General features: G+C 44.3%; 2 long non-coding RNA genes across 3 annotated transcripts; one reads left to right on the top strand and one right to left on the bottom strand.

The window, feature by feature from the left end:
- Nucleotides 1-52,861: 52,861 nt before the first annotated feature.
- Pvt1 (Pvt1 oncogene) lies at nucleotides 52,862-276,252 on the bottom strand. The gene is made up of 7 exons (NR_185124.1): nucleotides 276,078-276,252; nucleotides 200,697-201,010; nucleotides 133,232-133,317; nucleotides 62,020-62,152; nucleotides 61,697-61,891; nucleotides 60,590-60,685; nucleotides 52,862-54,720 (listed from the first exon to the last, which is right to left on the bottom strand). It is a non-coding gene; the product is annotated as a Pvt1 oncogene (long non-coding RNA).
- On the top strand, nucleotides 144,362-171,528 carry LOC120093674 (uncharacterized). Of its 2 annotated transcripts, none has more exons than XR_005487212.2 (5): nucleotides 144,362-145,807; nucleotides 146,658-146,726; nucleotides 148,074-148,125; nucleotides 149,616-149,734; nucleotides 149,813-150,020. It is a non-coding gene; the product is annotated as an uncharacterized LOC120093674 (long non-coding RNA). The 2 variants fall into 2 exon arrangements; XR_005487211.2 differs by lacking the exon at nucleotides 149,813-150,020 and adding an exon at nucleotides 162,312-171,528 and having other exon boundaries at nucleotides 144,374-145,807.
- Nucleotides 276,253-288,358: the final 12,106 nt, after the last annotated feature.

Raw genomic sequence — 288,358 nt, 5'->3', positions numbered from 1 at the left:
TGACATACTGAAAGTGTATCACAGTTACCTGGGCTATCCCAGGCACACCTACTATGCTTTCTCACAACACTTTCAGTTTTCTGATCACAAACATTAATATGAAGGCTAACACCTAGGCAAAGCTTTGGAAGGAAGAGTCATGTTCTATGAAACATTTCCTTTCATCCTATGACAGCATCCCCTATGTGCTGCATTGTGTGTTCTGACAGCTTTCAGAGGCTGAAAGCAAGTTGATTTTGCACATCCAACAAGTAGAAGTGTCACCTCAAACTGAGTACTGATTGATACAAGATTAAAGTCAAGAATAATAAATGACAGAAATCCCTCCAAAGCTGAGTACCCCTGTTCTCTACAGAAAGGCTCATCATGAACTTTGGAGATGGGTGTTGTAGGGTTCTTTAAAGGGTGGAGAACTTGAACTGATGTAGGGGAACTAGAAGTGATGAGAGAAGGGAGACCTATGATTAGCTCTGAGAAGAAAGGTGATAGACATGGGCTTTGCAGACCCATGGGCTCTGCAAACTTTTATTTAAGAAAAGCAAAGTGCAGAAATAGTTGTAGGATGTCAGTGTCTGCAAGAGTCAAGTGATAATGGCAAAGGGGATCTCCGTATCTTCCATACTTCTTACTGTGAAAGAATTCTTTAACATAAGAGGGGAAGAAAAGCATTGGGAGGAAGGATGTTGATGGGTGCAGAGAGCAAAGGAACTTGTTGCTGATGCACAACAAAGAAACATTGGCATTGAGGCTGTCCTACTCAGATTCCATTGACAAGCATAGTAGGGCAAGGGAGCAAGCTGGATACTGTCCTTGGTCCTGAACCAAAACCACCCGTAGGGCCCTGTTGTTTCTGTTTATCCTAAGACATTGTATCCCTGCCCAGTTCCCAAGAGATAAGGGATTTTGTTTGTGTTTTCTAGTGATATCTGAAAGTCCAATTTTATGCAGGTTCCATACTGAAAAGAAGGAAAGTCAACATCAAAAAATGGGTATTTCCAACTCAATAGTACCATCTATTATTGATCAAATTCTCCCATATGCTAGGCACTGTGATGAGCAGATTTTACACATTATATTATACCGTTGTAATCATCCTCATTTTATAGAGAAAGAAAGACACACAGAATGAGCTCACAAATGGCAGAGTGGAGACTAAAGCCAGTATCATAAGCACAACACACAGAAATTAACCCACCACTCAAATAAGGCATCGTCTAATAAGGCCTTAACTCACAGGGAACAACCCCTCCTATGACGCCACAGACATCCTCAGCTACAAAGGGAGGAGTATGGATTCAAAAACAGATGTCTAACATAAAAACACCTCATAAGACCCTCTGCAGATGCTAGCAATGCTTCGTACTCTATGTTATTTAATAAACATTGAGAGAATTCCAAACTTATTGCAGAAGCCAACTGCATAAACTATATTGGACTACTGTTTCTTAGAGAAGTAAGCCAAGGCAAAGAAGGGGGACTGATAAAAATAAAGAGTCCAAGATGGGGTGAAATAGACATGATTCCTACCACTGTTCCATTCCCCCACAGTACCCATTCTGACTTTTAGTTCTAACTTAGTTCCTTTATTTAATGATTACTATTTCTCTGCCTCTATGCACTCTATGAAGACGAGTTCAATGATGTTTTCATAGCTAGATCATAACTTGGCCCTGTGTCAGGTATACATACAGGATGAGCAATAAACACCAAGTAGGAAGAATTTAATAGTAAATAAACTGAAAGGAGCTTATAAGCACATGTAGAGAAAAAGCTTGGAAATGTAGAAATGTTTTTATTCTTTTTATTCTGAGCTTTGGAAATGGAGACCATAGGGTATTGGAGGCCTTCTAGACTCAGATTCCCCAGCTAAGAATTAATAATATTAGACCCACAAAATATGTCCAAGGAGATTGTCACTAGACCCCAGACTTGACAAACTGAGTTTGATCCTCAGGACTCACAGGGTAGAGGGAAAGAACCAACTTCTACATGTTGCACTCTAGTCTTCACAACTGTTGTCATGGCATATTTATTGTACATGTATACATACACGCACACACAAGTAAATCCAGTTTAAAAATTATTTTAAAGTAGTTCTATCAACCTATAAAGATAAATGAGATGAGGTTTATAATAATGATATCAACATTCATTTATTGATGCCTGCTGCTTATGCCAGACACCTTGTGCATGCTAGCTCTAACCTTAAAGGTTCTAGACACTTTCTATTATCCCCATTTGAAGATGAAATAACTAGGGCTCAGCAGGGCCTTACTAACTGCTACTAAATCACAATCCAGCTCATTCATAATGAGGTGGCACCATGAAGGCTGGATAACCACGGTGCAAGGCAGAAGGTAACCCTCTTCTGAGTTTCTCAGAGTCCAGAGAGGGCCTCTTGTAGCAGGCTACAGTCGGAGTCAGATTGAAGTGAGAAAAAAATACAATGGGCTGACACACTTTACCAAATATTCAAGTTCCAAGTAGGGTAGAAAGCCATCTGGCTCCCCTGCTGCTCACAGCACAGCCACCTGTGTGCCCTTCTTTCTTCCTTTCCTCTAGTCCCTGCATCTAAAACAAACCTGTCCTGCAGGGAGTAGGAGCCAGAGCAAAGAAGCCAGGCTCCTCCTCCCTGCTTTGTGAGCAGAGGAGAGGACAGGAGAAAATTGTGCCAAAGGTCATGGTGTTCTGGTCAACGTGTTCCAGCTTTGAAACTTTGAGAGCTGCCAGGGTCCAGGCAAGAAAAAATGCTGCAGGCTGATCCACCTGCCAGCTCCGAAAAGCGCCAGCTGGGCTCCAGCCTCCATGGCAACTGCACCCTGCAAGCAAGGTTAAGGTCCCCAGAGATTCATTCCAGCCTCAGCAGCAACATGGAAGCCTGTGACTGGAGAAATGGCCAAACTAGAAAGCATACAGGGTTTCAGAGATGTGCCTGGAGGCCTTGCTGTCTTTGTCTCCCAAACCCTGCCTTATAATTCCTCATTTCCAAAGTCCCAAAAAGATAATAATCATTTCTTCATTCCTGGACATTCTTTCCTCGTGCTTACAAGTGTCTTTGTTTAGTCCAGAATTCTCCCATCTAATGTTGATATTCACTTTCTGAGAACCTGACACAGGGTCAAACTAAGGCTGGTTGTAGAAACATCATTGCCATTGCAGAGTAGAATATACAGCCTGAGTGAGAGAAATCAGGCAATGAATAGAAAAACTAAGATAGAATTAAAAATCAGAATAGGTACTGTGAAGACGCTACAGAAGAGGAAAGCCATAGAGTAATCTCCAAACAGGAGGTGTATCAAGGCCTCTTCAGGTAGAAAACTCTAAGGCAAAGGACCGAAGAATCAGCAGGAAGCTGCAGTGTAGAGCTAGTAGTTGGGGGTAAGGGTTGTTAGCAAAGATTGAGTACAAAAGTCCTAGAGTACGGGGGAAAAGAGGAGAAAATGTAAGGATCAGAAGCAGTGAAGGAAGCAGGATATATGCAACTGGAGGGTGTTGAAAATACTCCTCATGTCTGGATATCCCAGTTTCCCATCAGAAGATTAAGAAAAGTTCTGGAAGGAATTGCTCTCTCAGCTGAAGGAATACACAGTAGCAATGTGAACCAACAAGCTGTCTCATAGATGGTGCATTTTCTCTGGTTCTTCATCCACTATGTCTTCCAATTGCTCTCGTGGGAAGTTCATGTGAAATCTGGAAGGAGAACTTAGAGAGATGAGAGGCAAAGTCCCAGTCTCTGCCCACACTATTATTATTATTATTATTATTATTATTATTATTATTATTATTATTATCATTCATTATTATTAACTAAAATAACCCATAGAAAGATGCTTGGCACAGACTACTATCCCTGTCTTCTCACAGCATCCATACCAGGCTAGCAAGCTAAGCAAGGGGCTTGGTAATAATCACAGCCCTGCTCACCTAGGGTCAGCTGCTGTGCTCTTTGGTCCTCTGCTGACTCTTCTCACAGGAGAACAGTATGTCTTCATGAGGACAGAGGGGGTACCATAAATGTCAAAGACAAAATTCTTAAAGAAAATCAAGTGAAAAAACAAAAAAAAATTATGAAAATCAGTACGGAGATATCCTCTACATGAGGCTAGCCCTGCATGAGATGCTGTCAGTGGTCCTGACCAATAAATAAATAAGTAAATAAATAAATGCTTAATGTAACTGGTGTTTTCATCATCACTACAGCATCACCTTTTTTGCTCTAACTTTATTTTCTGTTAGCATACAAAATGGGATTGATGTACACAGCCCTAAGAACCCAAAAGGATGTCTTGTAGAACAACGCACACTGAGGGTCTAGAATGACACAGACTCAAATCCACCTCATGACTAAAAGGCTTAGGTCTGCAGGTGACCAGCCTTCCTAGGACTCATTTTGCTTCTCTGTAGAGTGAGGGTAATGGTCCCTGTATCTTAGAGCAGTGGCCAAACCTTAACATAATTCAGGAAAAGTCCCTGCACATAGCATGCATGAAAGGAAAAATCAAGACTCTTTCCATCAATAAAGACTGAGATCTAAGCTCCAAATATTCTCACTATATCTCCCTAGACTCCTATGTGTCATCAGATACATCTGGTAGAAGACTAAACTTGTGCCATTAGTGGACAATAATTAAGTAAGCTTCCAAGGTCTAACACATGTGAGTCTATCAGTCCCATCACTGGTGACGCTGGACAAATGATTCTTCTGGTATTCCATAGGCAGCCTACATAATAGAAATATCACATCAGCTAGCCTTATACCAATGAAAATCACATAGCTCCTGTTTCATGATGCTTTGGGGTATGGGGTGACATGACTCCATGGCTTATCACAGAATAATGCTCAGAGTAATCTTGTATCTCAGTTATCTACCTGCAAAATGGGAATAACCATGATCTCTGTTGCCTTGCATAGTGTTGCGAAACAAATGGCAATGTCCACGTCAGGCTTGGCATGGTGTCAGGTACGTGCTTACAACATAATGAATGTAAGCTGACATCAATATAAAATCGCTAGCTACAACACTGGCGATGTTCACAGATTACCTCACTACTCTCTGTTTTCCCTATACCTGTGTGAAACACTCCAACAGTGTCCAAGGGCACCTGTCAACTTCATGTACACTTTCAATGTTTACTGATGGCATCTCACCCTACTAAGAGAATAGTTCACTCAGAGACTCAGACAATATCTTTTAGTGAAGTGGGAAACCAAACTCAAGGGGCACAAGATACACTTCTTCAAAGTATGATAGGCCCCAGACAAGGCCATGGCCCTGGTTGCTGGGAACTGGGAAGAAGATGGAATTTCTGGTAAATCCTAACTGCATGCCTCACCCTGTCAGTCAAGGTCTATCCTCCTCTGGTGCAGCACTGAAGGCCACATGCTCCTCTGTTTGAAGCTAAGAGATTGTCTTACTTCACATAAAACTATTACAGCAGCCTTCATCACTGCCTCAAGTACTTTTATTCCGTGTTCCACAAACTTTCTGAGAACATTACATGGGCCCTAAGTCAGCCCACCACTGTGCCCTTCTCAGATAAGCCTTTCACCCCTCCAAGACAGAGACTTTTTTGTTTTCCTTTTCTTTAACAGACATTTCTCAAGTCGACAGTGTACCAGACACAAGACACACACATCAAGGAAGATACCACCTGCCTCATGTGCCAAAGCAGACTACTAATAGAACATGCCCCTACCATGTATCAAATGAAGAGGCAAAGGGGTTAGGGAGCAGTGTTGGAGAAACCTAGATAGATACATGAGGGATCTTAGCTCTCTGTGGAACATTCAGAAGGTTGGAGATGAGTTGCTGGATTACATCAAGAAGAAAACCAGCAATTTCTCAGTAGCTTCTCACAAACTTATGTTAAGAAACCATTTCCTAATCCATCACATTCTCTGGAAGCTCCCCTCTTCCATCTCAGCTTTCAGTATGCAATCCTATTCCTGAATGTTTCATGATCTGACTCTGAAATCAGACTAGCATCTCAACGTAGGCAAAGCTGAGCCTGTCTCGCTCCCTGTCAGATTCGCAGCACACAGTAGTAGCAAGCATGCTACCAATATTTATCAATTCATGAAATGCCATTTGATAGTCCTGCACTGTGAAAGTCCCATGCTAGGCAATAGTGATACAGGTGCTACTTAGACATGTGGGAGGAGCCAGTCAACAACACACGTTGGCAACAAAAAAAAAAAGAAAAAAAAATCTAGTTGAGTGATTAGAATCGTAGATGTCTGGGAGCATGGCACGCTCAACTTAGTTCAATTAAAGTCAGCCAGCAAATATTAATCGTACCTTCTAGGTGAAAGGAAATTTCATGTACAAGTGAAAATACAAAATTAATCAAATGAAAATAAGCCTTTATGCTTAACATTTTAACCTAGGAAAGCATGCATAAATGGAAATCTGCATAAATTAGAGGCTATGAATATTCAAGAGGCGATGCATCAAGAAAGTCTTTGGAAGGTACTTAGAAAGCTCCTAGAATAAAGCCCTTCTGTGCGTGTTCAGGTGAATTGGAATGAAGAAATCATTCCTGGAAAAGAAAGTATCACCAGGAAGGTGGGAAATGGCGTGTCCTTTGCTGAGAGCCCACTTGAACAGTCATCTAAAAGACAATGCTGAGGGGTGGACAGAGCGAGAAAGCTAGGCAGCTCTTCGAGGAACAACCTCCATCCATAGCTCTGAAATATTGTGGATCCAGCCTGGCTGCCAAGTTAACATATTTGGCCCTTTTTCTTTTTCAGCAAAAGTGTGACTGAGGGGGTAGCTCAATAAATAAGGTACCCAGAATCCAAATCAAAAAGCTGAATGTCATAGCATCCACTAGTTTTCTTAAGACTTGGTGGCAGAGACAGGCAGATCCTTGGGGTTCACTGGCCAAGCAGGGCAGCCTATTGGGAGAGTTCAAAGTAAGAGAAAAAGATCGTGTCTTTTTTAGGTAGATGGGAGCATAACACATTTTTCTTGCTTTCCTGCATGTGTGCATGAAAGTTTATATGTACTTGTATATGCACGAGGCACCCATACATTCAAGAACATGTCCACAATCAAAACTGTGAGGCAATATATAGGCAGTGAGTCAGAAGAAGCATACTGGTTTTATTTTATTCCTTAGAGAAACCACCACTAAACATTCTAATAGTTGTGATAAGATTTCAGTCAGAGCTGCTCACCTTAAGTTTCAGTCTCAGAAATGGACAAGAGCCATCCTAATAACTCATCCCCTTGTAGTAATGACCAGTCCAGTTGTGGCCATTTGCCTCCAAGACTTTCAGAACCTTTCTCTGAATAGGTAGCCAGACTTTAGAAAAGAGCACCCTCTCTTTTCCAGCCACTATTGTTAACTGTGGAAAAACAAAAACAAAAAACAAAATTGAAACTATCTGTGGCTGTCTTCTCCCAAAGGAGCGCTGATGTATGGCATGATGTCAGCATGCAAGGGAAGCCAAGGTGAATGAAGGGTAGAGAAAGAGCATGCAACATACTTCAGGTCTTAGCACATGGTAAATTATAAAACCTGAATATTTGAAAGCCTTGCGGACAAGATAATTTTCAGAGAGAGAGAGAGAGAGAGAGAGAGAGAGAGAGAGAGAGAGAGAGAGAGAGAGAATGAATATATGAATGAATCACTTCAAATCCCAAAGTCTTATTCTTAGAAGGGATCTGATCAAATCATTTACTTGATGCTCAAATTAGTCTGTCTTCTGTGTTTGCCTTTCTCATAATGATTTTCACACCCCTAGTAGAGTTTAGTTCAGTCAACAAGTATTGGTTTAAAAAAATTTTTTGATCCAGGTAGGCCACAAAATACTAAGAACTCTTCTGTTGATAAGTTCTTCATTTACTCATAGAGAAAAGCAATAAACAATGAATATGTAATACACTGTCAAGGGTTAAATGCAGGTGCTTAGGAGGAAATAAATAAAAAGAGCTTTGTTGTATCTTTAGGTGTGTTCATTGTTGGGTAGCCAAGAAGGACTTTTGAAGGACATTTTGTCTAAGCTAAGGCACAAATGAGAGAAAGCAATTACATAGCCATCAAAACACAGAGGAATGACATCCCATGCAGGAGCCATTGGAGTGGAGAGTATCTGGCATATGATGGGGCACTCAGGAAGCCAGATGTAAGAAGATCTGTGTACACATGAAGGAAATTATCAGGCGTGGAGGCCATAAGGATGAAAGTTGTCAAAACCATGCTACAGAAAGGCAGTCGGGTAGATGGGTGAAGAGAAATAGACACAGTGATGCACAGTGACACCCAGGAAACATGAAAAAAGGCTAAGAAAAACACTGAAATGAGATGGATAGCAGATATTTTAAATTATGTGTGAAGGGGGAACTGAGTCAGCTTGTCCTTCTGTGGGATGCTTATAGTGTTTGTGTGTTTGTTTTCCACACAAGGAGAATATGTTGGTAGAAATTTCATAAAGATGGAATCAAGATTAATAGAAGTTTTTGATGACAGAATTTGCAGAATGTTGATGTCAATAAGAACTTGTTTCCCACAAGCTTCTATCAGAAATATCTATTCCAGATTCATGATGCTTCCTTCACTACCTGTCTTTTATGCTTCTAAAATACTTTCAAAGATGTCTTAACCATTCTCAACTGAGACGGAGAGAAAGGGGGATAACAGCATGTAGAAACAGCAAAAACGACCTATTATCATAAAAAAGACTTAACTAGAAGACTACATCTCAATTCAGAAAGTTGTAGCTTCTTTCTGGAAAGCATATGGTTTCCTAAGACCCCAGAAAGGTGACTGAAGAGTACCCAGAGCCTGGCAGAGCTCTAGGAGAGTAGAGAATAAAGGAATCATGAGAAGGAGAGATCAAAAGAGTTTCTCCCCTTTACAATGTTGACCTGGTGTGGGTCACAATGCCAACTGTGGACAGAGGTGAAGCAAGATATGAATTCTAGATATGAACCACAGGAGCTGGTTAAGAGTAAGCAAGAAGTTCCTTCAGCTCCCTTAGGCTAACTTGTCCTAGGGAGTAGAAGTTTTCTGTGCTAGTTGGGGTCTCATCTTTGTGAAGCATGGCAAGGGTCAATGGTGGTGATGATTAATTACACACAAGCTAAGCAGAACAAATTATTAGTTTTTAATCAGGGTCCTTTGGGTTGAGATAGACAAAATAAAGCAGTTCAAACTGGCTTTTATTAAAAGGGAATTTATTAGTTCACATAGCTGAAAGACTGAACATAAACTTCACATACAAAAAGTTTCAGAAATTCAGACTGATTGTAAGAGCCCAAATAAATGCAAATCTACTTGTTGCAACTTGTCTAATGGAGGAAAATGCTCCAAGAGATATCAAGGTGCACATGCTACACAGGAGACCATAGATAATATTGATGGCTGTTGTCCCATCTGAAACAATGGGAATCAGAAATTATTGGAACAGTACTTGAAAATACCACTAAAGACAAGGAGAAAGAAGGCAAAGGTGAAAAGGGAGGAGGAGGAGAACACCTGTAATACAAAAATTGTCAAGCTGGTAATGTAACTTGGTAATAGGCTTCTTGACTAACATTTATTAGGTCTTAGATTCAACATATGAAGGATAGAGAGAGGGGCACGAGAAACAAAAAATAAATAAAAATATAAATAAAAGAAAGGGGGAGGACAAGAAGATAAAGGAAGGGAAAAGCTGAATTGTGCACCCAATTTTTCTCTTTCAAAACTGAAAGTGGAATAAAAACATGGTTACTAGTTTAATATTAACTCAAAGATGCAAACTATAATTCCTAGAAAAGAGTCACTAGAAAACCACCAAAGAAATAGAAGCACAAAGCAGAGGAAGATATTAAAGTAAATACTGAAAAAAGTTCCTGACAAATGAGAACACAGAAACTGAGTGACTGAGATGAATGCTAGCACGAAGCAATAGGAATCTAAGCAAACCAACAATTACACTTTCTGCCATCCACTAAAGACTCTAACCAAAGGGCACCCAAGGAATGGCTGTATGCTGCATGTAAGAGACACTCTTTGATGCCAAGATACAACCTGATCAAAGAGGAATGAATAAAACCGTTATCATGCTACTAAGCATAAGAAATCAAGAATGTCTCAATTACTACCTAGCAAAATAACCATCAGGGAAGCTAGAGACATAGATAAGGAGTCAAGTGCATTTGCTGCTCTCAAAGAGGATCCAGGATCAGTTCCCAGCACCCATACGGTGGCTTAAACCATCCATAGGCATGAACAAGGGATACACACACATACTTGAAGGCCAAATGCTCAGACACATTAAATAAAGTAAATAAATCTAAGTTTTAAATAAACATCAATATTACCAGATACATTGACAGAACTTTAGGATAAAATGTCAATGGTCAGAGGGAAGGAGGAAGGGAAAGGAAAAGAAAGACATGGAGAAAAGATTATTTTAAATGTGATTTCATGTCACTAATTGTCTAATATGAAGGCTGTACTATGCAAAACACCATGCTTCCTCCTCTACATTAGCACATGCAAAGCATACATTTTACCAACATACATCTGTACTAATTATATTAGTATATTTTATGTCTCCCATCAGAACAGAATTCTAAGAACAATATTCTTGTTATATTATCTGTACTTCTGTTCCCCAGCATCTAGAAGAGGGGTAACATAGTACTAAAAGAATGCCATTTGAAGCAGACATGCTTGAGTACACACATGAACGCAAGTGCTAGCAGAGAGCTGGTGACTGCATGCAGGTTCCTGAAGGCTAATCCTGCATTCTTTCCCTCTGTTCCCACATTGGAGGAAGCACATCCGCCCATGGCTGTGAAACCCAGCTCCTAGCTCACAACCCATTCTCATGGCAGTCATAATAAAACAAGCATTTGGATGGATGAGACAGGAAATGACCAAGAGCCACAGCTCATAATGACACAGCTTTCGCTGGCAGGCGGAGGGAGGGAGGTCCTCTGCAGAGTGAGTTTAAGGAGCCACAGGAATGTGAAGCAGGAACATTTTTTAATGATTTTTCAAATGAAATGATACAGCTTGCCTTCTAGTTATTCTCTGATAAACCCGACAGTCGCCCTACAAATTTCAACCACCATTTAGTCAGCATGATTTCTCCTTCCCTCCAAACCTCCTCTGGGGAAAGTGCTAAGTCAAACTCAACAGATGGGCGAAATAGTATGTCTCATCTCTGGAGGGTAATGGAGCCTTTGAGGGCCTCATAAATACTGTAGATCCTCTACCCAGAAAAATGTCTTTCCACAGGACGTTTTTCATGTACTTTGATGCAGTTGAATGACCACTATGAACAGGTCCTTGGAACATGTGGTTTAAAGCCACAGGTTGCATTTTTATAGCTCCTAGCATACAGGAATGAAAACATTCTCACCTAAGCTCTCAAGACACAAATGCACACATACTCTGCCTCTGTATCACGTCTAATGGTATTTTCACTGTCTCCTTCGTACCTTGCTTTAAGTAAGCAGACAAAACTATTTGCAGCCATGTCTGTTGAATAAGGTATGTGGCTCAGCTGGTTAGTATCCAGTTTGGAGAGGAAATGCATGAGTAAAAAGTAATGAGATTAGGGTCTGTGCGTGAGAGGAATGCTGGCTTCAGTCTTGAACCTTTTCCTTGCATGTGTGGCTGTGAATGCATTACAGCCCTGAACTTCTGCTTTTTATTAGTCTGGGAAGTGGAAATTAAACTACCTGCCTCCCAAGGCTTTTGTCGAAAACTAAAGATAATTTGGCAGACTGTTTGCTGCTATCGGCAGTAGCTGTATTAGCATGATGGTTTTAAGGCAACACGTACACATACACACAGGTATTCTGTAAGGCACAACAGTGGAAGGGAGACTGTGGAGACAACATGAGGGGGAGGGAGAGGAAGTAGGAGGTAGACTAAGAGAGTGTAGCAAAATATATGTGATGTGAAAAGGACACTGAGGGAGTGTAAAGAGGATAAAAAGGGGGAAAGAAAGACAGGTGAGACCAGTAGGGGCCGGGGTGAACAAATGATCACATATTATATGCAAACAGGTTACAAATAAAATCATTACCTTTTATGGTTAAATCAATGTTTCTAATTTTCACATGTTCAAAATTGGAGGATAACATATTTCAAGCCAAGGCAGTAATACTGGAATAAAGAGATCTAGACATACAGCGTGTCAAGCCCAGTGTTTCCACATGGAGCTTTGGGCTGAAAAGCCATTCTGCAAGAGCCAGTCTCACACTATTATGTAGAGATGGGTGTTTCCTGCAGAGCAGATGTGGTGGCCATACAGCCAATCTCAAGGTCTGCAACACAATTTACTTCTTTCGTGACTTGGCATTGACAATGGCCCATGTCTGCCGCCCCTTGCTCCCCACCCAGGACGGGGTGGGGAGGAAATTCTGTTGGCAGCAATGCTCTCCCATCAAGAAGGAATGTTAGATACAGTGACTCTCGTGGAATCTTCTGTCCAGTTTGACTTCTCTTCTCTCCCATCTATTCACGCTGAAATGGTATCATAATCCCCTAGGTAGATGGGCAGGGTCCTTTGCAGAATAGGGCATCCTGAACATGGAGCTAAAATCTGAGAGAGCAACCAAACCAACCAGGAATCCTCAGCTGACGAAGGATTAACATCACAACCAAATCAAAATTACCAGGACCAAAGAGTAGATTAACAGATGGGCCACTAACTACATCAAAGCTACAAAAGGAAAAAGTGAATGAATTTCTGTTATTTCTCAGGAGAAAGAGTGTTCTAATTATTTGACAAAGAGCTTCCTGGCATCCTTGGTAAGCAGGCTTTTTCTTATTGACACCAAGTAATAAATGCTTCTTAGAATGGCCATGGGACTCAGTCAATAAAACAGTGATTGCTCATGATCCTTATGTTTTAGATGTTTAATACAACTAAGAGTCAGTCTCTGTGCTTGTGAGCGCATGTATAGGTGTGTGTTTGTGTGTGGGTATGTAGCATTAAATAATAAAAAGGGCATCACCCCACACTGCTCAGGGCACTGGTGGGCCAACATGGCACCGGCAGGGTGTTCTCATCTTTGCAGACCCTCTGACCATTTGTTCTAAAATTTGTCCACCCGACTTGCTAAGTTCCCTCAACAGTTCACTACCACGCCAGCCCTACACATCAAATTCTGAGGCTGGCTGCCGTTCCTTGCCACTGTACCTTTCTCTGGAACTCAGTTGAGTCGCTGAGTGAAGCAAAGCACCATACGCACTTAGTTTAGGACCATTAGGTAACTCAATCGCTGGGCACAACTACTAACGTCCTAATTAGTAAGCCGTACTAAATTGGATGCACCATCTAACCGGGGGCCTCTAGTCTGTTAAATCTTATACCCCAAAATCTCTCCCTGTTCAAAAGGCTGCAAGTCCCTTTTCTCCTCCTCTCTTCTCCAACCTAGAAGTCCCATCTACTCCTTGACCAGTAATGGGTCCCCTGAGATCTCTATTCATTAAGGGAAGGTCCTTGACACATGCGTATGAATCTATGGGTGTGTGTGTGTGTGTGTGAGAGAGAGAGGAGAGAGAGAAGTATGCAATCCTATTACATATGGTATAGTGGCAGGACCTTGCAAAGACACTGAGAACTTTCATCATTCAGCTGATCTCCATGCTAACAGCCTAGAATACCCACTTATATCCTGCGTTTACATTACCAAATGCATTGCCATTAATTTTTTTTCTCATTTCATTCCTACAATCCCTCAAGTACAGTATCCCACAGCTTATCAGTAACAAGACTGAACTCTATACGTGACTTTTTCCAAAGTCTTTGAGACCCAAACCATGTTTGAGGCACATCTGTACCCACCTTCAAGTCAATCTCAGTGTCTGTCTCTCTCTCTCTCTCTCTCTCTCTCTCTCTCTCTCTCTCTCTCTCTCTCTCTCTCTCTCTCTCCTCCCTCCCCCCTTCCCTTCCCTTAGTTGTTTGATCTTGCTAACTTTCCAGTACCTACTTCAAAGGGACAGACAATATTTGAAAATGGTGCAGATCACATTTCTACTCTTAATTCAGGGTCTATGTTAGCCTGTCAGGTCCCCTTGCATGACCATCCCCTGGCTTTAGGTGGTTTCAATCCCTGCTCTGGACTCCATCTGCCCTGGCACAGAAGGTTGAGCCTGCTTCTCATTGTAACAAGGTTGCACTAATTAGCTGCATGTGATTTTGCATAGGAGAAAAATGCAAATGAATGCAAAGTAGTATGCAAATGAACCACATCTTGGCTCTCCCAAAGACTGAGCCTGCAATGCTGATGACAATGACAATGTACATTAATAGCCACCTTAGCCAAGCGTGCCATGTTCTCAGATGGGGTGAGCATCAGGAGTTCTCATTTTGCTGCAATAATTATGACTTCATATGGAATTCCAAGTTTGGCATCCTGGACAAGAAGCTCACTGGTCACAATGCTGTCCTTTTCGGAGAGGATTCTTGGTACAGTCCTGTTTACTGGGGAATCAGCAGACTTGGAAACCAAATCACATAAACCATCGTTTAAAATCTTGCTTTCATTCTGGCATGGTGGTGTAACCCCATAATCCCAACATTTAAGAGGCTCAGCCAGGGGGCCAAATCCAAGTTTGTAGCTAGCCTGGCCTCTCTAGTGAGCTCTTTTCTCAGAAACAAAACAAAATAAAAAACCTCCACTCTTTTCCTGAATGAGCTGTTTAACCCATGTCTCCAGTCTGCTTGACTCTGAGCCCTGCGCTTCTGAACAGCTTACAAATGAGGACTGATCTAAGGGGTTTTCTGGCCTCTGAGATACACAAGAGATCAGCCATGTCTGTCTGCTCTCACAGGCCCTTCCCTCACCTGAGGAGGGGATGGATCCCATCCCTGACCTCAGTTCCTATATCACTTGCCATTTTACCCACTGAATCTTCCTAGAAGCAGTAAAAATAAAAGACAGCCATGTCATTTCACACAAAGAGCTCTAAGACCTCTTACAGGCCCCCTGGAAGGGGCAGAGAGCTCTGCCTGCTTCCCAAAGAACCATCCTCTGAAAAACAATGACTTTCCTTACAAAATCTACCCTGAGGAACTCAGGCCTCCTAGGGAATGGCTCCCCCTCTCACCCATTCACCCTCAGGTATTTGCTTAGCTTATCTCTCTTAAACAGACTGGAAGTTTCTCATGAGCAAAAATGATTTCTGAATCTTTAGCAAGTAGAGGAACTCCTGACACAAAGCAGGTGCCTCAGGGTGTGAAGGGAAATTGAAGAAAGAGGGAGAGTGTATGGGGAAGAATAGCAAGAAGGGAGAGGGAGAGAAAGATTGTAATGGAGAAAGAAAGGAGAGAGGGAGGGACATGGGGTAATGGGAGAGAAAAGGAAGAGAGGAAGAGGGAAAGGAGGGAGGTCCTCTACCTTAGAGAGAAGAGTGGGTTCTCCATGGAAACAGAAGTGTCTGTTTGCTTTAGGATGCTACCAAAGAGGAAAATTGTAAATCACTTTCCAGGCAGGAGGCAGGATGATTTCGCTGGCTTTGACAGCTAAATTTGAAAAACACTTCTATCAGTCTCCATAGATTCTGAGCCTCCTACCTAGGCCAGGTGCTATGACAGCTATTTAAAAAAAAAAAAAAGCCAGACACGCTATTTTACCTTATACATTACTTATAGACAAATAGTGTGTCAGAAGTGTTTTGTCACGCCCTCCCCCACTTCTAGCTGCAAAGAAGACAGCAATGGAGTGAGAGAGAAAAGAGGCAAACCGCAGCCTAACAGGCAGAAAAGTTTAGGTAAAGCCTGCTTACCTGCTGTAGCACCAGTCTTTCATTCAGGCATAGGTCCCAGAAGTGGAGAGACTTGAGTCTGAAATTCTACCACTTCTATGCCAAGCAGAAAGGCCTAAGAAAGCTTCACCAAAGACCTTCTTGTCTGGGAATGAGTAGTTTCAAGAATGTAAATCAACACACACACACACACACACACACACACACACACACACACACACACACACACACACACACGTGCACATTAAAGGATTATGTTCCCTTTTCCTTCCCTCTCTACCTCTGGTCCTACACAGACTTCCTTGACCTCTGGGATTCTTTTCAGGAGATTTCAATTTCCTGCAATCAGCACTAGTTTTAAAAGATCAAGGAAAATTCCAGAAGGATTGAATTCTTATGCTTTCAGGTTGAATGCCATTCTTAGTAGTGCAGAGAACCTTCTGATGTGAATCAGCCGTTGTTGCAGCGTATTCTTGCTGTATGCACTACCTTCCCATTTAGGACTCAACAGTTTGTCATTCAGAACAACCGTGCTTGCAGAGCCTACCTCCAAGTTGTCTTTATTTTAGTTGATAATCGCACCAAAGCTCAAAAGCAGTAAGGCTTCTGACTAGGATAGGACAAAAGAAACACAGTAAAATACCTTCTCTGAGCTCTTGAAAATAGACAAGGAATTTTTTCTCATGAATATGTATGAATACATAGGAAATTCAGTACCCACAGGGTCTGTAGTTTCAGGCTTCATGGGAAATACCAAAATTTAAGTGCCTGAAACAGGACACATCAATTATCTCCCAGTTATGGTCAGAATTTGACTGAGGCTTTGTGGGTGTCTCTGGCTCTGAAGTCCTGGGTGTCTAGAAGCTGAGAATCTATGATCCATGTCTAGGGAAGCCATGCCCCCTGATTGTTGGCAGAGAGCCTCATTTCATGGTGCTTGTCACCAGGAAGTCCGATTTATAGCTACAAATTATTCACATAAAGCTGTCTGCGTATTTTACAGGATAGCCACTGACCCCCTTTTAAGTGGTTGATCCAAATTCTAACTTAGATTAGGGAGCCCCCTCATCATCATTTCTGCCACATTTCTATGAACACAGGGAAAGCATACCAATAAGTCAGCATTTATTGAGCACCTACTATGTGCCACACCTAGTGTCAAGAGAGTCACCTGAAGTGGCTTAAGCCTTAGCAACATGCCCAGGAGCAGACTAGCACTATTCCCTTGTTCTGATGCACCAAGTAAGTGGTGCATATCACAGCATTAGAATGACATCCTTCTGCCTTTACCACATGAAAACAACACTATCTTATTTCTGTGCTGACAGAAGACAGGCCTGCGGGTGCTGGGGATCTGGACTTCTTCCTGGATCCACAGGTCTCTCCAAGGCCTTAATAAATGATTCTATATGTACATGCACAAGTGTGTTATATAAGCCCAAGCTATACCCAGTGAAGAAATCTTCTCCTGGATGCCTTCAGGTCAAGATGTAGGACTCTCAGCTCATTCTCCAGCATCATGTCTTCTTACATAATGCCATGCTTCCCACCATGATGATAATAGACTGAACCTCTGAAACTGTAAGCCAGCCCCAATTAAACATTTGCCTTTGTAAGAGTTGCCTTGGTCATGGTGTCTCTTCAGAGCAATAAAACCCTAAGAAACTGGTCATCTGTGTGCATATGCTGTGTGTGTCTATATGATAGAGAGGAGGATTGGGCACAACAGGGGTAGAAAGAGATCAAGCCTTCTCACTCTACACTACACACCTCAGAGCTTGCTCACTTGTTCTCTTCACTCCCTCACCTTCTTGTCCACTAGCTCTTTCTCCTGAAAATCAATCAGGTAGCAACCACTGTTTCTACAACCATGTCCCGTACTCATGTGGCCCCCATGAAGGAAATGTCATCACCTTATTTTGCAAAAAGCAGGGTTAGAAGAGTAACATGATACTTTCAGTCACACATTGTATGACTTGGTATTGACAAGTTCTCCCCACATATGTCTGTGTTCAATGCTACAAAAACAGTATTATGCAAAGCCAGGGAATATGTATGTATCCATGGCCTATTAAAGATAGAAACCCTTCTCCCTAGAACTGGCTTCCAACCTGATTTGAAGTTTCTTGTACCTTGCTGTAGTCATATAGTCAACTGACCAAGAACAATAGAAGTTCCAGTTTTCTGTATTGTCCCCCATCCCTTCTCAGATTCCTCTCTCTGCCATAGAATCTAAATGAAGTGAATGACCCCTCCTAGACTCCTCCTTTGCTTTCTGCTTCTGATTGAACAGTGTCAAAATTTTAAAGGTGGGGAAATCTTCAAATAAAGAGCTTTCTTCCCCATTCTGTGCCTGCTATAGTTTTGGATTCCAGGGCTTATCTAAAGACTATCTGTCCCTCGTGCCTACTCCCATTAAGTTCCCCAAACTCTGTTTCTTCCCCTGATCTTTCTGGTAACATCCATCTTGCTATCTTCAAGAAATCATAGGTTCTCTTCTTTGTTTTTAGCGCTTTTGTGTTAATTTTGTTCTTATAATGAATCACCTCAAAACTTAAAGGCTAAAAAATAAGAAACATTTTCTTTTGCTCCTATCATATGGGTTGGTTATTTGAGCTGTGATCAGCTGCCATTTCTGCTTCAAGTGGTACTGATTGAGCTAATTCTAACATTGGCAATAAACTGGAGTCATCTGGTGCTGGCCTTTGGCAAATCTTTCTCTTTAAGGACCCTCCTGAGAGCTGGTGCAGGCTTCATCACATGACCTCGAAAACACCCTAGAGAATGAGAGAAGGAATTTCCCAAATCATCCCATCCCAGACTACATTTGCTACAATCTGTTGATCACAATAAACCATAAGGATATGTTAGATTAAAAGGAAGTCAGAAAATAAATTCTCTAGATGGAAATAATTTTGAAGCAAAATATACAATAGGATTACAGGAGTCTGTAACCCATCCAATAACCCACTAGTCCAGCCATCCCTAGGAGCAAAGCCTTCATCCCTTCTTTTTAGAACTCCTCTCTCATGTGCCTTCTGCTTCCTACTGGGATCTTAGCAGGCATAATGCATAGCACTATTTATGATTTTTATTCTGCCATGTTTTTGAGATGCCTCTGTATTAGTGTTACCTCATCTAGATAACTTCGCACAAATGTGTATTTTTTTTTTCTCCGCTGGATGGACATTTAATTCAGCCTGTCTTTTTCAGGGTTACAAATACTGCATTCTTTCCTTTGCACATGAGTGTTCTCCAGGGAGCATAATTGGGAGGAAAGTTGCTGTAGTGTAATATTGCCAAGTTACTTTCCAAAGTCAATATAGTCTTTCATAGAGCAAATAGAATTTGAGACCCGAACACAGTTGAAAAACTGGGTTTCTCTTACGTTATACAATTATGTGTTTTAAAAAGTTGTACCAATATATGACTGGAATGAAGCTCCCACCCAATACAAGGATTTTTTTTCAGCAGTGTTCCCAAGAGATGGTTGAACAACCCGTTCTTGAACTCTTGAAGTCCACAGGGAAGTTTGATCTGTTAACCCTGCCTCCCTCTGCAGAGCAAAGAATCAGGAAAAGAATAATTCCTCCCTTTGCCTGAAGCCTACACCAGTCCACTGGTGAAGACAGGTGGGGTGGGGCACAAGAGATAAAAGTAGTAGTGTGAAGTCTGGGGTACAGTCAGCAGGACAGTTCTGCCCCACTAAGGACTCTGTGTGCTTTTATGTGTGAAGGGAAGACATTGCGGGGAGCGGGGCAAGAAGGGAGCATATTCAGTTTCCATCTGGAGGATCCAGAATGGCGGCAGAGAGAATGACAATAGAGTGGACATCAGCACTCTGAAAGAATATTCTGATATCCACAATGAATGGGTACAAAGGAGGAGGAAGAGGAGGAGGAAAAGGAAGAGGAGGAGGAGGAAGATGAGGAGGAGGAAGATGATGAGGAGGAGGAAGATGAGGAGGAGGAAGATGAGGAGGAGGAAGATGAGGAGGGGGAAGATGAGGAGGGGGAAGATGAGGAGGGGGAAGATGAGGAGGGGGAAGATGAAGAGGGGGAGGAGGAAGATGAGGAGGGGGAGGAGGAAGATGAGGAGGAAGAGGAGGAGGAGAAAATTCTTTCTGACCAGAATCTGGACTAAAATAGGCAGCCAGGACTCACAATCATTTGGAGCATTTGTTTTGTTACATAGAAAACAAGGATAATAATAGTACCTAAGAAGATCCAATACAATCCCTGTTCAAGAGGGAAAAATCAAGGCACGGTCATAATCAAATAAAACAATACCAAATTGCAAAACCTTAAATAACTCAACATCCACTGTCTAGGATTCACTCACAATCATCTGGGCTCCTCCAAGGGCCTTGGGTCATTTCTCCACCTCTGCTCTCTCCGGCACACAAAGTTTGTCTTCTGGGTTCCGGCCGACTCTACTCCACCACAGCTGCCGTGCTTTGTGGTTATCCCGTCGTACTGGCATCTCCTAAATGCTGCAGGATTCGGCTACAATTGGGCTGCACGTTCACCAAAAGCCTCTCATAGGCTCTCTTCTTGGTGACAAGCCTTAACCTCTCTGCATGATCCCTTCAGTCCTAGGTTTTTCCAGTTGCCTGTGAGGCTGCACTTACATCAATGACCTCTCTTGGCCCCTCAGAGTGCCAAGCCTCCGCCGATTTCCATGTCTCCTTTATGCCTTCAAAACCAGCGCCACCTGGATGACTCTTACGTTATCAAGCTCACCTGTCAACATGAAGCGCAAACGTGTTCACCTCTGGAACACAGTCTCTGTGCGCACTCTCCAGAAACACTCAGTGACGCTGGCCTCTTCTTAATCTCCGCTAAATTCTCAGTTCCAGCTGACCAGCATCAAGTGTCCCAGCAAAACAAAGGCTTCACTTTCGCCATACTGCTAGCTTATGAATCACAGCTGATTCTTCAGCCCCCGCTAGCCAGAATAAAAGAACCTTAATTCAAAATAGCCAACATCCCCAATAGAATTTTTAGTCCCTCTGGAACTTCACAAGGGAGGCTCCTCCATGTTATCTTCCAAACTCCTCCAGAATAACTCACTAAGCATTAAACATTCCAAGCCTTTCCTTGTCCAAAGTTTCAAAGTCCTTCCACAATCCTTCCCAAAACAACATGGTCAGGTCTGTGACAACAATAACCCATAGTCCCAGGACCAACTTGTCTTAGGTTTTCTATCACTGTGGTGAAATACTATGAACAAAAAGCAAGGTGAATAGGAAAGGGCTTAATTTGGCTTACAATTTCACAGCATAGTCCATGATTGAAGAAAGTCAGCACAGGAACTCCAACAAGGCCAGAACCTGGAAGCAGGGGCTGATGTAGAGACCTGAAGATATACTGCTTAATGGCTTGCTTGCCACGGCTTTCTCAGGCTGCTTTCATATGGAACTCAGAACCATTGGCCCAGACGTGGCTTCCACCTGCAATGGCCTGGGCCCTACCCCATCAATTACTGGTTTTAAATAATAGCATACAGGCTTCCATACAACCTGGGATTCAGGAGGCATTTTCTTAATTGAAGGTCCCTCCTCTCCGATGACTAGAGCTTGTGTAAAGTTGACATAAAACTATCCAGCATAGTTTACTACTTGAAGAGCTAATGTCTGGCCTGTGGGTAGGATACAAGTCTGAGCAGATAATATATTTGTGTATTATATATACTTCATATATACCTTGTCTATATGGCCTGAAGTTGACCTCATAAGACATCTCAACATTCAGAGTTTTATGGCATGCAGTCTTCCACTCATGGGATTATGTCAGAATTCAAAAGTTTACCAATTATAGAGCACTTTTGATTTCACATTTTCTGATTATGGATACCTAGCCTATAATATTGGTGGTGAAATCTCTCTCTCTTTCTCTCTCTCTCTCTCTCTCTCTCTCTCTCTCTGTCTCTCTCTCTCTGTCTGTCTGTCTCTCTCTCTCTCTCTCTCTCTCACACACACACACACACACACACACACACACACAAAACACACACACAGCCTTGAGAACCACTCCAAAACTACACCCCAAGGAAAGGAAGGAGAGATTCCCAAAAGCAGTTTGGCCTCCACATTGAGGTGAAACCCAACACCAGTATGTTCCATATTTGCTCCCAGTTTGACATGAGCTGCCTGAATCCAAGATTGGGGAAGAACTTTGGGACTTTGAGCAAGTTCGGTTTCCTACACAGCCCTCAGCCTTTCATCTGACATATAGAAAGTACGGCTACGTAAATCACTGCTGGCTGGCTAAATATACTCTGTAGACAGGGCTAACACAATTCAAATGCCCAGGACCTCCTGTGAACCAGGCACTGGTCTTACAAATGATGCTTTCTCTCCTTGTGGCAGGATATGATAACAGCAGCTTTACTAATAAGAGCAGCAGCAACAAAAACCCAAATGCACTGAAAGCAAAGAGTTGCTTGGTCTGCCCAACCCCACTCCACTCCTGGTGCTGCTGAACCCCTGGTATTTAAAGTGGAAGGTAAGACTGTGGGAATGGTGGGGCAGGCTGCTGGCCCTGCAGCTGCCAATTTAATCTTCGAGAAGGGCCTTGTGATACCCTCATGTAGCAGATCCCCCTGCCATGCCTGACATCAAGCCATTACACTCTCTGTAAGAAGACCTGATTATGCCACAGGGCACAGCTGACAGTTTTTCATTTTCTGAGTGAGACTTCATGGGGTTTTAATTTCACCCCCTCCCTCCTGATGTCCCCATCCCCTTGTCTGAGTATTTCACCCACTCCTAGCTCTGCCATCCCTGTCAACATTACAGAGCAGGGATACAGTGGCATTACGGTTGCCATGGATGACTCTAACAGCTATATTGATTTCTTGGTTACATTTGCTCCAAAAGTACCATAGAGAAAGGGCCCCTAAGGGTCTGGAAAGATAAAAGAAGAGAAAACATAAATGGACTTATTTTTCCCCTTCAGGAAATAACTACAAACAAATTAGCACTTGTCCAGATTTTGAAGCACTTACTACAAGAGTTCAGGAGCTGCAAACAGAGCCACACAAGACACAGGATGTACACAATGCAGATAAAAACCTCATGCCAAAATCCCGGAGAAAAAAGAGCTAAGTAAGTGCACATACAAGAATAAGAGAGTAGCAGATAGACTCTCTAAAAAAGAAGACACTTACAGACTGGGTAAAATTGAAATATTCACACCACAAATGCCCCAGCAGCAGCAGGAAGCTAATAACATCTTCCCCATAGGATGGTTGTGAAGAATGAACGACATAGCAGATGAGAAAATGCCCAGCAGAACCTCTGCCACACACTAAGACTCCCATTGATCTTCCTTTTACAATGCAAGGGAGAAGAACTTGCTCATAAAACATCATGGCCTTAGCATGTCAACTGACAGGAAGGGATAGTGGGGAATCATTGCCACAATCTTCTATATTGTCAGGAACACAAGCAAACTGCAGATCCTCTAAGACACAAAGAGCCAAGAGCATAAGGGGTCCATGTGAGACACTTGTCTATTGTCTATGTTCCCTTCTGCATAAGCCCATAGTTAACACCAATGGTCCCTTCATGGCTAATGCCATGGAGATCAAAATGCCAGTTCTACCAAATAATGAACCAAGAGAATAAAGAAGAAGAAATAGAAAGGTGTGATAGTCTCCATCAGCTTTGAGACCTAAGGCTGTGCCACAGCCCACTGTACACAAATTTGGCCCAGAGATAGTTGGTCTCCCAGGAGTGCTCTCACTCTAAGCCCAAGGGAAGACCACCACTTTCACTTCAATAACTGTCAAAAGGGGGAACCACCAGGAACACACAGGGCACAGGAACCATAGAGCAGCCTGAGATAAGGTCCTTACTGTTTCTGTCTGCACCCCGGAGCTAAGGATGTCCCACAGCCCTCTACACCCAAATCCTGCCCAGAGAGTTGATCTCCAAGAAGTGCTCTCACTCCTGAAATCACAGGCTCACAGGCCCACAAAAGGGACAAGCTCTAGTCAATGACAGCAAGACCTACTAATACCAGATATAAACAGATGGTGAGAGAAAAGAGCAAGAGCCTAAGCATTAGAAACCAAGGCTACTTGGCATCATGAGAACCCAGTTCTCCCACCACAGCAAGCCATGGATACCCCAAGACACGGCAAAAGCAATATGTGGATTTAAAAATCATATCTCCAGATGATGATAGATGACTTCAAGATGGACATAAATACAGGACAACACAGGTAAAAAGTAGTGGCCTTTAAAGAGGAAACACAAAAATCCCTTAAAGAATTATAGGAAAACACAGCTAAACAAGTGAAGAAATTGAACAAAACCCTCCAGGATCTAAAAATAGAAATAGAAATAATAAAGGAAACACAAAAAGAGAAAACCATAGAGATAGAAAACTCAGGAAAGAGATCAAGAGTAATAGATACAAGCATCACCAACAGAATACAAGAAATAGAAGAGAGAATCTCAGGGGAAGAAGAATATTGACACAATAGTCAAAGAAAATGAAAAATGCAAAAAGCTCCTAACCCAAAACATCCAGGAAATCCAGGACACAATGAGAAGACCAAACCTAAGGATAATAGGTGTAGAAGCCAGGTTTAAAGGGCCAGTAAATACCTTCAACAAAATTATAGAAGAAAACTTCCCTAACCTAAAGAAAGAGATGCCCATAAACATACAAGAAGCCTACAGAACTCCAAATAGACTGGATCAGAAAAGAAACTCCTTCCCTCATATAATAATCAAAACACCCAATGTACAAAACAAAGAAAATATTAAAAACAGTAAAGGAAAAAGGTCAACATATAAAGGCAGACCTATCAGAATTACACCAGACTTCTCACACAAGACTATGAAAGCCATAAGATCCTGGGCAGATGTCATACAGATCCTAAGAGAACACAAATAGCCCAGGCTACTATATCCAGCAAAACTCTCAATTACCATAGATGGAGAAACCAAGATATTCCATGACAAAACCAAATTTATGAAATATCTTTCTACAAATCCAGCCCTACAAAGGATAATAGATGGAAAACTCCAACATAAGGAGGGAACCTACACACTGGAAAAAGCAAGAAACTAATCATTTTTCAACAAACCCAAAAGAGTATAGGAACCCAAACACAATTCCACCTCTAACAACAAAAATAATAGGAAACAACAATCATTGGTTTCTAATATCGCTCAACATCAGTGGACTCAATTCCCTAATAAAAAGACATAGACTAAAAGACTGGATACATAAAGAGGAGCCAGTATTTTCCTGCATACAAGAAAAATACCTCAGTGACAAAGGCAGAGACTACCTCAGAGTAAAAGGCTGGAAAAAATTTTTCCAGGCAAATGGTCCCAAGAAACAAGCTGGAATAGCCATTCTAATATCAAATAAAATTGACTTTCAACCAAAAAGATATCAAAAAAGATATTTGAAGGACACTTCATATTCATCAAAGGAAAAATCTACAAAGATGACCTCTCAATGCTGAATATCTATGCTCCAAATGCAAGGGCACCCACATTCATAAAAGAAACCTTACTAAAACTCAAAGCACACATTGCACCTCACACAGCAATGGTAGTACACTTCAACACCCCACTATCATCGGGGAAACAGAAACTAAACAGAGACACAGTGAAATTAACAGAATTTATGAACCAAGTGGATTTAACAGATAAATATACAACATTTCATCCTAAAACAAAAGAATATACCTTCTTCTCAGCACCTCATGTACCTTCTCCAAAACTGACCATATAATCGGTCACAAAACAGTCCTCAACAGATACAAGATTTAAATAATCCCATGTATCCTACCAGATCACCATGGACCAAGGCTGCTCTTGGATAACGACAAAAACAACAGAAAACCCACAGACACATGGAAGCTGAACAATGCTCTACTCAATGATAACTTGGTCAAGGAAGAAAAAAAGAAAGAAATGAAAGACATTTTAGAATTTAATGAAAATGGAGGCACAACATACCCAAACTTATGGGACACAATAAAAGCAATGCTGAGAGGAAAACACATAGCTCTGAGTGCCTCCAAAAAGAAACTGAAGAGAGCATACATTAACAGCTTGACAGCACATCTGAAAGCTCTAGGATAAAAAGTAGCAAATACACCCAAGAGGAGTAGATGGTAGGAAATAATCAAACTCAGGGCTGAAATCAACCAAGTAGAAACAAAAAGAACTGTATAAAGAATCAACAAAACCAGGAGCTGATTCTTTGAGAAAATCAACAACATAGATAAATCCTTAGCCAAACTAACCAGAGGGCACAGAAACAGTATCCAAATTAAGAAAATCAGAAATGAAAAGGGAGACATAACAACAGAAACTGAGGAAATTCAAAACATCATCAGATCCTACTACAAATGACTATACTCAACAAAACTGGAAAATCTCGATGAAATGGACAATTCTGTAGATAGATACCAGGTACCAAAGTTAAATCTGGATCTGGTAAACCATCTAAACGGTCTCATAACCTCAAAAGAAATAGAAGCAATCATTAAAAGTACCCCAACCAAAAAGAGCCCAGGACCACATGGGTTTAGTACATAATTCTATCACACCTTCAAAGAAGACCTAATACCAATACTCTTTAAATTATTCCAAAAATAGAAACAGAATTCGTTCTTTGAAGTCACAATTAAGCTTATACTGAAACACACAAAGACTCTACAAAGAAATAGAACTTTAGACTAATTTCCCTTATGAATATTGATGCAAAAATACTCAATAAAATTCTTACAAATCCCTACCTGGGGATTCATCCCATATACAACCACCAAACACAGACAAAATTGTGGATGTCAAGAAGTGCGTGCTGACAGGAGCTTGATATAACTGTCTGCTAAAAGGCTCTGCCAGAGCTACTATGAGGGTGCTCCCTTATTCACCCACTCACCCACTTCCTCCAACCTCTACAATACCCCTACAATAGAGCATCGAGCCTTGACAGGACAAAAGGTGTCTCCTCCCACTGATGCCTGACAAGGCCATATGCTGGTACATCTGCAGAAGGATATGTACAGGGCAGGGATAGTGGGTTTGTGGAGAGGAAACTGGGAAAGGGGTTAACATTTAAAATGTAAATTTAAGAAATCCAACAAAAGAAAAAAAACTAAGAAAGAAATATTCACAGGAGAAAATATGGAGACAAGTGGAATAGAGACTGAAGGAAAGGCTATCCAGAGACTGTCCCACCTGGGGGATTCATCCTATATGCAGGGACCAAACCCAGATAATATGATGCCAAGAAGTGCATGCTGAAAGGAGCTCGATATAGCTGTCTCCTGAGAGGCTCTGCCAGAGCTTGATAAATCCAGAGGTGGATGCTCACGGTCAATCTTTGAACTGAGAACTAGGTCCCCAATGGAGGAATTAGAGAAATGACTGAAGTAGCTTAAGGGGTTTGCAACCCATAAAAAGGACAAAAATAACAACAAACCAGAACCCCCAGCGCTCTCAGGGACTAAACCATCATCCCAAGAGAACACAAGGATTGACCTATGGCTCCATCTGCATATGTTGCAGAGGATGGCATCAGTGGGAGGAGAGGCCTTTGGTCCTGTCAAGACTAGTTGACCCAGTGTAGGGGAATGTCTGGGCAGGGATAATGGGTTTGTGGAGAGGAAACTAGGAAAGGAGATAACATTTAAAATGTAAATTTAAGAAATCTAATAAAAGAAAAAGCAAAAGAAAGAAAGAAAGAAAGAAAGAGAGAGAGAAAGATTAATTCAACATCTATAGTCATCAGAGAAACACAAATCAAAATAACCCTGAGATTCTACCTCACACCAATCAGAATGACTAAAATCAAAAACTCAGGTGACATCAGATGCTGGTGAGGATGTGGAGAAAAGAGGAACACTCCTCCATTGTGGATGAATTGCAAGCTGTTACAACCACTCTGGCAATCTGTCTGGTGGTTTTTCAAAAAATTGGGCATAGTGCTACCTGAGGACCCAGCTATACCACTCCTGAGCATATGCCCAAAAGATGCTCCAACATATAACAAGGGCACATGGTCCACTATGTTCATAGCAGGTTTATCTATAATAACCAGAAACTAGAACCTACTCAGATGTCCTTCAACAGAGGAATGGATATAGAAAATGTGGTACATTTACATAATGGAGTACTACCCAGCTATTAAAAACAACGACTTCATAAAATTCTTAGGCCAATGGATGGAACTAGAAAATGTCATCCCGAGTATACTAACTCAATCACAAAAGAGCACACATGATATGCACTTGCTGATAAGTGGATATTAGCCAAAAATCTTGGAATTCCCAAGATATAATTCACAGACCATATGAAGCTCAAGAAGAAGGAAGACCAAAATGTGGATGCTTCAGTCTTCTTAGAAGGAAGAACAAAATACTCACAGGAGGAAATACAAGGGCAAAGTATGGAGCAGGGACTGAAGGAAAGGCCATGCAGAGACTGCCCGACCTGGCGATCCATCCCATATGCACCCACCAAACTCAATCACTATTGCTGATGCCAAGTGCTTGCTGACAGGAGCCTGTTATGGATGTCTCCTGAGAGACTCTGCCAGATCCTTACTGATACAGATGAGGATGCTTGCAGCTAACCATTGGCCTGAGCACAGGAACCCCTATGGAGGAGTTAGAGAAAGGACTAAAGGTGCTGAAGGGGTTTGCAACCCCATAGGAAGAACAACAATATCAACCAACCAGACTCCCCAGAGCTGCTAGGGACTAAACCACCAAGCAATGAGTACACATGGAAGGACCCATGGCTCCAGTGCATATGTAGCAGATAATGACCTTGTCTCGAATCAATAGGAGGAGAAGCCCTTGGTCCTGTGAAGGCTGTGGTTCTGTTTCTCCAGTGTAGGGGAATGCCAGGGTGAGGCAGGAGTGGGTATGTGGGGCGGGCTATCATCCTCCTAGAAGCAGGGGAAGGAGGGAAGGGGGAGGGAGGGGCTGGGAAAAGCAATAATATTTGAAATGTAAATATATAAAAATATCCAAAAAAATCCAATAAAAGAAAAGGCAAAATACAAAAAAGAAGAAAGATGTGAAAGTTTGTATATGCTTATCCCACGGAGTGGCACTGTTACCCTATTGGAGTAGTTGTAGCCCTTTTGGAGTGGGTGTGTCACTGTGGGTGTGGGCTTTAAGACCTTCATCCTAGCTACCTGGAAGTCACTATTTGGCTAGCATCCTTCCGATGAAGATGTAGAACTCTCAGCTGCTCCTGCACCATGCCTTTCTGAAAGTTGCCATGTTCCTGCCTTGATGATAATGGACTGAACCTCTGAATGTGTAAGCCAGTCCCAATTAAATGTTGTCTTTCATAAAACTTGCCTTGGTCATGGTGTCTGCTCATAGCAGTAAAACCCTAACTATGACAAAATGGCAGGTTAATTGATATAGGGCATTTATAAATCACAGCAGACCTCAGTTGCCAGAACAATGAGAGAATTAGTAATAGTAAATAAGAGTGTTGTTTGACAAAATTTTAGCATCCACACGCTTACACTAGTGGAACAAACATTTTCACTCCATGCCTTCACCCCTGAGATACTGGTTAATGTCAGAAATGTCCGTGCATCTTTTGTTATTATACCTGTGGTTCTCAACCTTCCTAATACTGAGATACAGTTCGTCATGTTCTGGTGACCCCCAACCATAACATTGCTTTTGTTGTTATTTTATAACTGTAATGTTGCTACTGTCAGGAATTGTAGTCTGAATATCTATGGTGTTAGGTAACCCGTATGAAAGCCACAGTTTGAGAACTATGATACTAGGCACTGATATGAGCACATCCAGGAGATGGTGGGACAAATACAGCTTTGTGGGTCAGCAACTTTGGCAACTGTTGAGAAGTCTTTGATGAACCTATAGATATTTCAAGAAATACTGATGAAAATGGCATTCTTTCTGATTGGTCAAGTGACATCTTCCTGGGTCACCTTGGACCTGTTCAGCTGGACTGGGGAAAAGTAAACCAGGACCAGTCCAGGCACAGCAACTAATACCATCCCTGTATAGTTGGGACTTTAGGTGATGTCAACTCACACTGATTTGGTTTCAAGCAAACAAGCAAACAAACAACAACGACAACAAGATATTCCTGATGTGAGCAAATAGGGATAGGGTCAGAGTTAGAAATGAGCACCATACATTCAGCACTTATTTATACTTACTTATATGGGCCATTCCTTTTATTAGGAACTGGGCTTGTGGCCAGTAACTTAGAGAAAGGAGAAAGGGAACATTGTTTTTCAATTTAGTCACAGAGATACAGAAATGTAAATAGACTTCCTACATAGGAGAGATAAGTCCAGTGAAAGAACTACAATGAATTTATAGGATGAGTAGGCATGAATGGCCAAGGCTGGTAAATGGTTAAACAAATCACTGGGTGCAAGACAGGGGCCTTGGAGCCAGAAGGGGCAGCACATGAAGGAACAAAGAGGTGTGTAAGACCAACACAGTCACCGCAGGTTTGCAGCATGCTTCGGTTTGCTTGTGCTAAAGCATCTGCTTAGTAGCAAGAACAGTGGAATAGCATCGCAGTCAGTGGCAGTTCTCAAATGTTTCCTATGCACTTGACGGAGTTCGACAGGCTGAATGCACATGTAGTCTTTCAACGAATGTGTAGACTTGTTAGCTCAGTTTCAGAGCTAAGAAAACTGAGGCACAATAAAGATAAGAATCATTCCAAAGTCAATCAACAAGTGACTTCCAGAACCTGTCAGCCTCAGTTGTAGCTTGCTTTGGGGGATGACCAGAAAGCCCTGGATTCATTCTTGCAGGCAAGGAAGAGGTTGGTAAGAGAGGCCATAAAGGTGAGGTTTTTGAACATGACACAGTTGATAAAGGAAGACAGGGCTCAGCACCTACACTAACCATGGCACAGTCTGGAACCCAGGCAGATAGACCATAACAGGCCTCTAGTCCTGAGTGATGGGGAGGTAAGGGTAGGTTACTGTTTGGGAGGTCAGCAAGGACCAGGTGAGTAAAGTCTCCTTATATGTTGAAGCATGACAGCTAGAAGGTACAGACTCTTGAAGCAGCTTCTCTGGAAGCTATGTAGAGCAGCAATAAAGAGTTGTTTTTGTTGTTGTTGTTTGCTTGCTTTCTTTTCTTTTAATTCTTTTCTCATAGATTGCATCCTGACTACAGTTTACCCTCCATCCGCTCTGTCTAGTCTCTTTCCCACCTCCCCTCTCCCCCGAATCTATCCCCACTAACCACCTTCCTCAGAAAAGAGTAGGCATCCCAGGTACATCAACCAAATAGGACATAACAAGCTACAATAAGACCAGCCACATACCATCACATTATGGCCAGTCAAGGCAACACAGAAGGAGGAAATGATTCAAGGGTTGGTTTTCTAATGAGAGTGTATCTGTATCCTGGAGTGTAGAGCTCAAGATCTCCTTCAGGACTGGAAACAGTGGTCCTACATTGCTGAAGGCGATAAGGGACAAATGCTGCACACATGCTGGGATGTTCCAAAGTTTCTGCCAGCTGATAAAAGGAGTACACATACCCCTTAGAGGAGAAGGCTTCTGCAAGAGAATGGACTGGAGGACCCAAGAGATAGCTCTCTCCACTGTTTTTCTCGCTTTCACACTCAAAGACAAAAGTACCTGAACCCTGGCCTATTTGAAAAGGCCTGGGAAAGCCCCTGGACCAAGGAAGAAGTGAAGGATGAATGGGGGAAAGCACCTGGACTCAACCCAGCCTGCTGCTGGCCATCTACATATCTATCACAGGATGTCCTTCTGGGAAGACTACAGCTCCCAGCTTCCCTGCAAGGGGTTTTGGGGTCCTATAATTAGGTTTAGGCCAATGGATTATGAGCAAAGGCTGAAGAGCCACTTCCAATCTTAGCCCTGCAAAGCATCGCATGACCTTGTGGTCTGTCTTTTCTCTTCCTTAGAGATGTTAGGAGGCCATTTACTTTAAGTGGTAACGTTGGGTGATGGGGACTGAACAGCACTCAAAGGACCACAATGTGGTAAGCAAGAGACAGTTGCTATGCTAACCCACTGAAACTCTGGGGTCTGACTGTTGCTGCAACTGCAGGGGTTGAAACTTCAGGAGTGGCTCTTCGATACTGCTAAAAGCTTGGTCCACAGCCAGGCAGCATCAGCCCCACCTAAGAGCTCATCGGACACACTGGTTCTCAAGCCCTACCCAAAGCTATAGAATCAGAAACCATACCATACATAGAGTCAGTTGTACCTTCAGAGGACTGATGAGGCCAAAATATGATATCCAGTAGCTTACAACGAGCCTCTGTTTCCTCTTCTATAGAGTAAAGATAAGACTACCATCCCGTGGGTACCTAAACAATACCATGTGGTGTGTTGCCAGTAAAGAATCTAGCTGGTAGCCAACAGTCAGGTGTCAGTCAATGTGAGCTCTTAATGAGTGCGTAGTCAGGTTCTGGGAGCCACAGGCCATTGCACGGCCAGAGAAGTCATAGGTATTACAACATACCTGTCTCTGGGCAGTGTGATAACTCAGGGCTTCCTGCCCTTGTCCAGTCTCCTTCACTTGAGGGTGGGGGCAATCTTTAGCTCACTCAATGAATGGAACGTTCGGAGGGAGAAGGGTTTGACTCTTCCAGTGCTGGTTTTCCTTGGCTTATGGCCATATCACTCCAGCCTCTAACCTTCTACTCTTGCCTCTCTCCTATTCTAGCTTTTGTAAGAGCATGTGCCCCTGGAGTATGCTACCACAATACCATCCAAGATGATCTTATCTCAAAATCCCTAATTATAACTGCAAAAGTCTTATTGGTCATGGTACTGATTTCCAGGATATAGACATTCATTGTGGAGGGTCACGATTTTAACGCAATATTGGATTCAAAGCCAGAAATGGGCCATATTCAGGATCATCTCCTCCTGGCCAGGGCAACTCTTCCCATGCATGACACAATATAAGGGTTTGAGATTTTTAAAAGAGTCAGTAGTGTGGAACCGTAAAGCCATGGGGCTTTAGAATTAGCTAAACCCAATTAAGACTTGAACCACTTACAAATGTGTAACGTTAGGCAAATGACTCAACCTCCCTGCACCTCATCGTATCTCATGGGGATTTACAAGGGCTCAGCTCTGTCTGAGTAAAATATACCTATTCAGATCCTGGGACTCAATGGGTCTGCAAAGTATGCTATATGACAAGAGCTCAGGAAGATCCACCATTAGAACCTGCATCTCTGTGCATGGCCTTGGTCCCCACAAGCTTTCAAAGTTCTAGTCACCTTGGGGACTCTTCCCCTGCTTAGAAAGGACAAAGGTAGGGGGAGAAAGGGTTCCCAGGAAGAACTCACAGGTATGTCCTGACTTCTGACTCTGACCTTGCAATGTGACATTATCTAAAAAGTTCATGGGCAAGAACCACACTTGATGGAGTTATCTTTGAACCTATCCCCTCTCTACCCCCCCAATAAGGCCCACAATTCCATAGCATCCCAAAGCCAGTTCCCAGGGTATATGACTTAAGCTCCTCTTAAGAGGATGCAGAAAGGTCCTTCTTTAAGGCAGCTATAGAGAAACTAGCATAGCCCTGTCTTCCCACCGCCTGGCTCTGTTCCTCTCTCTACATGCTCCCAGAATAGGACTGTCTGAAAGTTTTCCTAGGTCCATCATCATCACTCCTGGCTTGGTGTGCTCCTGCCAGTCTCATTGTGGAAATAGAAACATCTTCATTCAGACCCTTCTCCACATGGTGTAGTCATGAGACAAACTCCTGAGAATATGACATTCCCAGCCAGATGGGAGCTGACCACATCCGTGCATGACCTAGAATGTTCTATGCATAGAGGTAGACAAGCTTAAGACAGAAAGCCTGGGAACTGGCCTCAGGGTGCTAGGGAATTGTGGGCCTTGCTCCATTAAGCATAGTTCTTGCCCATGAACTTTATAGATAATGTCACACTTCAAGATCAGAAGTCAGGACATATCTGTGAGTCTAAACATAAGTGGGAGACAATAAAGTCTAATACTATGCTTTTTAGGACCTCCAGGCACTGACTTGAAGAAAATATTTGCTCCAACTACTAGTGCTAGAATACATAACATAAAACCTACTTATACTTATTGAAGGAGAAACCTCTTTCCAATGCAGAAAACACTTAGGTACATCTACACAGAGGATGCATGCACACAACACAGGGGCCCGCATGCAGTCATTAGCCATGAGAAAGACAGAGATTACCACTCCAGTGAAAGGCCATATCATACCTATGAGAAGGATCAAGTTAAGATCGTCAATGCCAAGTGCAGATAGAGACATTGGACAACTGGAGATCTCAGGCATGGGGAGTGGAAAATAATACAATCACTTGGAGAAACTGATTCTTGCTTGCAGAGCTAAAAATACATTTTGCATATGACCTAACGTTTCCATTTCTAGATATTTCCCCAACACATATGTCCAGAAAAGGACTTGTGCTGGGGAGTTCATGGCAATCTTACTCACCATCACCACACACTAAAAACAACTGCATGTCCTGTCAGAAGGGAAGAATGATAACACAGGGGAGCCAAGCAGTGGAATAGTCAAGAGCTGGGAAGAAGGGCTGATAATGTACACCTTATAAGAGAATCTCAGAAACACTAAGCCAGACATAAAACAATAAAAATGATCCCAGTTCTAAGAATTGCTATGGCAGACTAAGTGAGTTCCCAGTGACAGAAATAAAACCATGATAGTCTCTTTCCGAAAGTGAGGAGGGGGAGAAAGCACAAATACCCCTAAGGGAATTGTATGAGTTGAAAAATAAACCCTATAATCCTGCTGGGAATGACAGGATATGGGTGCGAATAGTTGTAAGGCCCAATAAATTATAAACTTTGGATCCTGCTGCCTTTGGAGGCACTGGATTCACTGTGAGAACCAAGATATCAAGACAGAAATTAGGATTTAAAAATTGTTTGGTGATATTTTGGGGAAATCCCCCTGCTTAGCTGAGCTCTGACCCTCATTAATTTGGTAGCTTCTCTGAGAAATAGCAAGTCACCCAGAGGATTCCTGGGCAAAGTTGACTCCCCTACCCTTAATTCTGTCTCATTTAGATGGAAAAACCAAAAAAGCTTGTTCAGCTGGCACAGACACATTTCTAGTAGGAAAGGATGGAGAGTGTGCTTTAAGAAGAATGAAAACAGGCTTATTAAGAGCTAAAAGATTTTGATGTATCGGTGGTCCACAAGTCCAACTTGCTGAGGTGGGAGCTTAGAAGCTGTGTGATGTACCATGAGCAAGAGGACCAGACTAGCCCGATAAGCATTGAGCTCTTCAAGGAAGAAATGTGTTCAAGAATCTAAGTCTAAACTGGACGTCTCCATCTGGTTCCTCCTTTTGGAGCACAGGGAACACTGCAGAAGAGCGACAGGAAAGACTCCAGGAGTCAGATGGGATTAACAGCACCAAAAGAACAGAACATGGCCCAGTAAATCAACTAAGGGTCCATATGGGTTTACAGAGTCTGAAGTGGCAAGCATAGGACCTGCATGCGTCTATACTAGGTGCTCTGTATGTATGTCATGGCTGTTAGCTTGGTGGTTTTGTGGGAATCCTAGGAGGAGAGGGTATGACTCTGACTCTTTTGCCTCCTCTTGGGAATCTTTTCCTTACATTTGGTTGCTTTTTCCAACCCCAGTATGTGGGCTTTTGCTTTGTCTTACTGTATCCTGTTTTGTGGTGTTTGGTTGTTGTCTCGTGGAAATGGAGGAGGAATATATCTGGAGAAGAGGGGAGGTGGAAGGGATGCAGGGGGCTGGGAGGAGTGGAATAGCAGGAGGGGAAAGTGTAGTCAGGGTATCCTACATGGGAGAAGGTGAGTGGGAAGAAAAGTGAGTAAGTAAAAAATTAATTAATTTTTTACTGGGGTCAATGCTCACCCTATCCCCATTCCAAGACACCTTTCTCCTTTACCAGACCTATTAGTGTAGTACATCTACATATTTATCTTTCTGGAATGTTCTGTCTTGTTGCTATATTGTGTCCCATTGCTCCCAGCAGAAGACACTGTTTATCACTGTAGCTGAGCCATCAGCAATTGCTGGGGTTGGCTCCCAATGTTGTACTCTCACTTCAGTGAACTCCACCCCTCTGGCATGGGAGAACAGTCCATTTCTCCCATTCACGGTTCCCAGTTTCTGCTCTATGTGATTATTGATCTCTCCATTCCTCACATGATGCAAAGTCTTCTCTCGGGAGTCCTGTAGGCGTTCATGCAAAGCTGAAATTTCCTGGCACCCTACCACTGTGTTTGAAGTGTTCTTCCTAGGCCTCCACAGCTTGGCATATAGAGATGTTTTCTGTAATGGCTTGAGTAAGAAATGTCCCCTCCTTCCCCCTGCCATCAACTCAGGTATTTAGAGACTTGTTTCCTGGTCAGTGGGGCTGTTGGTAGATTCAGGAGTCACAGCGTTACCGGAGAAAGTACGTCACTGAGAAAGAGAGACGTTTGAGATTCTATAACCTCACTCTACTCCCAGTTCACTTACTCTTCTTCATACTTGTGCTTGAGCTATGATCTCTGGGCTTACGCTTCCCAGCAGCGAGGCCTGCCTGCTGCAGTACATCTGCCCTTTTGTGATGGACTCTTACCCCTCTAGGACCAGCAGCTCAAATAAAGTCTCTCCTCAATAAGCCTTTTGGCCATGGTGCTTCATCATGCTCATGGAAAATTAATAGCACACCTTGCATTACATGAAGTAACTGCCTGCAGCTTCTTTTAAAGAAAGTACTGTGAAGACTGAGGGAAATAAATAAATAAATAAATAAATAAATAAATAAATAAATAAAGGAAGGAAGAAAGGAAGGAAGGAGGAAAGGAAAAAAGGAAGGAGAGATGGAGAGGAGGAGGAGAAGGAGAAGGAGAAATAGGAGATTTCTCTCTCTCACATAGGAGCAAGCTGACTGGGCCCACATTCAAGAGCTCAAGGGCACTTTAGTAGGCTTCTGAAGAAACAGGAAGGACCACCCTTGTGTGCTTTCTCTTTGCTTGTGAGTCAGATGTCAGGGCAGGGTTGAGATGTATGGATCTCAGTCACAGAGTGGGAGCTGATGTGTAGGAGGCCCCGTGGTCAGAGCTAGCAGCTCTGAATTACTGTACATGGAACAGCACTTGGACTTCTATGAAGGGGAAAGGACCCACTGTTTCATTCTCAATGCAGCCTGTCAGTTTCCCAGACAGAGCTACATAGTGAGCGAGGCCCATGTCAGATGAACACGCTTGTTCAAAGATGAGAAAACAGCTTCTTCTTCCTTGACCCTCTTGACTTGTTATGGTGGGTCGGGCATCACAATTAAATGTCATGCTCTTTCACAGTGTAGGGGACATTTCAGGATAGATACAGGACTTCATAGATGTGCATAGCTGACCCTAGATAGGTACTCAGGAACCAATTCTAATCTCACCGGACTCAGGGGCAGAAGGCATGGGCACATGGGAACCTGTTGAGGGAAGGCAGAAAAATAGAAAAAGTGGAGCTTCAACAGTGAAGCAGAGACAACAAAGAAAATCAGTAATTTCTCAATAAGATGGCCACCTCAGGTCAGTCAAGCCCAAGCACAAAGTCATTTTATTTTTAGTGTCATTTTAACTAAATGTTATGAGCCTTACTGTTTACTGGCCCACCAACCAGGGTCCAAAGTTTTGGCTCTCTGCCTTTGGCCATGCTGTTTAGACAGCATGCCCTTCACACCACATTCTGCTGATTAGGCTAGCTTCTTGGCAACCCCGGACTCTTGCCATGTTTGTTATGCCCTCCACTGCCTCACGTGCTAGCCAAGAGGGTGCCTTTAATCTCATACAAGCCTGGAAGGAGACCAAGCTTACCAGCACATTTGCACATGATGAGAGGACAGACAGAAGCCTGGAAACATTTTTTAAAACCCTCTACACTCACCTTCTCAGCTCATACCCCTTTGGCCCATCTCAGCTCATCTGTAGGACCATCATAAAACTGGGACTCCAATCCATTCACAGAGAGAGTTCACTTACTTACTAAGTGCTTTGCACAATGAAAAGCCCAGAAGGCATGAGCAATGGTTTCCTTTATTTCATTCTCACAATAGACCAAAGAGGTTGGGCCTTCCATTCTCTGAGATCATTTTCAACAGTGGATGTAGGAACTTGCCCAACCCCTGTCTCTCATCCTCTAGCCCTCTAGAACTGACTCCCAGAGAAGAGTGCATCTGGGCTTTAAGATGCAAAGCGTTGAGCAGCAAGGGATATGTGACAGAAGGGTCCTGCATAGATAGATACTTAGATACTTTGCAAGTCTGGGAGTAGCTCATAGCATCATACAGAATGTGAAGGGTTGGCTTTAAGAGATGTGAATGCGGGCTGGGGATTTAGCTCAGTGGTAGAGCGCTTACCTAGGAAGCGCAAGGCCCTGGGTTCGGTCCCCAGCTCCAAAAAAAAAAAAAAAAAAAAAAAGAGATGTGAATGCGGTAGCAACTATGACCCTGGGATGCTAAGATTATAGATTGTCCAGACCGGATGTCAACCTGGCTGTGAAACTAGATTCTCAGTTAAAAAGTAAGAAAACCAAAGCAGTGGGAAGGAAGTGGCTAGCCCAGTGCTCCTCAAGCACAGCCTGGGGATTGGACAAGCCCGAGAATAGGGAAATCATCAAGTCTCGTTAAACAGATGCCAAAATTGCCATGTTTATCAATCAACCTGCCCAAACCTTCCTGGCAAACAATGGGACAGCCATTACTCTTGCTTGGGCTAACACCTAACAGTGATGCCCTTTTCAAACACCCGAGTTACAAGCTTTAAATTAAAAAAAAACAAAAAACCAAAATACTACTGTTTTTAGAGTTTGACAGAACTACATGAAAATGTCTCCATCACTAACTGACTATGTGGACATAAGTAAATTATTTAACTTCCCTAAGATACTCTGTGTTCACTAGCAAAGAGGCATTCGTGAGGTCACTGATGTTTTTGGAATAGATTCAATAAAAGAGAAGTTCCAGAGCAGCGACATACTTCCTGGACAAGCTGGCACACAGTAGGTGTTCACCAATGGCATTTGAATGCATCAGCAGCCAAGTCAGATAGAAAAATAGGGATTGGGCAAGGTCAAATTTGCAGGAGAATTTATACATATCTGCCTAAAGCCAAAGGAGGAAAAACAACCAAATGTGGGAAAGTCTGAGATGGGTCACTTCTCACTGTGACCAAGGAACCAGTCAGGGAGGTCCGAGATGGAGGCAAAGAGGGGAAGTTGAGGAGGCTTAAGTATGAGAGAGTTTCCATTTGTGGAGGTTTTATTCTTTCTTTCTGTTTTTCTATTTAAAGGCTTACTCTCTGATTGGTGAAACCCATTTCTGGTCCCTGTTCTTAGCAGGAACCCATATCCAGTAAGAACCAACTTGCTTGGAAAGTCCACTGGGGTATGTGCCTCTTGCCTGAGCTCACAAATTGAGTGCCTTGATTTGAATAAAAGCACTTTGAGGATTTCCAGGGGAAACACCAGGGCAGCCTTCTAACTGCTGCTGATCTTGTGACACACAGAGAGTCCAGAAGGTTCTTCTTGAATGACTTTACTCAGCAGATACATGCTGGTGTCTCACCCCTGCTAGGCTTGTGCTCTGCTGGGGAACCATCCTTGGCATCATCCCAGCCACAATTCCAGAGGGGCCACAGATATAGGGATTGAAGGTAATCCCTCTGGACTGGTAAGAACTCTTTAGAATGAACCCTTCCAGGGATAGCAGAATGTCTAGGGGACATCTCTTTGGGAGCAAGTGGTGTCTTGTGACTATTGTCACAATGTGCTGACATCTAGGTGACTTGAGACAACGGAGATGGACTCTGAAAGCAATGTGTGAGCAGAGCACTGTTCCCTCTGAATCCACAGGGAACACCTCTTCCTCACACTTGCTGGATACAATAGTCCATGACCTGTGGAAGCATCAGCTACATTCCTGCCTCCCTCTTCCTATGACCTTCTTGCCATATGTGGTCTTCAGTGCAACCCCAGCTGAACTAAGCATCTACAAAGGTCAAATTCACAGGTTCTGAAGGTTAGGGTTTGACCTAACCTTCAGGAGTGTAGCGGTTAATTATTAGTATCTTGGCTGCATTTACAAGCCCTAAGAGGCTGATCCCAGTGTCTAAGGGTCATAGAAAATTAAGTGAAGAGGAAGACCTATGTGAGTGTCATATACAACTGTCTAAGGGGTATGGGGCTGAGGGGAATAGAAAAAAGGAGAAGACCAAGCCAGTAGAGTGTTGGCTTTTACCTTTCTCCACATCTCATCTGCTTGATTTAAGCTAATCTCCTCCATTTGCTCTTCACGATTGACTTACCCTTCTGAAACCATACACTGAAATAAATTCTTTCTCCTTTAAGTTGTTTCTGACACGTTCTTGTCACAGAAGCTATGTAAAGCTAAGTAAGACAGGAAAATCAGTTCTACATATTACTCACAGAGAACAGAGGAATGTAGGCAGTGGCAATGCCTGGTACAGACAGAAAGAAGCCAGCATGTCCCAAGCTGGCAGGAAGGGAGTCCAATGGGCAGTAGACAGATCATGTTATGTCAGGAGATAGAAGAGAGAATGACTACAGAACTGACCAGCAATTCCTCCTTTGATATAGGAGATCATTCGCCCTAGCTCATATTGGTGTTCACCTCAGAGAGGAGGCTGTCCTGACAGGGAGCCTCATACCAGGCTCTTCTACACTTTAAACAGTATCCCCCTTGTGACTGACCTGCAACTCTACGGTTTTTCAGATGAGACAAAATTGTTTCTGGCAGTAAAATGGAGTCTGAAGATAAAATGTCTCTTTGACATCCTGGCAGACATTATGAGAGAATAGGGAGCATCCTTCTGTCCAACAAGAAAAAAAAGAGGAAGTGGGGTAATCTGGGGTACAGGACCAAAGGGTTATGCCAGATATAAATGTTTCTCTTCTGGGAAGGCTTCTTCAGACCTTAGGTTACGCACTATTCATTCCCAAATAGTTATGTTGGACATTTCTTATGTGTACTTCTCCCTGACAGAGAAGAAGCCAAATTTTGTTTCCTAGAGATTATTGTATAGTGGGCAGAATAAATGGGGGCAGAGTATCTCAAACATGTGAGGCACATAGAAAAGCACTAAGTTCACTAGAGGACAGCAAAGCCTGCCAGAGGACTCACGGGCATCATCAGATGCTGGGGAGTCTGACTGTTATCACGGGGATATTGTTATCTGGGCCAGAGGAGGAGCTGATCGATGAAAGGAAAGAGGAGTCATCATTTACAAAGAGCCTGAGGCAGAAATCTATCCCAAGGTGCAGTTAGAGGGGAGAGAGCAGGATAGGATCAGGTAGGTGGTGAGCCAGAGTCCATGGTGTTATGGACTATTGAAGGCCCATTGTTTTTACTCTGTAAAATGTGAGAACCTTAGGGCTTGTGGATGGGATTTTGCATAATGGCTTCCATTTTGGAGGATTGCCTAGCCTCCAGATGCATATGTAGCAGAGGATGGTCTTGTTGGGCACCAATGAGAGGAGAAGCCCTTGGTCCTGCCAAGGCTGGACCTCCCAGTGCAAGGGAATGTCAGGGTGGGGAGGTGGGAAGGGCAGATGGTTGGGGAGGGGGAACACCCTTATAGAAAAAGGGAAGGGGGATGGGATAGAGGACTTATGGACAGGAGACTGGGAAAGGGAATAATGTTTGAAATGTAAATAAAAAATTATCTAAAAAAAAAGAGTAACTAACTACTGAAAGGCAAGGTAGAAACAGGAACAAGAATCCAATGGCTGTGGTAATAATCCAGGCAAGTGTAATGTGACTGGAGCATGCAAGAACAAAGGAGGCATGAGAAAGAGTCATTTTGGATACATTCTGCTCACAGATTGGACATGTAAGAGGGCAGTCTAAGAAGGGCGTTTTCCAGGCTCTAAAGGGGACTGAAAAGGGTGGAGAAGCAGGATCATGAGACTTCAAGAGAGGAAATGGAGAAGACCTTCAGTGTCTGAGGTCATAAGACACTGAGCAGAAGCATGGAAGAAGCAATCTGGGGACATTTGACAGAAGTCAGGCCTGACCTTGGACAAAGGAATGTTCCTAGGACTTGTTTGCAGACATACAAGAAGGGAAAGCATACAAGGATCAAAGCCATGGATAGGAACAATCTGGAAGACAGACAAGAATTTGGGTCTTGAGAAGTCTATTTACTTCCCACCATGCTCCAGCTAGGATTTTAGGTAGGTTGTCTCTCTGTCCTGATCCCCAGACTCCCATAGGACTCAAACGAACAGTTCATGGCTCACCATTCTCAACCTCTAAATTCTGGTATCAGCCTCACTAACTTTTAAGTTCCTGATGCTGCTAGGAGAACTCCTTTAAAGACAGGTCATGCCTTGGAGATCTTTCTAGAACCTAATGGTCTGCTCTGTGAATTCTCTTGCTTTCTCTGCTACATTGCACCAACGCCCCTGGATGTCTGGGTTTCCACTCTCCTGAGCAAATCTCTGAGTGTTCCCAGTCCCAAGGCACACACAGTCACCCTGCTCCAGCTCGTTTGTCAGACCTTTCTCCACTCATTAGCCAGAGTGATTTTAAAATAAAAACCTGGTGTTTTACACCTGTGGGACTCACCCCCGCCCATTTTCCTGCAGCAACTCCAGCTCCTTCAAGCATTGGCTTGACTATCCTGTCCCCAGAAAGAGACTAGGTTGAATCCCATGCCAAATGTCTATGTTCCTCTTTAATTCTATTTCCCTTCATCGCTTATCTTTGTTCTTCTGAAACAAAAGTTGGTTATCTATGTTTCATCTGAAATTTGACTCAGATCTGTGTCTGCCCCTGGTCACATGCTCAGCAGAGCAGAGCCTCATCCATCTTGTGCCATCACATAGATCACCAGAACGAAGCTGGTGGTAAACCAAGAGCAGGTGTCCAGGTGCTATTTAAATAAATGCATATTTGCATAAATATGTAAAATATTTAACAAGATTTTTTTAAAGAAAGAGGAAAGGAAAAGGGAAGGAAGAAGAAAGAGAGGGAAGGAAAGGAAAAGGGAAAGAAAGAAGAAAACAAAGGGAAAGGTTTAAAAAGAGAGAGGGAAGGGAAGGGAGGTGAATATTTGAATATTATTTAGTGAACATATGCCCCTCGGTTTTTGAAAAATATCTTATTGGTTATTTTTTTTATTTATATTTCAAATGTTATTCCCCTTCCTGATTTCCCCTCCAAAAGGCCCCTATCCCATCCCCACTTTCCCTGCTTCTGTGAGTGTACTCCTTCAACCACCCACCCACCCACTCCTGCCTCACCACCCTAGCATTACCCTACACTGAGGGTATCGAGCCTTCACAGGACCAAGGGGCTTCTCCTCCCATTGATGCTATATGTCACTCTTGAAGGTTAAAAAAAAAAAAAAAAGAAGACTCACATTGTTTATGTGTATAGAGACAACGGAAAGAGGTTTCAAGGTAAGTCGAGGTGACTATCAATGGGGCAAGCAGTGAGTAAAGAAGGCTTCCAGAGGAGGACTGCCTGGAAACAGATGGTCCCTGCAGGCTGGGGGGACATTTCTTCTGCTGTGTGCTCACAGTGACCCGGACAGTATTCCAAGACCCACCCCTTTCAAAGAGAGAGAAAATGACAACATTCCACCAGGATTCTTGGGAAGATTCGCCTGGCGGTCCCTGACAGAGGCCTTTTGGACTCTATTTCCTTCATTCCAAAGTGTCCCTGGAAGCTTTCTGCCTCAGAAGACCCAGAAAGAACAAGTGCCTCTGTCATCATGCGTTTCCATATTTGGATGATCAGAAGAAAACGGCCTGGGAGGACAGCCAAGCTGCTCTTTTCTGGGTGGCCCTAAGTGAGTCACTTTACTTCAGAACTCTAGCTGTGTGTAAACTGGAGTTCTCATTCTCGCTCCCTGTATGCCTCAAAGAGGGCAAGAGTAAAGATACTGTTTTTTGGAGTGCAACCACTCACAAACACCAGCCATAAAAGTCCTGTGGAACTAGAATCTCATGACTGCTAGGAATAAAAAACAAACAAACAAACAACAACACCCCCCAAGACAGTGTTCTTGCTCACAGATCCAGAACCTGTGAAGTACCATGGCCAGGGCAGATACACAAGGGATTCTATTCTTCAAGACCTTCCATTAGAAGCTATCAGCCTACCTGCAAAAGTGTTCTCAGAGTAAGCCACCCTCTATCCCCTTGGAAACGTTTACAGATCATTTCCAATATACCACAAACTAGACAGACTGAGAAAGCTCATTGAACACCTGAAAATGTTGACTGACCAACCAAGCCAAGCCTTGAGCTTGTCTCCTGGCCCGGGTCTCAGATACGGGGTTCTCAGTGAGTTCTATAGGCTATAGATGCCCCTGTGTAATATTGTGCTACGGTTGGAGGAACTTGAGAGTTTGTTGTTTTGCTCTGGATGGAAAAAAAGACAATTGTCTGATAGCTATGCTGTGCCATGACTGTGACCCAAGGATTGCTTGACTAGCACCAGGACAAGCAGCCTTCAGGACTAGATCTCAAGGTACATCACAGATGCTGTGTACCCTAGGAAGATGTCCCTCACAATGCCAGAAAACAACGTCCCATCTAACTAGCTCTCAGTGTTGGCTGCTGAACACTAGAAAGAGTGAGAACACATAGTGGAGATCTTTAAACATCTCACATCCCAACTACAGTGGAGATTATAGATGTTATTTAACAACTCTGTTGTGCTCTAGGCGGTAGATAGCACATGCCTCAGCTTCAATGACAACCAGATTGGTAGACATTGTTGTGAGCACTTTAACAATTGGGGAGTTGACTCCAAGAAGACCATGGTGTTTAAGATCATGCTATTTAGGATGCTGGAAAGAAGAACAAGCTATGCATTCTCTATTCTCTCATGGACTCTGCCCTATGCTTCCCAGCATCCCAGCCTTAAGGTAGACTCTATTGGGTTATGTCCATTTTAGTTCCCTGGCCCTAAACCTCTTATAGGGCATTTGGTCAGTCCCTGAAGGAAAGACCAGCAGTTAACAGGTGGGTTCAGTTTCTTTTTAAACAGAACTGAAAGAAACACCTTACATGGGAGAGCAGGGGTCACAGCAATTGGGCTGGCTAGGGATGAAACAAAGTACTGGAAAAAGTCTAACTATCATAGAGAAAGCATGCAAAATATGTACCTCAAAATGACCATCTTACGGCCAGTTTCTGACTTATAATTGCCCTAAGCACCTGCACTTGGGAAAACAAAATCCATGATCACTGTCAGACAAAGTGGCCTTGATATTCAAAATTGGAGCCCAAGTTCTGTAACCAAGTGCCACATAGTCTTTATTTTAGGCTTCATGGCTCCCTCCCCCCCTCCTCTCTCTCTCTCTCTCTCTCTCTCTCTCTCTCTCTCTCTCTCTCTCCCTCTCTCTCGATTATTAAAATTTACCAGTGTGGAAGCAAAGGAGCCCAGTGATATCCTATAAAACGATGGACACTGCCGTGTTCCAATAAAACTTTAATGCAAGCACAGGTGGAGGAGTCGTAATTTGTCAGATCCTGGTTCAGAATGGGCACGGGAAACTATCCATGATGACTGTGCCAAGAACTCCAAAGACTTTCAATATCTCTTCCAAAACAAGTGTTTGCCAGTCAGTCACCATAATCCAGGCCCTATTCTTCAGCATGTTGAACAGAAGCAGGAATTCTACTCATACCCCCTCATACCAAGAGAAGCATCTTCCATGCTCCTCAGAAAGGGAACAGGGACGCTGGTAGGGAACATGCCAGCCTCATGAGAACAGAGCTAGGCCCCCATAGAAAACCATGAGCACCAGATCTTAGAAATTCAGGTCACTTTGCAGAGCAGAATCCAGACCCAGTGCCAATGTGGAGACTATGTTTCCATTTCCATTCAAGGTTAGAGGCCCTCTATTGCAGATTCTTCTTGAGCTACTTGGGCCCGTGCTTTGGCCAGTAAAAAAAAGTAGAGGACACTTCCAACATGGGAGAAGCCTAGAAGAAGCCTTTCTCCAGAGAAAACTTGTCCCTTGTATGAATGACACAGACATCCAGAGGACAGGAAGGTCTGCAAGTCCACTTAGCTGGAGATGTGAAACTGACAGACATAGCCCTGCTTGAAAAGCCAGGCCTTTGTACATCTTAAGGTGACTTGTCTTGTGAAAGGGAATTGCCATAGGGTGAATGTAGAGAAGGCTGCCTGGGTGCCTCTGGGAGCTTGACACATGCTGTGCCACATAGAGTAGGCAGCTATGCTCCTGTTTCTGTGTCCAACTCCAGGCTCTGGTCAAGCAGGACATGTCTTAGGGTTGTGGGTTAGTCAGCATGGTTGGAACTACTCAGTTGAGTCATTACTGAGCAAGAGCTCTAGACACCATGTTTATATAACACAAACAGTACGAATATGGAGAAACCGAGGCCCAGAAGCCACTAGGGATCTCTACAAATAACAATGTTCCGCGTATCATGCTCAACTCTTTCTGTGGCTAACTAAGGATATTGAATCCTCACAATGGCTCCGTGTGTTCTTACATTTCATTGTCCTAGTGTTTTTTTCTATTGCTGTGATAAGCACCACGACCAACAGTAAGAGAGAGGAAACAGAAACAGAGGTTTATTTGGCTTACATGTTTGCATCAGTCCTTCATTGAGGAAAACTCAGGGCCAGAACTCAGGGCAGGAGCAGAGACAGGGACTATGGAGGAAACCTGCTAACTGGCTTACTCCCAGGCTAGTATGTAGCATCCCTTCTGACACAAGCCAGGACCACATGCCCAGGAGTGACACCACCCACAGTGGGCTAAGCCATCCTCCATCAATTAGCAATCATAAAAAGGTCTCATAGACATGCCTACAGGCCAGTCTGAGGCAGGCAGCTCCTCAACTGAGATTCCTTCTTCCCAGGTAACGGGGAATATCCAGGTGACAGAAAAGCAAATAGCAGTCATGTGTGCTGTCATCGATATTATCAATCAATGTGTTGCAGGAGTGACCGTGGCTAGAAACCTTAAACACGAGCCATTTACAGGGCCCTTCTTGCTCTTCATGTGAAGAACACAGTGAGGATAAAGTCAGGCTCGTTAACACCACTGATCTTTTTCCTCAACATGCTCATGTCCTGTAACACTTGACCCATGTTGGAGAGCAGAGTTTGTAGGAAAAAAAAAAAGTGGAGAGAGTAAAGGAATTGTCTCAGAGACACTAGGGACCTAAGCTCCTTTTCCCCCAATCTCCCAGAAAAGGAAAGAAATTGTATTGGGGAGGGATGGATTTGCCAGAAGACTTAGCGATGGTTCTGATTAAAGGTCACGCTTTTCCAGAGTGAAAACAATGCCAGCCACTGACAGTCCTGTGGCTCGTGGGCACACAGGCTTAGCAGGCAAGGAGGTGGGGCTGGATGGAGCTGGACAAGACCCAGCACACAGCTTTGTAAAACGAGCTCAGTCAGCCTTGTGGGGTCACTCCAGAACACCAGGGCAACCTCCGTACCAGAAAAACAAACTCATGATCTCTGGCCAGACAGGCACCATCCAAAGAGTAAACAGGAGTGATCACACCCCAGGGACCCCCCAAAACTCCTCCCTGTCCTGCTGGGCTAATAATAATCTCAGTAGCTTACATGCACAGTGGATTAATGTGTCGGGCACGTGTATTCAGGGGTTTGTATGCATCTCTTTAGCCTCAGAAAGCCCTTGGTCTGGGTGGACAGGAAAAACAACTTCCAGCATTCTGCAGCGGTGCAGGGTAAATAGGAGTTACAACATATCACAAGAGAGCCAGGTTTTGATCGTTTCCATACACAAAGATGTTTTTGAGATGATTGACAGACCATTAGCCTGGCCTGAATTGTTGTGTGTATGCATGTATTGAGATGCCTTACCACACTGGTAACTATATAGAATTATCATTATATATATGGGAAGTGATTTAAAAATATCCATTTTATAAATGAGAAATTAGGATTCTTGGGTTCCTTAAGCTACTTAATAGTGGAACAAAAGTGAGACTCTAGGCTGTTCCGGTGACTGCCACATGCTGTTGGGTTGCTGGGCTTGGCACAGTGAATGCATACACATTGATTTGAATAAACATGTCACTCAGGATCCTTATCCCATTGGTAAAGCTGGTACTGTGAATGGAGATGCAGCTGTTCATCACTGACAAGCATTCTGTAGTTGTCTGTAGTTCCTGTGTAACTTGTGTGTGACCTCAGGCTCACAGCCTCTGGCACCTCCCACACTGAAGATGAAACTAATTTTGGAACTGATGCTTCCCCTGGACTCCCGGGAAGACTCACCCTAGCCCCAGGATAGCATTTTCAATTTGGTGAAACCTTTAAAATTCAAGCCTAACAGTGGTCCCCTAGGTCTTGTAGGAATTCATGTTCACTCCCCGGTTTCCCTGTCCTATTCCAGCATTTTTAGTCCTTCTGTTCTTTCACCTTAATTTGCATAATTATGTATTAAACTATCTGCACTCCCTTGTGGAAACATTGGAAGGGCAGGGCAATTCTTGTATCCTTGAACTACAACAAAAATAAATTAGGGACTGAAAGCTATGCCTCTATATCCACGTGTTGCAATCCTGACCTCTGTTGCCCTGTGATTATAGGGTATATGTATATGTGTGTGTGAGGGGGTGGCTCTGGGTGGTGTGTTAATTATTGCTGCGTTACTATGACAGTACCTGCAAAGTAGCCTGGGGAGGGGATATGTTTATTGTTGACTCATGATTTTAAAGGATTTCCACCTTTACATGAGAAAAAGGCACAGTGGTAGGTGGTATTCATGGTGTGTGCAACAGCTTTTGTCCGGAAGTAGAGAGGGAAACGGGCCTGGTGCCGAGGTTCAATGGTCCATCCCTACTGACCAACTTCTTCAGATAGGTACCACTTCAAGGCTCCAATGATCTGAAGGATCTGTCTGCTCAGTATGGGGACCAGCATTTAAACATGACCCTATAGTAGGAAGGGTGGCTACATGTCAGATTTGAAGCATGGCAGAAGCTCTAGTGACTGCTTTCGTTGTTGCTGCTGCTGTGATAAGACACTATGACCAAAAGTAACTTACAAAAGACACTACCAGTCCAAACAGGAATTCCAAAATGGCAGAGAGAAGAAAACAGTAAGATCACATCTTTATCCACACCCAAGCAGCCCTGAAAGCAAACCATAGGTTATGAACTTTCAAAACCCTAATGCCTGGTGCCATGCTTCCATCACTCAGGGCTGCTTTTCCTAAAAGTTCCACAGTACCCCGAAGCAGTGTCAACCAAGAAATACCTGAACCTATAAAGGTGGGGTGGGACACGGGAGCATTTCTCAATTCAAGTCAACATGGGTGTTTAGAACATGAAGTTGAGGCCCATGTGAATGAATAGGATATGTATGTCTACAAAAGATGCCCCTTAGCCCTTCGGCTAAGGACTAAGCACAGAAATTAGATGGTCATTCATATGAGACAATGTCTTCAAAAGACATGAAGCCTGCCTTGAACAAAGATATAACTGTGAGAAATAAAGAAATAAATCTGTCATATGTGAGCCACCAGTCCATGGCTCTCTGGGACAGCATCCATAGAATTCGAGACAGCAACAGGAGGCCTTGGGATAAGTATCACATGAATATGATAGGGGAAGAGACAGGGTCATAACACAGCATCTCTCCTCATGCATGTGAATGAATCTTCCTCTAGCAAATATCTAGCTGTTTTCTCTTGGCTCTGGCTATCTGTTTAGAGTTCCTGGCGTTTTCTTCTTATTTGGGTCACATGGAGGACATGTTGGCACAATGTCTAACTCCTGGCCATGACTTTTCACCCACTTGGATGTTGCCTCTTTCTCCTCCCCAGAGCAAACTGTGAAAGATGACCTAAGAAACTGATGGTAGTCTCACTCTCAAACCCAAGGAGAGAGAGACAGAGACAGAGACAGGGAGAGAGACAGAGACAGAGATTGGACAATAACCCTGCATCCTAGTGTGGTTTATTTGAGTATCACAGCAATAAAAGAACACTTTCCTTCACCAGAAAATCTTCCTCAGGCCAAATACCCAGCCGCTCATGATGGATATTTATGGAAGACTCCACCCCAAATTGCAGAGGAAACATCCTTTCAACTGCACATGTAACTTTCAGTATGGTATACCACATGCTGAGCCATTCTGTCAGTCTGCAGTGACACTGAAGGAGTCTAATTGAAGCACAGTTGCTTCTTAAGTGCTGTGGAAATACATAAGAATACATAGTACACACACACATACACACACACATACATACACACACACACACACACACACACACACACACACACTGAGAGAGAGAGAGAGAGAGAGAGAGAGAGAGAGATTATTCCCAAAGTGTATTACTGAAAATACTCTTGAACCCATTAACCAATCTCGCTCCCTCCTCCATTCTCTAGCCTCCCCAGCTTCTACTAGTCTCTCTTTCCCTATGTCTGAGTCCACATGTGAGTGAGAACACAGAATGCTTGTCTTCTTGTGTCTGGCTAATTTCACTTACCATTTTGACCTGAAGCTTCATCCATGTTGCCACAGAGTTTTATATGGGTGAAGTGTTGTTCCGTAGTGTTCATGTACCTGTTGTCTATCAGGAGACGTAAGTTACAAGTTTTAGCACAGTATGACTCCAAAGGGTAAACATAGATCAGAGCATTCCACTGTAGTTCAAAATAGCTGGGAGACAGGATTTGGAATGTCCATATTTCTGAGAAATGACATGTTTGAAATGATGGATGATACCCAGACTTGATTGTTGGGCAATGAACACAGATCCCAAGTCACCACCCTGTATCTCATAAATAAATGCAGCTATTACATGGCATTAAAGAAGAAAATTCCTGCACCAGAGCTAGACACAAGGGTTCCTTAGCATCCTGCTCATGTTCATAAAAGAAGTTGGTTTTAAAGAGGCCAGATAACAGCCAGCTTCTGTCAGACCCCAGACACATAGCTATGGGCAAGGACCTCTGCACACTTCATCTGTAAACCTGTCAATGGATCATAAAGAACGCTATGATGAAGATCACAAAGCTACAGGAGATGGCTGGTGAAGACATATGACAAGTGCATTACAAATAATATCACTGAGTACCTCAGATGCCACCTTATAAGCACGCTTCCTTATGGCAGTCTGGGAATGGGGTAGAAGCTAGAGTTACTTAATGCTGTCATGGAGAAAAGGTGAGACATGTGCCCAGTCCAGTTGTAAGCTGTGGGGATAGGGATGACATGCAGAGCTGAAGACACTGTCAAGAGGTTGGGCGTGTCTCAGAGAAGCCACCGTCCATATGCTTCAGGGAGCCAATGTCATTTCTTTGCAGGAACAAGGACCTAGAATATTTCACCTGTGATGAGCCTTTATGAATTTCTGTTCTGCCAGTATTGGTGGAAAGCCTACATTGCTGGCCATGAGGAGATGCTATGTAGACTATTTTGGTTGGTCTGTCCATACAGCTGTAAGGGTGAAAGGTTTTTCTTTTCAGTCTCGGGAGCATGCCCAGTAGCACAGTGTTGTGGGGGGGGGGGAGCTCTGTTCTCCAATGAGGTAAATTCTCATAATTGAGCAGTTGATTTGGGAAAGACTTAACATCTCTTGTCCCAGAGGGAATAACTTTTGCAGGAGAGTCAACATAATAAAGACCCTTGAAACTAAGCTAACTACTGGGCTGCACTAAACGTCTAGGATTCAGGCACATCTATTTCTGCTCCACAAGATGTGACCAGAGTCTCCTCTGTACCCTGGTTGGCATCTCAGAGGGAAATGCCAGTTCATGTCCTAGAAAAGGAACGTCATGAGAACTCAAAGGAAATGGGGCTTGACCGGTCATTATTGCCACAGACAAGTTCTGGCTAACAACAGCTCAACACAGCCTGATTTAGGCATCTGACTTCATCCTTCTCACAGGGCACAGTTCTGCAAAACAGCCATGAAGCAATGTCATTTGACTCTTTCCAGTTGCCAGTGGTCCAGGGAGATCGCTTTCTGCTCCAGGTCGAAAGCAGAATTATACCTCAGTGTTACACTGTGTAAAATGGAGACTCTGGCACAAAGCCATCTTTCCTCTGATCTCTCCATTTATCACAAACTCACGTCTTCAAGCTTTTTATTTTCCATCTCGGTTCAGTCTTGTCTTTGTGCTCATCAGTCTTCTAACCAGAAGTTTTCAGACAAGTATCTTTTGAAAGGTATCCTACAGTCAGAGGCAGGCTGTAGTTTCACTGGAAAGATTTGTTGCTCCCTTGATAAGCATAAATTAACAAAGAGTTACACCTTGGATGATGGCATCTAGGATGGGAGAAATACGGAGACTGCTGCGAGGCCCGATGCATTTAAACAAAATTTACTTTCAGACTGATCAACAGCAACATCTACATGAGTACTCCTAACACAGAGGTGAGAAATTTGATGTGCTTAATAATGAAAGTCGTGTGCCTAGTGTGCAGGAACATTACAGTGGGGTCTGCATTTCATTGCTGAGTACATATCATTGCAGGACCTGGTGTTTTAAAACATCAAGTCATTTAGTACCGCTTGTAACGTTCTTGGTCAGGAATTTGGGAAGGACGTGGTGGGGTGCTTCTCACTAGGGGTTTCCCATGCCCTTGCACTCACATGTCACTTAGATTGTGGTCATTCAAAAATGCCAAAGGCCAAAACAGTCAAGATGGCCATCACTGACTGGGAGCTAATCTGAGGCCATAGCTAGGTCAAGAATGACTCTTCAGCATTACCCTCACCATGCTCCCGTAGTGCTGTACTCTAAGATCACAAGGCAGGAGCCGTATGCAACAGTTGCCAGTCTACACACACTTTAAGGAAAATACAGAACTCCTGTGTTCCAATTAGAAGCCCATAAAGGGTAAGCTGATTCTATTCATTAACCACCAATGACGAGAATGCTACTTAGACTAAGACTGTTCAAAGATAACTAGGAACAGAGAAAGAGAGATTATCTAATCAGTGTACGGTTCATTCCATCACCTACATAGCATCACCAATGTATCATTTCCAGACATTTCTCCATCTCTGGTCCCTGTCTTCAGAACATATCCAGAACTGTTCAAGATGTGGTCTCAAGGCTGATTTCAAAGGTTCTCAAGAAATGCCACATTTAAAACTTTGTCAAAATATTTTATTGAGCTTTATAACTTGGTAAAGCACCCAATGCAGAATAGTCGGGATTCTGTAACCAGTATGACAGTGGAATAATGGCTCCTTTATCACTAGGTTTATATCCTGGTGAAAAAATGCTAACATTTAGTCTACAACAAAATGACTTAGGGACAGCAAAGAAGGAGAGCACACTTTAGAGGTTGGGCACAGAAGGCCTGACTGGAAATTGACATCCAAATACTGATCAGAATATAATGAGGACAGAGCAGAGAGTTATGCGGGAAAGAATTTTCTAGAAAAGGGAGTTGCTTCATGGAAAGACTGAGGCCAGAGTGTACTCAGGGAATCTGTGACATAAGAAAGCCAGGCGGAGAGTAGTGTGAACAAGCAAGAAATTGGCAGGAAAAAATAAGCCACCACCCACACACAGAACACTGTATGAATCTAGAGATTTTACTCTAAGTAAGATAGAATTTCAGAGGACACTTGTGGCTGAAGAATCCCCATCATTTGGTGCTCACTTTTAAAGGATCCTAGCTGCTGAAGAAGGAAGGTAGGTCAGACAGAAGCAGGAAGGTTGGGTAGGAGAGTGGTTCAAAGGCAAGGCCTCCTTTCCTTGGGTGTTTCTGAAAGAAAGGATAAGTGAATCGGAAGGGCCCACATTCAACAGGAACTTTCCAAATGTGAGGTAGGATTCTTTGGCAGAATTTTTTTTTTAAATGGGCACACATACTAGTTGGTTCTTTAATCCCATGATCAAGAACTATTTTGAAATAATGCCTACTCGCTGGTCGATTTCTAGTGACCTCTCTGGAGCCTGGCCATTTGGTGTAACAGAAAGTAACATCCCAAATCACACCTGCTGCTTCACACATGCTCAGCAGTCTGGTTCCTCGCTACACAGAAAGGGCAGAGAGCCCAAGCACTACTCTTCCTCCCATCCCTCTACCTCTGATGAGAAAGAGGAGAGGAGATGCAAAAGAAAAGGCCACCAGATGGAAAGACCCTTACAAAAATGAGCTTCAAAAATTCTAGAGCCTTCCAGAAGCCTTGTCCAGAGAGACTTGAATCTATTTGCATGAGTTGCTTTGGGTATTTTGGTCATCTACTGACATGATTTGGTGGTAGCAACCCCTTCTTTTTCACAAGCCAGCATTCACTAAGAGGTCTTTTGTGTCAAAAAGAAACTACTAGTGTGGGTGTTTTGAGACAGTTTGGGGGGGCATTTCATGCTCCATGGGCCCCAGTAGTGAAGGGGTCAAGGTTCTGCTTAAAGACCACAGAGGCTTGAGGATGGATCAAGAAGCAAAAGAAAGCCTACAAACATGGCTGCTTTTCTTCTCAGTCCATTTGCCAACACCTTCCACATCCGCTTACTGTGAGTCCGGCAATGTTCCAACCTTTTTGTAAATATTTAGTCAGTTAATAAGATTGACAATCATGACTTCAATAGTGCCACTGTCCCTCATTCAGGGTTCAATTTACATTTATTGAGCATTACACAGATGAGCAAAGGAATTCATGAAGAAGCTAAGACACTTATCTGCGGTTCCATAGATTATTTTAGGTTGGAACCCCTGGAGCTCTGGCTGCCCCTTGCTGTGCAGATAATTTGAATATCTATTAGAAATGCTTTTAGCTACAAGTAAGAGACTGCTCAAAATAAACAAATGTAAACAATCAGGAATTTTCACCAAACAAGAAATCTGGAGGTGGTCTTAGCCCCAGATGATGGACTATCCCATCAATAATTCTGTCAAGGATCCAGCTTCTGTTCTTCCATTCTGGTTTCCAGTTGTGTGGTTTATCATCACCTCATAGGTTTAACATAGCGATGGCCTGCACCTCCAGGTGACCTATATATGGATCAAAAATCAAAACAAACCCCATCAATTCATACATTTTTATATTCATTTCTTAGTATACTTAGATTATATTGAAATTTTAAAAACGCATATCACAATGTAAAAAGCCAGCAAGATGGCTCAGTAGGTAAAGGTGATTGCTTCTAAGCCTAACAACAATGTTTGAGTCCTGAAAGTCACACAGTGGAAGGAGAGAGTCACCTCCTGCAACTCTACATACAAGCCACGGCATGCACATGCCAATGCAAATATGAACACAGGCACAAACACACAATGGATTGTAAGAAATATTTTTAATGTACAGGAAAGTCCGTCTTGAAACTTAGGAACCAAAACAACCCAAAATTTAGGAACTTAAATTTAAAAAAAAAAAAATGGTGAAGGAGAGATCTGAACAGATACTTCACTAATGATACATGGAAGGCAAATACAACATAAAAACCTGTTGCCAAGGAAACACAACTGAAAACAATATGGAGATTCCACTATGCAACCCATCTAGCTCAAATCTAGATCATCAGTACCACCAAACATTGGCAGGGACCTGGAGCTACAGGTATCTCCTGGACCCAAGATAGACTTGGAACTGTGATCCAGCTATCTCAGATGGGATTATAGGTCTACATCATAGGACTGGGTAAACTTTGTTTTCTTGATTTGTTTCTAGGGTTAAACCTAGGGTTTCAAGAACACTAGGTAAATGCTATATCAGAGTTACCTTTCTAGGTGTACCATAAAAACTCAGTTCACTCCTAGTAGGAATGATAATTTATTTTGGATAAAAGTCTGGCAGAACCTTCAAACTAAACATAACCTTATCTAAGATTAAGAAACTAGCTTCCTTAGTATTTATAACATGAGCTGAAATTTTAATCAAACATAGATGTTTATTAGCTTCACTTCTTAAAGGTGAACATGGATGGATGTCAACTCTGGCTCATTTAAACTGTAAAATAGAAATCAATCCTTCTCAACTCATCAAAGGACATATTAAAGAAGTCATATGCAAAAGGCAGGTTTGAAAAGGTTACATGCTATGTGACTCCAACCATGTGATAGTCTCAAAACTACACAACCATAGAGATAGTAAAAGGAGCAGTGGTTGATAAGAGTTAAAATATGGGAAAGAGGTATAAATACCCAAATAACAGGGAATTTCTAAGGCAATGAAAGATGGTGGATTTACAACACTATGCATTGATCAGTCTCCATAGTCCCACAGGGCAGCAGTAATGATCCCCAGTATGAGGACCCTCTGATCACCCATAAGGTATGTACTATAGTACAAATTTTAACAAATGTACCACTGTATTGCAAGATAATAGTAATATTTAGTAATAAGATAAGATAGAGTGAGGAGTAAGGAAACTGAGAGAAAATTCACTGGTTTGTTGTTGTTCTTTGTTTCTTTTTTTTTTTTTTCCAAAATAGGGTGTTTCTGTGTAGCCCTGGATATCCTGGAACTCTGGAGAACAGACTGATCTTGAACTCAGAGAACAGAGTGCTGGGATTAAAGGCATTTGCCACTAATGTGCACTTCTCAGTGGATTTCTTGATAAATCTATACCTATTCAGGAAAACAAGTTCACTAAAACACAAAAATATATACACTGTGACAACATTCGCATCCTTTGATCCAATGGCTCTACTTCTGTCACTATTTTTGAATTACAGAACATTCTAGAAAGAAAATTATATATACAGGAAGGAAAAACATTAGGAAGTTTCAGATTTTTTGCTAACAAGAATTTGGAAAAAATAAAATTTCAACATGTAACTGGCAGTTTATGGAATAACACAAGCAGTGATGGCAGATAACTTGGGATGGGAAAAATTAAATGATATCTATGTGGGTTTGGGTGTGGAGGGGCTATAGAATGGCAGCCTTCAGTTATATAGAACAATTGTTTGGATATTATAAAGGACCGTGGGATTATAAATAACTTCAATGCTTTTTGGTTTCTTGCACTTTCAATATCCTTGCCAGATATGTGTCCATATATTGGAGGTCTAGGATGTGGAGAACAAAAGGAGAGAAAACAAGAATGGGTAGTGAAGCTGGGAAGCTTATGAATAGCAACACTCACCCCCATTTTTAAAGAGGTGGGGGGCAAGGAACCCTTGCTTTTCATTAAGTTTAACAAATTAGGGAGAAATTAGTCACAAGTGGAAGGTAGATGTCAGGGGACTGCTGATGTGAAACTGAAGCGAACCACCTGAAGTTCAGATGTTTGTTGGGGACAAAGCGAAGTCTCCAGATGTGTGTCCAGCATGCAAACATCAATAGGAAGTGGACCTCCACTGAGTTTGAAGGATTAATAATATGCTTACTGGTCCAGTCAACCTGTAAATCTCTACTTCCTAATTCCTTTCAGGGGACCTGCAGTAGGGAAATACATGAGAAATACAGAGAAAATGAAAATCTCTGCCTTTAAGTGTAATCTATTTATCTATCCACAGAGGGAGAATAGAACAGCTGGTGTCAACCAAGCTCAACCAGTGCTCTGGTGTGTGCGTGCGTGTGTGTGTGTGTGTGTGACATTCCTCAGAAGGGAGGAGTTTTTATAAGATGAATTTAAGAGGTCAAGGGATTTATGTCTGAGACTTCCCTACATCAAGCTTTTCCCATGAAGGATCTGTGAATCATAGGGTAGGTTGATTTATTTTTGCAAGTTTACCAGTTGTTAATATACACGGTATAAGGGCTGAGAATATGGAGTAGGAGGAGACAAGTAGGATCTGAATCAACATACAAGATATTTGAACACATGCTGTTGTGCAAATCAGCTATTAACAGCAGCAAGAATCCAATCATTCTCTAATTCATAGCCTCAATTGGCCAGGTACACTTTGCCAATGAAATCGTCTCCATCCCCTTTGTTCCCATTATGTATATATCTCTTCCAGTTATCTGTAATTCAAAACCTCGATAGTTATGCTTTGTGACAGGGTTTTGCACTGTAATCCAGGCTTGTCTGGTTTTCTTCATCTTCCTGCCTCTGCTCCCAAGTGATGCAATAACAGGTGTGCCCTATCACACACAGAAAAATTATGATTTGTTCTGTTTTGTTTTTCCCAATTAGAAAGGGAAAGGAATAGGTAGAGAGCCAGTTGCATAGCGTGCTTTCCAGCGTACCCAAGTGTTAGGAAGCAGAGGCTGGAAGAGGTTGAGCTGTGTGTTCATGGCATCTGTGTACAAAGAAATATACGTGCTCATTCTGATAGAAATCTGCTCAACCCATGGAACACACAGGCAAAGGGATGTTCAGGAGTGGAGGCACACAGAACCCTCAGATATCACAGTTACAACTCCTATGTCTCTCTCCTTCCTCCTCAGTATGGCCTCTTACTTGCAAACACATCATTTATAGACTAAGGGCCAGAGTTTTCCTGACACATGGCAAAGCAAGCCTTTCCTGACAATGCAACCCACTTTAGGCATATGAAGAACTGCCAGTGACCCTTGTGGTCCTTAGCTACATAGACGGGGAATACCCCATAGCTTATATTTCAGGATAGAAAAGCCTACCCATGAGTCATAGTGGTTTAGAATTTCCTCTGGGCCATTCTTGTGGCTCTCTGAAGGGCTTGGGATGTGTCATAAAGGCCTAAAACACCTGAAGATTCTCTTGTGAAACAAGACCTCTTGGGCTTTGGTGGTCTCTCAAGTCTTGTCATAGATTCAGGAAATGACCTATCAGCAGGTGAAGAGAGATTAGAAACACAAAGTGAAATATTCCCAGTGGCTGTGGTTTTAAACTTTTGATTTTATTTTGCAAGATACTTTGCCCTTCACCATACCAGGCACATATGGGTCCTGTCTTTGAATTTTTACATGTATGTGTTTAGTATGGAGTGACTATGGAAGCCAGAAATAAGAGAATGACTCAAGGGAGGGAGACGAGCAGAGCATAGGCAATATGAAAGCAGAATGGGGGAATAGCAAGAATAAAGATATAAGCAGAGATGGGGTGGGACATGGGGGAAATGAAGAGGCAGGAGAGTTGACAATTAGCAGAAACAAGTATATGCAAAAACCATTTGGAAACCTACCACTTTGTAAGTCAATTAGAAATAGAGTTAAAAAATTTAAAGGGATATGGATAAAAACAATGGATTGCTAAAAACATCATGAGAGATGTGAGATCCAACATTATGCTGCTTGTTAAGGAAGCTCTTGACATTGCTACTGGCTGCTCACCAGAACTAGTTAATACCATTGCTGAAGATATCATATACCTCAGTTATGAGATAAAGAGAAATCAAGCTGGAAGTGAGGTGGAAACTTGCTTTCTGTTGATACCTTTCATGTGCTGTGGAAAAGTGCTGTGCAAGCTGATGAGAAAGAAAACTCTTTTATCATCTTTGACCCCAATGAAACTGCCAGTTAAGATGCACCCACACAGTACAATAGTGGCATGGCTGATATGGTGGTAAGCAACTACTCCCTGACTGGACTTGAAATCTGCTTTACAGGACGTCTATATCACTCAGGTCTTAGGCTACACAGGCAACTTTACTACAATTATTTAAAGTGATATAGAGTCAAGTTGCTTTTTAAGTGTGCATGCACACACACACACACACACACACACACACACACACACAAATAGACAAATGTTATGCCTGGCCTTAATCAGAGAAGTTTCTCTTAGCAATGAACTGTGGAAAGTACAGAGATTCCTGGTTCTAGAGGGTGTTGAGAATACACGATGGTTGAGTACTCCCTAGAATTACAACATTGTCCCCCAAGGCTCAGAGAATGTCACAGAAGATGCCATGAAAAGAATGTAAAGCCAGAAAATACAGAAAAGAGTTGTGAGTGCTATTGTTTAGCACAGACATTGCCATCATGACTGCACAACTGCTGTGGTTGCTTACTCTGGCCCTTACAAAACTGGGCTTATCAGTCTATCATGGATAGATGACTCACTCTAAGGACCATATCCCACCCTGCTGAAATAATTGGATGCCAGTAGACTCCAGGAGAAGAGCAGACAATGCCTTCAGTCATAAACACCCACAAGTGGGTTCACCAGGCTCCAGTGGATGGTTAGAAATTTGTGTCTACACAGACGGAAAGACAAAGTGGGTTAGAATCAAAACAAAAGGACATAAATGTGAGAAAGGAATACAGGAAGGAAGGAGGGTGACACGAGTGGGAGACACGTAGGATGGAAACAAGAGTAACTAGATTGAAATATATATAGGTTTGCCAAAACTAAATCAACCACACAAAACTTCTTTATAAATGATGGCAAAATATTTGGAGAAAAGAGTAAAATACAGAGGCACTAGGCCACAGATTATAGTAGATTGTTTGTGGCACTAGATTGGGGTACCTTTCCTCATTCCAGTACATAGTGGAGGACAGTTACTGTTGTGTTCTATATGGAATCCCAATGACACTACTGAAGTTTGAGTATTCTGCCTAATACTTGAGACCACTATGCAGATGAAAATATGTGGTCTAGGGAGAGGACGTTATCATAGTTTACTTAATTTGCTGTTCACTATTATGGAATAGGTGGGGCCCAATGCCCTAGATTTAGGACAAGTGATATTTGCTCTCTTTGGCAAGTCTCACAATTTTGCCTAATTCTGTGGACTTTTTTGGTGTAACCCCCAAAGTAGTTGGCTGATTTTGATGAAATGTGGTGTGGCTACTATAAAATACACTGCGACAAGCTGGTCAAGTTATCAAAAGGAAGACATCTGGAAATAGAGTGGCTCAAAATACAGGTGAAAAGTTTGAGGGGCTGGAGAATACCTCAGTTGATAAACACTTGCCTTACAAATATCACAAATTAAGTTTGATCGTCACGACCCATGGAAAAAATAGGTATATGGTGATACCTACTTTAATCCAAATGTCAGGAGACCAAGACAAGAGGATCCGTGTGGCTTTCTGTCCAGCCAGCAAAACTAATTGACAAATTCCAAGCCAATGGGAAACCTGTCACAAAAACAATAAGATCAACAGTGCTTGAAAAATAGCATCCGTGATTAGCATCTGGTGTCTCCATACACCAAACACATATACATGTATACCACACACAATTTCATTTGGTTCAGATGAGAGGTGGCAAATCCAGTTAGCATGATAATAGTTTGTATTAGCTAAAGAAAGGGGGAAAGGGGACTTCTATATGTCAGCAGGCTCGGCAGACTGCTTTGTGGAAAACATACAGCAAGGCAGTCTGCTCACAAGTCGGCGGTTCTCTGTGTGGATGTATACATAAATACAAATGAAAGGCCGGAGGAAAATGTGCTCCAAAAGGATGACACAATTATTCCTCATGCAGAGATGAGGATGGGGCAACAATCAGCAAAGATACATTAAAAGCATCTCCACCTTCTTGGAAAAATTCTGGGTTTCTTACTCTCAAAGGAACACAATCATTCAGTATTGATATAATAAAATACTGGCTTTTTAAAAAGGAAAAAATACAAGTCATACTTTGAGGATTCATTCACCCATCTATCCATTCATCATGCAAACACCTACTCTGAGGGAGGCATGTGATGTGAAACAATACAGTCCTGGTCCACAAGCTGAGGTCTAAACTTTTGGGGAAAGAGAGCATGAACTAGGCTACCTAAGTAGCTGCTTAAGAGTTAAAGAAGATAGAGGTAAGAAAACGAAGAAAGTGATCCCAGGGCAGAGATGGCTCAGAGGGTATTTTACTTGAAACACCAAGAGAACTCTTACTTTGACTTGGGATTCTGAAACAACTCATGGGAAGTGTATGAAAGTGATGGGTTTATACACCTCCAAATAGTGAAACCATAAAACATCTTAACTGAATTACCTAAAGCTGAAATTGAGTGCAAATCATGCTTTGTAGCCATAGCTATAATTACCCTAATGGGATCCTTTGAAGATGGAGGCAGTTCAACGAGCGAGTTCAATTGAAAGTAAAATTTCCAGACTAATGTTCCATCCAACTAAACTGAAAGATGATACCTGAGAACCCTGGAGAAAGTATTGAATATGGTGGCAGATGCCTAAGCAGGGGAGGGAAAATGCCTTCTTCACTCTTCTCCAGGTTTCTAGGCCCCTTTCCCAGTTTCAGGAATCTTCTATGTCTTCTGCAAAGAGCATCTCGTTCTCTTAGGGACAATATCATGGCCGGATCTATCACGTGAGCAAGTCTGTCTCCTACAGTGGGGAATAAACTTAAAAAAAGAATCCAAGCGTAGAAGGACAAGAGAAAAGAATATTGGCAATCCAATATTTCACTTATTATAATCTCTGGACACATTGCATTCTGGGAGGTAGATACTTACCTACCAGCTCTGGAGAAATCAGCTGTCTTAGAGAATTGCCTCAAACATGAAATGAAGAGGTCTATCCTTGCTCTTTATCATCTGTGTGACATCCGCTGAGTTACTTGGCATCTCTTAAATCAATGCTTCTCACCTGAAAAAATTAAAACAGGAATACCGTTACCATCACACATCCCAGGATACCAAGGAAGTGGAGCTGTGAACACTGTCAGTTGGTGCTCTAGACAGTGTCAGACAGTACGTGAGGAGGGTTGAGTAGGATGACCAAGGGCCTCACTTGACACCCAGAATAAGTCTGTAAACCAGCAGCATCCTTGAAGCATTGGAGCCTTTTATTCACCGAATTCAGCTTGGCACAGGAGGTATTTAATGAGTTCTCCTGTGTCTGATATGAGTCCTCCCCCAGGTATATGGTTCTGTATCAGGGGATTACCAGAAACATCAGTGTTCATGGACAATGGCAGAGATTTGTGTGTGTGTGTGTGTGTGTGTGTGTGTGTGTGTGTGTGTGTGTGTGTGTGTGTGTGTGTGAAAAATAGGTTGCTGAGAATGAATGCATTTTCTTGCTGAGGAGAGTCAAGATACCAGTTGCTAGAATACTTTGCCTCTTAATAACCAGAATCAGTAGGATGCTTAAAAGCTCAGCTCTGGAACCAGGTGCTCTGGGCTTTAATTGTGGTTCTGCTAATCAGAGCTGTCTGGTATTTAGAAAGTAGACTCCTTCGAGCCTTTCAGTTTCTCCATTTTTTAAAAGATGATAAACCATGTCTAATATTTGGAGGTATTCTAAGTTAATAGCATTATTAATCCACTGAGTACTTGAAGTACACCACTATTATCTGTGGTATATGAATAAAGCCAAGGGATATCTCTGTGAGGTTACTTGCTTAAAGCCACCCTGCCAGTAAATGCCAGAAGTGAAATTCTTTTTAGCTGGGTCTTGTGGATGCCAAGCAAGTACTCTGCCACTGAAGCAGGTTTCACAGTCTGGAAGCAGGTTTCTTAGTGGAACCTAGGTTTTGCCATGACACAGACAGGCTCATGGAAGATTGTCTGGAGACTTCTATGAGAACATAGCAATGAAACTGTCACCAACCCACCTGGCAGAGAGCAAGTATTCAACGAATTTTAACAATTGAGTATCACTTAAAAATTAGTGGTTTTCCCCTTTAGTCAGACAGAAAATGCAAGGATTACCAGAGCATCCATGTGGTAGGTAGGAAGTGAAAGCAGCTACCTGCAGAGATCCTAGCCCCTGACAGGTGTTTTTCCCTACCTGTTGTGGCACAGGGCCAGAGCTGTGGTGTTCTGCCCTTGAAACTTTCTGTTGCCTTCTCTCATTGGGAACATGCAGAAAACTCAACTCAAACAGCTAGGGCAGGAACAGGTGTGACATTTGACTGGTGTGAAGAATTTCTAAAGAACATTAGGTTTCTCAAATGAGCCAGCCAGATCTAATTGCACATGGTAATGGGCAGGTACCAGTTAACACGTCACTTCTGAACTCTGAAAATGGTTAATCATACAGATCTGGGGATGATTGCTTTCACAGACCAGCAGCGTGTGCCTCAGAAGTTGGCCACAGTGAACAACTGATGGAGACCACTGGTTACTAAGTAGCCAGTCACCTCTGCCCACTTGTTTATTGAAAGAGTTCCCGTTCTCTATAGGTTTGGCACAGAGACAATTTAATAATCAGAAGAGTGAACCCTGGTATCAATCAGCCACAGCAATCCTGTCATCTCTGATGAGGACTGGTTCGTAGGACACCTGACACAAGATACACAATAACACAGATTAGGTGAAGTCTATAGGGAATTTCCAGAAAGGATGATCTTCTCTAAAAAAAAATAGTGTGCCTACCTGATATTTCTTTTCACTAGAGATTTTTTCTTTGGCAAGTAAAATGTACAACACAAGAACCAACCCAGGGCCCTGACATGATCATCATGGTAAATGCACATCTTATCACACCAGGTGCTGGTGAGGCCATGGGGAAACAGAAACCACTGAGCACGGCTGATGGAAGTGTAAGTACAGTCATTCTGGAAGAGTACGACAACACTCATGAAATGAAAGGTGGCTACAAGTTATGACTCATCCACCTCACTGTAGGCTCTGCAGCAGGGAGATGCTCTCAACAGTCCCCACCATGGGGATAGAGTTCTTATCGCAAAACTGGACTCAGCTTCCCAGCATCCATCAACAGAAAATAGAAGAAGACAGGAGAAAAATGTTAGCCAAGACCAATGGCTGATAAAGGTAGGTCTCTCATATGAATCCAGGGTACCCAAAGCACACAAACTGAATTACTATGCATTAGAATAGTTCATTGGTTAGAACCTTTGTCCTCTGTGGGGTAAGGTTGAAAAGTAGTGAGAACATTAGGAGGTAGGAGAAGGACCACAAATGTCATTCCAATCATTTCACAGCAGCTGAGGATGCCTGCTCTGAGCCTGCACAGGATGGGATCTGTCACCAGCTACTGATGGGGGCAGGAGGGTCTCATGAGGTCTACCTCTCCTTGCTGAAATCCTGGCTACTGATGAATTCTCAGGGAGGAGAATCATTATCTTCAAATGTGAACCTATTGGTCAACCAACAGCATGATAGTCCCATATCTGTGGTTACTCAGATGTCCAAGATTAAATAGGGTGCCACAAAAGAAAACAAAAACAATAACAGCAAAAAACATAAGAGAAAGAACCTGGGGGTGGGGAGGGAGAGGAGAGTTCATACGGATAGGAAGAAGATAAAAGAAGATGGAGTCTTGAGCAATGAGAATGTATTATATACATGAATACAATTGGCAACACAATTAATAACAAAATAACCGGTTACAAGATACACCCAGAGCTGTATCTCCCAAGTGATTCAAAATGTAGTCAACTTGACAAGGATGAAACAAGACGATAGTTCTCCGTGGCCCACACTGATTTATACACTTTCCTCAAGTGATGGTTAGTTGGAAAGGCCAAATTGTCCTGATTTAGTCGTTATACATGACAGTACCAAATCACATTTGAACTGGACCAGCCATAGAATAAAGAGGCTTGACCTGGAAGGTGGAAAGCATAGGGGGCTAGACTACAGAAGAGATGGACATATGATTCTTAAATGACTGCTTCTTTCCCTTTCTACTCCCTAACCAGCACACCAACAAGCTAACCAACTCTGAAAACGGGCTTCTCAAGTGCCTGACAATGCTAAGATGCCTAGTAAGAGATTGCCAAATGGAAGTCATTTCTGAAGTGTATAATCTAGTTAGGAAGTCAAGATTTCAACAAGAGTAAAGTTAGGTAACTATGGAAGAATGAAGTATAATAAGACAAGATTGTCCACGGTTAACCTAGTGTGGGCCCTATATGGTCTGTGCACAAGAGATCAGGGTCACAGTGTGTTTTTGGGGAGAGTCCTCTGAAAGCCATATTTCAAAGAGCCATAGGTTGGAGAGTATGTAGCAGAAATCATAAATGATGAATGCCTGAGGGGAGATGGGCTTGATTCTATGGGTTCAAAGCAAGCAACTTCTAAAATAACTGAGTCCTGGGATTAGGGGTATAAGGGTCTAGATGATGAAGATTCTGAAAGCCAGGCAGAAGATTCTGACGTGGAAAACAGAAGTAAACAATGCATACAGCTGTACGGCTGAGAGCCAAGGGTGGGGAGATTGGATCTCAGCAGAGACCAAGGCACCCACTCCCCACTGTTTTTCCAAAGCTTAAGCAGGGAAGGAGTCATGAGGAGCCAGAAAAGCCAGAAGTTCCTGGTGACCTCTGCAATCATCACCAATCTATCCTGCAGACACCAGAAGATACCTCACAATTCTCTCCCTCTCAGTGTAGCCTCAGGTATCACTGCATCCCAGCAAGCTTCCTGGATCATCACTAGCAAACTGAAGGCTGAAACCTACAGCCATCAAAGGGACAAGGTCTGAAGGGACCAGGGGAGACAATTTAGGATGACTAATACATTCTGGGAGTACCCAACAAATTGAAGATCAAAAATCCAGCTGTGTTGTAGCTTCTAGGCAAATATGACTCTGCGCCCATTCTAAAAGGGACAACACGGGTTGCAAAACCATGACTCATAATCTGTTGAGCTCCACCTCCATCCTCAGAAAACAATGTCCACTTCCACCTAAGGTCAAGTTCAAGATCCTGACTGGCAAGAAGAGTTTCCGATACAGCACTGGGCAATGCTTAAAGATTGAGTCCCCACTGCCAGGAACCTGTACCAAGGGAGGAAATAACAAAGTCCCTCTGCCTAGATGTTTGCTGTCACTAGGCCCACCTTTGATCAGTGATTGACAGACACCGTCTCCATCAGCTAGTTTTTTTCTGTATAAGACTGGGTCTCAGGTATCCCTAGCTGGTCTGAAGCTTGCTCTATAGTTGAATAACTATGATCCTTCTGCTCGAATGCTATAGTAATGTACCATGATCAGTTTATGCATTGCTAGGGATCAAACCTTAAGCTACATATGTCTGTTAGATGGCCATCCTGTCAACTGAAACATATCCCTTGTCCTGAGAGCAATCTTGATTCATCCAGAGGACATAGGTGTTTGTCTAATCTTTTTATAAATCTGACAGATCAAATTGTATATATCAAGAATGATACAATGCTGTGGAGTATATTAATTATGAAATGATGAAATCTACCTAGTTAACATACCTATTACCTGACATGGCTTTCATGTTTGTGGAAAGAACACAATATTCATTCTCTATGTATTTTTCAAGACTTCAATATAACTAAGAACTATAATTCCATATACCATAAGTATAAATTCAAGAGAATTTATTCCTCCTATTGAATTTTGTGTCCTTTCTTTTAAATCAATATTACACAGATTTCTCACTCTTCCAAACAGTCCACATTCTGGTAAACACCATTCTATTTTCTATTTCTGTAGACCAACTCTTTCCTAATAATTTCTGAGTAAAAAGATGTGATGTTGGTCTTTCTGTACCTAGCTCAAGATGTGAGTACACATGAACACATACATTTAACACACACACATACATTTAACACGCGTGCGCGCGCGCACACACACACACACACACACACACACACACACACACACACACAGAGTCATGAACAAATGCCTTTAAGTCTCTGTACAGGTTAGAGATGCCAGTGACCAGAATCATATAACCTTTACTACTTGCTAACTGCACTTTTCCAAAGTAGGTGGGCAGCAGACTCAAGGAGGTTAGCTAGGGAAAGAGAATGAACTGACAGATGTGTCCAGGGTGGTGCCATAGTGTATTCAACTGTGAGTACACTATGGGCAGGGGAAGGAAACCAAGACAAAGAAAAGATGTACCATTTGCCCAGATTCTAGGAAATCAAACTCCAGGATTTATCTCCAAAAATCCATGTGGAGAGGTCATAAAATACACCAGCTTTAAGTACAGAGCATAGAGAGGGGAAGTCTAACATAGAGAGAAAAGAGTCAATAAAGCTGAACTCTCAATCAGAGAGAACAAACCGAATAATTTCTTAATAACTGAATTCACAAGCAGTGTGTAAGTGATCTCTGGGGGGAAAGAAATCAGCTATAGATGAAGAACGAAGATACAAAAGCAAACAAACAAACAAACGTGCAATACTTCCTATCAGCTATCTGTACTATGATACTTAATACACAGCTTTTTCTAATCAAATACATTTTTTCTAGCCTATAAATGACAGAATTAATGCAATTCTATCCAAAATTATATAATACTGATTTTTTTAACTTGAATAATTAGGAGTGATGGCTCAGTCCTAATATGTGAATTTATGTCAATTCATAAATTTTTTGCATCTCATTTCTATTATGTTTGTTTCTTGCTGTCTATTTCTCTGCCATACATACATTTAGAGTTATTGTAGTCTGTAGAAGTTATCTTTTCAGCATATAGTTTTGCCTTAGAAAACACATGGGCAAAACAGAATTGGCCTTCTCAAACTCCTAGATGAAGACAAAGAATGTGTTGTGTATCAGTCATAGAAAATGATGAAAAATATTTTTAAACTTTGTTCCAAAGAAATGCAGCTGGGCTTTAAGAAGGCCCATTCCCTACTGCAGGAGGCGGCTCTCCAGTTCCCCATGACTTCTAGCAGGCAGCTCCTTGTTCACAGTGTGGAAAACAGCCTCTTTTGCTCCCCACTGGTGTTATTAAGGCTCCTATGGAGACATAGTTAATCATGCCAATTAAGAGCCTGTTTACACTTGGCCTCCACTGCCAGGCACAGGCCCTGTGTCTATGCAAAAGTGGGTAGGTAAGCCACCAGTTGTGTCTCAAGATGACTAAAGGCATGCATCCCCTCATAACTTTTTTCTTCAGTATTAAGTTTATGTTCAGTAAAATGTGCAGTTGAATTTGACATGTATTTACGGAAATGCATCAAACAATACAGAATATTCTCAACTTAGGAGGCAGCTTGCTCTTTTCCTAGTTTATCTTCCCTTTCAAAGAATCAACTGCTATTCCAATTTCTAGTTCCATTTAGTAATTTGGCATAAGTGAAAACTTCATACAAAATGGAAGCATGCTGTACCCTGAAGATGAGCGGGAATAAGGAACGAGAATAGGCAGTTCAAGAGAGATGGTAAAATACAAAGGCGCTCTGCCAAAGCCTGACAGATCCGCAAAGGCTCGTGCAGAGACACGCCCCACAGCCAACAACTGCACTCCTAGGTATGTGTATACTGTGATAAATGAAACAGAAGTCCATGAGAAAACATGCATAAGAACCTCTAAAGAAGTATGTTGTAAAACAAGATATAGTCACAAAAGGAAACCTTCTTCCACTGAAGAAGTTAGATACAAAAATGAGCACTGCAAAGCTATGCTAAGTGAGAACCCGCCCAAGAGTAGAATTTATGGAAAATGACTCCAGTGGCTCAGTCCACAGGAACAGGAAGCACCCCGATGAGGGCTGGTGAATAGGGAAGATGGAGGGAGGTTCAGGAACCTGAGAGCTAAAGGGCCCAGACAGTCTTTTTGAGGAAATGAATGTCTTAGGATTGGTAAATTCCATGGTATATGACTTCTGTCTAAATAAAGCTGTTTCAAAAGAACATGTTTGGAATCCACCCATGTGGAGACAGTGGTAATAGGTGGAGAAGCCATAGCAGTATTATTGCGGAGGAAGTTTAATGGGACAATTGCTTGGGATTGTGGCCTAAGAACTCCATGTCCCCAGGGAACAGAGCTGGCATCCAGTAAGGTCTCTTTCCCGTGAGAAGGCCCTGGGGTTTCTTGCCTTTCTCAAGGGCCCCTTCTTTTTCTTCAGCGTCAGCTAGTCCTGTTCTACCATTCCCTGTTCGTTGGCTTCTATTGTGAGGACAAACTGATGGCCTCTGTGGGTGTGACCCTGTGTTTAGCAGGCTATCTTATTAGAATGGGGAGGTGGGAAAAGGTCATCAGAGAGGGAGATCAAGAACTCTGTGGGGCAGTTTTGTGTTGTTGGTAATGCCATTATTTTGCTGTTTTGAGGCAGGGTCTCATATATCCAAGGCTGACCTTAAATTCCCATGGAGCAAAGGATGACCCTGAACTTCTAATCCTCCTGGATCTACCTCCTGAATGCCGAGAATATTTGGTTTATTTGGTACTGGGGCTCAGACCCAGAGCTTCAGTATGCTAGGCAAACATTCTATCAACTGTGCTATATCCAAGAGGGCAAGTTTAGATTCCCCCAGTCACTAACGAAATACTTCATCTCCTTCTGACTTACCTCAAAAGACCAATGTCCTGACCTATGGTTCAAAGATCTAAAACCCAGCCCTGGGAATATATCCAGGGCTATTATTTCAATTGTGTATGATTTTAGTCAATATCTTATCTTCCCCAGGCCTCCGGTCACTGATCTGTGTACCAAAGAATATGTTAACACTCGCATGATACAGACATGGATAAGTTTATATGGGCAGACTTTAAAAAAATAAAATAAAATGGGCTGAGAGTATTTGGGGTATCCATTTGGCCACTTGTGTTATACGGCAGCCAACAGATTTGAAAAAGGCAAGGTGCATTCCAATAGTTCTTTATTTATAGATCCTGAACTTCCTGTCTCAATTTCATGTAATTTCCATGCATACAAAATACTCTCCTTTTGATATTTTCTTTTGCTCCATGATTTAAATATGTAAGCCTTGTGAGATGGATAATACCCATAACCCTATGATTCAGGAAGAGCAGAGCATCCAGGCCATCCTGGGCTACCCTGGGCATGTGAGGCCAGCTTGAAATTCATGAAACCGTATCTCAAAAAATAAACAAGTAAATACTAAATATATAAATAAATAAACTTCTTTGTTGAAGGGTTGGATAAATCAGGCGACTGGCAATTCAGGGCTTGCAATACCTGGCTCCCAGGAAATGTTATTCCCTCTAACTACGGAGTCGTGACTGTATGTTGAATTGTGTGTTATAACCCTCATATCTCACAAACTTCGTCTTGTGGGGCATCTACGAGAATAACCATTGTTCATCACGGTGGTGAGGGGTCAAACATTCTAAAGGGCTGAACACTCAGAGAAATGGAATGTGTGGTGATGTAACAGAAACACACTCAGCAAAATCCAGAATATTTATCATGTACCTTTAGTGAAAAGCGTATTTATGACTATCGATATATTACATAGATGAGAGATGATAGAGTCACATACTATGTAGTTATTTAATTAGTTACCTTTAAATCACGCATATTTTTAGCTTTCCCTAAGAAGTAGTTATTGTTTTATATGAAGAGTTCAAACTGTTACACAGGCTTTCAATGTAAAGAGGCATTCTTGTTTGCTGTCTGTGGCCATGATAAACCATGACCCAAAGCAACTTGTAGGAGAAAATCTGTATCCTCTTATGGGTACAGTCCACCGTCAAGGGAAGCCAAAGCAGGAATCCAAAGCAGAAACCATGCAGGAACGCTGCTTGCTGGCTCACTCTCTGGCTCACGTTCACCTGGCTTTCCTACACAACCCAAGTCACCCTAGCCAGGGATGATGCTGCCCTCCCATGCCAATCATTGATCAAGACAGTCTATCTTGTTTTGAGATTGCCAGAGGCCAATCTAATCCGGTTCCCTCTTCTAAAGTGACTATAAGTTGTGTCAAGATAGTATAGGGTAACGAGCACAAGTGCTTTGACTGATAAGTTGGAATTTCTATGTATTAATTTTTCTCGGGCATCTTTTTGAAGGATCCGTTGCAAAGTCTGGAAGCATATTACACATTGGAGGCTCCTGAGAGATTGGACAGAGACATTCCTATTTTAGAAAGAAGGCTCGTCAGGCAAGTCATCATCCACCCAGGAGTACAAATCCTCCACTAATAAGGTACTTGCGTAGGAGACCACCAGATCACAGGAAGCTGTGCAGTCTCGCCCCATGACTTGAATGTGGGTTAGGCTTCTGCACCCTCATGTAACCAGCTGCTAAACAGAAGGATGTCTGGCATCCTTGTGGAGACCAGGAATTTGATTTGCAGCTGGGCAGAAGTTTTTTTTTTTTTAAATATATGCAAGGGAGGGGGATGTATAAACCTGTGTGGGAGCTGAGAGGATACGCATGAGTTCAGAAAACATCCTGCCAACTGCATCCCTCCCCATACACCAGATGGGAGAACTTAGTATCTAGACCCTTTTCTGAAAGACTGACAAGAAGGAATTTTATTCGTGATGGATGCTAAAATGCAGGGTAGGAAGCATGTTTACAAAGTGGAACATGGTACAGAGAAAGAGGGTGAGCTGCAGGCTGTCAGGCCACCATGCCTTGAAGGGAAAACACATGCCTTTTCATGTGTCTCTGACTGCAGACTGCACCCAGGCAGCCCAAGACTTTCTGGCTCTTGTTTGTAACCCCCAGGTTGAACTGTACATTTTAAATTGGATCCAATCTCTCTGTAGTACTTGTTCACACAGATTAAAGAGAAGTCTTTAGGGCCTCTTTGGCTTTATACTTCCGGCCTCTGCAGCAGTGGAAAGGTAAGGTGCTGGGGTAGCAGAGTGTCATTCCAGCTCTGTGCCCTTTGGAAAGTTCTTTGTTGTCTCCTAGCTTTGGGATCAATAATATCCCAGTGCAGCTGCAGGGACAGCAGTAGACAATCTGCTCAAAAGACAGCCAGGGGAAGGCCACAGGGAACTTACAAAGCATTTAGAAGCTATGCCATGGGGGGGGAGGCAGAGGAGCTTTGGTGGTCCGATTACTACTAGCTAGGATGGTATGCAGAGAGTGTTTGACTCTTACAGGGACGAAAGCAGGTGTGACTGAGCAAACAGGAAATGTCAGCATGCGGCACCCAGCAAGCTCATGCTTGCACATACGTAGAGCACATTAGATTTTCCTGGGGGAGAAATGACTAGGTGAAGGGGCAGAAGTCATAGGCTGCCAGGAGAGATAAGGCATGGCATGAATTTCCACCAAAGTTCCATTGAACTGTGGAATATTAGCTTCTCAATATAATTTTAGGGATAAAGGGCCTAGAGTAGACACGGGAGGAATTTATGTGATATCAAGATACAATAGAGTTCAGAGGCTTCCCAAAGGCAAGCCTGGGAGTCTCTTCTGTGGTTACTTGGTGGTGGGTAGTCTCAGGAAATCACCATTTAAGACTCCATTGAGCATGATCTCTCAGCCCTGACTTGAAAATTTTCTCAAAGTACACCAGGATGATCTCACAGTAAGGCAGGTGGGGACTTCAGACTGTGAGTGTATCATACATAGAGAAACAACCTTATGAATTATACAGTAAGTAAAATGAATATGCATGTACAATACATATACATCCCTATATATACTAAATGCATATGCACATATATGTGTGTATACTAATGCATATCCACATACATGCAAGCATGTACATTCCCCCACACACACCTTTTTCAGTTTTTTTTTAATACAAGCTCTATTTAATGCTAATATAAATCCATATGCCAAGTAAGGAGCCCCCAGGCATGGAAGATATGAGAGATTGGCCTAAGGGCACTTACTGATCAATAGCAGAGGGCGGATAGATAGAAAGACAGGCAGCTAGCTATCAGAACTCAAAAGTATCTGCTTGCTTTCTGGTGGCAATACTTTAAGTCCACGATGGAGCCACACAAGCCTGGGAACCCCTAGATCCTGATTCTCCCCTTCCCCTACTTATACCACCCTGAGTTCACCCAGGAGTGGTTAAGATATCACTACAGAATTCACACACTTGCCCCAAATCTGAATGTAGCCGTGCTGTAGTTAGCTACTCCACAGAATGCAGACAGCGAAAGGGTATCTATCACTCTGGCTGGATTTTGTTTTCTTGCCCCACGAAAGTCAGTTATTTCCTTCAAGTTGATATCAGTCAGGCCAGGAAGTTTCTTTTTCCCTGAAATCCATTGTGTGTGGGAAGATCAGAGGGTCTTCTGGCTGCAAGGACAGAGCCAGATCAAAATGGAGAGATAGAAGTTAGCTGTCCTGGCCTTGCTTTGTGGTCCCTCTGAAAAAGCTCAATTAGTCCCTAATCTGGTACAGTTCTACCTATCAAAGGACACCTGGAGCAACAGGACACCCATGACAACAATTACTCATGATAATTATCACCAATCCGAAGAGGCTCTGCTCTGCAACAAAGGCTAAAGAAGCTAAGACAGAGGCAAGTAGGGAGATTTAGAATGATGGCTAAAAATCTTGTACTACTTTGTCTCATAAATCCACTGCTTGTAGTCGCTGACAGACAAAAGACAGTACCTGTTTCCCAGCAGAGATCTCTCCAGTACAACAAATCCTTCTAAAAGAGGAGGCAGTGGGACCATCAGAGGGGACTCCACCTCATTTTCATGCCATAGATAAAATGTTAGGGTTTATAATACCAGGATGAATTGATAGAAATATAGTATTGTGTGGACCTAGTATGGGTTGTAGAAGCTAAAATAAAGTCCACCTGACAATGTCCATGATCTAATCCCTCAAACCTAAGAACATCAGGTCACAGAACAAATGCGCATTAAGGCTGTTAATTTGTTTAAAATAAGGAGCTGATTCTAGATGGTCCTGGTGGCCCCAGTTAAGATCAGAAGGGGCTTCAAAAAAAGAGGGAATGGCTAGGGATATAGATCGCTCAGTAGAGCGCTTCCTAATTATGCATAGAACCTGAGCTTAATCTCCAGCACTGAATAACTGAGCATGGGGTACACATCTGTAATCACAACACTATGGAGGTAGGAACAGGGAACAAGAAATTCAAGGGCATATGATAATTAGTGCTTATTTTTCACCCCTCTGTCAGCTGGTCGACTAGGTGTTGGCTGATGTAAGCAGGGCTTGTGGAAAGGTGGCTTTGCGTCTATATTACACTCCATCACCAAAGGCCCCTTTTTACGTGACCATGACAGTTACAAGAGAAAGCTTGCACACATTCCGTTCTCTAATTGGGTGATAAGGCCATACTCCCCACAGAGCACAAGAAGTCACATGGCCAAGTCCAAAGTCAAGGAATGAAAGTACACTGTATCCAAACATACTATGCCATCATGGAAAAGGCATGAATACAGTTTTATAGGGGGAAGGGAGTGCTACAGTATTGTAACCACCAGTTCAAGCTACCACAGATAATCAGTATGTTTTGTATCCCATGTTACAGATGAGGAAGCTAGAACAGAATCAATTATAACTTCACCCAAACCATATTAATAGTATATAAGAAGAAAGGTAGCATTAGAATTTGTGATGGTCACTGGGCTCCAACCTCCTAGGTAGCAATGAATAGCCTAGTAAGAGCACCAGTGGAAGGGGAAGCCCTGGGTCCTGCCAAGACTGGACCCCTCAGTGAACGGGATTGTTGGGGGGAGGGATTGTAATGGCGGGAGGATGGGGAGGGGAACACCCATAGAGAAGGGGAGGGGGAGGGGTTAGGGGGATGTTGGCCCGGAAACCGGGAAAGGGAATAACACTCGAAATGTAAATAAGAAATACCCAAGTTAATAAAGATTAAAAAAAAGAAGAAGAAGAAGAATTTGTGATGGTCAGTCTTAACTGTCAGCCTCTAAGTATCTCTACAGGGAATTATCTTGACTGGATTGATTTTGATTTGTTGATCCATCCAATGTGGGTAGCACCCTTGGGTTAGAGGCATGGACTGAATGAAAAGAAACTACAAACTCGCCAAAAGCGTCATCACTCTCTATTTCTTGACTATGGATAGAATGTGACCAGCTGCTGCCTCAAGTTCTCATTGTGATTTCCCTACTTTGATGGACTATAACCTTGAACTGTGATCTGAAATAAATTCTCTTTTTTAGTAAATTACTCTTGTCAGAGCACTTGTTTTTTAACGAAAGCAACAGGAGAAGAAGCTAAGACAGAAGGCAAGTAGGGAGATTTAGAATGATGGCGAAGAATTTACTTCTGCTAATGAGCAGGGTTAACTGTGTATGACACTGTTATTGTGTCTGTGCAGGGCGCATTGCTCTGGGCTGCAAAGATTCTCAGAAGCAAAGGAACAATGCTCCAAGAGGGAGCAAGCCAATGGAAAGGCAGCCAGCATGAACTGGTGCTTTCAGTGAGGCCACAGTCTCCCTCCAGGCCTGGGGCCAAGAAGGTTCCGTGACTTTCCAGGGATGATTGTACAGCAAGTCCAACATCCAGGCTGAGTCAGCTATCCGTGGCTATAATAGGGCCAAATGTGCTTCTTCCCCATCTCCAGGGGCTGAATCTGCTGCTAAGGCAGGCTGGTTTATAAGAGGCCAGCACCTCTGTTCCTTTGACAATTGGAGGCTAAAATGAGGTAATAAGGTGTGGAAAAGTTGAGGGAGAGACTGAGAGTCATGGACAGAGTAAGAGCTGTGCCCGAGCACTGGAAGGCGGCTAGAGAGAGAACCAAGCACTGGAGTGAAGTAATAATCCTCGGAAGCAAGCCTTACTGAGAAACTCTATTTCACAGCACCCAGTTGGAGTTCCTGGAAAGGATCAGAAGTCATCTCTAGGGCCTCTTTAGAAAACTCATAGGGCGGGAAAGCCAAGGGTAGGAGACAGCACCCGTCTTCACAACTGTCTGGAGGCTCAGAACAACCACAGAATCTAAAATACCCAGAGTCTTTTAATACTCTGGCTTGGGACAGGAGTCATCAAAATCTCTAAATAACTTGATCCTACAAAGAAAGTCAGTGGCTATTGTGACTTAAGGTAATGACACCATACAGCTGAATCAAAACACAGGGACTTCCCTCTGAGTCCAAGAGCAACTGGACCCTATCCCTTCTCCCTGTCAACCTGAATAAAGGTCATCCTATCCCTGGTAGCTTTCTCCCTCCATCTACTCTTACTTGAGAAGGATATGGCATCATTTTACTTAAACATGAAAATGCCTCCAAAAGGGCAGCTGACAGACATAAACAACCAGTACAGGATAAATAGCATTGTTCTCACATTGGCCAAGGCTCAGTGAAGTTAGCTTGCTCCCAATCACCAGCTAAAGAACCTGCAGTTCAACTCAGATCTGCTAGATTCCTGAACTCTACTTATGTTCTGCCAGGCTGCCATCTTTGCATCAAGTGCATAGACTGAGAGAGAGAGATGGGACAGTGGTCCTTTGATTCATGGATCAGCTACTTGCAAAATAACTGCTGCTGATAGTCTGATAGTCTACTAGGACACCATAGAGGGCTTATGAGCGAGCATCCCGGAGTCAACTTGATCTTCTGAACCTTGCTTTTACATTTCTCATCTGGACTGGAGGATGGAACGCAGCAGTTAACTTCTCTCCCTAAGGTGTTTCGTCTGAGAAAATGAATGCTGTAATACCAACTGTACTGAGACAGTCAGATGTGGATAAAACAATTCAGCGAGAAGAAAGAATTTACAATAGTTCCCAGCACGTGGGATGAAAACAGGGCTATCACATTTTGTTTTGTTGCTATGACTGCAATAGTCAAGATTGACTTTATCCTTTAAAAGGTTTAAATGTAATGGGGGAAGACAGGAGTGAAACAAAAGCTGCAGCATCAAGATGAAGAGTGGGGACTTCAGCATCTGTTCATCCCAGAAAGATCAATTTGAACATCATTCAAGCACAAGGGCTAAAGAATCCAAATGAGAGAAAGGTTACAGCATCCTGGAGGAACAGAAAATAAAAAGACATATTTTCGATGTCTTTTACACTTCGTGTGGGATAGCTTTACACTGTCTCATATCAGCCCTTGTCCTCACAGCTCTAGAAACAGTTGTCTTCATTTGGAGGAAGAAGAAAGAAAGTCTGTCACAGACTCCAACATCAGGTCTACCTAAATGAACTCCATTACAAGGCTAATGTCTACAAATCCAGGTTATTTAGGTTATGAAAATACCCTGCTGAACTTCAGTGTAGAATCAACCCTCATGGACCTGGGATTTAGCTTCCACTGATGGACCTAGATCTAAAACTCTGCTTATTGACCCGGCATTAGGCTTAGCCACAGAAACCTAAACTCTGAACTTATCCAAATGACGCCAGGTTCCAGGATGGCTCCCACAAACCCAAGACACAGGTCCACCTACCCAATTATCTAGACACCAGAGTATCCTATCCTATTTAGAGTTCCAGCAGTAACCTTACCAACAGACTTTACCGGCCAGCCCATACAAATTCTGGATGACTTTCTTTGCTAGAATACTTCTTTCTTTAAATGGACTCACATCAACATAGTCAGAGAAACGATTAAAGAAACAATTCTCAAGGAAATGGATATCCATGAAATACCTGACAAAGAATTCAAAATAACTGTCTCAAAGAAGTTCTGTGAACCCAAAACAATAGATACACTACTATATGGTATCAGAAAAGAGCACATCAACAAAAGTAAACAAAGACAAAAAACATTAGAGGAAGAAGCAAATAGAAATCTTAACACCAATGCACCATTACCAACCCGAAAGTTCTATAGGTAACTTCACCAGCATACTTGACCAACTAGGAAACGCAATGAACGAGTTCAAAGACAGGTCATCTCAAATGAGTTGAAAGCAATACAATAAGTGAACAGACTACAGAAACTTTCTATTACACCATCAAGTAAAACAGAGGAGAGGCTGGAAAAAGCTTGTTTAAAGAAAAAGCATCATGGAAAACATTTCATAAGCAGAAAGAGAAATAAAGATTAAGCTGAGTCCCACAGAATCCCAATCTGGTTATAGTGAAGAGATTTTTACTAAGACATTGTAATCGAAGTCTAAGAAACTATTCGGTTTCTTAGATGTCAGAAAACAATAACAGAAATCTAACTTATCATATACAGATGAACTGTCATCCAGAATATCTGTAGATTTATCAGCAAAAGTCCTGAAAATTAAAGGAGTGGGATGATATATTAAACATACTGAAAGGAGAACTGCCAATCAAATATCTGAAAGCTACCCATGAGAAATGGAGGGCGCAGGAAAGCCTTCCTAGACAACTGAAAGATGAGGGAGGTACTTATCTCAAGTCCTGTCTTAAAAGAAATGGTAAATGAAGCCTTCAATTGAAATAAAAGGGCACTAATAGCACAAAGACACATGCAAGCAAAACTCACAAAAAAAGTAAGAAATAGTCTAGCTCAGAAAAATACTGCAAAAAAGTCACTTTCCACTCAAGGGTACAAAGTGAGAGATAAACATACACAATAACTATAGCACTAATTATTTGCTAATATTCAGTAGTAGAGATTGTAACGCCAATAACGTAAAATGTGGTGAGCAAGGAAGTGCAGCTTTTCTTTAGGTAGTAGAAATTGTCACCAACTTAAAGCAGACTTTATGATAAGGTGCTTTATTCAACCTCATGGAAAACATCAAGAAAGATTCTACAGTGGATAGATCATCAGAGAGGAAGAATAGGTGTAAACAGCAACATAAGTAAATACATATTATTAAATCACAAAGGAAAACGTGTAAGCAAGCTGTAATGAAGTCGCCACGTAGCCAGAAATCAACGAAAGTGCAGCAGTAAGTACTGACCCCTCAGTGATTATGTTACAGAGAAACAAGTTAAATTAGCTAATTAATAAAGGATAATTGAATGATCAAAACAGGATCCAGTTATACTATCTATAAAACTACCTTGGCCCAGTCACGGTGATTCAAACCTGTAATCTCAGGAGTCCTGGAGTGAAGGAAGAGAGGCCAGGCTGGGCTAAAGGTTAAAATCCTATCTCAAGAACACAAAATAATTTTAAAAGGAAGAAGAGGAAAAAGACTATCGTTAAGGATGCAGAGAAGCTAAAAGGTGATTTGAGTAATGCCCAAAAGCTGGCAGAGAGGGGAGAAATATGCTCACAGCCACATAGCCAGCCCGAAGTGAAGACGGACTCTTAGCAGAGTCATAAGCTTTGGAAGCATAATGCAAAATGACAGGCTCAAATCAAACAAGCCAAGGAGAGAAAGTAGTAGTTGAAAGCAGAAGACATGAAACCTGGTTTTGAAGACTGACATGGATGGGGGCAGGGAGGGTCCAAGCTGACCAGGCTGGCTTCATGGAAGGGAAGATGTTGACGGGACCCATAAACACTGTGTCAGGAGTTGTGACCATAACCTGAAGCTGACAGAGAGCTGCTGCTTATATTTAAGTTGAAGAAGGGCATAGTCAGTCCTAGGCTTTCAATATCTGGGCTTGATCATGGAGAAGGGATATGAGAGATGTCAAAATTGAGGATGACAAGAAAACCCAGCAAAGATAAGGTCCAAGATCAGAGAGAGAAGAGACAGAAGGGAACAGAGATGGAGGGCTACCAGGAAAGAAGCAGAGGCAGGAACTGCTGATGGGAAGAGGTCCCGGAAGACAGAAAACCACTTCTCTTTCCTTTTGATGAAGCAAGATTATTACTTGAGAGCAGAGCTGGACAGGACAAGACTTCCCAAAAAAATCAGGAAGGAAAGAACCCTGGTCATGTGCCTACAATACAAATTACACTCCCAAAGTCCGTGGTCAACTGGGCCTAAGATGGTGCCCCATCTGCAGAGAGCTTTTTTTCAGAACAGGTCTCTGGGGGGCCTCATACAGTCTTTTCCTTGAGACAGCCATGGACTTGAAACTGAGATCCCAAAAGCTAGTCATGGGAGAGATGGAAAGATCTGACAGCACTTCGTCATGCTATAAAAGAAAGAAACTGAGGCTTTAAGGGGTTCACTTAGCAAATAACACAAGGGATGGCAGGTTTAAAAGCCAGGGTCTTCTGTATTGCTTGAATTAGGAAAGGACCATCAGTGTGTCAGAGGAAGAATAAACTCCATTTCTGTCCTCTATCCTGTCAGTATCTCCCGATAGAAGGTATAAAAATCCCCAGTTCAACCACCCTGTGGATGCATCCACACAACTCACCTTCCAGGACAAAGCACAAGGCAGAGGGTTCTAGAAAGCCAACATTGGGAGAGCATAGAAGCTTCCAACAGCTTGGTTTTAGAAAGGACTGAGATACTCCTCCCTACAGACCCATAGTGTCAAAAGCCAGGCTTTGTCCATGCAGCAGGGGGAATTGCCTGTGTGTTCCTAGAAGGGGAAGTCCTGACAAAGCCTGGGGCTCTGCCTCCACCCAAAATTGGTCTGCACCATCAACATGTTCTGTTCTTCCTTCCGTACTCCCTTTGGCCTAGTCTCTATCAGAGCATTCAAAATGAAAAAATTCTCTAGAGGACCCACTTCTGACAAGGCAGCCTATCAGGCCTGGTTGTCATAAGAGAGGAAGGCCAGCTGATGCCTGTGACAGCATCAGCTGTCCACTGCTGGGCAGCAAGCCCTTCCCACCCACAGTGCCAGCCCAGGACATAGAGGTCTGGCAGCGATTGAAAAGAAAAGCTCCTATCTCTGACTCCTCAGAGCCTCTGATAAGAAATGTCATCCCTTGCTGGGTAATATTACTCTGCCAGATAAGGATCTCTATCTCCTCTAACATATGGCTCACTACAGAACACAGGGCCTACTGGAGCAGGATAATTTATGTGCTTAAGCTGCAAACCCTGGGTGGTCTGAGAAGTGCGTCGAACAGAAGAAGAACCAAATTATATCCTCTTCTGACCCAGCCTTGGGATCCCTCCCCAAGAATGACAGGAACCTCCTCTACTACACACACAATAAGCACTTTCACCGCCTGCTGTCTCTAAAGGGCATGTGCACCAGCGTTATCACAGCTTATCCACACACACCAGGACCTCCAAAGATGCATCTTAGTCTTCTTTCGCAGATCAAGAAATTGAGATTCAACAAGGGTTACATGGCCAAGGTCAGCGAGGCAGCTGTACCCAGAGCGCAGGCTCAAACCCCAACAGGTCTGCCTCACCAGCACACTGTCAGATGGGGAGACTGATCCCAGCCTCTGGGTTGTCTCTGCTCCAACGACTAAATTAATCAATTGACTAAATTAATCAATTACGTCAGATCTGCCTGGAGTTAATTGGCAATGTCAGCTCTGCACTTTAATCTCAAAAGTCCATTTCAATCATTCAATGCTCCTGATTTCTCTGCAACCTGGGGAGGATGAGGAAGCCTTGTTGAGTCAAGATTCTCAAGGAGAGGAAGTGGGGTCAGGGATGGGACCAGAAGAGGGAGAAAGGAGAGTGGGACTTAGATACTGGCATCAGACCCTCAAAGAACGGAAGGTAGAAGGAAATTTTGATGAAATCCTCTCTATTGATTCATTCATTGTTCGTTCGTTCGTTCATTCATTCATTCATTCTTCATTCATTAATATCCCTGAACAATCAATTACATGTCCATTCTGGCTTGGCCCTGGTAACGTAACTGTATGTGTAAGCAGCGCTAAACTAGACTTCATGACATAATTAGTGAGCTGGGAGAGACTGACAGGTCAGCTAAGAGGCAGAGCTAACAGAACATGACAAGGGTACTGTGTCTGCAGTAGATTGCACGGCTAATGTGGGGGACCATGCTATGTGTTAAAGGGAAGCTATAAGTAAACCTCACACTCTGCTATTTTATACCCTACTTCAAAGAAGAAAAGTCATCATGCCTAAAGTTAACGCTGTTCTTTGTTGGGATTAGTTCAACAATATTCTGCATCACCTCATAGACCCATTAGTAACTACAATTAAACAATTTTAATTGACAAAAATCACACATATTTATGATATATATAATTGGTGTATAGTACATATAATATACATTGAACTAATTAATGTATGCATAATTTTCTTTCCAGCTGATTTTTTTACATAGCTATATAGCATTTCATTTTATAAAGATGTCCCAATTTAATAACCACAGTTAATAAAACTGAAGAGGAAAGTTACCCAGCACTGTGCTAGGCAATCTCCAGGAACTACTTCAGTTCCTTAGGGTGCTTGTACCCAAGACATCTTTCAGGTAACCTGGAAGGTATATTCCCCCAGATACATGATGGATAGAAGATGTTATTAACAGACTCAAAACCACCCTGAATTATCACATTTGTAGAATCTCTCTTTGGTCCATTTGGATGTGAGAAAAATAAGAAAGGAGAAACAAAGTGTTGTGGGTGGCTCACTTATGGAAAAGCATACTAAGGTGGGTCAGGGTGGATGGCTGGTTCTAATTTCAGGCTCTTTTACGACGGTCATGTGACCTAGATGTCATACAATGTCAGACCTCAGCATATCCCATGGCAAAGAGGAATAAGAATGGATCTGTCAGACAAGTCCCATATTTATAACGAGCTGGAAGTTTGAAGGCCACACTGAGGAGTTATGCACGCCTAGGCCTCCTGCAACTGCAGAAAGTGAAAGGAGACTCAGGTGGACTCTTTCCTGAATTTTTACACAGGGGAAGAGAGAGGTCAAGGAGCAATCATGCCGGCCACATGAAAGTTCTCTTCAGGCTTGCAGCACGGATGGCAGCAAGGGGTCCAGGTGGGGCAGGAGATAGGGTAGGAGCTCAGGGTGTGACAGAGGGCTGCCCATGGAGACATTCAGATAGGCTATGCTATCTGTGAACAATAGAACCGTTGTCCTGGACCCAAATCTGACAAGAGGGGATAAGACCCCCGGAAACCCAACCCCAGATAACTAGCCAGGGTGGCCTCCATACCATCCCCAGCCTGTCTGTCATTTCATTTATGGCTTTCATTCATGCACCTTACAGTGTGTATCCAGCACATACCAAGAATTGTGTTAGAAGGTGTGGATGTGGTGATGAAGGAGACTCTAGGTCCCTACCATCAGGAAGCACAAAGATAAGAATGACTACTAAAGACCTGTTAGCCCAACTCGGTGTCCCAAGATACAATAAGAATTACAAGCAGAGTTGCACATACACTGTGCTTTGTATTTTCTACTTGCCATCTTGAGGCCTTGTTGCCTTATCACTGTCACAATGCGCATTCCATATTGATAACACAGACCCAAAGTTGGTAGGTATGCCACATGGACGTGTCTGGGGACAGCAATAGTCACTGTGTTACATTTGCTGGGTCTTGGATTGAGGCAAGGTGTTCGATTTCACTTGCTTTCCTTTCAACAGTGACCTATTAATGATTCAGACTAGTAGATGCCTGGGCTCAGTCTTGCCTGCACAGACACTTTGCCTCTCTGCTCCAGAGACTGAGCCTGAGGGTCATCTCGAAAACAGACTTGACATTCCTTTATTCAGAGGGTATTTACAAGTCATCTGCTATGCTCGCAAGATTCAAACCATAAAAATAATAAAAAATTTGAGAAGGCCTTTGTAGGAAGATGTTGCATTTATGGTGTGTGTGTGTGTGTGTGTGTGTGTGTGTGTGTGTGTGTATGTCCCTATGAGTGCACGCGAGTGTGCATGTCCATGAGCATGTGGGCATATTATTTGCTAACCACTTTGTATGTACAGGAAACTGTTGTTTTGTGTGGCATGGCTCATTTTCCCTCTACCAATGTCCATAGAGGGAAGACTGAAACACCCCCACTCCAAAAAGGAGCCAGAGCTTTCCAAGTCACCCCAGTGTAATGAAAGAAATTTGAAGTACAGCAGGGTGTCAGATGCTGAGGTCCAACGCAGTGTGCCAATGTGCGCTCAGGAAGGTAGATCTGTAGATCTCATGGCTACCACAAGCATTCTCACTAAGAAAAATGGTGGGCAGGCATGGCACCCAAAAACGAGTCATCCTGTCTGGAAAGTAAAGGAATATGGCAGCCTCTTCTCTTGCATCTGGAAGTGTTACACTCTCTGATTCATTTGGGCTCAGTTTCCTCTGGGGAGAAGGGCCCAAAGTCCTAGCTCCTCTTTAAAGAAGGCTTTAGATTTGCAAATTGTTGAAATTCTGCTCTCCCTCTGTATAAGAAATAAGATACTATACAGGATTTTGAGGGTTCCCCTCACCTATCTTACCAGCCTTATACCAGAACACACCCTCCTACTTTCAGACCAAGGTACAAACTAATGATGGCAAGGAACAGGAGGGAGGGGTAAATAACCAGTGATGGTCCTAGAAGTCCTTAGGAGGCAGTCCAATGGCTCACTACCTGCCATAATGGCTCTCCTATACACCCCACAGCCAACAGCAGAAGCCAATAACAGGGGACCCCTTCCTGCCTTAATGGCTCTCCTATACAACTCTCAATCAGCAGCAGAAACTGGCGACAAGGGACCTCTTCTGGGGTCTTCCCTTGTCTACTTGGACATAGCACCTGGAGACAGGTCCTTTGGACTAGGCCCCATATGCCAGCATCTATATGGGCAGCAGTCTTCATGGATGGATGGAAGGAGGAAGAGAAAGAAGAAGAGTAGTTTAAGAGTTTAGGATCAGGGAAAGAGAAATTCTATGACCTGACTAAAGGCAGAAGCAGAAATTACAGGGGGAAACGGATCAAAAGGAAGAGGTATCTAGAAAAACACTATGCAGCAAATAAGAAAAAAGAGACGTGTGTTTGCACACACACTTGCACGCGCGCAGACACACACACACACACACACACACACACACACACACACTCCTCTAAGAAACATTACAGATGGGAAAAACAAGGAGGATGAACTATCTGTTCCTTCCAGATGTTTAAATGTTATAACCTCAGGAGCCACTGGCAACACTGAACTGGTTGGGGACCAGTCGGTAGGAGACAAGCTTCCTAAGCCTAGAACTCCAACTACAAGATCTATAGTTCCATTCTAGATCTCAAAGCATCTCGTAATGAGGCTTCCAAGCTGATGATGCTTCCTTCATTCCTAGTTCTAGTTGGTGGTAATCTGCTACGGACAACCTATAAACATTGGGTCACAACTAAGATCCCAGGGCATTGGTCACCTATACTATTTACCCACAGGACATTTTATTCCATTACAAAATATAAAAATTATTTCACAATATAAGAGAAAGAAAATGAAGAGGAATGTTTTCAACCCCCACCTTTATGCCCCCATATAATACCCCTTTCAAGAAGACAAAAACTGGGTATCTTTTCAATACCCATAGTCCCATGTCCTAAGAACTACATGATCAAACTCCTCTAGATAGATTTGCGTGGGTTATTCCATGAACTGAACCAGAATCAATTCAATAACTTTTAAGAAGAGTGGGATCTCTACCATCTGCAGAGCTGCTGATCTTCTCCATTCTAGGCAACCACCGTCTAAGAGAGAAACGGTCCGTGGAACCTCCAACTACATACAGCAAGGCCTTAAGGCTTATCCTGGGTCCAGAGCAAAGCCCAATTCTGGGAGAAGCGATGCACTCAAGAAAGGCCCAGTATTCCTCACCCTACACCCCAAACCTAAAATATTCCAAAATATAAAACGTGTTGAGGGTTAACATGATAGCACAAATGGAAAACCCTCACCATAAACTTCATCCCATATAAAAATCACTGAAAATGTAGCGTAAAATCACCTTCAGGCCGTGCGTATATGAAATGTAAAAGTCGAAGGCCTGGTTCTAAGCCATTTCTATGAATTCATAGCACTGAAAAAGAAAGCCTGAAGTCCTCAAGACTTGTGTCCCAAACATTTCAGATAGAACAGCTCAATCTGTAGCACGCCACAGCCCAAACACATTGCAACACTGTCTCCGCTATTAGCCAGGGCCTGGTCGTCAGGACGACTCTTGCTCAATATTACTCTTTGCTTCATAATTTCCACACACAGAGGAACAATACTTCTCTTTAAAAAAAAAAAATCAATTGTCCCCAGCAATCCACCTACACAGTTCTAGGAAAATAGGGGCTAAACACTCTGCTTCAGCAAGCAAACAAGGAACAAGGAGGGCGAGAGGAATCCATCACAGCGCCTGCGCTTTTCATTATTCACACCAACTGTTTTTAGAGTCACTAAGTTCAAATGACCCTGTCCCTTGGGGCCGCAGAACTATTTTTACCAACGCTTGCCAGTAAGGAAGCCGTGCATGCTGAATAAATGGGATTACTCAGTATGAGGAGACACTAAGTGGCTTCAAGAGGCTTCAGGGTAAAGGAACTGCATATGGCCTGGAAGGAAGATGCTGGAACAGTCAATGTCTGACCCGCCCAGGACTTTGAGAGACTTTGATGTGGGGACCACAGGGCATCCAACGAATAGGAAAAGCCTGCTGGGATCCCATCCCAAACTGCCAGAAAACAATGAAAGAAGATAAATGGCCCTGGCGTCAGGAAAAGGCAACACTGAATAAGGGATAGAGGTGTGCCTGGAGCGTAGTAAGTGATCCACAAATACCTCATGTGCATGCATGCATGTGCATGTGAACACACACACACAGAGAGAGAGAGAGAGAGAGAGAGAGAGAGAGAGAGAAAGAGAGAGAGAGAGAGAGAGAGAGAGAGAGAGGCCTGCCTGCACAGAGAACCAGCAAGATAGCTTTTCTCTATGCTTTCTGGACTTCAGGGTGATCACACCCAGCCTGAAGGCTTTAAGTTGGAGGGTTCTACATGCAATCAAGTCATATTCATTTCTGCACACATTATTTCTGGCATCCAAGTTAATCCCTTTGTTCCATGGATTTAATATGTCCCAGAAGGTGTGTTTGTGTGAGAGAGTGGGACAGAGGAGAAGGAAAAGGGGGGGTGGGGGGGTGGGGATTGGCTTACATAATCACGAGGCCCCCAATCCCAGACAGAATCTGCAAGGCAGACAAGCAAGCAGTTGAAGTCTGTAGGTAGCATGGAGTCAGGATTCCTACTTTCTGTTGCCACAGAAAGCTTCAGTCTGTTCTCTTAAAGCCTACAGCTGAGTGGAGCAGGCCCAGCCACACCACGAAAAGTCACAAACTTTGCTCAGTCTATTGATATAAATGTGGACCTCGTTGAAGAAACACTTTAGCTCAAAGAGGTGATGCATGTTTGTAATCTCCACATTCAAGAAGCGAGAGGGTTTTGAATTTGAAGTCATCTTATACTATACTTCAAGACCTTTCCTCAAAACGACAATTGCAACAACAACACCATCAAGGGGGTCCAAGAGACCTCCCAAATTACATAGGCTGCTATTTCATTGCTTGTGGTTGCTTCATAACTTACAGTCTATTGCTGAAGTCACCACACACTTCAGTCCAGGAGTTGAAGAAATCCAGTTGGCACTGACCTGGAAGTGTCCTCCCTGGTAGATAGCTCGAGTATTGGAAGGTGCTATGAAAGCTGTCAGAAGAGAAAAGTTATCAACAGGCCTGCCTACCCGGCTGTAAATCCTGTGAATTACAACAACAATTATCAGCACAGCAAGCTGTACCCAATTGAACAGTGGTATTTCCATCTTGGGGATGGCCACAAACAACTGTCTCAGTGGACTTAAAAACTACACAGCAGAATTCTTGCCTGGAGCTCTACGCTTAACTAAGAACGCCTGGTTGGAGCAGTTGTAGACCCTAGAAGAGAACCTATTACCACAGTTCTCTAAACTGACACATTACACAACTGGCTCCTACATATTTATCCCTAGTTTTATAGAGTGCATAACAGCTTCTTTTTGTGGTAGATAGAAGTTATTACAGAGATCCCCAACAGGTCAACATGCACAGAATAAAGTGACAGTGGGGCTTCTATAACTCATCACCTACATCCACATTACAGGGAATAGCACAGACGAAGGACCAAAAACTGTGTAAGAACCAGAGGACCAGAAAGACTGCTGCAAAAGAGTGTCTTCTAGATATGACAGGGATTTAGCTCCCACGAACACTCAACACCTATGGCTGTAAGAACTGTGCAGGCCCATACTAGTCAAAACCCCAGCATGGATTGGGAAAGAGCTCCCAAAGCCCAGATCCAAGTTGAAGAGCTAAGGGCAGTCAAATGCTACTGAGGATGGGAGGGTCATTTTTCATCAGGGATAAGCCCTCTGATAAGTCACCTATCTTCCCGTGGTGGGCCCTACACCAGAGTGTATGTACAACACTAATCATAGTAATAACATTAGAAATAATAGAAGATATGACTTTGAATGTGGGATATGTGGGGGACAAGGGAGGAGTAGATGAAATCAAAATGAATTGTACTCATGTGTGAGAGTCTCAAAAACAAAAGAAAGAAAAGAAAAAACAGTCCATAAACAAAATGCCTACTTTCTCCATGACAACTAGACCGGTATTTGATCAATGTCTGGGTACCCTGCCCTAGCTAGGGTGATATAGAACTCACCGTCCTGTACAAGGTGCAAACAGTGATTCTTCATCTGCACAAATATTCATTTTCCTTGGGCCCTCTCACTAGAGTTCCAGACATAAGAATCCCACCCCATACTTGAAACACACACACACACACACACACACACACACACACACACACACACAAAACAATCACACTCTTCTTTCTGATTCTAGGTAGCCACTCAGGTCTCTAAATGCATGAGATTAATCCTTCACTCCCCGACACTTCGTATCCCAACCACCAGCAGACTGCACACTGGGTATTCATTCTGAACCCCAAGGCATCTCCCAGTGCCTTCTCCTACCACTCAGTATCTTCTCTCCATATCTACAACAGCCTGGTGTTTCCAACATCCTGCTGAGTGGCCCAGATGCTTCACACTGGCAGATTCCTGTCCATCTGCTACACAATAGCCTGTTTAACACTGTCTCAATAAGAGAAGAACCAAACTTCTTACCCTGCCCCCTTCTGCTCCCTGAGCGGCTTTCTTTTTGTTCTTTTAGACTATGTGTCCCCTCCCTAACTGTCTATCTTAACTCGCCCAGACAGGCCATTTCCGAAAACCTACCTATCTGGAAGATAGGGACTGCTCACAAGATATCTTATAGTCCTGGTCCAAAGGTGGATGGCAGGCACTAACATGAGGACAATGGAGGGAATAGAGTACTGCAATGGAGTAGGTACAGGTGAGGGAGACAGGTGATATGTTTGGATTTGGCGAATGTCTAAGGCAGGTGGCAATGCAGAGTATTCTCTGAACTAGATCAAAAAGGGGAAAAGGAGTTGAGAGGCCAGTGAAGGGAAGATCGGAGAGAAAGATGATCAGGTCAGGCCAGGAAAGGAGGTAAAAAGAACTGGAGCAGGTGACCTAGAACTGCTATGAACTCTGCAGCCAAGATTTCATACTCTGATGGTCGGAAGAATTGCACAGAGCAAAGACAGAGAGAGGGAATGCATTTGACAGAGGCCAAAGGGAAGAAAGATTGCCACAACCATGAAGAGGAGCTTGGGGTACCCCAGCAAAACTCCCAGCAAGCAGGGCTCTCTACACCCACCTATTCCCTTGCTCCTCCTCAGAGGGCACTGCACACAAAGCATCAGGATCAGCAGGCTCTGTTCTAATGCCTTAGAGAAGATATTGAGGAAAAGAAATCTATTATTATCCTTCCTATACAGAACAGGTGCAAGTGAGGTATCCATGGCTAACAGAAGGGTGATTTAGTTACTGCCCTGGAGATTTTACTTCTGAGACCTCCACACTTGTATTTGTTAAGATGTTATCTTCCTTCTTAGCCAATAATCGCAACAGAAACTGCACTTCGCTTTCCTCAGCCTCCCCTCGGTTGGTCTAGGTCCCATTAGGGTACTGGTCGTATTGTTGCCCACTGCAGCATCCTCATAACCAGAGAATGTCCAGGCAGGTGGCAAATAAAAACTAAGACTAGTTAAGCATCAAGATGGCTCATGCTTGAGTAAGGACATGGGCTTGGGACTCCTACTGCAGCCTGGTGCTCAAAGGAACTTCCACGGGCATTTTGAGCCAAGTCCAGACATACTGTCAGATAACAGAGTATGTTTACTCCAGTGACAAAGTCTTCATCTGGAAGACTTCCTCATTGGCATCTGCAGGTCATTTTTCAATTTTTCAAATAGTATGTGAGCAACAGAACCTTCTTTTCTTCAAAAGCCACAGCTGTGCCCTAATAGAGTATTTTTTAAAAAACCTAGTACTGACCTGAACTTGGTCATTCTAGCAATCCATGTGAAAACCTTACATTGGCAGATCCATGTATATCAGGAAAAGTCCTCCACAAAGGAAGGAATGGGATGCAGTAGAAGAGCATTCTACTGTTGGATGTGTTGGATATCAGTGGATTAAGCCACAGGATCTTCTCTTGTCAGGGAGACATGGCAGTGTTTGGAGACCTTTTTATTCACAGTTCATAGCTACCATGACACAAAAATGACCACTGTTTGGTCTTTACAGAATACAGATGAACCCAGGATTGGGGAAAGTCAAAGGTAAGTCCAGGTATTAGGACTCTAGAGCTCCAGATCAGAACACGTGCTCAATAAATATTACCTGCTGTGTGTCATTACTGCTGCTGTTCTTAAAGAAACACACTTCAGAGGTATTTGAACTATACCAACTTACTCGGAGTAACTTGCCCTTAAGCCAGTGTACAGTGTGCGCAGCAGACGCTTCCAAAAGGCCAAAGATTCTGCTGAATTTCAAGGTCAATGCTGTGTCCACAACTGCTACCAGTCACCCATGCCAAGGATCCTCCCACACTCCGCACTTGTAGCCAGGAAACAGCAGACAAGCTTCCTGCAGTTCCTTGGTAGTTATTTGTGCGGCTTTTTGAAGCTTTTGTATTCTATAATGTGCTGGGCTGGGTGGACAGCCCCATGGTGATCAAAGACCCAGCTGGCAGGTATACCAACCCTGTATACTCTGCCAACCACCAGTCACCAGATGCCAGCTGCCAGCCACCAACCACCAGCCACCTGCCACTGAATCCAGGAAGAGTCACAAGGAGGAGGTGTTAGGCTTCAGAAGTGTTCCAGGTGCTATCCCAGCCACAGGCTCTGCCTTGGAACAACTGAAGTGTGCCGATTCCAGGTGTACCAGGTAGGAGCTGACATTCAAGCAGCTCCTAAACCAACAGTGGCAGACAGATCACTGCCAATGTGATGGGTCAAGGAAATTTAACCTCTGACGGGGACAAATGAGTTCAAGAGGGCCGAAAGGGAGAGTGCAGTCTACTTCCACAGTCCCAAGTTCACAAGAACCATACTTACTCGATGGCAGGTTGGGGCCAAAGGATTCTAAGATAACCATCACTGAGCATGCACTCGTGAGGGACTATGTTGCATTACATGAGGAACTGTGCAAGAAACAAGACCGGAAAGGGCTCATAACATCTGTGATGGTTTGAATAGGAAATGTTTCCCCATGACTCAAGGCATTTGAATGCTTGGTCTCCTAGTACAGTTTGGGGAGATTTAAGAGGTTTGACCTTTTGGAGGAAGTGTGTCATTAGTAAGCTTTGCAAGCAAAAGGACCTGAATCATTTCTAGTCCCCCTGTCCCTTCTCTTTGTGTTTGAAGATCGAAATGTGAGCCTTCACATCCTGCCTCTGCCTCAGCTCTGCCTCCACAGATGGACTCTAACACACTAGAACCATAAGCTCAAATACATTTTTTCCTCCATGAGTTGCCTCGGTCATGGTATTTTATCACAATTATAGAAAAGTAACTAATACAGTGTCCCATGTTCATAGACACCCACTTACATTAAGTGTCCAGTGAGGGAACGGAGTCCCCTGTCCTCACAGAACTCAGATACTTGTTCTCCCTCTGGGAGCCTCAAAGACCTTCACAGGGAAATTCTGGATGTCAACTATGCCTCTAATCACCCTGAAAATCTTGCGGATGTAGATCACAGCACCTTCTGCATCACTCTCACGGATAAAGAAGGACTATTGGCTGCCACATTTTCCCCATAACAATGTGTGTAGACAAGAAAAAACGATCACCTAAGGTCAAGTGGCAAACCTGGCTCTAACAAACACAGGAGCTCATTTCTTACATTTTATAAACAACGTATGAAACACTTCATATATGAGATCCACATCACATGGAATAAGACTATTAAATGAGTGATATACACGTGTGAAGTGGCAATGAATACACAAATGATTGCACACACACACACACACACACACATCACTGCTCTTCTACTGTAGGTAGTACATGGATGTATTTGTGTGCCCATGACTACATATAATAGCAAAATAGCTTTTTAAAAGTTTTCTTCTTGCTTGTCTGAATGTCCTAAATTATAATACGAGTATTTGTTGTGTTTTTCAAACGGTAAGAATGGAAGTTCTACCTCTTTTTCTCTGATGGATCTCTGAGTGGGGAGCACCACAAGGGAGCTAGAGGGTGCAGCGAAGCTTCTGTACTGCCTCCTATCCTCTTTGACCATTCCTATAGGATGCTGTGCCGCTCAACACCTAGGATGGTAACTCACATAGAACAACACTGTCAACAGCTGTTCTTTGTAGAACACTTATACTAGGCGAGCCCATAGAACTTCCTTGCCCTTCACTAGTGTCAGTGTGCTGGGTAGATACCCATGTGCAGAAGAGGAAACTGAGGCATGAAGTAGGTAAGTCCTAGTGATAGCCTGGCAAAGCAAAGTGCTATATCAGGGACTGGAGCCCCAGCCTGTACTCTCTGTGTAACACCTTGCTTTTCCTCAGAACCAGTCAGGTCATTATGTTCCTGCTGCCAGAGATCCTAAGTGGGGACAGGCTGTGCACTGAATAGCCTGGGAAAGAGCAGAGGGTTTACTCATGGAAGAAGTAAAGGCCCGAGAAAGGATCGGGGCTATGGGAATAGCCCCAGTCAACAGCTCCAGATGGTATATTCAAGTCAGTTGAGGTAAATATCTGGGCAGTTCTATCCCAATGTAACTGGGCCTCAGGGTATTCAGGTGTGGGAAGCCACCAAGACAGGAAGCAGCCACCAGGGCCCTCGTACAGGTATCCAACCTTGCCTGATTGGCCAGCTTGGTTGGCTGCCTGTCAAGACTTCTAAAGGGTGAATGAAGCAGGCTGGGAGGCTAGGCTGGATAAGTCTGCCTGAAACTGAGATGCTAAACAAAGGGAGGCCACAGTGGGCCAAGCTGGCAGAAGCCCAGGGCGGGACAGAAAGGGGGAAACAAGAGTCACAAAACAAGAGCTGAGGGTTCCAAGGTGCTATCCCTATTGGGCATTCTCTGCCCACAGGTGGAGATTGAATGCAAACAGGAGGCCATAGCTGTTGAGAAAGCTGTGAGAAGGCCTGGTAGATGGAAGTCAGCAGAGAACAAACCTTTCTTGTTCTGTTTTCTTTCTTTTTTTCTTGGGAGTGGGGGAGGACGGTGGAGGTGGGAGGTAATATTTATTTGGTTTTACTCTTTTTCTTTTTACACTGTTGCAGTCTTCAGACACACCAGAAGAGGGTGTCAGATCCCATTGCACATGGTTGTGAGTCACCCTGTGGTTACTGGGAATTGAACTCAGGTTTTGTAGAAAAAGCAGTCAGTGCTCTTAACCACAGAGCCGTCTCTCCAGTCCCTCATTTGTGTGGTTTTAACCAGTACCTCTGGTAACCCAAGGTTGACTTGAACTCACTATGTTGCAGAGGACTATCTTAAATTTCTGATCCTTCTCCCTCCACCTCCTGAGTTCTGGGCTTATAGTCATGTGATATAGTCATGTGGGTTTACTTAGTGTTAGGATTAAATCCAAGGCTTCATGAATGAATCGCTTCACCGACAGAGGCTCCTGGCTCAGTCTAAGATTCAACCTGTTTGCAAGGCATTGAAGGAACTCCTTTAGGTGTCTATGCATTCGAGAAATTTCCTCAATGGGTCTTTTTCCATCCTCCGTGACTTCTATACCAGTCATAGGAGAACACAGGGCCCAGTTAGGAGCCTGAACAACAGGGCCCTTCTGGGTTACCTCCCCTCAGACATCCCTATCAGGATCAGGTAGGTCAGCTGAAGGTCTGTCATGCATAAAAACAAGTTAGTGTTTCATGACACAAGAGTTAGACAAAATACCTCCCCTCCTGATGCCACCACAAGATGTGACCCTGCAAGCTCACTTACCCGCAGGAGCAGTAAGTGCAGTAAGGACTCTAAGGACATCATGTATGTATTGGAAGGTAGGTTGTAAAAGTTAGGAGTCCTGTCTGAGGCCAAGTGTTCCTCTAACAGCAGACCCCATCACCAACGACTACCAAGAGTGAAGCACTGGACCGGATGTCTTGACTCCTACCTGGAGAGTGCCACCACCACTGTTGCAGAGTCACAACAGCGGAAGCAGGAGTGAAACAAAACGGATGGCACGAGACTATTAGAACTAGATTCAAGTCACATAGACCTGGCTCTTTTTCAGCAGGTAAAAGCACATGTTTGTCTTGCAGAGGACTAGGGTTCTGGCACCTCCATAGTGGCTCACCATCAGGTCTAACTCCAGTTCCAGGCGATCAAACATTCTTTTCTTACCTCCATGGGCATCAGGCATGCACACAGTACCCATACAAACATATAAGCAAAGCATTTCATATAGTTAAAAATAAACTTTAAAAAACAAATAAGCACAAAGCGAGAACCTGGCCTGGAGTTTTTAGCTTCTTCTTGGAGATGGGAACCACATTGGTGGTTTTAAGGGCACCATACAGTAGCTTGTAATGAAAGGTCAGAACATGTAGCTAGATGTCTATATGCAGGTAAGGGCTGGCACAAATTAGGCCAAGGCCCATGATTGGACAGTAAAAAGTGAGGTGGGGACAAAGCTTTTGTAAGGAGGGAGAGAAAGGAAAGGAGAGAGAATCAAGATGGAGACAGAGAAGGACGACCCAGATCCTGGTGGTCTTAAATGACCCTAGGGAGTTACGTCTATTTCTTAAGGGATTGATTTCTATAGGTCAATTTATCTTATCTAGGTGGGCAGTTTATATCCTTATTAACTCGTTGTGAGTTTATTGTATTGTGGACTGAGAATTTAACATATAAATCTGATTGTTGGTTTACAGTTTGTTGAGTCTTGATTTTACTGGGTAGCTGGAACCAGATAGTTTGAGGCTACTAGAAAGCTGCCGGGAGAGATACTAACCAGAGATAAATTATGGTTAGTTCCATATAGCTCTCCGGTGCCGAAACTAAGTCTAGGGACCAGCTTGGCAAGGTGTCACACTAGAACGGCTCGCAGACCACCTGGGTCTGAGAGTACTTGGGGGCAGCGTGGAGCCACTGAAATAAAAGTACCCGCAGTGCCATGTGGCTCTACGGGTGCCAGCGCTAACTCGGAATAAAAGATTCAGGCTATTTTTAATATTTACTGCAATATTAGAGAGCTTAAAGGGATGAATGAATGAAGGAGAGCAGAAGTAGGGGACCAGTAACAGGAAGATAAGCAGCCAGCTGCAGAGCACAGAGCAAGGAGGATCAGGATGAATCAGCAGCCGTATCAGCCCCTCCTTGGTACAGAGAGAGTCAGGACCATGCATAGACCTAGAACAACTTCATGTTATGCATATGAGGGGCCTGTACAGAGGAGCTGCCAGGACTTTCTCTCTATCCAGCAGCCCCAGGTTCTAGCCACAGGAGGTTACAGGAAAGCAGTTGGTCATGGAGCTTCCTTAGAGCTGAACTGCAGAGGGCTGCCAGCTCCTGGTGCCCACCCAACCCAGGTGGGTGGGTGTTCCTTTCCCTTCACAGCCTGTCCCGGCACATCAGACCTCAGAATGAGGCAGATGGCCGATTAGGAAAACCTACAGAGATAGACAAAAAGGTTGGGGCTCATCCTCTACTCCTGGCTTTATGTAGGACTGAAGAGGGTCACACCTCCTCAGGGAGTGTAGGAAATAAAGTCCTCCTTCAAAGGGCAATTTGAGAGATCCCGGGAGTCATGGGCCAGCCGAGCCTCTTTGAGTGCAGACCACATAGGTTAGAGTCATTTCAGTTTTCCTATACTGTTTTCAACAGCAACAACAACAACAACCAAAAAAAAAAAAAAATCAGAAATGAAGTTAGGCTTTAAAGACAAAGACGGACATTCCTTCCTTTCTCTGGGCCTTCCTGCAAGGCACTTGGTAAGTGGCTCCCGCCCCTGAGCTTTGGTTGCCTGGACTGTAAACCATACTGACTATGTTCCATTCATGCCATAGGCCCGTGTGAGAGGAAAAGCTTGCCAGCCATCGGCACTCAGCACGTTAACTACTGCCATGTTGTTTTATCAAGGATGAAACCCTCCTGTCTAAGATATATCTCATAAATAGTTCTTCACTTGGTTGAGACAGGAAGGAAACTACACTGAGACTCTAGGTATGTTCCAATCATTCATGGGGCCACAGTTGCAGTTCCATTGATAGAGTGCTTGCCTGCATGTCTGAAATCCTAGGTTTAACCCCCAGTAGCACGTTTAAAAAACAAAACAAGGGCTGGAGAGATGGCTCAGCAGTTAAAAGCACTGGCTGCTCTTCCAAAGGTTATGAGTTCAATTCCCAGCAACCACATGGTGGCTCACAACCATCTGCAATTGTATCTGATGCCCTCTGTTGGTGTGCCAAGGACAGTGTGGGGTTATTTACATGAAATAAATCTTTAAAAAAAAAATCAAAACAAAAGCCTAAAGGTATCATAAAAGACCATATGTGGTGGCACACCCCACATCATTCCAGCACTTGGAAAGGGAAGGTAGATACATCATAAGTTCTGGGTCACATAGCAGTCCAGGCCAGCCTGAGATACATAAATAACTCTTAATATCTATACAAAAGTAGGCAAAGTGATATCAGAGGCCCTCAGCTGAATTCAAAGATATGATACTGTTTTGGAAACAAGGTCTCACTATGTCCCCTGGGCTAGTTTTGAACCTTGATCTCCTCACCTCGGCTTCTCTGGATATCAGAATGATCGGTGAGTGCCATGAGGTCCAGCTTTCCGAGAAGTCCTTCTGATCTGACCTGATTGAAAGGATATGGGAATGGTGTGAGATCTAACATATAAAGATTGTTGAGTGTGCCCGGAGTGGGGGTTGGGGGTGAGGGCTCCATCATTTAGGATTGAAAAACTGAAAAATGGTATCTGCTCTGTGTAGACCATGCATGTTCCTGCCTTCATCCTTGGGTCTCTTGAGCAGAAGGTAGAACTATCATTTGCCACGTAGCTGGGAGGAGGCACAAGGAAGGGAAGGGATAGTCCTTGAGTGCATCTGTCCCAGTAGCTGGTCTCTAGGGTCTAAAATGCCCATGGCCTAACAGAAACATTCCGCTTCCTCCCCATGACCCATCAAACAAACATACGATGGTGGCAGGTGCCCAAGGCAGCCAGCCAAGCAGGGTTTCTTCCTGGCCACTGTGCCAACAAGAACGGAAGCCTAAGAATGTCTTTGGCGCTCTCCCCATCCTACTCTGAGCTGGCAGGCAGGAGGAAGGAGTCAGTAGCAGGTGGCTGGGATGGGGGCTTTGCTCTTCTGCTCTTTTGAGGGTGGGCTGCGCATGTAACCCATGAAGCAGTTCTTGTACCTCATCCTGGCAGATAAACAGTTTTAGTTTTGTTTGGCTTCCCTTAGATGAGAGCACACAGTGCCTTCGGTGTGGGACAGCATGTTTTTCTAGTGCGTTAAAAGAAGGTCTGCAAACTCATGATGCATTTGAGGTTGATTATCCAAGCACTTCAGTGGTGCCCAATGGTCTCAGCCATCACTCGAGGTGTTATAGGTAACCTGGTTACATTCAGCAGTGGCATCTATCCACCATGTGGACCTTCTTCCTGTGTAAAACCTATTTATGCTTTGCTGTCAGGTAGCACTGGACCTAAATGCTCATGTTGCTACTTTCGTAGCTGTCACTTCTGGTCACCCATTTAACATCTCTAAGCTAATGTTTTTCCTCCTTAAGTCTCAGGAGAGCGATTCCTCCACACCGAGTCCAATGAGAAAGAATAAGTTATGTGGGTGGAAAGCAGGTACCCCAAGTAATTCTGTTGCTCCATGCAGCATTCATGAACAGATGCCTGAAGCAGAGTGTGTGTACCCCTGAGCGATATGAGCAGGGAGACCCAATAAGTCAGTGGATCACAGAAGATTCAGAGATCCCCTCAGCTTAATACAGCAAATGAGAACCTAGCTTCTCAACACCTCCTTGCTCTTTTTCATGATCTCTATCCAGCAAATGACATCTCTACCAATATGGACTTGCAGGTTGGTGGGAAATTGCTGTAATGGAGATTACAGATACCCTAGACATAGTGGATGGGTGATATGCCAGACAGATTTACAGGGGGTCCATCATCTCTCTCTTATAGGACTTTAATAGACCAGGTAATTTGTGTGGTACTATCTGCCTCCTGGCCTTGTAAAGTTCAAGAGGTATCACTGATATCCCCGTTATATAGATCACTGAAACCATTCTAACAACCAAACCTCCATGGCATAAACACTAGGTTGATGTCCACACATCAAGGCAGTCAGGCAGACAGCTTGAATGGGCTTTTACTAGGCTTACTCAGAGCTGTAGTCTAGGCTGCTGTCAAATGAGATAGAGTACCCCAGCTGTACTGTGCTTCATTGATCACAATTTTAGAGTTGAGGGGGTCACTCTAGATCAGCCTGTTTTACGTGAGACAGAGGCATTGGAAGCTCTTTTTCAAAGTTCATCTGGCAAAATGTCTGCTAAGAGCTCAGTGAGCAAAGTTCGACCATGTGGTTGGGACCGGCAGAAGATAACAGGGAGAGATAATCATTGGCGCCATTCCTGCATCCACCTAGCTGAGCTGCTTTGCAAATAGACAAAGGAGAATAAAACTACTTTTAAAAAAGTAACAGAACTCAATTTCCAAGTTGGGATTTGAACCTAGATATGTTTTTGTTGTTGTTTTCTCCGTGTGACTTTTGTTTGGTTGGTTCTGGATTTGGTTGGTTTGTTTGCTGTCGTTGCTGTTTTGGGTATTCTGCTTTTGTCATTGCTGTTAGTTTGGGGTGCTACCGATGAAACCCCAAGACTTTGTGTGTACTAAACATACAACTTAGAATTGAAGTAAAAACTTCCGGTCCCGACCTCAGCTATTTGATCTGTATGGAGTACGTCTTGTGCTTGTTGCCATTACAGTGTGGTCACAGAGGAGAGGAAAACTAGAAACATGAACATGTTATCAAGCTAAGACTTTACGAGGGAACTGTTAGGTTTGGATGGCCCGAGTGTTGAGCAACTGTGGAAGTGCTCTCCCCTGGCTCGGGTTGAAAGCTAACACACCTTTCCATTGACAGCTCCGGTTGCCCATCCGGTCTGGAAGCAAATATCACCACACTAAGTAGCTGGAATGAGCCAAAAACACAACCTGAGAGAGTGGGGAGGAATTAAACAGCTCCAGAGGGAGGAATGCAACCTACCCTGTGTCTCCAAGCTCCATAAAGCCAGGGTAAAGTTCAAGCAAAGACTCTATGCTAATTGATCCATTTCCACCCACTTCCCGCCCCCAAATGTCCTGCTTTTCCCAGGGATAGAGACTGCACAGCACGTAGGAAACACTTCACACAGTCTGCGGTGCTGCCAAGCAGTGCTGAGAGAGAAGGGGCCAAGGCAAGAATCAGAGCTGACAGCCAGCGTCTGACTCAAAGGTTCTGGGCCAGTGCGCAGCAACTGACATATCAATAAGTTCCCCAGGTGACTCCAATACAGGTGTTTCTCAGGTCACACTGGGGAGCCAACAAAGAGGAAGGAATGCAGAAATCAAACCACTATTGCCCCACAAAGCTGAAGCCGGCCTCACAGCTATCAGGTGTTCATGTTCCCATGGGGGAAAGCAGAGACACGTGCGCACGACAGGACAGCAAAAAGGTCGGTAACGATAGTAACTATCAACCTATACGTAGTTCACACCAAACCATACGTCACTCTCTGGGCGCCCATATCCTCATCTGAACTGCACAGTGATTTTGAGGCAGGGAAGATATTTGTGCAGCATTTTTTAGGTGAGTACAGCAGAAAGAGAAAGAGAGAGCACGGGGAAGTCTCAGTATATGAAGGTCTGAATCTAAGACGTTGTGGGGTCCAGGCGCAGAGGCTCTAAGCCCAGGGCCCGGGTATTTTAGGGGAAGTGTTAAATCTGCATGGAACGTTATTATCTGCTGTGGAAAACTGGAGTTTACACTGTTGCACTCTTTGATTCTTTTGGAATTGTATTTTTAATTCTCATAATAACTGGGTACTTAAGGAATTCAGTATGGTTTTTCAGTGAATGTATATAGTATATAATAACCAAATAAAAGCAATTTACTCACCCCAAATATTTATGTTATAAGAACATTTCAAATCCCATCTTCCAGCTGTTTTGAAGTAAGCCTGCCTTTTTTTTAATTGTTGCCCATAGTTGCCATTTTAATTAACACAGACTGTTTGATAAGCCACTTGCAAATTCTGCTTTAGATTAATGCCACATTTGTGAGCCTGCTGTTTCCAGTTGTATTCTGAAAAAGTCAGTAAAGTCAATCTTTGCCCAATGTCATGGACAAACCCCTTTTCACTTTCTCCTCCTTTCTCACCCAGATTTCCTTAACCCTTTCTACCAAGTCACTCTCCAAGGACACTGTCATTAAGGAAGTGGCCCTGCTCCTCAGCGCCTCTTTCCCCAAATTCCCCACAAACCTCTTTTGGGAGATTAAGGGGCTTGCTCAGAGGCTGTTGTGAAGCCCAGCCCTGTGCTTGAATTTCAGCCTGTCTGCTGTGGCATTCCCGCACACTCGATACCTCACAGATGTGATTCATTCCCTTAGTGTCATAACTCTTGGGGATTCAAAGAAGAAGAAGAAAAAAAAAGTCAACAGCCAGCTGAAAACTGCTACAGCCATCTTTTCTTAAGGAAAAGGAACTTCCTGAGTAATTATTAAAATTGATGCTGGGGGGGTAGGGGGGTGGAGAGCTAGAGAATGGGAAATATGCTGCTTCCCAGCAGAGGGGGTGTCAGGGCCAAGGACATGACGTGCTCTCAAAGCACTATCCAGGGCAGGGAAAGGCTGGCCTGTCACTCTGTGTGCAGGGTTGCTGGGGCCACGCACTGGCTCCTGATCTGTAGATGTTCATTGTGGACGTGGCTTCTGAGAACAGGATTGGGCCTCCATCCAGCAGCCTCAGGACAGACTCTGGCAAGACGCCTTAGGATGTAATATGGAAAGATATTTTCCCCTCCCGACTTCGTGTCTCCTCAGCGTGGCAAAATAGAAAGAAAATGGACTGTGCTGTTGCAAAGGAAGATGAAAACTCACACATGGAAAACCCACAGACAAAGTTTTAAATTGCAAAGGAAATATGCTCATTTGCAGTGCAGGCCTGTGGAAGGATCTCAAGGTAGACTCTGCTTCTGTCTTCTGGTGCTGAGATAGGAGGTCTCGGAGCGGCGATCAGAAGGCAGAACATCCTATAGAACATGCTGACAGCATATTGAGGTGGGGACTTCTCAGGGCTCAGTGGGATTTACTGAGAATTCGTGGCTTACATTGGTTCACTTAACGTATACACAGTTATGCTTTCTCCCCTATTCATTCCACCTCTGAGGTTATGTCATGTAAAGAATGAAGTCTTTCAAAACCCTGTGGACATGCAAAGCATTAAAAATGGTACTAATGCAATGATAGTGACTTTTACCCAGAGTCACAAGCTTTTCTTACGTCTGATGAATGAACTGACACAGGGACTGGGAAACACAGCTTAATGGAAACATGGCTGTGGATTCTAGAGCCAATGAGCCTGGGTTTGAGCTTGGGCTCTATTATTAACATATGCAGCCTACAGTAAGCCACATTGTGTCAGTTTTCCATCTAGGTGACAAGAAGGACCTAAGAAAACCAACAGCAGCTCCTTTTGGCTCACAGTTTCAGAGGAGTCAGTCTGTGCTTATTTGGCATGGCGACTTTTGAGCCTACAGTAAAGCAGAACTATGTTCCTCTATGGAGAAACACAGGCAGGGGAGGTATTCACCACAAGGCCAGGAGACAATGACAGGAAATAAGGAAGAAGAAAAGAGAGGAAGTAAGACACCATCGACAAAATACAACCATCAAAGCCACAGCTCCTCCAAGGAGACTTCACCTCCTAAATTGTCCATCACCTCCCAATACCTATTAAGGTGTGAGCCAATCACTAAGTTAATCCACCCAGAAGGTCAGAGCCTTAATGATCCCATTACCAAAGATCCCATCTCTAAATATCACTGGATTCAGTCTAAGCCTTTATTTTTTGAGCTTATGGGGAAGCATTACAGATCGAAACCATAACACACATTAACCTGGCTGTGCCCCAAGTTCTTCATTCACAAAATGTAGACACTACTCTTCTAACTGTACAGCACTGATTGCACAGCAAAGATTGATAGAGCTACCACGCAGTGCATTCCATGTGTATCAGTACTGTCCTAATGGTAATAGAATAGCAATACTCTACAGGATGTAGTAAAATATCAGCCAATATTTGGCCCATATTCAAACTCACTGAAAGCAACTCTTACAGAGTGCTAAAAATACTGGTCCTTGGGGGCATCCACTTTAAAGTAAGGCAAAAGCAACCCACTGAATGCTTAGTTGAAAGCTATCACACCAAGTGGTTGTAGACTCTATGCATATTCCACCCAAAGTGGCTGATTTCATTCTCAGGTTTTCAACATTACATGCCCCTTTACTTTGTCTAACAAATAGCTAGTGGAAGACCGTAACTTGTCAGGGCTGCCAGGGTCCAGGCTTTGTTCTCAGCAGCCCTGGCAATATTCTCAGCCTTTGAGAATCTCTGTTCATTTTGTATTTTGTGCAGCTACCAACACACACACATTTATTATGCCATTTTCTTATGTTTCTATACGTTTCTCGGCTGAGGTGCCAAAGCTGACTTTAAGGGATAGGTAGACTTAGCTTTATCAGGAGGTTTGGGGAAGAAATCTCTGAGCTGATTCATGTTGTTGCCCAGCTCTATTGCCTGCAGTAGCAAGATACAGGCCCCAATGTCTCAGATAGCTCTTGGTGGCCAGTGACCCTTAGGAACCAGTAGCCTCTCTCCAATCCATGCATGTTAGTACTCTCATTAAGGAGCCAAGCAAAGTTCACCAAATCCTTCTTGCCCCTGAATCTCTTAGGTCTTCCTTCACACTTTCTGATTTCAATAGAGCAAACTCTCTGCTACCGAGCATCTAAACCTGTGGGTTGTGATTGTTTTGGATCCTGATACCATGCATAGTAGATATTTAACATTATGGTTCATAACATGAGCACAATTAGAGTTATGAAGTACCAACAAGAGCCATTCTATGGTTGGGTGTTGCCTCATCACGAGGAATTGTATTAAAGGGTCATAGCATTGGGAAGATTGAGAACGACTGGTCTAAGAGATTAGATTGGGTACCACATGCTGAACTTAGGATAACTCTTAAGCTAACATGATTAGAAATCTTAATGATGCATACAAAGTCCTATTGGGTATATAGTATGTTTTACTCATAAGCTTAAAACACTAGAAAGGGGAGGGCTCTTTCTGCTTCCCAGAAGATCCCTGCTTCTTGACAAGAAACAAGCAGGTGCTGTACAATAGTCAGGAAGGTGTGATAGACAGTATCACCCACATAAAGAAGGGCAAGAGTCTAAGAAATCACAGAGCAAAGAGCGAAACCCGGGGACAACCGGAGAATGAATGGTATCAGGAAAAGTCCAAACAACAAAAGTGAGATTCTCTCATGGGATCTGAAAGTGTAAAGGGGAAGAAAAATATCAACCGCCTCCTCCCCTGGGTCACACATTATTAGAAGAGCATGTTTAGAAGATGCCGGAGCAAACGCCGAGCAAATCCAGATACAGGCAACATAGCTGGAGTTAGTTCCTTGGTATCAAGACCCCACTGCTCTTCCTCTTCCGGAGGGTCTGGTCAATGCTTCTGGGACAGAAGCAGGCTGAACTCTCATGAGAACTCATCCCAGTAGGAAAAAGGAGACAAGTGGACCCACATGTGTTGATGCATCAAACACCAACAGACCAAAACAATGAGGGATTTATAATTCTCCACAAAAAGAGAAAGGGGAAAATATGTTGGTCTGTGTAAGCTTGTGAGAACCAATAACTTTTCATGGTATGTCCCTCCCCTTGCTCTCTGAGAAGATTAACAGGAATGACACTAGTGGGTTTACACAAAGTGCCAAGCAACAAGAGAAATAATCTCAAGGTGTAGCCGAGAAGGTTTCAGGCTAGTGTTGGTTATTCTTTGTATTAAGTGTTAAAAATCAGTGTGGTTATGGGAATTTTCAATGTTTTCCTTTGTCTTCTGTCTCCAAAAAATGAAAGAAAAAGAAAAGGGACTATAAAAAGAGCTTCCATCCATTATAACCTCTCCTTCTCCCAGATCTCTTCCTGCAAGGTAGTGCCAAAACAGTCACCCAGAATCTCATTTTCAGACTGAATGAACTAAAGACAAGAGAACTGCTCAGTGCTGACCACACTGCTCAGAATTGGTCAGCTCAAGCCAGCTCACAGGCTAGACTTGCCCCTGCAGAGAAAGGCCCTCAGATGGCCGAGTTCAGGACCCATCTGCTACCGTCATCATGAATCATACTTGATTGCTAAGATTCAAGTAGCAATCTCTTCTCCAGAAGCCGATTTTCCTTCCCAGTGTCAGATCCATGGAATTTAAGTGGGAGAGAAATAGTGTGGACTCCAGACGATATCATTAACCTCTGGTTTTGAGAATGCAAGGGTTTCTTATTGTAACTCTTTCCCTGACCCATCCCTTCCAGTCCATACAATTCATTCCAAGATGCAGGTTCCTCCCCTGGATGCTAGCTATCTAATAGGCATAGACTCCCCCTAGAAGATTCTCCTGGTTATACTCCAACTTTCACTATTCTAAACAGCTAAAGAAGTGACTTTTCTACTTGGACCATGTCCCTAGGACTCCCTTCTCTGACAGCTGAGGATAGGAAACATACAGAATGTCACTATATACAGCAGTGAGGATTCAATCACGTATGTTAATGAGAATGGTATTACATGCAGAGCTGACCTTGTTCTGAATTCATATATATATATATATATATATATATATATATATATATATATAAAATGTGTGTGTATATATATATGAGTACACACACACACACACACACACACATACACACACACACATATACCACCTTTGTCTATATATTTACAGCACAATTCTCAAAGGAATCTCAACAACTCATCTACCTAACTTTAGTCATTACTAATGCCCTGAGCACAGGAAGGTGATCATGGCTGGTATCCTGCCTGATCCTAGAGCACACAGGAATGACTATAACCTGCCATTCAATTACACACCACAACATCATGGCTGATGTAGAAAAATGAGAACTCTAGAGATCAGGATTTTATGTGACAGACTTGGGAAGGCTGCCAACACAAAGGAACACCCAGTCTTCAGAGGTTACAAATTTATGTTTAATAATTAAAGAGGGGGCAGCTGACTGTATTAGTTACAAAAGCACAATTCTGAGTGTCTCATGAATCCAAGAGCAGGATTCATCTTATTTTTTGCCATAGTCACTTTCTATTCTTCTCTTGTGTCCTCAAGAGGGTCCTTTGGATGAAAAGACATAGACTCAAAGTCTAGAGAAATAGTACGTTGTGATCCTCATATAAGGATAAAAGATTTAAGACAGAGACACCTAGATGTAAATCCTAGTAGATTTGTATGAATACTCCATCCCTCCTCTGCCACCCACCCTGGACTCTCTGCTTTTCTGTCTACAAGCAGGATAATGACCACTGGTCTCAGAGAACCCCTCTCTGATGTTTCCCTGGTCCTGGAACTCACAGAAGGCAACTATTAACTCAAGAAGTATAGTGGACTCATCCCTATGTCTTTATACTTCAACATGCAAACCACTTGCATAACTTAGTCCACTCTAAATGTTTGAAGGGCAAGGTCTGGCCTGATTTTTTGACCTTCTCTCCCAGGCCCCAGGTTGAGCCAGCATCATCTCTGAATTGAGCCAGCATCATCTCTGAATTGAGCATATGGGAGAGAATGTACACAATGTGCCTTGTAACACAATAAACCGAAGAGGCACCAAAGGATGCCAGTGAAAGACAAGTGGCCCAGCCTCTTAGTTTGCCATTACATTTTGGGGACAGATCCATCCATGATGCTCAAAAAGATCATATGTTCTCAGTACAGTAGCACACATTCCATCACGGCAGGATGTATATGCCTATGTATGCATATTTATGTGCTGTCTTTGAAAATTGCTGGGTCTTGGGACTTAGGCAAATTTTAAATTTCATTATGTACCTTTTTTAAAAATTAGTCTTTTATAAATTACTAAGAACCCCTACCTAGTCGTGTTAAACCAGAGTTGACAAAATGGAGCTTTCAGGATAAATCTGGTTACCATATGCTTTAGCCTATGAGCTAAGGATGGTTTCTACGTTTTAAAATAGTTTCAAGAAAACCCAGAGGACACAGAGTATTCTGTGACATGAAAATTATGTGAAATTCAAAATGTAGTGTATAAACCCCAAACTTTTCTTAGTCAAGAACCATATGCCTTTACAATAGAGTGCCTGTGGCAACTTTGTGCTGAATCAGGAGAGTGGACTGGCAGAGTTGACAGGGACTGTGCAGCTGGCAAAATCTGAAATATCCATCAAGCCCTGGCCCCTTACAGAGAAAGTCAGCCTGTCTCTAGACAAGCTTATCATCTGCATAAGCTCTGACAAATTTGCATTTCAGGGGGCAGGGCAATGCCTCTGGTTGTAATTAATTACAATGGAGAGTGTATTTTCTAATCTGGAGACAAGGTCTCATGTAAACATGGGCCACCTCAAACTCATTATGCATCTAAGGATTACCTTGAGTTTTTGTGCTAGGATTGCAGGCATTCATCCCTCTGTTCACTTTATGTGATACTAGGCCTCTAACTCAGGGTCTGTGCGTGCTAGGCCACACTCTACCAAAAAAGCTATGCTCTCAGATTCTCATTTCTAGATTATGTATTTACGATTTTACCTATTCATTTAAATGTATTTGTAATCATCTAGTCCTTTGTGTTCCCTGACGGAACAGTAAACATTTCAAGCCACTGAACCTCCCGGGTGATTCTGCTCTGGTTCTGTTCCTCAGACTTTAAAGAAGAGTCTTTATCATGGTCTACTGAAGAACATTTTCTTCCTCTGGATTTCTGTGACGTCTGATGTTCTTAACTTGTGAAGGCTGCAATGTACTTTACCAAGAAAGTATGTGTTAGAGATGCTTCTTCAAACAGGAGGAGGTCTGCTGCCATTTGGCATGGGTTCCATGCTAGTGAGTGAGATACATAAAGCATAGCACCTTTCACAGATACGCACCAAACAAGGTTATGTATGGAAGGGCTGACAAGCACATTGGTCAGAGATTCCCAGGAACAGAACTCTGTTTTGTCTGGGGCAATGCTTTCACACTAGCTAACTCAGTGTGTGCGGCCCTTTATAAGGCATGACAATAACAAAGAATTAACCATATGCTATTTCATTATTCATCCTACAAATACCACCACCTCAGCCTCTGGCAAACAGTCAGTTCCTTGCAATCATTCTGACTTGTTCATATTTCTGTCTTGATTAACTATTTTAAAAAACAAACAGACAAACAAACAAAACCCTTCATGGACCTTCTGATGAGGCCAGAAAAAATGGGACCCAGACAGAGCAAATGCCAGGATCGCCACACTCCACATTTTAACACCGTCTCTGAGCCTCTTGTCCCTTGTTGCCTTGGGGAGCACTACATACTGGGGATCATTAAAGGTGCTGATGAGTCAAAAATAAATTCACACATGCAATCACTTGGCCCTTGGCCCCATTGAACATTGTAAATATTTTAATTATTCAGGGAAACCCCAAAGGAATGGCCTCCTTTAAGCAACAGGAAATTATCACTGTACTTGAATACACAAATTACCAAAACTTCCTCCCCAACATTGCATCCAAACTTTCCTGCTGAGATGCTGCTAAGTTCTTAGCAACATTTATAAATGGAGAACAAGTGGCCTTACAGCCCCACAGGAGCCACCATAAACCTGTCAATTAACAATTTTGGGAAAACATTGATAAGCTCGGTAAGAAGATTTACCTCTTTCTAATCCCATCCAATGTATTAAAAAGAGCATCAATTTAGGAGTTTGTAAATTAGTTTATTAAAAAATATGCACAAAATTAATAACTTGATAATATAAATGTGCATTAGGAAAATGTAGAGGGAAAAATCCACTGTCAAATGGATTCTGTAGTTTGCAGACTGTGATGGTCTATATGTGCTTGGCCCAGGGAGTGTCACCATTAGGTGTGGCCTTGTTGGAGCAGGTGTGGGCTTTAATACCCTTATCCTACCTGCTGGGAAGCCAATCTTCTCCTGTTTGCCTTCAGAGGAGATGTAGACCTCTCAGCTGTTCCTACACCATGGACTACACCATGTCTGCCTGGATGCTGCCATGCTTCCTTGATGATAATGAACTGAACCACTGAACCTACAAGCCAGGCCCAATTAAATGTTGCCCTTCTAAGAGTCGCCTTGGCTATGGTGTCTGTTTGCAACAGTAAAACCCTAACCAAGACACAGACTATGCCATGACAGGGTATGGTTACAACCCAATCTCACTTACTCCTATGTAACATTAAAACAGAAAATGTGTAAAACAAAGAACGGCTACTTTCCACCTCTACGCCCACCATCTCCAATTCTGGAGCTCTCGTAGAGTTTATCATTTAGAAGAGGAATGACTATATGCCACGTTCAGGGTGATGTATTTAAAAAGTAGCTATGAGTGTATACATAAACCCTCCCCCCAAAGCTGCGGTAAAGATGAAAGAAATTAAGAAAGCTGCAGGAGACGATACTAATGTATAAGGCTTTTGACATACCTAGAGCAAACTACATGAAATAAATATATAAAAAGCAATCCATTTTACAATAGAAAATAAAAATGGAAAGAAATAAGGAAACAACACACACATACACACAAATGAATGCAGGTAGATCCACACGGATGTACCCAGAGAGAAAGACGTCCCACGTTGACAAGTGGGAAGAATCAACATTCCTGAAAAGTTAATTCAATCTACAGACTGAATCCATTCTCCATCACATCTTGGTAGTATTCTTCACAGAATTTGAAAACGATACTAAAATTTGTGTGGAAACAAAAAAAAAAAAAAAACTCTTAAAAAAACAAAAGTCAAAACCAACCTGAACATAAAGCACAAATCAGGGGGCAGTATATTTGCATTCAGTAAATTATTAAGCTGCAACAATCAAATTATCACAAGAGGGGTACAAAAGTAGACATGTGAGTCAAGGGAAAAGAAAAGTGACCTCCAAGTAAATTTCTATATTGTCAGCTTATTGATTTATGTTCCTTTGGTTGGCTGGTTGCGTTTGATACCAAATCTCACACTGCTAACATCACAGTTACTATGTAGTCCAAGCTTGCCTCAAACTCATGACAATCCTCCTGTATCAGCCTCCCTAAGTATTGAAATTACAGGGAGGTACCACCATTGCTGACCAGCGAACTGACTTTAACAATGGTGCAAGAGTAAGGATCTCTCACTAGTTGAGAAAGGACAATAAGCAACATGCTTAGTAAACAGGAAAGTTGATAGGCAATCAGGGAATAAAACTAGACTTCTATCTTTTGCATTAAACTATAAGATTTAAGAGAAGTCCTCAGTTTATTATACTGAACAAGGATTGTTTTAAACACACACACACACACACACACACACACACACACACACATGATACAAAATAAAGGATCACATATGGACAAACAAGATTATGTCAAACCAAAGACTCAAAGGAGACTACCATCAGAATAAAGAGACATTCCATAGAATGAGGGAAAACGTTTGCACATTCTACATCTGAGAATGAGGAGGAAGAAGCAGAATATAAAAAGAATATCAAAGACACAGTAGCAAATGAAAATTTAATCCGATTTATAAGCACATTGAGAAATCAACATTTTTCCCCCAAGGAAACACACAAATGGCCAATGGTACACCCAAAAATTTCCACTCTCACTAAAAACCAGGAAATTTAAATCAAAGGCACGGTGAAATGATTTGACCTTATCCTAATAATTATTGTCAGAGAAGCAAATGACAAAGGCTGGTAAGAATGCTCAGGAAAAGATTCTGTCCCTGCACACTGTTGGTGGGAATGAAAACTAGCGTAGACATTATGGAAAACAGATTGGAGGCCTCTCAATATGCTAAAAATAGCAAGACTGTATGTTCCAATAGTCTCACTACTGGGTACGTGTCCAACGGAAATGCAAGCAGCATGTGGAACATACATCTGCTTTCCTATGTTTACGGCAGTGCTATATTTACAATAGCCACAGATCGAAAAGCCTACGTGTCCATCACACAATGAAGAAATTGTGGCAGGCATGCTCAATGTGATACTACTCAACTGTAACAACAGAAAATCCCACAGAACTGAAAGCCTGCTTTCTGGGACAATGTAGATGAAAGTAGAGGACTTTGGTCATTATGGCAGGTGACAGAACCAGGCACACAGAGGCACGTGCCACAGCAGCATCACTCACAGGCATAGGCTGATCTCAGAGATTGACACTATGATGTCATACTGGAGGATAGAGAGGGGAGGAGGAGAAAAAGGGGGTGGGCAGTGAGTACTGGACTACAGTTAGAAGGAGTAAACCTTTCTCGTTGCTATGTTGTAGCACAAAGAACACAGATAATAACAACAATAATAGTAACACTATGCTGTGTATTTCCAAGTGCTAGAAAAAATATTTTGAATGTTTATTCCATAAAAAATGATTAATGAGACCATTGAGCTGTCTCATCGAGGAAAGATGCCACCAAGCCTGACAACCTGATAAGCACATACTTAGTAGCATACACACATGCATACAGACACATGCACAAACACACAAGATAAATGGGAAAATTAAAGAGAAATAATATGTGATTTTAAAGATAGAAGTGTTTCCCTGATTGACATATTATACTGTGTTTATATATATTTATACATTGTGTGGCACATCCTTAAATATGTGCTTTTTAATATATTAGGCTTATATAAGTTTTCTGGAAGTAACTGGGTAGCCCTCCTCTATTAGCCCTTTGGTCCTAGGGATGGCAGAATGGTGACAGGAAGAGGCCTGGCTTCCAAACTGCTGCAGGAAGAACAGCCATCTTACTCACTAGCTACACCCTGTCTAGGCTGTTATGTAAGAAAGAGATTATTTTTAAGTTAAATATTAAGGTTTTGTTGTTATAGCATCTACAGTCAATCTAACTAAACCTTTCCTTTCCTTCATTGGATAAGAAGACTGAAACTGACATGGTCAATTAACTGTAACAAGGAAATGTTGCTGGAAATGTGTTGATAGCGATCAGTTCCTTAGACAGTTTCCAGAGTCCGTGATCTTTCCAGAGGCCCAAATGCTGGCATGCCAAGAGCTCAAGTGCTCAGAGTCCAGAAAGCGGATTCAGGACAAAGCACGCTGAGAAGAAAAGAACCATTCCAATGGCATGCTGTACTGTCCAGGTTCCTGTCTCTTGGTCAGCTCGGTCCATCTAGAACTACATTTTCAGTGGTCATAGACATCTCCAAACATCCTAAAAGCTTTCTTATTGCATTGAGTATAAAAAACAAACAAACAAAAAACCATAGATTTTGTTTGTTTGTTTGTTTGTTTGTTTGTTTGAGGTTCTATCTTATTTATTTGGATAGAATCTCTCATTGAATCTAGAGTTCATTGGTTTGATTAGATTGGCTGGCCAGCAAACCCTAAGAGTTCTGACTCCCAAGCCTTAGCTCTTCATGCTTACACAGTAAAGCAAGCATTTTGCTAACTGAGCTGCTACCCAACCCCCTCATTACTGAGAAATGGCTAAAAAGGCCACCCCCTCCCCCATTTGTGTTGTCAGTTCAGTCATTATCAGCAACACCCACACCAGCCATAGCAGGGCTGCTTCAGAGAAGCTAAAGAACTTATCAGAAATAACTACTTGATTTGACAGTAAGGGCAGATGTGCAGAGAGGAACACTTCAGAAAACCCTTCACTTCCCCACTTCAAATTAGTCATCTTCTAGCACAAATGAGAGTCTGAGGATATCACAAAATAATGACTTTCTTGGGCAATTCCAAATCATGTGGAGGGGGGCAGTATTCAGCACCAATCAGAAGATTCTAAAACATGAACCTGATAAAGAACTTTTTTTTCCCTTCTTTTTCTTCTAAACACAGTCCCACTATGTAGCCCTGGCTTTCCTGGAACTCTTTCTATAGACCAGGCTAACCTCAAGTTCAGAGCTCTGACTGCCTCTGCCTTCCAAATGCTGGGCTTAAAGGCATGTGCCATGTGTCTGGTTTTTGTTTCAGAGCTTTAAAGCATTGCTTAAATAAGACAACCTACTAGAGAAAAATCTAGTCACATTCTGTGTATGTCTGTGTAGCCTGTTGTTTTCGATGGTACACTCAGCCCTGTGAGGCATAGGTGAAAAGACACTGCTTTTCACCTTGGGAACATAATATAATGCGACTTTCAGGCCCACACACGTTTCCGAAGGGTCCAGGACCAGCTGGCTCTCCACTGATCATCAACTCCACTATCAGGCCTGCCCTCTTCTGTCATATCTCTACATTTCCCAGAAGTCTGAAAGGGTAAACAGGGCTGCTCATTGGTAGAACTCCAGTGTTGAACAGAGTCTCAGGATGTGTTCATTTACACTGAATTGAGTCAAATGAGGGACTGAGTCATACCAGAAAAACAGAATTGAGAAAAAAAAAAATCCTAACTCCCAGGCAATGATTGCACATTAATGTTTAGGTGCATAGATAATTATGGAATCCTCAGTATGTGCCGGCAATGTGCAATCCAGGGTTCAAGTTTAGAACAGTCTTGCAATTAAAGGGCAATGATTATCTGCATTTTGTAACAAAGCAGGGTAGAAAAGGGGACAAAGAAGTGGTCTCTCGTCTTTCCTTCGAGCATGTTTCTAGAGTCAACATGGCAGACAAAACCCTCTCAGACCTAGACCTTGCTTCGACTATGAGCATGAGATCCAGTGAGCTAGATGAAAGGCAGGGTGGTTGTAGCCAGTCTTCCCTCATACATCTTGGGCCAAGGTGCAGTTATGTGGCCCAGAACAGTCAATGGTAATACCTTGTAAAACCACAAGTGGAAAGCAAGGCCCCTGCCCCTGAGGAAACACATCAGTACTTTCTGAAAGTTAGCCACTGACTTTCTAAATGTCAGAGGAGGCCCACTTGCAGATTCATTAAGAACAGCCGTCAATGGTCCTGGAAACTAGCCATCAAAGCCACCTGTGACTCTATTCTTGAGTAGAAAAGGTAACCAGCGACCAGGGCGACCTTTATCAGATGACTCACCAGCGAAGTGCTGGAGATGTTGTCAAATTAAGTTTGTAAAACAAACTGGCTGCCACATTGCTGCCCTATCAGCTACCAGTCTTGGGAGAGTTCCAGTGCATACAGACCTGACATCAACTTAAAGGAGAGAAAATGTGAAGAGCCCTCCTGGTTCGTATCATATTGATTTACATTGGAGGAATGGCGTCCTAACACTGGATTCCAATGGCCACAGGGATAACTCATGAATCATTAAAATCTGTTTGGGTGTGTAGACAAATGTTCGTAATCCAAACACATGGGGGAAAAGATTGAGAGTTCAAGGCCAGCACTACCCTGTCTGAGGGGGAGAAAAAAAAAATCAACTGAAATTTTTGTCATGGAAACACCAACTTGAGACAGGACATAGAAGGCATGCAGGAGTTACAAACTGGGCAGTGGGTGAACAGTTAAGTCCAGGGACATCTCTCCTGCTTCAGTGTGTGCTTAGGACATTAGCTCAGCCGAACTACAGCCTCTCTTTCCAGTCCTGTCAATCTATCTGGCAGTCAAAAATGATTGCTTCTGCCTAGCCTTGAAAATACTGATAATTTCCTAAAAAGTCATGTCTTATTATACTAGGATTCTTGCTAGAGTCTACTTTAAATGTCAAAACCTTGTAAGTTAGAAAGACTGAGTAGCAGCATGCTCTCTAGGATAACATACACACATATTTTTAATTCAAAGACACATAGCAGTCCATCTTCAACACAGTAGGGATTGCGCCTCTGCCTTTGGCCACATCAAGGTCTAATGACAGAAACTGTAGTGGAAAGTAGTTTGCCCAATAATCTTTAAATTTGCATCCTTCACATCCACATCAAATGTTTGGAGATTCTGTAGTGTGCTTCCCAAGGACTCACACTGTACTGTTATTTTCTCAAAAATAAGTTTTGAGAAATCACACAGCTCCAGGGAGAGGTCCACTGAACGACAACTGTGTTTCTAATGACTTCTAAATAAAATGAGCTTCAGTCACTATTTCTCCTATGTAGGCAACTTAACTGGGGGATTGTGGGGGACTGAAAAGGGAGCTATAAGCAGGCCCTCTTTTCTGGCATCTGTCTTATACAGAACATATAGAGCAGACTCTTTAAGAGGTTGACATATTGAAGAATAGAAATACTTTGCTTTATGGCAGTAAAATAGCTACTAATCTCAAAATCTCTGAATATCTGGTCATTTTCCAAACTAAAGGGACAAATGTTAGTTTATGTTGAAAAGTTGACTTCTCCAATTCTTTTCTTACTGGGTCCCCAAATGTGTTTCTGCTACTGAAATAAGAGGATATCTAATATTTCATGCTTTTAATCTGGACATCCGCGTGCATATACTTCATGAATAATTTGATAATGCCACAAGTCAGGTAGTGGCAGTGGGAATTCATGCTGGTTCAAACATCTATTGGTAATGTCTGGGGATGTATGGCCAGTCCAAATGTCTATTGGTAATGTCTGGCAATATATGGCCTTTAACTCAGGAGGATAATAATTTGTTAGTCAGAGTTTTCCACTTTGCAAAAGACTGCTAGGAGAGCTTAAACATCCAAGTGAATACTTGAAAGAAAAGAGTGACTTTCCTCTTACCTTCTGGTTCCCGGTGAGGTCCTTTAGGTCCCAGCCCACAGTGAGCCCCGCCCATCAAAGACTCATTGGAAGAAGCAATGACACAATGAATGGGCATTCCTGAAGCACAGTCTGTACTTGATTCATGGATTCATAAGCTTTCATTATAACCACCTGTAGAGTCATTGCTCACAGTCCCATGACTGGAGAAACCATGCAAGGCAAGAAACCAAGAAGCAGAGACAGAACTCACAACTAGGAACTGCAAGGGTGATGGGCATCCTGGAATGCTGTGAGGAGTGGCGGCGACTATTCTAGAACAGCATGAGCTCTAAAGGGGGCAAGAACCTGGCAAGAACAGGTGAGAGAGAGCTCTTTTGGTAGTTAACTTGACCAACCATCCAGAGCTAGGGGCTCATGACATCTTTGTCAAGCACATCTATAAAGGAAAGGATACCACACAGTAGCAGGAGGGTACAATGGTCAAACTGCAATCATTCAAGGCTTGTAGAAACCCCTCATTCCAGAGACACTGCTTCCACTCACACTCCTCTCTTTTTAACATTAACTTGTCTATAAAATGAATTCACTGAAAGGAAATAGTACAGGCTCTGCAGGACTCTGTGAGGAGAGCTTCAAGTACAAGGCTACCTTGAAATACATGTCGGGTTCTAGGCCAGCCTGGGCCACCAGAAAGAACATGTCTCACACACAAAACAAAAGCAACTTTTGTGGAAACTGTAGTCTCATTGTGTCATGGTCATTTAACATCCTGGGAGGTTCGAGCTGGTGAGATGGCTCAGAGGTAAAAGGGCTTTGATACACAACCTGAGTTCAATCCCCACATTTAAAAAGCTGGGTGCAGTGACTCTGATCTATATTCCCAGCTCAAGCACAGTCAAGGAGAGAGGGAGGCAGAGACAGAAGAATGAAAGTTTGCTTAACAGCTCAGTGGCAGAAATATCAGGAGAGACCTGACCTTAAAAATAGGACAAGGAGAGGAGAGAAAGGACGACTGACGAATTGTCCTCCAATATCCACTTGAACTGTGCTATAGGCAGGCACCTGTTTTCACACACACACACACACACACACACACACACACACACACACACACACACGTACCTAAAAACATAATAAGTTTTTAAAATCCCCAAAGGAACCACAGCCATTCACTAATTTTTGGGCTTGAGATCCAAAGACCTGAATGAGTCAGAGTTCCTTAGCACAGCAAATTATAGCTTATTCACTTCTCCAGGGAGACTGAAATGATACTGAGTTAGGAACAAAGTTTGTAAAGTCTAACAATTTGAGGTTTCTGGGAAACAGAAAAGGAGCTAGCATCCCTGAACCAGCATGGATTGCCAATTGCCTCTGTATAAAAATACCTGGGGAAGGGTCAGATGTAAGGAAATCATTAATGGAGCTAAAAGATGTGAGCATCTCTCCAGTAAGTGTGTTTGCACAATAAGCATATACAGGAAAACAAATGTGGGGAAGAGGAGTGCATACATACATACATACATACATACATACATACATAAATGCATACATGCATGCATACATGTGTGTACACATGTGTAACCCAGATGATGATGATTCCCCAAATCTAAGCACCAGCTTGTTTTAGAAAGTATCAAAAAGTAAAGGCTTCCATTGTCTCACGCCTTCCAATCCCACTTCCCAGAAATGTGTGTTAAAAGGAAACACATGCTTTCCTTACCATTTCTCCATGTGTAGGTAAACGTGGATATGTACTATGTGGACCTGTCCTATTTCTATAAATGATAGGTCAATTCAGGACAAACAGTACTACCTGCCTTTTTCATTCAACAGATGATGGATACATGTACTGGCAAACATACACAGTGCTTACTGTGTTTATAACTTTTATTTATTTTTCAGTCTGAAACAATGTCATACTTAGAAAATACATTAAAACGTGCAGAGAACTATATGGCATGAGACCTTATAAGTTTTGGAATCTTAAATTATTATCACAGTACAATTATTAAATTTTCTGTGCGGCTCCCAAACCCCGTGGGAGAGAGACCTCACCGCCTGGTCAGGTGGGCACTCCTGAGGCTGCAGAGCGGAGGAGACCACCAACACTGCCCACCCCTGCCCACATCCCTGGCCCAAGAGGCAACTGTATAAGGCCTTTGGGTTCCCGTAGGGGAGGGCCCAGGAGCGGCAGGACCCCTGCGCCTGAGACACCGCCGGAACCTGAAGGAAACAGACCGGATAAACAGTTCTCTGCACCCAAATCCCGTGGGAGGGAGAGCTGAACCTTCAGAGAGGCGGACACGCCTGGGAAACCAGAAGAGACTGCACTCTGTGCACGTCCAGACGCCAGAGGAAAACACCAAACGCCATCTGGAACCCTGGTGCACGGAGGCTCCCGGAAAGAGCGGCGCAGATCTTCCCGGTTGCTGCCGACTCGGAGAGGACTTAGGCAGTACCCCACGAGCAAACTTGAGCCTTGGAAGCACAGGTAGGACCAAATTTTCCCCTGCAAGAAACCTGCCTGGTGAACTCAAGACACAGGCCCACAGGAACAGCTGAAGACCTGTAGAGAGGAAAAACTACACGCCCGAAAGCAGAACACTCTGTCCCCATAACTGGCTGAAAGAAAACAGGAAAACAGGTCTACAGCACTCCTGACACACAAGCTTATAGGACAGTCTAGCCACTGTCAGAAATAGCAGAACAAAGGAACACTAGAGATAATCTGATGGTGAGAGGCAAGCACAGGAACCCAAGCAACAGAAACCAAGACTACATGGCATCATCGGAGCCCAATTCTCCCACCAAAATAAACATGGAATATCCAAACACACCAGAAAAGCAAGATCTAGTTTCAAAATCGTATTTGATCATGATGCTGGAGGACTTCAAGAAAGACGTGGAGAACTCCCTTAGAGAACAAGTAGAAGCCTGCAGAGAGGAATCGCAAAAATGCCTGAAAGAATTCCAGGAAAACATAATCAAACAGTTGAAGGAATTAAAAATGGAAATAGAAGCAATCAAGAAAGACCACATGGAAACAACCCTGGACATAGAAAATCAAAAGAAAAGACAAGGAGCTGTAGATACAAGCTTCACCAACAGAATACAAGAGATGGAAGAGAGAATATCAGGAGCAGAAGATTCCATAGAAATCATTGACTCAACTGTCAAAGATAATGTAAAGCGGAAAAAGCTACTGGTCCAAAACATACAGGAAATCCAGGACTCAATGAGAAGATCAAACCTAAGGATAATAGGTATAGAAGAGAGTGAAGACTCCCAGCTCAAAGGACCAGTAAATATCTTCAACAAAATCATAGAAGAAAACTTCCCTAACCTAAAAAAAGAGATACCCATAGGCATACAAGATGCCTACAGAACTCCAAATAGATTGGACCAGAAAAGAAACACCTCCCGTCACATAATAGTCAAAACACCAAATGCACAAAATAAAGAAAGAATATTAAAAGCAGTAAGGGAAAAAGGTCAAGTAACATATAAAGGCAGACCTATCAGAATCACACCAGACTTCTCGCCAGAAACTATGAAGGCCAGAAGATCCTGGACTGATGTTATACAGACCCTAAGAGAACACAAATGCCAGCCCAGGTTACTGTATCCTGCAAAACTCTCAATTAACATAGATGGAGAAACCAAGATATTCCATGACAAAACCAAATTTACACAATATCTTTCTACAAATCCAGCACTACAAAGGATAATAAAGGGTAAAGCCCAACATAAGGAGGCAAGCTATACCCTAGAAGTAGCAAGAAACTAATCGTCTTGGCAACAAAACAAAGAGAAGAAAAGCACACAAACTTAACCTCACATCCAAATATGAATATAACAGGAAGCAATAATCACTATTCCTTAATATCTCTCAACATCAATGGCCTCAACTCCCCAATAAAAAGACATAGATTAACAAACTGGATACGCAATGAGGACCCTGCATTCTGCTGCCTACAGGAAACACACCTCAGAGACAAAGACAGACACTACCTCAGAGTGAAAGGCTGGAAAACAACTTTCCAAGCAAAGGGTCAGAAGAAGCAAGCTGGAGTAGCCATTCTAATATCAAATAAAATCAATTTTCAATTAAAAGTCATCAAAAAAGATAAGGAAGGACACTTCATATTCATCAAAGGAAAAATACACCAAGATGAACTATCAATCCTCATCTTCGGTTGGTTTATATACAAGTGTGCAATTTCTAGGCTTGAAAGTAAAATGATGCTATCTGGTGCTGGATAGAGGAGCCTTATTTTTTATTATGGCAGCTTGCTATTTTTGTAACATGGTGATTTGGTTGAACACAATAAAGTACAGTAGTAACTGATCTCCCCTTCTTCCTGGATGAGTGAGGAGATGATTAAATGTTGATGTCAGCATCCTTGAGCATATTCAGATGAGCTTCTGCTTCTGTTGAAAAGGATGCTGTGTTTGATTGTGGTCCGAAGCTTTGAAGCACTACTTGGCATCTCCTTCCTTGGAGGTCTCACTGTTTGAACATAACAGATTTGATAGCTTCTTGGTAAGGTGAGGTCCAGCTTGTCTCCACTAGGTCATCTTCATGTGAATCCGGTGGTTATACGGTTTTGTTTTAGGGATATTTCATTTTTTTAATAACGGTTTTAGCTGACATTCATGGAGAGAATGAATCCTTAGAACTGTGCCACTAGTGAAAGGAAATCCTGTCTAGAGTATGTTTCTTTACAAAGCTGTGTCACACCATCCTTTGGGCCCTCTGCTGGAAAAGTAGAATCAAGTCTCACTCAAATAATGCCTTTTAAATTGTATCCTCTAGTATTATAGATGTAGGACAGTACTGTATCATACCTCTGTGGATGTAAAATAGCTTGTACCTGCTTTATGATACGTAGTAGTGACCGTGCTTTATCAGAGCTGTTTTTAATGATGTTGCTCAGAATGTTTTCTTTCCAGATGATGATTGAGAAGCTAATTTAAAAATAAAATGGTGCCAGGTACCACAAGAGTAACAGAACTGTGCTGTTTTCTCGGGTTTTGTTTTTTTACTTTTTTTTTTTTTAATGGAGTGTGCTGGATGTCTCTACAGTTTTGTTCAGATGACTGCAGAACCTGGAAAAGCTGTTGCTGCTGTTGATGCATAACACACTGCTATTATTGGTCTTTTTATATAAATATAAATATATATATACAGATATATAATTTGAATTTTTGGAAACTTTAGCTGTGCTGTCAACTTTGGAAAAAAGTATCCCCGTTTACTGTGTTGAGTTGGAACTGTACAGAAATTAACAGCCATATTGGTCTAGAAATGTTGAACTTAAGTTTTTTCCATTTGTACAGGGGTAACGCACTGTATTAAATATGTAAGGTCTTATCTACGTGGGTTTGATTACAAAAACTAATAAAGTATTCTCTAAATTTAAAAAGAAAAAAAGAAAAATAATGCCAACCAACCAGAGCTTCCAGGGACTAAACCACTACTGAAAGACTATACATGGACTGACCCAGGGCTCCAACTGCATATGTAACAGAGAATAGCCTTGTTGGGGCACCAGTGTAAGGGGAAGCCCTTGGTCCTGCCAAAGGTGGACCCCCAGTGCAGGGAGATATGGGGGGGCAGTAAGGTGGATGTATGGGGGAATAACCGTATGGGGGAGAGGGAGGGGAAGGGATGGGGAAGGGGAATAACATTTTAAATGTAAGTAAAGAAATATATCTAATAAAAAAATTTTAAAAAAAGGAAAAAAAAAGAAACCCACAGGACCCTGGAAACCCTCCAACTGTGAGCTTATCTCTGCCAAAACAGAGCATTACAAAAACAAAGCATAGCACATAAACGACTCAACAGAAAAAGTCTCAGAGCTCAACCTCTTTCTATACCTGAGCCTGGCTGCAGCTCAATAAATGGTCTCTTTTCTGGTCAAAAAAAAAAATTTATGTGCAAATTAGATATATTTCCTAATTAGGAGTCTTCGTTTAAATTCTCCAATATAGACTTTTTCAAATACAGATTCTTGCCCCAGTCACAAAACTATATTTACCTGATGAAACCTTTAATCTGTTTTTGTAGTTTTGTATTGTTTAGTTTGAAGACAGTGTTATGTAATATAACTTAGTCTATGCAACCTAGGTTATAAACTCATGGCAGTCTCTCTGCCTTGACCTTCCAAGTGCTAATATTTCAAACATATATCATACTTGGGTCCTTGGTTACTCTTGTATATGCATAAGTGTATAGGAATGAGTCCATGTGCGTGTGGAAATCACATGGCAACCTTGCTCTTCAGACCTAAAGTGCCCCACACACACGTTGGTTGAGATAGGGTCTCTCATAGAAGTCTAGGCCAGCTAGAAAAATTCTAGGGATCTACCACCTCCCATCCTGCCAACACTGGGTTTGTGGACATATGCCACCATACCCAGTCTTTCTACATGGGTTCTAGAGATCAAACTCAAGTCCTCATGCATAGGAGAAAGGCATTTTACTGACTGAGCCATCTCCCCAGACGCCTAAATCGCTTTCCTATGAAATCATTCTTCAACCATTCTTTGTCTTCAGAAGAGTGATTTGATAGAATGTTGTAGATTGCAGTCTATAAGCAGATGAGGGTAGGCAAAGACATGGCTGGAGCCTGTGATTGGACAGTAGAAAAGGAGGGTGGACACAGAGTTTTTAAGAGGCAGGAGAGATAGGAGCGAGAGAAGGAAGGAAGATAGAGGAAGGGAAGGATGCCCCAGATCCATGTGGCTTTAAATAGCCACAGGTAGCTATGAATATCATATATAAGGGATGAATTATTACAGGACAATTTGTGTAATCTAAGTGGGCAGCTTAAATCAATATCAATTGGTTCTGAATTCTTTGGGTGTTTTGTGGGTTGAGAATTTAGTGATATAAATCTGACCGATAAATTACAAGCCTCTAGAGTTTTGATTTGACTGGGTTACTGGGATTTATGACAGCTAATCGCAAGATGAACGGTCACTGCATGGGGCTGGCATGGCAGTGACCCACCATGGGAACTTAGCGAGCTGGGTGGAGATCTTTCAGAGCAAAGGGTCAGAGAGTCCACCTTGACGAGAACCACACCGATGGCATTCTTTATTATTTAATGCTACAGAATGTTTCTCGATTCAGGTTGGTCTCAGAATTATTTCTTATTTAGTTGGGGGAATGTAAGAATATCACAGAAGTCATGGCTTATTCCGGGGCTGAGGCAGGAAAAGCATACTGTGAGCCTGGACCAAAATATAAGGCAGAGCACAACACTGGTAAAAGGGCAAACCACAGGCTACAGAAGCCAACTTTAGGAGCATTGTGATGACTAAAATAAAAAAAAAAAAAAAAAGTATGGGTAACAATGTAATTTTATTCGTGGATTGTGACCAATTTAGCAAGAATCTACAAGTCCGTGCTCTAGTAGATAAGTGGCATTTTTGTATGGAAAATGAGTTCTACCTGACAGTAGACTTCTAATTATGAAATGTGCAAGTCACTGTGAAAGGAGAAACTCATTGGCAATGGGTATAGAAGTAACTAACTCACAAGAATTCTCAGTGGGCACTGAAATTAGCTCAGGGAAAGTATGATGAGAAATAAAATACTTACATGGTTCTGAACTGCTATACACAAAGGCCTACAATGTGTACAGAACCACAGCACAGAAACCTACTATATACCTATAGCTACTATACACATTGAACTTCTGCAGACAAAAACCTACTATAGACTGAGCCTGCTACACACCAAGATCTCGTTTAAAAACTGGTCTTGGGTGCTGTAAAGAGAGCTTAGCATTTGAGAACACTTACTGTTCTTGTAGTGGACTGGAGTTTGATTCCTAGCACCTGCACAGGAGTTCATAACTACCTCTCACCCCAGTTTCAGGATATCCCACTCCTTTTTCTGGCCTCTGTGGGTACCAGGCATTGAAATCGTAAACATATATACATGCAGACAACACATCTATACACATAATATCAGAAATTAGTCTGGGACATAATAGCCTATATACAAAAAAGTAAAAGGATACTTCAATACCCAAGTGGTGACATAAATGGCAGATCTGAGAAAAACCCGAAGGCCTCAGGATAATGCTCTGTGTTGTGGTAGCCAAGACCTCACCCTGAGGTCTCTAGTCTTGCTCTGACAGAAGCAGTGGGCAGTTGGTGGGAAGAGTGGAAGGTGAGCTTCATAGATACACAGTCAAATAAAATATTTGTAACCAATCACCTGCAGGTAGCAGCCTCATAAACAGACATAGAAACTAACACTTAAAACAATTGAGACATATGAATTATACAAGTGCTTTTTTAAGTGGTAGAGAAATTCAGGATGAAGCCAGGGGTACATGGGACTGGGTTTCAGGTCTCCACTGCAATCTGCAAGAACTGGACATGGAATTGGGTTCCCTCTCCCAGTTCTTGTATAATCATAGTTGTCAACTTGACTACATCCAGAATTAATTAAAATCCAAGCACTTATAAGGGATTGGGGGGGGGTGGATCATTTGAAGTTGGAAGATCTCTACCCTAAATGATTAAATGATGGGATGAACATCATACACACACACGCGCACACATGGATTTATTAGAGTAGTTGTTAGGGTGTGGTCCTTCCTGTCTTGTGGCAAAAAGTCTAAGAACCCAATTGTTGGGTTACTTAGCTATTCTCACACTGCTCTCATGCTCACTGGCAAGTTCATCCGTCCTGCAGCTAAGGCATTCCTTTACTGATATTAGAGCCTTCTTCTTCAGGATTCCGACATATGCTGAATACCAGCTGAGAAGTCAAGCTGGTCTACTGAACAACGATTGGGTTCTTGGGCTTTCTGTCACAAAACAGGAGCACAACCCATAAGCCATTCTAATAACCCCCTCATTCTCTCCCTCTCCCTCTCCCTCTCTCTCTCTCTCTCTCTCTCTCTCTCTCTCTCTCTCTCTCTCTCTCTCTCTCTCTCTGTGTGTGTGTGTGTGTGTGTGTGTGTGTGGTCATCCGATCAGCTATGCTCCTCTATACTACACTGACTGATATAACACTCCCCAGAAATGGTATTCTGACCACCATACACCTTTCCACACATGCACACGTGTAACACAAATAACTATTCCTTTTAAAAGGAGAATAAGAAACATTACTCTTACATTGAACCCTTGACCTCATTATGAAGACAAAAGACAGACATCCATGAGCTAAGACGCCGTCACCAGAAAATGAACTGCTAATTCTTTGTCCTTGAACTTATCAGTATCCGTAACTCTGAGAGAATTTTATGCTGAAGTCAAGGATAGAAATTTGTCATTGCAATGACAAGACAGAGTATCTCCATAAACCAGTGCAGGGCGCAGATTGCTTTTTCTGCTTTGCGTTTTCCTCTTCACACATAGGTGTCAAATCTGTGCAGGTACTTGCTTTTAACAGATGTATGCTTGTTTGAATGAGAATGGGCCCCAGAGGCTCATATCAAATGCTTAGTCGTTAGGGAATAGCACTATTTGAGGAGATTTAGAATGATTATGAAATATGGCCTTATCAAGGGAATGTGTCGTTGGAGGTGGGCTTTGAAATGTTAAAAGCTCAAGACAGACCCAGTGTCTCTCTCTTCCCGGTGCATGCAGATCAGAATGTACCGCTCTCAGTTCCTTCTCCAGAACACTGTCTCTTTTTGTGTTGCCATGATAATGGACTAACCTCTGAGACTTAGGAACACCTTGTTCATGGTGTCTCTTCATAGCAATAGAACACCAAGACGATATAATTGTTTACATCATGGCAAATATAAAACCAAAGATATTTTACATTAAACAAAAAAAATAGAGCTTGCCTCTTCCTTCTTGTACAGGAAGTTGTTGAGGTAAAGTCTTAGGCAGCCCAGGCTAACCTTAAACTCACAATGTAATTGAAGGAAGCCCTGAATCTCCAATCTCCCTGCTCCTACTTCCCAAGAGCTGAGATGCCAGTGAGTATCACCCTGAGTTAACATTTCATTCTCACACCCTATTGTATCTTCGATACTTGCGAATAAGATATGACTTGGAAATGAGTTCTGAAAGACATTGTCAGGGTAAAATGTGGTATTTGACATACAGGGGTAGTTGATCCACATATGAAGAAAGGTATAGGCATAAGTGAGTAAGCCATGGGAGAATGGCTACAGAAATATGCTGCAAGCTGAGGAATGCCTCGAGCTTCCCGTAGCCATCAAAAGCCCACAGGAAAAGGGCAGGCTCTTCCCATGGATCTTAAGGACGTCGCCATATCAGACTTGCTGCCTCCACGGCTATCAAAATGCATCCCAGAGGGTTTGAGCAATCTAGCTTGTTTCAGATTGTTAAGTACAACCCCCCGCCACACACACACACACACACACACACACACACACACACACACACACAGAGCTTGTGCTGGCTAGTTTTATGTCAACTTTACACAAGTTAGAGTCATTTGGGAAGAGGGAATCTCAACTGAGAAAATGTCTCCAGCAGATTGGACTGTAGGAAAGGGTTTTGTGCTCTTTCTCTTGATTGATGACTGATGACTGATGTGGGAGGCCCAGCTCACTGTGATCCTAGGTTGTTGGTCCTAACTTCTGTTAAGAAAGCAGGCTGTGTAATCCTGGAGGAGTAAGCAGCATCCCTCAATGGTCTCCGAATTAGTTCCTGCCTCCAGGATCCTTGGATGGTGGCTACAAGCTGTAAGCTAAAACAAATCCATTCCTCTCCAAGTTCCACTTGGTCATGGTGCTTTATCACAGCAACAGAACCCTAACTAAGACACACACCCCCAGTGCATTTTCACACTTCATGGAATAGAGAAAGACTAAGGCTGTGAAGGTATGTAGAAAAACTTTTACCACACAGGCAAAAGTGAGTTTTGTGTGCAACTTGGTCATCAGTTTGAGCATATTGAAGAAGAGAGGCCCAAGTCACAATGTGAACTGTAGTAAGTAAAATTATTTCAGCCTTAGAGTGACGGAACATTTTGCTGACATGCCTGGTGAGGAAGGAGAGTGCACTCAAGAGATATTTCAAAGGAGGCTACTATGGGCTGAGTGTTTATGTCCTCATAAAATTCATAGGTTGAACCCCTAACCTCCAAGACGATGGTACATGGAGATGGGGCCTTTGAGAAAGGAATGCCATGAGAATAGAACCCAGTGACTATAATAAGCATCCTTAGAAAACACATGTCAGAGAGCAACCTCTTCCCCTCCTCTGGGTGAGAACGTGAAGACAGCTGGCCAGGAACCAAAAAGCAGGCCCTTTCCACACACTAGTGCTGTTGGCACACAGTCTGAGGCATTCCTTAGCTTGCAGTACCTTTCTGTAGCTGTTCTCCCGTGGCTTACTCGCTTATGACTATACCTTTCTTCTTATAAGGATCAACTACCCCTGTATCTCAACTCCAGAACCAGGAGACATCAACTTCTTTTATTTCATAGGCACAGAGTCTATAGTCACACTTCCTTACAGCAGGCTAAAGGCCCTAAGACAGGAGCAAAGGGGAAAAGAAAAAGAAGAACTGAGCAAACCCTTCTTGCTCTGTAGATATTGGAAAGTGAAGAGGGAACAGGAAGTTCTTGTGTCTGATGGGGGCCCCCGTGTAGGTCTCAAGGGTCACAGGAAGTATGTCAGTCAGCCTTTGCTACAGGGCCCCTCACATAGGAAAGCCCCTCAAGAAGCACCTGCCCTCTGCTTCTCCTCAGTCCAACCTCATTTCCCCTCTCACCAGTGCCCTTGGTCTATTTTGACAAGGCTATTTCCAGCCTATGCCCTCTCGTACTCCTGCAGACAAAAGAGCCCTGCCTACCCTGGGGACCGATCAATGTAATAGAAAACCCAAAGCTTTACCATCATGTGCAGCAGGCTGGGGGGCTGTCTGTGAGCCCCCTAGCCTGTGGGCTGGCACATAATAGGCTGTGGCTAGGAAACAGGACTTCCTGGCACAAGCTGCAGAAAGAATAGGTACTACAAGAAACTGGGGGATGCCGGGAGTTACGGGTAGGTGGCGAGGGTAGCAATACCCTGAGTCTCCAAATGACCAACTGGAATCTGGATTCCAGCTCATGTGACTAAAGGAACTGAGAGATTAGAGCTACAGATTCTCACTAGGGCTCATCAAGGGAAGAGTCACAGGACTGTCTTAGAATGATGAGAAAGGACAAGACAAGAATTGAATATGGGAGAGGGTAAGAAAGGGAATGGTGGGATGGGAGGAGCTATAACTAAAGCAAATGCATCTCCTCAGAATGGGAAGCAAAGTAGTAGTGGCAGAACTGAGGAGCCCAGGGCCCTTCTGAGCATCATGACTGATAGGAGGGAGATGAAGCTTGGTACCAGCATGGGACACTGAGGACGTATGGATAAGAAACAGCTATTACTGAGCTAATGCTACCAGAGTAAAGAAGTACTTCAGTAGTAGCACTGTCAGGGAGGAAGGAAGCAAATAGAAGCTTCCAAACTTCTTTTGAATTCAACAAGCAAAGTCCCCAATATTATCTTCTTTGCCATCAATGTTACTAGAACCAGATACTCCTCCACCGGCAACACTACTGCAGCATGGAAAGCAACTCGTTAGCTGATGTGATACTGTGCTGTGAGGTCTCCTGGCATGCCTCAGGAGAAGGGACTGAGGGACTGATACAACACACAGTCATTTGAAGGAATGACCAGAGTCCTAGATGAATTTCCCATCACATCTTGGAAGTGAGGTATTCCAAAGGTCACAAGGTGCAAGACCAGAACAAAGGGAAAGCGCTCTCTCTCTCTCTCTCTCTCTCTCTCTCTCTCTCGCTCGCTCGCTCGCTCTCGCTCTCCCTAGCAGCCTGATGCTATGAAAACAGCAGTGCTCATTTACAGACCAAGCAGACTTCTGGGTGATGATGAGGCAAATATCATCAATCAGTGGGGGTTCTGTGTTGGGTAAACATCAAAGCAGGGACATAGCCAGATAAGGACAATAACTTATGATGACTCAACTAGGTCTCCTTGTTGCAAAACTTGGACTGGAATGGGGAGCTTTTGTGTCCTCAGCAGTCTAAGTACACTCAGCTTGTGGCCGGAGGTGGATGTCGGCCAGCTGATTCAGACAATTGAATACATTGTGTCTACCCAGTGTGTCAATTGATGGTTAGATACATTGTGTCTACCCAGTGTGTCAATTTGGCTGGGCCACCAGTGACTAAGGGAACTGGTTAAGGGCATTTCTAAGGAGGATTGGGATGGTGTTTCTAGACAAGAAGGAAAGAAAAGTAAGTGTGGGAAGCAACTTGTTTCAGTATGGGTGGGCATCATCCAGCCCACTGAAGACCAGAACTCAATGGTGTCTAGAAAGCTGAATAAGGAAGCAGGTAAAGTGAGTTAATTCCATCTCTGCCTGGGTGCTTGAGCTGGGACAATCTTCCATAATTCTATCTGTATAAGCACACCACCAGCTTCTCTAGTCTCCAGATACAGACAGCCGACCATCAAAACTTTACAACCTTCATGATATGAGTCAACACATTATGAAAAATAAATCCTTCTCCATATAGACATAGATAGAGAGATACAGATCAGTCCTTTAGTCCACATTGGTTCTATTGTCCCAGAGAATCCTGACTAATAGATCTAGCTTTTCCCCCAACCACCAAGACAAGGTTTCTCTGTGTAGCTCTAGATGTCCTGAAACTCACTCTGTAGACCAAGCTGGTCTCAAACTCAGAGATCCTCCTACCTCTGCCTCCTAAGTGCTGGGATTGAAGGCATGTGCCATCACCAACCTGAAATATTTTAATGATAGAGACAGTAGCTTATGTCAGTTAGCACCTGAACCTGCTATAGCACCTGACTTGTCACAGAAGAGTTGACTGACAAGCACAAATCGGGAACTTGAGCATCCTGCCATCATTAGAAAAGTAACTAACAGAATACAAGCTGAGGCTACGATCTCAAGGGAAGTCACACAAATCCCAAGGCCAGCTCTGTATAGTCAGATTCACTTCCCACAAAAGCACTATCGAGAGAATTCTGCTCATCTTTGGAAGAAATTGAGCTGGTAGGAGGGGGTAAGTGGAGGCAGAAAGGCGGTCAGGAGATGTGAAGGGATATAAGAAAGGAGGGGGAACACAGCTGGAGGAAAAGGCAGGAAACAGATAAGGGTATCATCAGGCAGGTCCAGAAACAGAAGCTCTGTGTTCTCATGTGAAAGTCACCACAACTAGCAACCTGATCTCAGGCCATGCAATCACCCCCGGACTCCAACCATGGCCTTCTGAGTTCCCTAGTCATGGGAACAACAGCTCTTCCTGCAGGGCTGCAGGGCTACAGGCACACTGCACAGTGGCATGCTATGGCATCTCAGTAACTACTGAGCAATAAAAAGTAAACACTTGTGCAATAAAAGAAAGCAGACAGGATGGAAAGAACTTTATGAACTGTGAAGTCCTAAGCAGATGGCAAGGCGTGCCTTGCTTCTGGAAGCAGGCAGGGTAGCCCTTGTTTGGAAGGGGTAGACTTTGGTATCATCCTCGCTTGGAAGACCAAAGTCAGGATGCTGCCATTCAATTGACACAAGAGTCCCTAAATGTGTCCTTTAAGCCTGTGTTGATGCCAAAGGGTCTGGTTAGTGAGAGAAGATCTAGAACCTTCTTCTCAATATGTATTATCCTGGAAGAAAGGCTGATGACCAAGAAAAAAAAAGAGTGCCACTTCTGCAAGTCATATCAAAGCCTGCAGATAGAGTAATAACCCCTGCAAATCTACAGCTGGGCTTTTAACTCTGATAATGATTCTTGATTTAGTTATAGTCGGGATGCATGTTTCTCTGTGTGTCCAGCTGCTACAGTGACACTCACAGATGGTCTTGTCTTTGGGGGCAAGACCAGCTGCTGCTCTCGCCTCTACGGAACCTATCATGATGGGCATCACCAAAGAAAGCATATGACTGGGCATAATCAGGGATGGACGTCATCAGAAGAGATACAGTTAAGCACATTTTTTTCCCTAGATGTATAAATCTCTTCATTTGCTTTCATGATTTGACATTCATTGAACTACGCCTTTAGTACTAAAAATATACGCTAGGTCAAAGGCAATGCACCAAAACCTCCGTATGAAACCACAAGAAACACGTAATAGACAAATGGGCCAATATTGGAGGTGGTTTGCAAAGACGTTGCTGTCATGGGTAAAGTGCAGTGAGCCAGGGGCTCTTTTTACTACTGTGAAAAGTGACTACAGGAAACAACCTTTCAACATGTTCCTTGTGGCTAATGAGTAGTGTTGGCTTGTGTCTATAGGCAGGAAGGCAGAAGCCCACATATACCCTATCATTACAGACAATGGAGGCCAGTAAGGGCGCAATAGGCAAAGAACTAAGAATAACAAACAGGGAAAGAGACGCTAGGGAGAAACCCAAAAGGGCAAGGGCAGGGTCAACACGTAAATGTCATCAGTATCTTTTGTCTACTTTCTTTCTTTTTTTTTTTTTTTTTTTTTTTTGCTAAGATGTCTTTTATTTATATGAATACAATGTAGCTGTCAGACACACCAGAAGAGAGCATCAGATCCCATTATAAATGGTTGTGAGCCACCATGGGTTGCTGGGAATTGGATTCTGGACCTCTGGAAGAGTAGTCAGTGCTCTCAACCGCTGAGCCAGTTCACCAACCCTGGTCTACTTTCTATGAAACACCCTTAGTTCTGATAGTTTATTAATAAAGGGGGTTCATTTTACTTCATGGTTCTTTTTTTTTTTAACTTTTTTTTAAAAGACTTTATTACAGATGGTTGTGAACTACCATGTGGTTGCTGGGATTTGAACTCAGGACCTCTGAAAGACCAGTCAATGCTCTTAACCCCTGAGCCAACTCTCCAGCCCTAGTTCATGGTTCTTGACACTAGAAAGTACAACACCAGATAACTTTATCTAGTAAGCTTTATCTAGTAAGGCAGGAAGGGAAGTGAATACATCCACAAGAAAAAAGGGAGAACCAAGAACCATAAAAGTTAGCCTACTGTATTTTAAAGGGGCAGAATAAATATGAATAAAGTCTTCTCGTGTCACTAGCGTATTGTCTCTACTACTGTATATCATAGATTTGATGTTCCAACTCCTAAACTCTTAAGGGATGTGCTCATCCAAAGCACTAACCAGAAAGGGATGAGCACATGTTCAATGTCCAAAGTGGTACCAGGGTGAGTGAGAATGATACTGAGAAGGTCAGGAGCCAGACAGCCTGGAGATAACAAAGAATCTCAAAGAATAAACCTCCCCATTTGGTTTTGTAAGCCTTGGGGCTGTCTATAGCCAAGTGGGCATTGGCCTATTTTACAGGTGAGAAAGCAAAGATTGCGTAGGGTACAATCCTATGTGTTTGGCTCCAGGGTCCTGGTGCTTCTATTCCATTGTAAGAACAGAGCACAGAGACCAAGCTTATGGGTAGAAAAAGATGGCTGTCCTACTAGTAAAGGCAGGGTCAGGGCAGACAGGCTCCTGGTATTACAGCAGTATTTTTTACACAAACACAACCATATGTGCAAGTGCTAATGTGGGCACTGGAGCTCTGCCCTGGGACTATAAGCCTTAGACTCTCAGTACCTGCTCTGTCTACTATGCGTAGCAACTGAATTCTAAGAAAATTCCTTGCCTTTCAGCAGCAGGAGAGGATTGGCCAGGCCTCTCTTCTTCTATTCATAAAAGGTAAGTAATAAGACTTATTTTAACAGCCATGGCAACAAGGGGCAGGTCCTCATCTCTCAGATTCTCTGCCCCAATAGTTGTGCTCCCTCTGCCCTTCTCTCCCATCTGGGAACAGGTCAGCAGGGAATATGGACACAAAAGACAAGGACTATGGACAAAAAAGGTTAGTACAATGATAGTGTATATGAATGTCTACCCACCCCATCCCCACTGCCATGAGAGTCATTCAACAGTTCAAATTTCCACATCCATTGAGAGGCCTAGCCCTGGACCAGGTACTATGTAAGCAGCAGGGAAAGTAACCCTTAACTGTGATAAAGCTTTCTGGTGATGATGTATGGCCAGAAGAGAGATTGAAGTTATAGCCAACTACAGAAGCCACAGTGTGACAGTCCATTCCTGCTGTGGCATGGTTAGTCCTGCTCAAAACTGGAGATTGACAAACTATTTCTGCAAGAGACTTGCTGCTAAGGAAAAAGCATAGCCAAGAACAGACCAAAACTTTTGAATGGCCTGGCATATAAAAGGCACCCTACATGCGCTCATTGATCAACTGTAAGGCAGTAATCAAGAAAAAGCCCTGTTCAATGGCAAATCAGATGGCCCACTGATCTTGCTATCTCTGCTTTTTCATTCAATACCCATAGCACCTGAGCAGGAGGAAACGTACAAGATACATAGTTCTACCAGGTCCCACTCTCAGCTCAACAAGACTCACTAGAGCAAAGACAGGAAAACCTAGGTTTGCAGAAAGCCCTTGGGCTTCACTTCTTATCCTCACCAGAGTAGCCATGGTCTTAGCGTGCCTCCAACACTCCACGGAGGGAGAGGAGAAGACAGGAATTATATTGGGCATAAAGAAACAACTCGGGCTGGAGAGATGGCTCAGTGTTAAGAGCACTGACTGCTCTTCCAGAGGTCCTGAGTTCAATTCCCAGCAACCACATGGTGTCTCACAACCATCTGTAATGAGATCTGATGCCCTCTTCTGGTGTGTGTGAAGACAGCTACAGTGTACTCATATAAATAAAAACTAATTTAAAAAATTGTTAAGAAGATCTATTAAAAAAGAAAGAAAGAAACAACTCACAGTCCATGTGCCCCAAATGTGTTCTCACCTAATTATCACATTACCGAACCCTTTCCCACCTTCCGCCTCCCACACCAGTCATCTCACAGCAAAGCAGCACAACTGATTCTCCTATGAGAGACTGACTCCTCCAGGTAGGAGCAGGGAGAGCATGATAGGTACTACAGTCAAGAAATGCTAAGAAAGAGGGCCAAGATATAGATGAATAGGAAGTCAGCTTCCCAAACACTTTGGGTTGCCACAGGAAGGCCTATAAAAAAACACTAAAATGTACCCTAAATCCTGCTACAAAGACTAAAGCTAAATTTTCATTTTCAAAGCTAAATTTTGTTTCCAAAAGGCTCAGAGAGAGAACAGCCCTTACTTACCTCAATTTTCCAAATCTCCAAATATTCTAGCTTTGATTTAGGAAAGGATGGTTCTCAAAATCCTTCTGGAATGCTTAAAGGATATGCTAGAAAATGCAAATAAAGGAGAGAGACTTATCAGTATCAATATGGAATGGCTTTAAGAAGGAGATGTTTTATTCATTGAGAACATAAAAAACAAACTGCTGGCAAAGTGTTTCAGTGGTAAAAACACTGTTGCCAAGCCAGACAACTTGAGTTCAGTCACACAAACCACAGGGTAGAAGGAAAGAGGTAACTCTAATGGCTTATTCTCTGACCTCCATATACATGCCCACAAACACAGAAACACAAATACATACACACACAAAATAGATAGATTGATTGATCAAAGTTTAAGGAAAGAAAGAAAGAAAGGAAGAAAGAAAGAAAGAAGAAAGAAAGAAAGAAAGAAAGAAAGAAAGAAAGAAAGAAAGAGAAAGAAAGAAAAAAAGAGGAAAGGAAAGAAAAGGCAAGGCAAGGCAAAAGTAAGCCAAATATGGTAGGCAAGAGTTTGTAATCCTATCCTTTGCAGAAAAGTTAGAAGGACTTCAAGGCTAGCCTGGGCCATATATTATGTTTAGCCTGTGCCACATAGCAAGATTCAGTCAGAAAAATAACACAATGAGAAACACAGGGAAAATAGGCATTTATTGACCAATATTTCCTCTCTTTATTCACATACACACGCATACAGAGAAAGAGAGAGAGAGAGAGAGAGAGAGAGAGAGAGAATGAGAGAGAGAGAGAGAGAGAGAGAGAGAGAGAGAGAGAGAGAGAACACCCTGGTGTGAAAGTCAGAAGACAACTTGCAGGAGTCAGTTCTCTCTCCACCTGTATGCTCTGGGAATCGAATTCAGGTCACCAGGCTTAGCAGGTGTCTTTACCCACTAAGCAATTCTGTAGAACCCCCTTTTTAAAAAATGAAATTATTGGTGAGCAATTCTTATGTGCTAAGCTTCTGGTTAGGCCTTGTATTCCTGTTTTGATATCTATTATTTTTAACTTTTGTTTCCTTTTTCTTTAATTGGATATCTTCTTCTTTTACATTTCAAATGTTATCCCCTGATCTCTTTGGGTTCCTAAGTCACAAAGACAACAAAGCCACAGCTCAGAGTTGGTCTCCCTGAGTGCCACGCCCCAACCCATCAATCATGTTTCCCTCCCACCAGTATTTCCATCCATCTCATCGCAACAATTCTAGGCGCTGAAGAATAAGAAACCTATCTCCATTCTGATAACAGCCTTGTGTTCCTTGTCTAGCCCATTATGTACACAGTGGAGTGGTGAGAGCCACAGACGCTGCATGGGACAATCTTATCCTAAGTGTTCATTGTAGGCTACGTGAGCTGTGCAGGAAACAGCAAAAGGAGCCTCTATGGAGACTCTTATCCTCAGTGATCATTGAAACAGCTTCAGGAGGTGGCCGGAAGAGACAGATTAGTGTAGAGAATGAAACCTACAAGTGCTAGGTCCCACGAGCCAAGGGAAGACTGCTTTAGTTATGTGCAAGGTGCCAAGCAGGTCCTGGTGTCTGGCTTGGTGGATTCATACATGCCTTCTCCTGCCCTTCCAGGGGTACTGACACTTCAGTGTGGACCTAGAGACTGCCACATTATACAATTCCATGTTCCCTTCCCAAGACCTCTTTCTTGCCCCCTCCCCTGCAAACCACTCAGGACATGGGCAGTCAGGATACCAATGAGAAGGAGCTTAGTTGTCACTGACTCAGCATAAAAACCACTTGAAAGTTCCATGGGGAATTTGCCCCTAAACTAGGAATAGCTTGCCAACTGTCCTTGCTACAAAGCTGGGAGCAGAGGGCACATGACTCGTGGCGTATATTCCTCCTGATGAATTCCCCCTGAAGTTCAGATGCACCTTAACCGTAATTTGCTCATCTGGGGCCTGCTGGTTGTCACATTCTTCCCCTGAATGTGCTTGTACCAAAGCCTTGCAAGGCTGAGTGAGTGCCCACCTCCACATAAATGCTGGTTTAATACAGCCATTGCTCAGAGTTCAATTCCCAGCAGACCTAGATGAATTCCCCTCCCCAGAAAGTCCTGTTGACAAGTGGTGGACTCAGAAAAATGTCCTCCTTTCGCCAGCACTTCTGTACTCAGCAATCGGCCACCCACACATCACTGGCATTTACACCAGGAGACTGCTTCTAGTCTGATGGTTGTCACACTGCAATCACTTTGTGACCCTAAAAGGCCAGGCGCATAACTTCCTGGATGTTGGTGGGCTCTTATCACACCACTCAGGGGGCAGCCTACCACTACGGATTTGCAAGGCCTTCTCTGGCAGCATCTCACCAAAAGCTTCAGCTCTCTGAGTCTCTGCCTTATTTCCAAGCAGTGCCCTTGGTATAAAATGGGAGACTTAGCAGAGTTCAAAGTACCTAAGACATGTCAGCTACTAGCCATGCCTTGCTAAAGCACACACACTTCAGACTTCTTCTTCAGACTTCTTCATAACTCCTAACAGAATAAAGCTACCTAATGTTGGCCCCCTTTCTTTTTTCAATTAGCCATGGAGGAAAATTGGTGTATGTCTTAAAGAGATATACAGGCCTAGTTTGCTCATCTGTGGAATGGGTAGATAGATGGGAGCCATATGCAAGAGCAGGACCAAATGAGACAATATTTGAAGGAAGCCATCCAACACTGAGCAATAAATCAGCATGGCTGAGTTTTTGGTTTCTAAATTGGCTCTCTGTCTCCTTGGTAACAGGGGTGGGACAAAAAAAACAGCAATGACCGCACACTAGCTCCTGCCAGAAACACACACACACACACACACACACACACACACACACACACACACACACACGGACCTCTTTCCAAGGCAGTCAAAATCTTACCATAACACATAGAACTTGTAAAGTCACAGATTTCAACCCTCCCCCTGAGATGAGCTAGGGATTAAGAGACATGTGCACCCAGGGTGGCAGGGGTCATCAGTCCACTTTGAGGGGATCTGTTCAGGAGTCCCTCAGCAAACCCAGCAGAAAAAGGAGGGTAGGGAGAGGGTCAGCGTGCTGCAAATGCTGCTGCTCAGGCTTCCCTGTCATATCACTGCCTTGTCCCCAAGAATAGGACATTAGCTTATTCCCTGACATCTGACATGGTCAAGCAAACCATGGGTCTGCTAAAGTCCTTTAGGCATTGCAAAAGGTCAACTGATGGGACCTAAAGTTTATGTCCTATTTTCTGTGACAGGCAGATACAGGCCACCCAAGATTCTTAAAAATTAAGAGACAAGAAGGCTGATTGGATGCCCACTCTTTAGCCCTTTGGCTCTGGCAATAGAATTCTAAGTATGTGCAGTTCCCTCATCCTCTTCTCCACATCATAAGGCCAAAGGTACGGCCAGGTAATCCTCCTTGCAGTAAAAAGGGGGGCATATATAATGGCTAAGGATCTTTAACAAAGATATGCAGTGCCTGGATAAGGCAGGGGGTCCATGGTTAAAGGGCGGAGACACAGACACAATCCATCACAAGACAGACACACCAGTTCTGCTCTCAGTAATTTAGCTTCATCATCTGGGGCAGCTGGTTGTTTACTCAGATTGTGAGGCCAAATGGCTGCACAGATGTTGCCAGGATCAGTCAGCCATGGGTAGCAGATCTTACACACTTGGCAGGGAATAATGAGTTGGTAAGAAAATAAGTGACCATGGATGGATTTCTGAGGAATTCATCCAAGCATCACCCGAGCACTGCAGATAGATCAGGCTGGTAGACTGGGACACTTGCAGGAGCTGAGGAAAGTCAATAACTGGCTGTTCACCCAAGAAGTTCCTGAGCACAGGTGTGATGTTGGGATGAATTTGCTCTCCCCAAAGAAGGCCCTGAAAAAAGGTCAAATAGAGATATAGCTAGATGGTTCCCGGAGAGTTGGCCAACCCTAGCCTCCATCCTTGTTGAATTCTATGAAATCCATCAAGGTCAAACATGAAAGCATCAGGAACAATCTCAGAACACCAGCTGCTAGAATCAAAGTTAGAGCCCCAGTAGGTAGCAAGTGTCTCTTAGGTTCTTTGGTACTGACGTATATTCAAAGGCTTGGAGAACGGTTACCTTCTTGGATGCTGAGGAAGTCAACACAATACCTGGCTCACAGTAGGGGCTTGATAAGCATATTTTTTTCTTCGGTGTCTAATTGCTGTCATTCATTGGTTCCTCCTGCTCAGTAAGCAGATTTCTTAGAGAATGTGGCTAATTCTCACAGTATGAGTGCTTGCTATCTTAAGTCATGGTAGAGTCGTGGTAGTTAGAAGCAAAGCTGTCCCCACTCTCCTATTTCTTCCGAGTGCACCCGCTTGGCCTTCCAACTTCTGCCATATTGTAAGGCAGATGCAGATGCCCAATCATGGACTTCCCAAAGCCCAGAAACACAAGCCTAAAAAAAAAAATCTTTCCTTTATAGATGACTAAGCCTCAAGTCCTTCGAGGTTTGGACACCTACTGAAAAAGGGCTTGATAAGAAATAGACCAAAATGCTTGCTTTGTTTTAAATACAAAAGAGGAAACAAAACAAAACAAAACCAACAACAACTACTAAGAAATCAATACATAACTGTGTGAGTCAAGTTGATCATGAAGCAGTAATCAATCCCATGAAGTATCTATCATGTTCCTTCCCTGGCATACAACTCATTCATTGCACATATTCCTGTTTTCAGGAGATTGATGATCTAAATTTTATAGAGCTGTCCAACCTGTTGCCATGGCAATAGGACACTGTCTTCTGTGAAAGTACTGAACTGCATTAACAGTGATCTTGAGACTCAAGTGGCCTATTGGCCACAGGTTGGACACACCTAGATTAACTAGTACCCTGGTAACACCTAAGTGTGTTAAAGATTTGATCACTAAGAGGTGAGGTCAAATACCCTCGATTCCCCTACAAAGCTAGAAAAGCCACTAAGGAAAGTTGCCCTCAAGAAACTCAACTCAGGCAGTGTGAGGCCTTTCCTCTGCACAGTGACCTAAAGAGAATGGCAGGGACTGTTATCAGTCCCAGTTAGGGTTCAAGAAGCCAAGGCTCAGAAGGGCCATGAACAGAACATTGGGGTTCCACAGAGGAGAAGCTGAGAGGGGCAAGGGAATGTAGAGCTTCTACAAAGTGGGATTGGGAAGATAGGATACTCTCAGGTTAGTGAGGACCACTATGATCCAATAAAAAGAGGCTATCTGATCCAAGACTTCTGGTTTCTAAGCCAAGCTCCCTGAGCAGGAGTCATGGGTCAGCACAACATCATGTGTGAAAACGGGAGGAGATAACAGGTGTAAACATGCTCACTAGTAAGGCTGAGGATACGGTGAACTGTGGGAGGAAGAAGGGTCCTGGAAAGTCGACAGTGCCGGAAGATTTCCCTGAACCTTGAGAAGAAGCAGGTCATCTCTTGCTGTCCACCTCAAACTTTCCTTTTCATACACTTGCATTCACCTTTCTTTTATAAGAACCTTCCTACCATAAGGGTGTTAAGTGATGAAGTCACAACCCAAAGTAGTTTCAGTTCTCTAACCTCAAAACCCTCCTTTCCTGCCAGCACACTCAGGGCTTGTCACCCAGAACATCAAAGCCATTGCTTTCCGTAAAGCTTCTCTGATCACCTGGGTGACTTGTGAGATAAAAACAACTTACCCCACACTAGAGATCATCGACTTCCTGCTATGGTTCTGCAAAGGCAAGAGCTGGAAAATGGGGCAGAGTGTATCAACAAACATTTCCCAAAGAGTCCTAAGGTCCCACACCTCTCCAAGCACTTTCTACCAAGGGCTCTTGCAAAGGAGAGCAGTTGTACCAGGTTATCTCTGTGTTTTCCAGATGTAAACTATAATGATCTCAGGTTCACTCACTAGAGTCTCTACTTACTGAACTGTAATGACAGCTCATTTGCATATAGGAAAAGTAAGTCAAGCAGTTACACACACCCTAGGCTGTAGTTTTTGGTGACTCACAGAAGAAAGTGTATAGATTATTTCCATTCAGCTCCATCCTCCAATTACTTAAGTGATGGAAAGTCACAAAGCCAATGGGACCCTTGGGGAAGTTCCAGGCTACTGGGAATTCAAACAACAGTTAATGTAAGTTGAGCAGGGAGTTTCCCACGGTGCACAGGTACACCATCAGGTGGGCCGTGATGGAGATTCCCACCCCTGAGACACCTCACACCTCATCTCAGGAAACGATCTTCTAGAAAGTCAAGGAAACACTGAGTCCATTGTTGGCCCAAAGCCCATGATCCAAGAAGTCCCATCTCCGGAATGAAGGTTGACTCCTCCTGGAAGTCAATGTTGAACCACCACCACCCTTCTTCCCCACATTATAAACTTTGTAGCCATGGTGCATGACGTGTATAAGGAGCTCAGTAGATCACTGCCCAAATAGTAAGCACTTGCTGAATGAATTATAGTTTCCATAATGGTTAGGTGAAAACATTTCCCCAAATACTGATTGTTTATTATATGTGCTAGGTACCATTCATCCATCATTAAAATAGTCGCTTAATACAACTAGCCGACACTCAGCTATCAGCCTCTTTGGAGACAGCCTTAGCTGAACACGGTCAAACTTAAGTATCCTTCCAGGCAAAGCTACACTGTCACCAATTAACCATAATGTCACCACAATTCAGGACAGTTCTCAAGGGGCAGTCTAGTCTGGTCTATGCAGAGCTCTGGGACTGCACCGTGCTCCACACATTTACAGCCTAAAGACGCCTTCCAATTCTAACTCCTTACACCCATTTTGCAGTTGTTCATCCCAATGTGCCCCAGAGCGAGCCTCTTGCTTATTAATCTACACGCTGATATCTGCCTCTGAGAAAATCCAGCATGTAGGATGGAGGTTCTCATGATCCAGGTGTGGTGGCCCTGTAACCTCGGCATTCAGACAGCTGTGATATGAGGATTAGTAATTCAGGCTGGGTTAGATAGCATGCTACAGGCCAACCAGGGTAGGATTTTTTGCTTTGTTTTTTTGTTTTGATTTTTGTTTTTAATGATGGATTCTCAAGGCTCTGTGTTACCACACAAAAGCTTTAGTAAGGAAGGCAACATTCCTAGATGAGGAAGCAACACATCGACAAGGGTGTGGAATTCAAGGCTCAAAACTATAATGGATGAGCAGGAGCTATGAGAAAGGTTCAAATCCTCATATTTGTTTCAGTGTGTGCCTACGTCCTAGGTCGTTAGAGACCCCACATGGTCTACCTTCATTTCCCCAGCACTCTATTCAAAAAGTAGCATGAGCATAGCATGAGCAAAGTGTTCCTCATGTGATTGGATGATTATGGGATGGACAGAAGAATTAAATGTAATCATCTACTTGTTGAACAAAGAAGTCAGCTGAACCTGCTATAGCATGAATGATTGGCCATGAGGTTTTGATGCTCAGTGTACAATGCTTGGTGGGCCTTTGGTTGTATAATCCTTATGATTTAATGGTGAAGATAACAACCAAAGCACTCACGGCAAACTTCCTGGAGGAGCATGTGTGATTTACATGGCTTGAAAGAAGGGGAGAAAAAGAATAGAGGAGGGCAAACAAGGCATTTGTGTTAATAAGCCAGGCCTTTACCTTGCTATCCACTGAACCAAACACATGCTTCATATGACAGTCCAAAAATGCAAAGTGCAGAAGCATCCCAAAGTCATAGTCTCCATTACTAGAACTGTGAAACATGATGTTCCTGTGGTCTATGTGAACAGTTCACAGAAGGCAATCAACAGATCACTATGGTTTGCAGACTTGCTCCTACAGTTATAAATTTTCAAACTCCTGGAATGAAGGAGATGACAACTGGCAACCCAAGCTTCCGAACTGATGTAAGATTTCCCAAATTAGTCACTCCTTGAGCAGTCCACAGTTGCTTTGAATGACTCGGCTTCCATGGTCCTGAAGTAGAAAAGGCCTTGGAAGCAACCAGGCAGGAGCTTCTTCATTCTGAGAAGATAGCTCTATGAGGAACAGAACCAGCCTTGGGAAAATCCAGACCCTAGCCTCGGTCTCCCCATTGAAAAGGTATGGACACTGGGGGACTCCATTTAGTTAAGATCCTGGACTCCAAGTGACCTCCATTCTGAGGCTGATACCTGAAGAAGCATGGGCTGTCGGGAAAGGGAAATGAGAGGAGCTTGGGGCCTGTGAAGACAAGGCTAGGTGAGGAGAGTGAGAGAAGAGTGATGTTTGCTTGAGGCAATTATGAAACAGGTGATGTCACAGAGCTAAACTAGTACAGGGTATTCTAGCATCGATTGCTGCCTTTGGCTTATTATTATAGCATGTCCCTGAGCTGAGAGCACCTCAATAGCCAAATGCTAGGGCCATTAGAGGTGAGAGACAGGGATGACAGTTCAAAGAACCAAAGTCCAGGGCAGACCTTGATGTCAGTATCAGGTAGAAGGCAACACATATCGCAGGGAGGCAGTACAGCTCAGAATTTAGGCAGAGTTCTAACTACTTCCTTCCTGTGTGACATCAAGTACACAAAGTGAAGTTTACGCCTCTGAGCCTGTGGCCTTTCAGGGACATGGGGTAAGGACTAAAGCACCTTCAGTGACTTGTAAGAACTAAGCACAGAGCAACCTGTGTGGATTGCCTTCGATAGAATGCAGTAAGTGGTCCTTAAGATCCCAGGTCATAGGCCTCCCCTGTTGTACTTGCCAAGTGCAAGCCACAAATCTCTTAGGTTCCACACACCCTCTGAAGGCCTTTTCTGGAGATTCCAGACTGATGAAGCAGGTGTAGAGGAGCAGCTCACTATAAGCAACACATTTTTCATTTAGCCAGTTAGTCACAGGGATAAGGCCTAAGTTTATGTCAGAGGATTGAGGACTTTATGAAAGCATGACATGGTTATCTACCACTTTACTAACGAGCCAAGAAAACCAGGATGCCACCAACACTCAAGAGGGAAGAGGGGAGCAAGCTGGAGCCACAGGTCAACTACACAGAGCAAGACCTAAGCCCCAGAGAAAAGACTTACAGTCCGGGCAACCAGGATTTCGAAAGCCAAAAGAAGTCCTTAACTCTTCATCCCTGAAGCCAGCTGAACAGAGCAAATAGGATGTCAAGTGGGCGGTCTAATCCATAGCAGAGAGACAGTGAACACCACATAATACTTCCCTAAGAACAGAATCTGCTAAACTCACATACCAGGACTGTGTGGTGCTGAAGGAGGAATCCAGCCCAGGGTTCCTGTGGGGTTAACATGTGCTGAGGTGGAGAAGGAGGCGTTGAGCAACACAGACAAGAACTTACTGGCAGGTTTTGTTTTGTTTTTCCAAAGCTCCTTGTGAATTTTAACTTGTACCCCACAAATAACCTCCTCTAAGTAGTTTCATGACACCCCAATACACATATCCACACACGGGGGTAGGGGAAAATGCTGACAGAGGAAAGAGAGAAACATACAAATGAGTTCTTGAAAATGAAAATGATCTCAAATGACCCTGGGTCAACTATCAACTTATGAATCAGCCCAGGAAAGGAAGGAAACTAGCCATGCATCTCATCAAAGAAGATATCAATCCCAGGGAAATCACTCGCTGGAGTCACCCAGCCTCCAGTTTGGGGTTCACCACATGATCACTGGGTTTTGTTTTGTTTTAACAAAAAGCTATTTTATCTCCAATGACAGAGCAAGCTGAGGTTGAAGATGTTTGTGTAAGACAGGTATAAGTGTGCACAACAGGTATTGTCATGTGGCCATGTATTCACAGCAGGACCTATCTGTGCAAAAATCCCTCAGTCCCTCTTGGTATTCATGTGCCTTTTCCATCATAATCAGCCAAAAGAAAAAAAAAAAAAAAAACCAACAACAACCACCACCACCACCACCACAGCAACAACAAAAACCCCAAACAAACAAGTAAAACCAACTTTTCACACACATGGAATATGATTTATATCTCACATGAAAAAATATAACCAGTGGTAGAGAGGTAGAGGCAGGAGACTCAGGAGCCTTGGGTTCAGCTAATGCCAGCTTGGACTCCACGAGACCCTGCCTCAGATAATACAAAACAAATGCATCACTCTGAGGCCCAGGAGGAACCTGAGCAAGAGCACAATAAGGAAGCCAGAGAGAGGACTCCGGCACCAAAGGGCTGGGAGAAACAGCCCCAGAAACCAACTGCAAATCTTAGCTGAAGTTCCAGCTCCTCTCATGTACACTCTGGTGAATGTGGGCACTGCTCCCCATCCACGCACGCTCCTCTTTTCCTTTGGGACAGCAAAGGTCTAGAAATTCTCTCCTGGATCATCCAACTACTGTGGGCCTTCCTTGTGCAAAACGGGCTCCAGCTAGAGTTGAAGTAGCTCCCAGGATGCTTTAAGGGCAGAGAGCGGAGACAAGGTGCTGAGGAAGCCTCTAGGCCACAGGATGTTGTGGGTTAAGCAGTGAGAGAAAAATCAAAGAAAGCTGTCTAGAAAGGTAAACAACTGCTCATATTCAAAACAAGGCTTAAGAGGAACACATGACTCTCTCTCTCTCTCTCTCTCTCTCTCTCTCTCTCTTTACACACACACACACACACACACACACACACACACACACACACACACACACATACACGGTAAGAAAGACGAAAATAGCTGAGGAGGTGTATCTCAAAGATTTTTCTTCAGAAAAATCCTGTCTTGCTCATCAAGCAAAGCAGGGGCAGAAGAGAAGAGAAGAAACAAGTGTTTAAGTTCAAAATCACAGAAACCGGGGGCCAGTTGGAAGACTTCAAGTAGAACTCTCCATATGTTAAGAATAGGTTGTTTCGGTCCTGACCTTCAAGCTCTGAAGCAAGGCAAAATCAGCATTTCACACAAAGATTCGATGTTGAAGTTCATGAACTTGAAGTTAGGCCAACACTACCCCTGGCTCATCTTGAAGGAATTCACATGGGAAAGAATGAAGTAGCTTCTAGAGTCAGTGTTGGTAAACAAACAGATGGGGGTGGGGGGATAGCTCCTCCCAAGGTTAAAATATATATGAATTAAAAAGAGATTTTTTTTTGCACCTATGAAATTACATGTTTTTAAAAGCTAATAACTGTCACCAGTGATGAGTGGTAAAACTGGCATGTCCTCCTGTTAACGGAGGCCGTGTAAACAACCCTATCTAAAGTAATTTGGCAATATAGGTCAAGAGTTATAAACTGTGGCCTTTGACTCAATAAGCCTTCTGCTGAGAATGTGTCCAAATGATTTCCAAGAAGAGGAAAGTTACATGCAAAGAGGTGCACAGTTCCCCAACCCCAGACGTAAGAATACACTGGAGTCCCATGATTGCCAACTGGTTTTAAATATGATCTATCAGCTTCACCAACCATGACGCACTGATAGAAATGAGCATTGTACAGTGCTTTAATAGAAATAATGAACAGTTTACGATATAAGCATGATTGGATGAAAAACAACCAGAAACTCTCTATCTCCATGACACAGATAGAGAAACGTGCTCTCTAATGAGAAAGATAAGTAAGCATGGACGGAACAGAGTGGACATCTGAAATAATATCCCATCCATCCAGAGTGGGTGGACATTGACTTCCCCTCTCAGGTTTTCCTTTCTTTGGAGTGTTATCCCATTGTGGTGCTGTTGGCTGAATAACTGATAGCAATGGTGGTGATGATGGAAATGCTCAAAAACATGTGAAAGAGATGGGCTACAAAGTTGGCGTAGTGGTTATGGCTATGCGTTGCTCTTGCAGTGGAGCTGGGCTTGGTTTTCAGCACTGCCCTAGCTATAACTCCAGTCCCCAGGGAATCTGATGGCCCATTCTAACCTAAACAAGCACCATGCACACATGTATTACAGACATATATGTAGGCAGAACACTCATACACATAAAATAATGAAATTTTTTAAGATTTACAAAATAAAGATGTGAGACTCAGTCTCAGAGCCCTAAAATGAGATATGAGAAATGGACAAACTCAGAAAGCATCAAAGGGCAAGTCAAAGAAAGCAATCTTAATCTTGCTGGACATGGTGGTACACACTCATAATCCCCGCCCCAGGGAGACAGAGGCAGGAGTCTTAGCGGTTCACTGGTAAGCCAATCTGACATAATTAGTGAGCTCCAGACCAATGAGAGATGCTGTTTCAAAGAAAGTGATGGCATTCCTGAGGACAACTCTCCTAAGTTGTCCCCTAACCTCTACAGATAGAGGACATGGTCTCTAATGAGAGAAAGCAGAATGTGGGTGAAGGTGCAGTCACATGTAGGCCACGTCAGCTTACTGAGCCCTGCAGTGTATACAGGTGGATCTAACAGTCTCTGATAGCCTCAGCTTGAGAAGTTCAGGCCTCTGCTTCCTACAGTGTTCAGATAAGAGTAGAAAAACCCAGATCTGTATATGATCAGATGTTAACTGATTGCCACGAATGTTCATACAAAACCTTACAGGGAGGTGTAGAAGTGATTTCACTACTCAGCAACCCAAACTAAGCCTCTTTTCTGAAAGGTAACCGAGACCAGACCATCCTAGAATTCCAACAGACTGCTGTCTGTACAAAATACAGGCAGAAACAGCCAAACCAGGGGTGAGTACTTAATTTAAATATAGTACTAATGCCTAGCCAATCAGTTCTGTGCCTTTGGGCACATTCAATTTATCTCATAAACCTCCATTGGCTTCCCATCCATAAATGAGGACCTTCCAGCACCTTTTCTCTAGGAACATGGAGGGTGCAAACATAGAGCCCAGCAATTCTGGAGCCTTCTCCCTCTTGTGTAGCTCTCTCCAATGCTCTCATGTTCTAGTCTCCAGATGAGGCTGATTTTTCTTCCCCCAGATTTTGCAGACCATGCTACATATAACATATAGCAAAGGCATACACAGCAAGGGCAGACACAGAGGCAAGAGTTCCATCCTTTTGGACATCAGAGTCACCTCGTGGCTGCCAGAGACACCCAATGTCTAGTCCTTCCCCGTATAATGGTATCTGATTATAAGGTCTGGATCCTGATATAGTTATATTTTAAAGCTGATTAAATTGTGCGGCTGGACTGGGAAGATCTAACTCATACCAAACAAAGTGATTTCTCTCCAAACCGCCAGGGCCAAGAGTGCAGGAGGCAGGAGTCCTTCTTAATTTGTTTAGGCTATGGTTCAATAGCTGCTTTGGAACGAGCCAGAGCTCTGTGGGTAACTGGCAAAGGGTAGGAGATTCCCTAACTACTCCCTTACTGTTCAGTCAGTGACTTTCTCTGAAGTAGTAAAGCAGGCCAGTGGAAGTGACTTACCCATGGGGATAAGGGGCGACAATGCTAACCTAACCAATGCCAGGGGTGACAAGGATGGAATTTGCTCCTGCCCCGTGTGCCCCTTTTTGTGCAGCTTCCAGGTCCACTGGGGCCACTGCCATGCTGTGGTGCTGTCATAATCCACAGGAGACACCCTACCCTGTTCCATGAAAGAAGACAAGCACTTCAAGGCTGGCCTGCTCAAGAGCGGACCAGGTGAGGAAAAGTTTGCTATCCCATCTCTGACACTCTCACCTGCTGGGATTTTCCTTTGGCAACACTATCAAAGAACTGCTTCTCCTTTTCCTCTTTGTCTCCCAGGAGTCCCCAGCAAATGCCCCTGAGCCTGTAACAGCCTGTTTTCTCACTGCCCTGGCAATGTGTCAAGAATGTTTCCTGCACATGACCCGTTGTCAGGCCTGTATCTTTCATGGTACTATCAGGGCTAGGTTTACCAGCTCTAGCTTTCCAGATGAGGAAATCGAAGCCAAGAAAGTCAGGCTCCTGGTCCAAGGTCACACAGCAGGCTAGCATGGGTTCTAGAAGCTGGGCTCTAGCATTCAACCCTGAAGGGCCTGGCTATCTCCTTTTTCTAGAGTCCTCCTTCCAGTGCTTCCATAAAGCACTATTGGGGTCCCGCCTTAAACCCAAGTGTAATGGTTACCATCAATTGCTGATATAACAGAATCTACTGTTTCCCAGAGACAAATTTCCAGAATGTCTGTGAGAGATTTTCTAGACTGGGTCAAGTCTAGTAACTTAAGTAGTTTAAGGTTAAGAAGAAACATCCACTCTAAAGATGAGCAGAACCACTGGTCAGGATCCTGAACTAAATGAAACATAGAGTAAATAGATGGCCAGTATTCATCAGCCCCTGAATTGCAAATACAATGTGACCAGTTACTTCATGCTCCTGCCTCCTTGCTTTCCCCACCACTGAGAACCAAACTGGGAGACAAAAACTAGCCCTCGCTTTGCTTGTGTTGGGTATATTGTCCCAGTACTTTAACAAAAGAAAAGTAACTTATATATCCGGCCAGGCAGGGGCTGAAGAAACTCCATGGGAAGATATGAAGGGACATGTGCCATGCTCTCCAAGTTCTCTAACCCTAACTCTCCCCCAGTGATCCCCAAGGGGTAGGTGCCCTCTGGAAAAGCCTCTCCCAGCAGCATGGGCCTGGGCTGCTGCCTACTGGCAGAGGAATGCAGGCTAAGCATAGCCTATGGGGTCAAGGAGACCTGGTGAGAATGCCAGCTGCGCACTCACCTGCTGCTGGCCCTGATCTCATTGGCACGCTCTGAAAATCAAGGAAATACTGAGAAATGGCATGCAGAGTTCTCCACCTTCTGTGAAGACGAGCTCAGCCCCAGTGCCCGAAGTCTGCAACAGTTTACAACATGGGCTGGCCAGTTTTCCTTTAAGGGACAGAAACTTTCCTGACTCTATAGGGCACAAGCTCTCTGCCATGACTGGACTCTGCCTCTGAAGCAACAAATCAACATAGATAAAGTAGAGGGGAATGGGTATAGTTGGATTCTAATAAAACTTTATTTATAAAACAGGAGGCCTGCTAGTGTGCTGACCATTGAAGTGTGGTGGCGAAGAGGTGATAAGGTGAGTCATATCCAAAAGTACCTTACTTTCCTTTTGGCCCTGCTAAAATATTTGTACCTCAAGGTACAGATCACATCCCAGTCTTATTTCTGGCTGAAGAGGCAGTCTTTTCCAGTCTACTTTTCAATAACGTGGCTTGGGGCTTTGGGGCATTTGGGAACTACCAAGAGCTCATCTCCTGTCTTCAGAGATGAAACTGGCGTTGACAGGAATCATAGAGAGTTGAATGAAATCCTCTGTTTTCATCTTCAGAAGAAGGGACCACTATGCTGTCCCTTACCCGGGATGTACCTACACCTAATCTTGCGATTGTGGTGTAAGCTCCTGCCAGAGTGCCCGTGAAGGTTTCTGAGCCTTGTGGCAACTGCTTCAATAGGAGCAGACGTCGTGGTTCTGCAGAAAATGTACCTAGTGAAGCACACACCCTCCTCCAGATTGATCAAACACCTTTGTGCCCAGTATTGGGACTGAGGTCAGGATCTGGAGAACTCAGTGGTCTGGATTCTAATGTTTCTAGGCTGAATTCCAAGATCCATCACTTCTCCAGCCCCTTTACGAGACCATTGGCAGCTAAACTTTTGTTTCCAGTTCACAGCCTGGATGGATCATGGATAGGTTTCCTTCTGTGCCAGGGCCCGGGTCTGGCCTTCTATTCAAGGGAAAGCCCTTCACTGTCTCTGCGTCTGTCAGCAGCAGGAGAACAGTCCTTCCATAAGAACATCTAGCCTGCCACCAGGCTAGCATGCATGCCCCACACCAAGTCTCCAAGAACAAGCACAGCATACCCTAAAGATTTCCAGGCTTCTCGCCTTCCAAGAAAGTTCTTCTAGAGCCTGCTGGGAACTTCATTTCTGCATCAGGGACAAAAGGGTGCACTTGAATTCTCAGAGCCCACCTCAGTCAGGGAGTGCCTCAGCATATGTGAAGGTAGTCTGTGGGAGGATTTTCTTGTATCAGGGGTTTCTGATTCACCAATGCCTGTCCAAGGCCAGGTCCTTCCTCTATCTCTCCTTCTCTACCAATCAGCCTCCTGTGCATGTGTGTTTCTTCAGGGCTGGGAATCAATCCAGGGCTGTGTGCTCTGCCACTAAGCTACACCTTCGAGTTCACCTCCACTGCCAGTTTCATCCTCCTCGATGGTGTCTCCCTAATGCAGAGAGACCTCAGGCACATAAATGGTCACACTCATCCTCTTCCACCTTTACTTAAAATCCTCTGCACTCTCTATGCTCAGCCAGAATTTAAGTGGTCCCAGGGAACACTACATTCTGAGGTCTCGGTAACTGCAGACAAGGACAACTCTTATTGGGACTTTTTTAAATGCTGACCTCTGCCTCAGTTTCTGCATCTGCAGAATGAAGAAAGACTCCAGAAGTGGGCTGACAGGAAGGAAGTACCTCAAAGCCAGTCCTGCAGAGGCCCTCCTAGATAAGTGTCCTTTCTCTCTATCTCTGGCCTGCTGATCTGGCTATCTGGGGACATCCATCCAGAAGGCTCCCTGGTGACAGGCTCTGCCGCAAAGATCCTATCTACCACCAACGGAACTTCAAAGGCATCTTTATCGGCAGGGCCCACCTCAGGAAGGTGGATTCCTAAGAAACTTCTCCTGGTAAGTCTTTTATTCTGGGCCGACCAGGCACACACGCCTAGCCTTATCTGTAGTGTCTCTAAACTGTTGTCTTTCCAGGAAGGGTGTTTCCTATCTACAGCCCTCCAGGAGGCAGAAGACCAGAAGGGCCATAGAAGCCTGCCCTCTAAAGCTGGAGTCTTGACTACCAACTACTCTTCAGCTGTGGTCTTGGGACAAATAAGGCCACCTTTTAGGGAATGTGGCTCCTACAACTCATAAACTGCAGTAATTAGGGCTGAGGTGGAAATGAAAGAGACCAACAGAAGGCCTGCTTAGAATGGTTCCTTGTAGCAAAATGGTAGGGCTGTGAAACAGAGGAGAATGGGGAAGGTTTCCAGGAAAAGCATTATTCTGAAAAAGGTGAAACTGCTAGATACAGCAGACCCTTCTGTGCTGGTTGGGGAAGATGGGAGCCATCGAACGTGCACAAGAGGAGGTGAGCCTGAGGCCCAGGTGCAGTGAAATCCTTTCCATGCCTAGAAAGAAACTCAGTAGGGATCTCCTCTGGGAGTTGAGAAGGGACTGTCAGGGCTTGACATAATAGCCCAAGTGCTGACAAGGTCCTCACATTCCTAGTTCTCACCTTCCTAGTCCTCACCTTCCTAGTCCTCACCTTCCTAGTCCTCACCTTCCTAGTCCTCACCTTCCTAGTCCTCACCTTCCTAGTCCTCACCTTCCTAGTCCTCACCTTCCTAGTCCTCACCTTCCTAGTCCTCACCTTCCTAGTCCTCACCTTCCTACAGTACGTGTGTGTGTAGAAGAGTCCAAAGTGGAAATTCCTGCCTCCTTCCCCAAGGGCTCTGTAACACCCAGGGCTTCTCTAAGGACAAATCCCACACCTCTTCCACAGCCACATGCACAGAGTCTAGAGCAGGGGTTAAGGAGTGTCTTCATAAACACCTACTTCATGCACTGACACGATGAAAATGCCTAGAGGGAAGCATTCGGGAAACAATTCGCAGCATTACCAATCACTGTGGTTATACGTGGCTCCTCCATTCTCCTCCTCCTTCAGAGAGACACCAACACCTGCACACTCAACCACACCCCTACCAATCTTCAGTCTTGAGAACATAAGTGACGAGGACATGAGAATGCTGGCCACACACTAGACTCTGATCTTTGCCACGAAGCCAAGTTATACAGTCTCAGATTATACACTACCCTCAATGCTCCTGTTTCCACAGTACCCAACTCCCGAGGTACAAAGATGGTACAAGGTGCTCTAATCTGGACTTGGCTCCCATGCCTACTAGCTGATTACTGTTCCCACCAGGGAAACTGCAAACCCTTGACTATGAAAACACATGCCCGTCATCCCACACATCCCAGCACACTTTGTACTTTGCACTTGGGGGTCCTAAGTTCGTCGTCATCGTTCATCGTAGCTCTGTGTCTTACTTTCCTAGGCTAAGCCTCAGGCTTGCCAATGTACAACATAGTTTTTACAACAGTTGCGTTCCCCAGAACCCGGATCAAATAAAACAGAAAGCAAGGAAGCGCTCTAAACTTGGCACAAAAGGTGCTAAATGATTATATTAACATGAATTACAGCTCCCATGACCTTCAGATCAGTCATATCCATATACACCCATACAGTCCCAGTTACTCTGGTTTATATGTGTCCCACTCCTGTTTGGAACACTCTGCTTTGATCAGTCAGTTGAAATCTTGGTGCCAAGAAATTAGACACCAGGAGCAAGACCTAAGAATGTATCCGTCCTTAGGTAGCACAAGCTGTCCCCTGAGGTTTCATCCTAAGGAACAAGAAATAGCAGAGCACCTGGGAATTATGCCATATACCCCACTTTCCTGAAAGCTCCCGTGAGGCTGTTTGTGTGAGCACACTTGTGTGTGCCTAATTCCAGTCACAGCAAAGTCATTGAAGTCAGTGTACACTCTTGCACACAAAGGAGAATAGTAGGCTATGGGCCCCTAGACACATCACTGCCCCAGCTCTCAATCTCCTTGCCTGTAGAATGGACAGAGGGAAGCCCTGGTCTATAGAAATACACCTGAAGCCCAAGTACGAGAAGGAGTCCATATCCCAAGTGTTTATTTTTCCCAAGCTTAGGAACAGAATGTAGATCTACCAAATGACAGTCGTTTGACATCTCTGAACCTAAGAGACTGTCTTAACTTCTAAGGTAGAGTCAGGCAGTGGTTTAAAAGTTCCTTGAAAATTATTAAAACATCATAAGATTTCTCCAATGATCCTATCTGATGTCTTCTGGGAAGAATGATGTTGGTGATTGTGGTGATATCAGTGATGATGATGATGAGAAGGAGGAAGAGGAAATGGAGGAGGAGAAGATAACAGTGTTTGCTGTAACACCTGGGGCCTAGGAGATAGTTGTTCTTAAAAAAAAAAAAAAATTCAACAGTAGAACCAAACTTCTACTGACAGTTGGCTCCATTGTGCGGTAGACCTATTTTCCATCATTTTGCAAATGACCTGCTGGGGCTATCTTCCTTTCACTCTAGAATACACAAGGTGGTAATGGAGTCCTCACTGTGCCAACCTCACTGAATGGGAGACAGAATAGGATATGCTTAGGTTACCCCAGTGCTGTCACTGGCCTGATCTAGACAAGGGCTTGGGTGGCACTGAGTAAAAGTAGGGAACAGCTCCCCATGGCTACAGTCACAGCTATATCTACAGTCTTAACAAGCAGAGCTTAGGATCCTCCTTCCAGGCTTGGGAGGGTAGCAATTGGAAGGCTTCGTCTAAAACTGCTTGCTAAAGACAGGGCTTCCTTTGGGCATGGATGGATGCCTTTTTTCCATTTCTCAAGGCATGCTGTGGTTATGAATGAGATCAGTCACCCGTACTAGCTGTAACGAAAGAAGATAGACAGCGAGTAAATTCACATCCTTTGAGCTGAGTACTGGCTTCAAATTTAACTCTTGCATAAAATACCTAGATCCCTAGTACACGGTACTTGGTGCCCTTGGACTAGGTGTGTTACAGCTGCCAAACCATACAGTGCCAATAAAGACTGTGAGATATCACGCCAGAGTTTCAGGCCAATGTGCTTGGTAATTTGGAACCCTGACCTAATAGCCTATTGTTTGTGGATTCTCTTTTTGTCACTTGAAATGAGAATGAAAACATTTCCTATAGAAAGCTTGACTTTAACAACTGGTGCTGCCTAAATGTCTTTGTTGGCCTGCGGGACCATGACAAAGCACCAGAGGCTGGGCTGCAGCCATAGAAATCTAAGATCTCACAATGCTAAGCCCAAGGTAGAAGTAGGCTTTTTCTCCTTGGCCTGCCTGTACATGACACTTCCCCCAGCCCCTATGGTGCCTTCTCTTGTTCAAACATCCCTAGTGTCTCTGTGTGGTCAACCAAGAAGGATGCTGGTCAGACTGGATGGGGCCATCCCGATGATTTCCCTTCACCTTCAGGACCTCTTTATGAATGCTAACTCCAAATCCAGACTTGTTCAAAGACATCATATGGTTCAGCCGGGACACGGAGCACCATGTCACCTCACCTCACTAAGCTCTAGAAGCATCATAAATCCCCATGCATTTTGTTCCAGCCATTCTGAGCATAAAACAGGAAAACTGGAGAACTGGGCCCATGGGTGACATCAGCGAAGGGATGACCTAACACAGTCAGAATTCAAGTGCTATATGAGATGAGACTCCCCACAGCCCAGCCAGAGAAAGAAGCTCAGTCACTGTTACATGAGGAAATTGTGTCGTCGGCAGGGGCCTCAATCCTTACTCCTCAGCCAGGTATGCAGTGCATAATTGTAATCCTGGCACTCTTGCACCGGAACAGAAGGTTGGATGCCAGCCTGTCTAATTAGCAAGACTTGGGCTCAACAAACAATGTGAGGAAGAGAGACAGAGCGGCATGACCAGCATCAGTGCCCAAGTCCTATGTGCTAACCTGAGAGGCATGACCAGCATCAGTGCCCTAGCCCTATGTGCTAACCTGAGAGGCATGACCAGCATCAGTGCCCTAGCCCTATGTGCTAACCTGAGAGGCATGACCAGCATCAGTGCCCTAGCCCTATGTGCTAACCTGAGAGGCATGACCAGCATCAGTGCCCTAGCCCTATGTGCTAACCTGAGAGGCATGACCAGCATCAGTGCCCTAGCCCTATGTGCTAACCTGAGAGGCATGACCAGCATCAGTGCCCTAGCCCTATGTGCTAACCTGAGAGGCATGACCAGCATCAGTGCCCTAGCCCTATGTGCTAACCTGAGAGGCATGACCAGCATCAGTGCCCTAGCCCTATGTGCTAACCTGAGAGGCATGACCAGCATCAGTGCCCTAGCCCTATGTGCTAACCTGAGAGGCATGACCAGCATCAGTGCCCTAGCCCTATGTGCTAACCTGAGAGGCATGACCAGCATCAGTGCCCTAGCCCTATGTGCTAACCTGAGAGGCATGACCAGCATCAGTGCCCTAGCCCTATGTGCTAACCTGAGAGGCATGACCAGCATCAGTGCCCTAGCCCTATGTGCTAACCTGAGAGGCATGACCAGCATCAGTGCCCCAGCCCTATGTGCTAACCCATGTGAGACAGATCACTCTCCATTTGAAAAGTATGAAAACTACAACACGACATGGAAGTAGGTAGATGCTGTTGGGTACAGTATGCCTTTACCCCAGCACTCACGAGGCAGAAATAGGAAGATCTCTACATTTGAGGCCAGCCTGATTTACATACCAAACTCCAGGACAGTCAGAACTATATTAAAAGACCCTGTCTCTACAAACAAAAAAACAAGAAATAATTAAAAAAAAAAATTTAAGCAAAAGAAAGTAGAAGAAAAGGAATGGCAGTAGTAGCAGGTAAATTATGAGTGAAGTCTGGGCCAGTACCACAGGCACTGATGCACTGTTTCAGCCAAACCTTGGGTTACTCAAATCCAAGCTTTCCCAGGCTCCTCTCACTTCTAGGAATGATTCTCAGAGACGATTCTAAAGCCCATGTGGAAGGGTAAGAGCAATGGCTGGTTAGTGTGACCCTATGGGTAAGTCTTCTGGGCCTTGCCAAGAACTAGTGCGTCCCGTTTTGTGGTTTGCTTTTGTGCAGCATGCAATGGTAGTCTTGCTTCCAGCCCCAAAGAACATTCAAGATGATTATTATTTCAGGCTTTGAATTTTGTCCACAGTCCTGCAGGCAACCTGCTTGACAAGCTTTGCCCTTTGCTGTGTGCATCTTTGACCACCAGAATTGTACTGGGAAGAAGAGGCGTGGCCAGCAGTTTTGACCCATACCACCAGAATATAAATCCCACTCAATACACATAAGAGGCAGAACATCTAGAAGTGCATAAAGAAATAGATTTACAACAAAACTTTTATTCATTGATCAAGCAATTTATATATTTATTTTTGAGAAAGGGTCTCACTCTAGACTCTTGTCTAGACTCTCTAATGTAGACCAAGGTGACCTCAAACTCATAGAGATCCACCTGCTTCTGCTGGTGGGATTGAAGGTGTATGCCCAGAATTTTTTTTTTTTTTAAACCAGACAAAGGGAAGGAGCTTTGGGTTCCCAGGTCTGCAACTGTGAGTTCAAGCTTCAATTTTCTTCTTGGATAAAAGGAGGGTGTTTGGGAGAAATGTGAGCTGAGCTGAGGACACCACACCAGTCGTCCAGCACTAGAATAGTTTCCAGAACAGCGGCTGCCTCACAGACAGACCTTTCCTTTGCTCATTGAGAAAATGCAGACACTGAAAAGAATAATCTAGAAAATGCAAGTGTGATTACTGAAAGGCATGACCTGGAGGCAAATACAACCGACTGCTCCCAGTCATGTGACCTCACTGGGTTCCTCATCCTAAGCTAAAAAGACCTATCTGCCATCAGAAGTGCACAATCTTTAATAGAGACAAAGGACTCAATACAAAATAAAGCTCTAAGACAGAATGTTTAAAATAATTATCCACTTAAAGACAGCTTTCTGAAATGCAAAGAAAGCATCAACTGCAATGCTTAAGGAAACCAGGGACCGGAAGGAGGGGAAGAACGAAGTTCTTAGCTGGGTGATAATTTTGCTGAATAAGCAGTAAGGATGATGTTACTACAGCACGGGAGCTCCAGGAACTCAAAGGGCTTTAACAGACATGATCTCATTGCGATCTTTTTTATTAGCTTCTAAGACAGGTTAACAGGTTCCTGCTTCTCTGCTGAGACAGGGAAACTACAGGCTTGTGGTCTCCCCGGACCTACTGAGGCCAGGCAGCTTGTCTGAGCTGCTTACACAGCACACTCTACAATCTGTTTCTTTATCTTTGATCCCTCACAAGCCAGGCGTCACAGGTGGAAAGGCTTTTTTCTTTGAAACTTGTTTGCTGTTGGTTTAGAAAATAATAGTAAAATAAATTTGCTGCGGCAACACTAACTGAATTCTAGTTTTTTGTTTGTTTGTTTTTGTTTTTGTTTTTCTAAGGAATGGAGCAGAGTAAGGAGAGCCTTTGAGATTTACCCAGGACCTACCTGGCAGGCCAACAGGCTTTCCAGACCACAGATAGGCAAACTAGTGTTCCTCTGGAGGCAAACCAGGGTCATGCATACATAGTTAAGGGAAGTAACTGTTAAAGGCGGGGGCTTTTATCCCTGAGTTCCTCTATTAAATGCCTTTATTCATGTGTTTGTTTCAGTGCTGATAGGTAAATATACCACTGAATTATACCCAAGCCCTGCTAATTAATTCTGAAATGTCTTTTGGCTTACGTACAGAGAGAATCTACTGAGCCCCCAAGGCCATGCTGGGATCTCTTACTATCTAGTATGTGCCAGTCCTCCATGGGCTGCCCCTTGCTTTTTCACCATACTAAAGCCTGCATGAATCTTGACCTACACTGGGCTTCCTATACAGGACTCACGAATCTACCCCTGAAGTGACTGCCAGATTTCAGTATGACAAGGATACCCTTGTGAAGATTTCTGTGCAGGGAGCCCTATGGGATTTAGGAATGCATGAGGGGGTAGAAGCATAATGGAGTAGAAGCATCCTTGGGTGACACTTCCCCTCTCTCTCAGGAAGTCCCCAGTTCCCCATTCAGCCTACTAGGGCTTAGATTCCCAGGTCATTGCTCAATGGAGTGAGATCATGTCTCTGTAGTACTACATGCACTGTTCAAGTGCTGCGTGGGCAGGAGCCATCTTGGCTCCATAGCCCCTGAAGACGCCGTTCCCCTGTAACAGTGTATACTAGGAAGGGACTAGAACCCCAGAACAAGTCCTGATGATGGGCTTATATACTAAGCACTATGGGAAGATATCTGGAAGAAGGTCTTCCAGGCCAGGATCCTGTGAGTTGGTTGATGACTGTCTTTTCCTGATCCTTCTTTAGTCCTCTCTTCCTGAGTGACTATAGCCTATCTCCTCCTCCTCCCCCTCCTCCTCCTCCTCCTCCTCCTCCTCCTCCTCCTCCTCCTCCTGCTACTGCTGCTGCAGTCAGATCTTCTCTAGAGAGCTCTTTAAGCAAATTCTTTGTATGCATGGTGACTCCGTCTAGCTCCTGGAACTCATTTAAGAAAAGTGCCACCCTAGACTTTATAGGTGACAATGTGGAATAGTTACAAGAGCTCACAGTATGAAGTCTGAGGCTCCAAGTTTGGCCCCACTGGGGAAACCATGCTTACCTTCCTCACAAGGTACTATGGCTTTATGGCTATAGAGCCTGCTGCTAATGGCACCCATGAGTCAGGCCTTAGTCTTTCCCTGTGTACAGAGGGCCAACAAGAGCAGCATGCCATTCCAGGTTGACTCAGTTACCCCAGGACACATCTGACACCTGATACAGATGAGGTACTTTCTCCTCAAGCTTCCAAGCTGAGAGCTGGCATCCCAATCAGTCAGAAGGGGACCAGATCAGGTTAGTAGGAGCATCGGATGAAAGGCTGGGATAAGGGGTTGTTGAAGAGAGAGCACAGTTGCTGAAGCATTTTCCACATAATCATGATGACTTGAGAGTTGAGATGCCCGGCACACAGGTAAAAAGCCGGGCAGCACTTCTACAATCTCTGTGCTGGGGAATGGAGACAGGAGAATGTAGATTCAGCAAGATATGCTTTGTCAAGGAAGAAATAAAGCATGTGAGTGGATAGACACAGGGCAGGGTGTGTATACAGAACTGAAACTCAAATGTTAAGAGTTTTCTGGAGGATTCCAGTTAAGTCACCAGAAATCAAGTTCAAGTAGCTTACAATTGCCTGTAACTCCAGCTCCAGGACATCCAGTGCCTCTTGGCTTCTGTGGGCACCTGTGTGTATGTGTACACACAGGCCAACACATATAAAATTAAAAATACTAAAAAACCATTTTTGCTTGAGAGTGTCTCTTTCTCTAGATAGCCCCAGCTTTCATGGATATAACACTATAAAGACCAGCTGACCTCGAACACAAAGAGATCCACCTGCCTCTGCCTCTGGAGGGCTGGAATTAAAGGTGTGAGCCACCACACCTGGTCTTATAAATAAATCTTTAAAAACAGAGAAAAAGATTATAGGAGATTCTCAGCGTAGACCTCTAACATCTCCACACAAATGGGTACCCATATGTATACACACACACACACACACACACACACACACACACACACACACACACGCTATGTCAAAAAGGCCCAGTACAGTCCCTGATAGTGAACAAGCGAACAAGCACTTAGTAAAGAAGAGCTCCAGTTATATAGGAAGAGGGAAAAATCCATGTCTCATGGCTTAAAGCTTTTCCAGGAATTCAGCCATCAGAAAGGAGTGATCGGCTAAGGCTAGAGAAAGTGCAGTGTCTTTAACCAGTGCCTAAGGCGGTCAGTGCATCTAACCACCACCCGGGCAGGGATGGCTTGGGTTGGTGCCTTGGCTGGCCCACACTCTGAGTGATGCATTTTCCCGAAAGTAGTGCCGTGTAAGTCCAGGGCTAGCACTGTTCTCCGTTCCCTGGAGCCTGACATTGGTCAATAATGAGAGATGCTTCTTAAAACGGGCAGAGAATGCCAGGGCCCCTGGAAACTGTGTATGGAAAGAAAGATTAGAGAGAGCTGGAGAGGAAAGGACAGATTCATAGGTACAAGTCATTTCCCAAAAGCCATCCCCTGTTGATTTAGCTATGTGAGGTGTGAGGATGACAGGGCGGGTCTACATGCCAGGCTGAGTTCTGGGATGGAAGCCAATGTCAATGAAGATGAGGTCTGAAGAGAGAGAACAGAAGAAGCAAAGGGGCCTGATGGAGCTGTGACAGTACAAGAGGAATGAAACACACACACACACACACACACACACACACACCCCAGAACATACAAGATCTTGTCTCAGAGAATCTGTCCTCAATGTATGTCCTATTGTCTAGGTACTGGGGAACTGAAGTTGACAGAACTTAGGGGTCAGGTACGGAAACCTCAAAGAACATAACAATCCTGGTCATTACACTGCTGAACCTCTTCCCAGCTGAGCACTGCCAGGAAGTCAGTCAATAGCTCTGGGGTCCACTCACTCAGCAATAAAGGAGAATGTGAGCATTTCCTCCCAGAAGGGCCCACAGAAACATGCCAGCTTCTACAAGGGCTTTGAACAGGGCAGTAAGCCCCTTACCAGTTACTTTGGATCCCTAAGATAAACAAAACAGTGCAAGGTCCCCTCTCACAGCTGAGACTCAGGAGATGGCTGTAAAGGCAACGGGACTCACTCGTGCTCACTGTATTTGTCGAATAGGACAGCAGTAACAAATTACCATAGGCTTTAAACGACAGAAAGTCATTTCCTCATAGTTCTCAGGTGACAAGTTCACTTGAAACCAGGCATCAGCCAGGTCCATTTCACCTGAGACCCCTCTCCCTGCCTTGGCTGTGGCCATCTTCCCCAAGGTCTTCAACTGCCTTCTTTCGTGGCATTTTTATAGCAAATGTCTGCTTCTTGTACCAGCCACATATGCTGAGGGTCCATGCCTGTGGCATCACTAAACAAATAACTTTTTCAGACACCCTATTTGGGATTGCAGCCACATTTTGAAATTGAAGGTGAGGACATTTTAAGGTAGGGGTGTGTGTGTGTGTGTGTGTGTGTGTGTGTGTGTGTGTGTGTGTCAGTCATCACCTCCCCCTGAAGCTCCCAAACCTGACAGATACACCAGAGCTTCTAAAGAAAACCTTGACTTCCGTCCACCCAGAATCAGATTTCAAATGGGAGGCACAGGTCTATATTTATCCTCAGAGAAATCCGCAGATGCATGTGACCATGAATGGGTCTCCACACCTCAAGGCATGCCATCTCACCTGTGCTGGTTACTAGCCATAACTCAGTGGCAATTCCTCTATCTCAGGACAGACTGCTTGCCAAGGTATGCAAACAACACTGCCAATGTCTGTGGTGACAGAACTCAGCTCTCTATAAGGAATGGGGAACCATGAAGAATGTGTCACTCAATCAAGTCCATTCCTTTTGATTGGTATTCCACTCTAACTCTCTGTGCTGGTGGAGATGAGCTATACCAGGTGATGTTCATACAGGGCCAGGAACCTGGTGCTCTAGTGAAAGCATCTCAGAGGCAGAGGAGGGTGTGGTTCTGCCCAGGTCTTGCTTACCTAAACAGAGCAGCCACCACAATGACCACTGAAGAAACATAGAGACTGAGGCCAGCTTTGTGAGCATGTAAGGCTTACTATGGCCTTGCCTTAAGCTAAGTTCTTCCCACGGGGCCTAACACATGACAAGTGCTTACTAACCAAGAGCTCTTCTCTTCATTTCTAAAAAGTATTTCATTCAATCCCCCCACCCCCATCTCTTTGCTCACCTCTCCTCAAGAGTCAGTACTTTCTCCTAGATGATGAGCAAAGCAAGAAAGAGGACTATGGTTTCCTTTCTACCTTGAGTGACAAAGCCACTTAAATCTGTGGCACCAGAGATATGTCATGTACACCAGGTACCCAACATAATCAGTGGAATAGCTGGTATATAAGAAATATGTGGCAAGTTTAGTTAATACTCATGAGCATGTGGGGCAAGAAGGCAGTGAGCAGATACACTGCCTCTGGGCTCCTTTCTCACAGATAATAAATGCCCACAAATAGAACATCCAACCACTGGCAACAAAGAAGCCAACCAGATGTGCACCTTACCCATCAAGCTGGCAAGATGGTGGCCCAAAAGAGGCGTGGATCAATGTGTGGCACGGGGCTCTGCAACTGTTGAGTTCGAATGCAAACAGGAACAGCCGTTCTGGAAACAGCTCAACAGTTCTATGTGGGTAATGGAGGGTATTCAGCTGACTCAGAGGCAGCAGTGTGTCTGTCCTCCCTAGGCATGCCCCCAAGAAGCTTATACACTTGTCACCCATAAGGAACAGCAGGCAATTCATCCCAGCAGTACTGGCTGGGATAGAAACAGAAGAAATGAAAAAGAAGCAAGCTGGTCAGTAAGCACAGTGTCTCTAAACAGGAGGACAGATAAATCATCCTTGAAAGATCCTTGATATTGGTCACTATCCATTCCCTCTAAACTACCTTGCCCCTTCCCCATCCACTCAGGCCAACTCTTTGTTATCAGCTCATGGCTTTGTGCTCCCCTCCCCCCTTTCCCCCAGGAAAACATATTTAAAAAAAAAAAAAAGCAGGCTCCAGGAAACCTTTTCACTTGTCTTTTTACCCAGATTTTCCCTAACAAAGAACCTGGCTCTTGTCCAAGAGCCCTGAGGAGCAAGGGACCTCATTCATCCCATTTAAACCAATTTGCCAACCCAGACAGCAGCTAATGGGCAGTCGGGGCCCTAACAGTCATCAATACCACTTTCCAAATCAAGTTACCAAATTGGTCTTAAAACCACTTCAAAGGGACCCGGCTGACCATTACCAATGAGGCATCCAGCTGTCCCTGTGACCACCGCTTCTGCTGCCAGAGTCCTCTTCCACAGCACTGGGGACAGAGCCACAAGCTGTTTTCCCCTAAAGGCTGACTCTCCAGGATGGAACTGGAGTCCTGTGAAAATGAAAAGCTTTGGCCAGGGGATTAGAATCGGAGGAGCACTGGACAAGCTCCAGGGAGACCAACAGCTCCCTCTGAATCCTTAACACAGTAACCGTGTGATGTTAGTGTATTTATTAGCCCCCATGTTATAGACAAACACTCTGAGACTATGCAATCCAGGCAAGGTCTCAGCCTGGCTAGTAAGTAATAGATGTAGAAACCATAGTCTGAGCTCAGGTTCTGAGCCAAGGTGGCTTTATGACAGGTAAAGATCTCAGGACCTGAATCTCTTCTTTACAGCGAAACAAAATGTCAACTGAACCTCACATGAGAGTCAAGAGTCATTTTCCTAAAGATGCTCTGTTACTCAAAAACAGAGTGCCAGCATTTTCTAGAGCTTAGTGGAAGATGAAATATTTAACCTCCTTATTTTTCATTCCATGTAACCCTGAGCCCTGGGGACGTGCGATGGCTTTCCACCCGGGAAGCTGAGTAAATGTTCAAGTGTTCATCCTAGATATCAGGCACAAGCTTCGCTTCCGACAATGAACATGTTCCCCAACCAAGCGTGATGATTCATCTTCATTGTGATGTTGACTGGATTTTGTTTCATCTTCCTAGGTGACTTCTAGGTGTTCTGTGAGGGTATTGGCAGAGAACACTACCTAAGGCATGAAACCAGCACCCATGAACACAAGTGGCAACATCCCAAGAACTGGAGTCTAGTGTTGAATGTTAAGAAGGGGAAACAAAACAACAACAAAAGGGGAATCCAGATGAGTACCAGCATTCACCTCTCTTCTCTGCTTCTTGACTATGGATTCCACCTCAACCTCCTGACACTAGAACTACAGCTGTTCTCACTGCCATAATAAATGGTACCCTCAAACAGTGAGCCAAAATAAAAGGTTCCTTCAGTCACAAGGAGGAAAGCAGGACACTAAGGTACATGCCAACTTTTCTTTAAACACAAAACTGTCAATCAACTACACTAGGTTAAGAGAGACGCAAGATCCGCAAACCTGCTGTTTCCAGTGAAAAGGAGACTGTTCTCTGCTCCCAATTAGGGGACATTTGGTGATGTCTAAAATCATTTTGAGTTGTTATAACTAGGGTGGGGGGTTGTGGAGCTTCCTTCTTATGTAGGAAGAAGGTGAAGGAAACTGTTAGAATGCACAGGGCAGCCAAATGCTGAACTATCTTATCCAAAATGTCAACCATAGGAGGCTGAGACGCGGGGTTGGGGATTTAGCTCAGTGGTAGAGCGCTTGCCTAGCAAGCACAAGGCCCTGGGATCGGTCCCCAGCTCCGGAAAAAAGAAAAAGAAAAAAAAAAAAGAAGGAGACTGAGACGCTTTAGTTCAGACCCCACGTGTCTTTAAATCTCCATAATCCTCAGGCCATACAAGAAAAACCTTTCTAGCAACCACTAAAATACTACTTTCTGATTGGTATTAGACTCAGTAGAAACCGTTTTTATGGCTAACACAGGCAGAGTTGCAGAAAAGCTCAACCACAGAGAAGTGTTCAGTTGAAACTCTTCCCATGAAATGATTCAGGATGCTTGAGAAATCTGTCCCTTCATGCAATATTCCTGAAGGCCTACTATGAGTCAGGCAGGCCCCATGCTAGGATGGGGAATGGTTCCAACAGCAAGCACGACTTTCCGAAATGCAGGACTCTGATATCATCTCCATCCATCTCCAGATGGGATATGCCCTGGCTTCAGACCCAAAACCCCACATAGAACATTCTATTCTTTCAGAACCTTGGGAGAAAGGGCCGAGATAGAGTAATAATCACAGTTAAAATGGCAGCTTATAAAATCTCACCCACAGACTTGACAGTTTTAGAACAGCCAATATTTCAATAGATAAAAACTCATAACTAGACTTCAAAGCGGAATGGATTGAGCACTACGGACTTTTGTTTTCCATTGAAAGATGCTGAAGCTGGAGGTTCCAATACCTGAAATGACAAACATACCAGCTGTCGGGATGAGTCAGCTCTGTGGTACTAGTGACTGTCACTCCGGAACTGTCATTCATAGGAGAGCCCTGTGCTCTCACTCGTCTAGCTCAGCAGCTGTGTAGAAGGTGGCTGCCCAACCCCCTCCCTAGCATCAGGACCATTATAGGTCACAGGAGAAAAAGTACTGCATCAGTTTCAATATACAAATATATAAATGGGGATATGTTAATAAGAGGCAGTTGTGAGCTCACAGGAACCAAACTGTACTGATTTCTATCCCTTGTCTGAGGCAAACAGGCCCGGGTTAAAACACACAGTTTAAAAGAGCCCCTTCCAAACTGGAAGTAGAAACAATTATCTCACAACTGGTTAGAGGGAGACAAGTGAAAGCTGTGCAGACATGTTCAGAACTGAACTGGGAAGGTGGGGCTATGCTCAAAGCCTATGAACCTGGAAGGAGTCTGAGACATGGGATGACTGGAAAAATAAAGTCATTACTCTGTTCCCAGATGCAAAATGTCCCACAGAAGACCTCAAGGTGGAATGATCCTAGGAAAATGAAGACTACCACTTCCCCAAGAGGAAAAGTCTCATGGCACCCATGTTTAGGGCCAGGCTGGGGGTTTACAGTGCTTAATACTGATTGTACGGCTGATCTACAACCACTGGAAAGAGAATCTTCTGGGCATGTCTATGTCAGATTATCTATACTAGGTTAAATGAGGTGAGAAGGCCCACCCTAAATATTGGCCATACTGTAACATGAACTGGGGGTCCCAGACAGCCCAAGAGGAGAGAGGAAAGTGAGCACCAACATTCTTCTCCCTGTGACTGAGGAGGAAAGGTGACCAGCTGTGAGTTCCTGTCACCATAGTCCCCTGTGATGGTAGACTGTACTCTTGAACTGTGAGCTAAAATGAGTCTTTCTTTCTTTGCATTTGCTTCTTCGATGGTGTTTTTATAAAAGGAACAAGACATGTAACTTAAACAAAGCTCAACAATGGAAGGCTGGCACATGAGGCCCCAGACTCAGAATGATGGGGAAAAGACGTGGATTCACCCACATAAGGAGGCCACGATTAGTCAGAGACTTGACGGTCATGGTCATGGTCAGAGTGTTCATTCACAGGAACAAAGTAATAAGCATTGGTGTTCCAGACATACATCCTTTAGCAGGGACTTGGGACCCCAGCAAACCAGCAGAATAAGGTACATTATCTCCATAATGAGAACAAGGACAGCAAATATTCACTGAGGGTTTACTACTGACCAGATGCAACAAGGAAGATCAGAAGTTGAATATTGGCTATATCATGAGGTTCAACCTTCCCTGGGTATGAATGGACTGAATACTCAGATTTTCTAAATACTGAATTTTTTTTTCATTTCTTTTTTTTTTTTTTTTTTTCGGAGCTGGGGACCGATCCCAGGGCCTTGCGCTTGCTAGGCAAGTGCTCTGCCACTGAGCTAAATCCCCATCCCCTGAATACTGAATTTTTATAGCAACCATCATAGGCACGGTGGCAGGATAATATCTCCCACTCAGAAAGCAAAATAATCTAAGTTGGGGATCGTATACATAATTACCATTTTGAATACTTAAAAGAGTGACCATGATTATAAAAAAAAGAAGTGGTGTCCAGTAGGGAGGATACTTTACCTAGAAGACCTCTCCCGTCCAGGCTCTGAGGACCTGGGAGGGTGCAGGAATATATAACCCCTCAGATGTTGCCTGAAACTTATTCCTGTCAACTCTTCTACCCATGGACCACCTAACTAGACATGCACCATCCCATTGGCTGGGAGCACGCCATCTAGCAGCAGGAGGTGACTCTAGGAAGTACTATTGGCTAGAAGAGCAAAGGCCATGTGGACCACTGGGAACCAAATGCAGATTTTGTGGACCACAATGTTCAGGAATTGAAGTTCTAGTGTATCCTTACCTGGCTGAGATGTCTTCTAAAGTGTCCTTTGTCCAGTCACTTCAGACCACATCCAATCTGCCACTGTTCCTTCTGGTAAAAAAAAAATCTCTGCTCCATCCATATCATATAGGGCACATGGCCCTAACTTAGTCCCTACACATGAGGATCCTTCATTAATGACTGGTAAATGAGATGGAGGGCAGGATGGGTGACCGTACCACCAAAGAGGTGTTCTTTCCTCCTCAGTAACTATTGGGATACAGGGAGAGGAAAGTCATCACCTCCAGCCTCTCATTCAACAACACAGATTGAAAAAGTCAATGACATTTCTGCACCCCACAACCCCACGGCTCCATCCTTGACATCACCTCTAACGCAACAATTCGCCTGTCACAGGAGGACCCTTGGACAAAGCAATAAAAATGGAGTTGGAATTTAGTTCCTGTCCAACAAAGCATAAATCCTTCTGTACTGCACATTATTGTCTTGCCACTTCCAGAACGAATGGCATCGCTTTTTAAAGGGGTCATTTTCCTCTAAACACTTGAAGGAAACAAATGTCAGAACCCCAAAGGGATCTTCAATTTGACTTCATGCCATCTGTCTTACCAGGAGCTTTCAACTATATGCATTTGTGAAACCATAAGACATAACTGCAAGGTAAGGCTTTCCCTGTACAGCCTCAAACTGTCCCTACTTGGGAGCACTTCCCGTTATCAACTGGAACAACTCTGCTCAAGGGATGTAGGTTTTGAAACCATGGAACTTCATCTGTAGTCAAGAAGAAATACAATACAAGTTGGCTCTCTCCATCCCAGAATGGGACATCCTCAGGGACCTGTAGCCTACTGAAGAGCCACACTCTTTTTCTGGAAACCGCTGTTTTCAATTTTGCTTATGGGTGACTACAACTGCCATTGCCGAAAGTCTGAACTGAAAACACTAGGGTGCACTGTTTCTGGAATGATAGGCAGGGCCAAGAGAGGCCATCAGATTCACCCTACCATTCCCCTATATGAAGATACCCTTATTCTCCATATGGCTTCATTCCTTGAGCAGTCCATCAGAGAGATCATATGTAGAGGACACAGAGCCAGTGGTGTCCATCTGGCTTCAGTCTTGAGGGGATGAAGCTGCCTTAGAAGAAGAACCAGAGGAAGAATAGGGTGAGAAGACACTAATAGACAACTCAGGTACAGATGTTTGAGCAGCTGCAAGCCAGACATAGCATATAAAGGGTCATGATTTGCAGTAATAAAGAATCTGGGATTCAAATACTACCTCAGTCTTACTGAGAATCAAAAGTATCTTTCCTTTCTGAGCCCTGAGTTTGACCTCTGTAAATTACAGATGATAATGGCCTGCCTTGCATATGGAAAGATTAATTAGATGATGTCCCAGCAAGCTTATGAATTGCAGGTGAGGCTGCTATTGGTGGGCAAGCAGGTGCAGTGTATTCATGGAAGCAGGATGGGCATCCGAAGGAAAAGGAGTCAAGTAATGAAACATAATCACATAAGGAGGATGCAGGAGACAGGACAGAGTAGGGAGGTGACTGGGTCTGTAGTTACATTGGGAGTTGGGAGCTGGACATGTATGTTTTCCTCTACCTGACACTTTCTGTGTCACACTCTCCAAAGATCCAAGTGCATGTGCACTTTGAGAAGAGGTGCCTTTTCTCAGGGGCTCTGTTATTAAGAGGACCAGCAAGGTGCCTGAGAAAAGGTTACTGGTTGGGGGGTAGCTGGCTCAGCATGGTGAAGCCAAGTCAGGTGGTACAGTAGGCATGGTCCTGTGCAAAAATCTGAGGCAAAGGCTTTCATTCCGTGTAAGACTCCCTTTCCAGTGTGACCTGTTGTTTGTACGCCAGGTGCATGACAGAACACAACTGGCCCTAAAGAATGAGGCAACACAGCCCACCCACTGTCCCGGCTGGTCTTTGAGGATGGACTTTCTGCAGAAGGAGCAATGTCTCCAAGCCCAGCTCAAGGAATGTTCACACAACAATAATCCAGATCCAGAGAGCAACCAGGGCCAGTCATATTTCATCCTTCATAAGCAAGGGGTTTGGGGTGTGTCCAGCTGATCAGAGAGAGTCCTAGTCTGAAGTGCTTTCTGCCTGGGAAAAGCAAGCTGCCCAATTCTTGTTTTAGGGCCACACTTCACTCAGCTCCCACCACCCTGAACACTTGCCCACATCTCACAGTATGCCCTCGTGGCCACAGCACCCAGCAACACCATTGAGAAGCATCACGATGTTGGTGAGTTGAGCTTTTGGACAAGCTTATACAAAGTAGGACATTCTAAGCACACATGCTGGACATTTTCTCCTCCATGTGAAAGGCCTGGTTTTGATGTACGTTCTCAGTAACCCCATGGAGTTACCATGCTTCCCAGGTGAGAAACTGAGGCTTAGCAAGATACAGTACCTCCCAGGTCACACGGTCACAGGCTGTGTGTCACTAGGTCATTGTTGTTTCAACTTGTAAGCTCTATATAGGTCAGATGGTGGACTTTTGTGTGATTCTGATACCTACAAGCTATATGACTGGAGACCAGGCATTTTTGTCTCTTTGAAACTTCATTTACTTCTTTACAACAAAAAATACATGATCCATCACATGCAGGCTGAATTCATATTGAGAAATGAATGAAAATGCCTACCTTGGAGTCCAGCACACAACAGATACTATCTAGAAATATCTAGAATAGAAAAATAGATATATAGAATATCCAGAGTAGAAAGTAGAATAACTAGAATAGAAAAGACAGACATATGTACATATACGCACACAGAGACAGGCAGGCAGGCAGGCAGACAGACAGACAGACAAGACAGGCAGAGCTATACCTAGCTGGGTTCTCTGAATAAGCATCCAATTAACCTCTAGAAGAAAGACAGTGAAAAAAGGTATATCCTGCTATTTATGCAATTGACCAGCTGGTAAGCAACCCAGCTTACTTCCTTCTAAATGGGAGAGAAAAAGACTTAAAATGAATACAAGAAAATTTGAATAGGGTCTGGTGAGATCCCAGCATATGCAGGTACAGCAGCTCAAACAGATCAAAACAGTCCTCCAATGTTGCTTTGCTTCAAGCTCTGCCTGCCTCAGAAGTGACCATCAGTCCTACCCCAGCACTGCTTCTCCAGCTCGCAAGTCAACATCATGAAGCCAGCAGTCTGTGTGTTGCATGCCTGCAAATCCCAGCTCTCACAATATGAAGCAAGGTTATCCCTTAACTACACAGTGAATTTGAGGCCAGCCTGGGTGACATGACATAGTGCCTTCAAAACAAAATGAGTTGAAAAGCTCTTTAACCTTCCCCATATCCCTCAAGATTAGATTCTTCTTTCCAAGAAGGGAGTCCCCATAATTTTAGGAAGCATTTAAGGACTTTTTAACCTTAGAGAATTCGTAAAGATAATAGTCCAGAATTTCCAGCTTAAAGCTTGAGAGAAAGGCTGGTGTTTGTCCTTTCCTCATCTGAGCTCCTCAAGGTAAACTGAACCAAGGCTACTCATCTCTTCTCTCTCTGTCTCTCCCAGACCCATCTTGAAGGTACAGAGGCAGACAACCTCCCTGCCACTCAGATCTCAGACCCCCAAAGAAGCACATTGAGATGGTATTCCCAGGAATCTGTGTGACAGAAGCAGGAAGCAGGGCAAAGCGGCCCTGCAGAGTTTTCCAGAGGAAATGAGTCAAGGGGTGTTATGCAGTCACACATGGCCAGGCAAGGAAATGGCATTGTCTGGGGACCAGCACACAGAGTCTTACATAAGGGACACCCTCTCACTTTCTGGCCATGGCCGTATTTGGGGATTGGCAAAAACATGAGAAGGAGTACCTCTGGCCTGTGTAAACACGAGCTGCATTAGGGTGGTAGGCAGAGGTCTGGGTGGGGATTCTCGCTGGCTCGATGCTGGGGAGAAAACTGACTCACATGTCTTCATGCCCTGCCACACACTGGTTAGGCTACTGCTCTGAGGACAGACTACCAGTCTCCGTCTACACAAAGTATGCCTTCAATACATGCCAATCCGGGTCCTAAGGAAAAACATGGCGCCACCCTATCCAAGACAGAGAATTAAAGCAAAAAAGACACAGGGTCCTGAGGCTGCAGTGAAGTCTGGCCAGGGTCCCTGGCAGTGTAAAGGGAAAAAACAAAGTGCTCGAGTCCACAAGACAGCTCCGAAATGAGCACAGATGAGGGTACCTCCCGCAAGAAGCAAGAGAGACTGGGAATCAGAAAACCAACAATCCTACTGCATGCACCAGACAGCCCCTAACCAGGCTGAGCAGACTCTACCAATTCAACGTAGTCAATTCAGTGGTTGCAGCCCTTGGTATAGTACAAGAGGGGAGAGAGAATGAGCTGCAAGCGGATTCTCAGCAGAGGTTGCACGGGCAGCCCCACTCTGCAGCACACACACATGCAAACACATGCGCCTTCTCTTCAAAAGGTGAAGCTTAAGGCTTCTGGCTAAACCCAGTCCCCCATGAACTTTGAAGAATCAGAATTGAAGGAGGGCAGTGCTGGTGCACACCTTTAACCCCAGCAATTAGAAGGCAGAGGCAAGTGGATCTCTGAGTTTGAGGCCAGACTGGTCTACAGAGTGAGTTCTAGGACAATCAGAGCTACACAGAGAACCCTGTCTCAAAAAAAAAAAGGAAGGAAAGAAGAAAGAAAGGAGAAAAGAAAAGAAAAACAAACAAACCAAAAATCAGAATTGAAAGCCAGTTTTGTTTGAGGTTTCACTGAAGGGAACTTTTAGAAAGTTGGAGGTACAGGAAAATCATTTGGTCCTTGTGCCCTGTTAGCAGAGAACCTGATCTTAAACCTTATCACTCCACTGTGCTTCATAATAGACTTCCGACCTCAAGGATCCTGGGAGGAGGCTACTTCAAAGTAAAACGTAAAACAGACCGTGATGCGTAACTAACATCTGTCAAGACCCAGTGAAGCTCAAAACTGTCTAGATTTCAGTGTCACAATCAGGTCCCCCATCTCTGCAGACTCCTTCCTTCTAGTCTTATTCCAGCATCCTGCCTTAGCTCTCACAACTTTGCTGTATTTGGCCTTTTTCTCGAAGCATGGCTGTCCGTGTGAGCTGCCAGGTATTTCCCCATTACAAGTTCATACGAAGGACCTTTATTCCCCCCTTTCCCTTTGTGTGATTGCAAGGTGAGATATGAGACGGAGAAAGTTTCCTGGAAGAAAGTCCTCCATCTATGTCAAGGGTAATGAAAACCTCTGCTTCATCATTTCTAGTGGGACGAGGCAAGATGGAGGTTGGTGGTTTATGGCTTAGGGAGGGATGGGGCAGTCTGCCTGCCTTGAGAGCCACTAGTTTCTATCCAGCCAAGTAGAGCCCAGCATCATCCACTCATGCCAGCTTTGCTTACAAATAAAAAAAGGAGGAAAGAAAACCCTCACAGTTTAGCTTAAAAGGACCTTTCATGCCTTGCCAGGCCTCTGCCTTCTCCTCACCACGCCTCTGTCGCAAAGTACAATACATATGTTTATCTTGCTTCAAGCAGGGGTATATTAAAATACTTGAGGATTTTCCCCTCCTAACACTGGCATGTTGGCTCCCAGAGGCTGCACAGCCACATATCATGAATTGCAAAAGCAGCCGTAAATTACTGCCTTTGCAAACACACAGACCTTTCCTGAGGTTGCAAGTCGCATCACTTTAAAGGCTGACTTTCTTCAAACTTCCAGGAACTGAATGGCTCAGAGCCCATCTATTTAAAGGTCAGCCTAGCCTTGCTGTAGTTGGAGGGCTGCCTCGGACACAAGCTTATTCTCGGTCCCTCTCCACAGCCACCACAGCCAGGCAGGCTATGAGCAGCAGTGTATCCCTTTCAAAGGATGCACAACGTGTTGCCAGACACAGAGGCACGAGGCAGGAGGCGGGTGGAGTGGGTAGGCAGGGATGGATTGGAGGTAGGAAATGATTGGTTACAGGGAGGGGAAGAACAGGGACGGTGGTGATGATTCCACAGTGGAATCTCAAAACTGAGCAGAGGTCTCCATGTTCAGGGGCGTGGCAATCATCTGTCCTTGTTTGAGCTCAGCTCTCTGGACCCAGGCTCTGTGGGTTAGAGAGATAGATACACCAGAGAGTGACGTAGTGTTGCTTGGGAAGGAGGTCAGGACTTCTTCAGACCATCAGGATTGGAGATTTACAGGGTTCCATATTAATTCTTCTCGCTGTGAAAGAGTACCTGGAACAACTTTAAGGGAAAGTTGCCATTTTGGCTTGTAGTCAATCCATCGTGGCAAGAGCATTATGAAGCACAGCTCATGCTGAGGCAGAAAGAAAGGGACAGAGAGACAGAGAGAGAAGATGCTGGCTGGCTTCTATCTTTCCCCTTCTATGGAGTTTAGGACCACAGCCTAAAGGATAGCACTGCCTATCTTCAGTGTGGGTTTTATCCACTCAGTTATTCTTCTCTGAAGACACCCTCACAGACACTTTCAAGCCTGTGCTTTATTAACTCTACAGTAGTTTTTAATCCAGTCAAGTTGACAGTACAGATGATCAGTCCTGAGGAGAAACTGGTCTCAATATAGCATGGATAGGGCACCTGACAGTCAGAGAGCAAGCTGAGGTTATGGAGCACTCTAGAGCCAAAAGATCAGCTGAGATCAAGGGGCAGGCTGGGGTCAGGGTGTAGACAATTCCTAGGAAGAAATATCAGTCATGACAAGTATTCTGGGCTACAAGATTCCTCTTGAAGACAGGTTAGGGAAGCAGACATCACCAGTATTATAGCAAAAGATGAAGAACCAGTCGATTCAGATATGGGAGGGGAAAGGATCCTCACTAAACTGACGCAATAGACACAATCCTCCCACCAGCCACAACCTAAGACCCATCTCTCTTCTTAATTAAGCTCTGCTGGCAGATTGGCCTATGTCATACAGTAAGAAAACTGCTACTGGTTGAGCATGTGCAAAGGGCCTGAGGTATATGGTAGTAGCCTGAAGGTTTGCTCACAACATCTAGGGAAATTGTCACTTACTTGAAGTCACTCGGCAAGCAAGGGAAGGTGGTTGATTGCAAAGTCCCTGTGGTTGTTTGACTATGCCTGGCCCAGGTAGTCACACTATTAGGAAGTGTGGCCTTGTTAGAGTGGGTGTGGCCTTGCTGGAGTGGATGTGACCTTATTGGAGGAAGTGTGGTACTGGGGGAGGCGGGGGGGGGGGGGGCGGGCTTTGAGAGCCTTCTCCTAGTTGCCTGAAAGACAATCTCCTGTTTGCCTTCAGAGCAAGATGTAGAACTCTTAGCTCCTCTAGTGCCATGCCTGCCTAGACACTGCCAACCTGTAAACTAGCGCCGATTAAATGTTTTCCGATATGAGAGCTGCCTTGGCCATTGTGTTTCTTTACAGTAATGGAAATCTGAATTAAGGCAGTATCCATTTGACCCTAGAACATGCTCTTCTGCTCCACAGTATCTTCCCCCTAAACCATGCCCAGCAGCATAGTAAAGCCAAGCCCATACATAGCTCCTCTATTCCAGGGCTCTGCTGGGAACCTTCCTTGGCACGGACACCCAGAAAGCCTTCAAAGAGGAAGTGGCATTTTCACATTGCCTTCAAGAAGCCTTTGGACAGGTCAGAGAGAAAAGGACCAATGAGCCAGGAAGAAAGTTCAAAGTAGGCAGAAGCAGTGAGATCAGAAAGGATGACAGTTACTAACAGACAAAGGCAGTCGAAGAGTTCAGGAGTCCTTTGGGACATCTTTCCCAGCCTGTACTCAGCGGCCAGTGATCACTGCATGGCGTCACTGATGCTGGGGCTCTTCCCAACAGTGCTGAGAAGGAGGCCTCAGTGGGCCAGTTAATGGAAAGTCCAAGGCAGAAGTTATCACAAGCAGTTCCTGGCCTGAATAACAGGACAGTGTTTGTGCCCACAGCCCGGCCGCCTGTGTTGAGGTCATTACTGGCCCAGGAAAGGATGGTCAGAGAGAAGGCAGGGAGGGACAGAGGAAGCAGGGGAATAGCCACGACTGTGACTCAGTGCAGACTTTTCCTGGTGTCTGATTAGCCTGAAAAGACGGAAATTAAAACCCAACAAAACCAACATGAAGCAACTGGGGAGGCTCTCTAGTCTAGGAGTGAAAAGAACAGGCAAGGAAGGACCTCCAGAGTCTTCAAGAGACCAAGGAGGGAGAACTGTCTGCAGTGTTTGAAGCTAGAGAACATGAAGACAGGCTCTCAGATAGGAAGTAAGAAGGCCAGCCTTCCTGCTTCTGAGTCAGCTGTGACTATGACTATGCTATGTAACTTCCCAAGCAAGGTTTATCTCCAGACGAGATGGTTGCTGGGACTTTTGTTGTCTCTGCATAGTATGCTGCACAGTACCGTGCAGGCCCTCACTTCATGTTGCTCTGAATCACAGCTATCTGACTGAGGAGATCAGGGTGGGTACACTAGCATAAACTCTTGAACTTCCCTGTAGATTCAGCTTGCCTCTCTGTGAGTGCCAGGGACCCAGTGTCCAGAGGGTCGCCAGCACACAAGGGAGAAGAGAAGTGGTCCAACCAGTGGCTTGCAGGTGAGGAAGAGAAGGAGCTGTACCACCTCACACCTCTCCTGAGTGTACTGGCTGAGTGTACTCAGCTGAGGATACTGGCATCTCCTAGTCTCCCATCCAAATGAGTCTCCGAAGGGCAGCCATGATAGTAACCTTTCAGGAGGACTGCAGAACACTTGTGAATGAATTTTGGGCCTCTCTCAGCATACAGTTAGTGCCAAGTAAAGCTCAGAATTTACCCATTGAAAAGAGTCATGTCCACCACATGCCTAAGCATGATCTTTCCAGCACGATGAAGGGACCTTTTTGTGAAGTCTGCTTTACCTTAATCATCTAATGCTACGTCAGCCATGTCTTAAATCTTTCAGCTAGACTGATACTGTCCCCAAATGTCCATCTACATCGTCAACAAATACAGGTGAGGACCACACATGGGACATCATTTAGCCATGAAAAGGGGTAAAGAACTGATGAACACATGCTACAGGAAAATCTTGAAGGAGTCACGGGAATGAAATAAGGCAGTCATGACCATGATCACGTTCAGATGACATCTTTGGAACAGACCCCTCCACTGTGAAAGGAAGCAGGTTTGTGATTTTCTAGGACCCGGGAAATTGGTGGTTAGGGGTGTGAAGTCTCTTTTCTGATTGACTGTGCTAACAACTTGAAGTTTCACGGATAGATAAAAAGCATTCTATTTTATGGGTGAATTAGGGCGTGTTTGAATTAAGTCTCAGTAAAACTGCTACATTTAAAAATGAAGAAAGGGTTTGTGGCTATATGGAGCAGGAGCCTGTCTTGCTCTTCCAGGCACTAGGTTCGATATGAGAAGGCTGGGGGAGGGGAGGAGGGAAGGAAGTGATACAGGAAGAGGGCATAAAGACTGTCGTGGACCACAGCATTAACACCAGCAATGCTGGGTCCCAGCTGGATGCAACGGAAATTCTAGACAGATTTAAACAATCTGATGAGCACATACACACGTGTCCCTAAGCATACCCCCAACACGGGAAGCTGTGTTTCTGCTTCTCCGCCACCCCTGCTCTAGCTCTGAACCCCCCCACACACACCAATGTCCAACACCACAACAGAGAGTCATGCGGCCGACAGTCAGGAACTCTTATTTTGTCTCCTGCCCCGAGCAATTCCTAAACAGTGGGAGTTAAATATTTATAAAGCAGTCACTGTTTGTTTAATGTTCAATCTGGTCTTAGGAAGCCTGATGCGGAGAATCGCTGAGGTGACAGCTGATTATACAACAGGAGGAGCCTGGTGCACCAGGCTGCCTGACAGTTACCAGGACGGTCTGTCTCCTCTCCAAACCTCTGCAGAAGTTGCTTCCTGCCTTGCACTGTGCCCCAGGGCTCTAGGGATGCCTGAACTTCCTCTCCTCTCCGCAGATTCCATGAGCAAAGAGAAGACAGCCCTGGTCAGGTCACCAAATGCTACTGGATCTGCATGTGCCAGGAACTGTTTCAGAGACTAAGAAGGGTAGGATGTGAAGTCCCTCACATGTCTATACCAATAGCTAGTTGTGTGTACAAGGCAATGAGAGAGAGACATACAAATCAAGAGCACACACACACACACACAACAGCCCACCTACTTTATATACTTATGTGAGCATCTGGGGTGCCTGCCCCCCCCCACACACACACACACACACCAGCCCACCTACTTCATATACTTATGTGAGCATCTGGGGTGCCTGGGTGTGCACACACACACACACACACACACACACACACACACACACACACACCAGCCCAACTACTTCATATACTTATCTGAGCATCTGCGGTGCCTGGCCGCGCGCGCGCGCACACACACACACACACACACACACACACACACACACACACATGTCCACCTACTTCATATACTAATCTGGGAATCTGGGGTGCCTGGGCTCAGAAAGGACACTGGACTATTTGGGAAGCAACTGGTCAGTCTTATAACTCTCCATTTTAAAAACTTATTGTGTGTCTGTACATGGTGTGTGTGTGTGTGTGTGTGTGTGTGTGTGTGTGTGTGTGTGTGTAATGTGTATCACATAGCACTGTCTGCAGGTAGATGACAAAGAAGAGCTTTGTAAACTCAGGTCTCTCCTTTCAGCTTTACCTGAGTTTCAGAGATCAAACTTGGGTCACCAAGCAGTGTGGAGCCAGGGCCTGTGCCCAGTTGACATCCCACTGACTCCCTACACCCTACCTTTGCTCTTTTCAGCTGGGCCATGAAACTCTCTAGCCTTAGTTTCCTTTGTCATAAAACAACTGAAGGGCCTGCCTTAGTTTTCTAAGGCTGTGACAAAACACCATTACCAAGGCAACTTATAGAACAAAAGAAGTTTTTGTTTGTTTTTTTGTTTCAAGATTTATTTATTTTATTCACATGAGTACATTGTAGCTATCTTACATGTACCAGAAAAAAGCATCCGATCTCATCACAGATGGTTGTGAGCTACCATGTGGTTGCTGGGAATTGAACTCAGGACCTTTGGTAGAGCAGTCAGTGCTCTTAACTGCTGAGCTGTCTCTCCAACCCCCTAAAGGAAAGAGTTTGATTGGGCTACAGTTGCAGAGGGCTAGAGTCTGTGATGTGTGGTAGAAACATGGGGACAGGAGGTTGGACGGCAGCCGAGTCTTGATTCACAAGTAGGAGGCAAAAACACCACACTGGGAAGGGAGCACATTTTTTTGAAACATCAAAGCCCACTCCCTGTGAGATACTTCATCCAACAAGGCCTCCTAGTCCTCCCTAACCACATCCACCAACTGAAAGCAACTATGCAAATACATGAGCCTACAGGAACTGTTCTTATTGGGCCATGTAATGATTTCAACAGAATGCTATTCAGGCTTGTTTACACGCAAAAACTAGGATACAGCTTGGGGTCAGAAGCATTCTGTGGGTTCAGTGACAATGAATACCCAGGTATGCTGAGCTCCCATCAGGGACTGATGTTAGGCAATCCTAGTCACTGGTCCAGTTCCTTGGCTTAATCTAATCTGTTAATCCAAGCTACAACTGAGGTAGGGTGAGAAAATGTTACCTAGACCCTTCAAAACTAAGGAGAAAGCCTTGGTAACTAAGGTTTCCAATAGTTCCATGACCTCATGATGCCCTTTGGGGCCTGGTGACCTCTTGAATGCTAGAATGCAGTGACCAGTCATTCCATCAGCTGTGTTAGGTAACAGTTTTCCCGCATCTAAAAACCACCCCTGTTCTGTAAAGCATCCCCACCAGACCTATTTGCACCAGGAAGGACTTACAGTACAGGTAGCCAAGCACCTGAGCTTCATACGGATGCAAGCCCTGCAAGACCTCTCCTATACTGGCTGGCCCTGATTTCTGCACAAATATGAGCATCAGAGCTAGGAAGACACAGGTGACAAGCAAGGTCTTCAACCTCAAGGACAATGACTCAAAGAAACAGGCCAGATGTTCTGGGGCATGATTGTCATCCTAGCACCCAGGTGGCTAAAAAAGGTGCATTGTGGGTTCAAGAGTAGCCTGAGATACCCTGCTCCCATTTAAAACAAAGAAACGAACGAAAAGAAGAAGAAGAAGGAGAAGGAGAAGGAGAAGGAGAAGGAGAAGGAGAAGGAGAAGAAGGAGGAGAAAATGAGAGAAGAAAAAAGCCTAGGAAGGGCAGAGAGAGTTTCAGACAAGGTGGAGAAAAGAACTCGAGGCAGAGGAAACCATACAAATCAATGGAAGGGCATGGCAGGGGAAAGTGTTAACCAGCAGAGCTACTGGTTAATTATATGCGACTCTGGGTTCAACCCCACCACCTCAGGAAAGAAGAGCAAAAGGAATTGGACGTTGAAGATCTTGCCATCCTAAGAAAAACACCACTGAAAGGGAAGCCACTTCAAATAAGGACCAGATATTTAGGGTATGCAGGACAAGTGTGGGAAGGGGTGGATACCTCATCTCTAAAAAACAAACCAACCAACCGCTGTTTCTAGCCGGGACCTGAAATGACCCATGTCTCTTGATCTAGTGTGTGTGGAGGGGGTTGGGGGGAGGTACGTTCTCTGGCATGCCCTAAATATGTACAAGTGATGAATGAAGTAAGTTCTGCCCCATTCTCCTGTCTGAAGGGACTTTTCTCTGTACATAGTTAGTTCCTCACTGCATGAAAACTTCCTTTCCCTCCCTTCCTCTCTCATGAGAAGTCTTATGTCTTCAGAAAACCTTTTAGGCTTCCTGAATTCTCCCAGGCCTGTTCTTGTAAAGTCACTCTCTAAATCTACTAGGAGCTGTTGTCTTTTCTGCTCTGCTGCTGACTGGGACTTGCCAAGGACCCTTTAGGCCTCTCTGACGTTGGTCTTCAGAATCTCTCCATGGATAGTATCTTAGGGTTTCTATTGCTACGAAGAAACACCAAAAAGCAAGCTGGGGAGGGAAGGGTTTATTTGGCTTACACTTCTAGATCATAGGCCATCACTGGAGGAAGTCAGGAAAGGAACTCAAGCAGGACTAGAACCTGGAGACAGGAGCTGAAGAAGAGGCCAAGAAATGGTGCTACTGGCTTGCTTCCCCTGGCTTGCTTCCCCTGGCTTGCTCAGCCTACCTTCTTACAGAACTCAGCACTACCAGCCCAGGGATGGCACCACCCACAATAAGACGGACCTTCCTCCACTGATCACTGAGGCATTGAGAAAATGCCTTACAGTTGGGTCTCACAGAGGCAATTTCTTCTCTCTGATGACTCTAACTTGTATCACACTGATATACAAAACCATCCAGTACAGATAGTACGCATGTTACTGCACATCTGCATGTATATATGCATGAGTGTTCATGTGCGCATGTGCCCATTTGTGGGAATGCATGTGGAGGCCAGTGGACCATGGGGATCATTCCTTCTGCAACACACCACCCACCCCCTTGAGAAATATCAATGCCCCGGAATTCAACATGCAGTCTTTCGACTGTCCAACCAGTCCCAGTGATCTTCCTGTCTCTTGTTTTTCCATCACTGGACTTGTGAGCAAGCAACACCATACCCAGATTTTTTTTTTTTTAATTTTTAAACATGAATCCTGGAGATTGAATCAAATCTTTGTGCTTGCTGGGCAAACACCAACTAACTAAACAATCTCCATAGCCCACTGCACATTTTAGTGATTCATCAACAATGCTCTTCCTCTCCATATTCAGAAGCAAGGTTCCCCCAGACAGTACTACTGCCTTCTTGACATTCTTTACAATACAACCACTACCCCATCTCGTGCCAGAGTCCTGCCAGCCCCACACCCACCCCATAAACCTGGTACAAGGTATGCAGTTTCCACATGTGGTTAATCAACCTTGGAGAAAACAAGCCCTTACCCAACTTCACCATTGCCATTCTGTTTCAAAAGTCGACACCTCTGTAGCTGAGTGCATGTGATGGTGCGTGCCTTTGCTCTCAGAGGCAGCCTGGAGTTCTGTGAGTTCCAAACCAGCCTAGTCTTGGGAGCTCATTTCAGGACAGCTAGGGCTATAAAAAGAAACCTTGTCTCAATATTCCTGCACCCCACAAAAAAAAAATAAATAAATAAATAAATAAAAATGTAAATCACACTGAAAAGCACCAGCAGTTAACAGTGTCTGAGGGCTGCTTGCAAATCAACTAATGGAAGGGAAAGAATTTCCTCTGGTCCACTGACTATAGAAAGGTACAAATTATCTTTCTCAGGAAAAAACAAACTCACATGTGGATACCTGCAATACCAGATTTCCGTTTCCTCACAATAAAGCAAAGCTTAGTCATCTGTAACGTATGGAATGCAGACACCCCATAGCTTTTACCATGCCTTCATTTTTCACAGCTGTTTTGCTTCTGAGTAATTTGGTAACAATGTCTCCACAAATTAATGTTATCTACTTTTTCCAAAGGACTATGCCTGTTCCAGGGACCACCTCGTAAGAAACTCCAGCTTCTCCGTGTATATAATATGTAATTACCAACACAACTAACTTGGCAAGCACACAAATCAGCTGGTGGCTGCTAGGGTTCCAGGCACACCAGTATCCAGAGTTAACATTTAACGAGTGAGTGTTTACCATACATCCGTCAGGAAGCACTGTTCTAAGCCTTCCTGTGTATTAACTCATTCACCTCTCTAAAAAGCAGGAATGCAGTCAGGGATTGTAAATGAAACAAACAGGTGCAGAGAAGCTAATGGACATACAGGCACAGAAAAACCTAGGTAAAAGCTAGAAACCCCTTACCCAAGAGTCTATAAGCAACTGCAAATTAATTCATGGGACTAAGCTCACACACACACACACACACACACACACACACACACCGTAATAACAGCAGAATAATCAAGGTTCACCTAGACAAAGAAGAGTTGGGAGGGAGGAGGGGACAAGGAATGAAGTGATCAAAATTGATAGTTATTGATGTCCAAAAAATGTCCTAATAAAACCTATTGCTTTGAATAATTAATGCTTGCTAGTCATTTTTTAAAGTAACAAAATGGCTCTTTTGATGTGGGAAAATGGGCTTCTGTGTAGCAGCTACACAGCCTAGATCCTTAGAGGGACAGTGGCCTCAGTTTGCTTTGCTCTGTGAAGGGGATTTGCTGTATCACTGAAGGCACAGAGTGAGCCAGGAGTGAGCCAACGGGAGGTCAGTTCCCAGTTCTAGCTCTTCATACTCTTACTGATGGCTGTTTACAAGGTCTGGCAATCAGTACACGACTGATGAGCATCCATGTGGCTGGGCTGGACGTTAGCGATGAGTTTACGAGTGCTTGTCTTCATGTGGCGACCGCTTGGGTGTCCCTGTGAAGTACTCTGTCATGCATGTTTGCAGGATCCCAAAGTGTCTCGGTTACCAGAGCAAAAGCTGGGAATGTGGGGTAAAGAAAAGGATTGGGGGAGGGAAGGGGTGGAATTAATCCTCCATCTATAAATATGTCTTTGTGTCACTGGGATGCTCCCTGCCTGTATGTGGACACTTAGCAAGTGGCCCAGGACTTGGAAATCCCCACAAGCTGCTGAGAGCAGTGAAGATGGGAAAATAATGGCGTGCCAAAGAGTGAGGACTTGGGGCTAGTTCTCTCCAGCTCCTAAACACACCAAATCCCCAGGAGGCCCAAGCTCTTGGATAGTGGACCAGGAGAGGCCATGAGAGAGAGGCTATGCAAGGAGGACAGGCAGCTCCCTGAGGGGTCATAGGTGCCACCTACCCAGCCTTGGGACCCTAGCCTAGTCCTCTTTCTGTTGTCTCAGCTACAGAGACCATCAGAGTCCAGGGCCCTCATTCAGTTTACTTTGCAAAGGAGATCTGCTCAAATATATGCAGGCTCTCAGGTTGAGGCAGACTAGGAAACACGAGATCCAAAGAAAGGAAGACCCATCTATCCCCAAACTCCCTCCTGGAGCCAGGATAAAACTGTCCATAAACCAATTTGTAGACAAGAAGGTTAAGTTAAAAACAAGCAGGTTGATGCAGTGCTGTGTCCCTTATCCCAGCTCTCAGGGCACAGGAGAGCCCCAAGTTGAAGACCGGTCAGGGCTACCAAGCCAGGATCTATCTCACAAATAAAGACAGTACAGAGGGTAAACTGCATGTAAAGTACATGTAGGGTAAACTACACATGGCTTACTTAGCAGAGCACTTGTGTAGCATGCTCAAGGCCTGGCTAGTTTGATCACTAGAAACATACAAGCCAGGCTCGGCATGACAGATGCTATGATCCTAGCATCCAGAAGCTGGAGACGGCAGGCTATACTTCCAGGCTAGAACATCTGTCTAGCACATGTATAAGGAACTGGGTTCAGCCCTCAGTATCAAATACAACAGGAAAAAAAAGAAAGAAAGAAGAGGCATGAGAAAGGAAGATGAATCTGTCTCTTGAAATAATCAATACCAAAAGGGAACAAACACAGGAAGGGAACACAGGAGTCTCATAGCTCCTCAGCCTGCAGCAAGAGGACAGGTTCAGTTCACAACAGGTGGGTGCTACAGAGATGGGTGATGCCAAAAGGCAGATCTGGTTGGTTTGGGGAGCCTGAGCTATGCATCTTCAGTTTCAGTGATGCCTGTTTAAAAGACAAGAAGAGGTAAATGAATTTTGCCACTCACCGCCCCCTGGAAACACCATTAAGAAGGTAGCAGGCAGGCCAACATAGGTGGTCCTTAAGTAGCTAGGATTCTCTAAATCATGAGGGCAGTTACAGGCAAACACTGCAGGGATCAGATGAACGGGTCAGGTGTTTAGAGTTCATGCACTGTGTTTGTGTTACACATGCACTTTGGAAATGAACTCACTTTGCTCTTCATATCCATCTGTTCCCATAAAAGCTTCAGGGGTACTGAGGATGGCAAAATCCAAGAGCCCTCTCTTCATCAGGCCATCTGCCAGCCTTGTGTGGAAGGCTGGCTTGTGCACAAGTGTCATATGGGGAACTCAGGTAAAGAACTCATGTCCCCATGCCCTATCCTCTAGTGCTGGAGCTGTGCTATGACACATTACTAATAGGAATAGGTAATTCTTGAGGACCCAGGGACCTTTACACAGCACATTGTGAAGGCCATAAATACTAATGACATGATAAGTCTGCTATTCCCACTGATGAGTAAGGGAGCAGATCAGAGAGGATAAGCGAGTATCTGTTTAGTCAGCAAGTTACCAGAGAAACTGGTATCACTGACTCTAAAAGAAGACCTATTCTCTGCGGCTCTTCTGGATGAAGGACGCACATGTTCCCACACTAACCCAAATCCCAGCACCAGGAAGGCCATGACTTGGTTTTGCCCTCTCACTCCACAAACAGCCTCCAAGGTTATCCGTTCTTTCCTATCTACAATTGGCTCTGGTTGATTCCAATGGCTCTTGCTGTCCCAGGCTGAACAACACAGATGGGAAAGGCCTTGATGGCTTTGAGAGCAGAAGCAAAAGGCAGCAGTGCACACGTGAGCTGACCACAAACGGCAATGTTTCTATCAGCCAGACCTCTGACGCCCACTCTGGGCCAGCCTTCCAGCTTTCAGCTTCCATTGGGCCAAGCGGAGCTGCTCATTAGAAATCCTGTTTTGTCTGTGCTCTGTCTTGCTGGGGAGAAGGGTAAGGAGCCTAATCCAGCACACCTTCAGAATTACTGAACTGCTTCACTGTACAAGGTGGCTAGCTGTTGGAAACACAGACTCCACTCTGCCCTTGGCCACCAAATGCTGACCAGTGGGATAGAAAGGAGGTCTGTTTGGAACAGACATCATCACCACAGAGTCAGCATGGCAGCAGACACTGTAGCGCTGGCTGCAGGGCTACCATTACGTGCCTCCTACACAAATCAGATCCAGGAAACGGAGGTCTGGGACCACAAACTAAATGTACAGCTAGGCTGACCCACCTTTCTGTTTCTTCCCTTTTTGCCTTCCAACTTTTTCTGCAGCAAAGCCAGCAACTGGGAACACTACAGCACAGACTCTTGAGCTTGAAGATACGGCTCCACTGTAGAAAGGTAAACCCATCCTAGAGTCCTGGCAGAGGAGGCCTCATCCTTGGGAAAGGGGTCTCAAAAAGTTGCCATCACTGTTAGAACAGCATGTACCCTTTAAAATCAGGGTTCTTGCTACATCTGAGTTTCCCCTGTCATCCAAGTATCTATCACCTACTATAACTGTAACCTTTTCAGACTGGGTCCATTTTCCTGTCTGTTGTTTCCAGAATCAGCCTCTAGACCAGTCTAGAGGGCTAGTTAGTAAGTATAGCTGGGTAGATGGATAGGTGAATGTATCATAGGTCAGTGTGAGGTGGTCATGGGTATATAGATGGATGTGTGCAAATGGATGAATGGAAGGACAGATGAAGGAGTATGTGAGTGGGTAAGTGGACATTGAGGTGAGTGAAGTAATAGATAACTTATTGGGTAGGTATGTGGATGGGTAGATGGGTAAATAGGTTGATAAGTAGTGAGTTTTTGAGTAGGTGCATGAATAAACTCATGAAAAAGATGGGTCGGTATATGAATTGATGGAAATGTGGACCAAACAGTGTGATGAACAGAAGGATAAGTGGATGAAGTAAGCGTTTAGATGGATGGGTCAACAGAAGGATGGAGAAGTGGGTAGGTTGATGTATGGATGGAGAGGTGAATGGATAGCTGGATGTACATCCAAGCAGAAAAGAGTGAAAAGATACAAAATCAGATAGGATTGAAATTAAAGGTTGTCCAACATGCTCACTCCAGAATCAAAGGACTTTTGGTCTCCCCCTTTCTATGATTCACTATTAAGGACTCCAAAACAAGGCTTACAGTTACATAGTAAAGAAGCCATAGTAATTAATCTTTGTGCTACCTCAATCTGATAGGATAAATAACAACCTATTCCACAGTAAGAATTAAAGAGATACTCAAGCTCACCAGCTAGTACCCAGAGGGGTACTACCCACCGGCCTGCTGCTAAGTGCCTTTAAAAACCTGCTGGAATCCAGAGGAAGGGATGAAAGGAAGGAGGCCTTCTCTTTTTACAAGAAATGGCCCACAACCTCCCACCAAGAATGCAAGGAATGTCGGTTCTTTTGACTGGATCACACACCTCACCAAGACATTGGGAGATTTCTTAGAAGTTTTTGGATTTGGGAATTTAGATCTGCTCTCTGCCGAGCACGCAAAATGTTTGAACTTGGTTTGAAATGGGAACAGCTAACAAGGACCACACTGGCAGTCAGCCTTCTGCTCTTCCAAGGCACTGAGCACTTGGGATGTGAGGTATTTAATCCCAACAATCAACCCAAGTGGGTGCTCTCATGCTCCCCTGTGTGCATTTGGGAGAAACTGAGGCACAGAGGGTCATCCAGAGCAGAGTAAGGAGCAAGTCAGAGGAGAAAACGCCTTTTGAGGACCTAAACCATGGAGACTAGGGGTGCCTACCCATGTGACTTCAAGTGTCCAGTGGCCAGCTGTTTCCTATTTCCTCCACAGACAGAGGGAGGGGAAAATGTATATGGCAAAGAGCCAGCTGCCCAGAAAGGAGACCTTTTCCTGGGAGGAGCTCCCAGCCTCTTCCACAGAAAATACATCCATCCCCCAATGGGCAGCCTAGAACCATACAGCAGTGTCTCCTCCACCTCCTTCCCACGTGAGACTTGGAATAGTCACACGTGGTGCCCCATGTGACTCACTGCTTGAGGACATACACCTTGGCCTAGTGCAGTAGGTCAGACAGGTACAGAAGAAGTGTTAGGTAACAGTGACTGCCCTTGAGGAATTCTTAGCTAACAAGCATCAGGAAACCACTCAAACCAAACCAGACTGAGATACAGGTCCCACCACAGGGACACCTGGACAAAAAAGTTGACCAATGAGGGAACATGAGTTGGTTCTCATCTCAAACAAACCAGAACGAAAGAGAGACTGTATCGATCTCATATTTAGCACTCAATCCCATGCCACCATGTACAATAACCAGCAATAAACTTAACTCCCAAGCTGAAGTTAACGGATCTTCTCCTCCAGTATTCTGGGTATGCCCCAGATGATGGAGATCCCCAAACGCTGCTGGGTTCCCTTGGTAGAAGGCCATGAGGTCAAGCTTGCTAGTCTGTGTTCTGCCGTGCTGCCCTGGTTGCTTGGAACCCTGTGCACATTACTCAACTCCTCCGTTTCTGTAACAGAGGGGTGAAGGCAACAGCGCCCATCCTGTGAGGCATGGGTTCCCACCCATAAAGCACTTGGCAGGTACCTGGAAAGTGCTTGGAAATTTACCTAGCTGTTGCTACATGTCTTGAAACAGAACAAACACTTCCTCCTGAAGGGCTTTGTTAGGCGAAGATCACTTCACTGTGCACTGAACGATGAGATACAAACAAGCTTCAGCATAATGTCCCCTCAAAGAAGTAGACAGGCCCTAAAGCTCACCTAGTTTGGGCATTCAAAGCCAGGGCTGTCTCTGGAAGACCGTTCCCCGGGGCCCCTGCCTCACCCACCAGTTTCCCCAGGAGCCTCGCCCAGACTTTATCCATCACTAACCAAGTCCCACCCATAAACTGCTGCAGGGTTCAGTTGAAACAGTTGATGGGACATAAAGCTGTTCTTTCTGACTTCCTTTCACCTAAGATAAGGGAAACTTGAGACCAACAGAGCTAGGTGTCACCAATGGCACCATCCCCTAGCAAGGACAGAGGGCCTCGCCTTTCCTAGGTGGCACCCTGAGAAGCACAGAAGTGAGACAGTACAGGAACTGGGTACATCCCCGGCTGCTGTCATCCATATCTAACTCCAGGGTTGGGTCTTTGATGAGCTTCTATGTGCAGTATTCCCCAGCACAATTCCCAGTACAGATGCATCAGGATTCAGGTCTCTAACACAGTCCAGGAATAAAGAATATGGTCACAAACCGGAAGTTTCACAGAGGAATGGAAAAAAGCAACAAGCTACTATCCAGTTCTAAGTCCTACTCCACCCCCATCTGGATGGTCTGATCTGGACAAAGAAGAGCTAGGAGTTCAAGGTGCAGCAGCTCCAGGTTATAGGCCCTCACTCTGAGATTGACAAGTTGTGGGGGAATCAAAACCCACAGCCCTGTCTGTTCTCCAAGCTCCTGCGAGCAAGCCTAGCTGAATATTCTAGGAAGCTCTTGCAGTGACTCCTGTCGGTTTTCACCACACACAAACGTTGACCAACCAACCAACCGATGTTGACATCCTCACACCTCCTCTGGTACCACAGTTAAAAGCCCAAGGTCTAAAGCGTAGCACTAGAGTCAAAATACCAGCTCAGCCATTTTCAACTGTGTAACTCAAACACTACACTTAGCCTCTCTGGTCTTACACTTTTCTCATTGTAAAAAATGGGGCTGATTAATTTTAACACTGAATCGCATATGATTATTATAGGAGTTAAATTGTATATAACAGAAGAGGTTTAATTTCAATTGCCTCAAAGTTAATAAGCACTACATAAATGTCAGCTATGATTATTCTTACGAAGCTAATTAACACGATCAGGAAATCATTTCAGTGAACTGATCTCACTGGTGATGGCTGCCTGTATCAGTGGGTAGAATATTCAACAACAAAATGAGGTCAACAAGCAAGGCAGGATGTGAAGCAGGCAGGAAGGCAGGAAGGGATTTCTAGGTACAGGTCACACTCAGATACAGCCGGGTCACCTCTCAGATCTAAAGTTTCCAACCCATTGGATTTCTGTTCAAGGAGATATGACTGATAATTTAGGATTTTTTTTCTTAATTATTAACCAGAAGTTCTCTTCTCTGCTTATTGAAATAACTACTAGGGGGACAAAAAGGTTTGGTCTTTTTGTTTTGTTTTGTTTTGTTTTGTTTTTTGTTTTAATAAAGAAAAGAGCATCAGGAACGGAGCTAGGAGTGTGGGTCAGTGGGACAGCACCAGACTAGCATTCACACACAGGTCCTGTGACCATCCTCAGGGTGGCAAGTAGAAGGGCACAAAGCATGGTGACAAGGAAGGGACTAATAAAAAGCAGGCAGGAAGGAAATTTGCCCCCCTTTCAGCTTGCTGCATTATGCTTCAGATCAGGATTTCACACTGCTCTGCATTCTGACCCCAAATCTGACCTCCAGGCCCTCTTCAGCAAACCTCATCAAGGCCTGGCTATGCCTCTGTGCTCCAATGTTGGTCTTTAAAGAACCTATCTACCCAGATCCTGCAAAAACACAAGGCACCTTATGTCTCTATACACCTTTTTGCCAAATATTTTCATTATATCCTGTCCCTTCAGATATCTGGTCTCTGTGTCATCCTAAAGAGGAATCATAAAGGCTCATCTAAAGTCTCTCTCCAGCTAGCTAGTTAGCTTCCTTCCTTCCTCCCTTCCTTCCTTCCTTCCTTCCTTCCTCCCTTCCTTCCTTCTTTTCCTTCTTCCTCCCTTCCTTCTTTCCTTCCTTCCTCCCTTTCTTTCTTCCTTCCTGCCTTTCTTCCTTTCTTCCTTCTTTCTTTCCTGCCTATTGGTTTTCTTTTTCTAAGCCCAGATGTCAGTGTATCCAAGCTGGTTTTGAATTTCCCATGGAGCACAGGTTAGACTGATTTTCAATCCCAAGGGCTGGATTATAAACGTGTGACTTCCATGATCAGCACTACAGTGGTGCCGAAAGGTCCCGTGCACCCACTGAGTGCTTCCTTTACCAATTGTCCCTCACCCAATGAAAGATCCCTGCACATACTGAACTTGTGCCTGCATCACCTTCTTGGTCCTTGAACCGATCTCCTAAATTAAGTATTGTCACCAGCCTTACATTGCAAATGGGGGGAAAAAGAGCTTGAAGAAGAAAACGAATCTAGACTCCTGTGCTAACAGGTCACAAGCTATAGTCAGGTTAGATTCACTCTGCCATCACCCCATACCCAACACCCATGAATCTCTGAAAATACCTTCATACTACATGGCTGCTTTTTCACTGAATTTGAGGAGCAGGAGGTGGGACTTTCTGAAAAGGATCCTGTGAATACAGTGACAGCCACTTATTCCCTCAGTGGTGTTCTGTATCGGAAACAGTCACAGAGAGGAAGAGGAGAAAATAGCCCATGTGGTCCAGTACACATTCATACACATTTAAGTGTCAAAAGGGGCTCTTAAGAGTTCACTGGCAAACATGAACTCACCCCAGATAAAGGGCTCTGAATATGCAGTGGACCAGACCTACCACTCCCAGGAAATGTTCATAGTCACATGCGAGAGACAGGACACTTAAGGGGAAAGGGCACAGTGGCCATAAGCTGAAAGGCCAGAGCAGCTGAGTCTTCCAGGAAAGCCAGAGGGTCTTTATAGACCCTGAAGGTGGGTTTGAAACCATGACCAGGTGGAGACTGAGAGCAGGTGGTTGAACCAGGAAATTTCCTGGAACAGTCAGTCTAATGGATGGCAGCTTCGGTGATGCAGGTGGTGTACCTCTGAGACAGCTTTCCTCACTGTTTCCCTAGCTCACAGATTGTGAGGCCTCTTCTACTACACCTCAAGGAGTCTTTCCAAGAGTTGAGACAAACTGCAGCCCTCCAAAATGGAGCGTCCCATTGGAAATCCCACGAAGGGTTAAGATGTGGATGTAGAAAGATGGAGAAAGCAATTGCATTCATGTCCCTAACAGACCAGCATCCAAAAAGCATGAAGCCCCAGATGCTGAGAATGACTATGTCCTGTAGATTTGTACTAAGCATTCACCTCGATTTATCACCCAAAGAAAAATGGGAGGAGGGTACGAATTCCAAAAAGATGACGCAGCCCTAAAATCAAGATAGAGAATGCCCCGAACAACTCACAGCATGGAATAACTGAAATGGAATTTCCTCCCCGTCACTAGAAGGCACAGGACCTCAACTCCAGCGAGGGGGGCCCTGGAGCCAGTCACGTGAATCAGCTCCTTGTTTGCAGTTCCAGGGAACCAGAGTCAGGAAGAGGTTGGGTGTGGAATGTGTACTTTTCCCTTTCTTCAGCTATCACTCTTTCCCTACCCCTCCCTTCTGTTTACATCCTCAGTCAGACTGTGGCTTGGGGTACCTCACGTGCAGAATCGCTGAGGTGATCGGTCAGAAGTACTTCGGAACTGGGGATGTAACTCGGTTGCTAAGATGCTTGCCTAGCACGCATGAAGAACTGGATTTGATGCATAGTGTCCAATGAAACCAGGTGGTGCATGCTTGTAATCACAGCAATCAGGAAGTAGAAGCTAAAGCTTGGGTTATTCTCTGCTACCTACTAAGTTTGAGGCTAGCCTGTGGTACCTAAAACCCTGTCTGAAGTGGAATGGGTTGGGGTGGGGGGGTTGGAGGAGGAGGAGGAGGAGGAAGAAGAATCGGAGAGAGAAGGAATAGAAAGGGGGATCCGATTTAAACTGGTGAGGATTTAGTAGGAAAATGCAAAACTTTCTGGCTTCCTGACGTCAATCAGATCATTGGAGGCACCATGTAATCAGCTAGGAATCCAGGAAAAACCCTCTGAACTGGAGAGCAAGGAGCAAGCTTCCTCTTCCACTTGCCCTGCCTGTCACACCTGCACTCACTGCCCCCCAGCAGAGTAAAAGAGCTGAGGCACAACTTCCAGTCATCCTCCGGAGCACTGGCTCTCTCAGGTTTATGATTTCCGGAGACTGCAGGAGAGCAATGACTGTAAACAGAAAAGTCCCTGTCACTTCTACAGGTTCAGATAGCCAGCCTCTTGCTGGTCAGAGTGTCTTCTGAGGACCCTTGATATCTGAATCTGGAGGAAGCAGCAATCTGCCATCTAAGCACTAAATGTGCACACTTGTGTAGCAAACAGGTGATGGAGAAGGGTGTGTCCAGAAGCCCCAGGGGAGAGATGCCACCTTACAGCCTTGCTAGCTGGGGACTGAACCCCTCCCATCCTCCGTTTCAAGACTTGCAAGATAATGATTATACAGCTTTTCACCTTTGGAACTGCTAGGAAAATTAAATCAAACGCTGGACATTGGGGATGTTCAATAAAATAGAAGAACATGTAAAATGCGAACCATTATCCATACACCTAGACCATGCCCATGACATTTGAAACATGCATGAAAACCAGGCTCACATCAGCCCACAAAAACATCATGAAGGCACTGGCTTCATCAAAGAACAAAAGAGCCACTCCGCCAGCCTACCCCTCAGTCTAACAAGGGAAGCAGAGGGCATCAGATATGTCATTTAAGCCACTTATCAGTGGTTCATCACATTGAGGGGGCCAATCTGATCAGCCCTGCCTGAATTCCCCCAGTTTTCCCTTTCCCCTGTTGTTTGTCATTATCTAAACATTTATCATCCCCAGGAAGATGCAAATGCTATGTGAATTCACAATGCACTGTCAATGAAACCCTCCCAGCCATTTGGAGGATTTATCTTAGTGCTAACAAGAGAACAAATGAAACCCAGGAAAATCTTAATTAACTCCATAAGCATCCTCTGGGTATTTCTTCCCCAAGCCCACCCCCATCTTGCTGTTAATCAAGGAAGACAGAGAAGCTACAGAAACACAGCCGAATAGTTACTACTTGGTGCGTAGGACAGGGCAAGGTAGGAGCTCTCATTTGAGAAAAGGCTGACCCAACTCATCCCAAGAGCTCTAACAGACCTTCTGCAAGCTCCTGACCCTCTCTCTGTAAGGTCACTTGCAAATTGGTAACCGAGGGGGAGGAGGAGGCGGCTCTCTCAAGCCCTTGGTTTGTGTTAGGCCTGTCCTAATTGTATCTCGGTTAACCTCCAAACACTTCCTCCAGAGAGAACCTGTTACAACCCATTTTACACATGGACAAACAGGGGCCAAGAAGATAAATGACTTGCCTGAGATCAGGTCTAAACACACTAAGTTGATATTCAACCGAGGCCATCCAGATGATACCTCACTGCTCTAGGTTAGTGGAACAGAAGATATTCAAGACTATGATGTTGGGGAAGCCAAGAGTGGGAAAGTGGCTGGACATTGGTTTCTTCACTTGTGAAATGAGGGCAGAACCCACTTCACAGGACTGAGAGAGCAAATCAATGAAGCAGAACCAGTGAAATATTAGAAAAGGAAAAATACTTGACCAGGACAAAGTGACTTCTCAGCACACTGTCCTGCACTAAGTACAGACTCCATAATAATTCAGTGAATCTAGACAACTGACCACTGACTGGGCCAACTTACAACGTTCTTGGGAGGCCTGAGTGAGAAGACTGACTATCTCTAGAATGTTTTCCCTCTTAAGGAGGAGCATTTTCCCCAGCATCAGCAATCAGGATGGTCCTGTCTAGAACATCTGCTTCTTTGCATGCTTTGCACCTGCCTGATATGCAGTGCCTGGCCCTGACAGCTTTTCCTTCTTGCTCCTTCATAGAGCAGCCTGAGGATAGCATTCGGTAGGCTTGGCCCCTCAAGCTCCAGGATATGGCCCAGTAAAGCCAAGCTGGGACGGAACTGCCCATCTCCTGGAGTATGTCTCCAATAAAGCAACAGGGGACCAAGGCTGACCTGCTCAGCCGTTGGGTTGACAGGTCACAAAACCATGGCACAAATAAGAACTGCCAATCTGGGTATGACCTACACATCACACTGTAATTCCAGCCCTTGAAAGACTGAGACAGAATTATCAACACAACTTTAAGGCCAGCTCGGCTACATCTCACCAAACCACAATAAAACAACTGCCAGTGTTTGTCATCAAGGAATGCCTGACTGTAAGGTAATGAAGTTCTCCCCTCTCCTACCAGGGACTCCCTGAGGTATGGAGCTAGGACATCCCACGGGTGATCTGCACCTTGGATAGCCATCAAGCCCCAGCAGAACCTGTAAAGCTCAGCATATGGAAGAATAGGCATGAGGGTCCTGTTGATGCCGTCTATCAGTGTGCCAAATAGAACAAGAGAGAGAAGTCTACAGACCAAGCCAGTCCTGTGCCTCAACGCAGCATGAGGTCATCGAGTCAGACAAAACTGGTCTAGTCCAACTGGTGTGTGGACTAATTTTTCATTGTGGGGGAGATAATAAAAGGAGACATCTCAAAGCATACAGATATTTTCCATTCTCGATCTTCAGGGTTCCATTTCTAATCAGACAGACAGACACACACACACACAAACACACACACACACACACACACACACACACACACACACACACACACACACACACAGACACGTCTCTCTAGCTCTCCGCATCTGACTCTTCTCTTCTCTTGTCCCTCTTAGACTTTCCACAGAGTTGAACTTCCTGCTAGCAATTTCCAATCCTGTGGATGCCTCCTGAGATATCCTGCTGGGTGGGGGGACCTCAGCCATCTTTTCTCCAATGTTCCTGAGCCAAGCTATGAAATTTCCTAGAGTCCTCTTTTCCCATTGAGAAGGCTCCTCATGTAGTGATGGCAACCTCACCCCTCTGCCCAATGACGCTCCCTTTTCTCAACAAGACCAGTGTCCCCTGCTCACCAGATGCGCCATGGTGCCTTGGACCTTCATGCCTGGATTGGTGACATCAGAGAAGCTGACACCTCAAGTGGCCTTTCCGCACATAGCTGCGCTGCCCTCCCTCACCACTACTTCTGTTCTCCTCCTGTTCTTGCATGACGCAATGCTCTGCTCCTTCTTCACCCTCACTCTGACACGATGCTCCGTCCCTGTCCTGGCTCTGGAGTCTCTGGGTATTTACCTAGTCTTCTTCCAGAGTGCAGACCATAGAGTCATATCCTGACCAGTATCAGGTAGCAGACCCTGCTGATGGGCACAGGTACACAAAGGCGTACCACCCATTCCTGCCCACCCAAGTACTTCCCTGATCTCAGGAGGAAGAAACTCAGGAAGCTGATGCACCTACTTCGAAAGCCAGGTGGCCACAGGTAGGAAGACTGCAAATATGTTCCCTGCATGTTAGACTCCCAGGGACACATTCTACTATGCACGTAGACACTCATTGCAGGCCTGCTTACAAAACCAGGATCCTAGAATGACCCCCCAACACACAGCCCAAAGAATAAGGCCTGGAATAAAAAGACAGCAGCACAGTATCGAAGTCCAATGCTGAGTGACAGGTTTTACAGGAACCATCTGCATTGTGCCACCTGCCTAAGAACTGCTGAAATACCAGACATAATGGCAGAGGTTTCCACATAGATCTGAAATAGAAGGGTAGAGCTCGACCTCCTGGGCCCAAGCCCGAGGATAGAGCTTCTATGAACATGAGCTGCGAAGCCTCTCCCTGCCTTAGGTTTTGTTTCATTTATCTCTTCAAAGGCATTGGTCCAAGGCAAACAAGCAGTATCCACAGCGAGTATGAGTCCTTCGGGTGGGAGCAGGACCTTTGTTCCGTGGTCCTTTGTGACATCCACTGTCTAGATAACTCAAATTACCCAGAGAAACAGACTCCAAATTCCATAGCAGATTCCTGAATGACGAAAGACTTTCTGGAAGTCACTGGAAGATGAAGGGACCCAGATAGTGTGGAGAATTCCCATTGTCACAGAAAAAAATGACAGGAAGCCTCTGGGGTCCTGGAAATCATAACCACTGTATGGTACAGCTCCAGTGGCAAGGGCTGCGTGGCATGTAAGGAATTTGCCAAGCCACCTTCTCTAACACTCAAGGCTCCTCCCTAAGCTCTCTGCTCTGCTGTCACTCACTTTGGACCTCCAATACTTTCACCAATAGGACTCATTTGTCCTCTTGGCATCTGTCCAAGTATCACACCTGATCAGCCACCCCAAGTCAAAGCCTCCCCCAAAGTCCTAAGAAATGCCTGAGCTGACTTGAACTCAGAACCCAAAAGTCACAAAATCGATCTGCCTGGCAATGTGGAATTGGATTACGGGTTTGCTCTGCATCAGGCTTGATTCTGTCTGTCTGGGTTTCCCACTTCAGTGCATCTAATTTTATAATAGCAACCTCCAGGAGGGGGAAAAGGAAGACCCAGAGAGGTCAACTCATCTATGGAAGGTCACACAGCCATAAAGTTGTTTTGCTTAGCTGGCCCTGTGTTTTCTTTGTGTTTATTTGGTTTTTGTTTTGTTTTGTTTTGTTTTGTTTTTGAGATGAGGTTTCTCTATGTGGCTGCCTTGGCTGTCGGGGAACTCATTCTGTAGACCAGGATGGCCTTGAATTTAGAACCACCCTTCTCTGCCTCCCAAGTGCTGGGATTAAAGGAGTGCACCACCATCGTCAGCTGGCCCCAGGTTTTCTAATACTCCATCCAGAGAATTATTTTTACTATTATAAGTCTCTTCGTGTGTCCCAAACTTGTAACAAAGAGTTTCTGGTGACCAGGGGTGAAAAGGAATCTGGGAGTTTGTGGCTGGCTATTTATTTGGTTAAGTCAAGTGTTGCTAAATGGTCAAGAGCCAAGTGCTGGGGAGAAGAGGCCAATACTCACCCATCTGACCCAGGTTTCCAGTGGCCACTGCCTAGTCCCACTCTACTGCAGGCAACATCTTTGGTGCAGTACCTGTAAGCCTTGCCTATCTCCAGACTCACTCAGGGCTTGGGGAGGAGGTAAGAGGTTGCGTACATGACTGCCTAGAATCTATCCCCTTTCTTGGCTCTTCAATTCCACAGGCTGCATGCTCACAGGAAGAGGGGGCTGTGTTGTGGTAAATATTATTTGATGGTATCTACCCCACCTTAGATCATTTGTTTTCTAAATAAAAGGCACAAAACATTTATATTTATAATAAGCCTTAAAGCATTAGAGTTGGGCAGATATCAACCCTCTATGCTAGTTGGTCTACTTTCCTGTCAGTAACCCCAAGATATCACTTGCCCTGTACTTCCTGGGCTGCTCCTACACCAATTGGTCATGCACTCATAATCCACCCTCCCCCATAGCCGCCTCCGCCGCCGCCGCCTCCTCTTCCTCCTCCTCTTCCTCTTCCTCCCCTCTCCCCCTCCCTCTCCCCCTTCCCCCTGTCATCTCTGCCTCAGTCCTCAAGTCTTGGAACCGAAACCCCACCCCCTACCTCTCTTCTGCCCAGCTACAGGCTGTAGGCATCTTTATTAACCAAGTTTTAAATTAAGGAGCAAAGTTTGCACAACAAAAGCTGGCATATGTGTCTTGAGGCAACTAGACCTAGGGATATGGAATTTAGCACTGCAATTTATAGCAAGAGACCTAACCACAACAACTGTGTGATCCTCACACCTACAAGCCAGTGGCTGGCAAAGCTCATCCGCCTCCTGGATCTTCTTGTATAGGAAGGAACTAAAAAGCAAACACCAGTTGACCCGGCCCTGGTGCAACTCAGAGATGCTAGCATTTGCAGGTGATGAACAAAGGAGAGCTCAGAGAGCTTAATAAAGTGGAGGGAGACCAACCAGCTATGAAACAGAAGTCTTCCAAACCTGGTTAACTTTGCTCCCAAGGACCATTGAGTATATGACCATATATACTTAAAAACAAACACTCTAACATGACCTTGTTGAATTATCACTAGGGTCTCTCCCTTGCCTGTCCTATATCTCAACCAAAGTACATGTACTATCTGTCAATATCACAGCTTAAGACACAGTGGACATGAACTGACCGTGTGAAGGTTTCTTTTATGCTTCCTGGGAAACCCAATGAAAGCGCTATCCATCTGCGGTTGCCACAGCTTCATACAAATATTATATCTCATGACAAAACCCTATCCAGTGTTTATGATCCAGAAGTTTCTTACAAAGACAAACAGGTTTCCTCATTTAAAACAGGGACAAACGACAGCTTATGGGCCCTTGGCCAATTCTTGTAAATAAAGTTTTATTGGCACACAGCTACACCCACTCATTTGCATACTGCCAATGGCAGCTTTAGAAGTAGGGAACTGCAGGGCTCTCTGAAAGCTGAAAATATTTACTTTCTAGCCCTGAGTAGGAAAAGTTTGCCAAACCTTAATTTAGACACAAATATAACCCACTCAGCATGCTGTGGTAACTAGGAAACCCAGAGCTAGATTGAACATTAAATTTCTGTGAGTCATGACACATCTTCAGCCTTCTCTTATTTCTCTGTGTCTGTGTGTTTTGATCTTCCAATTCTACTTCAACAACTTACTTAAAAATAACTAATATTCCCTGAGTAGATGTTCTATGTCCCCAGAAAACCCGCTGACTCAAATGCTCAAATGTGTGTTTTATTTCATTCTCAACGTAAAGTTGTGGAGGAGATAACAACCTCCAATCATTGAAAAGAAATGAATGAAAGACGTGAAGTCACCAGCCGACTGCACAGCGGGAATATTTACTATGCTGTGAGTCAACCTAGAGTAATAGAGGGGCTGACTAGAGCACGCTGGGTAGTCAATATGCACAAGAGGGTGGACAGGGCCCACACAGTGCCTGCAGTCAATGCTTCACATGATTATAAAGTTGTTCTCAGGGGCTGGAAGGATGGCATCATGGTTAAAGGTACCGGATGCTCTTCCAGAGGACCCTGGCTCAATTCCAACACTCACGAGAGATAACACCTGCCTCTAACTGCAATTCCAGAGTATGTGGACTGCAAGCACTGTATACACATGCTGCACGTCCATGCATGCACATGCTTGTGTGGACCTACATTCAGGTAAAACACCCACACACATAAACCAAATGTGGTTTTACATAATAAGCATAAAGAACTAAGATGCTTACACTAGAGTAAGGTGTGTGTGTGTGTGTGTGTGTGTGTGTGTGTGTGTGTGTGTGTGTGTGTGAATTTCTGCACATCAAGCTAAGCTGCTATCTCCTAAGGAATCTTACAGATTCAGAGAAGCACAGTAGCCGCAGTCTTGCCAGTTGGAAAGCAGGACCCATACCTACCCACATCACAAGCTCTGAAATTTTGCTCCTATGACATCGTGAGCTCCCCACAGCCACTGTACCATGGCTGTAAACAAGGACCTATACTCCAAGCGAAGGTCCCCTCAAGGCTAAGAGCCTCCATGTATTCTGGAAATGGAGATCATTATGTTAGATTGTTGTTCTCTTAGCAATGATATGTGAGCTATCAAAGGCCTCTTGAGCCAGTGGCAATTTCTCTACAAATCGGTTAAAGTACATACAAAACAATCGTTGTTCTCTAACACAGGCTTGCCAAGCCAAAATGTAAGCATAGCTTCTGGGACCTTCACGAAGAACCAGGATGCACTTGATGACTATGTAGACCTCTTTGAACCTCAGACCGAATGTGAAACAGAGGGCCACACCCACCCCAGTATATTAGGTGATCCAGGGGACCTAACCCAGCTCATAGACAGCCCCATGCACAGCGCCAAGACACTCGAAAAGAAAGAGGCTCAGACTCTTTTCCTGCCAAACTGTGCAGACCAGCTAAGGCTCCCAGCACCTCAGCCAGGGCGCTCAGCTATCTTCAGGAATGGAGGCTGGAGGATCTTGAAGCACAGCCCTCCACTAGTACCAGTGCTTCCACTAGCACAGAAGCCCAGTAAGGAAAACCAGTATGGAAAGCAGCAATCAACAAGACACATGTCTCACCAGGAAGCGGAGGAATGATTGAGGAGTTGAACCCTAAACAGAAACGCTGCCTACTCTTGTAGCCACAAGAGGGTGTGACCTAAGGACCCTTTCATTCCCAAGTACCATAGCCTAGAAGAAAAACCACTTAGTTCCCTACTACTGAGGAAAGAGACCAAAAGAAGAAAGGTGATCTGCTCCAGATTATGGCCACTAGAGGGGACAAGAAGGGAGCAGGAGTCCCATCTCCCAACTTTAGGCAGTGTGGTCCATGGCTGTGGAGATTGGCAGCACAGTGGTCCCTTGGGAAACAACTTTGCTTCATAACCCGTATCTTAACAATAGCTACCCCATGGCTCTGTTCTAATGAATATGTGGTTCAGTGTTCGCCATACTGAGTGCACTGGCCGAAAAAAAAAAATGGTGATATTTGCTATGCCCATGTCCATCCAGCAACTGTCATATTTCTCACAGTTAGGGTTCTGTGCTTTTTGGAGCCTGAGCCCACCGTCACCCTCTTGTGAGAGGCAGGAGATAAAAGAGAGCCACCACAAAAGGGTTATTCTAGGGAGTAACCAATAAAAGCAGAGAAAGGGAGCTGTGAGCTGTGTGATAAGTTAGGTACAGCCGTCCCAGAGGAAGAATGGGGGGTGGATGGGGAAGACATAGCCCCTCCCTGAAATGACTCCAGTTACCACCCCAGCTAGGCAGGTCCATAAGCACAGCTCCAAATACCTTATCCAACAAGTCCACACTTACCACAGGCACCTATTCTCCCCAGACCAGCAGTTCTCAACCATCTCAATGCTGTGACCCTTGAATACAGTTCCTTATGGTGTGGTTTACTACAAGCCACAAAATTATTTCATTGCTACTGAAACTTTGCTACTGCTAGGAATCATAGTGTAAATATCTGCTATGCAGGATAGCTAATATTCAGCCCCTGTAGGGAGTCCCACCTAGAGGTTGAGAATTGATGGGTTAGACCATAAGCAGCTAATTAAGTACTGTTCTCCCAGCCTGATCCAACTCCAGCCCGAGTCTCAGCCCTGCGGCTCGAGTCCTGTGGAATTCCCTAAAGTCTGTTTTTCTCAGGTAGAAGAAGGAGGACTATAGGTTTTAGGGGCACAAGAACAACTACAGGAGAAAAGTCCCATCACATACACCTCCAGACCTAGAAGAAAATCCTCCTCCTTCAGCTGATCCTATTGGCTCTGCATAAAACACCAGACAGACAGCTTTCAGCTTGGCCTTCTCCTAAGCAAATACCTCAAGCCTCATGGCTCTCAACTATAGAATGGAGAAGACACACTATACTCCCAAAGGAGTGTGACTAAATTATTCAGCTATTCTAAAGAACCCTGTCCTATCTACGCTCAGTGAAACTGCAAGGAAACCACAGTGGGTCACCATCTCATCAGACCAACTCTGGTGCAGCAATGTACAATGTGTCTAGCCTTTAAGCAGGACAGTGAGGTTCTGAGGCTCCTCCAGCATAAAGTCAGTGCACATCTTTGGGCTGTAAATAACAACATAGCATAAACAGAGGACTCGGTGTGCATAGACCTTTTAGGATTGCCTAAACTTTTATCCTTGAAACGCTAGACCTAGAAGCTCATCCCACAAACACCCTATGTCAAGTTCCACTTTGGCAGCCAAACGGTGACCTGAGCATTGTGCTACCTCCTACTGGGGCTACTACTCTCCTTTGGGTAGCCTGGTGACATCCCTGGGTTCTACCAACCTTGTAACCCCTAAGGAGTCAAGATTCCTGCCAGTCAGTTGCAAAACCACAAAGACCTCCGTTGTCGAATCCACTACTGCTTCCCTCTGGCTAGCCATTGCAGGCTTGATGTTTAGCCTTCCCAAGTGCTGCAAAGAACTATGACCTTTAACCTCCTGTCCAGGCCAAGCCACTCCTTACCTGGCTCCTTAGAATCTTCTCAGGGCCAACCAATGCTCACCCTCCCCAGAAGCTGGTCCTGACCCTGTGCAAAGCATCAGGCACATGTTCAGCCTGTTGTGAGCCTCAGCTCTGTCAACCCTGTGACAGAAGAGAATACTAACTTCAGTCATGCTAAAGGGAGAAGGGAATCGGATTGTCACTGGCCCTGAGTCACATAGGGTGGTAGAGATTTTAACTCAGAACAGCTACCTGCTGACACACATGGTACCAACCATCTGGTCCCGTGGTGTTCTCAGCTCTTGGCATAGAGTCAAGAAAGGGTTTTATTGTGTCTATCTTCCTTATGGAATTGCCAGTGCCTTAATGAATTAACCATCACATCTTCATTTCTCATTCTTGCAGGGTGAGAGACCAATGCCAGGTACCCACTAAGTCTCAGAGACACAGCCATCCTCCTCAGGCCTTGCCTTCAAAGCATTTAGAGTCTAGACAGAAATAAGAACTTTCAATCAGTAAGTACCCATCAACTTGGGCAAGGGTAGCTCCAGAGGGGATTCTCTTTTTAATATTATTTTAACATAGAACAAGTTCTACTTTTTTGTCTTTCACCCGGCTCTCAGTGTCACGCCAGACACATAGATGAACATAGAAGACAGCAGAACTTCTCAGAGCAGCCACATGAACAGACAGCCCTCAGCCAGCAGCCAGGATAGCTTGGAGTAAAGCACAAGAACACATCAGAAACACTTCATTGAAAGGAGATGGATCTTGGGGACTTACATTTTAGAGGGAGCCCGAGAGAGCAGACCAAATATTCCCATGGAGTCAAGGGTAGAGATACAATCCTGTCAGTAATGATCCTTGTCCCCAGTGGGCGTCCAGGCTAGAAAAATCCATTAGGCCACTTGTAACATCTCTAGGCAGGCCAGGTGTATTACTCCAGAATTTGCATCCACCAGAATTACTCCCCAGGGAACTTCGTCTTACTGTAAATCCACAAGGTTCAGGAAATCTTGAGAGAGGCTCCGTGGAGTCTGCAAGCACAGCCTCCTGGAGGGCATCTTCTCAGCAGGGTGGAGTTAAGAAAATCAGGCCTGAGACAAGGAAGAAGAAAACCACATTGTCACAATCACAGACTACAAAGACCCTGACTGGTTCACAGAGGAATGTGCTAAAACAAACAAATAAACAAACAAACAAAACTTGTGACCCAAATACCGGTGAGTAGAAGGCCTAGGCCTACCATGACGGGAGGAAAGCCTTCATTGAGGGAAACTACACTGGTTGCTACCTTCCAGACAGATCCTCAGAGCAGGCTGGAAAGAGAGTAGGGCCTGACTGAGCCAACAGTATGGATAAGGGAAAAGAGAGTCAGTCACTGGCTTGCTTTGGCTGACAGAAGGCCAGGCCTGGCACCCAGCCAAGCTCCCCTGCAGGTCTGAAAGGTCCCAGCAGGGAGCTACTAGGCTTAGAGGCTTAGGGGTCAGCTGGTCGGAAGTCAGTCTTTGTCTTGTTTCTTTTTAAAGGCAACCACAAAAGGCTGGCCTGGCTCCAGGTCCTGCCCTACTCGGTGAGCTGCTTCTCCAGGACAGGCCTGGAGCTTGTTCTCATTCATTCAGCAATTCCTGGGCCTTTCCAGACTGGTCCAGCTACTATGTCTTGGTCTCCTCAATCCAGTGTGTTCACATTATCCTATTATCCTATTATCAGGTTGGGGCCTGAACATCCCTAGCCTCCTAAGAGAGCACTAGCAGTCCTTCATGGAGCATATATCATCCATCCAGCTAGAAGCTCTGACCTACTGTATCCCATCCAAGGCTCCAACCACCTGGAGTCCTCCAATGAAGTTCCCAGAATAATATTTGGGGGGGCACAGAGAGTAAGTACAACCAGGAAGACAACAGCAGAAGGTAGGCAGGCAGTCAGAGGTCTTCCCAATCGGAAGCCGGACTCATTGTCCTGAGTTATGAAGGACACCTACCCAAGATGGCTATGACTAAAAATTCAAATATTTCCCACATTTCATACACACACACACACACACACACACACACACACACACACACACACACATTTGGTTACAGAGATAAGAAATTTCAGTCCTAGGGCAGCAACCAGGGGGAGCCCAGCTACTGACTCTCAAGTCCGGAGTTTATTCAGTCTCTAAGAGGGGAAGACATTTCAGCACTAGCTCAGCCTAAAGAGAAGGGGGTAAAGACGTGGTTAAACGTTTACTGAGGTCCACAGGCAAATCTGAAGCCCTGAAGTCAAGTTTACTTTGCTGTGGTCAAGTCCATTAAAGTTCTATGACCTGAGGAAGAATTCTCATATGGTTGATTGTTACTCTAGCTAAGGCGTAGTTCCTGACCAAGAACAGAGGCAGTGTGGATGCTCAGGAGAAAAGGGACCCCACCACTCTTCACCTGTCAGAAAACAGCAAGGGGGGGGGGGGGGGGTGCCTTGCCACACCAGGGCTTCAAGTGTCTTCAAACCAAAATGTCTCTCCAGAAGTGACTTTAAAAGTACACACAGAGAATCCAAGGAGAAATGAGCGCAAACTGAGATTCAACAGTACACATAGCACCTATGGCAAAGATGAATGGGGCAACAGGAAAGTGTATTTATAATGACACACAAAAAGCTAAACCTCTCTATGCTCTTAGAAGCCAAGACAAGGGGAACAAGCCTGGTGATGAACTCACATAAATGGTAGAAGGAAAGAGCGGATTCTACAAAGTTCTCTTCCAACGCCTACAGGCCCACACAAATGAATAGCAATCGCTAATTAAAATAACAAAAGAAGTCAAAACAAAGCTATGCTGAGTAACTGGTGTGGAAGTAGGCCTTCTGAAAGGGGTAGTAGGTAATATTCCGTTCATCCAGGTGCTGGATAGCCCAGCAGCACACTGCACATTGTGTCTACTTTGTGCAAGAGCTGCTTTACCTCTGTGAAAGAGGCCTTACATTTTTCAAGACTTTCCTGGGAAAGTATGCCGTGGAACCATCAAAGACAAGGAAACAGGCCCTCTGGCTTGAGAAGGGACATCTTCCGGGGGCTCCCTGCCTCTCCACCCCATCTTCTCACAGGCTGCTGCTGTCAGCTGGCCATGCCTGGAAGGCATCCAGGGGGAGGCTTCATCAGGAAGCATGGTCTGGCTTTGTGACACAGAAATTGCCCCACGAGAAAATACAGCCTCGGGTCCTTTCTCTTGGCTGTGCTTCTTCCCTCTCTGTCTCCCAGACTGTCAGGCCCAAATGTGTCATTTCCTTTTTAACCCACCCTCCTAGATATTTGTACCAGCTGACCCTTGCAAGCAGACACCAGTGAGAAACCCAGGCCGCTTCAGTGTCTTACACACCAGCAACAGAGCAAAGGCCTTTTTGTGTATCAACTCCCTTGAACACGGGTGCAGGGGATGCTTTCTTTGCAAGCTGCACGGTCAGTACAAGGTACAGCAACCAGAAAAGGAGGTTCACAAATATTCTCCAGCCCATTTTGTGTCCTGGTGTGTATGACTGAGTTTTCTCCTCATTCTTCCATGATACTACATGTATGTACATACACATATGAGTGTCTCACTCCCCTTCTCTATCTTCTATAACTGTTCAACATGTTTTTAATATCAGTATCAGCCATGGAAAGTAGAAGTCAATTAGAATGGTTGAATAATGTAGCCAACAGGCCCCGGTACTGACTTCGGGGGCTGGAAAATGGTCCTGGGAGGTAAGGCTGGTTCACAGCAACACTGCTTCCCACACCCTCTCTCTTACATGGAAACTACAGTCTCTTAAACACAATAAAGAAGACACCTCCTTCACTTCCCTCCTGAAGCACAGAAGCAACAGTCAGGAAGATATTTCTCTATACTCCGAAGACCAGGAAGACATTTCAGAATCTGTTCCCAGACAACATTGTAACCATCCTTCTGTAGACAGACTTCCTTTCTTCCCCAAGGTGCTGACTTAACAGAGATCAGCTGCTCCAGAATCCCCAAGCCTAGCACTGGCTCATCCCCACACTCAGAGAATGGAATATGAATTGGGTTAGGGAGCCGAAAGGCAAGAGTGTGGACCTTGGGGCCCCTAGCGCATCCACTGAAAGTATGTCTTTGAGGCACTGGGAAATGCTGCTCTTGTATTCAGAACTGGGTTCAGTTCTCAGAGCTAACGTGGAGAGTCACAGCATCTGGAATCCTAGTTCTGGGGGATGCGGCACCCTCCTCTGACCTCCACTCACACCAGGCACACACATGGTACACATACAAACATGTAGGCAAAACATCCATACCCATAGAATAAAATAAACCCTTAGACAGACAGACAAGAATCTCTTTGTTCAGACTGGAGAGATGGCTCAGTGGTTAAGAGCACTGGTTACTCTTCCACGGGTCTTGAGTTCAATCCCCAGCAACCACACAGTGGCTCACAATCAGATCCTACAACAGGATCTGATGCTTGCAGGTACACATGCAAATTGAACACATATATACATAAATGAATCTTAAAATACATACACAGATCTTTGTTCAATTAGAAACGATAAATGTTTTCTTGGTTCTACAGAACAGACGGATAAGAGTGTAAAACAGAGTGGGCTCACAACAGAAGCAGAGTCACCATTACCTTGGACAACCGGAACTTCCCATACATGAGGCTTACGAGATGCTTAAGTGAATTTGCTAAGGTAACAAAGGGTGTGAAGGTTAACCTTGCTCTCCAACTTGACCCACTGAGAAGCATCGGGAAGATCAGCAGAGCACATTTCAAGTGCTGGTGTGGGTGGCTCACAGAGCGGATCAACTAAGAGCTGCGTAGAGCATGGGCACTTCCATCCCATAGGCTTCAGTCTGTGTTGAAGAAATGGGAAAGGCGGCCTCCAGCAGGCATCTGCTTTTTCCTGGCTGCTGCAGGCACCACTGCCCTTCCGCAGTGGACTGGGCCCTCTGTAACAGTGAGCTAAAATAAATCTGTGATGGCTACTCTTGGTTGTCAACTTGTCTACATCTGGAGTTAGCTAAAAATCCAAATGACTGGGCAAACCTATAAATATTTTTTTTTCCTTTTTGTTTTGTTTTGTTTTTCGAGACAGGGTTTCTCAGTGTAACAGATCCATGGCTATCCTGGACTCACTCTGTAGACCAGGCTGGCCTCAAACTCAGAGAGATCCCCCTGCCACTGCCTCCTAATGGTCAAGATTAAGGTGTGTGTGCACCACTACACCCAACCTGAAGAATTTTTTTCTTAATTAAATATTTAAATTGGGAAGACCCACCTCTAATCCAGATCTTTGGGTTGACAGTACACGTTTAATCTAGATCTTTTGCATTGGAAAGAGCCACCTTTCACTTGGACCACACCTTCCCCTGGCATAGAAGACATGCCATCCATAAAGAACATGGAAGAAAAAAGCGTCTAACTTTGCTTCGTTTGTCCTTGCTAACAAGTCTCTTTCTTCACTGGCATTAGAGTCTACTTGTTCAGACTTCTGGTGCACACTGAAGACTATATGAGCACACTGTCACTGTCTTCAGACACACCAGAAGAGGGCATCTGATCCCATTACAGATGGTTGTGAACCACCATGTGGTTGCTGGGAATTGAACTCAGAGCCTCTGGAAAAGCAGTCAGTCCTCTTAACCGCTGAGCCATCTCTCCAGCCCCTGGTTTTCGTATTTACGCACTGCTCAGAACACAGTTGGCAAGCAGCCCCTGCAGCTCCTGGGGGTCTCCACATCTTAGCCTAGGTGAGCAGAGGAGAAGCTGGTAAAGGGGTTACGACAAACCACAGTGCTCAGCTCTCACCCGGCCACAAAGAATCTTCTCAGAGGCCTCTGGGCCACAGGAAGTTGAGGGAGAAAGTAGTCAGCTTCCTGCAGGCTGGAAGGAGACCACAGGAATGTCAAGAAAGGGAAGGGTTAGTATACAGCAAGGAGGATGAATTGGTTCATCTGACTCTCTGCTAACACTTAGGACACGGTGATGGTGCCTCCGAAAGCTCATGTCCATAGAATATCATGGAGACTAGAGGCCTTGCACACCAACAGCTACGACACCATGAATGCTCCTAAGACCCTTAGCAGGCAGGAACCAGCCCCATATCTACACTACAGGTCATAAAAGGAGAATGAGTCACAGGGATGATAAGACGAACTGGAATGAAGGCTCCATATCTGAGCCCTTACACATTCCACGCCAGCCACCGCAGCACAGCACACCTCACACAATAACCTTCTTCTGGACCTGTTCACTCCCTCAGTGACTTCTGGTTCAACAAAGCCCTTGGCATCTCCACATAGCCACTCCCAATCTTTTCATAATCCCTTGTGACTGACTCCAACGTTAATCAATCACTGCCCCTTCCTGCGGCCCCCGTAGCACAACAGTATCTGTTTTAAACCCCAAACCTGATCTCATCGCTGGTCCACTGGCTTAGTATGAACCTCAGTACATAGAAGTAGAATGTTCTAAAAACAAGAAAGATACAGATGTATTTTTCTCCTCATCCTCAGCCCCACCCTACTTTGCTCATCCCCAGACCTCTCTCCATCAAGAAGCTGTGAGCAATTAGCTCAATAGCACAGCCTCAGATCCATATTATCAGATGCTGCCTGGCAGCTGCTCAGTGCTCAGGGACCATCATGAGATGAGACAAGCCGGCACAAACTTGTAATCCATGCATCCTCAGATGCTCTAGAACAGAAGCAGAGGGATCACAAGTTCAAGTTCAGCCTGACCTATAGATTGAGTGCAGAGGATAGCCTAAGCAATTAAACAATACTCCGTCTTGAATTCATTTTCTTTTTAAATGTTAAGGGGCTCAGGTGAGGACTGTAGTGCCATTGTAAAAGGGCTTGTAAGAGGGCTTGTCTAGCATACAGAAATGCCTTGAGGTCAATCCACAGCCCCGGATAAAATAGGTCAGAGTGGAATATACTTGACATCCTGGCATTTTGGAGGCAGAGGCAGGGAGATCAAAAGTTAACCGTCCTTAGTTCAGTGGTCAATTAGAGTGAGTTCACGGCTAGCCAGGGCTGAATGAGACCCTGTGTGAGGGCCGGGGTTAGTTTCTGGCAATCTGTTACAGGATTCCTAGGAAACAAATACACTTATAGGATAAATCAATAGATTGCAGTCAATGAACAAACCTTATATGTACTTATCAGTACAGTATTTCAGACCATGCTATGTAATAATAGACAGTTGTAATTTTGACACGATGTAAATGTTACAAATATTTGTATCTTATTAGTAAGTAAACTATAAAAAAGTAAAATAAAACCTGACTCAGGGCTCAGTAAGTAAGGGTACCTCATGTTAAGCATGATAACCTGAGTTCATCCTTGGGATGAGAATTGCACCAAATTGCCCTCTGTTTTCTACACGTGTTCTTATGACCTGTGAGCCTACATACAAATATTCATACATATAAATAAAAAGTACATTTTTTTTTCTGAGACAGTGTTTCTCTGAGTAGCCCTGGCTGTCCTGTACTCGCTGTGTAGACCAGACTGACCTCGAACTCACAGAGATCCACCTGCCTCTGCCTCCCAAGTGCTGGGATTAAAGGCGTGAGCCACCATGCCCAGCTAATAAGTGTAATTTTTAAACACAAGTAAATTAAAAGCTGGAGAGATGGTTTTAGCAGTTGTGAGAACTCGTTGCTTTTTCAGGGCCTGGTTTTGGCTCCCAGCATCAACATGGTGTCTCAGCCATCCATAGTTCCAGTTCCAGGGGGTCGGACAGCTTCTACTGACTTCCAAAGGAACCAGGTATTCATACGGCCATACATTTCATACATGTAAAAGAAATAAATGTATCATAATTATTTCTTAGGCAAGAGATATAACTCAGTGGTAGAGGGCTTAACCTTGCATGCACAAGGCCCTATATCCAGTTCTATCAAATGAAAAGGACAGCATCACAGATGTCTAGTGGAAGAACTGGACATGAATGCAGACCTACCATGTGCTTGACCAGAGCAATGGAGGTTATTTTTGGTGATGATACAGCAGAAGATCTCACTGGGAAGGTGTCCAGCAGAGATGGGAAAAGACCCTGTGGGTGCATGTCTGCCACAGAGCCCAGGCTCTCGACTTCCCAAAGCCCCCTGCCATCCACATCAATGCTCACTGGGCACACCAGTGAGGCTGTTCAGTCATCCCTGTTCACCTACAGCTTCACTCTCCACAGTCTCAATCACCCATGGCCAACTATAATCTAGAAATAAAATGAAAACTTCCAGAAATAAGCAAACCTGCCAACGTAGAGACTATTTCTTGTGGTTATGATTACTCTATTACAAGCTACTGCTGTTAATGCCATGATACAGTTTCGCTTACGAATGTGTTTGAATTTATAAGTGTGTATATAAAGCCATATACAAATCCAAGATCTATCTGTAGAGGGAAAACAGTATCTAGCGAGTTTAGGAGCAGCTGTGGTTTCAGGCATCCAGAGGGCCTTGCAACACTACTGCCTGAAGATAAGGGGGAGAGAGGATGAATTGTCACAGGGCCGCTGGAAGGAGCGATTGAAACAATCCATGGAGCACCGAGACCATTAAGTCTCATTATCACCAGCTGCAAGGGGTTCGTCAGCAAAATTAACACTAGCCACGATGGTTTCTCAGCAGCCACGCTGTCCCTTCAGGAAAGATGTTGCAGAGTCTCCTGGCTGCACATCCTCTAAGTAGGCTAAGAAGAAAAGAATGTCATTTCCCCCAAGGACTTCAAGGGACTAGCGCAGGGCCTGCTGAACAGGTAAGTAGGCTCAAGGTAAACTGAGCCGGTAACCTGGGAATTGCTGAGTGTCCAGGAAGAGGAGGGTGCTGGGGCCGAGACTGCCCAGGAGTTCTCAGGAGCTGTAGGGGGGGAGGGCGACAGGAGCTAGAGGTAGGCCAAGGTCCTGGGATGCCACAAGCACCACAGACTGAATGCCTGCTGTTTTGTGTCCTCACCTAACCCTGGCAAGATTGCTGTGCAGGGCAACACAAGCAAGTAGGAGTGTGGGGGAGGGCAGGAGCCAGTAAGAAAGCATCACATGCAGTCACTAACAGTCAAGGCAGATCAGTTCCCAATCCCTCTGCTCTCCTGCCTCTGTATTCCCAGACAATCTGCAGCAGGGGGCAGGAACTGAACCCCACTGAGTCCCCCAAGTGAATCAACTTCACCAAATGTTTCCCTGTGACTCTGTCATCTCCGCTGGCCCTCTAAAAGGAAGCAGAGATTCACGCTAGGGTTCCTAAAGGTTCGTTGACTCCTTCCAATTTAGGGCTAACAGACAGGGATGGTACCTTCCACATCCCTGTGGTGTTTGAAGCTACTTATAAGGACATATACGTCTGACACAACCAGAAAAGCTGTGGATTCTAGGAGTGATTTTGTTTTTCCATAAACACCTGGTGCACATATTCTTCTTTGGTGTGTAAGCACAATTCCTGGCTGTCACAAAAAGGAACAGCAAGATGGCTCAGTGTTTGAAGGCGCTTGCCACTGAGCCCAATGACCTGACTTTCATCTCTGGAACTCACATGCTAGAAGGACACAAATGACTCCCATAATTGGTACTCTTACTTCTACATGTGTCCTGTGATGTACACACGCACGCACGCACACACGCACACACACTAAATGAATACTCATAAAATGTAAGGTTCTGAAATGTTTATACCAATTTTCCTGTTTCTTCACATCCCTTACACACGATGAGAAGCAGTCACAGTCTCCTAACAGGTTCTATCTAATGTAATCACGGGGTCCTAGGCACCAGGAGTCGAACAGTTTAGTCCCAAGCAAGCCTTGTCGGGCTTGGTCACACAACATGTAGAAAGACCTAGATACCACCTAGGCACGGAGTAAACCAGGTGTGGTGTTGCACACCAGTAATCCCAATGCAGGAAGGGTAGAAGCAAGCAGATCAGGTCAAGGCTGTCCTTGACTTACACTCCAGGATAGCCCACATGAGACCCAGCCACAAAAACAGACTTGCAAACAAATACCCACCCAGTCATATATCCCTGGAGGGCATATGAACCCCAAACAGATGAGGCAACAAGAACGGGGTGAGAAGAAGGACACATGTGTTTTTCCATTTAGGAACCAGTCCCAGAATCGAAATAATCTCAGAGGCCAGGTTTCCCTTCCTGAAAAGCAACGCTATTATTGCAGAGCAAGGGAACTGTGTTTAATACTCTACTGATCCCCATGGGTACCTGCATATATGTAATATATATATATATATTATATATATGCAAGCATATATTTTTACAAGCATAAATACACACATAGGTACCTAAAAATAATTTTTTAAATACTGAAAACTAAGGTCTCAGCTTGTTTTCTATTGCTGAGACAAAACACTGACCAATACCAACCTGAGGAAGAAAAGATTTACCTCATCTTACAACACTAAATCACAATGTGGCATTGAGGGGAGTCAGGGGAGAAACTCAAGACAGACATAGACTGAAGCAGGAACTGAGCAGAAGCCATCGAAGAACATTGATTACTGGCTTGCTCCTCACAGCTTGCTCAACTTGTCTTCTTATATCTTCTAGAGCCACCTGCCCAGTGATGGCACTATCCACAGAGATAGGCCCTTCCACATCAATTGTTAAGCAGCCCCCACCACCACCACCACAGACTTGCTTATAGGCCATTCTGAGGGATGTAATTCTCCAATTATGCTTTAAGCTTCCCTCTTCCCAGATGCCACGAGCTTCTGTCGGGTTGACAAAAGCAAACAAACATAACCAAAACAAACCAAAACTTTCCCAGGACAACTCAGATTCTCAACTAGGTGCCTGATCATACAAGCATCACAGCACGTGACCAATGCTATGAACCAAACCACTCTGCACTTCACAGGCAAAGCTCCTCGGTCTAGAGCCCTGTGTTTTACCATCTACTCAAGATCCCTCAGTGAGTAAGTGGGAGGTGCTTTTACACGGTAGACAGGAAAGCTTTTCTAGCTAGTTCAATTGCTCTCACAACTGCAGCAGAGAATATGGAACTAAACTACCTGTCTCACTGTGAGCTTCATAGTCATTAGCAAGTATCTGGGTAAAGACCGTGTGAAGTGGGGAAGGGTATTTTCTCCACTTCCTACACAGTGGGAGAACCCCATTCTGAGAGAGGTACTGTCAGAGTTTCCTAACAAATCACTCCACAATGACCACCTTACCCCAGAAGAAACATACTCCTTTAATTCTGAGAAGTCCACATCCCAGGAAGAGTAGGTTGTTCTCTCCTGGGGGCTCTAAGGAGCAGGCTTCCTGATAGAGCCCTCAGGCCCTGTCACTCTCTGGCTTGTGGAGCCATCTCTCCCATCTCTACAGTCCCTTATCTTCTGGCCTTTTCCCTGGATCCCTAAGACTGCCCCCCTCCATCTTGGTCCAACAGCAATCCCTGGCTGCAGGGTTTACCATACTCCAATTCTGAGTCAGACTAGAAAGGCAAAGAAAATCTTAGAGTGTGGTCATCTGCACAGAAGCCCCTCCGTCTGGAATCCGGCCAAAGCCTTTGTTAGCAGAGGAAGAGAACTTCAGCACAATCAAACAACCTCTTGAAACTTTTCTCCCTTTCCAGCCACCAACCTGCAATTTTCTAGGAATCTCACTAGGAACTCCATTCACAGGGAAAGGACATACACAAAGCTCCTTGTGTCACCTTTTCCTTATTAGACACAATGGTACCCAAGGTGTCTCTGGGGCAGCTTCCTGTATCTATCTCTCTCATCAAAAGAAAAAATGAAGGGTAGAGGTATTTCTTACTTTCCTCTGATAAGCATACACCCCCTCTTGGATATGACTTTCCTCCTCTTCCTCTTCCTCCTCTTCCTCTTCTCTTCCTTCTCCTCCTCTTCTTTCTCTTCTTCCTCCTCTCTCTCTCTCTCTCTCTCTCTCCCTTTCTGTTTTCAATTTTTTGTTTTTTTGAAACAAGGTTTCTCTGGGTCTAGATAGCTCTAGCCATCCTGGTACTCACTCTGTAGACCAAGCTAGTCTCGAACTCTGAGATCTGCTTGCCCATGCTAGAATGAAAGGTATGCACTACCATGCACCTTTTTTTCTTAGCCCTCATACTTAAGCCTATATTAAAATGTTTTTGATAACATCAGTGATACTGGTTCACTAAACTGAGTCTGAAATGTTTCTCAATATTGAAGTCATAAACCTAAGTTTGGCCTGAGTCAAGATCTCTAAAAGAGAGAAAACAACAAACAAAAACCAAGAACCTCCTGGGCTAGTGGGGGTGGCTGTGTAGAGCTGTGTGTTCCTGTCTTCTTACCTCCTACATTTTCTCACTGCTGACAGTAAGAGCTTGCCTGAAGAAGTTATGTCACAGAGATCCCCAATCCAAATAATGGCACACTCTGAGGCTAGTACAGGACAGCAATGCAGGAGGGGCCCTGTCCATCAAGAATAATCATCTATGTGTTTTCACATAAAGTAAGATTTGTGACCAGCTGCGTCCTTTTCTCATAAGGAAAGATGAATGGCTGGTGTGGTTGTGCCTGTTTTAATCCCAGCACTAAAGAGGCTGGGTGAAGCAGGAGGATAGTAGTTAGTTGAAGACCTGAAATATAGTTAGGGAAAAATGGAGAGAAGAAAAGAGTTGAGGAGCAAGGGAAAGAAGCTGATCATTCCCGGGATTTGGGTAGTCTGGATCAGTTTCTTAAAAAAACAAAACAAGGGGCTGGGGATTTAGCTCAGTGGTAGAGCGCTTGCCTAGGATGCACAAGGCCCTGGGTTCGGTCCCCAGCTCCGAAAAAAAGACAAAAAAAAAAAAAAAAAAAAAAAACAAGAGGCTGGAGAGATGGCTCAGTGGTAAAAAGCTGCTCTTCCAGAAGACCCAAGTTCAGCTCCCAGCACCACGGCAGCTCACATCTGTTTGTAATTCCAGTTCCAGGAGGCCTGACATACTCACACATACAAGCAAAACAAAATAAAAATAAATATATCCTTTGTAAAACCAAAAAAACAAAATAAGCTTTTCAGATGACAAACATTCTCCAAGTGGAAGCTGTGAGGCTGCGGGCAATGGTAACAACCAGGTTCTTAAGTTCTTGGGGCAAAAGAAGACTAGAAGAGCTTGCTAGAAACCCTTGATGGTATCTGATATACTGCAGAGCTTAAAACTAGGTAATGAGAATTAATTAAAACCTGATAGCACTAGTATCATTATTATTTAATCACAAAGAGTAAGGATGGCAGCTTCATGACTTACTAATGACTGCTTAAACATTTCATTGCAGTATGTAATATGCAAAACACAAGCCTGTAATACACAATACACAACTTGCAATTCACTGGAGCCTAATTCTAGCCCTAGGCCCAGCCCTTGGCTCACTCACCATGTCTGCCATCAGCAGAGTCCTAAGCTGTATATTACTGACCTCACCGAGCAGGTGCGGCTCCTCCAAATCATGTGCATTAGCCACATGACAAGATCTGCTCAAAAGCAAAAGGGACCCCTTTCCTCCTACCGGGTCACCTTGTCCAGCCTGACATGAGGATTTGTGCCTAGTCTTATTTCGACTTGTTATTCCGTATTCCTTTGATATCCCTGAGAGGCCTGCTGTTTTCTGAAGGAAAATGGAGGAGGAATGGATTTGGAGGAGATGTGGGCATGGGAGAACTAGGACTAGTTAGGGATGGGAAACTGTGGTTGGGATGTAACGTAAGAGAGAAGAATACACTTTTACGTGGAAAAACAAACAAAAAAGTAAAAGAAATAGTATTTAAAAGATACTCAGAAGTGCTCAGAAAAAGGAAGAAGATGTGGAACCATTTAAATATATCGCTTACCGGTGTGCAGAAGCTGATAGTCCTATACGGAGATCCAGTGAAATTCTCCCCGTGACAGCTGTGTGTCTCCACACAGCGCTTATTTCTAAGTGTGGAGATTCAGACCCTGAACAAGCAGTCGGGGTACCTATTTAACATACCAAAGCAGACCTGGCCTCCAGGTTCTCCTAGAACGGCTGGTATGCCCCACCCTCTATGCTGAACTTTCCAGCCCAGGGGATGGGCACATTTCTCTCTTCCTTCTCTCTCTCTCTCTCCCCCCAAGCCCCCATCCTCTGCCTCCTACATGGCAACTTCCTTGGGACCAGTGAACCTAGATAGATAGATAGATAGATAGATAGATAGATAGATAGATAGATAGATAGACAGACAGACAGACAGAAAGATAAAAAGATGGATAGATAGTAGATGGGTGGAAAGATAGATAGATAGATAGACAGACAGACAGACAGACAGACAGACAGAAAGATAGAAAGATGGATAGATAGTAGATGGGTGGAAAGATAGATAGATAGATAGACAGACAGACAGAAAGATAGAAAGATGGATAGATAGTAGATGGGTGGAAAGATAGATAGATAGACAGACAGACAGAAAGATAGAAAGATGGATAGATAGTAGATGGGTGGAAAGATAGATAGATAGATAGACAGACAGAAAGATAGAAAGATAGAAAGATGGATAGATAGTAGATGGGTAGAAAGATAGATAGATAGATAGATAGATAGATAGATAGATAGATAGACAGACAGACAGACAGAAAGATAGAAAGATAGAAAGATGGATAGATAGTAGATGGGTGGAAAGATAGATAGATAGATAGACAGACAGACAGACAGACAGACAGACAGACAGATAGATAGATAGATAGATAGATAGATAGATAGATAGATAGAAAGAAAAGTGCTGGATAAAAGATGACATTTCCAGTGATGTTGATTAGCTTCAGGTCAGAGCTTTTCAGTCTGTTTCCCCTAGTCTCACCATGTGCCCACATCAATCATCTTCCATCCTGACAACATGTGTGCATAAGAAATGAGGTTACACAGCCTCAAGTATTGTTCTCAGCATATACTTTTTACCACAGCCACGCTCGCTCACACTCGAGTCAAAGAGGGCCTGGCCTGGAAGGAAAGGCAGGGAGGAAGTGCGAGCTCAGCAGAACTAGCCTCCCTTAGCAGAGCATCCTCAGAGCTGAGCTTCCCACTCATTGTTATTCCAGCCAGGTGTCTGCAGGCAGGCAACCCCAGGATACTGCAGAGGAATGTGAGCCTCACACCAGATCGGAAGCAATGCCCCCTCCCAATTGCCCAGCACCCCTTCCTGGTATAGGAGGAAATGAGGGATGGGGGTGAACTCCAAGCAGAGTTGCTGATGAGCCAGGCTTGCACATAAAAGATCTTGCAAGGCTGCTCTGTCTGGGGCCCTTCCTCCTCCTCCTTACTAAGCAAGGGTGCCCCTCCTCTGCTTCCTCCCAGACAACCTGACCTTGGCTGAGGCCAAATACAAGCCTGGGCAGCATCTGGCCATTCTTAGCATTCTGTGTGAGCAAGGCTGGGAGGCTTGAGAAGGGCAAGTGAGGCTGCTGAACCTTTCCATTAGGTGAGCAGTCCAGGCCCTGGTGTAGAGGACAGGTGAGCTTGGTCTTACAGGGGTATTTATTATCGTGCCAGGGGGGGAATCCAATCCCCACACACACAGTATTATGGAAATTGCCATAAAGGCTTCTTCTAATGAAGCCTAAGGCCTTTATAAAGGCAAGTGAAGCCAACCGAGTGAGCAGCTTGAATGAGCCAGAGGCAGTTAAGATGCTCTGTTTGTATCCACACCTCAGAAGTGCAGCAGAGCACACCCCAGAATGGCTATAGCACAAGCTGCTACCACTCCCTTGAGCACATCCAACAGTGTTCCTCTTTCAGACATGCCCAGCCCACTACTATCTCTATGACATAGAGGTTTCTCCTTCTTTCAACCTTATGCTCATCTCTAAGAGCTCAGGTTCCCATCAGACACTGAAAGAGGAGAGGGCAGATGGATTTAGGACAGATAAAGATAGGACCCCATAGCACCTGCTGTGCAAATAGCAGGTCAGTAAAGACTGAGCACTTGATAGGCCAGAAGCACAAAAAAATCAATTCAGAAAGCACAAAGATCTCAGTCAGGGCTGCCACACCCCCATCCCAACGCTGCACTGATATCACCCTCCTTAAGTCAGTCAAGGAAGTGTATCGATGAGGCAGCTACATTCTCCACAAAGGAAGCTAAGGAAGACGAAGCAACAGTTTGGACACACTTTCAGGAAGGAAAAGGGAAGTTTTGGACCATGAGCCAGCTGGAACACACCTGTAGAGCATTTCCAAGATGTTCAAAGGAATATCAGACACACAGAGCAAGGATTCAAACAGCAATGCACGGCGAGAAGCTGCAGCAACACTAGGTGTCATCATCTAAGCCAGATGCCCAGGTGAGTGCTGGGCAGGCTGTCACAGCAGAGGTAATATGCACACCGGACCTTTTCTCTTACCTATCCTCAACACCAGGTCATTCAGTAATCCTGCCAGGCTTTCAAATTGTTGTCCTGGGCCTCAATGGTCACACTCAAATAAAAGACCACCTGGTAGTGCCACACCCTAAGAACTGCTTCATCGCCCATTCCTTGTAGGCTAAAGCAAATGTGACCACCAGATGCTTTGAATATTATATCCACACAAGCCTATCAGCACAGTTTGGGAGGTGCAAAATCCAAGATAAATGTCCTCAGTCGTCCAGTAGGAGCTGCATAGTGACTGCTGATTTCTGGAGGCTGCAGTGTAATTTCAATTTATTTGCCTTTTCTAACTTCTACATGCTGTTCAACATTCCTCATCTTCTAAGCCAGCAAACTGAGAAGGGGAGGCTGACTCCATGAGTCACTAGCCCCCTTACTCTCTGGGTACTCCCAGGAGGTGATATAACAACCTTGTCATCAAGTTCACAGTGGCTAACACAAACAGCGATAGATACAGATATATAGGTGATAGAAAAGTCCATCATGGTCCTACAGGATGCCCTATACTCCCTATCCTCTTAGAGACCAAAAGAGGTCTAGGCTGTTCCTCCAACAGGGAGGACTCTATACAGCCTTAGTAAGAAATGTTGTTTCTATGTTGACCACTCAGGGATGGTTTAAAAAAAAAAAAAAATCCATGGCCTTAGTCAGAAAGAGACTACAAGACAGATCCTACTGATGTTAACCTTGACTTGTGGTACCTACATAACCAATGCTTCAAGATGGTCCATGACAGGCTTCAAACTGACAGTTCAGGAGGTGAGGCCTAAATCTCTGCTTCTAAGAACTAGAAAAGTCTAGGCAAGTCCAGGCAAATTCAGGCCTCAGAAGCTGCCCTGCACCTGGCCTGAGACAAGGACAATGGGTCAACAATGGTTTCTAGCCCTCCAGGCCCGAGCAATGGTTCTAGAATATCCCTAGAGATAGAACAAGACAAAGGTCACCTACCCGAGAATTATTCCCCTAATGTGCTTTAAGTCAAGCCTGCAAGCTCATTCCAGGGTCTCTTTGTAGATGGTAGACCCCAACATGCTGGACTTCTACAGGATAAAACACTCTTTGCATTTACACTCTTTGAGTCCTGGATATAATTCTTCAGCGAATCATAGACCCTTACAAAACTTGTAACATCACACTACAAAGGCACATTTCTGCCACTTTTGTCTACTTTATTTCTTTTATTTAAGGACAGTCTCTGTAAGTCCTAATTGGCCTGGAATACACTTACCCAAAGATGACCTTTAACTCCTCATCTTCCTATCTCCACATCCCATATGCTGGGATTACAGGCATGCACTACCATGCCTGGTCTACATAGTACTTGATGATAGGTTATTTGTCCATTGCAAGTGAAATGAGTCAATTCAAGCCAGATTGTATAATATTAAAGGCAGGTTTATTGGGAAGTTGCTCTCGGGCAGTTAAGCGAGCTCACTGGTCGCCTTGTGGATAGGGGCGGGGTGAGGTGAACAGAAAGGGGGCACTCATGCAAAGAGAAGAAAAGAAATTAGAGAAGAGAGACCAAAATGCCTGGAATATATAGGGAGGAGCCTCTGGAGAAAGGGCAGCCCAGCCCCTGGGCTGGAAAGTTCAGGCTTTGGGGCAAGGTATGCCAGATAGGGACTGAGGGATGCTGGGAAAACCGGGAGGCCAGGTCTGTTTTGGTTTATAAAATATAGGGGTTGGGGATTTGGCTCAGTGGTAGAGCGCTTGCCTAGCAACCGCAAGGCCCTGGGTTCGGTCCCCAGCTCCGGAAAAAAAAAAAAAAAAAATGCACCTCAGTCCCTTGTCCTGAGGTCCAAAACCAAACACTGGTGACTGAACCTAGAGGCTTATGAATGCTAGGCAGCCACTCCCAAACGAGATGCGCCCTTAAACTTCTCAACCATTTCTTGTTTTTTAAGATGTACTTTATGTGTCTGCGTGAAGGTATGCCCACATGTGTGGAGGTATCTGCAAAGCCACAGAGAGCATTGGATCCCCATAAGCTGGAGTTGTGAGATAACCTACTTGGATGCTGGAAACCCAATCCCCTGAGCAGTTAAGTGCTCCGAATTACTGAGATGTTTCTTGAGCTCACCCTTGCCAACTTCTAAGGACTCCTGTCATTATACTTGAGCCCATTGAAAAATCCAAAAAAAACTACTATTCAAGGTTACCTGTAAATGCAACCATATGCTGAAACATCACCACAACCACCCCTTTTGCCCTGGAATGTTCCACAGACCTGGAGATAAACATTTTGGAAAAACAAAATGCCGTTAATCACATTTATTTGAGGCCCAGGGATATTGTTCAGCATCAAAATCCAGACTGGCATCTCCAATTCGCAGTTTGAAACCAAGACTCACCATAGTTCCATCAAATTCTGGATGATTCCAATGACCTCTTTATTCACAGGGTCCTAACCTTTGCTGGAGTGTGGTGACCTCATGCTACCTTCCAGATGAAGCCGGACACCCCACTGTACTGTAAGCTCCATGGCCCTTTCTGGACCACAGGAGAACCGTCTAGTCTGTTTTTGCATTACGTTTCTTAGTAGAGCCCCTCCCAGCACACAGACACCATCTACACCTGGTACTCTGAGGGATAAGAGGACCTGCATTCTCAAAGAGAATTTTCCAATTTTGGAAATACTGGGCCACAAACATACACTCGTATGAAAATGTTCTTAGTGTGGGCCTGTAATCCCAGAAGCCTGGAGGACAAGGCACAAAATCACAAGTACAAAGACAGGCCTAGTCAACCAACTCAGCAAGCCACTGTTTCCAATAAAATGGAAGGAATGCTGGGTGGCGTAAGTTCAGTGTACTTGTCTAACATGCATGAGACTCTAGGATCAGTCCCTAACACTGAGAATCTGCAAATGTCCTTGGAGAACTTACTGCTATATACAGTGCCTATACTCCAATAAAGAAGGGAGACAGGAAGGCAAGGAGACAGACAAGGAAGAATTGGGGGAAGGGGGAGAGAAGGGGAAAACTCATTCAGCACAGGTCTCTTCTGTAGAGAAACAGGAAAGGCAATCAATACCCATCGGACACTGGCAAGGGTTCAAAAGGATCATCCATCACTGAGTCTTGGTCATGAACCTGAGGATGGATCTCGGAGGTTCCGTCAAAAAGCAGGAAGGAGGCCAAGGCTCTCACAAGAGACGGGTATTATGCTCAAACTTTTAGAGCAGGGAGTGACAACAAGCTCCCTTCCCTGCACCATGCTTCCACTCTCTTTGTCTTCCACTTTGCCCCCCCCTATGGAAAACCAAGCATTCTGACTTCCCCATGTCACCTACCAGCCCGCTACCCCACCCCAGCCTGGAGCCTTTCTTTCCTGCACACTCTTTTCTATACCAACAGGACAGGGCCTGGAGTCATGCAAGCAGTGTTCTCATTAGGCAGGCCTAGAAGCCACGAGGTATTCAAGGGACAGACCTGGCCAGGGGGAGGCTGAAACCAGCTGTCACTAGAGTCTCACCTGGAAGCCTAATCGAACCTTCCCGTCAATCTCTCTACACCCTCAAGAAGGTGACCTTTCCTCCATTTACCGGAGGCACCAGGGAAAAGTCATGAGCCCAGGTGCAAAGAGACCGGAGATGAAAGAGGCGCCCAGACACCTGTGTGAGTGTGAGACTAGCAAGCTACCTGAAGGCTGCATGGCTGCCAGCAAGTCATTTCCCATTCTGAGGTCAGCTCTCAAACAGGCTCTGTGTAAGCAGCTGGCCTTACACAGGAAGCAGGCTGAAGGAAGCCTCTAGAAGGGGCTGGGCACTGGTGCAAACACCCATACACTCACCAGAGAAAGCAGCGCCATGAGGAAGTCCCCATAACCCAGAAGCTACAGTAGAGCTTGGAGGTGGAGCTCCCAGAAAGTCTCTCTCTCTTTTTAATTATAAAAAACAAAAAACAAAACTTGAGAAGGCTTTTGTGTCTGAAAACAGTGAGGGAGAAAGGCCCCTTACCTGCAGAATATTTAAAATTGACAGCTCCTGGGTGGATAGGCAGATTGGATGGGGAGAGTGGAGGGGGGGTAGGGATAGAAGGGGAAGGTATCCTCACATTCACTTGCAAAGCACAGTCTTTGGTCCTACAACCAGATGCAGAATTCTAAGGATATTTCCCCATAGAAATTGGATGCATCGGTTCCTGGAACAATAGGCCTAACAAAAAGCACTCCTCGGTCCCCAACAACAGCAAAAGTGGATCAGAAGGTCTTATAAACCCTTGGGATGGCGGTGGGAGGAGGGGGCGTTAACACCACGGATGGAAATGAGGATTTACAAAAGCATGCACAGGTGACAAACAGGAAAAGCTGCAGCCTCTGCAGACACTTTATCATGAAGTAAGAGGGCTCTCCTTCCTTTAGTTCCTAACTCTCTTTGTTAGTTTGCTGTCTAGTGAATCTGCCTATCAAATTAAGCTCTTCCTGCCGGGGTCTCCTCCTTACTTAGAATGCTCATGCATATAAAGTCATCCCCTACCAGCCCACCGCCACACACATAACAAGGAGTGGCTACGATAGAAACCTCTCCTAAGTAAACAGGCAGCAGGAAGAAGGCCTCTTAAACATGTAGATATTTGGGGAATAGCATCTCTGTCAGAGAGAAAACAGCTATGTGTGATAAATGGGGGGGGGGGGGTGCGCAAGCTCGCGTGCGCGAGATCCAGTATAAGGTGGAAGGAAGTCTGCCTACCCAGCAACAGAAGCATTAATGTGGCTCATGATGATAGCAGCTGGTACTGCCAGAGCAAGCAGCAGCAGCAACAGCAGCAGCAGTAACAGCAGCAACAGCAGCAGCATGCATCCAATACCTACTGCATAACTGGTCCCACATAAGGAGTCAGGGGGATTCTCACCTGCTCATTCCTACAGCAGCTCCTGGCAGGAGCAGCTGTTTGGCTTCTGATTCCTAAAAAGAAACTAGATTTGAAGTACCACTTCTGTATAAGTTAGAACACAGACGCACAGCTCAAGTCTCTGAAACCATTGACTGTCATTAGGAGATTGTTACACGATGATAAACCATATGATATTGGCAACTGGTAAGGCAGCTCAGCAATTAAAGGTCTTTCCAGATCAAGCCTGAAGGTGGGAGTTTAATCCTGGCGACCCACATAAAGGTGAAAAGTGAGAACTAATACCTCTGACCCTCATAACCAGGCCTAGGTACAGATATGCAAATAATAATAAATAACAATTACAATGTTTTTTAATATAGACCAGATCTAGGGCTCAGTCATAGAGCACTGGCCTGAAATATGAGGCCATCTAGAACCAAGATTACCATGATTACTGTCACAAGTGAAAGACATCAGGATAGTCAAAGATTGGGATTTGCTCTAGGCCAGTGTTTCTCAACCTGTGGGTTGTGTGACCCCCTTTGGCAAACCTCTATCTCCAAAAATGTTTGCATTAACATCCCTAACAGCAAATTTATAGTTATGAAGTAGCAACAAAAATAACTTGAGTGCGAGGTCATCACAACATGAGGCACTGTATTAAGGGGTCACATCATTAGTAAAGTTTGAACTATGGCTCTGGAAACAAATCTGTTTCTACAAGACTGACTGAAAGAAGCCGTGATTCCCTCTAACAAAATTCTCAATTGTTAGGTGACAGAAGACCTTAAACACACTCTCAATGGTGTGCAAGAGTGTGATCAGAGAGCACTGCACACCATTGGGCACATAGTTGGTATGCCAGCTGTGTCCTACCACATTGTGATGAGATCTGGGGACAGAGGTACAAGTTCAACCAAACTTCACTTTGGGAAAGGACAGCAGTAAGCTAAGTATTAGAAAGAACACGGGCCACTAGGTTGACAAGCTGGCAATTTAACAAGGATCTTTTGAGAGGCCTGCAGCCTGACCCATCAATTACTTATGGAATTATGCCTTCTGGCCCTGACCCCCTACAGTCTCACAGAACCAACTCATTATGTAAGACTTGATTCAAGTAGTTGTCTAAGGGATTGTTCTAGGTCCTCCAAGCTGAACACACATTCATATACCTTTTTAATACAATGATGATTAGATGACTCAGTTCTAAATCTGCATCTCTCACCCCTATGAGTCTCAGAGACACATGGGCTCTTATTCAGTGCCAAGTATGTAGGGTCAGACAATAATTGTCAATGGCTACTGGAATCAGTCTTGTGTAAGGATATTTAGATGAATAGGCAGTTTTGTGGAAGAGTGATTTGGTGGAACAGTGGCTAGGTAGAAAGGTAGTTAAGTAGAAGGAGGTTTAGAGAACATATTCCAGCTTTGACAGGCTGAATGCTTTCCACTATAGGAGTCTAGAAAGCCTAAGAAGTAAGGTACTGCAGACCTTTCCCTGCCCCGTTGGCTGTTTCATTCTCCCACAGTTTGGCCCATAGAAACCCATAGGATTCCTGTTCCTCAAGGCAGCTGATAGGACCTAAAAGCCCTGTTTCCTAAGAGCCGACCATAAAAATCCAGCAGGCCACTCTAACTTCATTTGTCTTTTGTCTCATGAACAACCATGAATTCTCTGACTTACCCTCTTAAGACCCTCATTTCTGAGGTGTCCAGCCCACACCTAGAAGGAAGCAACATATGCGTAGTGGCTTGTGACTTCAAGAGGTTCAGGACAACTGGCATTATTTAAAAGACTCAAGACCTGTGGCCTTGCCAAAGAAACTGTGTCCCTGGGGTTAGTTTCAGAACCTCAAGCCCGGTAGCCTGCTCTTCCTGCTGCCTGTGAATACAGATATAGAACTCTCAGCGAACTTTCCAGCACCGTGTTTGCCTGTGTACTCCAATACTTCCTACCATGATGATATTGGACTGTAGGCCAGCCCCAATTAAATGTTTTCATTTATAAGAGTTGCTGTGGTCATGGTGGTCACTCACAGCAATGAAACCCTAACTAAGACATATGCAGAAAGGTCAGAGAGATATGAGGTGACAGGTTCCAATGTCTCACATGTTGGTCCATGGTCATTAGATCAAATACTTCTGTCCAGTTACATTTCAACAATGCTGTGTATACCATTTCTAGCCAAAGGATAAAAGTACTTTGCTCCAAATCTTTGTGACCTTGGCTGTTCATTTCTAAAGGTTCCCCATATCATATAAAAGTTTAATTAACTACATTTGTTTTGATTGGGAGTATAGCTCAGTGGTAGAGTGTTTGCCTAGCAGATGTGAAGGCCAGAGTTCAGTCTCCTAAATAAAAGGTTATGCTTTACTCCTGCTAATGCACCTTCTATTATGACCATGTCAACTATGATTCTTACAACAGGTGAGGAAAAGCATCCTGTGTTTCTGTCCCTAGGGCTGGGTTGTGAGAAGGAGCTCTTAACACGCAAGCACAGCTATATGCAAGACTGAGTGGGTGGAAAGGTGGCCGGATAGAAAGATGACTGGGTAGAGCAAACTATAGTAGGAGAAGAAAAAGAACATGAAATACAAGTGTACAAGTATAATGTGCACGAGCACAGAAGAAACAAGATTTAGAAGGAAGACTCATCACCTCTCCAAACACCCTGATAGGTGGCGATCCAGTAGAGGCAAGGCAGGTGGTGAGAATTCACAGTGAAATTCTATCATGTGTGGGCAGCAGAGCAGATACATGCTTCTGTTTAATAGATACTGTGAGGGGCTGGAGAGATGGCTCAGTGGTTAAGAGCACTGACTGCTCTTCCAGAGGACCTGAGTTCAAATCCCAGCAACTACATGGTGGCTCACAACCATCTATAATGAGATCCAATGCCTCTTCTGGTGTGTCTGAAGATAGCTACATGTACTTAAATATCATAAATAAATAAATCTTTAAAAAAAAAATAGATACTGTGAGAAGTTCCCTGGCCCTTAGATGCTCAAACAGCAAGGGAGAAATACCATCTGTTTAGATGGCCCAAGTGGACAAGAGCAGAGAACTCTCAGCCATTGACCTCTTCTTTACAAGAAAACCTAGCCACAGCTACCTGCCCAGTCTCTTGAGGTACTTACCCAGCTTCAAGGTTCTCAGGAACCCTTTCCTAAATGCACCAATCAGAAACCTTTAGCCCATCATTTGGTTTTTGGAGGATGTCATAACTGACATCATATCTTTATGGAGACAGAAACCCAAGCTGGCCTCACCATCCTTATACCTGAAGTCTCCCAAATGCTGAAATTCCATTTGTATACAGCTAAGCTGGCTTTGGGCTGGAAATGGAGCAGCCTGTCTTGGTCCCATGCAGTACCCCAGCGCCCACAACTGGCACTCGAGCTCTGCCAAGAAAAGCCTTGCTTCAGGCAGCCCCATATCTGCCACCAAACCTGCTCTCTCCTACACAGGCTCACCCAGGAGCCAAGTTTCCTGATGGTTCCAGGAAATAGCCCTGCCCAGCTTCACACGCTGCCTTCCCTGTATCCCCTGGAGCATTCCCAGTTCCTGTCACCACTGGCAGCTGTTAGCCAGTACTAAGACTCAAGGGTCAAAGTTGGCGTTCACAGGGTTTGATGTCACATATTTCTTGGCAGAACAGCATTAATCCTGAGGCTCACCACACCCCGATAATATAAGCTCAAGGAGGACAAGATGGCACAGGTAAAGAAAGGAGAGAAAGCACTCTCCTCCAGGACTTGTGACTCAGCTTGTCTACTTGTAGGGACAAAGAAGCAAGGATTTGCAAGGGCCTCTGGGTACCAGGCATTTCAAGCATGAGAACCTCACTCTCCTCTCTTTGACCTAGATGATATCACCCTTGTTTGACAGACAAGGAAATTGATGTTATAACAGGTTAGCTGAATAGCAAACCCAAAATTCACCTCCCAGAACACAATAGGTATAGATCGCACTTTCATACTGATCCTTCTTTTCAGAATGGCCCTGTCCCTGCACAGTGTAAACGGGGAGCATTTAGACATCAGATGGACCAGTGGGCATCCTCGTGGGATACAGACCTATACAGAGCATGCAGGAGAGCAGAGGTGCATATCTCTTCGGGAACCTGCTAGGTTCCTGATTATTCAGTGAAAACGATGCAAACTAGCAAGGAGACAAGCAAGTTCAAAAGCCTACCAGAGTTCACATTCCACCTCTGTCACCTTGTGACCATGAGAAAGCTATTTCACCTTCGTGCCCTTCCCTAAGTCAGAACTAGAGCTAAAACAGATGCTTAAGAAGTGGCTCTGGCTAAAAAAAAAAAAATAAAAATAAAATAAAATAAAAGCATTTATTGACAGCTCATGTGGGTCCACAAATTGGGTAACAGCCTAGCATTCTTGTTTCCCATTTCATATGGCCATTCCCTATACTGTGAGTTACCTGCTTACCGCTACATATAGAAATGTCTGCAGCTCAAGGAGTATGTCTACCCTTTCTCTTCCTCCTTCAAGGTTAACAACATAGACTTAGGTCATTGTCTAAAACCTGCTGTTATCTTGGATGCCAAGAACAAGGAAACCAGATGAGGGCAAATATCCATGATGCCCTGGCTGCATCCAGAGCAGAAGTTGTTGGCATCAAAGCCATTTGCAGTCAGCCTCCGAATCCATCGATGATGACCCTAGGCGACAAGGACCCTCTTGCGTCTGTTGCCATGGTATACACACACACACACACACACACACACACACACACACACACACACACACACCTGTGTGTGGTGGTGGCCCAAATAAAAAGGCAGACACCCCAACCCCTCACCCCCTCTTCTCTTCCTCGCTTCCCCCTAATAAACCTCTTCTCGTGGGACTCTGTTGGCCCAGCATATGAGCTGCCTTCTAACACAACAGAAGTAATCTGCCTTTCCTATGACACAGATTGAGCCCATCCGGCAATGACAGTGGCTAAGGTCTTTCTTGGACCACCTAAGAGAACTATAGTGAGACAATGATCAAGCATACCACCCTTTGACCAGGATTGCTTAATCATGGTGTGGCCTTCTTGCTCCTTGCTCCAAAACTTTCTCCATTCAAACCTGAAGCTCATGTCAGTGTCCCAGGAGACAGTCTTGGAGCGGAGGGGGAACTAGAACCCTTTATTTATTCCTATTTCCAGTGTGACCACACTAAGGAATATAAGTCCTCTCTCTATTTTTGCACCGTTTCTTATCTATTTAAATGGTAGACTAAGGGCCAATGGCTAAACATAGTATACAGGGGCTGCCTCTGAATATAAGCATATACAGAAGTCCAGGCTTTTGCATTAAAAATTCCAGTACTGTTCCTGGTCTTTCTTCTCCTGTTCAATGAGGAAAGAAACCTGTCATTGTTGTTTTGTGTCTTCTAAGGATATAATGGTGAAATTGGGGAGTTGAATGGTCAATATGAATGAGTTGAACATGAGCCAATCTACTACAAAAGAGGGGAGGTGGAACCCTCTCTATCTCAGTTAAACATGCTATTAAAGGGGAGGCAAGATGGCCTGATGCATAAAAGTGTTTGCTGCTGTGAGAAATGTTTCTTTCTTCAATCAACAGAGGTCTATATTCCCCGAACCTCCTCCATGCCCATCAGGCTGATTAGCCAATCATATCAAACTGAGTTTCCACCAATAAGATGGGAAATAATTACTACCTGTGTTAGGAATAAAAGACAAAGACCATTTGGTCCATGTGTGTTCACGGGCCCAATCTGAGTTCAGGTATGTCCATTCTACAAAAAGAAATTACCTTGCAGAGTCATTTTCGCATCGTTCATACATTCCTTTGTGTGGCACAGACGATTGTTTTCCAACTGATAAGGCCAGCAAATAGCCTAAGTTTAGTCCCTGGAATCCACAGGCAGAAGGAGAGAACCAAGTCCTGAAAGTTGTCCTCTGACCTACACATGTGCACTGTGGCATAAGCAAACGAATGCATGCACTCACTCCCACACAAATTCACACAGGGAGAAATAAAATAAACATAATGGGAAATATTTTTAAATGTCACTAAAAATGAACGCTGGTAGGTAGAGAAAAGGGAAGGATCAAAAGGGTAGGTCCAGGGGTTGGGGATTTAGCTCAGTGGTAGAGCGCTTGCCTAGCAACCGCAAGGCCCTAGGTTCGGTCCCCAGCTCCGGTGGGGGGAAAATAAATAAAAGGTAGGTCCAGGTCACAGAAGCAACTGTGGTACATCCGAGTTTGTGAAAAAACGACTCAAGTGGCCATTCGTATTGGAACGCCACAGTAATAGATGATGCCTCTAGAAAACCAATCAACACGGACACAAGAAAGCTCCGAAGGCGTCTATCAAACCCAGAAATCTGGTGACATTGCCTACACCTGCACCAGGGAGGCAGGGAAGGGAGGATCAGAAGGTTTGTAACAACCTCGTTCTACAGCAACACCCTATTAGAAATTCCCCATCACCATCTACCTTTGTGCTACGAGTCACAATGCTTGCCTTCAAAGCCCATCCATACCCAAAGCTGTTTCCAGCTCACTCATCACCTTCTATAGAAGGGAACAATGCCCTCCTAGTCATCTTTCTAGTCATGAGCTTCCAGATGAATTCAAGGGACGACTCTTTACCAACTTGCCCCTACAGATCTTTGAGGTCTAGCCCATCTGGCCCCAGTGCAGAAGCAGTGGCTAAAGACTGGACCACTTCCACAAGTGGCTGGCATCAGCACTAACACATGGGTCATCAGTCTTACCTAGGAAGCCATAAAAGAGACTAAGTCCCAAAGGATGGGTCAGGCTTGAGAACTAACTACCACTAGCCCACAGAGGTGACTCCACCAAAGCCACATAAGCAGAGGAAAATTTCCAGAGCCCAAACCTTAGCAGCATCTCCTGTGCTCGCACAACTATACAACCAAACATCGTTCCACTCAGGGTCAGCTAGGGCTCTCTGTCCAGTGTGAACCAGAAAGATACAGAAACCCTAAAAAGTCCTCACTGCCAAGCTCCCTGCCCACAACAGTTGAATGCCCTCCTCTACCAGAGGCAAGCATTGGACTCAGCATGCAGGCTGGCCCCACAGAGAGCCCAGGCCTTCTAAAGACATTTGTATTTCACCTTGGTAGTTGGTTTCCTGTACTACAGGTGCCTTAAGAGGGAGACTCCCGCAACCAGACATGGGGGCTGGAGGTGGGATGCTAAACCGAGTCAGGCAGGTCTGCGCATCAAATTCTAGATGTTCTGACTTCTGCTTCTCGATCTGCCTCTGAACTGGTATCATCTCCTACTAGACCCCACTTCTTCAAACACCAAATTGGTATAAGGACATAAGGACAATGCAATTAATATAAAAAAAAATTATTGCACCTGTTCCCTCAAAAAAAAAAAAAAAAAAAAAAGACTGAATTCTCAAGGGAGCTTCAGGATGCTCCCAAACTACAGCAGATACAAGAAAGTTGGCTGATCTTCCTGGGACCCGCCCAGGGCCCAGGAATCTGCCCTACTTCACTCCTGCCCCAGCTTGCTTAATCACCTCCCTGGCTCCCTGCCTGTCACCCAGCTGCTAACTTGAAATGAACTTTTGGATTCTGAATCGTAGCTGGCAGTCTGACGTGAAGGTGCGTATTCCCTAGCCCACATGCAGAGGCCTGGAAAGGAATCAGGATAAAAGAGTCCTTAAGGGGGGCAGAGAGCATCAAATGCCAGTGTGGATTGCCTTTAAATGCCCCAAGAATCAGGAAAGCCTATCTGGGTTCCACAAAGGGCTCACTGTTGAGTACAGAGCTGTAGTGTGTGTGACTCATAGCATGATTCAGCAGCCCACTAGAAGGGCATGCAGAAAACCTCTTGAGTCACTTCTAGAGGCAGGGGGTCCTGTGCCAAGCTACCGACAAAACTCAGGCTAAAGGAATGCCCTCCTCTGCCTGCCTTGCCCTCTGCCTGCGATTCAGACACCTGGCATCCCAGCAAGGGCACGTGATAGCCCTGTCATTCGGCCAGGGCAAATAGGCAGGGGCAACAAGAGTCCCATTTCCCGGCTGGGATGAGATCACTGTCGAGGGGGGAGAAAGGAAGCAGGATCCAGGACCCGGGAAGGGGTGGGGATGGCCAGGAAGTCAGCAAGCTTCCCTGCTAGGGCTGCAGCAAGCTGGCTTCTAGAACTGGGGGAGAGGAGCCAGGAATAGAACAGGGAACAAAGGGGCAAAATAGAGCCTGGGCCCAAGGGCACAATGGAACCCCCAGTGTAAATCATGCTGAATGACGTCCAGGCTCAGAGAGTATCTTGCCCCGCCTCCACCCCCAACCTCCCACCTTCCCCTCCCTCTTTATTCATCTTTATTTATTAAAACTCAACTTTGGTCACTTACCCCAGCAAAAACACCCCTACAGAAAGCTTCTGTCACAACCAGCTTGAGTCAAAATGACATTGATATATATATATATATATATTGTGGAGACCTTTCTTCAGTCAGCTGGCCACTCCAAACAGAATCCCTCTATTCTATCCCTTCTTTATGGGATCGCTGCAGCTCCTGCTGCTTCTCTTCCATACAGGCTTCCAGGAGAAGCCTGAGAAATTTGCTTTCTTTCCCCGTAACATCTAGGTCAGCAAAGTCACAAGAGCATTGGCCATGCAAGCTGGACCTCTATATTAGAGGAAGGGAGGGCCAAGGCCCTCAAGGGATCACTATGAAAGAGCATCCCGATCATTCATTTAAGTCTGGGCATGGTGGTACATATCCTTGCTCCCAGTATTTGGGAGGCAGAGGCAAGGAGGATCTTTGAGTTAGAGGTTAGCCTGGTCTACATAGCAAACTCTAGGACAGCCAGGATGAAAGAAAGAGAAAGAGAGAGAGAGAGAGGAAGGGAAGAAGGAAGGAAGGAAGGAAGGAAGGGAGGGAGGGAAGAAGGAAGGAAAGAAGGGAGGGAAGGAGGGGGGAGGGGGGGAGGGAGGGAAGAAGGGAGGAAGGGAGGGAGGAAGGAAGGAAGGAAGGAAGGAAGGAAGGAAGGAAGGAAGGAAGGAAGGAAGGAAGCGGGGTTGGGGATTTAGCTCTGTGGTACAGCCCTTGCCTAGGAAGCGCAAGGCCCTGGGTTCAGTCCTCAGCTCCAGAAAAAAAAAAAAGAAAGAAAGAAAGAAAGATGGGCTGGAGAGATGGCTCAGTGGATAAGAGCACTGACTGCTCTTCCAGAGGTCCTGAGTTCAAATCCCAGCAACCACATGGTGGCTCACAACCACCTGTAATGGGATCCAATGCCCTCTTCTGGTGTGTCTGAAGACAGGTACAGTGTATATAATAAATAAATAAATCTTTTTTAAAAAAGGAAGGAAGAAAGGAATTCTTTCTCACATTTCTATGTGACCAGAAGTTGAGAAACGGTAGGTAGTCACCTATGTTGTGACAGCAGAGAGTCTTCCTGATAATAAGGAATGTCCAGTGGCCTCAGCTCAACTCTCTCAGCCTTGTTTTGGTACTCAGGGCTTTACTTCCCTTAATCCTGGTTACCATCTTGCTGAGATGCTGCAAAGTATACCATTCAATTGTTCTATATAATTTAACTCACGGAACAACCTCAATCCTGTGAGACAGACATCACTGTGACTTCTTATTTTAGAGAGCGACTAAACAGAGGGCCAGAGAGGTTAGTGATAGTCACAGCGAGATTCAAACCTGTGGGGCCCACATCCACACATGCACGTACTAACCTTTACAGCTCACTTCCTATCGCCCCACACCTTCCAAATCAGGGAAGGAAACCAATGACCAGCTTCAGGTTCCAGTTTCTCAAATAGTGATGGACTGTCGAACTAAATGGGGGTTTGGGAGCAGGGCCACGTCAGGAAAATGTTTGTCAAAAGAAAAAGGGTTTTGAATGCACAAGAGCCAACACTTAGTTTGAGTCCAAAGCAGAAAGAAGCCGAGGTATTTCTGGAAGGGTCTACCCATGGAGCGTCATATGGTTTCCCTGTAGCGTGAACACAATTGAACTTTGTACTACACACGTCTCCATTCAGCACCCGTGAACATGCCGAATGCAGAGCCGGACCTACTGTGTGTTATGAAGTGCAGTGCTTTACAGCACGGAGCTTTCCATCCCTTTAGAAAAACAATAGCGTAAATATGGGAAACATAGACAACGTCTTTTCTATCATCATAAGTATTAAATTCATATAACCTTCCACATCATAGGTTAAAACGTATGGTTTTGAAAACTGCTATTTGGTTTTCCGTCTTAAGTTTTACTTTTTTATTATTTTTTAACGTTTTTTATATTTTGATCACATTCTTTCCCCTCTCCCAAGTCCTCCTAGACTATCCCCTTATCATCCCCCTCCCTCACACACACATACTTTGAAGAAACATTCCAGAAACCTCTGCAATGGCTTTAAAAGTACTTTTACCAGCCAGGTGGCTGGTGGTGGTACCGCCTTTAATCCCAGCCCTTGGGAGGCAGAGGCAGGGAGATCTCACCATTTAACACCAGCCTGGTCTATGGAGCAAGTTCCAGAACAGTCATGACTACACAAAGAAAGCCTATCTCAAAAAACCATAATAATAATAATAATAATTATTATTATTATTATTATATTATTGTAATACTTTACCATTTTCTACTACATATTTCTGTGAAGCAGCATTACTGATTATGAAATTAAAATATTGACCACAGCTAGAAAACACTAAAGTTGCTATAGCCAGCAAAAAAAAAAATAGCTACAATACTTCATATAAAAATAAGCACATCCCGAGAAAATTTGCTTTCAATTTTAATATATAATAAAATCATAAGCATACGAATGAATTGCTTTAGAATTAATCTCTCCATGCTTATCATAAGCCTTTGCTTTGAATACTTTTTTGCTACCTGTATATCTTGAGTTACATAAAAGTCTCTGTGGCAATGGCTAGCACCATAGCAGTTCGGTATACAAGTAACAACTCAGTGTGCAAAGGCATCTGCCACAGAGCCTGAAGGCCCCAGAACCCACACAGCCATTCCCCAAAGTTGTACTCTGATGTCCACACATGTATCCTAGCACGCATTCTCACACATAAATACAACAAACAAACAAATCGCAAGTAAATACAATTTTAAGTGAGTCAAAGGAAAAAGTACGCATAGCCATCTTGTTTTGTGTACTACCATACATACATTAATTTTGTGCTCTGAAAACAGGCATGTGCTTCACAGAAATCTAGTCGTCTTTCATTCTCAGGGGCTGGAGAGATAGCTCGATGATCAAAGATCAGAATTCAGTGCCCAGCAGCCACATAGGATGCTCACACCTGCCTTCAATCGCAGCTCCAGTAGATTTAATGCTGACTTCTGGGTTCCCCAGGCACTGCACGCTTGTGCACATGTACATAAATCAAAATACAAAAATAAAGCTTGCGAACGCATCGAGTTCTTACTATCTGCAAAGAGAAATCCAGAGTCCTCCGCTACTGAAAAGGCTAAGGCAAGAGGTTCCCTGGAGACCATGGGCTCGAAATAGGCAACGAATAGCAATTCCATCATAACAACCAAAAACTAGAAAATCTCTGCAAAGCTGATTCTCAGATCCATGCAATTGCTGTGTATTCATATCAAACCACAGAGCTCTGTAACTTATAGACTATCGATCAGTTTATTTGTTTATATATTGACTTACTTATTTAGTATGGGTGTTTTGCATGGTGCCTATGGAGCCGGAAGATGTCAGATGGTTATGAGCTACCATTTGGTGCTCAGCTGTTCTCATCATTAGTCACCTTTTCTAGGACCAGGGACGTCTTTTCTGTGAACCAGGGTGAGTGGCATCATAACCAAAAGCCCAAAGACATACCAGCCTAGAGCTCAGGTTTCTGATAGTGTATTAGGAAAGCCATAAGACAGCAAGGGTTTCTTTCTCATGCCAACAGCATTACCTATTTTTATAAGCCTGACCCTAGCTTGGACAGTGGCAAAGTCAGATGGACTCTAGTTCTGTCTGAGCCTGTTTCTAAGCTGCAGTCCTCCTCACAGGGATTGGCTCCGACTCATGTCCAGGCTTCTTCTCCTTCTTCCTAAGTCCCTGTTCCTTCTTCCCAGCCCCTTTCACCTTTGTGGCAGAGCCTGGGGTATAATGGCAGCTGCCGGGAACCAGAAGTTTCTGAAGGATTCAGCCTTTATCTGATTACAAACCAGTCTGTCAACCTCCTGGGAACAACTTGTTCTGAAGGCAGCTGCCTGCAACCTCCACTTCATCCTCAACAATTATAGTTCCCAAATGCTCCAGCCCACTCTGGAGATCCTGAATAGGGGAAAGGTCTTCAGGAGTTTGAAGGGAGGAAAAAAAAAAATCATGGACGTATGTTTTGTCTTTGCCTGGCACTGCCAAAGATCATGTGCTTGGTATAGCATTGCCAAAGATTAGCAGACCCAAAGGTCATTAACACCTGCTCTCAAAATGCCCTGTTCTGGTTTTTAGCTCCCTCAAATATACTCATCTCTATCCTCAGCTGCCACTACCAGGGAATGAGACTTCTCTGCCACACCCTCTTTCCAGTAGCTTCTCTTTACACACCAGGGCTCCTGGGATTTGTCCTGTAGCCCACACTGGCACCTACACCCTGGATGAGAACTTTACATGTCCCTGAGCCTGCCATTCCATCCCTTTGGTGCCCAAAATCCCTTTCCACACAGCTGTACCACTGGGCAGCTGTTCCCATCCCTTTAATGACAGTCCTAAGGTGGGGCTGTCATCAAGCCAGTTGTGAAGTGCTGGCCCAGCATTTTTATATATTTTATTATTAGTGTTTGTGTGTTTATGTGTGTGGGTGGGTGCGCGTGTGCCACAGCATATAAGTAGAGGTCAAAGGACAACTCTGTGGAGTTAATTCTCTCCCTCTATCTTTATGTAGATTCAGAGATAGAACTTAGATCGCACTATGTCTTTGCCCCACAGAGCCATCTTGTTGGTCTATGCCAACCATTTAGTAGGTGTACTCCTCCCTGAATTTATTTAAACTGTCCTATTAATTCAGTCTCTTGGCATGCTGTGACAAGCATGAGCTGCCTATGTTCTGTGATCGTCCCTCCACAAACCCTATCCACTCTTTTTTTGTTGTTGTTGTTCTTTTTTTTCGGAGCTGGGGACCGAACCCAGGGCCTTGCGCTTCCTAGGCAAGCGCTCTACCACTGAGCTAAATCCCCAACCCCAACCCTATCCACTCTTGAGGCCACTGATATCCCATAACTTAAACATCTGGGTTACAAGAGCACCACTTTCATAGACTTCTTAGTGGCTAAGGAGTTTGGATAAATATCTCCTCGTCCCTTCCCCACTCTACTTAGGCAAACAGTGTCGTGCTTTTGTACTTTGCTTTGATCTCAACAATATATTCCTGAATCTGTCCGTGCATGCACACAGTGTGAGTCCTCTTTCCTTTCCACATCCAGCCAGCTGAACCATGTGTCATCATTTACTGAATCGATCTTCCATTCACAAAATTGCTCCCAATCTTTTGCTGCTATAAAAATGTAACTATGAATCACCTTGGGCACAGTTCATTTCGTACAGATATCTACAGGTACATCTGCTGGGGAAATAGTTCAGTGTACCAGTGGGAAATTAGAAAGCCAAACACTGTGTGTATTTGTAGTATGGACAGAAAAAAAACCAAAGCATGATCTCTTACAGCCAGCTCACATCCCCTCTGCCTACCACTACTACTACTCTGCATAGAGGGCCTACTACCCCGTGGGTTGAAAGAGTCCACTATTGATTTGTGCATAATATAGTGTCAATAGAGAAAAACATTCATTTCAATTTACATTTCTCTAGGTAGAGGTCTTTTTTTTTTTTCATTTTGGTGTTTTGAGACAGGGTTTCCTACATGAAGTCCTGGCTGTCCTGTTATTTGCTCTGTAGACCAGGCTGGTCCAGAACTCAGAGATTTATTTGCCTGCCTATGACTTCAGAGTCCTGGGATTAAAGGCACTCCGACCACTCTGCTGGGAGAAGTGTCTTAAGTTTAAGGACCACTTAGAACCTTCTCTTGAACTGTCTTAAAGCTCTGAGAGCCACAGTGTCCCTCTCTGAGGCTGGTCCTGCCTACATATAGCCATTGTCACCAGCTACATCCCTGCCTCATCGCCTAGCAAGCATTCCACACTATTTTAAGGTTCTTAGAACTCCGCACAGGATTCACTGCTCACAGGGGACAGACTACAAATGTTTTCCACTGGAACAAAAATTTTAATGGTAGAACTGAAAACACAGTTTTACAATGGGTTCTGATTATCAAGCCTTCCAGAATATCCTCTCTTGAGACCCACAGCATCTTTCTCTTTCCTGTCAGTTACAGGCTGGCGGGTGCACACATGGAGGCTGGGCTGAGGTTCATCAAGGCAGTTGGCCTGAAGTAGTGCTTTTCTCCAAAATACGGGATCTCTCGGGTGGGCCCCAGATCCCATCACAAAGCAGGGAAGAGGACAACACAATCTCGATCCACACCCAGGGCCACTCATTCTCCTGAGGGATGACCCATGACAGTCAAGACTTCCACATTCAGCCCAAGGTCACATGTGGAGTGGCCCTCTTCTATCTGGCTCTTGGCACTCCCACCATCCTGTTTACTCCCCTACAGCCCAGGAACCCTCCTCCCACTCTAGGCCAGTGCTTCTCCACCTGTGGGTTGAAACTCCTTGAGGGGGGGGGGGGGTGCCACATGACCCTTTCATAGCTTACATATCAGATGTGATTTCTATCAGTGGCAAGATTACAGTTATGAAGTTAGCGATGCAAACAACTTAAACAATTGTATGGTTGGGGGACTGCCATAACAGAGCGAAGTCCATTAAAGAACTGCATAATTTTCCTCGTGTTGAGAACCACTAGGCTAGGGCATCCTCTCCAAATGCTACACATTGTCTCGGGGGTCAGACAGAGGGATTGGGGTGGGGAGGGGGAATCCTTTCATGTGACAGTGACTGGTTCATCCTCATTTCCACCCACCCAAAAGCAGTCCTTCCTCTCCAGTTCTACCTAAATTACCTCCCGTCCTGTCTCCACCTCTAAACCCTCATCTATCACTAAACCCTCCTTAACTGATCCCTGGGCATTGTGACTAACCCACAGCCCTGTGACTTTAGTGGGCGCTTCCTTGGGCTGTCCCAGTCTCACGATCTGGGTTCAAATCCCAGCTCTGGTTCTGAGTTTTATTAACTGGGTTACCTTGGGCCAAGTTACTCAACCTCTCTAGGCTAATTTTTTCATCCATGGAATGGAATGATAACCTTTAGAATCTAGCATAACTAGATGAATCAAAAGACTTAGCTGGAAGAAAGTAGAACCTAGCACGTGATACAGGGTAAGCAGAAAATAGAAGCTATCTCTGTCATTGTGACTGGGGTAACAGTCATAGATGGCTATGTTGTCTGTGGCATTACCTGGACCTCTCAACACTTTACCTCTCAACAATCCTCAGTGACAAGCCATTAAAGGATCCCATCACTCGAGCAGAATCACCACGTTGTTAGCCCTCTAGGCCTCCCCAGACGTGTGCTTTGGAAAAGGAGACCATAGTTTGCACAGAATTCAAGAGGAACTCACGTGCATGTGTTTTGTATCCGTGTATAAACAGACACAGTCCTTTAGAACCACATCCCATATTCCCAACCCTGTATGAAATAGAGCCAGGAAGGTTCTTGAATGAAGTCAGAACACCATTGGTGAGAGTCCCAACAGTGACCCTGGACAAGATCCTCCTCCAGCCAGATACAGAGTCTCATTTCAGGATCAGTCCAGAGGTGACTAGCAAACATGAAAGAAAGCCAAGGGAAGGGTTGGGATCCCAGCTTTTGGGGGAGGGGGGGTGTGAATCAGAAATTCAAAGCCAGTTATGGCAATGTGAGGCTAACCTGAGCTACAAAAGAAAAAAAGAAAGAAAAATATGACAAAGGAGAAGACAAAGGAAGAGGAGAAGAAAGATGAAAGAAAAACCTCCCTCCTGGTGTTAAAGGGCTCCAGGAAGGCTCATATTCACACTAACATATCAATTCTTTCTCTTTCTCCCTCTTCCCCTCCCCTCTCTCAGAGGGAATGGAGATTCCCTCTCTCTTTCCTCTTTTCTTCCTGCCCTGTCCTTCCACGCCCCTTTACCTCTATCTCTCTTTTCTTTTTGGCCTTTTGACCCAGGATGGCCCCGAACTCATAGAAATCCTCCTGCCTCCTCTGCCTTCCAAGTACTGGATTACAGGTGTGTTCCACCATGCCTGAACTTTCCTTTTTCAGCTACATAAAACAGTTGTTTAAAGAAATAATATAACAAGAACAATAATAATAGATGTAGAGAATCCCAGGACTTTATAGTGAATACTATAACTACCATTATCCATAGCCTTCTAAAAACATCAAAAATCAACAACAGCATTTCCCAGAGCTCAGTAGAACACCCAATTAACATACATGAGAATGCAGGCCCTGTTCTCAACAACAGAAGAAATACAAAGTCAGTTTCCCAGAATATGTGCTTAAGTGACCAAGTGTCAGTTAGCAGCAGCTGAGGTCTACCTTTACTACTGTCTTCTCCACTTTACAGATTAAAGTCCTTTTGGGGGCTGGCATTATAGCCTACACTTGTGATTCCATCTGGTAGAATACTGAGGCAGAAGGATTCCTGTGTGTCTGAGGCCAATCTGAACTCTGTCTCAGAAAGACAAAAGAGAGAGGGGGGAGGGGAAGGGCGGAAGGGGGGGGAGGGGAAGGGCGGAAGGGGGAGGGAGGGGAAGGGGGGAAGAGAGGGGAAGGGAGGGAGGGGGAGGAAGGGAAGAGAGGGGAAGGGAGGGAGGGGGAGGAAGGGAAGGGAGAGGGAGGAAGGGGGAGGGAGGAGAAGGAAGGGAGAGGGAGGAAGGGGAGGAATCAGGCTTCGATTGTGGAATGCAAGGCTGGGCAGAAAGACAGCCTAAGGCCCCTTTTTGCTCACTTCTGGCCCCACCCAGAGACCCAGGCATTCCGGGTGCAGGCATCAGGTGATAATGAAGGCTAGAGGGAAGCCAGGTTGTGTGCTGGTTGTAAAATGAAACAAGATTTCAAAGAGCCCTGGCGGTTTCCAGGCAAGCTACTGACCCTCCAAAGCCCTTACTTCTGGCTAATGGAAGCTATGTTCACTAAAGTGGCTCCACTCCTTCATCCATTTACAAATCATCCTGTAAATAGACAGCACCTTAGAGAATGAGAGGCAGTCACAGCTTCCAGCCTTGTGGGGAGGAATCACACTATAAACAAGAGGCAAAGTAAGTTGACTACGGGCTCCCCCTCACCTCCCCCACCCCCGTTGGAGCCACAAACCATATTGTCAGTGTTATAGGTTCAAAATCAACAGCATCTGGAGACAGAAAATGATGGAGGTTAGTGAATGGGCTTACTATTTGGGAGTGATAAGAGGAGGTGAGTTGAAACTAGATTTAAAAAAATGGTGCAAGTCTTGGGTTCAAACAGCCCCCTGCCCCCCTGAACACCAGAAAAAGGAGGGAAGGAAGGGAGGAAAAGGGGAGGGGGGGACAGAATAACACGGGGAAGAGGAGGAAAACTTAGTCCTCCACAGAGCTAGGGAAAAAGTGTTTTTAGAAATGGGACAGTAAGTGTAACACATAGAAAAGGTCTTGTAGCACATAGAAAAGGGCAGGTAAGTAAATCAAGGTCTAATGACCTGGGAAAAGGGACAAGAAGGCTAGTCAGCTCAGGGTTTCGGGTAGAGAGAGTAGCAAAAGAAGTCTGGAGAGGGTTTGGGGGGTCTATGGTTTCACAATTTTTTTGGTACTAAGGATAAAACTCATGCCCTGTAAAGTTCTTCTCCCAATACTTGAGCTGGAACCCAGGGCCTTACATATACTAGCAAGGGCTCTATCACTGAACCATATACCTACGAAAGAACAGTTGGAGGAGACTGGAAGGTGGCTCTTAGCAATGTGTGAGTGGCAGGTTGAGAGGGGGCCGTAGTGGAAGTAGTGTGAGTAGGCCTGTTGTAGGTTGTACCTTCGCAGTGAGAGACAAGGAGAGTGAAGACAGAGAGGAGGGCTATTTGGAGGGAGAATATTCTAGACCACACACAGTGAAGCAAGAGGTCCTTAGTTCCATGGTGACCCATAACCTTGTTGGAGAGCAATCCTCCCACCCAAAGGGTAAGCAAGCCTCCACGTCACGTTAATGTCCTCTTCATTTGAGAGTCACTGGACAACTTGCTCATTGACTGTCAGCATTACTGATATCCAGGTACCTCCCCACAAGACTGACAGTATATCCATCAAGGTCCAGGCCCAGCCAAAATGGAGAGAGCTACAAGATGACATCTAGAGAAGAATCTGTCTGTGGGATGAACTCCACTTCCAGCACTGGGGCCTGTCCAGTAAAGATGGGAAAGGCCTGTCTGGCATGCACAAGGCTCTGAAGTTGAGACCCTGCAAGAATAGGGAAGAAGGAGGAAGAAGAGAGCTGCCGTGACTCCATCACTGGGCTGGAATAGCCAGAAGAGATAGGAGCAGCTGGCCGGGCAGCTCCAGAAAGTCCCCAGGGCAGGGCTGAGGAAGGTAGGAAAGATGAGGGAACGCTTCACATGGTGAGCAAAACTGAAGTTCACAATCTCACCAAATCAGCCCTTACCTGGTCTGTCTCATCCATACCCTTGAGCACAGCACGGCCCACGGGATAAAGTGTGACTGCAGGATTTCATGCACAAAGGCCACTTAGCAGCCTGCTAGTCAGGTCTGCTCCTGCAGACCCTAGAGGCTTTGACCACTCCCTGTCACTCCCCACTTAAGGGACGGCCATTATTCAAGATGACCCAGAAAGGCCAAGAGCTGGGCCCACAGCAGACAAAAGAATGTAGAAAGCAAAACTCTTGCTCTGTACCTCCTTATACAGGTTCCGCTCAGTGGGGCTGTATTTTTGTCCCCCCAAACACTGTCCATTAAATAACTTCGTAAATATCAAACCACCTTAGACTTACTCTAATGTATGAACTGTATTCACTTCATTCAAGTATGAAGCCATCCTCGGCTTGATGGACTGCAGTGACAAAGCACTCACTTGGTGTTTATTGAGAAGGCACCTCCACTTTGTCATTCTAGATAGACATCCCTTGCTGAGCCCTGATCATGATCCAGGAACCTACTAGGCATTACAGACAGAATGCCAGTTGGTGATGCTATTTATATCAACCAGCTGGTGGGCTACCTAAAATGCTGTTAATTAATCTTGGGGGTGGGTCCATACTCAAAGCAAAAGGAGGTCATGATCAGCTAGTGATGTCTGCACTGAGCACAGGGAGAAGATGACCAGTGTGGAGTGCATCCTACTCCTATCCTGGGAGCACAGAGTAATCAAGGTCCTCTACTTACTAGACTCACAATCTAGATAGGCTAATAAAAACATAAAGAAGAAAAAAAGGCCAGGTTTAGGATATCTGTCTGTTATCCCGGAACTCAGGAGGCTGAGGTAGGAAGACTAAAAATTCAAGGACAGACAGTTTTACATAAACAGAACCTCCATAGGTAAACAGAACCTCAACAATGGTCATATTCAGAAATAGGGTCTGTACAGATGCAATTAGTTAGGGTGGGGTCTACTTATGTGGAAAAGTAAAACATCTGCCACTGGCCATTCCTGACCGGTGTGTGGCCATCGGCGGTAGCAGCCCTAAGACGCCATAGTACCTCTTAGAAGCTGAGGTCCAGTCCTAGCCCAGCCAAGGCAGCATCCTTGATGTTACATGCTGAGCAGGAGAAAAGCTAGCCCTTTCTACCATGCAGAGGGTAAGTGGTGTGTTGAGATGTGATGTTTGTCAGCTCCAGAAAGCCAGGTCTATGCTAGTAGAGAAGCCACTCCTTTAGCAGAACAGATGCAGAGTAAGGAGTCTTGGGAGGCAACACCTGGAAGCCTGGGAGCCTACAAGGCCTCGGGCGGCTCCTGTCAGAAAAGGCATCGGGGAAATACCGTTTACCAGGGAGTTCCTCCAACTGGCTACCAATCCTTTCAGAACAACCTCCAGGCAATGGAGGATAGATTCTGCCGTGGTAATGTGTATTTTTTGGTTGTAGGGACCACCCATTAAAATATATATGTATATATTTCTAAGTATCTATTAAAGGTTTTATTATCTGCAATGTGCAATAATTACTTTCTGCTCATCACAGAGCCCTTTGTAGTCCGGACCTGACTCATTATTATTATCCTTGGCTCCGATGCTAACGAGCTCCACTTGCTAAGCGGCATTCTGGGCACAAGATCCAAAAGCCTTAGCCGATTGAGGCTCGGATCCTGGAACGGCATCTGGTGGGCCATTATTGTTAACAGGAAGAAACAGCCTATCTTCTCAGGACTTTGTTCTGTTTTGTTTGGTTTTTTTGTTTCAAAGGATAACAAACTGGCCACAAGAACACAGGTAAAGCAGAGGGTGGAGGATACCTAACCCCCTCAACTAGTTTGCCAGCTCCGTCCAGATGAACGTAGCCATTATCTGTGTGCGCATGAGTGCCTGTCCCAATCTCCCTGTGTCTAAAGGAAAATGTGGCTCCCAAACCACGTAGAGTCAAATGTAAGTTTTCTGACATGTCTATAAAAGTGAGGCTTGTTCGCTTTCTCGTTTAAATTTTAAAGCTTCCAGGCTCCCCAGCCCAGGTGGCAGAAGATCCCACTTTACAGCCGCACTTCTTGCCGGTGATTGCTCTCGTAATTCTCTCTATGCTTGCTCTCATTGCTGTTGTTGTTTTAAAGGATGTTTTAGGGACTCAGAACTTCGAGAAGGCTCTCGTCAGAAATGTTGCATCCACCCCGTGTCTCAGTTTTCTTTATTAATATTGAGAAGATCTGGGTCCAAGGAAAAAGTGTAAATAAAAAAGAGAACACAGGCTCCAAAATGGCTTCTGTACAACAGAGAGGGTCTCAGGAGACAAAAGGTAGGATCCGCCATCCGACCCCATCCCCCACTGAAGATCAATATGGTCTTTCTATGTTAAATGGAGAAATGGAAAAGGGAGCCCATAAATCCATTTATGCTTCCTGAATTGGCCATTGGGCAGTGAAATATTGCTCACTATTGAACTCAATGGCTTCCACAGTGCAGTAACTGGTCCCTAACAGCCTGGCCTAGCAGATACAACAATGGAGCTGGGGATGTGGGGGAGGGATGGAGCTTTGCGCCAAGATGAAGATCAAAGGCCCTCAGGAGGAAGGAAGAGAGTAGGGGGTTCAGGGTTTCTGTTCCTATCCCTGCAGGGGCCACCAAGAATTGAACTCAAATGAGCCCTGAGGTCAGTGTAAGAGAAGTAAAGAAGAGGAGTTTGTGCTATGCATCAGAGAGAAAGCGGGGAAGGTTTCCAAGGAGCTTTCCAACATCAGAGACAACCTCAGGAAGCAGCTGAGCCCCAGTGGGCTGGCAGAGGAGTCACCCAGAAGGAGCATAGTACATGGCGTCCTTCTGCACTCGTGCCATTCACAGGAATGGGCTAAGAGAGAGGCTAGTACTCGGGTTACCCAGAGCCACCAAAGGCACACAGATTAGGTTGGCAGCTTTAGGGAAAGGATGTGCAATCAGCAAATGCTCAAAGGTTATGCAAGTATTACCAAGCATGAAGGCCAAGAAGCCAGGAGACCTGGGTTCAGAGAGACCGCAGTAGAATTGATATCTTTTTAAGTTCTCTTAGGGCTTCCATAAAAACCTGAATTAGGAAGTAAGAAGTTATCCTAAGGTCTTTACTTCCTGATGGACTTGTAAAAACATGTGTCTTGTGTCTGGGGATAGAGCTCAGTACAGTGTTTGCCCAGCATGCAGTAGACCTTGGATTTGATTCCCCGGAAATGCACAAAACACCAGGAATGGTAATACACAGCTTTTATTCCAAAACTAAGGAGAAAGAAGAATCAGAAGTCCAAAGTAACCCTTGGCTATATAGATCATAATGGGCCGTGTGAGACCCTGCCCCCACATCTCTAAAAGGGCTTGCTTCTTCCCAATGAAAAACTAAAAAGTATAAAAGTGTTAAAGTGCCCAAACCCCGTGGGAGAGAGACCTCACCGCCTGATCAAGTGGGCACTCCTGAGGCTGCAGAGCGGAGGAGACCACCAACACTGCCCACCCCTGCCCACATCCCTGGCCCAAGAGGCAACTGTATAAGGCCTCTGGGTTCCCGTAGGGGAGGGCCCGGGAGCGGCAGGACCCCTGCACCTGAGACACTGCCGGAACCTGAAGGAAACAGACCGGATAAACAGTTCTCTGCACCCAAATCCCGTGGGAGGGAGAGCTGAACCTTCAGAGAGGCAGACACGCCTGGGAAACCAGAAGAGACTGCACTCTGTGCACATCCAGGCGCCAGAGGAAAACACCAAACGCCATCTGGAACCCTGGTGCACGGAGGCTCCTGGAAAGAGCAGCGCAGATCTTCCCGGTTGCTGCCACAGCGGAGAGGACTTAGGCAGTACCCCACGAGCAAACTTGAGCCTTGGAACTGCAGGTAGGACCAACTTTTCCCCTGCAAGAAACCTGCCTGGTGAACTCAGGACACACAGAGGCAAAATTCCTCTAAGGCCGGGCACTTCCTGTGTTTACCGGAAGTCCCACACCGGCGGATCCCGGACCGCAGCAGCTCTCTGCTCCCAAACCCCGTGGGAGAGAGACCTCACCGCCTGATCAAGTGGGGACTCCTGAGGCTGCAGAGCAGAGGAGACCACCAACACTGCCCACCCCTGCCCACATCTCTGGCCCAAGAGGCAACTGTATAAGGCCTCTGGGTTCCCCTAGGGAAGGGCCCGGGAGCGGCAGGACCCCTGCGCCTGAGACACTGCCGGAACCTGAAGGAAACAGACCGGATAAACAGTTCTCTGCACCCAAATCCCGTGGGAGGGAGAGCTGAACCTTCAGAGAGGCGGACACGCCTGGGAAACCAGAAGAGACTGCACTCTGCGCACATCCAGGCGCCAGAGGAAAACACCAAACGTCATCTGAAACCCTGGTGCACGGAGGCTCCCGGAAGGAGCGGCACAGATTTTCCCGGTTGCTGCCACAGCGGAGAGGACTTAGGCAGTACCCCACGAGCAAACTTGAGCCTTGGAACCACAGGTAGGACCAACTTTTCCCCTGCAAGAAACCTGCCTGGTGAACTCAAGACACAGGCCCACAGGAACAGCTGAAGACCTGTAGAGAGGAAAAACTACACGCCCGAAAGCAGAACACTCTGTCCCCATAACTGGCTGAAAGAAAACAGGAAAACAGGTCTACAGCACTCCTGACACACAGGCTTATAGGACAGTCTAGCCACGGTCAGAAATAGCAGAAAAAAGTAAAACTAGAGATAATCTGATGGCGAGAGGCAAGCGCAGGAACCCAAGCAACAGAAACCAAGACTACATGGCATCATCGGAGCCCAATTCTCCCACCAAAGCAAACACGGAATATCCAAACACACCAGAAAAGCAAGACCTAGTTTCAAAATCATATTTGATCATGATGCTGGAGGACTTCAAGAAAGACATAAAGAACTCCCTTAGAGAACAAGTAGAAGCCTACAGAGAGGAATCGCAAAAATCCCTGAAAGAATTCCAGGAAAACACAATCAAACAGTTGAAGGAATTAAAAATGGAAATAGAAGCAATCAAGAAAGAACACATGGAAACAACCCGGGACATAGAAAATCAAAAGAAAAGACAAGGAGCTGTAGATACAAGCTTCACCAACAGAATTCAAGAGATGGAAGAGAGAATCTCAGGAGCAGAAGATTCCATAGAAATCATTGACTCAACTGTCAAAGATAATGTAAAGCAGAAAAAGCTACTGGTCCAAAACATACAGGAAATCCAGGACTCAATGAGAAGATCAAACCTAAGGATAATAGGTATAGAAGAGAGTGAAGACTCCCAGCTCAAAGGACCAGTAAATATCTTCAACAAAATCATAGAAGAAAACTTCCCTAACCTAAAAAAAGAGATACCCATAGGCATACAAGAAGCCTACAGAACTCCAAATAGATTGGACCAGAAAAGAAACACCTCCCGTCACATAATTGTCAAAACACCAAACGCACAAAATAAAGAAAGAATATTAAAAGCAGTAAGGGAAAAAGGTCAAGTAACATATAAAGGCAGACCTATCAGAATCACACCAGACTTTTCGCCAGAAACTATGAAGGCCAGAAGATCCTGGACAGATGTCATACAGACCCTAAGAGAACACAAATGCCAGCCCAGGTTACTGTATCCTGCAAAACTCTCAATTAACATAGATGGAGAAACCAAGATATTCCATGACAAAACCAAATTTACACAATATCTTTCTACAAGTCCAGCACTACAAAGGATAATAAAGGGTAAAGCCCAACATAAGGAGGCAAGCTATACCCTAGAAGCAAGAAACTAATCATCTTGGCAACAAAACAAAGAGAATGAAAGCACACAAACATAACCTCACTTCCAAATATGAAGATAACGGGAAGCAATAATCACTATTCCTTAATATCTCTCAATATCAATGGCCTCAACTCCCCAATAAAAAGACATAGATTAACAAACTGGATACGCAACGAGGACCCTGCATTCTGCTGCCTACAGGAAACACACCTCAGAGACAAAGACAGACATTACCTCAGAGTGAAAGGCTGGAAAACAATTTTCCAAGCAAATGGTCAGAAGAAGCAAGCTGGAGTAACCATTCTAATATCAAATAAAATCAATTTTCAACTAAAAGTCATCAAAAAAGATAAGGAAGGACACTTCATATTCATCAAAGGAAAAATCCACCAAGATGAACTCTCAATCCTAAATATCTATGCCCCAAATAAAAGGGCACCTACATATGTAAAAGAAACCTTACTAAAGCTCAAAACACACATTGCACCTCACACAATAATAGTGGGAGATTTCAACACCCCACTCTCATCAATGGACAGATCATGGAAACAGAAATTAAACAGAGATGTAGACAGACTAAGAGAATTCATGAGCCAAATGGACTTAACGGATATTTATAGAACATTCTATCCTAAAGCAAAAGGATATACCTTCTTCTCAGCTCCTCATGGTACTTTCTCCAAAATTGACCATATAATTGGTCAAAAAACGGGCCTCAACAGGTACAGAAAGATAGAAATAATCCCATGCGTGCTATCGGACCACCACGGCCTAAAACTGGTCTTCAATAACAATAAGGGAAGAATGCCCACATATACGTGGAAATTGAACAATGCTCTACTCAATGATAACCTGGTCAAGGAAGAAATAAAGAAAGAAATTAAAAACTTTTTAGAAATTAATGAAAATGAAGGTACAACATACCCAAACTTATGGGACACAATGAAAGCTGTGCTAAGAGGAAAACTCATAGCGCTGAGTGCCTGCAGAAAGAAACAGGAAAGAGCATATGTCAGCAGCTTGACAGCACACCTAAAAGCTCTAGAACAAAAAGAAGCAAATACACCCAGGAGGAGTAGAAGGCAAGAAATAATCAAACTCAGAGCTGAAATCAACCAAGTAGAAACAAAAAGGACCATAGAAAGAATCAACAGAACCAAAAGTTGGTTCTTTGAGAAAATCAACAAGATAGATAAACCCTTAGCCAGACTAACGAGAGGACACAGAGAGTGCGTCCAAATTAACAAAATCAGAAATGAAAAGGGAGACATAACTACAGATTCAGAGGAAATTCAAAAAATCATCAGATCTTACTATAAAAACCTATATTCAACAAAACTTGAAAATCTTCAGGAAATGGACAATTTCCTAGACAGATACCAGGTATCGAAGTTAAATCAGGAACAGATAAACCAGTTAAACAACCCCATAACTCCTAAGGAAATAGAAGCAGTCATTAAAGGTCTCCCAACCAAAAGGAGCCCAGGTCCAGACGGGTTTAGTGCAGAATTCTATCAAACCTTCATAGAAGACCTTATACCAATATTATCCAAACTATTCCACAAAATTGAAACCGATGGAGCCCTACCGAATTCCTTCTATGAAGCCACAATTACTCTTATACCTAAACCACACAAAGACCCAACAAAGAAAGAGAACGTCAGACCAATTTCCCTTATGAATATCGACGCAAAAATACTCAATAAAATTCTGGCAAACCGAATTCAAGAGCACATCAAAACAATCATCCACCATGATCAAGTAGGCTTCATCCCAGGCATGCAGGGATGGTTTAATATAAGGAAAACCATCAACGTGATCCATCATATAAACAAACTGAAAGAACAGAACCACATGATCATTTCATTAGATGCTGAGAAAGCATTGGACAAAATTCAACACCCCTTCATGATAAAAGTCCTGGAAAGAATAGGTATTCAAGGCCCATACCTAAACATAGTAAAAGCCATATACAGCAAACCAGTTGCTAACATTAAACTAAATGGAGAGAAACTTGAAGCAATCCCACTAAAATCAGGGACTAGACAAGGCTGCCCACTCTCTCCCTACTTATTCAATATAGTTCTTGAAGTTCTAGCCAGAGCAATCAGACAACAAAAGGAGATCAAGGGGATACAGATCGGAAAAGAAGAGGTCAAAATATCACTATTTGCAGACGACATGATAGTATATTTAAGTGATCCCAAAAGTTCCACCAGAGAACTACTAAAGCTGATAAACAACTTCAGCAAAGTGGCTGGGTATAAAATTAACTCAAATAAATCAGTTGCCTTCCTCTATACAAAAGAGAAACAAGCCGAGAAAGAAATTAGGGAAACGACACCCTTCATAATAGACCCAAATAATATAAAGTACCTCGGTGTGACTTTAACCAAGCAAGTAAAAGATCTGTACAATAAGAACTTCAAGACACTGAGGAAAGAAATTGAAGAAGACCTCAGAAGATGGAAAGATCTCCCATGCTCATGGATTGGCAGGATTAATATAGTAAAAATGGCCATTTTACCAAAAGCAATCTACAGATTCAATGCAATCCCCATCAAAATACCAATCCAATTCTTCAAAGAGTTAGACAGAACAATTTGCAAATTCATCTGGAATAACAAAAAACCCAGGATAGCTAAAGCTATCCTCAACAATAAGAGGACTTCAGGGGGAATCACTATCCCTGAACTCAAGCAGTATTACAGAGCAATAGTGATAAAAACTGCATGGTATTGGTACAGAGACAGACAGATAGACCAATGGAATAGAATTGAAGACCCAGAAATGAACCCACACACCTATGGTCACTTGATTTTTGACAAAGGAGCCAAAACCATCCAATGGAAAAAAGATAGCATTTTCAGCAAATGGTGCTGGTTCAACTGGAGGGCAACATGTAGAAGAATGCAGATCGTCCATGCTTATCACCCTGTACAAAGCTTAAGTCCAAGTGGATCAAGGACCTCCACATCAAACCAGACACACTCAAACTAATAGAAGAAAAACTAGGGAAGCATCTGGAACACATGGGCACTGGAAAAAATTTCTTGAACAAAACACCAATGGCTTACGCTCTAAGATCAAGAATCGACAAATGGGATCTCATAAAACTGCAAAGCTTCTGCAAGGCAAAGGACACTGTGGTTAGGACAAAACGACAACCAACAGATTGGGAAAAGATCTTTACCAATCCTATAACAGATAGAGGCCTTATATCCAAAATTTACAAAGAACTCAAGAAGTTAGACCGCAGGGAAACAAATAACCCTATTAAAAAATGGGGTTCAGAGCTGAACAAAGAATTCACAGCTGAGGAATGCCGAATGGCTGAGAAACACCTAAAGAAATGTTCAACATCTTTAGTCATAAGGGAAATGCAAATCAAAACAACCCTGAGATTTCACCTCACACCAGTGAGAATGGCTAAGATCAAAAACTCAGGTGACAGCAGATGCTGGCGAGGATGTGGAGAAAGAGGAACACTCCTCCATTGTTGGTGGGATTGCAGACTGGTAAAACCATTCTGGAAATCAGTCTGGAGGTTCCTCAGAAAATTGGACATTGAACTGCCTGAGGATCCAGCCATACCTCTCTTGGGCATATACCCAAAAGATGCCTCAACATATAAAAGAGACACGTGCTCCACTATGTTCATCGCAGCCTTATTTATAATAGCCAGAAACTGGAAAGAACCCAGATGCCCTTCAACAGAGGAATGGATACAGAAAATGTGGTACATCTACACAATGGAATATTACTCAGCTATCAAAAACAACGAGTTTATGAAATTCGTAGGCAAATGGTTGGAACTGGAAAATATCATCCTGAGTGAGCTAACCCACTCACAGAAAGACATACATGGTATGCACTCATTGATAAGTGGCTATTAGCCCAAATGCTTGAATTACCCTAGATCCCTAGAACAAAGGAAACTCAAGACGGATGATCAAAATGTGAATGCTTCACTCCTTCTTTAAATGAGGAAAAAGAATACCCTTGGCAGGGAAGGGAGAGGCAAAGATTAAAACAGAGACTGAAGGAACACCCATTCAGAGCCTGCCCCACAGGTGGCCCATACATATACAGCCACCCAATTAGGCAAGATGGATGAAGCAAAGAAGTGCAGACCGACAGGAGCCGGATGTAGATCGCTCCTGAGAGACACAGCCAGAATACAGCAAATACAGAGGCGAATGCCAGCAGCAAACCACTGAACTGAGAATAGGTCCCCCGTTGAAGGAATCAGAGAAAGAACTGGAAGAGCTTGAAGGTGCTCGAGACCCCAAAAGTACAACAATGTCAAGCAACCAGAGCTTCCAGGGACTAAGCCACTACCTAAAGACTATACATGGACTGACCCTGGACTCTGACCCCATAGGTAGCAATGAATATCCTAGTAAGAGCACCAGTGGAAGGGGAAGCCCTGGGTCCTGCTAAGACTGAACCCCCAGTGAACTAGACTATGGGGGGAGGACGGCAATGGGGGGAGGTTTGGGAGGGGAACACCCACAAGGAAGGGGAGGGGGGAGGGTGATGTCTGTCCGGAAACCGGGAAAGGGAATAACAGTTGAAATGTATATAAGAAATACTCAAGATAATAAATAAAAAAAAAATAAATTAAAAAAAAAAGTGTTAAAGTTTTCCAACAGGAGAAAGCCACACAAAGCCACACAGTAAACTGGAAGCATCCTTCCTGTCCCCAAAGGCTCCTACTACAAATGGCCACTATCACACCATCACCTCTATACATACTTCCAGATTACTATATACACATTTGTGTGCATGCAAACATGTATGGATGTCTGCAAATAAATTTATGTGCATGTGTATGTATGCATGCATATGTATGAGAGTGTGTGTGTGTGTGTGTGTGTGTGTGTGTGTGTGTGTGTGTTTCTTCCTTCATGCATAAGTAGGAACAGTTAAGAGCTTCCAGAATAGTCCCTCACCATCTGGATCCTTACTTTGTCATCCATCTAATGACAAGCATGTATGGGTCCCTCCTGATTTTGTAAGATTCCTAATTATGAGTAAATCCAGCCAAAAGTCAGGCACAAGGCAGCTTAAGAAGTTAAAATACAGCCTGGGTTGACTCAGTGAGTCCACCAGAAGTAACTGACCTCAACCAAGAGTTTCTAGGATCCGGTATTGTTGCTCTCCAACCCCCACCCCCAATCCCCACCTCCCCCTCCTGAAAGCCTCAAGAACCACCTTGATCAATACAAACACCCCTAAAAGGAGTCAGGAGAGGCTGTAATACGTGTTTCACAGAAGAACATTAGCCCAAGGTCACTTATGTAGAAGGGGTAGTCTAGAGGGCCCCTGGGCCCCTCTCTTGCACTCATTATTTTTGGTGACAGACACATAGCAAGGGAAGAATTGAAAACCGTTGGCATGAGTCTTCCTCCTAGCAAAGCAGTGAAGTTACAGGAAATACTGGTTGCTTTGCATATAGACTGCCCTCCAAAGAGTAGTGTATTAAAGGCCGGGCCCCTCAGCTTGATGCTACCCCAGGAAAGCACTACAAGGAGGTGTGGAACCTTTAGATAAAAGGCAGGATCTAGTCAGAGGTTTTAGATCATAGGAAATATGCCCTTGAAAGTCAGAGATAGCCTATCCCTCTCCCTTCTCCCCGTTCTTCCCTACCTTGCTTCCTCTAAAAATAAACTCTCATTACCCAGCCCAAGTAGCCTGAAACACACGATCCTCCTACCCCAGTCTCTGGAGCAGTACTGTACAGGGGCACACCACTGTACCAGGTTTTTAAACATTTTCTCTTTTCAAGTTTATTGTTTCTGGTATTTTATTACAACGATGGAATAAAAAACAACTGACACAAGACACCCACTTAGGAAAATTGCCGGAGAACTTAAGCTTTTCTTTGGTTTAACATCCATGATCTGCTCTTCTGCTGTCTACTGTCACATCTGAAACTGAATTTTATGTATGAGCCCAACTTAGCAGGCAGATGTGTGTGGGCTCACTTCACCCTGAGCAAACAAGGCTAACACAAGCTAGCTTTCCAAAATTCTCTTAGAAACATATCAGGTCCATCCCAGGATTCTTTCCACCCAGCACCCCAAACTTAGGATAGAAATATCTGGTCCCATGGAACGACTCTCAAAACTCCCAATCTGAGAGAGAGAGAGAGAGAAAGAGAGAGTGTGAGAGAGAGAGAGAGAGAGAGAGAGAGAGAGAGAGAGAGAGAGAGAGAGAGAAGCCATGAGTCATCAGCTTCATCTCAGTCACATGTCCCAGTACTGAGCCTCACCTTCACAGGAAGGCAACTCCATGGTGGACAAATGTCTGTCATTGTAGAATTGGTACAACAGAAAAAGGAAATGACAGGGTCATGTGCATGGAGAGCCTTAAACACGGCTGAAAACCGAGCTGGACATGGTGGCTCATGCATGCCATCCCAGCAGGAGGCTATCAGGAGACTGAGCCCAGCCTGGGCAGCAGCAGCATCGTGCAACATGACCGTCGCATTTGAAAGATGCCACAAGCTCTGCACACTACACAAAGCGAAGAGTCCATAATAACCGTTCACTTTCTACTTCCCAAATTCACGCGAAATATGGTCACAGTCACAAAAGGCGACAGTGGTCTGTGTTCGTTCTTTTCTTCCTTAGGCTTTTAACATTCCCCACATTTCTACCAAAAACAAGATAGGTATCATAAATAAAAGCACTATTTAGAAAAACAAAACAAATAAAACATGCCCAATGACCCAGCCCTCGATAAAACAAGCAAATGTAAAATACGACATCAACTGAAGAATTTGCTTGTTTTTGTCTTATGTTTTTCAGATTATGATCCCAAAATCAAAATGACACATGAGGTGAGTGAAGGAGCCAGGAAGAAAGCTAGAATGGAAGGAAGAGGGAAACAAATTCTAGAGTCTGTCTGTCTATACTGGAGTGGGTCTGCAGAGCACAGGGGAATCAGGGAGGAGCAGGAGGGAGCATGGGGGCAGGGGGAGCAGGTAGAGCAAAGGGAGCAGGGAGGAGCAGGGAGAGCAGGAGGAGCAGAGGGATGGGGGCAGGAGGAGAAGGGAGGAGCAGAGAGGAGTGAAGGGAGCAGGGGAGAGGGAAGCAGGAAGAGCAGGGGGCAAAGACCTCCCAAAGAGAATCCTGGAACTAGATGGAGAGGGTGACACCTTAATGGAATAAACAAGCAAAGAAGTCCCCAGGGGCGCATTCCACACCCCAGTGCATACCCGAAGGCTCAGACAGTGCAGAACAATCTGTGTGCGATGTTTACACTCATACCTCACGATAAAGGTTAATGTATACATTCATCGGTCATGGTGGGAGATTAATAATAACTGCACCAGATCTCAGCAACCTCGGTGTGCAATTTTCTTTTCACCTTTGCACCAAAAATAAGCACTTCATGCCTATCTGTGGCACATCCAAATTGCAACATTATGGTCCCACTTCAGGGGCATTATTAAGTAAAGCAAAGGTTCCTGGCACACAGGCATTGCTATATGAGAGTGGGCCAGGCACCACCCACCCGAACTATGCTGTCCAAACTCCCTACTTGGCCCAACAGGCTCAGCATTTATCAAGCTCGGGAGAAGCATTACGCACTGCTCTATTGCTTGGGTTTTGTTTTGTTTTGCTTTGCTTTGCTTTGCTTTGTTTTGATTTGTTTTGTTTGAGACAGTGTCTCTTGTCGCACCATAGAGCCTTGAACTTACTATGTAGCTAAGCTGGCTTTGAACTCCTAACCTTCTAGCCACTGCCTCCCAAGAGCTAGGTCTATCAGTGTGAGCCACTGCATTGGTTCCTTGCTCTTTTTCCTTGTCTGATTCCCATATATTAGATTGTCCCGCCCATGTATCTTTGGGTTTGGAGTTAATAACCACCAAAATAACCACTAAGACAACTAAAACTCACTGAGTTGACAAGCTGGCCCGACTCTAGTACGTTCCATGAATTATACCATGTAACCCTTACAAGTCCATGGAGCAGATACTACTGCTATACTCACTTTGCATATGAGCACATGAAATGTAAACATCTGAACCAATACCACTACCAGAATCCTGTGTGAGCCTTGTCTCAAAGCTAGGCAACCTGATGTGGACCTGGCAGGTCTGCTATATAAGGTCATGCAAGGCATACACTACAAAACTGATGTTCTATATTGTTATCAGTCTTGCTTGCCAGTATCTAACAGATATAGATAGAATGCAAGCCACATATGTAATTCAATGTTCTAAACAGCTACATTAAAAAACAGTAATAAATATGCAAGTAAAATTCATCTTGTCAGTATATTTCACTTTTTTCCAGAACACACAAATCTCATTTCAACATGTAATCAATATGAAATAAAAATTTAAGGTAGCTGTATTTTTTTCTAAGTCTACAAAATATAATGTATATTTTATATACAGAGAGTTGTTCAATCCTGATCTAAGATGGGAAGCCTCTTAGATCCTCCACAGCCATGTGAGACTGTGATTACCATGCTGGGCAACAGAATTTTAACTACGGTTAAACTAACCCCAAATCCCTGGGCTTCAGTGTCTCTGGGCGGACATGATGGTGACCTTGATGTCTCCATTTTCTTCTACTGTCAGGTTCAGGTCATTCTGCATGAGTGGTTGAAGCTAACAAAACTAACATGTGTTCAGCCCCTTCAGAACACCCCAGACAATGTTTCTTCAAGTTATCTAAGAAGACTCTCTCTGAAATGCTGCTTCTTTCCCTGTAGAGAGATCCAAGGGCTACTTCCCCTGGGAAAGATTGGCAAGCCACTGAAACTTAATGGCCCATCTTGTATATCGGCTTTTACGGAGACCCCATCATGCATCCTTTTCTGCTACTCAGAAGTAGAGCATCTGGAAGCTTCTACACGTCACAGCTGAGCTGCCTGCTTTTCCTTAAAAGGCATGAATTATGACCCCAACAGAAGGAATTGTAGGGGAATAGTCATGCCCACTAAGGTAGAAATGAAGGAGTGGCAAGTGAATTAACTCATCCTTTAAACCAGAACAGAAAGAATACATCATCAGTTTCTCAAGTTCTGCAACAGGGCAGGACACTGGACAGTGGCTGGGGTACTGAAAACTCACCAGTGTGCAGGTCTGGGGTTAGTGTGGCTCTCTGCCACATAAATGAGGCGCATGCAAATCTGGGCATGATCAAAGTTTAGTCTTAGTCAAAGGCTCAAGTCTTAAGGAGCTACAGCTATGGTGTCTAAGAGCAGTCTGGGATTTCTATCTAGACCAAGATTATAAACATTCCTTTATGGACATTTCCTTATTCCAGGTCTCATTCTTACAAACATCCTTTCCTCCATAGAATCTCCACTGTATGATGAAAGAAGGATGTAACTTTGCTATCTGAAGTGTGGAATAGAAGGTATGTACAAGTTCCCTTTGCCCATGGCCTACAGGAGTTACTGGCATGAGCCTGCTACCAGTCCAACCCATTCTGCCTAAAGTCCCAGGAGGCACAATCTCATTTCTTTGTTCTCAAAGATCTGGACAAAGTTGGCTATGGATGGTTCACCCCCTGGATCTTTCTAAACTCAGACGCATGTCCCAGAATCTGAACTGGAAGAGAACAGAACCCATGGGAGTCCCCAAAACAGGGGCATCTCTACAAAAGCAAAGGGGTCCCAAATCCTACTCAAGCACTGCCATTTAGACTGACACGTAGTGGCTTTCCACAAAAATGAAGAATGTGCACGGGGAGTTGACAGAGGATAGCTGATAGGATCTGCAAACTTCCAATCCAGTCTTGATGTTTCAGCTCACGAAAAGGGCCTCCTTGATTGCACAGCACACATGCCCCAGGGACCATGATAAAGACACTGATGCCCAGAGGTTTTCTGTGCTGGTGACTTTAATCTGAGTCCCAGAGCTCCAGAGATAGAGATTGCCTCAAGGCAGGAGAGCAGACCACTGAAGACACATAAACTTTAAAACCAGGCACCAATGGCTCTGGCTCTGGCTCTGGCTCTGGCTCTGGCTCTGGCTCTGGCTCTGGCTCTGGCTCTGGCTCTGGCTCTGGCTCTGGCTCTGACTCTGACTCTGACTCTGACTCTGACTCTGACTCTGACTCTGACTCTGACTCTGACTCTGACTCTGACTCTGGCTCAGCTGATGATTTGCCTTGGGAAGTTATCTAGCCCCCTGCCTCCACCTTTAGAATGGGAGAGGCAACATCAACCTACAGCCAGGTCTGTGCACACTGACCTGAGGTGAGAGGGAGGATATGGAGGTCAAAGGGGAAGTAAGTGGTTGGTTTCATTAAGACTCAACTTCCTGGATCTGGATTTAAGGACAAGGAAGGGAGAACCGGAAGTTAATGAGTGAGATTTACAGAGCATTCAGTTCTGAATCCACTTCCTTATTCAGCAAAGATAAAGTAAATTCTCTTTATCATCAGCACAGACCCCAGTAAGCATAACCTGCGACTCAAAGACAAGAAGGGTGTCAATGGTCAGTGCTTATTGAATGCTTACCTTCTGGGCGCCAATAGATACTTGCTAAGTGCTTGGAATCTCATTTAACTCACTGCAAGGTTGAACTAGCTTTACGAATGGGGAGAGTGAACCTGGAAAAGACAAGTGACTAGACCTGAGTTTGAAGGGATAGAAAAACTCTCAGAGCAACCCTGAGTTAACTAAAGACCAGGATCTCCCCCATGATGCTCTGCTCTTTTGCTTTCTAACACACAGGGACAATTAAGGACACTTGGTTGTCTCTCACCATCAGAAAGCTGCAGGTCTCTGACCAGAACCCCAGGTGTAAAGGCCCAGTCTCAAGGCCTGAAGCAAGAGCCAAATGAGTAAGGTTCTGGGGATAAATTGGGTCCTTCTCTGGAAGGCAGATAGGTAGCAATTTGAGCCCGCGGTGTGGAATGTCAAGCAGGTGGCAGCATCAGAACTGAACAGGTATTTCATGCCCAGGAGACATCCAGAAGGGCTGGGTTTCCCCCATTCAGCTACTGGTAGGTGATCTGTTTCAGATGGGAGTTAACCAAGCTCAGAACTCCCTAGAAGGAGACACCTCACAGCACTACAGGCCCTGAATGAAACTGGAAACTTGGAGGAGGGGAAAGTGCCATCCCGGAACAGCAGAGAACAGAGTCTGAGTGAACTGTGACTCTGCCCGCCATCTTGATCCCACCTCGAGGAGAAAGTAAACTGTAGAGCTGCCAGGGCTGAGCCCCTGGGAGCTGCATCTGCTCTACTGTGAACCTCAGGTCTTTACATGAAATGTGAAAGTGATCTTCAGACAGCACAGGGAGTGTTCAGTGACTCTCTGGGCAGTAACTTTATTTCATTTAAATCTAAAACTAGCTGGGTGTGGTGGTGCATGCCTTTTATCCCAGCACTCAGGAACTCAGGAGACAGAGGCAGACGGATCTCTGAATTTAAGGCCAGTATGGTATACAAAGGACATACAAACACACACACACACACACACACACACACACACAATCTAAAACTAAAAGTATCTAGTTTTGTCTTTAGTGGTAGACACTATCCCAGACAGTTAATTTCATTGCCTAGTAAGGTAATAAGAGAATGAGGTAAATGCAGGAGACTCAGGCTCTCAACTATAGAGCTGTGCTCTAAACCATCCCCCCAAGAATATCCCTTTAGATAATCTACGAGGACAAACAACTGAGCCAGAAGTCCCTTTCCAACTTAGAGAGTCTGTGATTACTAGAAATCTAGAACAACATGGGGAAAGCTTTCAACAGATTACTTCATGCACAGGGTGTATGTCCAGGGGTAAGTGAGCTGCTCTCATCGGATCTCTGCCAAGTACAAGTGAGATGCTAGGCTCTTATATATGCAAAATGGGCCAACAGCACCCTGGAAAGAGATTCTAGAAAGTGAATAAGATGTACAGGTCAAACTAGGCTTAGTAGCACACACCAGCATTTAAGAGACTGAAGTTGCAAAGAGTCTTGAGTTCATGGCCACCCTGGACTGCACAGCTGAATAGTACTAGGCATAGTGCAAATACCTGACACAAAGGCCAGGAGGCTAAAGTCTTAGAGGATAACACAGCCAAGGTCACAAGCCCTGGGCCCTGACACCAGGTGAGATAGCTTAACTGGGTTTCTCATACCAAAATTAACCATAAGGTAGCCAAGATTATCAAAACTAGAAATGAAGGGCTGAGGAAATATATAGCTCCATTACCTGTTAAACATTCCCAAAGTCCTGGGTTTTATTCCCCAGTATCATATAAAACCAAATGATGGCATATACCTATAATCTCAGCACTTAGGAGGAAGAGGAAGGATCAGAACTTCATGGTTGTCCTTGATTACACAGTAAGTTTGAGGCTATCTTATGATGTGTGACACCCTCGAGAAAAAGCAATGACTTTACTGAAATGATTTTACAATTATGGGATAGGACACTCTCAAGAGAATTAGAAGGACAGCCCAGAAAATGGAAACGAAATATCAAGACTCATGTATCTGGGAAGGAATTGCCATCAAAGAACTTAGATAACACAATAACCACAATAACAACAAAAGTTTCTCAGAAAATACTCAGATATCCAAGAGCTACAGGAAGACACTCATCACTACTCATTAGAGAAATACAAATCAAACTAGAGTGAGACCAGGCAGATGGTTGCAACCTGTAATCTAAGCACTTGGGGTGCTGGGGCAGGAGGATGGCAAGGTCAGAGACAAGCCTGGGCTACAGGGTGAGACCCGTGTCAAAACTGTAAGTGAATAAATGATCCTGGAATGGGCATAAAATTCCTATCTAATATAGCAATGTGTAATCCATGTTCAAAGCAGTATCACTCACAGTCTTTGAAGGGTGGACGCAAAGCCAAACACACCAACGAATGAATAAAGGACTGTGCTTCATACATGCAACAAAATACTTGGGCAGTTTCCACAAAGAATCAACGTGAGATACATGCTTCAGAACAGCTGAGACCATTGAACACACCGTGCTAAGTGAACAAAGCCAGTCACTTAACAAATGCTAAATGATTTCACCGAGACGGTATAAGGGAGTAGCCTGAGTCCTAGACTCAAAGTTGAACAGCAGTTTCCACAGCTGGCCGGGAAGTGAAAATGTTTAATGGATAGACTTTCGGTTTGAGATAATAAAGAAGGTTCTAGTAATATTTAGTAGGGAAGGTTGTGCAATGAATGTCCTCAAAGTCATTTGAATTGTACTACATGGAAAAAAGAATGAACAAAAGAAAAGAGGGTGAGTGAAGAGGATAGGGTAACAGGAAATAGACTTTTGCTAGGATACCCCAAGCTGGCCCTGAGCTCACTCAGTAGCCCAGGCTGGTCTCAAATTCTTCCTGCCTCATTTCACAAATAGCTTAGCTTTCAGGTTTGCACCACTGGAACTGTGGCCTCAACCAATAATACTAACAGAGTTAACATCTGAATACCATATTATTAGAGTTGTTAGCAATACAAGTAATGGCAGATTGTGATTATCTCTCTTAAGGTTTATTTTTACTTTTCATTCATGTGTACCTGTACATCTGTGTGAATGTATGTCATGTGGACAGAGGCCAGAAGAGGGTGTTGGACGTTCCTAAAGCTGGAGGCAGTGGCAATTTTAAGATGCCAGATGTGCGTGCTTCCGACAGAGCTTTGGTCTTCTGTAAGAACACTAAGCATTCTTGACTGCTGAGCTACCTCTGCAAGCCCGCAGCTTGTGACTATGTTAATGACACAGTTTCCTCCTCTTTGCCCTTTCTCTTACTCCACCTTTCTCAAAGACAAAGGCTGGACCTTCCAGGAACATCCAGATTCTTCTTTACTATCCCCCTGACAATCTCAAATCCCGGTCCCTGTCAAGCTCTACTCCCTTTGTGTCCCTATCCAATTTCCTCTTACAACTCACCGGAAGATGGTAAAAAATACTCCATAAAATGGTAGATTTAAGAAAAAAAAAAAACTGCATAAAATGACATATTGCTATTCTCCTCAGGACATCAGGTTGGTTTTCTTCCTCAAGCAATCCTCTTATAATCTCTTCCTGTCTGTGAAGAGAAATGTGACTGTCATTCTGGTCCCCAGGTGAGATCCTCAGTGGCTAAGCAGCCAGCAAGGGAAAGGTCACAGAGCCATTGAGAAACTCATGATAACCCACGCCCCACACAACAGGAACAGAGAACCAGTCAGTATGTGTTGAGAAGGCAGAGAGGGAAGAAAAGAATGTAGGAAGTGGTGACTTTTCCAGCTCTTCCTGGAAGTATGGAGGAAACGGAAGGAAGGGCTCAATTGTAGGCAAATAACTCTAAAGAAAGATTTGTTGACTCTGTGTCAGGAGGTGCTGGGCCAAAATGGCATTCAAGTCCTCAGCCATCCAAGTAGGGCATGCTCACCATGAGAGCTGTTGGCTGAAGGGCTCTGGAGATACAGAGAGTCCCAACAGAAGGGGTTACGGCAACCTGAGGGCGCCACTATAATCTGAGCACTGCAGTCTACTAGCACACAACATTTGTTTGTCCTACGACTTCCCTGAAAACCTGACTTGAACATAGTTGAAATCAGGAGAGGGTTCGCTATATCTCGTTTCCTGTGAGGAGTGATGGTTACTGTTCATTGTCAGCTTGAAGCATCTAGGTGACAGACCTATGGCAAAACCTACAAAGGCGTTTCTAGACTGGGTTAACTGAAATGGAAAGATCTACCCTGCATGCAGACAGCACCATTCCAACTGGCTGAAGTCTTAGACTTAAAAAGGAAAAGGGAGCTGAGCACCAGGATTCATCTCTCCGCTTCCTGACTACAGATGCAGTGTGACCAGCTGCCCCGTGCTCCTGTGCAGCGATGTTATTCCCACAACAATGGACTGCACCCTCTCAAACTTAACCCCAAACCTCCCTTCCCCCCTTACTATACGTTCATCAACTTTTTGACTGAGGCAATGCAAAAGAGTAACTAATACAGTCTCCCACTGTACAGCCCTAGCTAATCTCGAACTTACGAGCTCCCTCCCTCTGCCTCCCCAGTGCTACCACACACAGCAGTAATCAAGAGATTTTATATTTTTTTTTATTTATTTATTATATATATGAGTACACTGTAGCTGTCTTCAGACACACCAGAAGAGGGCATCAGATCTCATTACAGATGGTTGTGAGCCACCATGTGGTTGCTGGGATTTGAACTCAGGACCTCGGGAAGAGCAGTCGGTGCCCTTAACCACTGAGCCATCTCTCCAGCCCCGAGATTTTATATTTTAAAAGCTCCCTCATCTTATAGTTTTTCCCTTGGTGTAGTGGGGATGTCGAAGAGGAAACCCAGGTCCTCATGTGCTCCCTAGCAAGTGATGCACTCTAGCACTAGCCCCAGCTCAGGTTTCTCTTGGAAAGACAGAAAGCTCTGCCTTCACATCCTTGTTAGCATAAGTAGGAAGATACACTCCTCAAAGGACAGTTGTTCCTTCTGGAGAAGACTGCACGATCAATGTCTCCTATTGTACGGTAAGTTACGGGCTCACCTGGGATATTTGCATATAATTTGCTCATATTCCTGAGTGGACTTGCAGCCCTGCAGGGGCATGATGCTTCTGCAGTTCATTCTAAGGTCAGCACTTAGAAGCTGCTAGGGGTTAAAGATTGCATACTTCCTGGAAGAGGTGACCTTTAAACTGCATTAGAAAGCAAAAAACAGCAGTTCCCTCAGTGAGGAAGTGGGAAATGATCAATTCTTATCCCAGGAGCAGACTGGCTAATTGTTATGTGGTTATGATGCATAAAACTCAGAATCATCTGCAGAGATAAAGCTTCTGGAAGAATCCAATCATTCCAAAACTTCCTAATGATTCAAACCTACGCTGGCTGGCTGCTTCTGCTGTTACCCAAGCCAGGAGCATCCTCAGGACAAAAGCACACAGACTCTAAAGTTCAGCTGGGCAGGGCCAGGATATAAACCATGCATTCAGTAGTTCAATAACCACCCACTGTGGACCTATATGCAACAGGCACCCCATAACAATGACGAACCATTAAAAACTTTTTAAGTACATGATTTTAAGTCCAGTTGGCAGCTAGACGAAGTGTGTTTCTGCTAGGAGAAGCGTGGAAAGTGGGCAGGGATACAAAAAGAGGCTCCTTCCTGAACTAAAGGAAGCCGGCACCTGATAAGCAGAGTAGGGGGCTGCCCCGAGCTTGTATGGATTGTAGTTTCATGAACAAGTCACAGGTATCAGAATGCTTCCAAATGTACTCTTAAATTCCCCCTTGATAGTGGGTGAGATGGCTCACAACACCTTTAATCCCACTCAGGAGGCAGAAGCAAGTGGATCTCTGAGTTCCAGGCCAATCTGGTCTACAGAGTGAGTTCCTGGACAGCCAGGGCTACAAAGAATCCCTGTCTCAAAACAAGCAAACAAACAAACAAAAGCAAAACAGAACAAACAACAACAACAACAAAAACCCTTACATGATGGTGTACATCCGTATGGTACTACCACTAAAACACATCTCTCTGTTTTGCACTCGCAGGCTTTAATTTCTTTTCTTAAATCTTTGTTTTTCCTTTTAAAAGGAATAAGCATTCGGGGAATGTCTTTCTAAGAGAAAAAGCACGTACGGAATGTTCGGAGTCATGATAGGGAAGAAATACAGCCTTTGGCCCCTACCGGAAGCACAGAAGCCAGAGCCGATTCAGCCAGCTAATCATCTCCAGAGCAGAGACCACGCAACAGCACCCAAGGCCTGAAGTCAGCCCCAACTCCTCCCCAGACCCCCTCCCAGTACACATTTCTGGAAGACTGTCACCCACAGTGACCGGGCAAGGCAGGCAGGCTCCAGGGAGAGGGCAGCTGCTGGAGGAAACGGGAGGCCCCTCTGGCTGTATCTTCCAGCCGTTAACCAGTCTGGCCAGCTAGGGCAGTCTGGCCTTGGCCTCAGGCTTCTCTGAACTCAATGCAAGCAGGGTTTATATAGACAAGACTTTAAAATCTCAAAACTGACTGCTAGGTTCCCAACAATGCTACTCAATTCCTGAGTCATGACTTAAGAGGGGCCCAGCTCTGGAACAAGCTTGGTCGGGACAAAGGCTCTCTCATAAACTCCAGGGGACTTTCCATGCACTGGCCTTTTTCCTTTTTCTATTGAAACTCAGAAAAGTTCAATACTTAACCAGAGAACTTAACCAGAGTGTTACCCATTTCTCTCTCTCTCTCTCTCTCTCTCTCTCTCTCTCTCTCTCTCTCTCTCTCTCTCTCTCTCTCTCATAAACTAGAATATGCAGGCATATCTGAAGTTCCATTCTGATCTCACTTCTGCCCTAATTCAAACTCAGCCACATTCCTCAGGGCAAAACAACGGACAGGATGTACAGGATGTCAGGTGGTTTTAAAAGGCTCTAGCTACAGACCAGGCCAATCTAGACTCAAACATTACCATCCAAACAGAAGTTCTTTCTAATTCCAATGGACGTTGAATTCATTCTCTACTCTTCTCCGGCCAGATAACTATTCTCTCCAAATTTTCTGGCTTCTATCCCTAACTGGCCAATCCATTCTCAACTTAGCAATGAGAAAGAAGCCCACCGAGGAAAAAGACAGGAAAAAACCACAAAAGAATGGAGGAACATTGAAGGGTAGCCATACATGGAACTGCCCCCACCTAGATCTGGCCCTGCCCCCACAGACCCATCCATTTCACCCTAAATGCACACTTGGCATTCTGAATAACCCCCAGGTTTCCCCTGCTTCGGGGCCTTCGAATGTGCTGTTCTCTTTGCCTATGAAGCATACATATGAAGAAGCTACAATTTACAGCCATGACAGCTTGTCATATCTGCTTCCCATTTTTTCCTCCTCTTTTCTACATGTTTTCAAAATGTACACATGGTATGTATAGGTGTCTATATTCTCATAAATATATTTATATAAAAATGAGATAAATGTTTTATCTAGCCCAGGCTGGCCTTGACCTCTCTACGTACTTGAAACTGAGCTTGAATTCCTGATGCTCCTGTCTCCACCTCCCAAGTGCTAGGTATCTGAGTGGACACCGAGACATCCAGTTTATGTTTGTCTACTGAACAGCATTTAAAGTAACATGGTGTTAAGTAAAATGAGGTAGGCATAGGAAGATACGGAATGATCTCACACCTATGTCGATGTCCTTGAGTTTGAGAGTAGAATGGTGGTCATCAGATGCTGGGGAGCAGAGAGGTCAGTGAGGCTAAGCCTCTAGGCCCAGAGCCACAATTAGATGGAAGAAATGTGTTCTGTATGCTGGAACTATGGATATATTCAATAACACAACATTGTAAGATACATTTCAGAAAAGCCAAAAGAAAAGGTTTGCATGTTTTCCCACAGAAATGATCGGTATCTAAAGGAGGTATGCCTAATTAGATTCAAACATGTCTATACATGCCTTAATAACACATGTTGCTCCATAAATACAATTTTTATGTCAATTAAAAAAATATAATTTTTAAAACATGTGTTGTTCTAGTTTGCTTTCTGCTACTATAATAAAACATTGACTGAAACCTACATAGAAAAAAAGAGGGTTTATTTGGCTTACAGGTTCCAACCTATCTTCAAGGGAAGCCAGGAGCCATAAAAAGAAGCTGGGCCCACTCAGAAGGAAACTAGAGCCCCATCAAGACTGGTACAGGGAGGCAGGAACTGAAGCAGAGACCATGGAAGACCACGGATTATTGGTTTATTACCCATGTCTTTCCTCAGCTATCTTTTTCAGTATCCGTATCAGTGATCTAGGCTCTCCTCTATGAATTAACAATTAGGAAAATACCCCAGGGATATTTTTATAATTTAATGGTGAAGGCAATTGCTCAATTAAGGTGACTTTTCCCAGGTGACATAGTTTGGGTCAAGTTGACAAACTGAAATGTGGTAATGCACACCAATAATGTCAGCACTCGGAAGGCTGAGGCAGTGGAATTTCTGATAGGTCAAGGCCTACAGAGTTAATTTTGGGATAGCCAGAGCCATAGAGCAAGATTATGCTTCACGTGAAGATAGCAAATACATACGCGGGGCCTAGATGCCCCTGAGTTGGAATTGACCTGAACTCCTCCCTGAACACAAGCTTTCAAAGGAGGAAAGAACTAACAGTCCTATCCAGCTATGACACCACTAAACCGCAAATGACAACCAGCAGAGTTCATTAAGCCTAGGAGTGCAACAGTGGCATGGACATCATAATGGTAACCACAGCTCTTTAATTGGACGTTAAGACCTGCTCAACAAGAGGAAACCCGTGCCTTGTACTGGAAACCTACCCAGGGTTAGTAAAGTCATAGATCTTATCTTGTTAGAGCCCCTATAACTGCTGCTCTACTAAATCAGCACGATCCCTAACTACGTTCAAAACATTTGTCCTTCTACCCACAGATAAGTGTAGTCCTCAACGCCTCCTTTAAGGAAACTTCTTTTTGCAATAGACAAAGACCCTAAAAAAAAAAAAAAAATAGCCAGTCAAAATTCAAAGCTGTAGCCTTGTCCCAAAGAGTACATCTACAATAGAGCTCCCTGACCTGAGGCTCAGGGTTCACTGTGAAGAATGGGTAGGATGGTGGTAAAGCAGTGGGTTTTTCGTAAGATTGTGCTCCTAGAAAAGTCAGAAGCTACACCCATTCTCCAACGTGACTAACACACAAAGGACAAAAACAACATGATAATGTTGGTAGAATAAAGCCCATGAGGCCCCACCCTATATAAAAGACTACTAAGAAAGCCTGAGACAGGAAAAACGGTCTTCTCTAGGGAAGAACACACCAACTGCTTATCCAATACCAAAAGTTCAGCCTTTAGAACATATACATACAAGTAGCATACACAGGCAAGGCAAATTGCTTTTATATAGTTAGGAACACACACACACACACACACACACACACACACACACACGTATATGTACTTCTACATTCGTATACACATTCATATACATATATGTATTTAACAACAATTTAGAGACCATTAATTTAGAAGAGGGCAAAGAGTGGTATACAAGACAGTTTCAAGGAAGGGAAGGAAAGGGGAAAATTATGTGATTATATGGTAATCTCAGAAAATTAAAAGAAAAATTTAAAATCTTCCCCAAAAGAAAGCAAGGAAACAAGGAAAGGAGGAGGGGGAGAAAGAAGGGAAAGGAAAGAATGCATTAAAAAAAAAGCAGAAGGCGGCTTTGGCACTCAATACCAGCACCTCCCTCTCACTCATCCCCAGGTGAAGCCTTAAAATGCTGCACCCTTCTAGCCCAGCCCACATCCGCATCCTTCTCCACGCATCCTGAAGTAGAACGGAGATCCAAGCTGGGAATCTTCAAATGTACCTCTGCGTGGGGCTGTACATGTGTTTCCAATTTCATGACACAAAGCCAAGCTGGTCTGTGAAGTGACCTCACACACTCGCTAACCGGGCCCCAGAATCCTGTGTCACACAAGCACGCCAACACTTGAGTCAGACTTCCTATTTCCGGCAAATTTTAAGATGTGAAACACATACTTCTTACGAGTAGCCCAGACATCCTTCAACTGGAGGAGGGGCCTCACACAGTGTGGGACAGTCATGAAGCACAGCGCTCCTCCTCCAGTGCAACGGGGCAAACCACTTAGGGAGGGAAACCACGTGGAAGCTCCTAGGTGAAGGGAGCCAATCTGACTTGACAGTGCTACTAAACTATCTGCATTTACCAAAACATGGTGTATGTTTAAAAAAAAAAAAAAAAAAAGGATGAAGTCTCCTCTTAAAACCCTCTTTTCGAGAAAACTGATTTTATGAGTGAAATTCGGAATCTGTACATATTAGTCATCCCTTTTGCTCCCTGCTTTGTTATATGTGGCTTCTATGCATGTATATGCTTCCGGGCTCATCTCTCTTACATGAATAAGTCCCTTAAGTCTCAGTACCACAATGTCTCTGAGCACTCCTGAATGAAACAAGGCCTTGCCGAGCACTGTGCACACGACAGGTATCTCTAAACATCAGCGGATGAAGTGTGGGTGAAGAAAAACCCAGGAGCTAGGTGTGCAGCGAAGCAGGCCTGGGAGGTGTACAACTTGGGAGGCTGCAAGAGGAAAATCGTAAGTGTTTGGCTTGCTTAGAGTTCCTAAGGAGCTTGAAGCTAGCCTGGGGTACATTAGAAAATTTTATCTGAAAAAGATGGGGGAGACAGGGAGAGAGCTAGAGACCGGAGGGTGCATATGATAAAGATAAACATGTTTCTAGCAAGTAACTCATTAAATGTTTAAGACAAGTAAAAAGACCATGCAAAGAACAATATTACATGTCTCCAGAAAACAGTAAATTTATTTAAAATCCTAAAATCCCAGAAAAACTCTAGCTGTATGATTTGTTGAGGATAGAAAAATCCATATATATAAGCATTTAAAAGCTCGGTAACTAAATAAAATGACTCAAATCAAAGGAGAGATTAAACAACGAAACAGCCACAGAATATATCTCTATACTACTTAGCCAATAAAGTCAAGGGACCAGCACATAGGTGCACTCAGGAATGTGTAGGACAGAGCAGCAACAAGCAAGAAGTCAGCAGCTCTGGGTGTGCATTGTAACTACAAGTATCTAAGAAAAAAGCAACGGGAAGACAAAACCAAGATAATTGAAGAAAATTTTCAATTTTATGTCTATTTTTGGTGGGAGTAGATTGCCATCGGGAGGTGCTGGTATTCCAATCCATTCCAGGCCTTATCCATGACTTGTACATACTTTAGTGCCAAGCCCCAAATGCCAGGGACGATTCCCCCTCCCACAGAGATTTTTTTTCTCCTCCTCCCTCTCCTCCCTGATGGGGGTAGAATTTACTGGGGCTTGATCTCAAGGTCTTAAGAATGGTAGGAGAGCATTCTAACACTGAGCTGTGCCCAGCCCTCCTTCCAATTCTGACAAGTTCATCCCTCTTCGATAAAGAGACTTTTAATTTCCTAATCACAGCTATGTCCACCGAGACTCCAGAATTCCCAAGTCAGATGTTTGCTCCTGAAGCCCACCTTCCACAGGCTCACAAAACATCTGTCTAAATGTGAATCTTGGAAATTGTTTTTTGTTGAGACACTTAAAAGGTCCCATATCAACCAGGTGTCTGTGGCACACGACTTTGATCCTATCACTAGAGAGACACTGGCAGGAGGATCTCTGAGTTCAAGGCCAGCCTGATCTACAGAGTTCTACACAGAGAAACCCTGTCATGAAAAAACAAACCAAAAACGAAAGGTCCCGCGTTGACAGCCTCACACCAATCGGCCTGACCACTGTTGACCTGGACAGTGTTCCACTCTCTTACTTCCCCACAGACATTTCATTTCCTGTCTTCATTCAACACCCCATGACCCAGGCACCCGCCGGCTCAATGGTCAGTCCTACCAGCTCTGTCTCTCCCTGTCCTGGGCCAGACTTCTCTGCTACAGTAGATTCATGGTCCCATCCACCTGCTTGCTTTCTCCCCTCAAATGTGCCAGCAGTTACCTCCACCCTTCTGCTCTCTCCTAAAAGGATTTTTAAATTTTGTTTTGTTTTGTCTTATTTTTTGGAAAGTCTTCTGTATCCCAGAGTAGCCACAAATTCAATTTGTAAATGGGCATGACCTTGAATCTCCCAGCTTTACTTCCCGGCTTTTGGAATTACTGGTATGCTTAGCTCATCGTTAGATAGAAGTCAAAGCCAGGCCTTAGGCAAGCCCAATAACCCTAAAACTGCGCTACATCAAGCCTCCTGGAAGCATCTTGATATAAGGTAAGGTTTCACCTTTGCAGAATCCGCTGCCTGCCTGCCTGCCTGCCTGCCTGCCTGCCTGCCTGCCTGCCTGCCTGCCTGCCTGTCTGCCTGTCTGCCTGCCTGCCTGCCTGCCTGTCTGCCTGCCACTCACTAAATGTTCCCACACCTCAGACCTGTTTCATGGAAATATCACCAAGTATAATTTTAGATTTTCCAGTAGCCACAATAAATAAACCTAAGAAACTGATGAGATTAACTTTAAAAACATATTTCACCTAACCCAAGGCAGTCTAAAATGTCACCCTTTCAATACATGATCAACATTTTAAACTGGATCACTCAGATTTTACATCCTTTTTGGGGGTGTGCTTTCAAAAACCTATGTATTTAACAGAGGGCACATCCCAAGTTCATTCCTGGACACGGGCTACTTGGGCTGGGTGGTGGAGTTTTCTTTTTTTTTTTTTTTTTTTTTTCAGAGCTCGGGACCGAACCCAGGGCCTTGCACTTGCTAGGCAAGCGCTCTGCCACTGAGCTAAATCCCCACCCCGTGGTGGAGTTTTCTATGCTGGGATCTCCAGGGAAGAGTCGGCAGCTCAGTCCTGTACCCCCAACAAGAGCTCACCGCCTAGAGAAGTACTTACAGGGTGTGTCTACCAGCTCCTCACGCTCCACTTCCAGCTGGCCCTCCCCCAGTCCCATTGACGTTCTTCTTATCTCAAAAGCTAAGTTTAATAGAATCATATTGCCACCTAAAACCTTTCAGTGAACCACTGGGAAAAAGATAAAGAGCTTTCAACCAGAAGCCCTGGTTACAAGTGTATAATCACAACACTTGGGAAGTTGAGGCTACAAGTTCCAAGCCAGCTTGGGTGACATAGTGATTTCGGCCTGAACTGTATACATAATGAGACCTGGTCTCAGGAAGAGAGAAAGAGAGATTAGGGAAAGGGTTCAGTCAATTAGGTGCTGGCCTTGCAATCATAGGACCAACATAAAAAAAGACCTGTTTGCAGCCTAGCCAATGAACTCCAAGCTGATGAGCGATCCTGTCTTAAGCAAACAAACAGAAGGTAGATTGCACCTCAGGAATGTCCTCTGGCTTCCACATGCACCACATACACGCATGTGCTCAAATACACTTCCATTCAGCCACCTCTAGTACACAAACAATAAGAGCTTTTGCAGAGTTTCTGACAGGCATTGTATGTAGCGGTGGCTCTGGTTTCTGTTTCTATCACTGTCACCTGACTCTCCTTAGGCCCTTCCCACTCTTCTTGCAGCTCCTAAGTCTCACCCTACTCTGACCTTGGGGCCTGCCTGACCTCTCCTCAGGGGCTAAAATACACAGCCCCACACTAGCACACAAGCTTCTCTGTGGAATTGCTTTATCCCAAGAGCCTCCCTTCCCCAGGCCACTCCACTCTAGCCCTCCAGATGCTAGTGTTCCCCAGCTGGGCTCCAAGCAATTGTGACCCTCACAGATACCAATAACTGTCATTACTGCGTGCTGAATTCCTCACGCGTCTCACCTTGCCATATTATAAGTTCTACTCTTTCAGAAACATATTGGAGTAGACTTGGCCTCCAGTGAATAGATCCCATGTGCATGAGAACGAAGGGCAGCATGAACGAGTGTGAGTCTTCAGTCTCACAGGGTTTAACCATTTACTGGGAAAAGACAGTCATGTATGCAGTCTACCCCGAAAAATAGGCAAACATTATAAATAAAGTAAAACTCCATAAAGGAACTCGGAGAATGGAAGATGGACATTTTATAAGGAGCCACGGAAGGAGCAGGATAACAATGATAAACAGAGCAAGAACTACTTACATGGTGCCTACTGTGTGCCAGGCCTGCCCGGACACATGCTGAGCACACCACAGCTATTGAGAAGAGGATTCGAGGCCCACGTGGCACTGACACCATGGCTCCCCCGTCATGCTCACCCTCCCTCCGCCCTGTTCTCTTGGGTAACCTTGAAAATGAAGCCATACGACGGTAGATATTTTTGTCCTCTTGCTCGCTAGTTCTCCGGACGCTACCCTAGTGCCTGGCACCCAGCATGTGCTTAGTAAATGAATGAGTCACTCCATCCACACTCAAAAGAGCAGCAAGTGAATGGCCAGGCTGATTCACAGGCAAATGGGCCTAAAGAATAATAAACAGTGGTGAAGGCTTTTACTCAAGGGCTAACTGCTGCACTGAGAGCTGGGCACCATCCCTCAGCAGGCAGAACCACTGTCCTCCCCATACCATAGCTGAAGATATGCTTGCTGGCCCACTGAGCTGTGTGCAAGGCAGTCGGACCTCTGAGGGTGCACCCTACGGTCTCTGCACTTCAGGAGACTGCTCTGCAGCAGACTGGCTTTTCTTCTCACACCTTATTTCAGCCAGAGCTACCGATGAACAGCTGTGGTGAAGCCACTGCCAACTCACGACCCGTGCTCGGATGTGGAACGGTACTGTTGCTGGTCCCAGGCCCTCTGCCCTGTAAGGTCTCTCTCTGATGATCCTTCCCTCCTCACAGCAGCTCAGTGCTCCATCACTCCATTCTACAGAAACAGAAACTGAGGTGATACACTTGCTCAAAGTACCTGGGATCTATATAGGCCTTTAAATGGCCCTAGCTGCATCTTGCAGCATTCTGGCTTCCTCCCTTTTTAAAGTGTCCTTTTCTTACACTTCCTACACTCTGAAATTGTCTCACAACTGGTCGGCAGTAACAGAAGAGACAGAAAATTCCCCTTTCCTGGGGCGCGGGGGGGGGGGGGGGGAGGTTGAGGGGAGAAGGGGGAGCAGTTCTTACGTGTAACCTGATTCCCAAAAGGCCCAGGGCTGTGTAGACACCAGATATTGCAAGAAGTTTAAGGTTAATGAAGGAAGAGAGGTGGGTAAATAGAACAGCACCCCAGGCCTCAGCCACCACCAATCAAAACAGGAGGCAGTGAATTGCTGCAGCTGCCTTAGCTGGCATTCGGGAGAGCCTTGGCTTCAAAAACACTTAACCAGTACTGAAGAGACAACTCAGTGACGAAGAGCACTGGCTGCTCTTCCAGGACCCGGGTTCGATTCCCAGCAACCATACGGCAACTGACAACTCCGACTCTGCAGGCACCTGGTACAAGTGGTGCACGTACGTACATGCAGACAAAACACACATATACATGGAAATAAATAAATCTCTTTCAAAGAAAAAAGGACAGCCTATAAACAAATGAGCCAAAGTAACAGAATTCTAGGCGGGAGGAGAATGAATTGAATGTGGTGACATCAGTGATTATCGCAGCAAGCACCCTGGAGATAGAGGCCCAAGGAGTAGGAATTTCAAGTCAACCTGGAAATACAGGAGGCCTTGCCTCAAAAGGCAAACATGAAGCCGAGCATTGTGGCCTATGCCTTTAATCCAGCACTTGGAGGCATAGGCAGGTGGATCTGTGTTAGTTCAAAGCCAGTCCCGTCTACGTAGAGACTTAAGACAGCCAAGACTACACAGAGACCCTTAATATAAGGCCATGGGCTAAGAGGGTAGTTGGGGTAAAGGGGAGAGGACTTGGCTAGCATGCCTGATACTCTGGGATGGGTTCCCAGAAGGGCAGAGAAGGAAAGAAGGGAGGGAGAGAACAGGGAGGGGAGGATGGAAGGAAGGCACGCTTGGACTCCAAGACCACACCAACTAGCCAGCATTTTTTTTCTTAATGATAGCATGCAAGGAAAGCCATCATCATCTCTGTTCTGATGAAGGTCCCTACATCAGTGCCTGAATATCACTAAGCGGATAAACTGGTACTCAGAAAGCACCAGGAAAAGGGAAAGGTGTTAGTGATATCAAGGAGGCCGAGTTTCCATCTGCTCTAATGTCAACAGTAATTCAATCCCAGTAGCGGTGCTAGTAGTATGATTTTTGCCACAGAGCCAAGCAGGGTGCCAGGACAGTTCCAATTGCAAATTGATTACAAGTTCTGCCTGACCCTTCCCACCTCTCCCCACCCAAGGCTCCCGCCGAGCCCCAGCACACCCCTTCCATGACGACAGCCCCGGAACTCTTCCAGCACTGAACCTTTGTCTTGTCTCAGCCTGCTGTGTGGCAGCAAAGGTATCTTGTCTCAGCCTGCTGTGTGGCAGCAAAGGTATCGAGTCAAAAGCTATTAGCTCCCACGTGCTCTTGAGCTGGGTGCGCAGGTGGAGTATACTCAGGCTTCTTGCTCAAGGCCAAGGGCCATCTTTTACTTGGTTCTTCGCTGTCTTCTGACTTCTGAAGGTGACCAAACAGCTCTGATCTAAATCCTATTAGCTTTGTTGCTGTCTAGTTACCTGGCTTGGGGTGATACCTTTAACCCTCAGCTGTGTTCCTAGTCTAAATTGATGACATTATTATATCATATCACATCATATCATATCATATCGATAGATAGATAGATAGATAGATAGATAGATAGATAGATATTTTATGAGACTGCTGGGAGACTGAAATAAAATGCTATATCTAAAACACTTAAAAACCAGTCTGAATATGGTGGAATCCACCTATTACTTCAATATATGAGAGGCCGAGGCAGAGAGAATGCCAGTTCGAGGCCAGCTTAGGTTACAACAAACACACACAGCCTTACCCATAAAAAGAACTCCATGAAGGTCGGACATTTTCCCTTAAGTATGTTTGCAGAGTTGTGGACAGTACAAATATAAAGACTAAGCCTGGCATACTCGAGAGGCTGAAAGTCAGCATCATACTAGTGCCTTTGTTCCAGTTAGATACTGTGACTATGGTATTGCTCCTTACAGCCAGAAAAGCAAATCAGATCATCAAGGCTCCTACCAAAGGACTCATGGGATCTACAGCCGTATTACCCCAAACCCCTCATCTGCTCTGATCTCCAAAGTTAAACACCCTCAGCCCTGGCTAGTATTCTGGTGGCAGGATTCACCTCGTGGCCTATTATGAGACATAGAACTGGTACATTTTAAAAATATACAAACACAGTCGTCCGCAGGACTCTACCAAGGAGAATCTGATTTGTGTGTTTGTTTGATGGTTTTCTTCTTCTGATATTTAAGTCCCTGAAACATCAAGGTTCACACTGTAGCTCAAGCTGGCCTGCGGCTAAGGCTGACTTTGAATTCACGATAATCCTCCTGCTTCAGCTTCTCATATGCTTGGATTATACGCATGAACCACACCTAGCTCCAAAGGCTTATGTGTGTGTGTGTGTGTGTGTGTGTGTGTGTGTGTGTGTGTGTGTGTGCGTGCGCGCGCGCACATTGGTGGAAAGCACTTGTAACTATGGATGTACCTCAGTAGCCTGGTTATTCTTATTCTAGATTATGTTCTGCCCCTCCTTTTAAATCAATATGCTAACACAAGCATAAGATATACCATGGAAGTTAAGTCCCAGACTCTTAGTGACATCACAAACTGGTATTAGGAAAAAACGGGGGGAGGGGGAGGTTCAGCACAATGCAGAACATGAGAACGCTATATCTGCAATCAACTAGAGGAAAAACAAAACAACAAGCCATTACATGCAAAGACTACATGCCATCTAAAATATATCCAAGTATAGCCATTTGCTGGCTTCCTTTCAGCTTCTAAAGAACAGGGACCACCACAACACCAGCTTACATGCCAATGTGAATGTGACGAACTTCACAAAGCCTTACCCCTCAAGGAAGAGCTAATGGCTGTCAAAAGAGTAAGAATCAGTTTTCTCCATGGGTGAGTCCCTGATAGCTTATCCAATCCCAAGTGGTCAGTTCTAAACACACACACACACACACACACACACACACACACACACACACGCAATGTTAAATGAACTAAGCAGCCTATATTTATATACACTGTGTTTATGTGTGATTTAAAAAGAAGTAAGGGATTTGAGGGGGTTGGGAGTCACATCAGGAGTTGCAGGGAAGAGAGGGGGGTAAAAATGATGCATAGACCATACTTATTATGAAAGTTTTAAGAGCGTGTGTGTGTGTGTGTGTGTGTGTGTGTGTGTGTGTGTGTGTACACGTGTATATAGTAGAGTCCAACAAATATTCAAGGTCCTCAGAATCCCCAGGAAAAGGCTTGTCTGCCGTTAATATGAACAAATTCAGGGCCACTTGCACAAAATGGAAGCGAAGGTCACTGTGGTCCAAGAGAGTCAACAGCTGACATGACTAAGGATGGCAGCTACATGGGGCAGGCAGGCAGGCAGACAGAAGGTTCCGGACATGGCAGACATAGGCCTCAGCAACCAGGAAGACTGCCTGCCAGCCTTCCATGTTAAAAGAAGACAGGAATTGGATCCGTGGAGATGGCAAGAACTCAGCAGACTTTCAGAGGGCAAATAACACAAATCATCAGAATCAGAAAAAAGAGATCTTTCCAGTTCTGTGAACTGCTGTCACCGAAGCAGATCAGGATGAGTGGAAGAGAATCAATCAAAACAAAAAAAAAAAAAATTATCTCTTCTACTTTTCAAGAGAAACTGGTTTATGCAAAACTCTGCACTTAATAGGTACAGCAGCAAGAAGCAGCCACGCTTAACCAGGCAAACAACAAGGTAACCCCAGTCACTCCCTCACAGCGTGGAGTGTGGGTCCCTAACACCCATAATGCCCTAACCCAGCCTTAACGTTTCACCAAATCCATCATGAACCTAGCTGAGTTTAAACAACCTTAAGGCACATCCTTACCTCCAAGATGTAACTAGCACACTTCCAAGCACCGGAGAGCAGGCCACCACGAGGTTTTTCTAGTCATGGAGTCCGTGTGTATTTCTGCTTTCCTGACATCTTTGTTCCTTATAAATCTTTTAAGAAGTCCCACTTGGAGTTCCAAGGATTGAAACACAAACGCTTTGCCACTGGCTAGAGCTTGAGAAGGACTAGCTATGACCATACGACTGTGCAAGTGAACAAGCCCAAACTTGTCACTGCCCATATGCAAAACAGGCCTGCAACATCCTACCACATGCAGTTAAACAGAGACCTGCATCCTTAGCCCTCCCCAACACACAGACAGACACACACACACACAGACACACACACACACACACACACACACACACACACACACACACTTCTTCATGGCTTTCTCTGGGCCAAATGACATCAGTCCCTTAAAAACACAAGAGCAGAAAGAAAACAGAAACCTTACTTCTCCCTAGACTCTCTTAAGTGATTTCTCTCCTTCCTAAGATTCTAGATTGTCCTGAAGAGCTCAAAAGAACAGATTATTGCACACCAGTAAACTCATAGGAAAATCCATGATATGTCTCCACATAGGCACATGTAGCTTCATGGCTGCGCTTCCTGGAAGTCTGTACAGCTCTCCCACACCACTTATAGGTACAGCAGAAAATATTAGCCAAGAAAGGGCCAATCTCGTTAAAGCAACAACCTACCCCAAAAGAATTAGTAATGATGAAGATGTGGGGGCCTTCAACAAACACAGGAATGCAATACAAAAGCACAGAAAGTTTCATGCCACGGAGTTTTAGATCACCTTCTTTCTGCCCCGAGGGGGTGTCTCAGAGGAGGGCTGGCCAGGGATGGAAGGAGCATCACTAGATTCAGACTTCCAGTTTCATAAATGAGGCCTCCAAACCACATCAGCGGCCCCAAATCTGCGCAGATTGCAGGGGGCGTCTCTTTTTCTTTTAGACATGAGGAAACGGGCTTTTGATCAAGTGCATAAATCCAGAATTACCTCTATGTAAAGACCATTCTATGTAATCTCCTTTGCACCCACACTCCTCACCCACACCCAAACTCTCTGGCAATCTCGAGTCTAGGGATGAGGAAAAGTTCAAGGTTAACATACGCTCGTGGGAATGCAAAAGCCACTTTCCTCTATCCAGACTGTGCATCCCTGGGCTCCAGAGTTTCCAGGGGATAAACTTGGAACTTACGGGAGGGTGGATCCAGCCGTGACTCCGAGGTCACCCGGGCTGCCAACATCCTTTCCACGTGGATATCCACTCGGGGACCTCTGAGTTCCATACTGACTCGCAGCTTCTCTTCATTCTGGCCTTGTACAACCCGCTTGACCAGCGGGTCCATGTGCTCGGCGGCCGCACGCGCTCTGCCTGGTAGAGCGCGGGGCTGGCGGGTGGCCCGTGACGTCACGGCGGCTCGCTCCCGGCCGCGGGGGAGGGGGAGAAGCGCGCGCCACCAGGCCGGCCGCGTGTGTCCTGGGTCTCCTGGTATCTGAAGGTCCCTGGCTTGCGGGATCCAGCTCCCCACTCTGCTTGCTGTCCTAGGCAATGAAGGGGCACCGAGCCTGAGAATTGAACCGCGTGGTGGTGGCGTGCCACTGAGGCTGCCTAGTGCCCAGATGGCACTAGTAGAGAGCACACTGTTAGCCCTGGACTGGGGGTTCCGGCCACACTCAAACCTAGGTCATATACTGGTCCCACACAGCCTGGGGCTATGCCCAGGTGATAGCTGGCTTCCCTCCCACTGTTCCTTTCTAAGGCAGACACCCCCATCCCCCTTCACCTTGAAGGCTAGCAGACTTCCCACTTTTAAATAGAGAAGAAAACTCGAATGAATTAAAAGGACCAAACTGCTCAGGAATTAGGTCGATAGTTCTCATAGAAGCCCCCCCCCCCCCCGAGTCTGTTCTATTTCAGAACTCAAATCTGAGAGCACTCCTGGGTACCATTCATCATCTGCAGTTCTGGAGAGAACGCACTAAGCAAACTCGAACTGAGAGGACCACCTGTCTTTGCAGCATCCTCCACTCTTGGTCCGTACAGGGTATTAAACTAACCTCTCAAATGTTCAAAAGCCTCTGCAAAGAAAGAAGGCTGGTGTGAAAGGCACGCGTATACTACGATATTCTTTTATCTATATTAAATCACGCACTGAACAGATGCAAATCACTACTACCATTCAGTCCAGCATGACAGCCTGCTACAAAAACAAGGAAGGGAAAAAAAAAAGATGAGGGAGACTCAGATCCTAGAAGAAAACTTGAGTCCTATAAAGCGGGGACACGTAACTAGGTGATATCAGGATCGTGGAAGGTAATGCAGGCCCACTCTTTTCTCAAAACACTATACCTCACTTTATTTCAACCTCTCAGAGAGTCTTTGCCTTCTCCGTCCCTCTATGTTGCCTTCAATTTCTTCTTTTCATTACTTCTTAGCCATACGAAGATTTCTCTGTTGAAGAGAAAAATTATCGTTCTCGTGTGTGCCAGCGCGATATGCACGGATAATCGCGCCGTATTTGGTTGGTTTCCACCCTGCGAGTGACCAAACAGATCTCTGGGTTCAGATTATCTCCTTCCTAGAGAGTGAAGATGGTTCTGAATTCTTAGTCTACATAGGGTGATGTAGATGCTTTCAATGTTTCAGGCATTCCCCAAGCCACCTGCTGCGCCCTGGGGAAGCGGCAAGCACAGGCACTCAGAGGCCCAGTTTTAAAGCCAACCTCAGTACCAAATCCCTGAAGATGCTACCTGCCCCTTGCAGTTAGTCCTGTACACGAGACCCCCAACGACTGAAGACCTTCAACCAGGCTCATCTTTAATCTTGATCAGTTCTCCCTTCCCTGGGACAGAACTCTGGCTGCTCTAATTTTAGACTACTATTTTATCCGTAACCTAATATAAAAATAATATTTGGGAGTTTCACATAATGCGCTCCAATCACACTCCCACATCCTCCCATGTCCATCCTCCCCACCCTTGTGACACCCCCCCCGCCCCCGATTTGTGTTGCTCACGTCACAGGAGCATGTCATTCTCCTAGGTACCGGCCAGCCCCTTAAAAGAAAACTGCTTCCTTCCCCACCCCAGCCCCTACAGACACCATAAGTGATGGAGAGCATCTTCAGCATCTTTATCGCATTTTTTAAGCATTCTCTTCGAAGGCTTTCTGCCCAGGCTGTTTTTTCTTTGGGGAGTGGGGATTTCCATTTATGGAATGTTTCAAATTTTTTCCAGTCAAATTTCACAGGGAAAAAAAAGTATTTTTAATAGTACTACTATCCAAAACAAACATTATAATATATCCGCTTCTAATTCTATCTTTTCCTTTGTTTTGTCTTGTTGTTTTTAAGACAAGATTTCTGTGTGTGGCTCTGGCCACCCTGGAACTCTCTCTGTAGACCAGGCTGCCTTCAAGCTCCCTGAGATCCCTCTGCCTCTGCCTCCAGAGTGCTGAGATTAAAAGAGTGGGCTACCACTGCCTTCAATCTTTTCTTTCTTCTTCCTTCCTTTCTTTCTTCTTCCTTCCTTTCTTTCTTCTTCCTTCCTTTCTTTGTTTTTTATTATTATTATTTTATTATATATTATATACTTTATATTTTATATTATATTATATTTATATTGTCATATTTTATATTTTATTATATATTATATACTTTATTTTTATATTATATTATTATATTTTATATTTTATTTTATTTTATATTTTATATTATTATTTTAAAGTCATTTTCAGACAAGAAATGGAATCATAGCATTCAGGAAGTCCTGATTGACCTTCAGCACCACATAAACCCAGTTGTGGTAGTACATGCATGAAGTCCTGATGGAGGCAAGATTGGGAATTCAAGGCTGTTTTTGACAAAAAGGATTTGGAGGCAAGCCTTGTATGTGTGAGATCTAGCCTCAAAAATTAAAAAGTAATTTAGTTAACTAATTTTTTTTTCTTTTCTTTTTTTTTTCAGAGCTGGGGACTGAACCCAGGGCCTTGTGCTTGCTAGGCAAGCGCTCTACCACTGAGCTAAATCCCCAACCCCTAGTTAACTAATTTAAAGTTAAGAGGAATTTTTCTTCTTACACTAGTGATATATATATTTAAAATATTTAAGTTATAGAAAAGTACAGAAAAAGCAAACTATTAGCTAGAGGTAGCTTTCAAGACATTAATGAGTTCTAGAAATTAGTTCAGGCACAGAAAGATGATTTAGACATATGAACTGATCCGTGACTGAAGCTGATAAAAGTAATTTTATTTTGAATGTCAATACTTCGAACTATTTGTAAATGCAGTGTTTATTTCTCTTTTATTTTAAGCATTTATTTAGTTATTTCTTTGTACATGTATGTGTGCAGGTATGCTGGCACGGAGATCAGAGAAGAACTTTCAGGACTTGTTCTCTCCTCCCCCCATTTGGATCCCAGGGAGTCTGACTCAAGAAGTCAGGCTCAATAACAAGCACCTTTTATACTCTGAGCCAGCTTACCAGCTTTGTTTCTTTGTTTGTTCTTTCTTTCTTAACGGATATTAACATTAGATTTATTTATGTTACAAAATGAAGGTGTTAAAGCTTCATTCCTTAACTCTCAGAACTTGGGAGGCAGAGGTAGGTAGATCTCTGTGATCAAAGACAGCCTAGTCTATACGGAGATGGCAAGGAGGAGGAGGTGGAGGAGGAGGAGGAAGAGAAAGAGGAGGAGGAGGAAGAGGAGGAGGAGGGGGAGGAGGAGGAGGGGGGAGAAGAAAGAGAGGAAGAAGGGGAGGCGGAAGAAGAGATTAGAGTTGCACCTCTCCTTCTAGCCTGTGGGTCCCTAAGACTGAACTCCAGTCATAAAACTTGGTGACAAGTACCTTAACCTGCTGAGCCGGCAGAACCTTCAGCAGTTCTTTCTTCCTTCCTTCCTCCCTCCCTTTCTTCCTACTTTCCTTCCTTCCTTTTTCTTCCTTTCTTCCTCATGTTTGCTAGGTCTAAACTCAAGACCTCATGCAGGCTGGACAAGGATTCTATCACTTTATTTTATTTTATTTCTTAATGAGGGAAATAGACTACCATCAAGCCAAAACAATGACTACATTTTAAACATCTCTTTATGACATGATAATCCTCCAGGGGCTCAGAAATGGGAAGATGCAGAAAGGCAGACTGAAGCTCTGGTGGCATGTGTCACCCTCTTTGACTGAGAGAGCGGGCAGTCTTCCCCATGACATTCACTCGTTTCCCCTCCCTCCTCTACGGCTTGTGGGTTTCAGTGCTGTTTTCAAGCTGCCACCCTCCATCCCATACTGTAACTTATATGGCTATAAGTACTGGACCTACAATTAAAGACATGTTCTGGACCAATCCTTCCTTTGTCTACATCTGCTTCTCTATCTAAAACATTCATTCCATCAACAGACAAGACTGCGATCTTCCTATATTATGAGACAGCAAATATAGAGATAGAGAGATAGAGAGGCAAGGAGCCGGAATGAATTGACTCGAGTTAATCTGCCTCATGAGAAGAAGCCAGACAAGAGGCAAGATAATCTTCAAGGAAGAGAGGACAAACAGCAGTGTAAAGGCCTGGAGGTGCATGAGAACAAGGTGATCAGTCAGTCAGTCAAGGTCCGTTGGTTCTGACATCATGAGACTGGCCAACAGTTGCAGACAGTTTTCTGTTAGGCTCTGAACCATGTGTTTTTGAGCTGACCACCCTGTCTCCAGCACCAGCTCCATAAACACTGGTGGCTCCATGAGGGAGCGAATGTCTCCTGTGAGAGAGCAGGAAGCGAGGGCTTGGATCCAGATGTGGAAGCACTCACTAAGGCCTGTGCTTGGCAAAAGTTGAAAAGAGAGGAGGAGTCTGTTCTGAAATATGGGAAAGGAAGTTGAGTTTGCCAGAAAGGCATTAGTGCACAGAGAACAGTCTGCAGAGAATCAAAAACTAAAGTACAGTCACTATGGAAGCTTAAACCAGTTTCCAAGAGGCCTTGTCTATTCCATGCTGAGTCGTTCACCTCTGTCTTGAAGATCTGTGAGCAGTTCTGAGGCTCAAGGTGTCCTGTCCAATAGGAATATTACCCTGCATGTCATGCATAGAATGGATTTCAGCATAGACTAGTCAGAAGCAAAGAGTTCCATTAGAAGGTCAGTTGCAGCAGATGGCTGTATCAGAAAGGTCATTTAGGAATATAGGGAAGGACTGGAGATAGAGATGGTTCAGGAGAACAAACCTACAGGATAAGCAAGGATGAAGGATTGCAGACAGAAGCAGGGGTGGTTGCCAGGTTCTGCATCTCAGCAACAGGGGGTTGGTAGGACTGATTATTAGGATGCTAAACAAAAGAAAAACTTGCAGCTATGAGGTGACAGTGGGAGCCCTTGACTGTGAGCTATTAATAGTCAATAGCTTATCTACAGGTTGCAAGCCTAGGTGTTCCTACTGCATGGAAGGAGTCTCAATAGAAAATAGGACCTTTCTGGTATTGAAAGAGTCTAGCACAGGCTAGCCTAGAACTCTCATATCCAAGTACAAATGAGACACTAAGCTTCCAACATCAGACAAGGTTGGTGTGTTCAGAGCTGTATGGCCATGAACTGGTATTGAACTCTTCATGCTCCTGCCTCAGCCTCCAGAATGCTGGGGTTACAGTCATGCATCACCATTTCAAGCAAGAGATTCATTCAGTTGTGGATAATATGTTGGGTAGTAGTGAGCACACCCAGGTGACAAGAATGTTTTAAATGAGATGACCAAATTCTAAGGCTTAAGTATTTTGCGGACGAAAATAGGCACACGTTCCTTACATTCAGAAAGTAGTAGCCAAATGTAGTGGTTAACACCTTTAGCCCCAATACTTTGGAGTCAGAGGCAGGCAGGTCTCTGTGAGTTTGAAGCCAGCATGATCTACGTAATGAGTTCCAGGACACTCAGAGTTTATACAGTGAGGCCTTGCCTCAAAACAATAAAACTAAATAAATAGAAAATATTCAGCAAAACTGTGGGGTTTAGTTTCCCATCGTCTATTTGATCTCTAAGGTCTCAGGATGCCTTATGTAGGTTATGAGACAGCCTTCTTCCCAAGGTCTGTCTGGTGACTGGGTCCCTCATTTCACCCCTTGTCCTTCCCCATACTCACACCCATGGCTTCGGAAAAGACTTGCCTCTCTTCCTCCTGGAATCTGCAAAAATCCTCCAAGTTCAATTCTCTTCCAGCTGACGGCCTCTAAATAGTTGATAGCTGGAGCTGTGGAAGAGGTGCTACAGACATTGCGGTCTACACAGAGCACGTGGTTCTTGGCCTAATAGAAACAGGTTTTTTTCCTCCCCACCCTAACCACACAGAATCTTACCATTTCTTCTCATTAGTCTTTTCTTTTCACCTAGAATACTCATCTTAAGGGCTTACCTCTCCTTTCTTCTGTGGTTCTTTCCCTAGTCTCTACTCTTCCAGAAGCACATGACTTCAGAATACATCTTACATGACCCATGGCCATGTTTGATCCAGTGCTGCCCGGCAACCTCTCCCTCTTTACTAAGTCTCACTTCCTCTTTGGTTCCTCAAGAGCCTCTCAGTTATCACATCAAATAGGCCAGCTGAAGCCCCAAGAAAACCTTGGTCTTAGCCAAGGTCAAACACCCAGAGAGTGTCAAAACTGGTAACCACACAACCCTATTCTCTGTGACACAGCTGCCTCCCTGAAGTGGGGTCAGTGCAGACACTCAAAGGGAGCACTCAGCATTCTAGCCTCCAATTTGGGGTGCCAGAAAGACCCAGGTGATGTCAGTCAGACTCTTTGAGCCCCGTTACTCTGTCACACATAGCAGCACATGTCCTTAATTCTAGCACTCGGGAGGCAGAGGCAAGAGGCTCTCTGTGAGTCTGAGGTCAAGCTTTGCCTACAGAGTGAGTTCCAGGACAGTAGGTCTGTTACACAGAGAAACTTTGTCAGAACTCCCCCCCAAAAAGTACTACTCCCCTCCACCAAAAAAAAAATTCTGTTGCTACCACATGACTCCAGATGAATTATTCAAAATCTAACTTTTTTCTCATTTATTTATTTAGTTGTAGTTTAATACTTGTGACATAAAATTTGTTATTTTATGCATTTTAGCTGTCATGTGAATTTAGTGCCATTTAGTCTTTTCACGCTGTTATGAAATCATCATGATCCACTTCCACAACTCTTCATCTTAGAAAATCACACTTGTGGGGCTGGAAAGGTGGCTCAGCCACTAAAGTGCCAGTGACATAAGCCTGAGGATCCAGCTTTTGATTCTCCGCACCCACATAAAAGCCAGAAATGGTGGTGCATATCTGTAAGCCCCAGTGTGGGGCAGAGTGCAGAGGCAGGAGGATCCCTGGAACTCACTAACCAACCAATTTAGGCAAATTCATGAGCTTCAGCTTCAGTGAGAAAGTCGATAAAAATATGGGGAAGAATGATCAAGAAATATACCTAATTTCAACCTTTGACCTCCACATTTGGGTGCATACACACACAAACACAACATACAGTATACATACATACATACACATGCAATCTACACACACAGACAACATACAATACACATACCACATACACAAACACATAATATACATACACACAGACTGACAGGCTCACAGACACAGGGACATAAAACACACACACACACACACACACACACACACACACACACACATTTTTAAAAGCTGTACCTACCACACAATACCCCTGCCCCCCACTCTCCATCCTACTTAGGGTAAGAAAAGAAAAACCAATGTTAATGTTTCTATTAGGCCAAGAACCACATTTTCTGTGTAGAACACAGTGTCTTTAGCACCTCCTCCACAGCTATTAACTATTTAGAGGCCATGAGTGGGAAGAGAATTAAACTTGGAGGATTGTTGCAGAATCTAGAAGGAAGAGAGGCAAGTCTTTTCCAGAGCCATGACTATGAGTATGAGGGAAGACAAGGGGTGAAATGAGGGACACAGTAACCAGGCAGACACTGGGAAGAAGAGGGCCCTGGAAGCCACCATTCTACTTCTAAATTTGACTCCTCAGAACATGATTTTTCATGACAGGATGTTTTCTAATTTCAGTTACCATTATGTTCCTGTGGTTTATTTATGTCATAGAACGTGTCAGAAATTCTCCTCTTCATCAAGCTGTGTGATATTCTGTTGTAAGTAAAGATAAACCACAATCTGTTTATCTTTTTGTTCATCCATGGATCCCTGAATTGCTTGCTTCTCTTGGCTCTTGTGCCCAATGCTGCCATGAACATGAATATATGGATGTCTCTTTGAGACCCTCCTTTCAATTCTTTTGGGTATTCTGCTGGTTACTTGCTTGTTAGCTTGATGTAAGCTCATCATCCTTAGAGATCAAGTTCAGGACAGGCACCTGCCTTTACTTAATCCTAGCTCTCTGGCCTTCACACAATATCCTTTATAGCTGATTTTGTTTGACTCATCTTCATGTCTTGAGCATTTCTGGATATTAAATATTTTTAATGAAATTCTTTCACACCTCCATCACCTCAGTATATTACTCCTCCCATCTCTAAAGGTGCAGACTTCTTCCCATTAAGCTTCCCTGTACTTAACACTGAGGTGAAAACCCTGGGGAACACATGACTTCTAGAAACCTCTCCTTTCTCCTTGGGATCCCAAGACTGGAACTGGAGTGGATTGGTCACTGGGTTTGACCTTCGTTTTCAGATAACATTCTTCCATTTCCATGACCTCATCTCCAGCTGCTGCTCAAGCTGATTCTAGGAGCTCACTCAGTCTGGACTCCACCATGTATTAGAAAGCTCACCCAGCACCTGCCTTGCCCTGCCTTGCATGTTTTACTTCATTCAGCATAATGCGGTCTAGCTCCATTGTGTTCTTGTAAACTATGTGCTTCCCTTCTTTGTAAGGCTGAGTGGTACTTCACTGAGTTCCTGGTGAATTTTCTTTATCCATGTACCTCTCGATGGACACTTAAGTTTGTTCTCTGCCTCCAACTTGTGAAAAAGAGTGCCTCAGTGATCACAATATACAAATGTCTGTTCAAAAAAATTTTTTTTGGTTCTTTTTTTCGGAGCTGGGGACCGAACCCAGGGCCTTGCGCTTCCTAGGTAAGTGCTCTACCACTGAGCTAAATCCCCAGCCCTGTCTGTTCAACTTTTAATGCCTTTAGATGGTCTTTACCTTGATCATAGGCAAGTTCTATTTTATTTTTGGGGTGGAGGGCACCTCCCAGTTATTTGCCATGAAAGCTATCCTAATATAGATCTCCAGCAGCATGAGAAAGTTTTTTTTAACATTCTTTTTTTTTTCTTTTTTTCATTTTTCTTTTTTTCGGAGCTGGGGACCGAACCCAGAGCCTTGCGCTTGCTAGGCAAGCGCTCTACCACTGAGCCAAATCCCCAACCCTTTTTTTTTAACATTCCTAACTCCTTCCTTCCTTCCTTCCTTCCTTCCTTCTCTTCTCTTCTCCTCTTCCTTCTCCTCCTCCTCTTCCTCCTCCTTCTTCTTCTTTAAATTTATTTTTTGAGACAGGGTTTTTCTGAGTGTAGCCCTGACTGTCTGACTGTTGTGGAAGTCACTTAGTAGATCAGGCTGGCCTCAAACTCACAGACATCTGCCTGACTCTGCCTTCCAAGGACTGGGATTAAAGACATGCACCACTACTCTTATTATCATTCATCTTTTGAGTTAGTAGTCATTCTAACATAAGTGAGGGGAACATCATCATTTTAATTTGTATTTCCTTCGTGAGTAGTGATGCTGAGTACTTTCTCATACACCTGTTGGAATCTTCTTTTGGAAAGAAGGTCCTTTGCCCATTTTGAATTATACCATCTTCTTGCTACTGAGTAGAATTTCCCACATGTTTCCCGGTGGTTCTCAATCTGTGAGTCACAACCATTTTGACAACCCTCTAACTCCAAAAATATTTACATTATGATTCATAACAGAAACAAAATTACAGTTATGAAATAAGAATGAAAATAATGTTGTTGGAAGTAACCACAACATGAGGACTATATTAAAGGGTCACGGTATTAGGAAGCTTGAGAAGCACTGTTTTAGACAATTAGGCCTTACTAACGGGATGGCTTACATATGTTTCATTATTTTCTGTAAGTTCGTAGGGTCCCCCTCATTCTTTTGATCCTATTTTCTACTATGCTAAAGCTCTGACTTAATTCCATGTGTCTAAATCTTCTTTTATTGCCTGTATTTTGAGGTCATATTAAAGAGTTCATTCCCTTGACCAATGAAAATAGTGAATTTAAATTTTCTGCCCATTGATAGCATGTTCTTCATAAAGGTTCTACCTCGACTCTCAATGATGGCAACCTCTTTTCAGTGGAATGACTTGGAGACATTCCACTATGAGGGGGTACCTCTTTCTTCCTTTCTTTCTTCCTTTCTTTCTTTCTTTCTTTCTTTCTTTTTTTCTTCCTTCCTTCCTTCCTTCCTTTCTTCCTTCCTTCCTTTCTTTCTTTTTTCTTTCCTCCTTTCTTTCTTTCTTTCTTTCTTTCTCTTTCCTTCTTCCTAGTTTTTTGTAACAGGCTACCACACAGAGTAGTAGACCCAGGCCAACCTGGAATTTACTAGACTGGCCTCAAACTGCTGCAAAGTTCCTGCCTTTACCTCCCAAATTCTGGGATCCACAGATCTAGGCCACTGTACCTGGTTTTACATATTGGTTTATTACAAAAAGGAATGCTCATACATTCGTACATTCATTCACTACACTATTTATTTACTTTTGGCATTCACCAGGTTCTCCTATGTAGGTTAACCTATGACTGGATATAAAGCCCAGACTGGTCTTGAACTCCTAATCTTTCTGCTTTAGCTTCCCAAATGCTAGAATGACATGTCTGGACCAGCACCACTAGCTGATTAGGTCTTTTTAAAGAACATATTTTTCTCAGACTATTTTTTGCCTAACATTTTCTTTGACTTTTAGATATTTGTTGCTAGATTAAAGTTTATTTATTATTTTTCATTACAAAAGCAAAACAGAAAGAATCTTAAAGAAACTAAACAAATATGCCATCTGCTATGCATAGACACTGTTTACTATGGGGTGTTTGGCTTACCCTCCAAGACACATATACACATATACACACACCTGCTTTTCCTTCAGGAAAGTGGAAACAAGCCATATACATTATTTATATTCTGCTTTGTCACTTAATAATACATGGTGATCATGTTTCCATGACAACTGATTCATTGTTGTATCACTAGTCTTTAACAAGCCTATAGCATTCCTCCTTAAGTTTGTAACATATTTTGCTTCAGCAGTTCCTATGTCCGGAAATTCATTTTGTTTGCAAATTTTATTATTAAGTGCAGCAGTATCACACACATCTTTGAGACTAAATCTTTGCACATATCCTCAGTGACATCCTTGGGGTAAATTCTCAAAAGTGATTTATGAAATATTAACACTTTGTCCATATAAACTGTGTATGGTGTGCAGTTATTTCCCCGTGTTTTATCTGAGAGGTCCCTGTACTTACGATGAAAGTTTTAAAAAATATGCTTAATTTTACTACATTCGCCTCTAACGACCCTTTAATTAGAGAGTTTTTACTTCAGAAAGTTATTACTTATCATGTGAACACATTCACACCCCAGTATGTATTCTATCTAGAAATCAGACTAAGCCTAGGCTCTAATCCCACCTCCTTTGCTAGGTACCAGTTTAGGAATGGACTCATTGATTCATTCTGGCCAGTTCTAGGAAAATGTACAGGGTTCTGAACAAGGAAGGGTCATTTCTCCCCATCTAAAGTAAAAGAGTAATGATTTTGTTGGAGGTAGTGGTTACCCTGAGGAATGCTGTTGCATATAGGTATCGTGAAATCTTTTCAATGTGGTTTAAGCAAATGATGGTTTACAATGTGCAATTGTTTAGAATTGCAATAGTTTACCATTTGCAATTTTCATTCATGGTACTATGGAGGCTACGGGGTTCAGGGGCTCCATGTGATTAGAGCAGCATATGCTTTGCAGTAAGAAGGTGTCTGATGCAGCCACTGGCGTCACTCTCATGATTACAGTGAGAGAAAAAGACTGTTGCCAGGTCTCAGCTTTGATCAGAAAAGGCAAAAGTCACCTGGCCTGATGTTACACACCTATGACGTGCAGTAAAGAGGTGCAGAGGCAAGTGGATTAGGAGTTCCAAGGCAGCCTGGAACATATCCAGTCTCAAGATCAGACTTCCCTAGCTACAGGGGAATCTGGAATTACCCACTCACTGTAGCAAAAACACTGAGGGAGTACAATGTCTGTCTTGTCCTATCAGAGTTGCACTTTTAGCCATTTGAAAAATAACTTCCACACAGTAATTTTTTTGTTTTATATTTACTTTTAATATCTTCTTCTTTTCCTTCTGAAACTATGAATCTGACTGAAGACTAGCTTTATTCTGCTATAAAATGATGCCATGTTTCTCCTAGGAGATTGCAAGTACATTGGTTCCTAGCACTATAAATATG

Source organism: Rattus norvegicus, chromosome 7 (assembly GCF_036323735.1).
Source record: "Rattus norvegicus strain BN/NHsdMcwi chromosome 7, GRCr8, whole genome shotgun sequence".
NCBI lineage: Eukaryota > Metazoa > Chordata > Mammalia > Rodentia > Muridae > Rattus > Rattus norvegicus.
This window is presented reverse-complemented; position numbering and strand designations above follow the sequence as displayed.